Raw genomic sequence first — 267,153 nt, forward strand, 5'->3', positions numbered from 1 at the left:
AATTTCTTTGAGTGTATCAAAGACCACTCAGTGAATCAGTCAGAAATAATTGGCTTTTATCACAGGCCTCTGCTGTTGTGCCTAAGAGCCCATTGTGTTCTCTTTGGCTGCCTGACAGTTACGTGAAGGTACCCGAACTTCTTCTTTTACACATGTGTGAATGAATGATTGGAGCCTTAAAACAACTCAACCTGGCCTGGCCTTTGATTTAATCTGGGTCCATCTTCACCCAAGGGGAGCATGTGCTTTGGACCCAGTCCTAGTTTTGAAGCTTAGTGCTTCTTCTTTTCTCAGGTAACAATACTAGTTGCAAACCAAGTCAGACAAATGGCTGCCCAACTAACTTTCCCGACTTTGTTAAATGTCCTCCTAATTTAACCAAGGTGTCAGAGGAAAACAAAATCTGGCCTTTGAGTCTCAAATGGATTGCCTCACATTCCATCCCAGGGAGTTTTGCACCCTTTTGCCTTCTGGATTCTGGACTGAGGGAAAAAAAGTGTGTCTTGATATTGCTGGTCAAGTCCCAGTTCCTTCTGCTACAAATATTGAACCTGTGTTTAAATATATGCATCACTTTGTTGTCTGCCATCGGTTTTCTCAAACATTGGGTCAGGGTGTCAAAAATCAGCTCCTGACCTTGATATTCTCTCTCCCTCCCTCCCCCCCTCCTCTCTCACACACACACACACAGACACACAGTCCTTATATCCTTATATGTACTTTATGCCATTTACTGAAGACCTGAATAGTTTATATCACAACAATGCAAAGAGATTAAGAAGACTGAAAATTTATGTCATACAGTTTTTTCCCATCAAATGGGGACTATACCAAGTAGCTCTACATACTCCCCACCCTTCTGCCCAGATCCTCACTGGTAAAAAATAATCGTACCTTCGTTTTCTTACATAGAGCAATTCAACCCTGTGGACTAACTTTTCTTTCAAAACTGTCCTAGGACCTTCCCACTCAATTCTTCACATCATCCTGCCTCATAAGAGAAACTTTAAAGCCATCTGCTTCACCTATTGTCCCCTCCACTTTATTATAGTAAGATTGTTCACAACCCAAATGAGCAACACAACCTGGTGACTAACCAGCCTTGACGATTAGGAGGCAAGTCCTAACCTCCAGCCTTAATTCTCTCTCTTACAGCTGGAGGCAACTGCTTTTTGTCTTTCATCCAGAAACCAAGAATGTAGAATTCCTCAACCCTTAACAAACACTGCATCTCAGAGATTGTCTGCTTCTTGGTGAGGAAGCTGTCTTTAATCTTTCCCCAACTCTTGAGGCCATTTGTTGGCAGTGAAAAGATGGGACGTGAAGCAAGAGAAGTGGTCACTTGGAAAAGCTCTCAGCAACATAGGGGTAAGAAAGAAAGGGCACTGATGGGAAGGTGCATGGGTAGAGTTGAGGTGACACCTTTGAAGGTGACTCAGAGAAGGGATCGTGGTGCTTGACTTGGCTGGAAGCTCTTTGAGAATAACTTGGAAATTTACTAAAAATTGAAAACCAGGTACAGTTCTACTGGGTGATCACTCCTGTTTGTTTTACTCCGTTGCTGATGTGCAGCAAGTTGGCATTTTTCCTTCCTCGTCTCTATCTCTTTAAATTATGATCAGCATTTCCAGTGAATATTTGTTTAGTATCAAGGATAGGGTAAGAATTTGGAGAGTAGACTGGGAAGAAAAAGTCTGAACCCTGGAGATGGAAACTCTTTGGAGTCTTTCTCTGAGATGCTTCTGGGGCTGCTGAGCTGGGTGACTTTAATTCAAGTGTGAAACCCACTTAGCCCAAGATTCAGTGCCAACTGTCTTCCAAGGGGGAGTGAAGAACACAATAGGAATTAGAGAAATTTCCAACGATGGATCCTGGCACACCATACAAATATATTTGTAGAAGTTAAAAATGCCTTCGGAAGGTATCCCCTTACAAAGCAGAAAGCCGTTCAGCCCTAGCACTGCCAGGCCCTGGGGAACTTGCACTGTCTGGGCCTGGAGGGGGCGGCCCAGCCACTGTCAAGTCTTCTACCAACACTTCAGAGTGGACGCCAGCAGCCAGTTTCTCCTCATGGAAGCCATTTTGCCATCAAAGAAAAATTATATTCTTCCCTCATTTAATTATGTGGATTTTGCTAAATTGAATGCACTAAGAGGCTGGGAGCCAACATCTACAAAGGCAAAATCTCAGGCTCTTCTGTTTTTGCTGGTCTGGGCTTCCTTGAAAACAGACACTGGGCAGTGGAAAATGTGGTAAAAGTTTTAATGTTCATGTTAAAAGGAAAAACACCTTTCCTTTTCTTTCCATTGGCCAGCTACACCTGGCAAGGCTAAGACCAGCTGAGTGAAAAGTGGCTTGTTCAAAATCGAGCAGAACTGTCGGTTGGGCTTAGCAAGCAATGACTTAGAAACCAGAAAATCAGGGGAAAGAAGCCCAGCTCAAGACAGAGTTTTATTTCTTATGTTAGAACTGATATATGCAATTTTTTGAAGCAATTCATTCACCTTCAAAGAAGTGTTCTTAAGAAAATATCTCAACTCGTATACTTTTATTTTATAGCATATTAATGCTTGGCGTACAATAGAACATGAAAGTAGCAAAAATCATTCTCCATAAAGTGAGAAATAGTTGCCCTAAAATTTCCATTGTGAAGCCAGCCCATTGAAGCTGAGTGGAGACGGTGGCAGAAATAATAATTCCTATAAATCTTCTCTTTGGCTGGAAGGGAATTTACGTGTTGTTCTTTTCTGGAGCCTGTGGTCCCCAGGTGGAAAAAGATTCTACTCTTAGTTTTTTCATGTGACTTTATTCAAAATATGTTGAACCGTTTCTGGAAATGATTTCGCTGCCTGAAAAATAGAAATGCAGATGCCACTTAACAGCCCCTGATTATAATGCATCTCAAGGCTGCATTGAGAAAAAGTGAAGAAAACGGAGCTGTTTCTCTCTGCTCTTTTGTGAGTGGGTGGCACCCACAGTCACAGCCCCAGCACATTCACCTTTCTGTGCTAATACCCAGACCAGTGTGAGATGCTTCGGGGTCTGTAGTTAATCTTAAGGAAGGTTGCCAAGGGCTTCCCTCATGCTAAATTCAAATCTTAGGCCCCTTTAAACTGTGAACAAGACGACCCTTGTTCTGGAAAATCTATCGGCTCTTGCCAACACATACACATATACAAAAACACAACTGTTGGGCAAATAAATCTTTCCAGAGAAAATAGATTCCTTTCCAACTCAGTCAACTGTACTGAGCTGGAAAGCAAGAGATGTTATTTTTCCAGGATGAAGGGAAAACAAGATCTCTCCTTGTTTACCCTGTCTAGCCCATTTCAAAAGAAGGTCAGTTTAATGCCTTCATTAGGAAAAAAAAAAATCTCAAGTGTTGTTTATCGGAAGACACTTGGTTTCTTTCAGGCTGAGACACATACATGGGAGCTCTGTGCTTTTTCCCTTTGACCCAAGACACACATGGCAGGGGCTGACTTCCCTGCTCCTCTGGAGATGTCGAAAGTGTCAGGAGTGGGAAGGGCAGAGGGTGGAGAGGGAATCGGGTGATTTGGGATTCTCTGCTGTTGGACAGTACGCCTCTTGTCAGCTGGTGTCGTCTACCTGGATCACAGAGCTCAGGAGATGGAGCGTATGAATGGATCCTCACTTCATTCAAGATGCTACACACATTCTTCATGCGTCCTTTCTCTGCCTTATCCTTGGAGGTGACAAGGTAAAGTAATAAAGTGCCTGAGCCAGGAACATGGATAGAATCTAATTTAGACACAGTGTTTGTTCCCTGGCCTTTTCTTTGACATTTATTACAGTAAGTCTCAAGGAAGCCGCAACAATAGCCACGTTGACCAGAGAGACCAGAGTCCAGCTTCCTAGCTCCTCACCCTGAGAATTGGTTTCATGTGCATAGTGGTAAAAATTTGGTAACAAAAACACAAATGTTTTTAAAATGACCAATTTGGGAGATTAAACTTTAAAATAATCTTACTATGAAAATTTTCCCAATATAAATACCTCAAAAATTAGAGATTTATAAAATTGAAGTTAATCTGAGAGAAGTCATCTGGTCACCTTGCACCCAAAGCAGGAATCCACTCATGTGGGGCAGAATGGTCCATTAGATAGCACAGAGAAAAGTAATGGTTTCATAATTCTCGTTGAGCCTAAGCATTGCTAGTTCTTGTCTCATCCAAGTTGTGGTTGCCATAGCTGATGTAATTGTATTTCCTTCTCCCTGGCCTCTCTGATTTCAAACACAGCAGTCTGTTACACACTGAATCACAGTCAAATGCAAACACTTGACCCAATCTGTCCCGGTTGTTACATGGCTAGTGTGGGTTGGATCTTTTCAGGTGCTCAGAAGGGATGTGCTTAGTTTTAGAATTAACACTGTAAACCCCAGTGGGAGGAGGCAGAAAACCTGTAGGCCCCTCAAGGTGCAGTCACAATTGCTCTATACACTCAGGCCCATGCAGCCTGTCTATAGACTCTTCCAAGGTAGAGACTGGAATGTAGAGAAGAAAGCATTGGTAACGATGTCTTGCTAGAAATACTAAAGGCCTAAGGACTGTTCCAAAGAAACCTCCATTTATTTTTCTTCCCTGATCCTTCTGTATATTTGAAAGACAGAGCTAGAGACAGAGATCTTTTCGTTGGCTGGTCCACTCCCCAGGTGCTTACAACAGTCAGGGCCAGGCCCACGTCAGGAGCCTGAAACATGGTCTCCACGTGGTAGCAAGGACCCAAGGAATTGAGCCATCATCCGCTGCCCCTCAGGTGTGCATAAGCAGGAAGCTGGATTACCAGGCACTTTGATATGGGATACAGGCTCCTTGCATGGCAGCTTACCCCCTGTGTTACAAAGCCTGCCCTAGAAACCTCCATTTCTAATAACTGGAGGGAGAAAATGTCATGCTGTTGTTTTAACAAACCCTTATTGTCTGAGAATAACACAGAGGAGATTGTGTATTTTAAAGTCAGTATTTACACAATGCAGGACTTAAAAAATTGTATTTACACCTGCACTGTTCAATGCCAGTAACCATGTGTGTCTTTTAAGCATTTGAAATGTGACTCTTCCAAACCCAGATATGCTCTAAGAATAAAATACACAACCAGTTTTGAAAATTTAATGCAAAAAATGTAAAATATCTTATTGGAAATTTAATAATATCTGGTATATATTAGATTAAATTAAAAATCTGCCATATTTCCACAGGCAGTCAAAGCCAAAATCAACTATTGGGATTGCATCAAATTGAAAAGTTTCTGTACTGCAAAAGAAACAGTCAGGAGAGTGAAGAGACAACCGACAGAATGGGAAAAAATATTTGCAAACTATGCAACAGATAAAGGGTTAATAACCAGAATCTACAAAGAGATCAAGAAACTCCACAAAAACAAAACAAACAACCCACTTAAGAGATGGGCCAAGGACCTCAATAGACATTTTTCAAAAGAGGAAATCCAAATGGCCAACAGGCACATGAAAAAATGTTCAAGGTCATTAGCAATCAGGGAAATGCAAATCAAAACCACAATGAGGTTTCACCTCACCCCGGTTAGAATGGCTCACATGCAGAAATCTACCAACAACAGATGCTGGTGAGGATGTGGGGAAAAAGGGACACTAACCCACTGTTGGTGGGAATGCAAACTGGTCAAGCCACTATGGAAGTCAGTCTGGAGATTCCTCAGAAACCTGAAGATAACCCTACCGTTCGACCCAGCCATCACACTCCTTGGAATTTACCCAAAGGAATTTAAATTGGCAAACAAAAAAGCGGTCTGCACCCTAATGTTTATTGCAGCACAATTCACAATAGCCAAGACCTGGAACCAACCTAAATGCCCATCAACGGTAGACTGGATAAAGAAATTATGGGATATGTACTCTTTAGAATACTATACCGCAGTAAGAAACAATGAAATCCAGTCATTTGCAACAAAATGGAGGAATCTGGAACACATCATGCTGAGTGAAATAAGCCAGTCCCAAAGGGACAAATACCATATGTTCTCCCTGATCGGTGACAACTGACTGAACACCAAAAAGGAAACCTGTTGAAGTGAAATGGACACTATGAGAAATGGTGACTTGATCAGCATAGCCCTGACTGTTGATGAACAACTTAATACATTATCCCTCTTAGTAGTTTTTTTGTCTGTTCTACTTAATATGACTGGTTTAATTCTATAATTAATACACAGTTATTCTTAAGTGTTGAAATTTAACTGAAATGTGATCCCTGTTAAACATAAGAGTAGGAATAAGAGAGGGAAGAGATGTATAATTTGGGACATGCTCAAGCTGACTTGCCCCAAATGGTAGAGTTAGAAACATACCAGGGGACTCCAATTTAATCCCATCAAGGTGGCATGTACCAATGCCATCTCACCAGTCCAAGTGATCAATTTCAGTTCACAATTGATCATAATGAAAGGACTAAGAGTCAAAGGGAGCACATAAACAAGTCTAGTACCTGCTAATACTAACTGATAGAATAAATAAAGGGGAGAGTGATCCAACATGGGAAGCGAGATACTCAGCAGACTCATAGAATGGTGGATGTCTTAAACAGCACTCTGGCCTCAGAATCAGCCCTAAAGCCATTCCGATCTGGCTGAAAAGCCCATGAGAGTATTTCAGGCATGGAAAGCCAAGACACCCTGGCAAAAAAAAAAAAAAAAAAAAAAAAAAAACAAACCCTAAATGAAAGATCTCTGTGAGTGAGATCCCAGTGGAAAGAACAGGTCTTCAAAGAAGGAGGTACCTTTCTCTGAAGGGAGGAGAGAACCTCCACTTTGAATATGACCTTGTCTAAACAAGAGTCGGTGAACTCAAAAGGCTTCCATAGCCTTGGAAACTCATGACTGGAGCATAGGGAGATTACTGATGCCATAAACAGGAGTGTCAATTTGTAAAGTCAACAACAGGAGTCACTGTGCACTTACACCTCATGTAGGATCTCTGTCCTTAATGTGCTGTACATTGAGACTTAATGCTATAATAAGTACTCAAACAGTATATTTCACTTTGTGTTTCTATGGGGGTGCAAACTGTTGAAATCTTTACTTAATGTATACTAAACTGATCTTCTGTTAAAAAAAAAAAAAAAGAAGAAATTATCAATTCCCAACTTGACTCTCACTGGGATTAAACATGACAATAGGTCTTATCTGATTTCATCATCATTTAAAAAATCATCTATTATTTTTCACTTTATGTTTGTGTGGGAGCAAATTGTTGAAATCTTTACTTAATGTATGCTAAACTGATCTTCTGTATATAAAGAGAATCGAAAATGAATCCTCATGTGAATGGAAGGGGAGAGGGTGGGAAAGGGGAGGGTTGAGACGATATGGGAGAGACGATATGGGGGGGAAGCCATTGTAATCCATAAGCCGTACTTTGGAAATTTATATTCATTAAATAAAAGTTTAAAAAAAATTTCAAAGTAAAAAAAAAAATCTGCCGTATTTCTTTTTTGTTTAAATATGGAAAAAATAAATTTAAAATTACATATGTGCCTTACATTATATTCCTATTAGGGCTAATTCTGTGAAATTTAGAATTAATAAAATAATAATTAAAGGTAAGCACCTGTGATTATGATGATAACAACAACTTGTCTTTATGGCACATCTACTGTGTCTGGCACTTGATCTATGTGATTTAATTTAATCCCAATAACATTCCTGAATGGCAAACTATTATTAGTCCTATTTATTGAAAGACTGTATATCCTACCCCATATCGTATATAGCAAATGAATAGCAGAGCTGGTATTTTAATCCCAGGTTTCTGGCACTAAAATACATGAGGCTTTTAGTTTGAAATAATGTCCTTAGGCATTCTTTACCTAACTTAAAAAAAATATGCCCAAGAATATTGACATCAAGTAACCTAAAAAAAGGGGGCGATGCACTCCATCAGTTCGCTAACCATAGCTTATTGAGGAAGTTAATAGAGGCATTGGTCTTCAGACTATGAAAGCTCACAAAACAAATGTTGGAGAAAATAATAAATTAATATTAGGTCTTTCTAAACACTGAAGAAAAAGGGAGTTTATTTGATGGAGAGAGAAGTTAATATTCATTGAGTACCCACTGTTTCCATCAGTATGTCCCATAAATTTATAATTCTTAACAGAGCTAAAGCAGAAAACATTATTTTTATCCCCTGACCAGCTCCCCATCTTTCTCCATTCTTTATTTTGGGCATTGTTACCTGAATCTACTCAATCACCAGGGCCAGGAACCTCATTCTTTTCTCAACCCATTTCTTTACCCTCCTTGCAATCTTGCCAGCTTGTAGGACACAGGAATATTTACTTTGCCTGAGTAGTTCAGACTGTGCTTCCCTGTGGCTGGCCAGTCTTCAGTATCACCAGCAAGATATATTCTTGTATCCTGCTAACACATTGTATTATTTGGATTGCTAATTTTTCCAGTCATATAATTATAAAATTATATCATTGCTATGTTAATCCACCAAGTTACTTATGGCTTGTTAACTTCCAGGGTTTATTGCTCTGTAAATTGCCTGTTCATGTACTTTGCCTATTTTTCTGTTGAGGTTCTTTTTTTTTCTTGTTTGTTTGATTTCATTTATTATTTGACTTGATTTCTTCCTTTATATTTTAGATAGCAATCCCTTGTCTATCCTTGTCTGTTTGAAGCACTGTAATGTCTTCTCGCATTTTAAAATTAACTTCTAATTCATTCATGTGTCCATTATGTAACAGAAATTCTTAATTTTGGTGGATCTCAGTAGTCAATTTTATACCATTTGAGTTTTTTAAAGTTTTTTTTAAAGATTTGTTTATTTTATTTGAAAGACTGAGTGAGAGTGAGAGATACAGATCAACCTTCATCTGCTGATTCACTCTGTATATGACCTCAGTGTCCAAGGCTAGGCCAGGCAAAAGCCAGGGATCCTAAACTCTGAGTCTCCCATGTGGGTGGCAGGGACCCAAGTAGTAGGGCCATCTTCTGCTGCTTTCCTAGGTTCATGAGCAGAGAGCAAGATTGGAAGCAGAGCAACCAGGACTTGAACCTATGTTCTGACATGGGATACCAACAGAAAAAGCAGTAGCTTAACCCACCGCACCAAAATGCTGGCACCTTTTTGAAGAAGTCCTCAACTGTCCCAATGTCACATACATTTTTTCCCAAAGAAATCTTTTATTTAAGGAATACAAACTTGATGCATTTCATAAGTACAACTTTAGGAATACAGTGATTCTTCCCACCATACCCACCCTCCCACCCATACTCCCACCCCTCCCCCTCTTCCCTCTCCCATTCCCAGTCCCATTCTCCATTAAGATCCATTTTCAATTAACTTTATACACAGAAGACCAACTCTATACTAAGTAAAGTGTTCAACAATTTGCACGAAAAAAAAAAAAACTGTTCCTCAACAGTGAAGACAAAGACTATTCAAAGTCATTGCATCTTGAAGTTAATTTAACTTCTTTTTTTTTTTTTTAAAGAAACTTAATTAACTTTAAAGAAGCACCCAAGAATGATGCATCTTTTGTGAGTATTTAGACATAATTATAATATATCTCTTTGAGACAGAGGTCTTGCCTGGGAAGGTAGTGCACAGTGACTCCTTGTCACATACATTTTACAATAGGTTTATTATGTGTGTCACCCTAAAATTTTGAGAGGATTATATGATACTTACTAGATGAAGATGGAGAAGAGGCATCTTTGTAATATTCAATATTCCTATATGAGAACAAGGGATGTTTCTTATTCACTCAGGTTTTTTCCATGTCTTTTATTAGATTCTTTTACATTCTTTTTTGCAAGGAGACCCTATGTATTTTTGCTTAAATTATTTACCAGATATTTTTAGTTGTTGTTGCTATTATGAATGGTATCTTGATTGTTCAAAACAATTTATAGCTGTCAGAAATGCTTGTAGTTTGATACAGCTTACCTGTTGAATTATTTATTCTGAGTAGATGGATATACCATTTGTGAAAACTGATAATTTATTTTTCCTTTCCAATTCTATTTTTTATTTTTCTTTCCTTCATTGTGATTGTAATTTATCATAATGAGAATATCTGCAGTTTTCCATCTTAAAAAGAATGCATTTGGCCGGCGCCGAGGCTCACTAGGTTAATCCTCCACCTGCGGCACCAGCACACCGGGTTCTAGTCCCAGTTGAAGCGCCGGATTCTGTCCCGGTTGCCCCTCTTCCAGACCAGCTCTCTGCTGTGGCCCAGGAGTGCAGTGGAGGATGGCCCAAGTGCTTGGGCCCTGCACCCACATGGGAGACCAGGAGGAGGAACCTGGCTCCTGGCTTTGGATCAGCGCAGTGCGCCAGCCATAGCATCCATTTAGGGGGTGAACCAACGGAGGGGAGGGAAGACCTTTCTCTCTGCCTCTCTCTCTCACTATCTAACTCTGCCTGTCAAAAAAAAATGCATTTAAAGTTTTTCTATTAAGTATAATGTTTGCTGAGGGGTTTGGGATATAACTATCACCATTTTAAAGGAAATAAAACAATCCTTTTCTTAGTTTGCTGAATTTTTTTAAATAATAAATAAGCAAAGGATTTATCAAATACTTTTTCTGCATCAATTGAAACTATCTGAGATTTTTAAAAAATTAATTTCCTAATGTTCTGAACTATGTTGGCAGAATCCCAATGATGAATCACACATTAATCAAGCTATATTATTTTAAAACACACTATTGGATTCAATTAGCTAATATGCTAAAAGATTTTTTTTTTTTGCATCTACTGGCAAAAGAGAAAGAGGCTATAATTTTCTTTCTTTTTAAAATACTGTGTTCATCTGATTGCACCAATATCATAAAATGAGCTTGGCAGCTTTCATTTTTTGTCTCTTGGAATAACTTAGACTACAGATGGGAATTTATTATTCCTCAAGAGTTTGATGGAGCTCACCTGTAAAACCATTTGGACCTACAGTTTATGAGAGGGAAGACTATTCATGGCACTTTAATCTCCTTAAAACTTATTGGCCCAGTCAAGTTCTCTATTTCTTATGCCAATTTTAGCATTAATATTTTTCATTTTGTCTAGGTTTTCAAAATTTATACTAGAGTCAACTCTTACAATATCTTAATGGTTTTTGAAAAATAATATTTGCTACAAGAGGACAGTATAGAATATTTTAAAGAAGAAACTCAAGAAACTCATCTCAAGTCCTATGCCCCAGAAATAATCTCTATATAAGTGTATGACATCTCTACATAGGGAATTATAATAATAATAGCAAATACATATTATAATTATTGTATCTAGATACTGATAGAAGAATCACATACATATATAGATAGAAAAATAGATCCTTGAGTAGCTGAATGATGATAGATAAACAGAAGGACAACCCTGCATGTATTTTTATTGTAATAGTTATAATATCTCGTGTTTTTGCATTTAATGGTTACAAATAAACCCCCACACAATTCTGCACCCAATGAGAGTGAGTGTCCAGTTGTATGGGTCACTGCAGCCAACCTGGATTCTGGCCTCTATTCCAAGCTTATAAAATGTTTACTGAATGAACGAGTGAATCAGTGAATGAATGCACAGAGCTATGTACAAACACTGTTCTAGGAGCTTCATACATTATGCTTACATAATCTTTCCCAAGTTCCTTGCAAGGAAGAGGGTATCACCCCCGTCTTACAGTTGATGAAACTGAAATGGAAGTAAGTAGCTTGCCCACTAACTAAAGAGCAACATTCTCACATGGCTGCTGTCTTGACTGTGACGCTGCTGCCTTTCCACTGTAACACACTAATATTCAGACAGAATATTCCAGTATAAGGGAAAATGAAAAATAAGTCAAGGGATTCTCAAGAATCTGAATTTCCTTCCTTGGGCACTTTTTTTTTCTTTTCTTTTCTTTTTTTTTTTCTTTTTTCTTTTTTTTTTTTTTTTTTTGACAGGCAGAGTGGATAGTGAGAGAAAGAGAGACAGAGAGAAAGGTCTTCCTTTGCCGTTGGTTCACCCTCCAATGGCCGGCGCATCGCGCTGATCTGAAGCCAGGAGCCAGGTACTTCTCCTGGTCTCCCATGGGGTGCAGGGCCCAAGCACTTGGGCCATCCTCCACTGCCTTCCTGGGCCACAGCAGAGAGCTGGCCTGGAAGAGGGGCAACTGGGACAGAATCCGGCGCCCCGACAGGGACTAGAACCTGGTGTGCCGGCGCCGCTAGGCAGAGGATTAGCCTATTGAGCCGCGGTGCCAGCGCCTTGGGCACGTTTTTAATGAGTTCCTTCAAGACACCAAGAACTGGAATAGAAACTGTATTTCAATGACTTCCAAACAAGGCTCCTACAGTCTCAGGGCTCTGCTTTGCTCTGGAGCATGGGGGGGACGGGAAAGGAGAAGTCCAAGAAAAACAATGGCTCCCAGCAGCTTCCTATGTAAAGATAGTAACACAGAAAGCAGGTGGTCACAGTGGAGTGGGGAGGGACTTCCCTCCATCCCAAGAGACCCCACAGTGGAAGACATAAGTAAAGAGGAGGGCCTTGCAGGCGACAGAAGCTGGACTTCAGTCTTGATTAGTCCTGCTTACAAAATGGCACCAAATTTGGACCTACCGATTGGAATAAATGGTGCCCCCTGGGCTGACAAGTTAGAGGGAAGCTCCCCTTCCTCACACTGATGTGACCCCATGCTGCATGCTTTACAGGGGGGAGCTGAGCAAGAGCAGGTGTCAGGCCTCATTGCTGCGGGCTTGGTTGGGTGCCCTTGTCAGAGCAAGACCTACACCATCACCCTTCCTCCTGGCAAGAAGCTTCCCAGTAGGGGCAGTCCTCCTCAGAGCTAAGTTTATTTAAGGTCACTTTAACAAGTCATTAGAACAGATCCTGGTTGCTTTTATGACATCTGTCAGTTACAATAAGCAGACATGTCAGTCAGAAGGATTGTAATCCAAGGAGGGGAGGGAGGTAGGATAGCTGAGTATTACCCTTTAAGATTTCTTAATATTATTTTCTAATATCACCAGAACTCTGGTGGAGCGTGTGTTTAAAAAAACATGCACACACAATAATTTGTTACCCCGTTCATGCTTTTTTATTTAAGATTTTTGTTGAAGTGTCAGACATGCAGAAATGTGCATAAATTGTAAGCACACAACCCTGTAAGTTTTTACAATGAATCCTCCCAAGGAACCAGCACCCATGTCAAGAAACAGAATTATTATTATCATTCCAGAATCCTCTCATGTATTCTAGCCACTACCCCCTACCCACAGGTACCCACCGCTCCAACCAGAAGTTGGAAACCCTTCAGGCGTGCTTTGCCTGTTTATGAGCTCGACATAAATGGAATCATTCAGCGGGTACCCTATGCTGTCTGGCGTCTTTGCCTAAATCCTGTATTTGTGAGGTTGGTATATGTTCTTGCTGGTAGCAATAGCTCATTCATTCTCCTTGCTGTATAGTATACCCTTTTAGCGATACCACACATTATTTAATTCATTCTACTGTTGAGGGACATTTGGGTCATTTCCAGTTAGAGACTAAAGGGAATCGCAGCCAGCCTGTTTGATGGTTACTAACATACTCCTGCCAAAACCCACACCAAACATGAATGTGCAATTCAAGGACTGATAAATTGCTGTAGCTATTGACAGCAAAAATAACTGTGAAGGATTATTTTTTCTTGCTTGGAAAACTTAAAGATACCGTATAAGGCAATTATATGTAATTCATTCGCTAATGCTAGTACTCATGAGTCCGTGAGCAGCAAACAAGACTGATGAATGTGCAGGTGGAGAACACTGGGAACACTGGTCTGTGTGATTCCAGCAGCAGCTGGGTGATTTTATCCTCTGCCATTAGCATGACTCAGTCACTTTTCCTGATAGGACAAAGTGACACTCCTAGAATTGAACGTAGAAGTCCTACTGACTGAGTTCAAAGTCTGAGAGGAAGAGGGCAAGTGGCCTGGGAAAATCATTTCTGGTCAGCATCCTGGCTACAAAACAGGTGGGGCTCCTGGCTGTAGGCTTCTCTCCAAGTGTCCTCCCTACTACAGTCAGCCTCCTGGGCTGCCCAGCATGTGGCCAGGAAGGCAGTGGGAGGAACTGCAGCCTTGAGGTGGGAGGAATTCTATTAATACCTTCAATTTCCATAGTCCTCTGCCTCTAGCGTGCTTGGAACATCCTTTCCGGAGAGCTGGCCAATGCTGGTGACTCATGTGCCAGCACACAGGGAGATGCTTCAGTGAAGGGCCTTCCCATGGCTCCTGAGACTTCCAGAGGCAGACTTCTCATCCCTGGATTTATATTCAAGAAGCATGAATTAATCACAGCATAGTTGTTCTCTCTCTCCTAAGCATCACTCCCAGCATTCCAGCTATCATATTTTCTGGGCAGCACCGAAAAGGCTGCCTCCTTTCCAGGGTTCCCTGCCTTTTGTGCTGTGGATTCCCTCTTCCATTGGTGAAGCCTGCTGATTCTTTCTTAGAATACGTGGGATTTAAAATGCTTACAATAGTGGCTGGCATTGTAGCATAGTGGGCAATGCCAGCATCACAAATTCCATATGGATACCAGTTTGTGTTCCAGCTGCTGTTCCACTTCTAATCCAGCCCCCTTACTAATGCACCTGGGAAATGCAGCAGAATATAGCCCGAATGTTTGGCCCCTGCCACCTACGTGGGAGACCTGAATGAAGCTCCAGGCTCCTCACTTTGTTCCAGCCCAGCCTTGGCTGCTGCAGCCATCTGAGGAGTGAACCAGTGGATAGGAGATCTCTCTCTTTCTCTCTCTCTCTCTCTCTTTCCCCCTCCCGTGTGTGTGTGTGTGTGTGTGTGTGTGTATCTTCCTCTCTCTGTAACTCTGACTTTCAAATAAATAAATCAATCTTTTTTTTTTTTTTTTTTTTTTGACAGGCAGAGTGGACAGTGAGAGAGAGAGACAGAGAGAAAGGTCTTCCTTTGCCGTTGGATCACCCTCCAATGGCCGCCGCTGCAGCCGGCGCACCGCGCTGATCCGATGGCAGGAGCCAGGATCCCGGTGCTTATCCTGGTCTCCCATGGGGTGCAGGGCCCAAGCACCTGGGCCATCCTCCACTGCACTCCCTGGCCACAGCAGAGAGCTGGCCTGGAAGAGGGGCAACCGGGACAGAATCCGGCGCCCCAACCGGGACTAGAACCCGGTGTGCCGGCGCCGCAAGGTGGAGGATTAGCCTATTGAGCCACGGCGCCGGCTCTAAATCTTTTTTTTTAAAAAGGCATACAATAAAACACATGGATCACAAAAGAAAATCAAGTATATCCAAATATAGTTATCTGAATTGTGAAAATGAAAACAATGTGTGGTACAGCAATATATGTGCTTCTTCACTGACACAGGCAAAGAATGAACATAATCCCAAAGTCATGGTAAGTATTCACAATATTTGAAGATATTAGCAGCAATGTAATGTGATACTAGAATATTTTCATTTGTACTAATGACAGTCATAGACAGTTATAGATACTGCTAATACGTGGTTTGCTGCCTTTGTTCCTAGTTGAAAGAGATTCCAAATTTCCATTAGATGTTAGTAAAAACTTCAGGTGTATAATTTGTTCTGGTCTAAATGAATAGATCCCATGACTTCTATCATAAACCCCGGAAATCTAGTCCCACTTTAATGCCTCCAAAATAGCTTTTGTGTTGGACACCCTCCCCGCCAACACACACACACACACACACACACACACACACACTCCTACCTATGCTAAAGGGCATCAGCTGCCTGGAACATGGTGGCCTCTCTCCAGAAAGCTGGACTTAGGGCCAATCCTGCAGCCAGGCAAGAGAGAGCCAGCTATGAGCTTATGGTTGTCACTCTCAGACTTTGCTATGACTGCCAGGTAAGGACTGACCTGGGAGGTGATCAAGGTCACTTTCCAGTGTGGCTCCTTGTGATAGTGTTCAGGAGCAGGACTTCTTTTAAATGATGCTCTAAATAACTGGGAACGTGTAAGCGATATTTGGAATGAACAATAGAAAGTTGCTGCTAATTTGGCTGATAAATGCATATGATCATGAAAGAAAATGTTTTTAAAAGATGCGTACTAAGTGCATATCTGGGATTTGTGAGTAAAGTTTCTTGATGATTCTGGGAAAGAAGAGAGAAGAATGGAGCAAGAATGACAAACACATGAAAATTCTAAACTCTGGGTGATGGTTATACGGGGGTTATTTATGCTGTTCTCTCTAGTGTATGTTAACTTTTTATTACAAAAGCCTTAAAAATAATGTTTGGACTAAGAAATTAGGCAGGGAATGATTTTTTATAGTGCCAATTTGTTTTTTATAACAATTTTACTTAATGTACTTGAATATATAACACCATGACTGAATTGCATAGTATTTCTTGTAATAAATAATACAGGTTTGAAAAACTGGTTTCTCTCGTACCTTTTGCCAGTGGTCAGACGTGTCTCACCCTCCAGAAGTTTATAAGCCAGCTGTGAGGAAATAGTGTATACACATGAGACCAGAGTTGGAAAGCAACAGGAAACATGGTTGGTGTAAATGCCAGACTCACGATAAAGATGGAAAATGTGATACAAGTTCAGAAAAGGGGAAAATGAGTGAGGGCTGAAAGACAGAGCTAGTGGTTTTGAGATGGAAGTTATTCAGGGCTATCCAACCCAGACCTTTGGATTCGTTGCCTTTTTGCTGGTTTCAGCTTCTTTCTTTTCACTCATTCCCACAGCAGAATTCCCTCTGGACTCTTAAAGCTTATAAGTAAACAAGAACGTTCTTCCCCTCAGTATCTCCCTGTCCCCTTTCCCTAGGAGGCTGTGTGACACATGCCATGGATGTGCGCCCTCATCCTGCTCACGGCTGCTCCATCTCATCTTTCCGCCCTAGGAGGTGATCTGCACCCCAGATGTTTGCCAACATTCTTCCCTACTCAACCCATGTACTCCCTGGCCTGTGTGGTACCAATGCTTGCCAGGCAGGAAGCCAGGGATCAGTGTGCTTGAACCCAACAGTGACCTCAGAGGAGAGCTGTTTCCTACAAAGTGCAGGCCAAGGGGATGCTTGTCAGTAATAGAGTAAACAGGGTGTTATATAACCACAACGGTGTAGCCCAGTTGGCATGGAAGTCACAGCACTTGGAAGGTGACATAACCATCTTTCAGAAGAGGAGGGGAAAAAATCCACATTCAAGGCAGGTCAAGCCCTATGATCTAAATTATTTTTTTTCTTACATTTCCTAGGTTATTTACAGCTAACAAGTTTCTCCTTGCTCTGTTCCCCTCTTCATCTGTTCTCGTGCTGAATTATCTGAGGCACTGTACCCAGGGTACGTGGCCAGGCCAAGTTGGCAAACTGATGGAATGCGCATATACCTCTGTCATTCACACAAAACTGGGGACAGCTGTGACTGCAGTAGCCATTGGATGCTTCCATGACTTAGAGTCACGAATTTGGGGTCAGAGAAGACATTTCAAGTCCATGGTAATTAAGAGTGGGGGGACCCAAGGAGTCTGTCCAGGATGCACTCCCTGATTGGCAGAATCACAAAACTTCCACCAAGCAGTCACCTCATAGGCCTGCCTTCTCTGGACAATAGTCACTCCGCATACCTCCTTGGGTATGTGGGAGCTCCTTTGGAGATTGATGTCTACAAGGCTTAATTTTTTTTTTTAATTTATTTGACAGATAGAGTTAGACAGTGAGAGAGAGAGACAGAGAGAAAGGTCTTCCTTCCATTGGTTCACCCCCCAAATGGCCGCTACAGCCGGAGCTATGCTGATCCGAAGCCAGGAGCCAGGTGCCTCCTCCTGTTCTCCCATGTGGGTACAGGGGCCCAAGCACTTGGGCCATCCTCCACTGCCCTCCCGGGCCACAACAGAGAGCTGGACTGGAAGAGGAGCAACCGGGAGTAGAACCCAGTGCCCATATGGGATGCCTGCACTGCAGGCGGAGAATCAACCAAGTGAGCCACGGTGCCTGCCCAAGGCTTAATTTTATAAAAAGATTTTTATTTATTTATTTATTTATTTATTTGAGAGATAGAGGTCTTCCATCTGCTGGTTCACTCCCTAAATGACCACACTGGCCAGAGTTGGGCCCATCTGAAGCCAGGAGCCTGGACGTTCTTCCAGGTCTCCCTGCATGTTCAGGGGCCCAAGAACTGACTCATCTTCCACTGCTTTCCCAGGTCATAGCAGAGAGCTAGATCGGAAGAAAGGCAGCCAAGACATGAACCGGCACCCATACGGGATACCAGCGCCACAGGCAGAGGCTTTACCCACTACACCATAATACTGGCCCCAAGGCTTAATTTTATTCTCCCTCTCATGTATAAGGGGATGAAAGCAAAATGGCTTACCAACAATTACTGCAATAAAATGACTGTTGCTGTTCTGTGTCTAGCACACAAATTTCTGAAAGCAAAAGACATCTTAATATGGCCTTGATTTATGAAAGCACATTGTGAGTCCAGCCAGAGATGCTGGAGATAAAGAAGCACTGGATTTCTGCTTAATAAGGTCACTGGAATTTTTTATTTTACTCAAGGAAACAAAGAGATACTATGTGGACTCTGTCTCCAAGCACAGTTGGCTTTGGACAAAGTTAGGAAGGTCCCCTGAGGGCAGCAGGTATAGGCTTCGACGAACACCATGGAAAATGACTTTGGCAAGAATGGATACAGCATTCTGCAGAACAGTGGTTTGGGGCCAGCGCGGGGAAGTGAGTAATACTGCCGCTTGTGTTGCAGGCATCTTATTTGGGAGCTGTGTTATGTCCTGGCTGCCCCACTTGCAATCCAGCTCCCTGATAATGGCCTCAGAAAAGCAGCAGAAGATGGCTCACGTGTTTGAGTCACCGCCACCCATGTGGGAGACCCAGATGAAGCTCCTGGCTTTGGCCTGGCATAGCACTAGCCATTGTGGTCATCTCTCAAGTGAACCAATAGAACAATGATCTCTCTATCCTCTCCTCTCTCTCTCTCTTCCTTCCTCCCTCCCTCCCTCCCTCCCTCCCTCCCCCTGATTTTCAAAATAAATAGATAAATCTTTAAAAACAAAAAAAGAACAGTGGTATTTGATTTCTATTCTAATTTGTTTCTTTTCTGCGTCATCCTACATGACCCACAGTCCTTCCATAAGTCTGTACAGAGTTCTGTGTGAGGGAGATTTGTGGGAGAACGAGAACTAGAACCTTTCCAGTGTGAGAAGCAAGGGACAGGTCAGTAATTGAGGGAGCTGTGAGTGGTCATGAAGAAGGGACTGCATTGCCAGAGAAGGCTGGAGCTTCAGCCACTCCATTTCTGGAACAGTTGTGAGATTGCCCCCTTTCACTCACAATATGAGAGCACTTCAGGAAGTTGGTGGGAAAAAATAGAATTGAAATTTCTCTGCAGAGGGCCGGCGCTGTGGTGCAGCAGGTTAATGCCCTGGCTTGAAGCGCTGGCATCCCATATGGGCATTGGTTCAAGACCCGGCTGCTCCACTTCCGATCCAGCTCTCTGCTATGGCCTGGGAAAGCAATGGAAGATGGCCCAAGTTCTTGGGCCCCAAACCCAAGTGGGAGACCCAGAAGAAGCTCCTGGTTCCTGGCTTCGGATCAGCACAGCTTCGACCATTGCGGCCAATTGGGGAGTGAACCATTGGATGGAAGACCTCTCTCTCTCTCTCTCTCTCTTTCTCTCTCTCTCTCTCCTATCTCTGTGTAACTCTGTCTTTCAAATAAATAAATCTTTAAAAAAAGGTCTATGCATTTTAGTTTAAAAATTTTGATAGTTTTTCATAATAAGCATTTCCTATGAACTCTAGAAAGTGACTTTGACAGGAAAGTGGGAGAGGGAAGCTAGTTCTTACTGGGAAATAGAGCTGTACTGGCAGGAGACACTGGACCCTTAGTTACACATGAAAAAATATCGTATCTCCCTGGTTTAGGTGAGATATCTCTCTCTCTCTCTCTCTCTCTCTCCTCTCTCCCTCCCTCCCTCTATGTGTGTGCACATATTTCTTGGCTATTCCAAAGTTCTATTTATCTTCCATTACAGTGTTTACCATATATACTGTATGGCTTCTGATATAGGTTTTTGTAAACATACTTGTGAACTTTTTCATATATCAGTAAAACACCTGTCATGTGTGAAGAGTTGTTTGTTGAATGAATACTTCAATAAATAGCTACTATACATATTTGGCCATATGACGGAACTCTGACTCACTCGACAGAATCAGATCTTATTTACCATCAAGGAGTTGATGCCAGTTTTATTCCTATTTTCCTGCACCTCTCTGACCCATTTAAATGACCCCTGGGCTTCAGGAAGCAGGATTGCTGTGATGTGCCACCCTTGAATCCACAGTACTCCTCCGTGTGCCATAGCTGCTGGCCAAAGAGGAGGTGTGGACAGGCTGGCGTGGGCCTGGCAAAGCTGGCCCAGCTGCACTGCCTGGTTATAGGGGTCAGCTTATCCCCTAGAGCAACACTGGCCTTGAGGATAAGCTGAGTGGGCAGACATGGCCTGAGTCATTCAGCAAGTGCCCGGAAGCTTACTGTCCCCGCAGCCCCCCACATCGAGTTTCCCATGTCCTGTCATAATATCCAGAATGTCACCTTAATTAGCTAGTTGTGCTTTAGGATCACTCAGAGATCCCAATTAGTGAGTGACTCCTTAACGTGGTTTCTGAGTAGGTTCCTGGAATAAGGAATAGGTGAAGAGGATGGAGAGGAAAAGCAGTGCATGGGAGATACAGCCAGGTTGTGCCCCCTTCTGTGGTTCCTTACGTAGGACAATAGTTTCTAGAAAGAACACCTTTAGTCCCTAAAAGCTGCCCAGGCAGCATGTGAGAAGCCCAGATTTTCTATTTTTTAACAAAAAAACTTGCTCAAAATATACATTTTGTTATGGTGCATCTTTAAGGTCTATAAGTGTTGTGGCACATGGCTATGTAGTAAAAAGGTTACTGTAGTGAAGCAAATAAACATACCCATCCTCACATGTAGTCAACCACACACAGTGTGGCACATCACAGGAACTCAGCTTCCTGAAGCCAGGAGGTCATCTAAATGGGTCAGGGAGGTGCAGAAAAACAAAAACAAAAGTGATATCAATTCCTTGATGGTAAATAAGAGATCTGTAAGATATCACTCACTCTCTCTCTCTCTCCCTTTCAAATAAATACGTACACCTTAAAAGACAAACTAAACAAGACAGAAAGGAAACATGGGATTGCATTTTCCTGAACTTGGAATGTAAATTCAGACATACATATCTGTAAATTTCTTTATCTGTGAAGTATTTAAAAAAAAGGGAAAACAACTTGACAAAGAGTGTAATTTTTATGTAACAAATCTCCCACATTGCCTGATGGATTTAACCTTACTGATTCCTAGTCCAGAAGATGGCTGTCCATCAGGTCATCCACCTGCTGGCCTGTCCCCTTCCGATGATCACGCGCACGGGCTGGCATTTCATCTGTCATCCATGATCAGCGTCTCCAGCGATTCATGGTGCTTTCTTTCTCATTCCAAGTACCCATTCCCTTTCACATTGGTGATCTTGAGTTCCTGTTTATCAAGAAGTTTCCCACAACATTGGATCTGCCCCTGCCTGTGTTTATTCATTAGTGTTTGCTCTTCACGTGTGTAATTGTGAAGGAACTCTCAGTGGATAAGGTCACACCCAGAGCATTCTCTGCCTAATGCTTTTAGAAAAAGTAACGAATTTAGAAGAATGCAAACAGATAGCGGGGTTTCTGTTTCAGAGGATCTCAAGTGTTCTGTCTGCTCCCCAATCTTCATCTATATGCACAAAAATACATAACAACTAACACATACTCAGAGTGTGTGTGTGTGTGTGTGTGTTTTAACTTGGGTCCTATTTGATCCTCTCAGGAATCTATTTGAGGTAGGTGCTCCTTTTACAGTTAAAGAAACTGAGGCACAGAAAAATTCAGGAAATTCTCCAAGGTTACTCCTAAAATAAGGTGTGTCTCTACCTCTATGCTATGTCACCCATGTGGGATCTCTGTTTATGCTTGCAGTGAAGAATCGGTAGCACAGAAAACAGTTATTTACTTTGTTTTCCATTGACAAATACTCCCCATTCCTCTCAGCAATCTGGCTAAATAAAATCATGTTTGATTCCCTTCTGGTTTTCTCCCTTTCTCAACTAGGAACCAGAGATGTCTGGAAACCAGGGTAGTCTGACACGTTATAAGTGGTTGTAATGGGCTGAGCTGTGCCCAAAAGATGGCAAGTCCTAAGCCTTAGGATCTGTGAGTGTTATTTTCTACAGCAAAGTTTTCACATATGTGACTAAATTAAGGATCTTGAGATAAACCTACCACTTTGAGTTATCTGGGTGAACCCTGCATACCAACAAAAGTGTCCTTACAAGAGAATGGCAGGAGATTAGACACACACAGAGGAGGAGGCAGTGAGAAGACAGAGGCGGGCATGGGAGTGATGCAGCCACAAGCCGCTTATCACCAGGGAAAGTCAGCAGTCAGAAGTCAGAAGCTGAAAGGGGCGAGGAACTGATCCTCTAGTGCTTACTTACACAGGGAGCATTGCCCTGCTGATACTGTGAGTTCAGATTTCTGGTTACTAGAAATCTAAGAGAATAGATTTTTGCTGTTTGAAGGCACCAGGGTTGTGGTAGTTGGTTATAGCAGTCACAGGAAATGAACACAGGGGTCAATATGTGACATCAGTAGTTTTAGCACTATGCAAATCATGGCTGCCAAGCATGGCACCATTATAACGCACTGGACACGCACTGTGTGGCCCACAGTCCCACAGTCCTCCATTTCATTCTCATCAGGTGAATGAAGAACTGAGGTCACACAGCTACAAAGGGGCAGACGGAAGATTTAAATCTTGGTCTAACTCCAAAAATCATGAATGGAAATAGCACACAATACTGTCAGTCCCAACATTGTGTATCAACTTATTAACCTTAAATGATAGCCAAATCTCAACAGTTCTTCATGACTGCTCACTAGATTTATTCCTTAAACTTGCCCTTTTTGCCCATACAGCCTCTCACATTTGATCATCTGTTGGATCTTAGTGCCACTTTAAAAAATAAAGTGCAAATGACTACTAGCCATTTTCTAAAAGGAGAAACAGAAGTACAGAAAGACGAAGACTGCATCATGCAGAACCTGGCCCTGGAAACCACATCACTACTCTTTAAGCCCCTGCAGAATATTGGTCTGGGTCAGTAAGAAATAGCTGGCAACTTCCTGTTTTCTTAAATGGCTTTTAGTTTGTGGAGTAGGTGTACCATTCTCCACGCACAAAGGTTAATTAAACCACTACAAAATGCAAAGGCATCCAGGTCTTTGTCTCCAATGTAACAAAATCATAAATGATTCCTGTTCAAAATGAAGCTTGTAATATTCTGTTGCCACTGGGTTTTGTGCACTTTCCTATTTTAACAACATGTACTTCTCTCTTCATCAAAAACATTAGGTCACAAAAGCCAATCTCATCTACATCTCTACAATATTGTTTATCATCTTTTTGCATGCAGGAGATAGAGCTGGTAATGAAGCAGCCAAATTGGATTCCAGGGAGGATTTGTCCTGACTTACAATACGTTCAGAATCCATTCAGAATGCTTCAATTTATCATTAAGCCCTCTGAAGCCATTTATTTTGGGCCAGCTTTGCAGGGATAGGACACAAATTGTGTGCCAGTTATTGGGAATTACAACACAGCTGATGGAGTGTGACAACAAAAGACACTGTTGGATTTGCAGAGATTACAGGAGGGTGTTACAGAAGTCAGCAGCTAATACACTGAACATGCCACTGAGCAGAGAGACAGCATGAGCATAAGGAAACAGATCCTGTCCTGCTGCCTTCCATCTCTCCTATGACCTGTGGGTCAGATGACGTAGCCCCTTCTCCCACAACTCCTTTTACATACTCCAGTGGTTTCTTAGCATCTACCCTTGCCCACCATCGCCTGCAAGTAGGTATCACAGAAAACCAAGAGCAGGGCTGGAAGGTGGATTGATGGTTATGGTTGTGCAACAGTGGGTGGTTAATTCAGCAACGTTATGGGCACACCTATGTTAAGAAAAGGGCAAATGACATGCTATCCAATGAGGTTAGAACTGTTCCTTAAAATGCAGAATACATCACAAACCGTGAATCATACATAGTCTCATCATACTCAGAGTGGTATCCACTTGAAAGTGTTCTAGGTCATCCTGCCTCCTTCCCACGGTGCCCATAATACACTCAGGAGAAGCTGGTGAAAGGATAGTGGTTACCTAAGCTTCAATCTTTTGGATAATATCTTCTAAAATTACCAATGTGCACATCTTGTGATCTAGTCTCTATACTTTGGTGATTACCTCCTAGGAGGAGAGGGAAAAAGTGCTTTAGTATAGGGAGTATATGAAAAGATGTTTACTCTAGTATGCTGCTCCTCGGGTAAAAAATTAAATTATGGTAGTAAACAACCTGAATTTCCACCAAACAAAATTGTTTGAAAAAATGTGGTGTATGCATAATGTCGAATATTAGGCAGCTATAAAAAAGAATGAGTTAGATCCTGGAAGGATGCCTCGTAAATTAAGTAAAAAAAAAATCAGTTTCAGGGTAATGCACTCAGTACTACACAATTTATGATCAAACATTAAATGGTAAGGGCTAGTGTCCCCAGAAATAATTCCATCAGTAAAATATCACCTGTAAGTTTGAGGAAGCTCATCACTCTATCATGAATCACAAATGGAGTTGGTTTCCTTCTTGGAGACAGAGTGCTGATTTCATCATATGTCTATATGCTGCCCAAGCTTAGAACAACCTGATAATCCTCATGAATTAAAAACATCTTTAAGCCTGCAGAGAAATCTCTCAAATTTGAGACACAATGAATGAAAGAAAGCATTTCAGATTTGTATTTTCAAACTACACATGCCCATGTCTTACCCCAGATCAATAGGTCTTAATTTCCAGAAGGCTGGGAAGGGGAGATAAGGAGGAGGGCGAGAATACGTGGAAGCACCTTAGCTGATATGGTTCCTCTTCCCTCCTTTTATGACACAGTTGAAAATAACTGTCATAGAAGTGTATGGCCTGTTTCAATTATCAACAGGCAGCTGCAATGATGATAGTGACAATAGCATTTCTTTTTTTTTTTTTTTTTATAGGCAGAGTGGACAGTGAGAGAGAGAGAGACAGAGAGAAAGGTCTTCCTTTTTCTGTTGGTTCACCCTCCAATGGCCGCCCCGGCCAGTGTACAGCGCTGATCCGAAGCCAGGAGCCAGGTGCTTCTCCTGGTCTCCCATGCAGTGCAGGGCCCAAGGACTTGGGCCATCCTCTACTGCCTTCCCGGGCCACAGCAGAGAGCTGGACTGGAAGGGGAGCAACCAGGACAGAATCCGGGGCCCCGACCGGGACTAGAACCCAGGGTGCCGGCGCCGCAGGCAGAGAATTAGCCTAGTGAGCCGCGACGTCGGCTGACAATAGCATTTCTAATGTGAGGGACACTGATCTAAGGGCATTGGCATAAACTAATTCATTTAATTCTCACAGCAACCTAAAATCGAGGCGTCAATTATTATTATCCCCATTTTTTGAGATGACAATAAACAGAGTTAAGGTTAAGAGTCATTATGGAGTTAGTTAGAAGTAGAGCCAGGGTTTAAAACCTAGGAGATCTGGCTAAAGCCTTTATGAAGTGATCTAAGTCAGATAGCCAAAAAGATAAGGTTTGTCAGCTCAAGGGGACATTTTCATGCTCAGATTTCTTATTGCTCTCATCCCTGGGAGGAGACCTAAAGATCTGTTCTATTTTTCAGAACTCACCCACACTACCACACTCCTGGTCACTGAGTTGCCCTTGCCCTTTGAATTGTTTGGTGTGCCTGGAGAAATGATTCTGAGAAAACACACTCTTGTTTCTCTCACTTTCCTCCCTCAGTTCCTTCACTGCTGTGGAAACAGACTCCTTTCATAAGCAAGGAGTCTTGCTGAGTCTCGCCTTAAAAGGCTACAAAAGTGGGCTGAAATCTCACCATGTCTAGTTGAGAGGTTAGAGTGAGAAAGAGAGAAGCATCCCACATTGGCAAGGGCTATTGAAGGCAGAGAAATTAAGGCAATTCAGAGCATGTGTGAGCCGGCACCTAGAGCAGCTCATGACCCCACATTCTAATACTTCACGCAGTATTCTAGTTCCTCTGTGGAGACAGAGCCATCTTTACATCACTCAGGCTGGATCCCTTAGCTGACATCTTCTTCTCTCACCTTCTCTCTGGGCCCCAACAACTCCCTCTATTAAGCCCAACTGGTGGGCAGAAGTGGCCTGCTCAGATCCAGTCATAGACAAAACCCCTATGTGGTGCTTTGATGCTATGCCTCGTATGAGATAAACCTTAGGCATTACACACAGTGTCTAAAATGCAGATTCTATATGGCTTGGGAAAGCATTTTACAGGGAATTCGTGGTGTACGCCTTGTTACAGGGGACCTGTATTGTTAATACTTTGAATTTGTAAAGTGCTTCCCTGTGCACTGCTGGGTTTTTCTCTGAAGTATTTCAAAAAGGCAAAGATGTAAGAGAATAGGAAACGTTACTTCTCTGGCTCTATTTTATAAATGAAGGAGTAGATACTGGAAGCAGCCTGTGGCAGGTCCCACCTACAGTAAAACCAAAAGCTGAGCAAAGGCTGCGTTTTGGATTCTTGAATTCCAGGGCAGATTCGGCTTCCCCTTTGAGGGGACACACAGCACAGTAGGTTTTCATTGTCCTTTGGAGTATGGAGGGGTTCTTCTACTACAGTATTACCGATCATTCTAGGAGCAGCTCATTCACCTCCTTACTAACTTCACCAACTCTTAACTGGGGAAAGAAAGTGGAAAGTGGCCAGGGATGGAACTGAGCAGTAATCAGGGGAACAGAACCTCCACAGCCCTGAAAGGCAAGTTCAGTGTTAGGCCTTTATCTTGAAGGCGATGAGAAAATCCATAGTTTTGTGGGTTTTTTAAATTTTTTTTTTATTTTTTAAGAAATACAAACTTCATAAGTACAACTTTAGAAATAGTTATTTTTCCACCATATCAGTCCTCCCACCCCTTACCAGCCCCATTCTTTATTAAGATTCATTTTCAATTAACTTTGTACACAGATGACCAACTCTACGCTAAGTAAAAATTTCAACAATTTGCGCGCACACACACACACACACACACACACAGTACTGGTTTTACAGTTCACTCTCAATTCATGGAGTTTTAAGTAGGAGAGCGTGGTGACTAGACTTGCAGTCCAGTGGGCCTAAACAGGCAAATCTTGGGTCCTGAAAGCACGTGAGATGGCAGCTAGCAAAGTAAATGGATCCTTTCCAATTGTGTCCTCGCCCTAATCCCAGTTTCTGGGTTTCTCCTAGGAAGCCTGCGAACGCGTTTTAGGTAGGAAAGCCTGCCCCTGCTCCTCCTCCAGCAGGGCGCTGTGCCCCTGCCATTCAGCTTATGCGTGCTGAAGCAGGAGGCCCTTGGTCCCCAGGGGTCTTATCTCTGCGAGTTGGGGTCCTGGCGCCGGGATTCCTGAGCTTGATGGGCACGTTGCGACTTCGCCAGGAGCCTGCTGTTCTTGCTAACGAGATTTCACTAGGCTCCCTGGACAAATGCCAAGCGCCTCTGTACCCGCGGCGAGAGCGCGAGGATCTGACAAAGCCCCACAAGCAGCCGCGCTTGGCTATCCCAAGGCAGGCGGGAAGGGGGTCGGCCAGGCTGGTGGCCTCTCGCCCTCCCACCAGGCCAAGGGCGGCCAAGAACCGCCTCCGCCCGTCACCTCCCGCAGTCTATTGGCCAAAGTGCCTGCCACTCTGGCGCGCGCCCGCCCCCCCCCCTCGGCGTCCATCCCCCCGGAAGCAGGACTCGGAATATCATTGGTCCCACTGTTAGCCTGTCAGGCCGGCTTGGTTTTTCGAAGTGCTTCCATCTGCTTGGAATTGCGGGTCCAGAGTCAGCTGCCATTCCGGACTTGCATAAACACTTTCTCGTTAGGTTCTCACCCTGTGAGGTGAGCAGCACTGGAATAGTCCAGTTTCACAGGGGGGAGAAATGAGAGAGGTGGAGAGACTGGCCACAGAACCGTGTTTTGGGATTCTCAAACAGGATTTTAATAGTGGCTCCAGGCAAACCGTGTTTGCTGCCACTCCACAGCACTGACAGTCCTGACACCGTTCTGAACCTTTGGTCTGGGATACTTCCTGCTAAACTGCTGGTTCTCAAATATCCAGAGACCTCAGCAGGTCCAGGGACAAATGCAAGGGTTCTGTGAGAAACACCACAGGAAAACCTACTCCTCTATGGAAAATAAGTATTATTTCTTCTATGGCAACTACTTATAATATAACCCTTTTTAACCCCTTTGGTCAACTGTTTTTCCAGGCACTGTTTTGAGTACTTTGTATACAGAATTCATTTAATTATAATGAGTTACATCCTATTATAATTTTATAGATAAGGAAGCTGAAGTGTAGAGCATTAAATAATCCATCCATGTTTAAGGTTTGGGAGCTGAGATCCCTACCCAGGCAATCCTACTGATTAAGCCCTACATATGAATATGGTCTGTATACCTGAGTAAAATGAGTTTTGTGGGAGAACTCGTTGATAGTGATACATGTGTCACCATCTATGATACGTCTGAATTTTTAAAAAGCTGCCACAGGACAGGAGAAGAAAAAAAAATAGAAGAACCTAAGCCCTAAATTGTAGACGAACTATATATGGATTGATTTTTAGTTGTGGATGCCATGCAGGGAATCCCATTTTAGCTGAGTGCTTTGGGCTGTGACGTACCTCGATGGCTCTCTGGAGCTGTCCACTAAAAAAGAACGGTTGAATGAATGACAAGACTGGAATGGAATGCAGCAGTCATCTTATCTGACCACACAGACACCTCCCAGGGGGTGAGTGCCTCACCTCCTCAAGATAATTTTAAAGACTGAGAAAGTAATATTTTCCGATTACTTCACCATCCTATGGAGCAGTGTGGTGGCTGTAAACCCTGTGCGTCTCACTCAACAGGTGTTACAAAACCAGGAAAAAGAATTGGAAGGGAGGTGGGAGCTGATAGACCACCAGGGAAGACCAAGGACTTCAACAGAAGGTCAAACCATGTGAAATGAGCACAGGAACTCACTTGCCTGGAAGGTACAAAGGGAGGATAACCTGGGGAAAGGCTAGAAGCCAGGTCAGAATTCCTTCTAAGGCCTCTTAGATGTCAAGGCCTCTGCTGATGTCATGCCTTTAGATTACACCGCAGGACACCACACCCGGCAGATTGCTGGCCTTCCCTCCTCCATCCCACCCCCTCTCCCTCCACTTTTCTCATAGGCCTGGGAAATACAGAGTGTGAGGAGGGAGCTGAATTTTGACCAGTGTTATAATAAAGAGATTTGAACATGATTTGTGGCAAAAGAAAGATCCATTAGGGGCAGGTTTGTGTTCCTGTCCTTTTTTCTGTGCCTTTACATCAGACAACTCTTTGGAGGGAAAAATCAGTCCCTAACTCTAGGGCTGTTAATCAGCAGAGAGTATCAGACAAGTAAGAGTAGTGCTGGCAGTTGGGTCCCAAGTGCTCTGCCTACCTCCTGACATGATATTTTGAGTAAACAGAGAAAATTCAGTCTCCACGGAGGGAAATCTAGGGTGGTTCCTATAAAGTATGGAGTATGAGATTTAAGGGATGAAAGTGCAGACATAGATAGGAAATGGGGCAAGAGGCTGGACGGCAATGAGAAATGTAGCATAGTCTCTTGGTAAAGGCTGTGGATTAGACAGTGTATAAGAGCTTGGTTCTAGGGACTGGAGAGAGATGAGTGGCTACTTGGAAAATGAGCCGGGCATCAGTTAAAGGCCTATGGACAAGCAGCCAAAAAGTGTGACTCTACAGAAAGAGTGGGACTTAACCGAACTACCATCCCATGTCACTCTATCCAACTAACTGGCTATTTGCTCAGTGGTGTGAATAACAGTTATTGTGCTGCTTCATATTCAGACATTATTGTACGTTTGCTTTGTGCAGGGCCTTTGCTAAGTGGCCTCTGCTAACCTTTCCATGAATGACCCTAAAAGGGTGATTTCTGCCCAACACTTCACTTGAAGCATTTGTGGGCCCAACCAGTAAGAATAAGGGAAGAGATTGGCAGACCCTCTGACTAACACTGGAGACATAAACCAGGGAGACCAAGAATGATAAAGAAATCAGTCCTCTCATTTGGAACCTGAACATTTGAATGTGGACACTTTGATGTTCACCTTGGCACCATCATTAAGCGGATTTGTTGAGTATTAGAGTGAATCATATGATATGCTGGTGTTCAACCTTTTTGGATGCACATAATGGCAATTTCATATAGTTGAGTCAAATAGAATCCGAGATAATAAGATTTATTAGAAGATGTTTAACTACAGTTGATTTGGGGCAGAAACTGAGGAACCCTCACTGCAGGAGTGAGGGTTCCTAATTATAAACAATCCATTAAAAAGTATCTTGCAGGATATTCAGGTAAGTATATTAGTTTTATTTATTCATTCATTCATCTTGCCTGCAACAAAAATCATTGAGCATTACCTGTGTGTCAGTCAGTGTCCTCATAAGAGAGTAAAATGATAGTCCCTGCTCTGAAGGAGCACAAGGAATAGGGATGATGGGGTGAGGATACCGCAGTGAACAGGGTTTTAGGGACTGCTCTTGGGAACAGCAGAGGAGCACAGAGAAAGCGTGAGGACAGAATTGTAGGGAATGAAAGGGGAAGAGAGGCAGGGAAGGAAGGAGGGCTGTAGTCTTCGACAAAGAAGGTTTTGATGTGGGAAAGCTAAGTAATAATTAACAAAATGGTCAAAGCAGGAAGGAAAGTTCCAAAAAATTGGGCAGTGATGACCATGTGATTTAAAGAAACAAGTTGAGTTTGGAGTGAATGTAGCTTTATTAAGTCTACAGAGTGCCATGTCTCAAAGGGCTTTATGCATCTCAAAGTCAGGAGCCATGTCATATTCATGTTCCTGTTGCCAAGTGTGTGTCAAGGACAGTGTCTGGTACAGAGTAGGTACTTGGTAGATGTTGAATTAAACTGACCTTGAAATCTACAACAAATTTTGAATGGTGGTTTTCTCCCTTACTCTCAAAAGTCTGTACTGATGAGATGTCAACAAATTGTTCGAGATGTTATGCTTGAAAACATATACTTGGAACATATCTCCGGAAAGAGATGCAGTTATGTCTAAGTGTGTGTCTTAAGTAGAAGTCAGAATTATGTCCTGTCTTGGGGACTTTCTAGCTCCTTAATTTGAGAACTTATTGTGTACTCTGTATAGGCCAGACAATATAACAGGCCCAGAACCAAGTAGTAAATAAGAAAAATACAGTCCCTGCCTTTAAGGAGCTTAATATGTAGTAGACAAAGCAGTTATTATCTGTTAATTTCTTATATAGAACATATAATTAGAAAAATGTTTTCTAATTATGGGTGAGATAAAAAAAATGGAAAAACACAGCACAGATGCCATGGGAACACAGACCTGGAGGCTGAGCCTGTCTGGTGGGGTTCGGAAGGGTGTGCAATAAGCCTTCTGTAAGGAATACAAATTTGAGCTGAAATTTATGAAGAGAAGGTAAGGGTGTTCCTCCCAGGAGGGAGTAGAACATGGGATGATCGTGGAGAAAGGGAGGCTGGGCTTCTAACAGGTGTGGTTATGTGACTGTGACTATGAATTTACTAAATACTTCTCATGATCCTTGTAGAATGTTACTGATTTATCTGTCCGTTTAATCCAGAAGATCCTAGCACATTAGGAGGAAACCCACTTCACTCATTTTTCTCAACACATACTAAATAGTTGCCATGTACCTGACACTGTGCTGGATAGTGGAAATGAATAACAAAGAACTTAGGAACTTCTAGGAGTTCATAGTCTTGTAAGGAAACAGATGAAGCAATGTAAGATTATCCTACAGTGTGGTTGTTTCTAGGCTGGAGGTTGAACACCTGGTGCACAGGAAAGAGAGGGTCACATTTGCTGGGTGAGTCCAGGAAGGCTTTCAGAGGAAGCATACTCTGAAGGATGAGGGAGGAAGAGCAGTCCAGAAAGGGCATGGAGGTATGAGGAAACAGCATGATGTACTTGGAGAATACCAAATAATGAGTCGTACTCATGGCTATTGGGAATGAGAAGGAACAATAGAAGGAAAGGAAGTTAAAAAGGTAGGAAGGGGGTAGATCTTGAAGCATCTTGAAAAGAAGTTAGTCCATGAGAGTCACTCATGGAGAATTTTGAATAAGGAACCAATGTGATTGATAGAGTGAGAGTAGCCTGAAAATACAGGAGTGGAGACCAGTAAGGTGGTATCTGCAAATCACTAGTGTAAGGAAGAGCTAAGTGTCCCGAGCCATGATCAGAACCAGAAAGATGGCAACAGAAGACAGACGCTCAGCAGATTATAATTGATGGGCTTTGAGAACAACTGGAAGTGGGCCCCAGAAGACTGAATGAGATGGAGAGTCTCTGTTGGCCCTGAGGCCTGCTACTCAGGAAAGTGGGTAGGGGGTAGCATTTGGAGAGACATGAATTCTCCTTATCTTTTAGACCCAACACATTATCACCAACTGATCTTACTGATGAATAAGAACATGGGTGTCTTGAATCACCAAATCACTAGTATTTTTATGAGTTTATATTCTTACAGCCCAAGAGTGCCCTCTGCACAGGGGAAAAATGATCTCAAGAAAAATAAAGTATTTATCAGGCCCCAGCTTCCCCCATACACCTCCTCCTCTCCGACTCCTCCCAGCTGTATAGTCAAAAGAATAATAGCCACTGTGTATTAAGTCATTACCATGAATAGCCAAATAACTGCATAGCCACAAGAGGGCAATGAAAATGGCCATAAAGGCACAGAGTTGTAATTATTTTACCATTAGCACCTGCTACACTAATATCAACATGGAACAATTAACATTCCTAACTTCAGAGTTATGCCATAACCTCTGCATGTCTTGCAGGAATAGATTGATGATGAATGGCACCAGAGGAGTGAGCAACAAAAGGCAACCTTGCAGTGAGGCTGCTGCATTCTGGCCTTGTCTGTGGGTTAGCAGCCATGCTGTTGGGTGAAAAGGCAGTGGGAGACCTCAGCCATTCAGTTGGCCATTGCCTAGCCAAAAATCATCTAATTCAATTGCCTTTTCTTTGGATCTCCAGGAAGTGCGCATTTGAGTGGGAGAAAAGCTAAGGCAGTAATAGCTCAGCAGGCAGAGTCCTTTACATTTATATCTCTTTATTCCATCCATCACTAGGCAACCATCCTTTGTGCTTAAACCTACACATCTTTTGTGTGTTGTAACACCTTATCCTTTGAAGTAGCCATTCTGATTCACAGTGTGCTAGCAGACTTCTATTTATTTCTGGTTAAGTCAACCATGATGAAGAATAGGCCATTTTGACTCCCCTCCTGGTTTAGGGGACCCTCCTCTGTGTTCTTGTAGCATCATATTATAGTATGCATTGAAAACTCCATTGCAATCTCCTTTTTACTTGTCCATTTTCTCCTTCCAGACTGTGAATACCTGGAAGGAAGGAACAGAATCTTAGCAATGTTTGTAGCACATCCCCAACTCCTTACCTAACACAGTAGCTGGCTACATGGACAACATTCCATGACTGCTGGTGAATAATTGAATGAGCGAGTGAATGAGTGAATATATTCTCTGAAATTCAAGCTTTGGAGTTTGAAAATGTGATTATTTGGTTCTGAGAGCAAGCCAAGCTCACTGAATAGATGTGGCCAAGTGGAATTAGGCAGCATGTAAGATCTGAAAGACTCAGCACCCAGCCCCTCTCTGATTGACAGGGTTTGCTGTGGATGAGCCAGGTGGCAGATGCAGCTGCAGTTGAAGAGCCATTTCCCTCTGCCTAGGGAAACGTGGCAGAGACTTACCCAGTGGTCTGGATATCAAAATCACACCAATCTGAGTTTTTGGACTCATTACTGCATAAGTAGAAAGGAGGAACACTCTCTCCATGTAACTGCATCTAAGTTGGGTTCCCTAGAAGCAAAACCTGAGACAGGAGTTCTGTTCAAGTGATTTAGTGAGACATGCTTTCAGAAGAAAAGAGTGGGAGGAACTGAGTCAGTGGGTGAAAACCAGCAGGGAGCTGTGCTGGAGACCAGCAGCACCCTCATCGTCATGAGCTATGGAATTGGTCCCACCTTGAAGCGCAGCAGCCAGCACTTTGTCTCTCCAAGTGGCTCGGTCATTGTGGGCTAACCCCTGGGGACAGGAACTGTAATCTCTTGATGAACATAGTTCTTATTTCAGTAAAGGGCAATCTCTGGAGAAGGGGATTGGATAGTATGAAATAGTGTTTGCTATTGAAATCACTACCATTTATTGGATCTTCAGTCTAACACTCTCCCAACTGAGCCATTTTGGCTGGTATTTATTGATCATCTACTCTATACTAAGTAAGTGCTGTGCTAAATGTTTGCATATATACACTCGTGTCTGTATGCTCATATGGGGTCTTCCAAAAGTTCATAGAAAATATGTATTATGAAAAAATTGTTCATAGTTTTCATTTTTTTGCATCTAACTTTTTTTAAAAAAAAAAAGATTTACTTACTTATTTGAAAGTCAGAGTTACATATAGAGAGGAGAGGCAGAAAGAGAGAGGTCTTCCATCTGCTGGTTCACTCCCCAATTGGCTGCAATGGCCAGAGCTGCATGGATCCAAAGGCAGGAACCAGGAGCTTCTTCCCAGTCTCCCACGTGGGAGGCCCAAGGACTAGGCCATCTTGTACTGCTTTTGCAGGCTTTGGCAGAGAGTGGGATTGGAAGTAGAGCATCCAGGACTTGAACCAGTGCCCATATGGGATGCTGGCACTGCAGGCAGCAGCTTTACCCACTACACCACAGCACTGGCTCCAAACTTATTTTTAAATTCAATTTTCTATGACCTCTTTGAAGTACTACTTAGGATACATCTTTCAGAGAGGTAATATGCTATCATTTCCATTGTACAGATGAAAAAACTCAGAAAATACATTTTATGTTTAGAGTATTTTCTGTGTCTAAATTTCTGTGGTAGAATTAGAATATTTCAGATCCAACTGGCCTGAATTCCAGGGACTCATTCGATTCTTGAATTCCACCAAAGCTTTTGAGCAGCTATTGCATGCCCTGACTAGGCTAGGCCCAGGGGAAATATTGGTGAACTGATAGTCTCGGATCCTGTCCTTAAACAGTAGGATCAGACTTCAGTCTCATATCCACTAGCCTCGTGACTCAGTTTAAAAAATATTGGCTGGATGCCTACTGTATACATTCTGAGCCATCAGGCCTGGATCAAGAAAGAATCAGATACCATGTCTCCATAAAAATCCACTTGCATCACTCACATCAAACTATTAGGAGGGAAAACTTGTTTTGTGCCTTTTGTATACACAAACACTGCAGGCTGTTTCCCTGTGTGTGACAGAGATTGGATGTGGTGATCTCTGAATTCCCTTCCAGCTACCACATCCTAGGATTCCTACCTCTGATCCTCCATGGTTGTTCTTGGCCCTTTACTGCGGACCATGCTGGTCAGTTTCATGTGTCACTTGGACTAGGATATCAAACACTAATCTAGGTGTTGCTATGGAGATATTTGTAGATTTGATGAGTAACATCTGCAATAGCTTGATTTTAAGGAAAGGAGATTATCTTCAACATTCTAGGTGAGCCTCATTTATTCAGTGGTAAGTTTTAGGAGCAGATCGGAGATTTCTCTGATAAAGAGGAAATTCTACCTCTTGAACACAGCTTCAGCTCCTGCCCAAGAGTTTCCAGTCTCAGCCTGTGCTACATATTTCACACTTGGAGGTCACGCCCATGGTCACTTAAGTCAGATTCTTGAAATAAATCTCTTTCTCGATCTCTAATGAAATACTTGTGTGTCTATCTATCTATCTATCTATCTATCTATCTATCTCTATGAGTCCTCTATCACCTATTCATCTGTCTCTTACTGGTTCTGTTTCTCTGGGAAACCCTGAATGACACAGGCACCCACCATGTACTTTTCTGTGGTGTCATCTGTTGTGCATGGTCTTGAATCTTCTGGTGTATGTCGTTATTAGAATCCATTTGGATTAATAATAGGCAGATGAAGCCCATGCTTAAAGCACTAACAAAACAAGGGCATCCAAACAAGAAAAGTTCAGCTTCAATTCAATTAATCCAGAATTTTGTAATCATAAGATCTAAAATTACACACACATAAATTTTTGTGTTTTTTAAACATTTTAAACTGTATGAGTGGAAAGGACTATAATCTTTTCAGATCGGGGCCTCTAAAGCTCCTGATCCAATTCTCTACCTCACCAAGTAGAATATAAGCTCCATGAGGTCAGAGGCCAAGTGTTGGATTCTTTGTGACCCTGTAGTACCTAGAATCACTTTTCTAAGAGTTGCTGAATCAAGCTGTTCTTCCCCTCTTGTTTTATTCTCCAAAATGCATTACCTTTAGAAATAGGAAACAGGCTCAGAGAAATGTTGTTGTGTTAATTTTTAAACAAACTGATTTATCATCTCCAAAGGAGAGGCTGCTTCCTTGGTATGCCTGGAGATTTCTTATCTGGGAAGCATCCCAGAGTCTAGCTTTTTCTTGTTTGTGTCCATTGATAAGTTTCTGGAAGTCCAGATGACTGACAGGGGTCAGGCTTTGCTGGCATGTTAAGAAAGATTCATCTGTAGAGCAGAACAGAGAAAGTGTTATTCCAGGAGCAAATATTGTTAGCAGTTGAGAGGGACTAAATGGGACTTCAACTGAAACCTAGAGTCTACATTTTCTAGAATGCAACCTGTAATAGTGCTGCAATGTGTAAACAGCAGGTGTCCAATAAACCTGTGTTCATAGGGCGGCTGACCCTTACTCCTGGATTGTTAACACCTCTTGTGAGAAAGCAGGAAGCAGTCCAGATCCTCAGTCATGTGACTCCAGCTTCAAGTGAAAATCAATCAACTTGACAAGAGAAAACATGAATTAATGCTCTAGGTCATAAAGAAGAAACTTTGGGGTAGGCATTTGGCACAGTGGTTAAGACACTTCCTGGGATGCCCACATCCTATTTCATACTATCAGACTTTGAGTGCCAGCTCTGTTCCTGCTAATGTACACTCTGGGAAACAGCGGGTAATGGCTCAAGTAGTTGACACCAACGCTGGAGACCTGGATGGAGTTCCTGACTCCTGGCTTCAGCCTGGCCCCATCTTCACTGTTGCAAGCATTTGGGGAAATGAATCAGTGGATGGAAGATCTCTGTCTGTCTCTCTTTCTCTCTCTCTCTCTGCCTTTCAAATAAGATAAAAATAGAAAGAAAAATTTTAAAAAACATAACAGAAGGACTTCAAGTTGAGCCTAGGCTGTGATGTGGCAATTTCCTTAACCTAAGTGGGCACCCTGGGATCTCTCACCTCAACCAAGGACCAAAAAGATTGTATATCCTGGCCGGTGCCGTGGCTCACTAGGCTAATCCTCTGCCTGTGGCGCCGGCACCCTGGGTTCTAGTTCCGGCTGGGGCACCGGTTCTGTCCTGGTTGCTCCTCTTCCAATCCAGCTCTCCGCTGAGGCCCGAGAAGGCAGTGGAGGATGGCCCAAGTCCTTGGGCCTGCACCCACATGGGAGACCAGGAGGAGGCACCTGGCTCCTGGCTTCGGATTGGCATAGCGCGCTGGCCGTAGCGGCCATTTGGGGGGTGAACCACCGGAAGGAAGACCTTTCTCTCTGCCTCTCTCTCTCTCTCATTGTCTAGCTCTGCCTGTCAAAAAAAAAAAAAAATAAAGATTGTATATCCCGACTTTATAGAAATCGAGGATAGAGCTCAGAGCCCAAGAGAAATTCATGAAAAGCCTTCCATAATAAGAAGGTAAAGAAAATTGATTTACAAATCAACTGTGAGTAATAGCAGCTAAAAGGCACTGAAAAGAGAAGAGAAAGAAACATGAAAGTAGAATACACTGTACCTGCCTCTGGAAGCTTCTCTGGCCCTATGTGTCATTCGTCTCTAGCCTTGCCTCGTCCTGGCCTTTGCGCCTCCCATCCATTCTTCTCCACACTGGCCAAAGTGAGTCTCTCCACAGCCTCTCTCTATGTAAGCCTTTGACGTTAAAGTTGAAATCTTTCACGGGACACTCAGAACCTTCTAAAACCAGCCCCCTTCTCTCTCCAGCCACATACGTCCTCTCACTGTGTCTCTCTCCACATGTCCTTTGGTTACACAAAACCATTTCATGTTCTTTTAACTACTACACACCTTTCCAAGTTCCAGGCCTAAAATGCCCTCAGCAAATCTTTCTAAAGCTCTCCAGCCCTTCAAGGTCCAACTTGAATCTGAGTCCATCAGTCTCCTTGATGCTTTCCTGACACTCCCTGCTCTCTATGGGCCATTATACTCTAATTATTGTGTAGTGTAATCCTACTTTAATTCTCACCAGGGTGTGAGCTCCTGAAAGCCACAGCCATGGCTTATTCTTTCTTAATCCTCACAGTACCTTCTTTGGTACTTGTCAGTTAGTATGTCCTCAATAAATACAAATGTAGGTGGACAAATGAACCAAGTAATTAGTCAAGCCAATTGTATCTGCAAGCCTGACTTCCACCTCACATTCAGGTATCTTTCTCAAGCATTCTCCATGGACTCCACCCAAAAAGTCAATGCTCATAACATACCTAATGCCGCTGCCTCATATTTCCATATGTTCTCTGTGCCTTCCCACGTGTTGCAGGAAATAAGTTCCCTGAAGATTGTCTAGTGTGCAGCACCAAGCAATGAATTCAGGGTTTCTAATAAATGCTGTTTGATTATGTCAGTGATTTTTTTTTCATTCAATTTTTGTGTGATAAAAGAGACGTTGACACACAGTATCAAAGGGGTCTGAACTCCATGGAAACCCACCTCTCAGAGAGGTGGGGCCATGGATCCACTCACTGTCTTCCTGTAGTCATTCTCCACCCACTGCTGGCAGATGACACTCAGATGTACAGGGACCCCACTGTGGTGCTGTGTTTGGGAAGGAGCTGATTAGTGACCTCCTGAAATTCAAGTGCAGCCTTCAGGCCAAGGGACAACTAAAACCATACTGGTGAAACTCTCCCAGACCTCCAAAGACCCTGCTTCTGCTGAGGGTGAATGGGACAAGAAGATGCAGACTCGACTCTACAGGATAGAATCCTGCATACAACTGCAGCACATTCAGCTGGAATCGACACGCATAACAAACAATAACAGCAGTTTTTGATTATTGCTGTAACTCCGCAAGTAGGATGATCTAAGCAATTAGAGGATAATTATTGTCTAAGGTGAGACTGGAAGAAGTGTCAGAACATGGCCAGCAGAAGCAGCAACCTGGTGGATAATTTGTGAGATGTTGAATTGCTGTTTTCTCTCTCCAGGCCTTTGCAAGAGAAACATCCAAATGCCACAAGGACACCTTCAGGGAGCTGCAGGGTGGCAGGAACCCACGATGTATGAACATAATTGCCGACTATCTACTCTGCTTCAGGCTTTATCAAATCTTTTGTCTCCCAAGGCATTCTGTAGCAACAGTGTGTACAGTGCTCTAGCACTGTGGCCCCTTCCTCCCACACCACCAGGGCCCAAGAGCTGAGATCTACACAACCTCCAGACCTTCCTCCCAACCCCAGCCTCTGCATCTGCTGGCGACTCTTCTGAGGCACCCTGATCTTAGTGGCATTGTCACTAAGATTTTGGGGACTCCAGTATAGTCTCTGCATTCCAAGCTGATTTCTTCTATGTCCTGTTTCTGGGGCAGACGTACAAAGCTGGTGTTAAACAAAGAGGACTCATGTCCCCTTAGAATAAACAGTGAGACTTAAAGGCTTTTGTGGGATCCTGACAGCCATCCATCCATCCATCCATCCACTCACCCAGTAAGGTTCTCTGTGCCCAAAGAACGGGAATGTTTTTCCCTGAAGCAGTTCACAGCGGAAAGATACAGAGCTTAGAAATCAAGGGGCCGGCGCTGTGGTGCAGTGGGTTAACGCCCTGGCCTGAAGCACCAGCATTCTATTTGGGTGTCAGTTCTAGTCCCGGCTGCTCCACTTCCCATCCAGCTCTCTGCTATGGCCTGGGAAAGCAGTAGAAGATGGCCCAAGTCCTTGAGCCCCTGCACCTGTGTGGGAGACCTGGAAGAAGCTCCTGGCTCCTGGCTTCAGATTGGCGCAGCTCGGGCCATTGCAGCCATATGCGGAGTGAACCAGCAGATGGAAGACACCTCTCTCTCTCTCTCTCTCTCTCTCCTCTCCCTGTGTAACTATGACTTTCAGATAAATAAATAAATCTTAAAAAAAAAAGAAAAGAAATCAGGTAAGCACCATTGGCCAGGAGGCCCTAAGGAGACATGGGATGCTTCTTTGTTCCCCCATGACAAAGCAACAGCTTATTCATAGATTCCAGCTTCCCATGAAGATTAGGTGAAACTTGCTGCTGCTGCATTGGATCATATAGAAGGAACTCTAAAATCTATGGTGACCAGAAAAGCTGGTGGTTACCAAGGCTCTGCCTTCCCAGCCCCAGCTTCCTACACACCACACACATGCACACACGCAGACACACACACACACACACACACACCTTCCTTTTGCACCAGCCACATGCAGATAAGGCAGCTCTCAGACCCAGCAGGCTGTTTCCTACTTTTGTTGTCCTCATCTGCTCTCTTCTGGGGCCTGGTCTGCCTAGTGAGACCTCAGCAGCTTCAAAATCTGTTTCTCTAGAATATGTGACCCATCCCACCCCTGTACCCTTCCTGTCTTCCTTACAGTTAGCCCTCTAGTGTGTGTGTAGAATCACAGGTCGACCAGTAAAAATACACGTGGAAGGCTCCTTCATCCTTGCATCCTTGAAGCCCAGAACAAAGGCAAGGAAATTTTTCTTTCTTTTTTTTAAGATTTATTTGTTTATTTGAAAGTCAGAGTTACACAGAGAGAGAAGGAGAGAAGGAGAGGCAGAGAGAGAGAGGTCTTCCAACTGCTGGTTCACTCCCCAGTTGGCTACAACAGCTGGAGCTGCGCCAATCCAAAGCCAGGAGCCAGGAGCCTCCTCTGGGTCTCCACTCTGGTGCAGGGGCCCAAGGACTTGGGCCATCTTCTACTGCTTTCCAAGTCCATAGCAGAGAACTGGATTGGAAGTGGAGCAGCTGGGACTCCAACTGACACCCATATGGATTGCGGGTGGCAGCTTTACCCATTACACCACAGCACTGGCCCTTCAAGGAAATATTTTCAAAAGTTGTCAATGCTGAATACTCAGGTATATATATTCGACTTTATATCTCTCTGATATTCACTAATTCAGTCTCAAACATTTATTGAGTACTTAGTATGTGTCAGGCGTTATGCTCAACTCAGCTATCATGGCCTCTTAAGATTCTTCTAAAACCAACATCTTACCATTAACAGTGGGAGTAGTGTGAATATTATGTATTCAAATCTGGGGTGAGTAGGAGAAAAACACCATTTTCTAGTCACACAAGTTACTTTTTTTTTTTTTATAAAGCATCTTAAAGTCCTTTGGTTAAGATTTGTCATAGTTGAGGAAGTAGGATCATGCTTATTTCTAAGCTAGGGATCCATGAGAGGCTACGTTGTTCTAGAATCTGTTTTGTGTCTTTAGAGGAAGCACATGTATTCACCAACTTCTGATTCCACTTTGAAACAAGGATGGGTGACCCATGGCATTGGTGACACTCCTGAGTCCTGGTTAGCAGACAACCACTCCACTATCACTTTGCATATCAATTTTCTTCTTTTCCCTTTTTCTTAATTTGTTCTTTCCCCTTCCCTCTCTGAAGACCACCGTCCCAAACATCCATAGCCTTAAGGCATTGCTGAGCATCTGTGCTTGTCACTAGGAAGGCTTCTTAGCCTTGGCTCCCATACTGGAAGAAACCCAACCTCCAGGGTGTGGCATGGAGGAGGGGAGAAGTGTAATTGACCCAGCCTCTGTTCCTCAGGCTATTGACTGCCCCAGTCCAGACCTTGTGGGGTGAAGTGGTTGAACCAGCAGCTCAGGCCTGAGCCATAAAGATGGAAGGACCCTACAGGGGGTCACTGTTGCTTTGTTTGGTGCAAGCGGAAAAACTTGACTGATACACTCAGCTTTGGGCAGGCTAGGCGAGAGGCCTGGAAATGGGGTCTGGGCTTTTGCTGAGGGTCTCCTTCCCATTGTTGCAAAGCCAGACAAGGGAGCAGATGGGCAAGTGCTTGCATTTCACCCAGTGTGCGCAGGAAAGCCTCCTCACCCCTGTATCAGCTTCCCCATAGATTCCCCCAGTGAGTTCTCCAGGATCCCCCCGTGGTGGTGGATCTTGATGGGCCCTGATTTATTAGAGCAGAGGAGAAAAAGAAGTGGCGGGACCTGTCAATGAGTGTGGCCTGTCCAGAAAGGGAGCCGAGATGTTTTCTAGGATGGAGCACGTGACAGGGATTCTCATGCCTGGAGGGGCCAGGAGCCAGCTGCAGTGGGAGGTGTTGGGAATGAAAGTCGGCTGTATACTCACGACGTTAAAAATGTCAAGAACAAGGCAGGGAATAACGCGAGGGGAAGAGTGCCTTCTGTTTTGTGGGAGGCAGGTTATGAAATGTTAAAGACGCACGTTTGCTTTCATGTGTCTGCTTGGTTGCATGTCTAATCTGGACTCCTACTGCTGCACTAAGAGAAACTTAGAGAGCCAGTCAACCCAGGCGTGACCAGTGAGAGTCTTCGTGGGCTCAGCCCGTCTGGCTGAAAGCTAATGAGCAATAGCGAGCCTGCACATGCTTGGCAGTCCATGTGGTTCACACCAAGAAAACTCCAAGCTTGCTTCAACCTGGCACTGTTTTTAAAGACCCCAAGCCCCATTCTCTGTTTCATACCCATGTTAGGAAACTGGCGCAGTTTTAGCCAGGTGGCCGCATGGCCCAGCTACCTGAGCCAGGCTCCACCCCCATCCTAATGGGATTCGCTGCTCCTGCTTCCCTGCCCACCCTCGGGCAAAGTTTTAAAAGGGCCTGTTCCTGAACACGTGCTCTCTTGGCCCTTCTCTCCTGCCCTCTTGATCCTTCTCTCCTGTGCTCTCTTGGCCTCTCTTGGCTTCTCTCCTCCCCTCTTGTCTCTTCTCCCTCCTCTCTGTCTCTCTCTTATAGTCTTCTTCTCTCTTTTTCCTTCGCCGCCCCTTCACTCTGGTCTGTAGGGTGTTCCCCAATAAACCCTTTCCCTTACTCCGGTGTCTGGTGTGTTTTGCGATGGCTAACATTAATATATAACAACCCATGCTGTCCTGATGCAGAGGCCTTCCTGAATTTACAGGAGATGGAATTCTTCCAGCTGAATAACTCTATAATTATTTCTAGCGCAGTCACAGTCTTCCTGGCCAAGGGCTGAAAAGAGGGAATGCCCCACCTGGAAATGCACACCCACCACTCTTAGCAGGAATCTGGCTGTGTGAAAAGCTCACCGCATATGAAGCAGGCACACCTAGGAGGCAGGAACTGGGCCACTGTCTCAGTTTTAATTCCTCAAATGGGAATCTAAATGCTCATGTTTATTGGGGATGTGATCCCGGAAAATACAGTGAGGGACTGGAAAAGCAGGACAGAAGGGAGGCAAGGCAATAAAAGGGGTTGGGTGTTACTGAGCAGGACGCTACCAGGAGCTGTTGGGATTCTATGGCCAGAAAGAGCCCTCAGGCAGAGAGAGAAGTTTGGAGAGGCCATGGTGTGTCTATGAAGCTGCAGATGACCTCCAGTGGGATCTGTTCCGATAGTCATCGTGACAATAATGACGACTCCTCACTTATGTGTTCATCCCCATGTGTGTATGCTATGTACTCGAATACTGTTCTACCTTCTTCTCATTTGCACTCCCCTTAGCACAGTGTCACAAATAGTGAGACACCAAGTAATTTTAGCCCTGCTGAGCCATACAGCCTCACCTCAATGTATGAGATGAGCCAGAGAAGCAGCGCTTTAGCCCCCCGGCCCAGTTACTCTCATGGAAATCCTCATCAGCTTCCTAGCCCTGCCCAGCTGGAAGAGTTAGGACTTGTGTTGGCTGTTTTGCTTAAGCTCCGCTGAAGGACAACATGGGGTAATGGAAAAAACTGGAGCAGATAGCAGGAATTTGAGGAGTTTTGTCTCAAGTCCAACAGTAATTTACTTGGTTGACACCAAGGAAAGCAACTAAACTTTCTGGAACTTAGTTTCCCCATTAGTAAAACAGAAGCAAGAACACCTGCTCTTTTAACATTTAAGAGTTGTGTTAATATTCAAAGAAGCCAATTCTTGGAGGTGAAAGCACATTCCCATGTATGCATGCTTTTTGTTAAGTCCTATCTTGCTTAGCCTTGGCTTCATTACATTGGGTTTGAGCCCTGAGAGAGGGGCCTTGCTCCCTGTCCTCTCAAAATCTGTCTTCTCCCTACTCCCAAGTGCAGCATTCTGTCCTGGGAGCACAGAATGCTCTTTGTTTTAAGGCTTTGTTTGCAATAGGTCCAGGCAGGCCAAGTCCAGCACCAGGACACTCCTGGAGGCTTATGAGATGTATGTCCTCTTGGACTGGGTAGAAAATGGCTTTGTATGCTGCCTAGGTGGTGCCCAGGCCCTCTAGTCTCTTCACTTGCTCTGTGTCAAAAGTAGATTCCTGAATCACCGCAGGAAGAGAAAGATGGGGAAACACAACATTCCCAAAATATTAATAGAGACCAGTGATGGCACCAAGTGCTGTGCTTCTGTGCTTAGTTTGTGTTGTTCAAACCTATGTGATGTCAACAGAGAAGCAAGTGTTGGCTAGAACCTGACCCTGCTGGGGTCAGTCATCTGGAGAGGGCTGCCCTAAAAGATGAACACGGTTCCCAAGGGTTGGAAACAGAAACAATTTGCACAGTCCCTGGGGATGATGCTTAAGTCTGTAACAATGGTAATAATAACCATTGTGTGATTCAGGGTCCTTGGAGAGTGATAGCATGGTGGGGGTGGGGAGTTCTGAGCCCTTCTACACAGACTCAGACAGAAAAGCTCTTATCATCGTCACCCAATTAGAGACAATGGGAGCAAAGTGCCTCTGCAGGACAGAAACACACTGCCAGTGTGGGAGAGGCTTGAGGGAGACTCTGAACAGTTCCCAGAATAATTCCCACATAAATCCAAAGAATGCTAATGGAGGTAAGCCACCGTTCGTTCCCTCTTTTCAGCCAAATAATATCCTCCTCCTACCGGAACAGAGTTGTTCTTGGCACTTGGAAGCCGATGTGAGAAGGGAATCAAAACACGGTGCCTGAGAAAGGAATCTGTAAAAGATCTGAAGGCAGGGACATGATGGGAAGTACCAGAGCAAGACAGGTTGGTGGCAGGAACAAAGATTAAGTGTACCAAAGGATACAACGCGTTAGCTCTTAAAATAGGGATGATGGAAAGTCGGAAGTACAGCTGGGCCAGCTGAGTTGCAGAAACACACGTGACCTTCGCCTCCGCTCCTGATGGCTCCAAGGAAGGCCTCTGCACAGTTTTGTGGTGGCCCTGGAACAGGATTCTGGAAGCTGAGGCTTCAGCCCTCCTGCCTCCTTGCAGTAATCCTGGAAAGACACTCCATCCCCATGGGAGAGGCTACTTCTTGTGGGGCAGAAGCTCTCCCCTTGTGAGCAATCAACGCAGAAAGTACAGAAACCTGATAAAATATGTATTCTCCTCACTCCACCCCTGCTTACACTGAAACTGCCTCCAGGGGATTCTGGCAAGTTTGACAAATGGCAGATGAATTCGTCATTGGCACAGGGAAGCTGAGATTGGGCACAAATGTGCTGCCACAGTTCTTTGTACAGTGAAAGTAGATTATAGGCGGAATGTCAGGTTGCCTTCTGTATCAAGTCTCCAGGTGCCAGTGTGCACACTCCTCAAGTCTACAGTGCTGTGGTTTAGAACACTCAGCTCTCTGCCTCGGCCAGGACACACTCATCACACATACCACACTTTCTGCCCAAAGGCACTGCTGTGTCACTGTGTCCCTGTGAGTCACAGACAGAGGTGTTGGCTTGCCCAACCCTGAAATCCTTGACTCACAGAAGATTCATAGATACTAATACTTGCTATTTAACCAGGCACTTTTCTCCAAGTGGTTTAAAGGGCTTTACAAGCTGCTGGCTCATTTCTCATCAGATGGCTTGGAGGGAGAGCCAGAGGTGGGGAAGAGGAAGGACAGACATGTTCGTTTGTATTTTACATGGGGAAACCAAGGCACAAACAAACCTAAAGTGAAATGTAGACATTGATGAGTCAGACACTACCCACAGAGGAGCCAAAATGAGTTCTTCTGAATCCCAAGTGGACTTTTTTCTTGCCCAACAATTTTGTGTGCTGTTCGGACACAATTATTTATTTATTTATTTTTGACAGGCAGAGTCAGTGAGAGAGAGAGACAGAGAGAAAGATCTTCCTTTGCCATTGGTTCATGCCCCAGTGCTGTGGCTGGTGCACTGCGCTGATCCGAAGCCAGGAGCCAGGTGCTTCCCCTGGTCTCCCATGCGGGTGCAGGGCCCAAGCACCTGGGCCATCCTCCACTGCACTCCTGGGCCACAGCAGAGAGCTGGACTGGAAGAGGAGCAACATGGACAGAATCCGGTGCCCCAACTGGGACTAGAACCCGGTGTGCCGGTGCCGCAGGCAGAGGATTAGCCTAGTGAGCCGTGGCACCGGCCCGGACACAATTATTTTGAAAGAGAACAAGAGAGGGTTCTTCCCATCTGTTGGTTCACTCTCTAAATGCCTACAACAAATAGGGCTATGCCAGATTGAAACCAGGAGCTAGAAACTCCATCTGGGTCTCCCACGTGGGTTACAGGGACATAAGTACTTGGGTCATCATTTGCTGCCTCATAGGGTGTACATCAGCAGGAAGCTAGATCAAGAAAGAGGACTTGAACCTAGGCACTCAGATGTGGGATGTAGGCAAATTATCCTGCTGCACTACAAAGTTCATCCACATCTCTGAATTTAATGGACTCTTTTTTAAATTTCATTTTAGAGTCCACCCAGCCATTTTATGTTCCTCACCTGCTCCCAATTCCATTGATTACCTCACTCCTGACATTTATACCATTTTCAACCATTATCCGATTCCTGACATATTTTGAACCTCCATTTCTCGTATCTCTCCCTAATCCATATACACTAGATTCCCAGAGGCACAACTGACAATAGGATTAAGATCAAGTCTGGGGCAAATCTCACAAATGGAGTATAGAATGTCAGGGTTTTTTTCATCATTTTTTAAATAGCTGAACATACATCAGCTGAATTTTTAGGCCATGCCAAAATATCCTTGTGTTGGAATAGCTGCAGTAAAGTGGCTCTTTTAAAATAGCTGTCTCCAAAGAACTCAAAGTCGAGATGTCACCTGTTTCTGGCACCTGACTTGGGTCCTCTTTTATGTGGCCTTGCCTTCTGTTCTGTTGTATTCTAGTGTGTGGCTCATCAGAAGAGGCGCTAACACCAGGGCCGCTTTTTACCCTGCTATTCCAAGGAAGGACTATGTAGGTGTCACAGATGAAACGTCCCCAAGAACAGGACACTAATGGCATGGCCACGTGTTTTCACCTCCCCAGGAGGCAGCCTGGTTGGCACGAGTCCTCCTTCCAGCCTCCTTCCCGCCCCCGTCTACCAAGAGCTCTGGTTGGGTCAGAAATGCAACTCGGATGGTGCCAGACAGCCAGATGATGCTGGAAAGACCAAATAAAAAGCAAAAGCAGATTTCTAATTTAAGCATAAGGCTCGTTTATAAAAATAAATAGCCACAGCCTAGCAACGTGCTCACAGCTCAGCTTCCCTCTGTGATGACGCACCTGTGGCTGGAGCCCAGCGTGACACAGCCTCAGAGAGCCACACCCAACCCTTCCCCAGACCCTCTTGCATAGTACTCATCTGGAGAGTGCTGACAGTGGCACTTTATGGGCTCTGCTCTTCATGCAAAGCCAAGCAAGGGCCAGGCTCTGAGGAGCGGAGGGCAGCCAGAGCCTCCAATTTAATGGGGCTCATGAACACCCACAGACACTTGGCAGTAACTTACACACCTGAAGCAAGAGCAGATGAAGTCCCTTGGACTCTTGAAATGGAAGCCTCTCCTTGGGACCGTTTCTTCAGTGTTCTCCATTGAATGCCTAGCGGCCAGCCTGGAGCATGACGTACAAGACACTCATTAACTATATGAGGGAAGATTGGACAGAAGCATCGTTCAATGAGTGAATGAACATGTCCATCTCATCATTAATATTTCCCTGAGCACCCCAAATGGAATGGGTTCAAGAATCCAGAGAGAGACATTTGTTTCCTGATTATGATATGCACCAAAGAGTCAATGTCATCTGGGTAGGCTGTTTAAATTTGAATCTGCCTCTGGGTGAGCAGCTGGCAGTGATTACTGCCCCAGGACTGGCTGTCACAATTGGGAATGGGAAAGGACAGAGGATATATGCAATTGATGACAATTGTTAGTGTTCTTGAACCTTCTCTCATTTTTAGGCAGAAGTAGGATGAAGTGTAGCTAAATAGAAAAGCTTTGGGGAAAAATAGAACCTGAGCTTCTGGTCTTTTCTGTTGGGGTACAAGAGTAGAGTCCCCAATGTCCTGGGAGGCCCAACAGATCAAGAAGGGCATTGGTCCAGGAAATATAATCCTGACACAAACCATCCTAAGTCCTGGGTTGGTTAAGTAGGGCTGTAGTGATCCTAAGATGCCCACAGAACACTGAAAACGTGAACCTTCTGAATATCATTAGAATCCTAGTGAGGTTGGAGGGGATACTATGCCTCTACACTGACTCCTGGGAGCAACCACTTCTGTGAGGTTCTACATATACCCTAGTGACCAGAGAATGGTCAAAGACAGCATGTCAAAGCCATCAGTCTCTGTCTCAGAGCAGGGTCCTGTGGTTATAACATTAAATAGATCAAAGAAATTGGCCTGCGGCATCCTTCAGAAATCTGTCTTTAGGCATCCTTGTCTGGCCTGGCCAGAAAAGTAAAACCACATTCATGTCAGCGAGAAGAAGGCTCTTAATTAAATCCATGTGTGCAAGAATATATTACTTGTCTATTTTTGGAGTAATCATCAACAGGGGACAAAAACATAAACAGCAGCAAAATTGGTACAATAGCATCCAGCATCGCAGAACAGCACACAGTAGAAAAGAGTGAGTTCTGATAGACTCTTGGGTTTTTCTCATCCCATGACCTCACAGAGCGCCAAAGCCATAGTGCAAGAAAGAAGGACCGTGGCTGACATTCACACACAGGACACATCCTCTACAGAGGATCAGCCAACTCCAGATCGACAGCAACATCTCCTTGGGTGGCACCAAGGGAAGCCTCCTTCAGAGCAGGCCAACCATGACACCCACAGCCTCTGCTCCAGCTTGGTGGAGGCACAGTGTGCTCCGTAAGTTCCTCATGCTCCACCGTGGCTCCGATTTCTAAGACCCAACCTATCCCCACTCTGCATAGACGTTGCAGACACTCTTGAGTCCAGAGTCCAAGACTCAGCACTACGACCTTAACTACTTGGAAACTCAGTTTTGTCATTCATGAAATGGGGAGAATAGAAACTGTGAGGATCCAGTGAAAACTGTTATGTTCAGATGCTTCTCTGTGTGCAAGATGTGGTTCTGTGATAATGTGGTAAAAATTATAGAGGTGTAAGGTGAGAGGTTTGCTTTGGATGCAAGGAATGAGACTCCCTTTGTTGCACACTTTAAGAAACTCCCTCGCTTTCAGCTTTCAGTGTTACATGGTTTGATCCATCCTAATCCTTTTTTTTTTTTTTTTTTTGTGGATACAGCTTGTCAATTCTTTGGCTTCACATATTGATGATTTCTGACATTTATTGATGGCATTTCTGTGACTACAACTGCTTTTCTGCTCTTATAATCCCTGAAAAGGTGCTAGAATTGTAGAAAGCCTAAGAAACCATTTGGCTCACATGGTCTACCCCTTTGTTTTGCACACTAAGGCACAGAGGTATAAAAATGTCAGGCATTTGTCCCAGGTTGACTCCACTCACCCTGTCTTTAGCTCCTCTCACAACATGGTAGCTAGTGTCCATCCACCCTCGCTGCCCGCCCCCACCCACCGCTACCACCCCCATGGGTCTTTGAGGGCTACACTTCAAATTCCACTCCTCTGGGGCTAGGATGTTGATCTTCCATCAGACATCAGATCTATGGGTTCTTAGGCCTTCGGTCTCTAGGGATTACATCAGCAGCATCTCCCATTCCCACTCCTGTTTCTCAGTCCTTTGGCCTCAGGCTTTCCCAGGTCTGCAGCTTGCAGATGGCATTTTGTGGCACTGTTAGCCTCAATAATTGTCTGGGCCAATCTCTATTTCTCTCTCCATCCCCCATCTTTCTCCAATATATATCCATCTATCTCTATATAATTATCTACATCTATACATTGTCTATGTAATCTATTGATTGATCAATAGATGAATAATATTCTATTACTTCTCTTTCTCTGGAGAACCCCACTAATAGAGATTTTGGTGCTTCCCTCCTGCCATAATAAGCACATTTCCCCACTCTTGAGTGAGTAGTTATTACTTAAGCTAGGTGTATTATTTAGGATATGGAAGGTGGAGAGCAGGAGGATGGTAGATGGTTGTGAAGGCAAATGGTTATTAAAGAATGGCAGTTACACAAATAGGCACCATGAAGGGACAGGTTTCCTCATCTTAATAGATTGTACCTTGGAATTTACCTTTTATTTCTGAAAAATACATTATGATCGTTTGATTTTTGTATTCATATTAATTTGCATTCTCCCAGAAATGACAGATCACATCCATGCAAAACATAGATGTACCACACATAAGTTGTCAAGTTGTTTTAAGAGATGTTAAGATGCGGCCGGTGCCGTAGCTCACTAGGCTAATCCTCTGCCTGTGGCGCAGGCACCCTGGGTTCCAGTCCCCATTGGGGCACCGGATTCTGTCCCGATTGCTGCTCCTCTTCCAGTCCAGCTCTCTTCTGAGGCCCGAGAAGGCAGAGGAGGATGGCCCAAGTGATTGGGCCCTGCACCCGCATGGGAGACCAGGAGGAAGTGCCTGGCTCCTGGCTTCAGATCGGCACAGCGCACCGGCAGTGGCGGCCATTTGGGGGGTGAACCAACGGAAGGAAGACTTTTTTCTCTGTCTCTCTCTCTCTCACTGTCTAACTCTGCCTGTCAAAAAAAGGGGAGGGGGAGATATTAAGACGTGAAGTAGGAAAGTGTGCTTAGCCTAGTATTTCAGATGGAGGTGGATGCCGGCACAGCACAGCACATCGCATTCATTCAGTACCTGCCTCAACTCCTGACTCCAGCTTCCTGATAATTCACATCCCAAGAGGCAGCAGTGATGGCTTAAGCAGTTGGGTTTCTACCAGTCACATGGGAGACCTGGACTGGGTTTGTGGCTCCTGGTTTTGGCCCTCAACCCAAGTGTTATTGTCAGCCTTTGGGAAGTGATCCAGTACATAGGAGTCTCTCCTCTCCCTCTCTCTGTCTCTGTCTCTCTCTCTCTCTCTCTCTGTGTGTGTGTGTGTGTGTGTGTGTATGTCTCCAAAATCAACTAAGATAATTTTTTTTAATTTGCCCCATGACTTTTGATTTTGTTCATGGTCTGTTTCTCTTAAAAAATGATGGGGAGCTAGACTTCAGAGTGACAATTCTACCACTTGCTCACCTTTCTCCCAGCAGATGCAGTATGTCTATCTAGTAAAACAAATTGAGATTATTTTTTGTGATGCCTCCCACTGCCCCCACACCTATCTACTCATTGGAAGCTAAGGTTCTCTTCCCCCTCCCTGCTGTCCACATTACACACTCATATGAAGAAGGCTCTTTTGTTCTGCCTGTAACTATCTGCCTGTGTACTAGGCCTAGGGGATCTAACCAACCTGGTTTTCTCAGGAGATCCTTAGAATGCAAGACTTTGGGTGTTAAAACAAAGACAGTCCCAGCAAACTGAGACAATTGGGCACCTATTAAGCCTCATGTCCTCTCCCCAGAGACCTTTCCAAACAAACAACAGATGATTGGATTAATTGATGATAATTTGTACCAAACTGCTCTGAGATTTGTGGCCAGGAAAAGAACTGAAATGTTTGAATAAATAAAATATAGTTGTTTGTTTTTATTGAAAAGATCCATGGGTAAGGTGGGGGATATCCTGTGATTCAGGTGAGCAGAAGAGCATGAAAGTGACACCAAAGGAGACTTAGGAAAATGCAAATCCCACTCATCATAAAAGCCAGACTCTTGAAGGTAAACCAGGATAGTCCATCCTTTGCATCCATGTGGTAATTTGTAGTTTACAAATAATTTGATATATCATAGTCGCTCTGTTGGTCTTCAAGGCAGCTAGCAGGTGCACCACCCTCATTTTCACACAGAGCCTGGCCCAAAGTTGCATAGGATTAGAGTGAGAGCCGGAAGTAGGAGACTGTGTTGTTAGTTGTACCTTATCTTTTTTTAAGGTGATAGATACCTTGAAAATAAATTTTAAAGCAAAATCTAAACATTTAAAGAACAACACGCCACTTAAATGGGGAGAACTGTATTTATCTGGAAAAATGACACTGAGTTGAAACACTTTCTTTTGATCACACAAGGTTAACAATTCTGTATAAACCTGTAGGTTGGAAGGGCTGTTAAAGGGCACACAGTCTACTACCCTCACTGAAGAAATGAGGACCTGCAAACTCAGAGGTGGTATCCTTTTGCCTAGGGCTTCTTATACCAGCGGATCTGAACAAATGTTGGAAACAGGTATCTTACATAAGCTATTGTTTGTTCCTCAATTATGGATTCTTTGAAAAACAATAGAATATACTGATTTATATTAGTTTGACATGTTACAATTTTTTGGCTTTAAATTAAGCTTGTAATGAAATTTTTAGACTCTTTTGAATCAAAATGTTCACTTTTTTTCCTAAATGAGACATTTGTAATAACTTAAACCTGACATTTTTACTTATAAAATATTTCCCCCTCCAAGAAAGTTTTTCCTCTCTTAAGAGCTAAGAAATGATATTTGCAAAGGAAAAGTGAAATTATTTTCCTTTAGTTTTTTTTTTAAAGTATAACAGCTTTATATTTGGTTATTGTGGTAACGGACAGACGATTACATGCAAAGTATTCTGGTATACCTTTTACCAGTTGGTATCAAGCCATCTGAGAGGTTTTTCAAGATTCTTAGCTGTTTTGAGCACCAGGATTAATATGCAGTATGGATATAAAATGTTTCAAAGGACAGAAAAGTGGACACTCACTAATTTTTAGAACCCAAGTGAGTAATGTGCCAACATTTTTAAGAAAGTGATAGAAAAAAATATTCTGTGCTATACTTAAGTACTGGCTGGCTTTTGATGTCTTCATACTTAAAAGTGATCACTTTCTTGCACTGTGAAATTTTTACATGAAGATGTTAAAGGGGACGTCTACCTTCTTATTTTGTAAAATGTTTTCTATAAGGCAATAAACAAAGAGTGGACCAGCAAAAAAAAAAAAAAAAAAAAGAAACAGACCACAGTGGTACCTCCCAATTTTTTAACTTTATGATGCACATTTCAGAAAAAAATCATATCTACAACATGCATTAAAATGAAGTGAGAATCTACTTATGGCTAGAAAACTTCCTAGTCCTTGGAACTGAGAAGGTTGTTATCTCACATGTAACCATGACATGGCATAGTGAGAATCTTTCAGTTACAGCGTTCTGTTCTGCTCCATAGCAAATCTGAAACCCTGATCTGGCTTATCCCCAGGTTTCTAGTATAACTAGCAAAGCCATGGTGGTCAAACTCTGTCTCATGACTCAATACTGCAAAACTTCTTCAAAGGGCATTTCTCAGAATGGGACTAGTATGGGTTCCTGTTTACATTCCCCCATCTTTAGTCCCTGTATGCACAGAATTACGGGTTGAGCAATGACTTAATGACTTTGGGCAGGAAGGAAGTAATCCCAAGCCACACTCAGCCCATGCTCAATTATTGACATGAAATAGGTTTGTTTGTTTTTAAATAATGAAAAGCTATCATTGCAAACCATCAAACAAATTCTGAAATTTCCCATGAAAATTTTCAGATAAACTTACTCTCTTCAGAAACGGAAAACCTGGTAACCTGGGGCCATAATTCATCCAAGACTGAGAGAAGCCTCTAGGTGTGTTAATTGGCAGGGTTCAGATCCCAGCTCTGCTACTTACAAGAAACTGAAATAATAAATTTACCATCTAAGCGTATTGGTTTTTCATCTTTAAAGACAGTGTTAAACTTTTATTACTTTATTTAATGTGTTTAAAAATGCTTTAAAACAGTTACTGTCACTTAATAGTCATTCAATATATGGCAATGGCTGCCCCCCAAAGGTAGCTTTGTTATTTTTTTTTTTTTAGCTTCATGGTCCCATGAGCATAATTGCTAGCCTAGATAGTTTGGCAACTGCAATATGTTGCATCACTAGGTAATAAATCAAGTCTCCCTCTTTTTGATTGGCTGCCATCCCCAGCTTGACACATGTCCCTTCTCTGAGCTTCTCCATTGTCCTGCTGAGCCTATAAAGAAATCCAACATTAGGGCAGAGGACACAGCCAAGCCAAACCTCAGCTTTTCTAATTAGAGGCTTCATGATGGAAGAAACATAGCCCCCTATTAATAGTGTCTCATCTACTTCCTATCATCACCTATTTCCCTGCCACTTTGCTCTCCTGATCCTCCCACAGGTATAAGGAAAAAAATATTTTTGCGTAATTCAGCTAGGAAGTCAATGAACCAGAAGACAGGAATCCTTGAGAAAATAAGGAGTGCTTTCTTTAAATAAAGTAGTTTCTAATAAATCAACTTCTGCTGCTAAGCAACCTTGATGATGTCTCATCCACAATCACAGTACCATAGAACCCTTGACTGTCTACAGGGGATTAGTGGTGCTCTCATGAGTCAGACGAAGGCACCAGAGAAAGTTTTACTTAGACTTTTTGTTTTTCCCAAGGAAACCATTTATTTAAGGAATACAAATTTCATAAGTACTACTTTAGGAATATAGTGATTCCTCCCACCATACCAACCCTCTCACCCATACTCCCACTCCTCCCCCTCCTCCCTCTCCCATTCCCAGTCCCATTCTCCATTGAGACTCATTTTCAATTAACTTTATACACAGAAGACCAACTCTATACTAAGTAAAGATTTCAACAATTTTCATGCATGCACACACACACACACACACACACAGTTTGAGAACAAGTTTTACAGTTAACTCTCATAATACAACTCATTAAGGACAGAGGTCCTGCATGGGAAGTTAGTGCACAGTGAATCCTGTTGTTGATTTAGCAATTAAAACTCTGAGATATGACGTCAGTGACCACCTAAGGCTCTTGACATGAGCTACCTAGACTATAGAACCTTTTTGAATCCACAAACCCCATCAGTATTTAGACAATACCATAAGAAAGGTGGAAGCTCTCTCCTCCCTTCAGAGAAAAGTATCTCCTTCTTTGATAACTACTTCTTTCCGCTGGGGTCTCACTCACAGAGATCCTCCATGTAGAACATTTTTTGCCACAGTGTCTTGGCTTTACATGCCTGAAATGCTCCCATGAGCTTTTAAGTCAGACCAGGATGCCCTAAGGGCTGATTCTGAGGTCAGAGTACTACTTAAAGTGATTGTCATTCTTTGAAACTGCTGTAAGGACTGCTTCCCATCTTGGAATATTCTTTCCTTTATAATTCTATCTATTATGATTACGAGACACTTGATCCTATTTATATGGTCACTTTAACACTTAATTCTATCTATATGTTCACTTTGACACTTAATATGATCACTTTAACACTTAAGATGACATTTTTACCAGCCAGCTTAATGGGATTTGGGGTCCCATGGCAAGTTTTTAAACTGTACCCTTAGAAGTGAGTTCATAGGAATAAATGCAGAACTATACAGCTTTACAGTTACAAACTTCCTCCTCTCTTATTTTTTACTGAGCTCTATTTTTAATTGACTTCATACACACATGATTAACTCTATGTTAAGTAAAGAGTTTAACAAATAGTATGAAGAAAAAGAAACTGTTCCTCGACAGTCAAGGTAAGGGCAAGTCATTTCTTCTCAAACTATCAATTTCACTTCTACATATTTCCTTTTAGGTGCTCTATTAGTTCTCACAGATTAGGGAGAATGTATGGTATTTGTCCCTTTGGGATTGGCTTATTTCACTATGATACTTTCCAGCTTCATCCATTTTGTTGAAAATGACCAGATTTTATTGTTTTTTTTTTACCACTGTGTAGTACTCCATAGTGTACGTATCCCATAATTTCTTTATTCAGTCTTTGGTTGGTGGATATTCCATGTCTTAGCTATTGTGAACTGAGCTGCATTAAACATGGGCATACAGATAACTCTTTTATTTACTGATTTCATTTCCCTTGGGTAAATTTCCAGGAGTGGGATGGCTGGGTCATATGGTAGGTATATATTCAGATTTCTGAGGTATTTCCATACTGTCTTCCATAGTGGCTTTACCAGTTTACATTCCCACCAATAGTGGATTATAGTAACTTTTTTCTCCTATCCTCACCAGCATTTGTTGTTTGTTGATTTCTATATGAAAGCCATTCTAACTGGGGTGATGTGAAACCTCATTGTGGTTTTGATTTGCATTTCCCTGGTAGCTAGTGATCCTGAGCTTCTTTTTACATGTCTGTTGGCCATTTGGATTTCCTCTTAAGAAAAGTGCCTGTTTAAGCCCTTTGCCCATTTATTAACAGGGTTGTTTGTTTTGCTCTTGTGGTGTTTCTTGATCTCTACATATTCTGGTTATTAAGCCCTTATCAGTTGCATAGTTTGCAAATAATTTCTCCCATTCTGTTGGTTACCTCTGCACTTTCTGAGTGTTTCTTTTGCGGTACAGAAGCTTTTCAATTTGATGTTATCCCAATTGTTAATTTTGGCTTTCATTGCCTTCGCCTCTGGTGTCTTTTAAAGGAACTTTTTTCCTGTGCCAATGACTTGCAAGATTTCCCCAATTTCTCTAATAATTTGACAGTTTCGGGTCATGGATTTAGGTCTATAATCCATTTTGAGTGGATTTTTTTGTGTAAGGTGTAAGGTAGAGGTTTTGCTTCATCCTTCTGTATGTGTAAATCCAGTTTTCCCAGCACCATTTATTAAAGAGACTGTCCTCACTCCAGGGATTGGTTTTATCTCTTTTGTCAATTATAAGTTGTTTGTAGATGCTGGATTGATTTCTGGTGTTTCTGCTCTGTTTCATTGGTCTATCCATCTGTTTTTGTACCAGTACCAGGCTGTTTTGATTATAACTGCCTTGTAGTATGTCTTGAAATCTGGTATTGTGTTGCCTCCATCTTTGTTTTTGTTGTATAAGATTGCTTTAACTATTTGAGATCTCCTGTGTTCCCATATGTATTTCAGTATCATTTTTTCTATATCTGACAAGAAATTTTTTAAATTTTTTTATTTTTTGACAGGCAGAGTGGACAGTGAGAGAGAGAGAGAGACAGAGAGAAAGGTCTTCCTTTACCATTGGTTCACCCTCCAATGGCCGCCGTGGCTGGCACGCTGCGACCGGCGCACCACACTGATCTGAAGCCCGCAGCCAGGTGCTTTTCCTGGTCTCCCATGCGGGTGCAGGGCCCAAACACTTGGGCCATGCTCCATTGCCATCCCAGGCCACAGCAGAGAGCTGGACTGGAAGAGGGGCAACCGGGACAGAATCTGGCACCCCGACCAGGACTAGAACCCAGGGTGCCGGTGCGGCAGGCAGAGGATTAGCCTATTGAGTTGCAGCGCCAGCCTGACAAGAATGTTTTTGATATTTTGATTGGAATCACATTGAATCTGTAAATTGCTTTTGGAAGAATGGACATTTTGATGATATTGATTCTTCCAATCCATGAACAGGAAAGATTTTTCCATTTTTTTGTATCTTCTTCTATTTCCTTCTTTCATGTTTTGTAATTCTGATTGCAGAGATCATTGACATCCTTGGTTAAGTTTATTCCAAAGTATTTGATTTTTTTTTTTTGTAGCTATTGTGAATGGGATTGATCTCAGAAGTTCATTCTCATCCTTGGCATTGTCTTTGTATGCAAAAGCTGTATTAATTTTATATCCTGCTACTTTTCCAAACTCTTCTGTGAGCTGCAGTAGTATCTTTGTGGAGTCTTTTGGATCTCCTATATAGAGAATCATGTCATCTGAAAATACAGATAGTTGGACTTTCTCCCTCCAAATTTGTATTCCTTTGATTTCTTTCTCTGGCCTAATGGCTCTGGCTAAAACTTCCAGGACTATATTGAATAGCAATGATGAGAGTGGGCATCCTTTTCTGGTACCACATCTCAGTGGGAATGCTTCCAACTTTTCCCCATTCAATAAGACACTGACTTTGGGTTTGTCATAAATTGCTTTGATTGTGTTGAAGGATGTTCCTTCTATACCCAGTTTTCTTAGAGTTTTCATCATGAAAGAGTGTTGTATTTTATCAAATTCTTTCTATGCATCTGTTGAGATAATCTTATGCTTTTTATTCTTCAATTTGTTAATGTGATGTTTCACATTGATTGATTTGTGAATGTTAAACCATCCTTGCATATCAGGGATAAATTGCACTGATCCAGGTGGATAATCTTTCTGATGTGTTATTGGATTCAATTGGCTAGAATTTTGTTGAGGAATTTCACATCTATGTTCATCAGGGAAATTGGTCTATAGTTCTTCTCTGTTGCATCTTTTTCAGGCTTAGGAATTAAGGTGATACTGGCTTCATAGAAAGAATTTGGGAGGATTCCCTCCTCTTCAATTGTTTTGAATAGCTTGAGAAGAATTGGAGTTAGTTCTCACTTAAATGTCTGGTAGAATTCAGCAGTGAAGCCATCCATCCCTGGGCTTTTCTTTGTTGGAAGGGTCTTTATTACTGATTCAGTTTCCATCTTGGTTATGGGTTTGTTTAGGTTTTCTATATCATTAAGGTTGAATTGTGTAGGTTATATGTGTCTATGAATCTATCCATTTTTTTCCATGTTTCCCAGTTTGTTGTCATATAGCTCTTGGTAGTAATTTCTGATGATTCTTTTTATTTCTGTGTTGTCTGTTGTTACATTTCCTTTTTAATCTCTAATTTTATTGATTTGGGTCTTCTCCTCTTTCCTTTTTTTTTTTTTTTTTTTTTGGGTTAGTTGGGCCAATGGTGTGTCAGTTTTGTTTATTTTTTCAAAAAACCCAACTATTTTTTAAGAGGTAGAGACACAGAGAGAGGTCTTCCATTTGCTGGTTCACTTCCCAGATGGCCGCAATATCCAGAGCTGCACCAATCTGAAGCCAGGAGCCAGGAGCTTCTTCCATGTCTCCCACACAGGTGCAGGGGCCCAAGGACTTGGGCCATCTTCTACTGCTTTCCCAGTCCATAGCAGAGAGCTGGATCAGAAGAGGAGCAGCTGGAACTAGAACCAGCGCCCATATGGGATGCCAGCACGTCAGGCCAGGGCTTTAACCCCCTGCACCACAGCGCCAGCCCCCAAAAACCCAAATCTTTATTTTGCTGATCTTTGTGCCTTTTTATTGCTTTTTTATTTCAATTTTGTTTATTTCTTCTCTAATTTTTTTTTGACAGGCAGAGTGGACAGTGAGAGAGAGAGACAGGGAGAAAGGTCTTCCTTTGCTATTGATTCACCCTCTAATGGCCACCGCGGCTGGCGTGTTGCGGCCAGCGCACCATGCTGATCCAAAGCCAGGAGCCAGGTGCTACTCCTGGTTTCCCATGTGGGTGCAGGGCCCAAGAACTTGGGCCATGCTCCACTGCACTCCTGGGCCACAGCAGAGAGCTGGCCTGGAAGAGGGGCAACTGGGACTAGAACCCGGGGTGCCAGCGCCGCAGGCAGAGGATTAGCCTATTGAGCCACAGCCCCGGCTGATTTCTTCTCTAATTTTAATTATTTCTTTTCTCCTACTAGTTTTGGGTTTGGTTTGCTGTTCTTTTTCTAGATCTTTGAGATGCATTGATAGCTCATGTATTTGGTGCCTTTCCAGTTTCTTGATGTAGACACCAATTGCTATAAACTTTACTCTTAACTCTGCTTTGTCTGGATCCCATAAGTTTTGATATGTTATATTGTCGTCTTCATTTGTTTCCAGAAATTTTTTTTGATTCCTCTTTTGATTTCTTCTATGCCCCACTGTTCATTCAGGAGCATGTTGTTCAGTCTCCTTGGGTCTGCATACTCTCTAGGGATTCCTGAGTTGCTGATTTCCAGCTTCATTCCACTGTGGTCTGAGAAGATGTATGGTATTATTTTGATTTTTTGAAATTGCTGAGATTTGCCTTATGTCCTAGCATGTGGTTAATCCTAGAGAAGGTTCCATGCACTGGTGAGAAGAAAGTGTATTCTGCAACTGTAGGATGAAAAGTTCTGTAGATATCTGTTAAGTCCATTTGGTCTATAGTGTTGATTAACTCTGCTCTTTCCTTGCTGATTTTCTACCTGGTTGATCTGTGCATTGCTGAAAGTGGGGTTTTGAAATCCTCCATTGCTATTGTATTTAGTCTATGTCTCTTTTTAGAAATCTTAACATTTCTTTTAAATAGCCAGGTGCCCTGTAATTAGGTGCATATATGTTTGTAATAGTGACATCTTCCTGTTGAATTGATTCCTTAATCATTACATAGTGTCCTTTGTCTCTTTTAACAGTTTTTGTGTTTAGGTCTATTTTGTCTGATATTAAGATCGCTACACCAACTATTTTTTGGTTTCTGTTAACATGGAATATCTTTTTCCATCCTTTCACTTTCAGTCTGTGTGCATCTTTGTTGAGGAGATGTGTTTCTTGTAGGCAGCAAATAGATGGGTTTTGTTTTAAATCCATTCAGCCAGTCTGTGCCTTTTAACTGGAGAGTTGGGACCATTTACATTCAAGATGACTACTTATAAGTAATGACTTTTCCCTGCCATTTTTCCAAAAATATTCCTATTTTTTACTTTGGATTTCCTCTGTACTTTTACTGGAAGATTTTTTTCCTTTACCTTCTTTCATAGTGATGACCATGTTTCTGTGTCTCTGTGTGTAGCACATCCTTAAGCATCTTTTGCAGGGCTGGACATGTGGTGACAAATTCTTTCAATTTTTGTTTGTTTTGGAAGGTCTTTATTTCACCTTCATTCATAAATGAAAGCTTTGCAGGGTATAGTATTCTTGGTTGAGAGTTTTTTTTCTCTTAGGACTTGGACTATATCTTTCCATTCTCTCCTTGCCTATAGGGTTTCTGATGAGAAGTCTGCTGTGAGTCTAATTGGAGATCTTCTGAAAGTAATCTGGCATATCTGTCTTGTACATTTTGGAATCTTTTATTTATGTTTTACTGTGGTGAGTTTGATTACAATATGTCATGGTGAAGATCTTCTCTGGCCATGTCTATTAGGAGTTCTATGTGCTTCTTCTACTTGGACATCCTCCAAATTAGGGAAGTTTTCTGTTATTTTACTACAAAGGCCTTCTAATCCTTTCTCTCTTTTCATGTCTTCAGGATCTCCTAGATCCCATATGTTGGGTCATTTGATAGTATCCTGTAGATTACCAATAGTGTTTTTTTAGTTTCTAATTTCTTCTTGTTTTCTGTCTGACTATACAATTTTCTGTGCTTTGTCTTCTAAGTTGGCTATTTCTTCTGCTTTACTGATTCTGTTGTTAAGGCTTTCCACTACATTTTTTATTTGTTCCATTGATTTCTTCATTTCCAAGATTTCATTTTGATTTATCTTTTTTTAAAAGATTTTATTTATTTATTTATTTATTTGAGGGGTAGAGTTACAGACAGTGAGAAGGAGAGAGAGAGAAAGGTCTTCCTTCCGTTGGTTCACTCCCCAGATGCCTGCAACAGCCAGAGCCACGCTGATCCTAAGCCAGGAGCCAGGTGCTTCTTCCTGGTCTCCATGTGGGTGCAGGGGCTCAAGCACTTGGACCATCTTCTACTGCTTTCCCAAGCCACAGCAGAGAGCTGGATTGGAAGAGGAGCAGCTGGGACTAGAACCGGCACCCATATGGGATGCTGGTGCTACAGGCGGGGGATTAACCTACTGTGCCACAGCACTGGTCTCTTGATTTATCTTTAATATCTCAATTTCGTGGGAGAAATTTTCTTTCATGTCATGAATGGATTTCATTAGTTCATGCATTTGCTTCTGATTACTTCTAAGTAATCCTATGATCAATGTTTTGAATTCCATTTATGACATTTCTTCAACCTTATTATCTTCACAATCTAGTATTGAAGTGTTGTGTTCTTTTGAGGGTGTCATAATGTCTTCCTTATTCTTGTTCCTTGAATTGGTGCATTTGTTATTCGGCATTTGTGGAGATACTGTTGGTTTCTTCTTCTTCTTTTTTTTTTTTTTTGTTTTGTTTTCACTGTGTCAGCTTTTATCTTTGTACTATTCCTCTGTAGTTTAGTGGAGTTTCTGCTTTCTGATTTCAGTAAATACCTGGAGGTGTGTGATGGGTGTGGCCAGGGAGCTCTGTTCAGTTCTCCAGGGTGAAGGGCATGTCTAAGGTGACACACCCAGGTTTGGTGTGGTAAATCTCTCTCTCTCTCTCTCTCTCTCTCTCTCTCTTAATCAGAGGGGAGGTTTATTTTGCTCAGCTGAGCTCCTCTCCTCAAAGGAGCCCAGCGTCTGAGCACTGTCTTCAGTGGGTATAATATTCATCCGCTGTGCCCCAAGGGTCTGTGTAGTCCTCAATGTAAGCACAGATTCCTGAGGAATGTCCCTCATCAGATAACGAGGGAGCCCTGAGCATGTGGAGCCTTCCACAGTGACTGCCCAAAATCTCAGCCACACCATGAGCCCTCCCACATAGCCTGTTTTTTCACAGTCCTAGCACACAAGCCTCCTACAGTCATGAGCATGCAGCCCCCTGTCAATTCTGCCCACCAGATTTAGGAGTCTCCACTCAGCTAGCTGGTGAGTGTGGACACAATCTGGCACAGCTGTTACATATGTCTAAAATGGCACCCACTCTTTAGTGCTTGTTGCAGATTGCCATTAAAGAGTGATTGGGGAGAGAGAAACATGCTCCTCCTTTTTGTTTTTTCTCCACTGGTTTGGTAGGTACACTATCCCCCACAAGGCTCCAAGACAGATTCCTCCTAAGTTCTTCCTGCAGTTTTATCACCAGTGGCTTAGGCTGCTGCAGTCTGATCTCACCTCACCCTCCAACACTGGTATGGAGGCTCTTGGCTGCTGGGGTCTTGAGTTGTGAATGTCCACACCCTCCACATAGGTCCACTGTTTCCCTCTAATTTGCATAGAGTTTCCTCTGCCATTTTCTCCCTCTTTACTGAGACTGCACTTTTACTTTTATTTTACAGCTATCTTTTCCTAGACTAGAGCAGTAAGCTCCCTCCCTATTCTGCCCTCAACTTAGACTTTTGGTGAGTGTAAAATATTGCATAAGGAGCCAAAAAAAAGGGAAGTGTGCCTGGGTTGTGTTTATAATGTTTACATAGCTACTTTACTCTTGCTTTGGGGTTTGCTGCTTGTTTGGCAAGTTAGTTGTAAAAAGTTGGATTATTCATTCATAGTTGAGTGGATGGTAAGGGAGACTGTCTCCCTGGTTCTCTCAAGAATACTAATAATTAAAGTTGTGGTTACGTCTTACACCAAACTAAGGGAGGTACAGTGTAACTCCCTGGAAGCAAGAAAGAGCTTTTGAGGCAGATTAGATGTTGCAACTGTCAAATCCTACAGCGTAGTCATTATGTTAAGGAGATGAGGTGAACTGTGAGCCAGCCAATAAGAAGAGCTGGAGAGTCGTACCATTTTCAGTGGCTCTTGCCTCCTGACTGTTTGGAGAGGTAGGGCAGGGACAAAGCCAACTCTCCAGTTCCTTTGCAAAGTTTAACACACTACTGGGAGGACACACAACCCATTACTGAAAGCCTGGAAAGTTCTTTGATGTAATTTTCTAAGCTTCTAAGTATGTATTTCCTCTAATAACTAAATGTAGCTATTTCAACAAAGCCAATCAGTTAACTTAACAAACAACACTTGGAGGGAGGAATATTTGGGGTGGGGAAAGAGAGGTTTTCCCAGAAAATTGAATACCTTCTTTATAATTTTTTTCATTGCCATCCTTTTGATACTGAAAAGAATCTAATTTAAAATGTTAGCATATATGTAAATTAAGCTCATGAATGGCTGAAGATACTAAGTATGAAGATAAAACTGTTAGAAGTATTAATGACTGCTACTTTGACATGTTTTGGGTCATCTTCTACTCTTTGCTCTCTTTTCCTTTCTCTTTATCTCTAAAAAACATCAAAAGGACCTGAGCTTCACCTCCAAGTCTCCTTGTGTCTCTTCCTCCTATGGTGTTTTGCTCTCAGCCTCTGCTTTCTCACACCTGGATTGTGGGGTAGTGTGGGGAGCAACCCGGACTAGACTGAGTTACTGGAATTAAGACTTATTCTATGCATCTGCTCTCCCACAATATGGCGCTGGGAGAGAAGTAAACAGCTTCCGCACAGCTGCCTCCAGTTCAACCAATAAACTGTAGGACTTGCTCCTGATTGGAGGAGAGCAGCATACTCGGCGTGTGGGCAGCCGAGTTAGGATTGGCGGAGGAGGACTATAAAGGAGGAGAGAGACGGCATGCACAGGGAACATCTAAGGGGAACACCTGAGGGAACACCTGTGCAGCCCCCCCGAGAGAGCCGGCCGGCGGTGTGCCGCTCCCCTGCGGAAGTGGGGAATGTGGCCAGGGGGAACTGCCCTTCCACGGAGGTGGAAGGGATAGTAGCCAACCCGGGAAGAACCAGCAGCAAACCCGGGGAGGGCCGAGCAGACGAAAGAACAGCGCAGGGTCCTGTGTCGTTCCTCCACAAAGAGGGGAAGCGACATAATGGTGCCGTGACTCGGATGTGAAGCCTAGGCAGGGTTCAGTGTTGCTCCTCCACGAAGAGGGGGAGCGACATAATGGTGCCGTTACTCGGATAGGAAACTTAGGACGGATAGCAAACTTAGGAGGGAAGAAACGGGAAGAAATGGGAAAATACCGGAGAGAGAGACTAGCAAAGAGCCTAGGTGCCGGAAGAAGCTATTGAAAGCCTAGGCATAGACTCGGATATGGACTGTGGGAAAGAAGTTAGGATTGACAGCGAAAGTGAAAGCTTTCATAGACTCGGATGCGGACTATGGCGGGGAAGCTAGGAGACTGAAAGCGAAAGTGAAACCTGGAGGAGGCTTGGACTCGGATACGGACTGTGGGGAGAGGCCAGGAGGAATGAGAGGAATGTTGTTGGAGGAAGGCTTGGGGAAGCATGCCGGGTGGAGAAGAATGTTAGGGAGGATGAAGCCGCGAGTGCAGGCCGAGGCGAAGACTTAAGCCACCTTGGAATTCTTCAAGTCACCCCGGGGAGCAAGAGGCGAAGATCTGGAACCAGAAGCAGAGACGTGGGCCGCCAGGTTGAAATTCGCCAGGTTAGTCCGGGGAACTTGGACTGAATGCCGGTGGTGGCGGAAACATTCGCGGAAGCCGCTGCGTGCAGAGAGAGCACGGGGCGTGAATAGATGGGGAACGCGGGGCTGGTGCGAGGCCGTGGTGCGGGCGCGAAGTGCGTGGAGACTGCGGAGCGTGCGCGCAGAGCCGGGAACCCGCCGGCGGGGCGAGGCGCCGGGAAGCCGCACAGAGCCGTGAAGCTGCCGCGGGGCGAGGTGCCGAGAAGCAGCCTCGGGGCGAGCGCCGCCGGGAAGCCGCAGGGATAAGAGAAACAGAAGTTTAGAAGTAAAAGGAGAGAAATAGGAATGCTGGAAGATAGAAGTAAAATGGGAGAAATAGGAATGCCCGGAGATAGAGAAATAGAGAAATAGAGAGGCCTCCCTACAACATGGCAATGAGAGAGCTTGGATTCGGTCTGCCTGATTAAGGCGGTAAGCACCAGCAAGCAGCTCGACCAGAGTATGAGCTGCAGGTCACCGAAGATAGGCACGAATCAACACCAATAAGCCTCCCCACAATATGGCAATGAGAAGGCTTGGATTCGGTTTGCCTGATTGTTAGGGCTTGTAAGCCCCTGCAGGCAGAGCAGAGCATGCGCTGCGGGGCACCGAACACAGGCACGCATCAGCGCCTAAAAACCTCCTCACAACATGGCGAAGAGAGGACCCGGATTCGGTTTGCCTGATTGATAGGACTTGTAAGAGCCTGTGGCAACTCTAGCAAGTAGAGCAGAGTGTGTGCCGCGGGACACCGAAGACAGGCGCGTATCAACGCCAAAAATAAAAAGAAAGGGGGATCTGTGGGGAGCAACCCGGACTAGACTGAGTTACTGGAATTAAGACTTATTCTATGCATCTGCTCTCCCACAATATGGCGCTGGGAGAGAAGTAAACAGCTTCCGCACAGCTGCCTCCAGTTCAACCAATAAACTGTAGGACTTGCTCCTGATTGGAGGAGAGCAGCGTACTCGGCGTGTGGGCAGCCGAGTTAGGATTGGCGGAGGAGGACTATAAAGGAGGAGAGAGACGGCATGCACAGGGAACATCTAAGGGGAACACCTGAGGGAACACCTGTGCAGCCCCCCGAGAGAGCCGGCCGGCGGTGTGCCGCTCCCCTGCGGAAGTGGGGAATGTGGCCAGGGGGAACTGCCCTTCCACGGAGGTGGAAGGGATAGTAGCCAACCCGGGAAGAACCAGCAGCGAACCCGGGGAGGGCCGAGCAGACGAAAGAACAGCGCAGGGTCCTGTGTCGTTCCTCCACGAAGAGGGGGAGCGACATAATGGTGCCGTGACTCGGATGTGAAGCCTAGGCAGGGTTCAGTGTTGCTCCTCCACGAAGAGGGGGAGCGACAGGGTAGCCTTTCAAGTAGCAAGTGTGACAAACTGAGGGATTAAAAAGCATAAGATAACTGCTTTCCTAATGCCACCATATTCTTTCTCCTACTGAAACAAAAATTCAAAAACCTACGTCACAAACTGTGCTGTGTAATTTGGTGTTGGTGTCAAACTCATCGGCCAGTAAACTACTTAACTTGGAGGTCTCCATTCATAAAAACAAAAGATATGCCTTGCTACCTACTCATTACCCAGGACTGTGCTGAAAAGATTTATGAACCAAGGTGTTTGGAGCACTACTGGCAGCAGTGGGAGTAGCATGATCACTGTGTGTATTCAGTGTAAGGCGAGGTCAGTGAAGCCAATAGGACAACAACAGACTCCTGGGAAGGAAAGACAGAGGTAGTCCCTGCTTTGAGAAATGAAAGAAATCACCTCCAACATGGTAAAACTATGTGTGGGGAGGATCAGCATAAGAAAGGCACAATGTATGTTGATGAAAGTTGCCAGAAACAATAGATATGAGAAGAGGAATAAAGCTGACATTAGGATCCAGCAGCCAATGAGCCCTATCGGGAAGTAGAGTATACTGTCTAGGAAAGTTAGAAATCCACAAGACATTTCTTTCTAATCCCTACCTTGGAAATATTCTTTATCTTAGAGTATGAGGGTTATATGAGTATATATGATTTCTAATATCTTTCAGATTGCACAATTAATGTAGTTTATGTAAATTTTATGTTAATGTAAATGTCTTTCTGTCTAATCCTGCCTAATCCCTGCATACCCATGAGCAGCTATATTCAAGGTATCATTTTTATATCAGTTCTCATGTTTACCTTTAACAAGATTGATGTATGCAAATACAGATATTCATATACATCATAATCAGATATAACCAGATCAAAACTGGCTTTATCTGCCATTGTCTAGTAACTGCTATCTGCCCATTTGTAAAAAATGTATAATCACTCAAATGCCAAATCTCTTTAGAATAACCAAAACTAAATTGAATTGTGCATGTCAAACTTTTAGAGTTAAGTATATTTTGCTATCTTAAAATTCATTGCAAATTTGTTAAGCATGTATGAAAAAATGAGAAACTGACTCAAGTTTTTTTTTGTCCAAATGATCCTGTACTCTTACAAAGCCTAATATATATTAACTATCCCTTATCCAAAATATTCAGAACCGGAAGTATTTTGGATTTCAGTTTTCTTCAGATTTGGGAATATTTACATATAATATCTTGCGGATGGTCACAAAATTCATTTTTCTTCTTCCTCTTATTTACATTCCCTTAAGATAATTTTGTATAATATTTTTAATATATGTGAATTATTCACTGTGACCCATCACCTAAGGTCGGGTGTAGAATTTTCCACTTGTGAATATGTTGATACTCCAAAAGTTTCAGATTTGGGGGCTGGTGTTGTGGTGCCAGCATTGTGTTGCAGTAGGTTAAGCCGTTGTCTGCAAGGTAGGCATCTCCTATGACTGCCGGTTTGAGTCCCGGCTGCTCCACTTCTGATCCAGAACCCTGCTAATGCACCTGGGAAAGCAGCAGAGGATGGCCCAAGTACTTGGGACCCTGAACCCATGTGGGAGACCCAGAATAAGCTCCTGGCTCCTAGCATCGGCCTGGCCCAGCTCCGGTTGTTGTAGACATTTGGGGAGTGAACCAACAGATGGAAGATCTCTCTGTCACTCTCTCTGTCCCTCCTCTCTCAGTAACTCTGCTTTCAAATAAACAAATTCATCTTTTTAAAAAAAGTTTCAGATTTTGAAGCATTTTGGATTTTGGGTTTTCAGATTAGGAATCCTTTACCTGTAATAAACTTTATAATATTTGTAGCTCAGATGTTGGGAAGAAATAGGTAACAACAATTATTACTGAGTTCATGAATTTTTTTAACTTTTATTTAATAAATATAAATTTCCAAAGTACAGTTTATGGATTACAATGGCTTTTCCCCCCCATAACCTCCCTCCCACCTGCAACTCTCCCATCTCCCGCTCCCTTTCCCATTCCATACTTGAGAATAGGCAATAAATATAACTCAATTAATTTATTTGCCACCAGTTGAATATTCCCATCAATATTAGCTTAGGCTTGAACTTAGAAGACAGTTGTGATTGTGATACCTCTTTCTTCATCTTCATCATCATTACAGCTTGAATCATCAGAGATTCTGAGCTGTGCATGCAGGAAATATAATGGGGACTGCTGTAATGAACAGTCTCCTGGAAGAAGTAGAGCTGCCCGAAGTGCCAACAAAGATCTACGCCAAGAAACTTTACTGATGGTCCTTCATGGGAAGAGGGGCCACACTTTGTGTTCCCATAGCAACCCTCCGCTAAAGGTGAGCTGACCAGAAGAGGGAACCAGCGGCCCCCAGGAGAAGTCATGCCTCGGACCTGCAGAGGAATCTGGCATAGCACCACAACCTCTGCTACAATCTTTGTTCCGTTGACTCTACTGAATACCAGGCTGTATGCTATGTTCTTGACACACATTGTCTAATTCTCACTACAGTCATATGAAGAAGACCGAGTTTCATCCTTGTTTCATAGTTGGAGAAACTGAGGCTTAGAGAAGCTCACTAACTTACCCAGGATCACCCAGCTACTACTTACTAATGCAAGCTGCACTTGACCACTACACTGTTGCAGAGAAAAACCTGGACATAGAATCAGAAGACCAGGGTCCTGTCCCAAGTCACACAGCTCTGAATCTCTTTGTAACCTGGAAAGGGCAAACATGTCCCTGAGCCATAGGGGGACCCTCAATAGTACTGAAAGTGGAGTGGAAAGATGGCTGTCCTGGGGTTGGAGGAGGAACTGTCTCATGGGTCTGCCCTGTCGGTATCCAGCCATCTCTTGTCTACAGTTGCCAGTGAACATGAGTGCCTTTCAGGGCAGTGTGCATACCCAGGGTCCTTTGGGGCAGTGATAGTGTCTGAAGTCAACTGGGTTCTGAGATGCCCAAGCGGAGTCCCAGGCAGTGGACAGAGTGCAGGGCATTCGACAAGAGCAGGAAGATGTTGAGGATCCTATTGATTATCACTGATAGGGAAGATACTGGTTCACCTGGACTAGTAAACCTTTCGAAGGACATACAAGGCCAGGCTGATCCTGAAGTTTATGCAGAGGTCTTCTTCTACAGCACACACCGTGTGCTTTCTTAATTTCAAGCTTCTGACTTGTCTGCCTTTCTTTACCTGGTTAACTCCCGCTCACCCCTCAGGTGTTCACGAGGACCCTTCCAGGAAGCAAGCCCTCCTGGATCTTCTGAGACTGTGTTGGGCAATCCTCCTGTGTTCTCTTGGGGCAGCATTACTGATGGGATTATGTAATGACTGGCACAAAATAGTCACTCCAGAAACACTGGTTGTGATTGCTCTTACTCCTTCTTGCAGGCACCCATCTCTCTGAGTGCGACACTATGCATACTCTGCCTGGGCCAGGGCCTTTCCTGGCACCTTGCAGAGCCTACAGTAAGTGCCTGATAAATATTTGCTGAAATAATGAGAAACCGCAGTTACGTAACTAGGTAAGCATGGGCATGAAGCAGGTGGAAGGGACAGAAGTGGGGGAGGCGGGGTTGGGATTGTCTAGGGTTCCCCTGCAGTATTCTGCAGATTGGACCACAAAGCCCACGCTTGTTTGTGCCAGAATCTGGGACTCAGTTTCTTGTCTGTTGTGCTCAAGATTGTGTAAGCAACAAAAAGAAATCAGTCCTGATGCCTGGAGACCCTCAGAGCCTCCACTGGGGAAGAACCAGGATGGGCAGAGACCATGATGTGGGCAGGGCTGCACTCACCAGGTCATTCTACTACTTGTTTATTTAACGGTCAGTGCAGTTTATGGGGTGAAAATGGGATCTGGGATCAGACACACCTGCATTTAAATCCTCCGTTCTAACCTAAACCCAGGGTTATGGTTAAGGGCAAAATCTTTGAGTTAGCCTTCCTGGGTTTGAATGGTAGTGCCTCCACACTCTGGCTGTGTAGCATTAGAATGTCATCTCTCTGTGCCTCAGTTTTCTCATCTGTTAAATGGAGGTAATAATTCCTGCTTCACAGAGCTGTGTGAGGATAATGAGTTAACAATTTAAAATTCTTGGAACAGAGCTTGTAAATACCACCTACAGGTTTGTCTAACAACTCTGAGTCTCAGTTTTCTCATCAGAGAAGAGTAACATGCATAGAACACTTGGCACAGGGTCTCACACAGGACACAGCTCAGGAATTTCATTATTTTTTGTTGCTATTGTTTTTCTTATAAGTGAAAAATACTTTCTTAGGGTGAACTCGACTGAAAAATAGAAATATTCCTGTGGCTGTTTCTGGTCTCCACTGATGATTTGGAAAGAAAAGGATCCATTCTGGTGTGGTTCTGGGCCTTGCCCAGAAGGCTCTGAAAATCTTCATGGACTAAATGCTCCAATGCACAGTAATTTCTCTGTCAGAAAGCAAAGGAGGAGTACATGAATTTTCTGCATCTGCCACGAGCAAAACCCACAAACTCGAAACAGCAAACATGTCTTGTCTCATAGTTTTGGCGCAATCAGGGTGGCAGCAGCACTGTGCTCCCTCTGAAGGCTCTGGGAGAGAATTTCTCCTTGCCCTTCCCAACTTCTGCTCTCTGGGTGTTCCTTGGCTTTTAGTAGCAGAACCTCAGTCTCCAATTTTGTCTTCACAAGGTGTTGTTCCTTTGTGTGACTGTCTCCTCTGCCCTTCTCTTGTAAGGACACATTGTCATTGGTTTAGAGCCTGCCCTAAATTCTAGATAATCTTATTTTTGAGATCCTTAACTTCATTACATCTGCAAAGACACTTTTTTCAAATGAGCTCACATTCATGGGTGCCATGGGTTAGAATGTGTTCATATCTTTTGGGGGCAACTGTTCAAACCACTGTAAAGGATAACAGGACCCTAACTAGGCCTAAACAACATGCATCCCTTTACCCTCGTCTGGACCTACCTACAACTCCTTTTCCTTTCCTCTTTTCCCTGAGCGCTAGTTCCAGGCTTGTCCATTCCCTTTAGATGGAATGATCATAGCCAGAAGATCAGCAAGACATTGTGACCATCTGCCACATCCTGGGTTCTATTCTGGCCCACTGTGCACCTGCTTCCTGCCTCAGGATTTGCTGTGGGCAGCATGTTGGATACTTGACCCTGCATTCATCTGAATGCTTATTCTGCTTGGTCCTCCCAGTTGTCTCATACACAGTGAGGAGAGTCAGATGTCACTGTGCACATTAGCAATGTCAGCTTGTCCCACCTGGCTCTTCACCAGGGTTGCCTTGGACACACACATACTGTTTCATAGACAAGGTCAAAGCAGGGGACCTTGGTGAGCTAGAACAGGTACAGGCAGTGGATCTGGGTCAGAGCAAGATTTATGATTGCACTTGGGGCAGGCAAATAAACTCAGAGCAGGAATCTGGGTCAAAAGCTTGGCAGATACAAGGAACATGAGGCCCGATGTACAAACTAAAGTGGAACTTAGCTTTCTATCTCTACATAACAATTTTTGGTTCTCCTAAGTCTGATCGCAGTGGATCTGTGATATGTGGCATATTAAGGATTTTAAGGGCCAACCAAATTTAGCTCGTGGTTACTGAAAATTCACTATATGCCAGAATCTAAGGATACACAGAAAAATAATCTTTGTCCTGAAATAATTGAAAGTATAGTAGAGGACACACACATATAAAGAATTATTTGTATTGAGGGTTGTTAATCCAAGTTTGCTGTATTATAAGAACTCCAAAGACAGTAACTCATTCTGCCTTGTGCTAGGGAATGGGTCATGATGGGGGCTGGGAGTCATATTGTAGACAGGTCTTAAAAAATTCAATAGGCTGGCGCCCCAGCTCACTAGACTAATCCTCCACCTGCGGCGCCAGCACACCGGGTTCTAGTCCCAATCGGGACGCTGGGTTCTGTCCCAGTTGCTCCTTTTTCAGTCCAGCTCTCTGCTGTGGCCCGGGAGTGCAGTGGAGGATGGCCCAAAGTGCTTGGGCCCTGCACCCGCATGGGAGACCAGGAGAAGCACCTGGCTCCTGGCTTCAGATTGGCACAGCGCGCCAGCCGCAGCGGCCATTGGGAGGTGAACCAACGGAAAAGGAAGACCTTTCTCTCTGTCTCTCTCTCTCACTGTCCACTCTGCCTGTAAAAAAAAAAAATCAATAAAGAAAGGGTGGGAAGGGCAACCTAAGCAGGGCCTCTTCTCCCCTTCTTTTGTGTGCTTATCTTGTCTATGGCCTAAACCCTGGTGAAAAGAACAACATTTGTACAAGAACTTTGCTTTGATTAGCACTAGAGACAGATAGTAAACATATCCCACAAATGGGTGTGGGCCAGGGAAACAACCAACTGGAGAGGACTCCATTGGTAAGGAACTGACATGGTGGGGACCAGTTAAATATAGGGGCCCATAGCTACTACTACTCCCGTCCACAAGGTAGTAGGATTTAGGGCATCAGCCTGTCTCAATGATTCATCACTACTAAGCATATCACATGGCCTATTTGCATGTATCTCTTATTAAAATACTTTCCATGTATTTTACACTATAATATTGATGTGTCTCAAACACCAAGAAGGCATTCATGATCTCAATTTCTGGAAAATGTAAAAAGACTGTTGCTCATTATTCCCTGTGCTGTATTTTTTCAACACTTAATAAATAATTCTTGGGACTTTATTGGGAGTGTCTCCCAATTCAACACTTGTGTAAAAAAAATTCATGATTTTTTTACTTTGAAAATGTTGTATCTTCATAAAATAATGATTTTATCCAATTATTACTAGATTGAATTTAAGTAATTTAATTGGGTCAGGTTTAAGTATATCCCAATATTAAAACAAACATGGATATGTTATTCATTATTTGATATATATTCTTATGTCAACATTGAATATAAAGTTCAAGTATTTTTTAAATTAAAAACAATAGAACTCAGAAAATATAAAAGAAGCTGGAGACAAAGAGCTACATATTATCTGAACCCATTTCTTACCTGAAGAAAGCAAATCTATATGGATAAAAATGAAATAAGTGGCAGTCAGGGACTGAGCAGAAGGAAATGGCCTGCAAAGAAGCAAAAGGAATCTGAAGGTGACGGAAAGGTTCCTCATCATGATTGTGATGATGGCTACGTGACTGTAACTGTAAACATTTGACCAACTGTGTAATCAAACGGGGTGAGTTTTACTTTATGTAAATTGTGTTTCCATAGCACCTAGCTTTCAGAGAAGTCAGTTTACCTCAGGCTCCCTTTCAGACGGATTCACTGCCGCATCTGGCTTTTCTTACCTGCTTTTAGGAGTGCCTGGACAGAGGAGTATTGTCTGACTGCTGTCTACCTAAGCTCTCTTCTCTCTCAAAGATGGATTTTGGCATGTGATTTTGGAATAAGATGGACCCCCAAACGTTAAATAACTTCTACTTGAACAACTATTTCAGGAGTAGAGGTGTAGGGCACTTTGCAGAGAATACAAGCATATCTATACATAGTATTTTAGAGATGTAAAATCATTTATCCCAACGTTCCAAACTTCTTTACTTGGAAAATGTTTACTGGCTGCTACACACCAACAAGGCATGTCTGCCAGGGCTACCGTACAAAGTGTCAGATCAGGTAGAATAACCACAAGGTCTCATTTTCTCACAATTCTGGAGGCTGCAAGTCCAAGATCAAGAAATTGGCAAGGATGGTATCTTCTGAGGTCACTCTTTGTGGCTAATAGATGAGCCACCTCCTCCCTGTGTCTTCACATGGTCTTCTTTCTCTGTGTGTCTGTATCCTAATCTCTTCTTATAAGGATACCAGTCATATTGGATTAGGGCCAACCTTAAAGGCCCCACTCTAACTTAGCCACTTTTTAAAGGCCCTACCTCCAAATATAGTCACATTATGAGGTGTTGGGGGTTGGACTTTCAGCATATAAATTTTAGGGGGATGCAATTCTGTCCATATATCATGCTTCCCACTCCTTTGCTCCTCCCCCTGTACCTTGTTCTGATTCCATCTACTTTCCCAACATAATGCCTTTCCCAAAATGTAACTTTCTCCTTCTCTCTCTCTCTCTCTCTCTCTCTCTCTCTCTGGCTCTCTGTATTTCTCCTTTAAAAATTATTTATTTATTTGAAAGTCAGAGTTACAGAGAGACAGAGAGAGATACATAGAGAGTGTTCTTCTAGCCACTGATTGACTTCCCAGATGGCCACAATGGCTGGGGCTGGGCCAGGCTGAAGCCAGGAGCCATGAGCTTCTTCTAGGTCTCCCATGCAGGTTGGCAGGGGCTCAAGCACTTGGGCCATCTTCTGCTGCTTTTCTCAGACCATTAACAAAGAGCTGGATTGGAAGTGGAGCAGCTGTGATACACGAACCAGAGCCCATATGTGATGCTGGTGTTACGGGTGGTGGCTTTACCTGGGTCACAACACTGGTCTCTCTCTCTTTCAACTTTGGTTACCTTTATGTTCTAGTCAAACATTTGCAAGAGATGGAAGGAAATTTAAGCACAGAGATCCTCAGGATACCATGATGTTGTATGCAGGCCCATGTGGAAAAATGTGTCACTTAATGTTTTGTTTGTTTGGTATATTTCCACAGATTTTCTTCTTGGAACGTTATATAGAGGAGCTTTGGACACTCAGACTGTACCAGAAGTCTATCAGATACATTAGATGGAAACTTCAGCCCATGGCCTCATGCTCACTGCCAGCAGGCACAGAAATGGGTTTAATAGTCAACCTCAGCAAGGCAACCATAGTCCAGATTTTAACCCCAGCTCTGTAACTAGCTTGAATAATTATTGGTAAGTCAGATCCTCACAGTGACTTCCCTGTGAGCAGTGTAACCAGTCCAAGCTGAAAATATTTCTCTTCTTGCTGAAAGGCAAAGGGCCTCATCAAACTTCTGGTAGAAGGAGCATCAGCTAGCTCTGCTTCTTCTACCACAAGTCAATGGTCCAGGGCAGCTCTGGGAAACTTGGAGAACATCTCTCCTCCCTTGCCTGCATGGTCACAGAGAGTGATGGAGACAGAAATGGCGCAGACTCTATGCGTAAAAGTGGTTGATGCACTTCAGGCTCAACTTCAGGAAATAAAATTCACTCCTTGATCCTACCAAGGCTGGGTGAGAGGCATGGATGAGGATAGGGGAATAACACAAAATCATGAAGGCAGAAACACTTCAAGTCACAGCACCAAACGTCAAAAGGAAGGGAACAAACTAATAATTACAGGATCGGCTACCCTCTACTGAGTGTTTCTTATTGTACAAGACCTGCACTATGTGCTGTATATTCATGGGACCAATGTGCACACAGCACTGCCACTTGCCTCTTAAGGATCCTGGTGTGCAGATGAGGAAAGTGGAACCTGGTAAGAGTCAGTGAAAGACAGGCTTAGAACCCAAGCCCTTTCTCTTTCACCATCTATTGCAATAGTCTCACATTGTAGTTACAGCAGGGTTATTATAGTTCCTCATACTGAGTACCTAGAATGGACTCAGAGCGAACCAAACACAGTTTTTTCTAAATATGGTTTAGTTGTTCTCATGTTCATTTTTTAAAAAAATGGTCTTTAATAAATTTCAAAGATCCTGCTAAGTGGGAGGTGCTTCAAGCTAAGGAATGCAATTGATTTTTTGCATTCTAAGTTCTGATATCCTGTGGACTAGCTTTATGGAAGAGTATAGACCCTTTATTAAAAGGGGGCAGCATAGTGTCTATCTCTGCTCAATTTGCAGCCATTGAGAAGGTGTGGTATCTCCACAGAAAGGTTGCCTCCTAATGGGAAATAATTTGGACCAAGTTTCTTATTAAGTGTTCTGATGACAATATCCCTGGGGTGATGAAGGGAGTTGCTGTTAGTTTGCTTGACATAAACTGGCAGAGTCATTAGGGACAATTGGGAAAAATCCAGAAAGAAATAAAGCCTGATGAAGGGAAGTGAGCAGAAGAGAAGAAACACCAAGTGATGGCCACAGGGGCAATTCTTGGTACTATTTGGCTCAGACGTTTACCAGAGGACCTAAGCAAGGACAGTAGAGCTTGTGTGGCTTTTAATCCTTGGGCCAGAACCTAAAAATTCCAGCCAGGCCTGCCTTGCCCCAGCTTATGGCTGCTCACAGATGTGCCTCAGACCTGGTGTTTTCTTGGGTGGTGTGGAGGCAGGACAAATTGTTGAGTCAGAAAGGACAAGAAGGATGACAGGCAAGCATTATACTTGCAGCTTGAGGGAGGAGGTCCACCTGCTCTCACTCTACAACCCACAACTCTTGCTGTAATAGGGCTGCTAACTCATCCAGACTAGAAACCCAAGAACCGGGCCAGTGCTGTGGTGCACTAGGTTAATCCTTCACCTGCAGCACCAGCATCCCAAATGGGCGCCGGTTCAAGTCCCAGCTGCTCCACTTCCAGTCCTGCTCCCTGTTGTGGCCTGGGAAAGCAGTAGAAGATGGCCCAAGTCCTTGGGCCCCTGCACCCACATGGGAGACCTGGAAGAAGCACCTGGCTCCTGGCTTTGGATCGGCTCAGCTCCAGCCGTTGTGGCCACTTGGGGAGTGAACCAATGGAAGGAAGACCTTTCTCGCTGTCTCTCACTCTCACTCTGTAACTCTGCCTGTCAAGTAAATAAATAAAAATCTTCTTTTTTTAAAAAAAAAAGGAAAGAAACCCAAGAACCAACTTTAACACCTCACACTTCAGTACTATTCCCTAACACTGGGAGATTTATCACTGGACTGTTGTAGAACACATTTCCCTGCTCTACCCCATTGGGTCAGGCCCTCATCTCTCTCATTCTTACCAATTGGACATTCCCAAGTGGCCTTCTTGCCTCTAGTCCATTCTCTGAGCTACCCCCGAGTCATCTTTCTGAGAAATTAACCAATGTGACATCACTTGTGTACTTCCTTTTTTTTTTTTTGGACAGGCAGAGTGGACAGTGAGAGAGAGAGAGACAGAGAGAAAGGTCTTCCTTTACCATTGGTTCACCCTCCAATGGCCGCCGCGGCCTGCGCACTGCGGCCAGTGCACCGCATTGATCCAATAGCAGGAGCCAGGTGCTTCTCCTGGTCTCCCATGGGGTGCAGGGCCCAAGCACTTGGGCCATCCTCCACTGCACTCCCTGGCCACAGCAGAGAGCTGGCCTGGAAGAGGGGAAACCTGGACAGAATCCGGCGCCCCGACCGGGACTAGAACCTGGTGTGCCGGTGCCGCAAGGTAGAGGATTAGCCTAGTGAGCCGTGGCGCCGGCCTTGTGTACTTCCTAATGCCTCGGTAGTGGTTCTCAACTGGAAGTTCCCCTGGACTCCAAGAATGCAGGAGCCAAACTGCATATTTACAGGAGAGGTAGAGAGTGAGGAGCACACATTCCTGTGCATCTCTCCGCATCCCAGCATACTTGACAGTCAGGTTGGATCATGTGGTGAGTTTAGTCAACTCATCATGGTCACATGCTCAGTCTTGTGCTTCTCTGTAGTTCTGACTAGAAGTTACAGAAGCTGGATGACTTTTTTGAAAAAGGAAGCAAATTATTCGCTTCCTAATAATTGTAGTCTTGAGGAGGCTGAAAAGAAATCTATGAAGATGTCATCTGCAGAAAAGAAAGTATTTTTTAAATATTTATTTATTTGAAAAACAGAGTTACAGAGAGGGAGAGACAGAGACAAAGAGAGATCTCCCATCTACTGGTTTACTTCCAAAATGGTCACAACAGCCAGAGCTATGCCAGGCCAAAGCCAAGATTCTGGAGGTTCATCCAAGTCTCCCACATTGGTGCAGGGTCCCAAGTCCTTGGGCCATCTTCCACTGCTTTCCCAGGCACATTACAATAGAGCAGGATTGGAGCTGGAGCAGTAGGGACTCTAACTAGAACCCATATGGGATGCCAGTGGCCAACTCCAGAAAGAAAGCATTAAAAGGGAGTCCTTAAGAGCGAATATTGGGAACCATTGGCCTACAGGATAAAACCCAGACATGAAGCAAATGTCAAAGCAGAGGAGACAAAGAAGTCTTTCTGGTTTTGTTGATGATGGCTCCTTGGTGTCCTAGACTTTGCAGCCTGACTTTTGACTTAGTATTCCCCAGCAGTACTTTGCATTTCCATGTGACCGTGCCCTTTCAGACACTAGCCCCTCACTCCTAACTGTCCAAATTCCCCTCATCCTGTAAGACCTAGCCGAGATATCATGTTCCCTGTTGAGTTCCCATCTCCTTCAGCCATGATTTTAGCCATTGTACCTCTTTCATAACATCAGTCTTTTATCTATGCATCTCTGACTTTTATTAAAATATGAACCCCTCATATGTGGGTAGTATTTCCTTCCCATCTTGGCACCCCTACCCCTTAGGATAGTGACTGGTACATGGGAGGTGTTCACCATCTGCAGTCTCCTTGTGGGCACCCTTCTAGACTCCTTGGTGGATTGGCCACACGGAGCCACATGTGGCTGCCTTACTGATCCTGCAGTATGCCAGGCCTACTGTCTCCCCAGAGCTTTGATGTTCGCAACTATCTCTACTCTGGGAAACTCTCCCAGATCTCCTGCACTTCTCTCCTTCCCATAAGTCACAGAGAGGCTGTCTCTGCTCATTGTTCCCCTCTCTCTTCTTACTCTGCTTTGTCCCTTCAGATCACTCAACATCTGGCACATTTTACTTTGCATTTATTGTTTATGTTTTATGTGTGCATCCCTTCCCAATAGACTGTACGCTCTGTGAGATCGTTGTCTTGTTTGCTGTCCAAGATCAGTTCCTTAAACACTAGTAGGTCCCCAAATAATATTTTGAATGAAGAAATAACAAAATGATTGTTTTAAGAAATCGAACCTGATCCCCAGTCTGACGTTCTCAAGTCCTCTCTTCACAAAGTCATAAAACTTTGTAGTGAGAAAGGAACTTAGAAGATTTACTGTAACTCAGTGTTCTTATTCAACCAACGTGGAGCTGGAGGTGCCAGAGGATAAAATACCTCAAGCTGTGCAAGGCTGGACTCTGTACAATGAGTAAGAATCTTTGGCTGCTGGATCTCGACTTCTAACCTAGTGCCTTATGGATGGTGAACAGTCAATTAATGAGTATTAAAATGAACTAAAACTAGAAGAGATTGAACAGAGTTTGAGGTCTGTGTGCACAGCTTTATGCCCTGAAATAAGCATAACTCGAAGGTCTAGGTCTCTGGAGAGAGATCCTTGAGAAAGCAGAAGTATAGCAGCTGGGGACCCATATTCTTACCCTGTACCATTGGACCTTTGGGTGGGATCAGACCCATTAACCACACAATTACCACACCCTCCATACAGGGTACCTCCCACATCTGCAGACAGTAGGCACTATTTGGTGATTCCAAAAGATATTAAGAGGGCCTGGCAGGTAAAGCCACTGCCTGCAGTGCCGGCATCCCATATGGGCACCCGTTCAAGTCCCAGCTGCTCCACTTCCAATCCAGCTCTCTGCTGTGGCCTGAGAAAGCAGTAGAAGATGGTCCAAGTCTTTGGGCTGCTGCACCCACGTGGGAGACCTGGAAGAAGCTCCTGGCTCCTGGCTTTGGGTCAGCGCAGCTCCAGCCATTGCAGCCAATTGGGGAGTGAACCAGCAAATGGAAGACCTCTCTCTCTCTCTCTCTCTCTCTCGGCCTCTCCTCTCTGTGCAACTCTGACTTTCAAATAAATAAATAAATAAATTTTTAAAAAGATATTAAGGGTCAAAAGAGAAAAAGAGCCTGTCTTTTAGGTGTGCGCACTAACCAGGCAACTGCTAGGCAAACCAAGAAATTGACTATTAACTCAATGTGTGAGGTAGTGATTGAAGGACTCAGGACCAAAAGCTCGTTCTCTCCTCAACTTCCCATTCTAAGCCAGTTATTGAAATTGTCTTGACCTTCACTTTTTTTTATTTGACAGATAGAGTTAGTCAGAGAGAGAGAGAGAAAGAGAGAGAGGTGTCTTCCTTCCGTTGGTTCACCCCCAAATGGCTGCTACAGCCGGCATGCTGCGTCAATCCAAAGCCAGGAGCCAGGTGCTTCTCCTGGTCTCCCATGCGGGTGCAGGGCCCAAGCACTTGGGCCATCCTCCACCGCGCTCCCGGGCCACAGCAGAGAGCTGGACTGGAAGAGGAGCAGCCGGGACCAGAATGGGATGCTGGCACCGCAGGCGGAGGATTAACCAAGTGAGCCACGGCGCCAGCCCCTTGACCTTCACTTGTAAAAAAAAAATCCTATAGTTAGGCATAATCAGAGCCTCATCACCAAGTTCCTGGCACATAGTTTGGCACTATAATACATAAATTATTATGCAGTGGTGAAAATTCGCAATCAAATAGTCCCTTCCACAAGGGATGGACAAGCACAATGAAATCCTAGATTGGTAGATCACAACAAAATCGTTCATGTTACTTCCTCACCTCTCTTTTAGGGAAAAGCATTACTTTTCTATTTGTTCTAAGCACATTTTGGCTTAGAACTGTTACAAGTAAAGAAAGCTCTTCAGCTAAATACCACCCTGAAACAGATTAGGAGATTTCATATCCTGCTGAACATTGGCCCAACACAAACCTACACACCACCCCGCTTGTCTCCTCAGTCATATACACAACCATCAATGACCTCAGGGCCCCAACCCTGAGCCTTGGAGCCCACCTCACAACCCCTCACTGTCCAAGGAGCCTCTGACAGTCCCATGAAGCTGATTATCCATGCTACATTTTAGTTGTATAAAACCAGGACTAAAATGTGCAAACTGTTCCAAATCTTGTATCTATCACAGGGCCATATATTTCTGAGTAGAAGATGGTTGCCTGTCTTGCAGAATTTGCACTCTTTTTTGTTTTTCTCCATGCATTCCAGGCAAAATATAGAATTCAACCATTATTTTTCAATGATCTAAATACCAAACTATAAATGTTCAAGTCCTCCATGATCTAATTTCTCTCCCTCTCACTTTTTCAAAGCCAAACTAACCACAGCATCATTTCTTTAAACTGTGTCCTGAATGGGCACTGTGGTGCAAGATGCAATGTTTTGATGAGTCACTAGGTGGCATCTAGTTGAGGCACCCAGTGAACTATCTCAGAAAGAACACTTTTTAGAGCACACCACAGTTCTCCATGTTGGCTGCCATTGTCTGGTGGGCATGTTGGAGTTAATCCATTGCCATCTGTCTTTATTTTGCTAACTTACTCAGTCGGACGCCACACAATTGAGTTCTGCAAATGTAGGCTTTCCACCACGGCAATTACCGCGTCCCTTTCTAAACAATATCACCACACGGCATTCTTTCTGCCTTGCTTAGAGCTTGAAGCATTCAGGCTCATTTTGACTTAAATTGCTTAGAGGGATTGTCATCTTCAAAGATTAAGAAAAACTGGTCTGAACGCAAAGCCATAACAAAGCACAGCTTCTCTTTCCAAACTGAGAACGTGCCAATCGACATGTTCCTATTAACCAAAAACTCATGCCACACAGCAGATACATGAGCTGTGTTGGTGCAGCTCATGCAGGCACCACTGCCTCCTCCAGGATGCAGACAGTTGCTGCTGCTAAAGATGCTGTTATTTTAATATTTCAGAGGGTACTGAGAGAGGTGTGTAGTCAGGGACACGGCTGTAACAGGAAAAGCAAAAAGAAGGGAGGAAAGAGGGAGGAGTGGAGAGTCGGCTGATATTTGGGTGCCCTATCTCCCATTGCTTTTCGAGAAGAGAGGTGAATTAATAATCCCAATGGCCTGGAAAGGGTGTTTGTCCTTCCATTATTTTTCTCGTTCATGCATTCACTGTATCTTGAAGATGTGTTATCTGGGGCAGGCTCTGTACAAGATGCTGCAGGTACAGGATGAATCAGATCACAAGAAGTCGGTGTCCTCTTGGGGCTTACAGTTTTTGGCGAGACTGTATGAAGGCTGATTGAAGGGGACATGTGGCCTGTGGCACAAATGTGCGGCGCCTTCACCTAGTTTGGGAGCTGGGAAAGAGGCTCTAGAGTGCAAGGAGGATAGTTTTTAGGGTATCACTCTTGGTGGTACTCCCTTGTGCTCAGTATTCAATTTTGCAGTAAGCAGATACTAGATTAGTGTTTGGTGATCAACCAGCAAGGATTTATTGGACACGGAGTGAAAGAGATCCAGCAGAATGAGAACCACTCTGAGAACACAGCCCAGTCCCTGAACTTTTCTCATACAAGCTCTGAATTCAGCATTGCCCTGCTGTTTACCAACCTCTGGGCTGTAGCTTGTTCATCCATTTCCATACAAACTACTTCCTTCTAATCACTTGCTTTGCTTGTCTTTACCTATCAAAAGTAAATTAAGATCTTTATCCACCTTTTATCTTTAAGTCAGTTTTGTTCAAATGTTTTATTTATTTAAGATTTATTTATTCATTTGAGAGGCAGAGTTACAAAGAGAGAGAGACAGAGACAGAGACAGAGACAGAGACAGAGAAAGAGAAAGAGAAAGAGAAAGAGAAAGAGAAAGAGAAAGAGAGGAAGATCTGGTTTGTTCCCCAAATGGCTACAGCAGCTGGGACTGAGCCAGGCTGAAGCCAGAACCCTGGAACTCCATCCAGGTCTCCCACATGGGTGGCAAGGGCAGAAGCACTTAGGCCATCTTCTGCTGCTTTCCCAGGTGCATAAGGAGGGAGCTGGAACTCAAACCAGTGCTCATATGGGATGCCACTGTCCAAGAGGCGGCTGGACGTGCTCCGCCATCACACTGGCTGCTTTGTTGAAAGTTTTAAGGGACTTATTTACCAAAAGTCAATTAAACATTAACCTATTACTTTACATTACTGTTAGAGTAGTTCTTTGATTTGATTGATTTTCAAATTTCAGAAAATAAGAGGCAATTTAGGGAGCAGAAAAGAAGTCAAAAAGGAAGACAAATATTTATTTGCAGGCTCTGTTTATCACTGTGCTTTTGGGCATAACTTGTGCCTTCAGGGTTTCCACCATAAAGTAGAGACAGCACATATCCTGATGCATTGCTGTAAGATTCAAGCAAAGGCGGATCTACTCGCCTTTAGTTTTGAGGAAGCATTATCTCCCTGAATTTCATGATAGGTATGGGAGTAGATGGATATTGTAGGTGTTTAATGCAGTCCCACTACTTACCAGTGCATATGTGAATGACCCAGTCCTTTAGGACTTTATCTTGACACAATTTATATTTGTCTGAGTCCTTTAAGGTCCTCTCCTAGGAGAACTGTGTCACCAGGTTGCTTAAAGACCAATCCGAGCTATAAGAATCACTGCAATGACCTTTGTCTTCCTTTATTTCCATCTTAATCAAATACCTCCCCAGGCTGAGCTCTCCTTCCTGACAGTGGGATTCAAGGTTCAACAGGTGGGGCTGTCCAGGGACAGGGACTTGATCTGGGTGTGTGCGTGGAGGGGTGACTTAAGGGTAGAGCTCTGTCTTCTTCCTCCTGCCCCTCTGGGATCTGCCTGCATCATGGACCTGGCGGGCTGGAGCTGCAGAGGGCAAGTAAGGATGCCAGAGAAATAAACGCTGCCCCAGACACTGCTACCATTGCCATGGAAACCTGGGAGGAGGACACCAAAGGCCACTAGCAGCAGCCCTGGTAACGTCCTTCCATTTGTGACCTCTCTTTACCAGTGGCATAGGGGACCAAGCTAATCCTTCAGATCTATCCTTCCACCATCTATATGACGTGGACGCTCTTGCTTCTGCCCCTGCACCTTGAGCGGCCTTCTTCAGCCTCCTTGGCAGGCCTTTCGCTTACTCATTAGCCATGGTTGTAAGAAAAAAGTCCTTGTTAGAAACCCTGTGTTCGTTCTCCCCTCTTTTGGAGACATCCATCCTTTTTCCTGGCTTGAGCTACAAGTTGTCTGCAGAAGACATAGCTGGAAGGAAGTGAAGGCAAGGAGAAAACCAGTGTTTGTTGATTGGCTGATTGCTTCCTGTGCCCTTATTTTTTTATTTTTATTTTTTAACAGGCAGAGTGGACAGTGAAAGAGAGAGACAGAGAGAAAGGTCTTCCTTTACCATTGGTTCACCCTCCAATGGCCACCACAGCCGGCGCACTGTGGCCGGCGCACCCTGCTAATCCGAAGCCAGGAGCCAGGTGCTTATCCTGATCTCACATGGGGTGCAGGTCCCAAGCACTTGAGCCATCCTCCACTGCACTCCCTGGCCACAGCAGAGAGCTGGCCTGGAAGAGGGGAAACCTGGACAGAATCCGGCGCCCCAACCGGGACTAGAACCCGGTGTGCCGGTGCCGCTAGGTGGAGGATTAGCCTATTGAGCCGCGGCGCTGGCTTTCCTGTGCCCTTATGCAGTGTATGCAGTGCCTCAGTTCACCCCCATGACAGCCCTGAAGCAACAACCCTGGCTTTTTACACGTGCTCTTCCTTTTGTCTGAAACTTGCTTTTCTTCCTCTCTCCCCTCCCCTTCTAAATTTCTTCTGCTTTTCAAAACCCAAGTCAGTGACCATTTCTTTTGTGATGTGTCCTGAACTCCCCAGGCCCTATAAATCCTTTCTGTCTGAATTCCATGGCCCTAACATCATCCTTCTGTAGATCATTTACTGTGTTCTACTGCATAGCACAGTTTACAAATTTCCCTGCCCTTCTAAATTTTCTTTGAGATGCTAATGGACAGGGTGAGGGCATATCTGCCTTGCTATCCTAATACCTATTACAGTGCAGGTGCTTAAAAATATTCATTTATCACAGAATAGCTGCTCAGATGGTTCTCAAAATAATCCTGTGGGGTTGGTCAGTGTCTGATGAGGAAGAGGGTTTAGGGAAGTTAAAGAAATTGCAGAGAACACACGCATGCAGAGTTGGGACATCAGCCAGTGTAGACTGAATCTCGAATCCACATTTGACTGCGTGGTCATCCTCTGCCGCTGGTGTCCCCCACACTTGTCATTCAACAGCTAACAGAGAACAGTACTTAGTGTGGGTGTTTACACCACCCAATGCTGAATAAAGCATGGGTAAATTCATGCATAAAAGGACACAAGTGAACAAATTCAGTCTACAAGTCTTCATCTAGTCTGGCGAAAGTTCTGCTTATCCCCCCTCGCCCTCTGTCCATCAATGCTCCCCTCAGAACCTGCCTCCCCTGTGTCACACTGAGCATCTTCCAGACAAGTCCCTCGGTCCACAGCCTCCTTCTTCCCCTCCTCCTCACGGCCTTCTCACAACTTCTCAAAATTAACTCTCAAGCCCTGAGACTGATTTAGGCATCTGACTCACTGTTAAGTAAATTTAGACACCCATGGCTAACTGTCAGCGTATCACCCTCCCTTACAAGAGTTATTTCCCTCCACACATCCATCTTTTCAAACCCAACAGCTTTGTTTACTGTCCTGGCCCACAAAAGGCCTGGGTCCCCTCCAGATCTTTGCCTAAGCCATTCTTCTGTGCTTTGCACACCTGTCATGTGTCAGGAACTGAGCTGGATTCTGGGAATACAGAGATTAAAGCATCAGACTCGGAATCCCACAGATTAGTGAGAGACGGCTGAAAGAGCAATTACAGGCACTGTCATTGTAGCAGGCAATTCAGAGGAAAGGCCAGGTTGCTATGGAAGCACGTGGGATGTCCACCTCCCACGTCTCTGTTAATCTTACCCCTCAGTTCTCTCCCTGTCAGATGCAGCACACCTTTCCCAGGGGGCTTTCTATGCCTGGCCCTCCGTCAACTCCCCTTAGGCACCTGCTCCTCCCTGATGCAATCAAACTGTTCTGCATTTATTTGTGCTTGTCTATCCATCCATCTGCACACGCACATCACGCACACACACAGATCTTTCTTTGACCTTTGTGTCTTGGCCTAGTGAACAGAGGAGGATAGGATGAAACAAGACAGATGGGAAGGGAGGATGGAATGCATGCTCCTGGAAACAATAGCCCAGAGGAGAAAGATGATGTGAGTGAAAGGCATGCTTTGGTTGGACTCCACCCTAGCTATCTGCTGTGGTGGTGGGTGGCTGTGTCCTGAAGCACAGGGGTTACACGTAACTCGGGCCCAATCTGCTCAACTTCAGTAGGTCCAAACTCCCTTGCACGGGACCCTGAAAGAGCAGATCACAGAAATAGGGTGTTGTTTCCTTCCAGCTGAACTGATCACGGAGCATTAGGAAATGTGGCCTCAGAGCCCTCTGAGACAGGCAAGGGGGATCAGACTGTGTTAGAGGGACAGGGCTCCCACAAGGAAATGGAGCTGAGCAAGCAAAGTCAGCCCTCACAGTGCACAGTCTCGTCTAGATCAGAGGCTCACAAAACCTGGGGAACCCTGGCACATGATTCAGCAGCAGCTATGACGATTTGCCAGTTGACTCACAGGAAATGGGCACCACAAAAAATGATCCTAGAATAAGCTTTCTCGTTGATCCCAGAAGCTTCCTAACCATCCCAGCACACATACCCCGCCATCCTGGTCCCTGAACCTGAAACATCTTGTGGATGTGTTTCTTCACCTCTCACCCTCTCTCCCTGCTGGACCGAAAGTCTGAGTCTGTACTGTGTGATCACCGATGGATCTTCTAAGCTCAGCTTTCTGGCTCTGGGGCCCTCGGATTTCCTTTCCCTCCAGTTGTCCCAGCCACATTTCTCCACTTCCGTCCCCTGGTATTTGAAGTAGACAGTCCCTGAGCTGAGACAGTTCTCTGAGGATTGGATGCTGGGAGTAGGGCTGTGGATGTTTTTCCTAGTACCACTGCATTCTAAGGACTGGCCACTCCTGTGTAGAGTCTCCCACTGGCAGAGGCCCTCTTGCTACAGGAATTCCATTTATGTCAGGCTCAGGGGGTAATAGAGACAAGACAAAACCCCCAGAGAAGACAACATGCCACAAATCACTAAACTCAGCATAGCTTGTGGGCAGAGATGCGGAGACTTGGTGAAGGTCCAGAAATCTAAATGCTGATGTGCTTACTGAGTGTAAGCAAGCTTTGAGCTAAGTGAACAGATCCCCCGACTCCTTGACGACCAGAATACAAACATGTCTTACCTGCATTATCCACTCTCTTTGCCAAAGCCAGTGCATAATTTGCAGGGGAAAAATAATAGGTGCCAGGTGAAAGAGTCCACGTCCCTGAAACAACAACGTTTATCACTTTTTGCTTCCCGGCCAGGAGTTCACCTACTCAACCTTGTTAACATCTTACTTCTCTCACTTATCAACCGTGACTTTCGCTTACTGGTAGAAAGCTTTGCTTCTCCTTGTCAGTCAGCACTAGTTAGGGGACCGATAAGAAAATTTGGTAAGAACTTTTTTCTGGAAAGTTCTATTTATAGAGCCATACCAAGGTGGCCAAAATACTATAAATAGCTCCCAGTGTGTGTGTGTGTGTGTGCGTGTGTGTGGTAAGGGAGGGGAAGTGCCCATGTTGTCACCATCTTGGCCATGATGGGGAGACATTTTCTTCTCATGATGGGCCCTATATTTCTGCTTGTGCTCCTGGTCTGTGAGACAGGCCATATCAGTTACCCTGTATGAACCAAGTCCAGGGATTTGCCGGGTAATTTGGACAATCTCGAAGATATAGGAGACAGCAGCCTTCAAATGCTTATGCACCCCAGGGTTTTGTTCTCCCAAGACAAGTAGCAACTAAATAGTTCAGACTAGAGATAATCTTGGCCCTCCTGTCCAGAACATTCCCTTCCCTATGACTGTCCTCAGCACCTTAGCCCCAGGCCTGCGGGGTGGACCGTCAGTGTTGAAGGTCAAGGTACTGACTCCATCCAAGTAGGACACAAAGGGCCTGTTAGACTGCACTTAGTGCAAGTCATCACACCAAGCACACACTCACACACCCCTACTGTAGACCTAGAAGGTAGAGCCTTCCTGGGCACAGAGCAGGAAAGTATGGAACCGAGTGGAGTGGTTGAAAGAGAAAAATCATCAGCAGAGAGGCCTCGATTCTTCAAAACAATTTGTTTCACTTCTTACGTGAAACAAACATAAGACAAAGTGGAAGCTTCCCCTGCCCTGTGTTGGATCTTTGCAGGGTAAGTTTGGAAACTGTGTGAAGAACAGAAAGCGCTTCTGAGCACGTGGGCGTGCAGCTGGGGATGTGTGCTGACCCACACGCAGATGCTGGTGCCTCTGGGCATGCGTGTGGAAACCCATACAGTGCTGCAAACAACACAAGCACTACACGTGTTCACCCAACCATGGAACGGTTGCCAAACCCAGCTCTGATGGGAAAAGCCATTATTTTCCAAGAGTTGACAAGTAGCCTGTTCTCTTTCCAGTTCACCCTCTGGGAATCACTTAGCATAGTTGGAGTGAAGGAAGAGGGTAAACTAATGAGATAGACTAGAACAGCAATCACAGCCAACATCCCAAAGGGGACATTGTCAAGTGTGGAAAAAGTAGCACCCATCAGGAGCGATTTGGGACTGAATTCCCAGGTGCCTTCCGGGAAAACGTTCTGCTGGCTTGGGCTGAGAAACTGAATCTGAAGATAGAGAGGCTGGCTGTGGGATCTGCCTCTGACTCTGCCAAGGCTGGCCTAGCGTGTGAAGCAGGAGGATTCGCTGACAGGAATACATTTCTTGGGAATGGTAGCAGATTTATGGCAACGAATTGCGCAATAATAACTGGCCCGAACAGAACTCTTGTGCAATCACCAGAACCCTGTCCCACTACGATTAATTCACATAACAAACATTTACACCTACTTAATGGAATAGCTAATGTTTATTGAAGGCCAAGTACTGTTCTGAGAGCTCCACATCTATTAACTTAATCTGCACAAGAATGCTATGAAGTGGATGCTGGTGTTACCACTCCTACAGTACAGGAGAAGAAACTGAAACACAGTAGGCTGTAACTTTCCCAAGGCCTCTTGGGAAGAACCAGGATTTGAATACAGGGACCTTTACTTCAGATCCTACTATGGTTTTAGTCACTAAACATGTTTCCTGTAGTTACTTTTATTTAATTATTTATTTTTCATTTTATTTGAAGACAGATTGAGAGAAAAACACTCAAACACAAAGATTTTCCATCTGCTGGTTCACTGCCCAAATGCCTACAACAGCCAGGGCTGGGCCAGGCCGACAGCAGGATCCTAGAACTCAATCCAAGTCTCCCACATGGTTGGGAGGAACCCGAATACTTGCACCATCACACGCTGCTTCCCAAGATGTGCATTAGCAGGAAGCTGGATCAGAACAGATGAGCTGGGCCTCAAACCCAGACATATAATGATTTTTGTACAGAGCATTATAGTAAGCATTCAAAAGAGGCTAACAAAAATGTCATGATCCCTATCTTCAAAGGAGTTTGAAACAATATTGCCTTCTGACTTCAGCAAATTTCCCTGTTGAGAAAACACCAGCTTCTTTTGATAACTATTGGTAACTTCTTGGGGTTGGAGGCACATAGGGAGCTAAACATCTATCTCCTCTAGGACCTCAAACACTAGTGAGCCTACCACCACTAAACACATTGGTATGTGCTGGCGCACGCACACACACACTCACACACACACACTCAGGTATTCACCTTATTCATCATTCTGTGGAAGACCCTGCAGGCCAAGGCAGAAAAACAAACGTCAATGTGCATAAAAGACTCAAGCTGACGCAGACTTGGTGACATTCTTAGGAGAACATTGGGACGTTCTGAGTTGGATTAGGCATCAGGATCTCCTGTGAAGGGAGACCTTCAAGGGCTGGTGGTGGGTCTAAATCTGACAACTGCTTGTGTCTTGAGGAGTAGAGTATGTACAATATTTCTGACCAATCATCAGTCTTGACGCTGTTCATCTTACCAAGGAGATAATGTCACTAAAGACAGAGTGTGCTCCATAACCCCTCAGGCTAGCCACCCTGCAAGGCTGCTTCCTGATTCAGTGTTCCCTGATTCTTGAGCTTCACGCTTCCATCAGGTGACCTTTGTGTACAGAAAACCAGCATCTGTTGAGTCTTTTCGCCCCAGTGTCTTTCTCAAATGGTACAGTAGGTCCTCTCTGTCTGCGTGTTCTACATCTACAGATTGAACCAAACACAAATTCAAAAATACTCAGCAAGAAACTTGCATCTGTACTGAACATATACAGGATTTTTTTGGTCATTATTCTCTAAGCCATTCAGTCTAACAACTATTTACATAGCATTCACATTGTGCTGCCATAAATATAAGCAATCCAGATCTGACTTAAAGTATCTGGGAGGATGTGTGTGGGTTATGTGCAAATGCTGCACCATTCTGTATAAGGGACTTGAGACTCTTTGGATTGTGGTATCCCATCCCCCAAGTATACCAACTAAGGGTTGTATTTTGTTGTTCAGAAATAAAATAACCTAGAAGACATCCCATAATATCAGAAATGTTGTAAAGACCTGAATGTAAAGCAAAGTTCTACACATCAAAGCATATTATGGAAGAATATATGCTATATATTTATTTACTATCATGCAAGGTATACTATCATACAAGAGTTTGTGTCTCAGCCAGCGCCGTGGTGCCGGCACACCGGGTTCTGGTCCCGGTCGGGGCGCCGGATTCTGTCCCGGTTGCTCCTCTTCCAGGCCAGCTCTCTGCTGTGGCCAGGGAGGGCAGTGGAGGATGGCCCAGGTGCTTGGGCCCTGCACCCCACGGGAGACCAGGATAAGTACCTGGCTCCTGCCATCAGATCAGCGCGGTGCACCAGCCACAGCACGCTGGCCGCGGTGGCCATTGGAGGGTGAACCAACGGCAAAGGAAGACCTTTCTCTCTGTCTCTCTCTCTCTCTCACTGTCCACTCTGCCTATCAAAAAAAAAAAAAAAAAGAGTTTGTGTCTCAAACACAGCAGATACTCAATAAACTTGAGCATCTTTCTCAAACTCACTATTTCATTTATTTTTTTAAGATTTATTTAACTTACTTATTTGAAAGGAAGAGTGACACAAAAAGAGGGAGAGACAGATAAACAGATCTTCCACCATCTAGCTAACTCCTCAAATGCTCACAACAGCTGGGCCTGGACCAGGCAGAAGCCAGCAGCCCAGGACTCCATCTAAGTCCCCCACATGGATGGCAGGAACACAAATACTTGGACATCATCCACTACTTTCCCAGGTGAATTAGCAGGAAGAGGGATCGGAAACAAAGTAGCCTAGCTGGGACCCAAACCAGCAGGCTGATATAGGATGTGGGCATCCCAAGTGATGCCTTAACCTGCCGTGCTTAATTCTCAAAAAAATAAATAAATAAAGAAAGAAAGAAAGAAAGAAAAAAGAAAAGAAAAAGAAAAACAAGCAAACAAACAAAAACCCGCAGAGGAAGGGATGGTGTTTATTTTGCAGGTGAGGAAACAAAATTTAGAGTTTAAGTAATCTGTCAAGTGCCTGTGACTACAAGGTGGCCACTCTGGCTTTCTACTAAGACCTCCATGCTCTTCCTAGTATAGATACTGTAATCATCTCTAGTCACTGAGTTTTGCAGAATGTTGCATATACAAAGCCCCTTCATGCGCCATGCCATCACATCCTCAGAATTCTCCTGAGAAGGGAGGGTTACCATTTTCTTCATTTTTAGGCAGAAGCAGCAGCTCAGGGAATTCCAGCAATTCGCCCAGACTTTCCAAGGTGAGAAATAGGTGTGTGTGAATTTGAACCTGTTTTGTGATACACAAACCCTTGCTATTGGCTCCACACCACACCACATTTCAGCATGGGGCCCAAGGTTGACAAAAAGGCTAAATGCGACCTAAGGGCCAGAGTTCATGCCCCATTCATGGTTAGCAAGGATCCGAGGACTCAGGGACCCATCGGTTTTCCTGAGCTACCCTAAAATCCCATCTCAGCAACATGGAGAGACCACTTTGATAGCTGCTTTTGGTTGCAGAGTTATATCCAACAGTGTCATAGCATTTGATAGGTAATAAGCCACCTGTTTTGTGATCGAATTTTAGATGTGGCCACAGTAAAATTGAAACAGCAAGGTGACCATAAGTTTCAGGCTGGCTTAGCCTGATTCTAACAACACTCCTAGATGCTAGAATGCATTTCCACATCCTGCTGAGGCCACTTTCCTGAGCGACACTCTGCATTTTATTGCTTCACTTCACTTTCTTGAGGCTACTGTGATCTTCCAGATAGAATTTTCCTAGGATTCTTCTAAAATAGATATGTTGTATTATGAGTATCAAACTGTATAAGCCTTTTGGAAATAATTTATAAAATATAGTATAGTACAAAGTAGAAAATGAACATTAACAGATATTCTACTTACCAAGATATGGTAATATGAATATCTTGTATGTACTTCCCATATATATATAATGTATATATATACATACAAATATATAATATACATGTATTGATGGACATGTTTGTAGTTGGCCTTCTGTGCCTGTGTGGTCCACATCCATGGATTTAACCAACCACAAAGTAAAAATATTCGGAAAAAAGTGCACCTATACTAAACATGTCCAATCTCCTTTTCTTGTCATCATGCCTACCCTAGAAACAGAGTGACGACTCGTTTCATGGTGTTTACACTGTAATAGCTGTTAAAGTCATCTAGAAATGATTTCAAGTTTATGGAAGGATGTGCTTAGGTTATATACAAACCTTGTGCTATTTTATATAAGGGATTTGAGCATCCTTGGACTTTGGTAACTGTGGGGGCTCTTGGAGCCAAACCCCTGTGGACATTACGGGATGAGTGTATACACACACACACACACACACACACACGGGTCCCACCTCTCTGGCTCCTTTCCTCCCAGGACAGATTCCCAGGGACTGCTCTTTCAGCTTGGGTCTCATGATGAGAAGTTCTGTCTCCTGAGAAGCAGAGGCTCAGCAGGATCAGAACCTCTGTTCATTAGTTACCTATTGCTGGGTAACAAATGATGCCACAGTTTAAAGTTTTTATTGGCCACATAGACTAACTAGGATGTTGTGGATGGGACAACACAGGTTGTGAATGCCAAGAGGAAAGGATCCTTGGAGGTGAGCTTGCCCTAGTCATGAGTTCTAAGCAAAAAAACAAAAAAACAAAAAACAAAACAAAACAAAACAAAAAAACAACTCTATTCCATTATCAGAGTTCTTCAAAAAGTTCATGGAAAATGTATATTGTGAAAAACGTATAAAATGGGTTTTAAAAAATCTGCATCAAAATAAATTTAATGGGGCCAGCGCCTTGGCTCACTTGGTTAATCCTCCGCCTGTGTTGCTGGCATCCCATATGGGCACTGGGTTCTAGTCCTGGTTGCTCCTCTTCCAGTCCAGCTCTCTGCTGTGGCCCGGGAGTGCAGTGGAGGATGGCCCAAGTGCTTGGGCCCCTGCACCCACATGGGAGACCAGGAGGAAGCAGGATCAACTCAGTGCCAGCTGTGGCTGTTATTTGGGGAGTGAACCAACGGAAGGAAGACCTTTCTCTCTCTCTCTCTCTCTCTCTCTCTCTCTCTCTGTCTTTCACTGTCTATAACTCTACCTGTCAAATAAATAAAAATAAATAAATAAATCTACTTTTTAAATTTATTGTTTCCATGAACTTTTTGAAGACCCCTGATGTTTGAGTATTGCTTGTGGGCTCAAAATAACCTATCAAGGCCAACTTGGATGCTTGTATGTAATTTAACAATTTTTAGCAGTTTTTTAGAATCCTATTTAAAAAGATGAAGAGTGATTCTCCTTTCCTTTTTTTTTTTTTTTTTTTTTTTTTTGACAGGCAGAGTGGACAGTGAGAGAGAGAGACAGAGAGAGAAAGGTCTTCCTTTGCCGTTGGTTCACCCTCCAATGGCCGCCGCTGCAGCCGGCGCACCGCGCTGATCCTGGCAGGAGCCAGGAGCCAGGTGCTTTTCCTGGTCTCCCATGGGGTGCAGGGCCCAAGCACCTGGGCCATCCTCCACTGCACTCCCTGGCCATAGCAGAGAGCTGGCCTGGAAGAGGGGCAACCGGGACAGAATCCGGCGCCCCAACCGGGACTAGAACCCGGTGTGCCGGCGCCGCAAGGTGGAGGATTAGCCTATTGAGCCACGGCGCCGGCTCTGATTCTCCTTTCCATTCCCTTTACATTTCTTATACTGCTGTCCCTGTTTTAAGTTTGGTTAGTCTTATTATTTTATAATTTTTCTATTGGCTACATGTATAATGGGAAATTTTGTATTTGGGTCTTGTCCCATCATCTTTAGACAGTGTTAGTTTACTATATATGATTAAGAAATGTGTGTTTTTCCATTTCTCCTAACATCGCCTCCCCCCAAACTTCTGTTGGCATTAGTGTTATTTTTAGATTTTCAGGGCTCTCTTTACCCCCTCATTTCCTTCTCTTGATGCCATGTTCATATGTTAAGAACTCAGTAAGCTCCATCTTCACAGAGCACAGGATGCAGAATTCCTGTGTGTGCAGGCTATGAGTGTACACCAAGGAAACATAAAAGCAGTGGTACTAAGGGGAACAGTGGATTTGATGCTGGAGGGCTTGCCTTTGGGGAGGAGGTCTTCCAGGAATCTAGGAAAACTGCTGACCTCAGTTCAATGTAATTCAGTTAGGTCCTAACCCAAGGCAGGCAGCATTCTCTCTCCCTCTGGGACCCAGGTCCCACAGCTGCCACAGTTCAGGGACTTGGTGTTTGCATAAGGAGAGTCTCTGATTCAAAGAGAACTGAGCAGAATAGAGCTGACAGGGCTTCCAGACAACAGAATTCCTTTGTGTCACTCAGCATCACTCTCACTACTTTCCCCGAACTGCTCTAGCTACTCAGGACATACAGTTAATTTCTCTTCCCCAGAATGTCAAGTGGAGTATCCTATTGGTTCTGACCATGGCTCCTTAGACTTTGGGATGACAAAAGTAGGCTTGCTAAATATAATACACATCAGTTAAATTTTAATTTTAGATAAACAGTAGATTTTTTTAGTATAAGTACACCCCCCAAATATTGTAAGGCATGTATTTATACTAAACAATTGCTCATGGTTTATTTGAAATTAAAAGTTAACTGAGCATCCTATATTTTTACTTGCTAAATCTTGCCACCCTAGACAGGTAGAGATGAGCTCCTTCTTATCTGTAGGAACAGAACCAGAGCCAAGAGTCTCAGATGGAAGCCCTGACTAAACCCCAAGTATTATGAAGAGCCCAAAAAGCTGACCATGCTGAGATAAGCCCTTAGGGGGATGGATCATCCACAAGGAATTCTCCCAGTGCTGACCTGAAGAGTTTCCTCTGCTGCCTCTAAATCACCCCTATTCCAGTACTTCCACACCTGTCTCACAGCCTATATACAAATAGTTGGCATTCAGTGTATTTGCACTTGTTACACTTTTGTCCACAGTGTCTGTTTCTCTACCAGATTCATATTCAATATTTACTACAGAGAATCATATTGAATGCAGTCTTGTGTCCTGTCTCCTTTTCTTCATGGCCACCTCATGAGGGAAACCCTGTCCTATCACTGTTGTTCCCATTTTCCAGATGAAGAAACTGAGCTGCAGAAAGTCCCTGTAGACTGAAGGACTCACCAAGAAAGTATTGCCTTAAGGCATCATGACTAGTAATGATAAAGAACTAAATTCCTTCCCATAGGTGATCTACTCCCTGCATGCCTGGGAGGCCTCCCTGCTTTCCCATCTCTGGCCAGGGTGCACCACTCATTCCTCCCACCAAGGGCCAGGTACCTCTCATCATCTCCACTGGAATGCTAAAGAAAGCAGAATCCATATAAGGAAGAGGCGAGACATTACTTCCAGCAGAATTGTGACACAGAGTCTCTGGACTTTATTATGATGACTGTTTAGATCATCAATACAACTTGTCCATAGAGGAAAAGGCAGACAAACCCTACACATGCCTCAAGAAGCAAATGGGATGTGGTTTGCCAGCCCAAGAAACTCCTCAACCACTGTAATATAATTTGTGTAGGAAGATGCAGTCTGAATTCAGATCATCCACTTAGATATGCACACTGCACCTCAGAGATTGTGCCTGTCTTTTATCTGTGTGTATATGAGTACAATAGCGTACACTTTGTTTTTGTACTGTACTGGAAGTTCAAGGGGCAGAGATCATGTCTGTGGGTGGCCCATTGTTTCCTGGAAGCACCAGGGCACTGTTCTGGCCAGAATCGAGCTAAAGCCATGCTTTTTGCTGATAGAGAAAGCAAAAGAAGCCTCCTTTATTTTCAGCTGTAGCATTTCTTGCAATGCAGGAGATTTTCAATCACTTACAACCATTATTAACTACTAGCTAACTGCTGCTGTTATTTTTCTTAATGACATAAATGCCTATTAGCTTTTAATTTTCTTTGTTGAGAAAGCACTGGGACTTACTTTATATCCTCCCAATTTTCTGAAAGAATCCAAAAAAGCATGAAGGAAAGAAAACCATTCAGGTATGTATGAGCCCGGAGCCTAAACATGTCAGCTTGTTTGGGTCAAGCCTCAAGACTTAGTTTTAGCTGTGAGTTACAGAAATAACACAGGCACTGTGCCCCTTGGACAAAAGTGACATCCAGTTTCAGTGTGGTGGTTAGAGAAGAGGGGCATCTTAGTCTGAAATCCTACCCATGGAAAGCCCAAAGAGAAATTCCTCCAAAATAAAATCAAATACATATTGTTGAATTGAGTGTTATTACCAGATGACATTTCCATTCAACTTCCCTCAGCCAGTGGCCCTGGTTTCCCACTCTGGAGGATGAAATCAGCCCTTTCTCATCCCCCAGGTTCAGAAGAAAGCTCCCCTCTACAAGCTGAGATGCCATTTTTTTACTTTGGAAGAGAAACAAATCATGTCATTGTCAAGGCTGTTATTGAGAACATCATGCTCTCAGCTCTACTGGCTTGCCCTCCATGAAAAGAATCAAACAAAGCTGCTTGCCATGGATTTCATCATTCTGTTTTGCCCAGCTGGGACCTCCCCCGACTCCAACCCCAATTCTACTGCCAGTTCCAATGCCCTAGAATTTGTTCCAGGAACAAGCTAAGATTCCTGCAAAATATCGGGCTTATAACAATTCTTTTTAAGAAAAACAATTCTGATGGCTGAAAGATCTCAAGAAGATACACAGTCCAAAGCCCCAAGGAGAAGAAGGAGAGGGAAGGATCAATTTGCAACCAATGAAATGTGAGCAAACATCTAATTGCCTCTGAGGGGCAGAGGCCCCGGGGTCCCAAGTCTGCTCTGACACCTGTCACCATTCCAGAATGAACCCTAGGGAGATGGTGTGCTTGGGTAGAGGCATTAGGGTCCTACCTGTTAATGTCTTGCCTTAGACCTGTACCTAGGTCCCTTATTGATTATATTGTCAACTCCTTCACTGTTGAGGCAGAACAAAAATGCAGTAATTTCCTGTGGAGTTGGGAAAATACAAAGAATAATGTGTGTCCCTCAAACAATGTTATTTAACAGTCTGTTGAAGCAGGAGTGCGGCTTCTGTGAAGCCAGACGCTTTTATTATATTTGTTTTGAACACACACACATATAATGCGAGTGCGCATTTGTGTGTGTGTGTGTGTGCGTGTGAATGAGAAAAAGGGAGGCAGAAAGAATATGGGGGAAGAGGAGGAATCTCCTTTTTTCTTTTTTTCTTAAGTTGTATTAATAAAGCTTTCTTTGAAAAATTCAGTTTTTCTAGAACTTACTTTCTAGAAATGCCCAAAAGAAAATAATAGAGTCCATACAGAGTAACAGAAGTTGTTTAAAAAGCAATACATTGGAGGCAGGAATAATTAGATTTTTGGAGATTTTTTTTTATTTTTAAAATATTTTATACTCTAGAAATAATGAGATTTGAATTGCTCACTCTTGAAGACTGTGATTTGAAGAAAGTGACTTTATATCCTTGAATCCTCATTTCCAACCCAAATTTCTTGGAAATTAACAGGATACTTGTGAGTATAATATAAAGTAGATTCCATAATGTGCACAGAAAAGATACTTAAGAACAGTAACAGCCAACATGCGTTTAGCTTTTATATACCAGGCCCTGGCTTCAGTGCTTCTCCTTAAAGACATCATTCATTTTATCTTCATCACCACTTGAGAGGTAGATGCTAAAATTGTCCCCATTACACAAAAATGTGAGGCTTAGAAAGTTTTGCCTGAGGGGCCATCTTTATGAGGTAGTGGGTTAAGTCTCTGCCTGCAATGCTAGCATCCATCCCATAAGGGCACCAGTTCTGGACCCAGCTACTCCACTTCCAATCCAGCTCCCTGCTAATGCACCTGAGAAGGCAGCGGAGGATGGCCCATGTGCCTGGCCCCCTGCACCTACATAGGAGACCTGGAGGAGGCTCCTGGTTCCTGGCTTTAACCTGGTCCAGCCCAGCCCCAGCCGGTACAGCCATTTGGTGAATGGAAAATCTCTCTCCTGGTCTTGCCTCCTCTTTCTCTGTCTTTCAAATAACTAACTAACTAACTAACTAAATAAATAAATAAATAAATCGAAAGAAAGCTCTGCCTGAGGACAGCAGCTGTTAAAGTGGTGGGGACAGGATTTTAAACTAGTCCTGGCCTTACCTACTGTGTCCTGTGTTGAGGCTACAAGCCACATCCAATGAGCCAGATCTGGCCCATGGGTATGTTTGCTTTGGCTCACAGTATTTATAAAAATACACTTGTATTAGTTGCCAAGACTTCGAAATTAGGAAAGATTGCATAATTCTGGTTCTTTGGCTTCCCTACAAATCTTTGGCTCTGAGCTCCCTGTCCCAGCATTTTCACACAGCATGACAGGCTGAAACTGTGCTGTGGCCATCATCTTCAGACAGTCAGGAGTTGGTGATGGTCCCCACGATTCCTTAGCTTCATACATTCACCTACCCACCAAGCCCTTGGAGACATGTAAGGGTTGACCTCTCTCCTTTCCCATCCATCTCCCTTACTACAGTCATAAAGGCAACTGGGAAGTGAACCCATAGATGAAAGACCCCCTTTCTCTCTTTCTAGCCCTCCCTTTCAAATTATAAAGTAAATTTAAGCAAAGGGAGGGAGGGGGGGAGGGAGAGAGAGAGAGAGAGAGAGAGAAGTTTTATTTTGGTGCAAAAACTCATTAAAATGTATGCATAGTTCTTTTAGCATTCCATGAACTTTTTGAGGAGTCCTCATGTGTAGGTGGTCTTGTTCATATTTTAACTTAAAAAGCTTTAATGATTCCTAACCTTCGTAATATTTTCCATGGGTTTTGTTGTTGTTGTTTGATCTAAGAACATGATAATATTTGTATGCTACACTGGGCTGCTGTGATGTGCTAGACATGGCCAGCTGTGCTGGAGGAAACAGATGTCATGGCAAACTGTGACCCTTTAGCATCACACAGAGACACTGGGTACACTTGCATGGGAGGTCCCAGAGTGCAGGAGCCAGTCCCATGTCCTCACCTGCATGCTCAATAACTTTGTTTCTAGAACCTTATCCTGCAGTCAGGATGATCTCAATGCATGATGCATTGGTCACAGTCTCATCCCCAGGCTCTCAATTAAGCTCCAGTTTGATGGCAATAATCACTCCCCCTTCAATGTTACTCAAATCGTGCCCATATTATCAGACCAGCTCATGCCCATCTCCTCCACAATGCTTGCTTTGGTGGACATCAGCCAATAGTGCTTCACCCATACTCCAAGTGATTCTTGATGGCTTAATGTACACCAGGTACTGAATCAGTGTGGGGAACCATACTTTTAAGTGACATATGAGTGCTTCTGCCATTGTGAAACTTATTCAAATAGGAACACAAACAAGGAGCAAGGGAAGAGTCCACTTTAAATTGCAGTGTGCCCAGAGGCATCATAGAACCAATACAGGGATGTATTCGGTTTTGGGGGCTGCTGTACCAAATTACCACAAAGTTGGGGGGAGGTTATAGTAACAGAAATGTATTTTACAGTTCTGGAGAATAAATCAGGACTTGAAAATGTTTCTGGGAGTAGCACATGCAACAGTCCCTCAGCAAAGTTAAGCATGCTGGATTCCTGGACTAAAGGAAGCCTGATGTGTCTGAAGAGTGAGACACAAGGTAGAAGGGGTAAGAGAGGCAAGCAGGAAGAGTAATTAGGACCAAACCTAGTAACCATGCGCAGTCATTTGGACCAATGACATGGGATGCGTTAAGAGTTTGAAGCAGTGGAAGAACATAATTAAGATTTAGAGATGGCTTTGCCTGCAGTGTGGAGAATGGTTTGTGGCAGGCTGGGATTGGAACCAAGAATATTGGTTAGGAAACAATTGCACAATTCAGTGCATTCCAAATTACAATAAATAAATTAGATAAATAATGTGGAAGGGGATGGAGAAACGTCGATAAATTCAAGGAGTTACTGAGAAGATAGACTCAACAGGACATGTTCAGTGGGGAAGCCAAGAATGAGGCCCATGCATCTGTCTTCTGGTTGGAACAGTGTTGCTGCTGAGGTAAGAATGGGCCAGGAGGTGCTTGTAAGACCACCAGTTGGAGACTCAAAGGTGAGCATTTGAATTGAGAGGGCATGGAGGAGAGATCCAAGGCTGCAAACACAGACTGGAGAACTGCTGGCATATGGGCAGAGGACAAGACACTGAAGCAAGTGGCAGAAGACACAGAGGGCAGCAGCTACCAGCATTTAGCTATGTGTGATGTTTATCAGACAATTGGAAACTTGTTAGCACTTTTCCTAATCTCCATAACTTGTATTTTCTTTTGCTGAACAACTCAAGCACAGTATTGTTCTATTATGCTCTCCAACTATTTTATAGACTTGGGAATCAAAGCAAGAGTTCAGAACAGGGGCCCCACAGGGCTGGATATTAACTGTTCTGAGCCTGAGCTGGAAAACAGGAAGAGAAGATAATCCACATTTCTTTAATCCTTCTCCAAAACCCCGTCACCCAATGTCACCATCAACTACCATGCTAAAATTCTGTTTCTCTTAAATTATAATTAAATTCTCCCAATTAGGTAGTTTTTGTTTTGTCCAGTGTGTTTCCTTCAACTTCCCCCCTGCTCCTGTTAAATCTTATTTGGCAACACCATCCAATAAAACTTCCTGCAATAATGGAAATGTTCTGTATCTGTGTTGTACAAGAGATCTTCAAAAAGTTCATGGGAAATGCACATTGTGGGAAAACTGTGTATTTTAATTTTTTGCACCAATATGAGCTTATCTTTTAATTCCTTTTTTTCAGTTAGTTTTTCAAAGTTTCCTCTTGTAGTTTGGTAGTCACTTGCTGCAGGTGGCGATTGAGCTCTTGAATATGGCTAGTGCAGCTGAGGAACTGAATTTTTACCTTTAATTACATTGAAATACCCATATGTGGCTGGTGGCTACCACATTGAACAGCAGAGCCATATAACCTTCAGTGAACTCGGAATTCATTTCCTTGAGAAAACTTAATCCTCCCAAAATCAGACCTCCCAAAATAGAATGATCTCCACATTCTATGCTGTCTACAACCTTGTACTTCTAGAAAACTAATGGGGCTCATAATTCTGAATAATTATTTGTTTAATGTTTGTCTCCCCTAATAAGTCAAACTCTGGGAGGGAAGGGGCTGCATCAGATACTCCTGTGTTTCCAGTAACTGGCACAGTGTATGACACTTAATGTTTGTTCAATAAATATTATTGAAGAAATGAATGATCGAGTGATTCAGTAAAATATCATATGAGAGTATGTACCCTGTGCATATGAGGGGTCTTTGAAAACTTCATGGAAAATACATATTATGAAAAAACTGGGTGTGAGCACTGGCATTGTGGCTTAGTGGGTAAAGCCACCACCTGCAATGCCAGCATTCCACAGGGGTACCAGCATCCCACAGGGCTGCTCTACTTCCAATCCAGCTCCCTGCTAGCATGCCTGGGAAAGCAGTAGAAGATGACCCAAAAAAGTGTTTGGACCCCTGCCACCCTTGTGGGTGACCTAGATGAAGCTGCTGGCTCCTGGCTTCAACCTGGCCCAGCCCTGGCCATTGTGGCTATCTGGGGAAAGAACCAACAGTTGGAAAATTCTCTATCTTTCTCTCTCTTGCTCTCTTGCTCTCTCTCTCTTCCTCCCCCTCTCCTTCTCTCTCTCTCTCCCTCCCTCCCTCTTTCTATCCCTCTCTCTTTACTCTTTCTAATAAGTAAATAAATCTGTAAAAAAAAAAAAAAAAACAGGTTTGGATTTCAAAATAAATATTGCACAAAAATAAACTCACCTTTTCATTCCATTTTCCACAAACAGTTGGAAATACTCTCATGTTTTAAATAGTTGGCCACAATTTTAATCATCAAGTGGGTAGTTATAGGAAGTTCCTAGCTCAACTTAGTAGAAATTAAGACTTACAAGGGAGGTACACATCTGACATGCTGAGTTTGGGGTATGTGGAGTTTGAAGTGCTAACTTTATACCCTTGATCCTATGGTCAACTAAAGTCTTAAAGTCTCTTCTAGTTCATTATGGCACACAGCATCTCCTTTCTCTTGCACTATGAAGTTTGTTTCTACTTGTCATTAACACTTTTCATGTTCCCCTAGATGTTACATCAGTGCTCAGCTTCTCAAAGTTGCTCTGAATCCCAGTGTCCTGATTTCAGCTTCCAGCTTTGTATGCTTTGCAGTGTTTAACATATTTACAAAACTCTTAATCTGGTTAATTTTTAAACATTGATAATGTCAGGAACTGTGGCATGGCACCGAAGACCTCCCTCCAGACACCAAAATGTGCAAGTCGGCACCCTTTAGATATGTCTTTAAAAAATTATTTTTATCTCCTTGAACAATGGAAACACACACACACACACACAGAGAGAGAGAGAGAGAGAGAGAGAGAGAGAGAATCTTCCACCCACTGGTTCATTCCCCAAATGCCTGCAACAGCTGGGGTAGAGGCAGGCTGAAATCAGAAGTCTGGAACTCCCTCCAGGTCTCCTGTGTGGTGGGCAGCAGGGCACCAAGCACTTTAACCATCATCTGCTGCCTCTTGACATGCATTAGCAGGAAGCTGGATTGGAAGCAGACCAGCCAGAACTTGAACTAGCACTCTGATATGGGATGTAGGCATCCCAGTGGTGGTTTAACCTGCTGTACCACCACACCCACCAGGGAAGTGCCTTTTATATAGTTGAGTGATGCTTGCCTTGAATGGAACTCAAGCCAAGTCAGAAGCTCAGGCCTCACTGGAATATCTGGGGACTCTTTAGCAAGCTTTGAAACTGTGCTCATCTCCAGCTGCAATTCAGCACTGTCCTTCCACTTTCTCCTAACAAAGAAGAGGAATCTAGAGGGCTTTGTAGGCCCTGTGGAACTGAACTCCTACACCATGAGCAGGCATAGGGCCAGAGCCATTTTCCCAAGTTGCATTACAAAGCATGAAGGGCAATTTCAAAAAGCCGTGTGCTGAAGGCAGTCCATGACAGAGCCAAGGTAAACAGAGACCTGATGGTTAAGTCCAACTGGTTAGGCAAAGCACAGAGCCAGTGGGGAGCCAAAGGAAGGTGTGAAAACCAGAGAGAAGGGAGGTTCACTGGGGTAGTTAGGAGGGAGACCTTCTCAGTTCTTAATTCCTGCTGCCTGGAAAAGACTGTAAAGAATCTATGATGATGAGGATGAGAGTTGAGGAGGTGGTTACCTGTGGACGGATTTGATTCAGAATAGGCAAACAAGGCATTTATCTTTAACTTGAAAGCCATTTTATCAAACACTGCAAGTGTGCTGTGCACGAGTCAATGAGAAAGAGCTTTAAAGTGCATCCCATGGTCCCAGGCAGTGGATAGACATCTCCCTGTCCAGAGCAGGGTGGTCTCTGGCTGCTCTCTGGGGTGGCTGCTGCCAGTTCCCCAGTGCAGAGGGAAGAAGAGACATGAACAGCATCCACCCTTGCTGCTCCACCTCCTGAGTTCTTCCCCAACTTCCAGGAATGGCAAGCATTCCTCCTATTACCAACAGGTACCCCTACCCCTGCACTTAATGGAAAAGGCATTCCTGTGAGCAGTCTTCACTCCTCCCTGCATGCTACATCACTGATGTCTTCTTTCTGTTTTTTTCATATGCTGAAAAGCTTCTAACAGTTAGGAAATGAATGACTTCATGTTGGGTCATCCACATGTAGTCTAATTCACTGTGAGTTGCAAGCAGGAGAGTTTGGTCACTTCTCAAGGGCCTTGGAGGTGAATCCGGTGAGTCCCTGGAGAGATCAAAGCCAGGCAAAAGAGATGGCAGGTGTAGAATCAAGGAGCAGCCCGTAGGTCCAGATTTGGCTGAAACTGAGGCAAGGGAGCATATGAAGTTAGGAATAAAACCCTGCACAGGTCTGAGAATGCCTGTGGCCTGTACTGTCATTACATTGCTACATAATCCATGGGATCAGTCAGCTTGATAATCTAGGCCCAGGCTATGAGCAGCCTGTGTAGTCCCCTGGGGGCCACTGGCCAGATGTGCTCTACTCAAAGAAAAACACTGAACAGATCCCAAACCTCAGTCCCTGAGACCTTCACATGATCAGGTTCTGTGCCCTCTGGGAAGATTCTGAAAGGCCAAACTGTCCAATCATCCCAAATTCCTAGATTTTAGCAATAAGTCTTATTATCACTTACCTACAGCATGCCAGATGCTTGCACCTAAACTGATTCACTTATTTTCTCCCAAAAATCTCTCTTCTCATGCTCATTGGCAACTGCCCTTATTCAAGTCATAATTCTGCCTTTATCTCTGATGTAACTTCCCCTGCCTCATCCACACAGAGGCCTGAGTGCACTTTCAAATGTATAAATTTGAGCAAGTCACTTCTCTTCTTAAAATTTTGTGTCCCCAGTGTCTTTGGGGGCAAGATCTACTCTCTTGAGCTCAGTATTCAGGGCCCTCTGTGACTGCCCCTGCCTCTTATCACCTCTCTTGTACCCACCCCTGAGCAGGTACACTACCTTGCACCCCCTATGCCTTTCCTAGGGTACCCTCCTTCCCTGTGGCTGCCGGCTATTTCTGATTTGTTCTGTGTGATTGCTAGCCTGTACCTGTTTGTCCTGCTGCACTCACTATACTCCTCTGTGATTGTTTGCTTTGTTTCTACTGGGGTCAATAACTCCCTCAAGGGAGCTGGAAGTGGTTCTCAAGCAGGGGAAGCTGAGTAGGCTGAAAACATTTTTTCTCTTTTTATTATAAAATAAAACTACACATACAGTACATAAACAAATAATAATAGATCTGTGGTATTAAGCTTTCATGGATGGGGTGGAAAGATTATGGGAAAAAATACCTAAAAAGGCTCCTTAGAGGCCAATAATGAATAAAAGGTTGAGAAATACTGACTTGGTTTGTTCATACATCTTTCTCATCAGCTGAACTGTGAGCATCTGGAAACTCCCCTGGGCTGAAGGAGTATCTGACACAGCATTTTAGAGGAAATATTGAATGTTGAAAGCTGAATACATGAACGAATCCTTCTAGTCTGCCTATGGGATGGCATTACTGTCCCGCTGGGGGAACATAGGAGACCAGGTGTTAAATTCTCACAGCCTCCACTCCAACACCATGGCAATTCCAGTTAGTAAGTTATTGAGCAGAAACATTTTAAACTCAGGGCTTCTAGACTTCAAATCCAACAGTTTCTCACCTAACTTTGGTATAATTGATAGAATTTATACAAAAACAGCAGAATATCTTTTCCATCTTTCCTTCAACATCCAAAAATATTCTGGCTGGGCTATCTGAAGCCAATCTGAATATCCAAGAATAAGCTTGGGAAATCAAACCTGTGATCTTGCAGACTCCAGCAAAAAGGGCTCAGCCCCACGATGGGTTTTAGTGGAACAGGGGCTTTCTATACTACTCACAAAGGAAAGGAGCCAAGGCACAACCAGATGTAGCCGAAGCCACCCACTTAGCTTGTTACCCTAACAATTAAATTAAATTAAATTAATTGTTAATAAGTACTGTTAATCTAATTAAATTAAACTTTTTAAAAAATCCAGCCTTTAGCCTTTCCCTGTGTACCACGCTGAGCAGCTCAGTGCTACGTTGTCCTCAGGAAGTGGGACTGATGGAGTAAGAAAAAATGACACACAGTGATAACGCAAGATTCGACAAGATCGTCATCATGAGACTTAGGAAATTCTAAGTCAGGAGATGAGCTACAACTGGAAGGTGATGAGGACAGCGATGTTAATAAAGATGTTTTCCTTGTTGAAAACGAAGCAAAGGAATATCTATAAAATGGTTTTATGAGTCAATTTGCTGAAACAGGAGGAGTTGAGTAGCTCAAACCATTGCTTTAGCCTTTCTGGGGTCAAGATGAGGTTTGAAACCTGATTTATGAGTTAGTTCACTCAAACTTTCTTCATTTTTCCATTCCTCCACTTAGGAGCAGAAGCAAAGCAGTGGACAAAATCCCTGCTGGGTAGCATCGCATCCTCCTAGGATGTAACCTTTGGCTTTGAAGCACAAACACTTCACACACATGGAAAAAGTGCACAACAGTTAAGTAGATGTAGAGTTCAATGAATTTTCACAAAAAGAACAAACTATTGGGACCATCACCCCAATGAAGAAATAGAACAGTGTTGATTCCCAGAGCTCTCTTTCTCCTGGCATAGGCCCAGCCTCCATCTTCTCCCTCACAGGTTACCATAGACTAGTTTTGGTTCATTTTGTACTTAAAGGAAATTCAATGATACAACAGATATTCTGTATGTCTTACTTCTTTTGCTCAGTAATGTGTATGTGAGATTCATCCAGATTGTTATATATAGCAATACTTTGTTCATTCTTGTTGTTGAAGAATTTCTTTATGTGGATTTACTGCATTTATTTGCCCATTCTAGGGTTGTCTTCACATGGGGTTATAGTGTCACTACAAGTGTTTTTCCTACATGTCTTTTGACATATACATTAGTACATATAGAAGTGAAAGTGCTAGTTCATATTATATATATATATATATATTCAGCTTTTGTAGGTTTTGCTAGATTTGAAAAGTGCATAACAACATTGTAAACCAACCATGTATAAGAGTTCCAAATCTTCACTTACCCTTGATATTCAATATGCTTTTCATTTTGGCAATTCTGATGCTTGTGTTTATGAAGCTCATGATTTAAATGTGTAGTTTCCAGGTGAGTAATTATGTTAGCGGTACCCTTTCATATGTTCACTGACTATTCAGAGTTATCTTCTTATAAACCTACCTCTCCAAGTCTGTTTACAGTCTTATTCATTTCAAGGGGATCTTTATATATTTAGATACAAGTCCTTTTTAGATATACGATTTGCAACTGTCTTATTCTAACTCATGATTTCATTTTTCAATCTCTTAATGCTGTCTCTGCTAAATGGATATTCTTGTTTTTAATGTAGCCTAATTAATCAATTTTATAGTTAGTAGGTTTTATGTGCTAATTATGAAATCTTAACCTTTCCCACTTTCTTTTTTTTATCAATTAGGTCTTATTTATTTATCTTACATTTATCCTGCCATGAATTCATAAGGAATGGGTTCCAGCAACTCAGGCTCCTTTCCATTGGTTTTGACAAAGTGGGCTTCTCTGGGTGGAGCAGGCTGATGCTTTAGTTGAACCCAGGTACCCTTCTCTTTGGCTTCATTCTTTTTCTGATCATTTTCCTTCACACGTTTCAAGAAGCTATCTCGGATCTTAGAGTGCTTAATGTGTTCAATACACACATTTATTCTCTCGGCAAGAATCTTGCCCTTCACTTGTTTGTTTACAACAATGCCAACAGCATGCTGGGTAACATTGTAGACTCTTCCAGTTTTTCCATGGTAACATTTATGGGGCATTCCTTTTTGAACAGTATCCATTCCCTTGATGTCCACAATATCACCTTTCTTGTAAATGCGCATGTATGTGGCCAAAGGAACAACTCCATGTTTTCTGAAAGGCCTGGAGAACATGTACCAGGTACCTCGGCTCTTTCCCTTTGTGTTCGTCATCTTGGCGAATTACTGGAAGATGGCGGCTCCGGCCGAAAGGCCTTTTCCCACTTTCATGAAGATATTCTTCTACATAATAGCATTTGAATCTTCCAATCCCTGAGCATGATCTATGCTTTTATTTGTTTGGATCTTTCTTCAGATTTATTGACAAATAAAAGTTGTATATACTCAACTTGTACAGCATGGTGTTTTATATTTGTGTGTGAAATGATTGCCAAATCAGGTTAATTAACATGTCCAAAACCTCACAGTTACCTGTTTTGTGTGGATGTTGGGAGTATTTAAGATCTCACTAGAGGGGCAGGCACTGTGGCGCAGCGGATTAAAGCCCTGGCCTGAAGAGCCAACATCCCATATGGGTGCTGGTTCTAGTCCCAGATGCTCCTCTTCTGATCCAGCTCTCTGCTATGGCCTGGGAAAGCAATAGAAGATGGCCCAAGTCCTTAGGCCCCTTCACCCATGCGGGAGACCTGGAAGAAGCTCCTGGCTCCTGGCTTCGGATCTGCGCAGCTCCAGCCGTTGCAGCCATATGGGGAGTGAACCAGCAGATGGAAGACCTCTCTCTTTGTCTCTACCTCTCTCTGTAACTCTGTCTTAAAAAAAAAAAAATCTCATTAGAGCTTCTTCAGTTGATCTCAGTTAGTCTTCAGTTGTTAGCATAGAGATTTTGCAAATCTTCTGTGAGATTTACATTAAGCATTTTGCCAAATATCAAGTACCTATTGCCCAAACTGCAAGAGATATTAAAAAGAAGTCTGAAATATGTGCCCTGACTTCAAAATGTTTTAGTACAGTTGTGGGACACACAACTGCAGAAAAAAAGAAAGACTGAATATGAATGAAGGAGTGCTTGTGTGATGGCAGACAATGAGAAAAGAGAGGCAAGCAACCAAAGTGGGCTGAAGTCATTGACAGGGACGTCACACACAGGGCGTAAAATCTGAGATGGCATCTGGAGAGTAGAAGGAAGCAGTCCAAGAGGGAAAACTGAAAACAGACAGAGTTTTGAGGTTAGAACAAACACAGCATGCAAAGGGACTACGTGGACATGAGTTGGCAAAAATGTCTTCGCTCTGATTCATGAGTAGGGGCACAGGTTGAGGCCTTGTGCTTAGAGGTACATAAACAAAAGAAGGAAGAGCTTCAAGCGCACTTTGGTGATAAAGTTTGTTATCTTCACCCTGAAGGTAACTCAGTCACTGTTTACTTGTCCTCACTTGACAGTCACTGGTGAATATATGGCTATCTTGAACAACTTCCTGACAATAGTAAGATTGTGAGATAGGAACTCTCACAATCATTTGAATCAGAGTACCTACTCTATAAGATTCCAATACTGGAAAATGTTCTTCTAATCTGAAAACGAGCTGCCCAAATTCTTATGGAATGTGCGATCTATTAATTCCTTTCACAGTAGACATGAACTCAAGGACCAGCCAAAAGGCTTAGATCTGACACCTATATCCAACTACTTCTCAGAAAGCTGCAGTTGTAAAACCAAGGTGTGATAACCACTGAAAGCACAAATCCAGCAGCCAAAGCTGGAGTTCCTAGAAAAACGGGCCTGGAAGTGGGCCTTCAAGTCTTAGATCACTAACCGAGGTTTTGATGCCCTATTTCCATCCTTAATAGGGCGCAGCCTTGCCAATTGCAAAGCAAAAGTCACCAATTCCTGGGGAAGCTCCAGAACACGTAGAGTCAGGCTCTCAGGTCTCCTGGGAGCTACTGGAATGAGTAAGGCCTGGAGTAGCCAAAACTGAGTCCTAATGATAAGATTCCTAATGGGACGTGAGTATGCATTTTGCCAAGATTTATTCTAATTTTGGAATTCAATTGGAAACTTCTGAACGTCATGTTCCATTTGGCTCTGGCAAAACACAGCTCTGCATTGCTTTGTGTTTATTTTATCCCTCAAGATCACAGCATGATTTACTTGTAGCTAGATTTTTGTGTTTAGTGCAAATCTCTGTTTAGAAAAACATGCTGATATTTCTTTTTCTTATGGGTCCCTGGGGGGGCGGGGGGGATGTACACAATGGGGAAAAGTTCCACTTTAAAAAAAAGTGCATACCCAATATAGAAAATTTACGCAAACAGAAGCGCCCAGAGGAGAAATATTTTATAGAGCTGGATGGTATGATGAATCCTCAAACTTGGCATAAAATAGGCGATCGGATCCAGAAAATCCTCAGGACTCTCCTACACTTAGGCAAATTAGAATCTTCAGTAGCATCTTCTTCTTGTGAAAATTTCGTACCATATTTAAACAAATATTTAGAGAGGAAATGTAACTTCCTTTGGAACTGTGTCCTCCAACCATTATACTAAGGACACTTCTTCTGCATAGGACTTCCATCTTCATCTAATTTTTCATTTACACTCAAATGAATTTCTTGGACTTTATAGGCAGAAAGCCAAATTCCCCTGTAGCTAAATTGTACTGTGGGGCCTGCACTGCGACAGATTAAGAAGAACAGCTGATGGGCCAGCATTGTGGCTAAGCAAGTTAGGCTGCCGCCTGCAACACCAGCATCGTTATGGGCACTAGTTCGAGTCTCAACTGCTCCACTTCCAATCTAGCTCCCTGCTAATGCACCTGGGAAAGCAGCAGAAGATGGCCCAAGCCCTTGGGGCCCTGCATCCACCTGGGATATCCAGATGGAGCTCCTGGCTCCTGGCTTCAGTAGCAGCTGTTTGGGGAGTGAATCAATGGATGGAAGGCCCCCCCCCCCCCCACATAACTCTGCCTTTCAAATAAATAAAATAAATTTTTAAAAGGAAAAAGCAAAGAAAGAACTGGGGATAAAGTTGCATTAATCTGGACCCTTTTGGGCCAGTGCCGTGGCTCTCTTGGTTAATCCTCTGCCTGAGGCACCAGCATCCCATATGGGCACTGGGTTCTAGTCCCGGTTGCTCCTCTTCCAGTCCAGCTCTCTGCTGTGGCCCGAGAAGGCAGTAGAGGATGGCCCAAGTGCTTGGGCCACTGCACCGGCATGGGAGACCAGGAGGAAGCACCTGGCTCCTGGCTTTGGATCAGCGCAGTTTTGAATGACCATAGCGACCATTTGGGGAGTGAACCAATGGAAGGAAGACAAGGAAGACCTTTCTCTCTCTTTCTCTCTCTCTCTCTCTCTCTCTCTAACTCTGTCAACGGAATAAAAAATAAATAAATAATCTGGACCCTTTCAGAACTTTATCCAGAAATAACAACCCTGCCAAAAGGTGATTTGTATGCTCATATAACCAAAGACACTTCTCTAGCACTTCTGGTTGGAAAGGTGAAGGATTCTGATTGGCTCAGCTGAATCATGTGCTGAAGCCCAGACCATTCACTATAATAGGAAGTGAGTCACATGCCCACATGTCATGTGATACAGCAAAGTGGATTCATTTCTGGAAGAAAGCATAATTACAGATGGTTACTTCAGAAACATTGTAAACTGACAAATCTGAAAGAAGCAAAAAATATTTAAAAATAGCTGTAGTGCTACTCCATTAGGATTTTGGAGAAAGCATTATTTCCAAATGCCATTGGTTTTCCACTGTGGACATCAAGAAGGCAACACAGCATACTGACTAGAAGCATGAGCTTTGGACTTATCTTCAAATCCTGGCAGTGTCACTTATTAGCTTTGCTACTGGGGCAAGTCACTAACCCTCTTGAAAGAGCAATCTTCTCAATTGCAGAATAAGGATGATAATAGAATTTGCCTCTTGGGTTAAAGTGCTTGGTGCAGTGTCCAGAACTTAATTAAAGATCATTGAATATTTACTATAGCTTTATTACTTTCATTAGCATCATCATAGGTAATAAGTAGAATATCCAGGAATTTCAAGGATACAGAGTTCTCGGATGTTTTTAGAACAAGAAACATCTCATCATACATTCTCTCCATTGACATTCAGCCACATCCATTGCCTTAGATCTAATTCAAATTTCCCTCTTCACCCGCCATAATTTCTTTTCTTACCCACCAAGACATGAAACACTAATGTACAGGGTAGAAAAGGCAAGATAACGGTGCCCTTGGTAGTTATTTTAGCCTTTCCAAAAGAGATTTCACAGGCAATTGAGGTCTGGGAAATTGCAGTCTTAGGAGGTGACTACACCGTGAGTGCCAAAAGACAACTCCTCAGAGAGATGTCAAAACAGTTGACCAACTTCTGGAACCAACTGGCAAGGTAATGTGTCACCCCACTAGATTATGCTGCACAAAAAAACAGCTGCAGGGACCTGTAGGGAAAATCAGAATCTTCATAAAGATGGCACTGCTTCCTCCTCGTTCACTCTACTACAGCTTCCTTTTCATAAAATCCATTGAAGTCTTCACAACGAGGAGTGTCTCAACAGAAACTGGTTGCTTCCCACCACAACTGTCGGGGGTTCCTGTAGCCTGTAGATTGAGGACACACACAGCCTTTTTTTTTTTTCAATTAAGTAAAAGAATTTGGGATAGGAAAATGGATTCTACGTTCCTTTATAACTTTTTCTTCTATATTTGAATGAATGGTAGCAATTACTCAGGATTCAAAGTCTTGTTTTTTTTTTTAAGAAAATATTTCAGAATATTTTTTCTTTCTAACTCTGAAGGGTGACTAGAATAACATTTTATATTTATAGAGAACCGGTCCTTGGAAATTGCTACAAATAATGTCAATGTTTTTCCCCCCAGAATTCCTGATGGAAGCAACATATTTTCTTCACACCACTTTTATGGATTATATAGTCTGTCAGAAGCATTTTGGAGGCCAGAACCTGGGTTTTCTTTGGATTCCAAAATGTAGTATTAGATTTCTTTTCTATTAGAAAAACAACATTTCTATGGCAAAGTGGGTTTTTTTGCCTAGCACTCAAGGTAATTACCTTAAGAAAGAATTCAAGTGACTTCTGGCTTTTCAGCACAATCAAATCATTCTCTTACACACTCTTTACACCCATAACTGTGATGGGGGTGCAGTATCCTGGGGATCTCTTGAGTTATAGGTTGACAGTAACAGTAAGTACAGTTCTGTGAAACTGGTGTGTGTGTCCTGGCTAACAGTGCCCACCTTCCTGTGAATTGTAATACTAAATGTTTGTAAATCGACATCTAGTCCAACATTACCTTATTTTCAGATTGAAAAACCATCAATGCTCAGAGAAGTTGGATAATTCATCTGGAATTGTACGCTAATTAGCAGCATTGAAGATACAAAAAGATTGCAGTTTCTGGGTGTGCTTTGTTTTCTGGTTTTTTGTGTGTGTGTGTTATTGTGATGCTGACTGTTTAGAGTCATGTAGCTGCTGTAAGAAATAAGCCCCTAAAGTTGGTGGTTTCACACAATAAACATTTACTCATCACTCCTGTTGTCAGTACAATGTGTGTCTTCCTAGTCATCAGATGATGGCTCTCATTCATGCAGTGATTCAAGACCCAATTCATTTTGTGACTTTTTCACCCTAAGGTAGTGATTTGAACCCAGGAGTGACTTTACCCCCTGGAGAACATTTGGCAATGATTGTCATTAGTAGAGAGATTGCCTTGGCATGTAGTGGGTAGGGGCTGGAATGCTGCTGAACATCCTCCACTAAACAGGACAGCCCCCACAACAAAGAATTTTCTAGCTGCAAATGTCAGTAGAGCCTAAGAGACTCATTATCTTCTGCTTCTAGCCAGCTACACAGGGAAGAGCCTATCTGAAAATGTCTTGGCCTGGAAACATTAGTTATAGGTTCTATTTACATGCAAGAGGGACTAAGAAATGAATGTTGGTGAACAGCTGTTGCTGTCTTTGAGGAAGCAAAAATTTTGGGTGCACAGCTGGTTATTCAGTGGCACAATTTGAACTGTACATTTTTCTAGTTTCTCATACAATTATTGAAACATCAATGGGGCTAATAAAACTGATTATATATATAACTGATTATATATATAATATATATATACATATATGTATATATATACATACATATTATATATTATATATATATATATAAAAGCCTTGATTCCTCCCTGGGCTCCAGATTCTTCTGTCCAGCATCCTGCTCAACACATCTTTAGGTATCAGAAACACAATACAGCCAAGCAGAACTTTTACTATATCCACAAAAATTCTAGTTCTTCCTCATCTTCTATCTCAGCAAATGACACCATCATTCTCCTCCCCATTTTTTTACAACCTCAAACAATTACTGAGCACCTCTTCATTATCTCTGTCTTCAAGATAGTTCCCTTGCAGGCACATCCATGGACCACCATCTGTAGCCTAAATTATTACAGTGACCTTCTAGTTGGCCTCTCCGCTACTTCTGATATTCCACTCCAGGGCTACTCACCAACAGAAACCAGTGCATTGTTTATAACTGTATTAGAAGATTATTTCCTCATAGCTGATGTCAGCTCACTCACCCAGGTAGCTGGACCATGCCCCAGTAAGGAACACGTGAGACCCATTTGTTTTGTCCCATTGTTCCTCTGGGGTCTGCAACCATTTCCATCACTCCACATTTCCCTGGCTCTGCTACTGCCACTGGTCTGGTGGTATTTCCATTCACCATGGTTGGTATACATAGTCTTCTAGTACATGGGATACTATCATGAAAACAGAGTTAACTTAGCTATAAAAGGATAAGCTAATTTGTCCATATCTGGCATCCTCACCACGGTGTATATGACCCACTCTTCTCTCACCTCGTCTTCCACCTTTCTCCACCTCTTTCACTTTGCTGTAGCACACTGGCATGTTCTGTGTCCCTCTAATGTGCCAACTCCCTGTCTGTGTTGGGACTCCACACTGAGTGTCCCTTTGCCTTTGGAGCAGTTGGCTGGATGCTTGCACAGTTGCCTTCCAGCCTCTCCAGTCCCTGACGTCCTTCCTACACAAGGGGGCACACTCTGGAAACTGCTGCCCTGCTCATCCCCAACCCCATTGTTATTTCACTTTTTCCATGGCACTTTTCACCTTCAGTGGCAATAGCATCTGATGTGTTTGCTCGCACACTATTGGCCCTCACTGGAATGGAATGCCCCATGAGGACAGGGGCTCTGCTGGGCTCATCCCTCGGTGTGTCTCAGTGCTAGAGGAGTGCCTTGCATATAGTACCTATCACTAGACAGGGGGAATCAGTGAATGACAGGAGACCCTTGGAGCAACAGAACCCTGGGAAATGAGAATGAGTCTTGCCCCAGCTCTACAGTGGATCTCAGAAGGTTCTCACCCATTATTCTACTCCTCACCTGCACTCCCACACACACACACACACACACAAAAAAAAATGCTAACCACAGAGGTCTCCTAGGAAACAAAAAAGAGAAATCCTCTGATTCCTCAGTGAGTTCCCTCCAGCAGCACCGGACAGGAGTCACCAAGGGTGTCACTTCTGAAACCTTTGTGTTCACATAGTCACAAGTGACGGGCTCCTCTTCTAGGAGCTACACTAAGAATTCTGGGGGCAGAATTAGAAGCCTACTTAGCAAAGTCTTTTATGTTTTTTATCCTTCCCTCTCCACTCCTTATCTAACCTCTCATTCCTTTTTTCCCCGGTAGAGCCAGCTTGCCCTCTCACCTTCACTACCAACCAAGGCTACTCTGTGCTTTGGAAAAGTATCATGGGTTGGAAAGCAGGTCCACATTCTGAGTCATCCCTGGAAGGTTCCCATGGCCAGCCAGCTGGTTGCTTCCTGGAGACTTCACACCAGGTAGAGAACCATTTGGCACACATGCATAGCTTTGATGTTGCTCATTAATCTTCATTGTCACAGATTAATTTCTCCATTCCTTCAATGGACACTTATTGACTGATCACAGAACTAGCCTTTTTGCTTTTAATTTTATTTACTTATTTGCGAGGGAGAGAAACAGACAGAGCTCCCATCCACTGGCTCACTTCCCAAATATTCACAGTTGCTTGCTGGTGAGTCAAAGCCAGGAGCCAGAAATGCAGTGCAGGTCTCCCAGATGGGCAGCAGCTTGAGCCGCTGGAGCCATCAGCACTGTCCCTCAGGGTCTGCATTAGCAGGAAGTTCGAGTCAGGAGCCAGAAGCAGGAATCAAATCTCAATGCTCTGATGTGGGATGCAGCCATCTTGACCACTGGGCTAAATGCTTACTCTCTAGCCTTTCAAATAGACACCAGCTGTACCTTGAAGTTCAGGAAGTTTAAGATACAGAGCCCACGGTTACATGAGTTTTGTAAACTGCAAAATTAAAATATTTTAACTGTCTTGAGCTGAGAGTATCAGTTCCTCTCCGACTTGCCTTTCACCACACCTGCCGACACCTTGAGCTGTGTTGCTTTAGAGTCACTGCAGTATTCCTGGAGCTCTGCTGAGGGCACACTGAATTGGAGACATATCTGGTTTGGGTTTAATGGAATATATTTAGTTGGTTCGCAATGTGCTCCATACATAATTAAGCTATTGACCTTTATTGTGGGATGGGGAAATTGCTTCCAGAAATTCTTTCTGCAACCCAAATTGATGCTCATATAGCACTGTGCTGTGAAGGCTCACGGAAGGAGGTCCCATGCCATTCATGTGCGGTGCACACTCTAACCCTGAAAATATACCGGAAATGACTGGTCACTGAGGTCTGAGATTACAGAGGTAGCAACTTGTCCTTGAAAATTCCTCTAATGATCAAACATGTAAAATTGCAAGTGGAAATTTCACGGTTGTCTAGTGGGAAGGGAAATTCTGTCTCTTTGGGGCACAGACATACAGTACTCTAAATGGCAAATATGTCTTGCTACGAGTCACACACTTTGCATACTAGTTATTTAATTATTCAAGGCTACTTTATCTTTCTGTATTTTTTCTTTTTCTTTAAAACTATCATCATACAAACAGGCTATCAAAGAGGCTGCCAAAAGGATATGGCTCTGTCAGATACTTAACTTATGAAAATAGTTTGCTATTTTTCTGGATTATAGTGATGGATTTGAAGCTTGTCAGTATTTTAAAACTTGTCATTTGGGGCCAGCTTTGTGGCATGGTGGGTAAAGCCACCACCTGTGACACCAGCATCCTATATGTGCAATGGTTCATGTCCTAGTTGCTCCACTTCTGATTCAATTCCCTGCTAATGGCCTGGGTAAAGCAGTGGAAGATGTCCCAAATGCTTGGGTCCCTGCTACCCATATGGGAGACATAGAAGAAGCTCTTGACTTCTGGCCTTGACCTGGCCCAGCCCTGGCTATTGCAGCTATCTGGGGAGATGGAAGATCTCTCTCTCTCTCTCTCTCTCTCTCTCTCTCTCTTTCTGTAACTCTGATTTTCAAATAAATAAATATTGAAAAAAGTTATCACTTATTTTGATTTTTCCCCTTTATTTTGAATAATTGTTTAATTTTCTTAGATGAGGCCTCCACAATTGTTGAGCTTCAGAATACTGGGTTTGCTACTAGCTGTAGGTATGGATGGTGTGCTTCTAATTATTACAGAGCCAGGGAGAGTCATTAAATGAGTCTGCATAGAAGAAGCATAGGGCCGGCGCCGCAGCTCACTAGGCTAATCCTCTGCCTTGCCGCGCTGGCACACCGGGTTCTAGTCCCGGTCAGGGCGCCGGATTCTGTCCCGGTTGCCCCTCTTCCAGGCCAGCTCTCTGCTGTGGCCAGGGAATGCAGTGGAGGATGGCCCAAGTGCTTGGGCCCTGCACCCCATGGGAGACCAGGATAAGTACCTGGCTCCTGCCATCGGATCAGCGCGGTGTGCAGGCCGCAGCACACTGGCCGCGGCGGCCATTGGAGGGTGAACCAACGGCAAAGGAAGACCTTTCTCTCTGTCTCTCTCTCTCACTGTCCACTCTGCCTATCAAAAAATAAAAAAATAAAAAAAGAAGAAGCATAGGAAAAGGACCAAAATATGATCAGAATACATTTGACAACCCTCTCTCCCAACCCCTTGTCTCTTCTAAAAATCATCTCCAACAAATCGAACTCTTCGCAAACGATGGAAAACGATGGAGCTAAATTGTGATGGTGGGTTTTGAACTAAATCAGGGGGCTCTCCTCTTTTGTCTTTGCTATGATGCTAACAAGGAAAGTCAGTAAGCGTGGCTGGACCAGGGAGCAGTCAGTCACTCCGAGGGCTGATGACAGCAAGCTGATAGTCAGGAAATGCTCAGTGCGCTCCTGTGCGGCAGGGTTCCAGTGGATATTCTCTGTAGAACCCAGTGTGTGTGTTTCCCTTTTGCTTCCTTGCTCAGACCGATTATTCCAGTGAGTCCCTCACTCAGTGAGCCTTTGACTAGGCGAGATCACTTTCATGAGAACTTGAATTACAAATTGAGTACCATGCTGCCCACCCTCCCCATCAGTCCTCCATAGAGTCGTTTGCCTAAAAGCTATCCAATGCAACCAGCTCACCAACTGACCATTGATGGTGGTTGCCATCCCATTAAACAAGATGGGGCATAGCATGGCTTTCCTACAACTAATCAAAAGTGTAAAGGGAGTAGACCCAGAGCCGTAAGGGAAGCAGCCAGCAGATAATCATTGACTACACAGTGGATGACCTTTTCATTGAAGGTAACAGGTATGATTAAACTGCCTCTTACAGAGAGGGTGTTGAAACTGAAATTCTTGAGACCTGACTCATGGCTTTCAGCCCTGTCTCTGGCTCCTCTGGACTTGGTGGGAAGAGCAGGTCATCTGCCTTAACCAACTCTGGGAAATCCCCGCTCCAGGCCTGCCCTGGAACATTGCAACAGCAGCCAGTGTTTTCCTTTGTCATTCAAAATTTGTTTGTGTGCCTGACAAGGAGAAGATTGCAAGTAGGTACATGAACTGGGTGGAGGGAAAGCTGTAGGGATCAAATAGCACCCTGGACCTGTGGCCAGTGCCAAGGGGAGGGGCGCATGCCAGTGACTGCGGTTGTGGTCCAAAGCTGTCATTATTTTCTTCCTGCAGCCCCCGAAACACTGTTTATTTCCTGTTTCAAACTTCTGGAGGTGTACTACCCCAGGACATAATTTAAGGCAGCAACATCACAGTGTGGTGGTCTCTTTGGTTCTCATTTGGGCATTTCCAGAAGCGATACTATATTGTTTAGCAAATGCCATTTTGTCTCTGTAGAAATCTGATCCCTGCCTTGGCGTCCCCTCGCCCCTACCACTCCCTACTCCTCAGCTTCCAATGTGAAATGAGAGTTAAAGATCATCAAGTTCATAACCATGCTTAATTCAGTCTCGATGTTTCTCTTCTATGTAAAATCCTTTGAATCCAGTGGGAGAGGAGAAAGAAGTGAAACTGGATAGTCTAAATAATTTGTAGTTAAAGCTGAGATTTATGGGGGGACTGACGGCAGAGGGCTTGGTTTTGAGTGTGTCGTTAGCCTCTGAGAGCCAAAGTTTCCCCTTGACTGGATACATATGTCTCCCATCACTTTGTTGGCAGTTGGAGACAGAGTGGTGCCCACCCTTCGGGGGTGTGGGAACACCTACAAGGGTCCCCAGAGATGGAGCCTTGGTCCTTGGAAGCAAGAGGAGGATGGGGTGTTGCTGTACAAAGTATTTAGCATGTGGTTCTTCACTATGCAAAAGAACGATTTTGTGGTCGGTGGGGAGAAAGCAAGGCAGGAGGAAGGAGAGAAGAAACCACGCAAGCTCAGAAACACACCAGGGAAACGAGGCCTGGGGGCATCTAGTGTGAGCTTCAGACCCTGGCTTCTTGTCAGGCAGCTCTTTTTGCCAAAAATACAGGCTTTTGAGTAGAACTGTTTTTGGAGCCACAGGTAACAAACAGAATCTTGCTAAAATTCATTTTGAGAAGCTCAAAAGATCAGAGCAAGACAATACTGAAATTCTAGAACCCCTTGACATACACTTAACTCTTTGCTTTTTGAAGATATAAGATTAACTGAATTAATATAACACACTTTCAACGTACTTGACACATACTCATAGTAGTTGCTATAGAGGCACTGTTTGATTCCATGCTTTAACCCTTAACACGTACTGTTGTAGTCATTACTATGACTATGTCTTGACTTTGCTTTCCAAGAGCTGATGTGAATATAAAGAGTAGGTGAGGATATTGCTAGCCATACTCTAAGAAGACACAGCAGCAAGCAAAACGAGACGTGAGGCTGAGATTATACCCTTGGGGACAGCTGTATGCAGCAGTGCAATGGGAGGCCCCTGGAACCAGGATAAGCCTGGCGGAGTGCCTGTGCATGAGAGTTGCTCGTCGTCTGGAATCCTTGCTGCAGACAGTCTGGGCGAAAGAGCCAGAGAGATGTGGGGCCCAGATCTGAACTCCACAACTGTCAATTAACTGGGCTGTGGAAGCCCCCGAGGGCCTCTGGGCCCCCATTTCCGCCTTTACAAATGGGTAGCATTAAATCACTCCCCAGGGAGGAGGAGGAGAAGACCAAGTTAGTATGGGGTGACCAGCTGACTCCCGCCTGTCACAGTATCTGGAAGAGGTCTAAGGACTGGAATTTACAATGGAACACAAAGGATTAAGAAGGAGGAGCAATATCCCCACGGGGAATGGCATATAACTAATTTACTCGCAGTTAACTACAGCACGAGTGCACACACGTTGTAATTTACAGTTAGCATCCACATCTAATCAGAGAGTAGATGATTCTTCTTGTGTACTTTCCGATCTCTTCTGAGACCAGCTCTCAGGAAAGCTTTGTCCAGGTGAGCCTCACCTAAAGGAACACCTCTGCCCTGGCCTTTTCAGAACCCTCTTTCTTCTTCCTTCAACACGTGGCTCTTTGTGGCCCCTGGTCCTCCCCTCATCTGGACCACCAGTGTGCAGCCCACGATGGGCCACTTGGAACCGTCCCTTCCTTCTACCTGGGACAAGTCTCCTGTCGCAGGCAATTCTTTATGCATGATATTCAGAGAATCGTCACCTTTATTTCTATAACTGTAACTGGTCCAAATGACACCTTCTCTCAGTAAAATGAGACTACTCCCACGGGATTGTTTAAAAATACTATTTTAGGGACGGCACTGTGGCTTAGTAGGCTAAGCTTCTGCCTTTGCCACTGGCATCCCACATGGGCACTGATTCGTACCCCTGCTGCTCCTGTTCTGATCCAGCTCTCTGCTCTGGCCTGGGAAAGTGTTAGGAGATCTCCCAAGTGCTTGGGCCCCTATACCCAGGTAGGAGACCCAGAAGAAGCTCCTGACTCTGGCTTCAGACTGGCCCAGCTCCAACCATTGTGGCCATTGAGGAGTGAAATAGCAGATGGAAGACCTTTCTGTCTGTCTCTCCCTCTCTGTCTGTAACTCCACCTCTCAAATAAATAAAGATCTTTTAAAAAAACACTATTTTAATCCTATTATCACAACGCCTAACTCTGGTATACTAAAAAAATTGTTTAATGTTAGCTATCATCATTATCATTCTAACAGTCCTGTCATGGTATTCTTTAAACTGGCTTCCAAAAGATACCCTTCAAATTACTTTCAGCAGTTTCTATCCACATTAGGAGAAAATAGTTTTATGAATCACCCTGACTACTGGAAAGAAGACACACACACATTTCAAGTCAAGGGTTACAAATCAATCAAAACAAAGCAAAGCAAAAAACCATGATGATGCAAACGTCATTTACTTTATGCCTGCTTCCCCAGTCCTTCTTGAAACCAATCCAAGTGTAGTTTCATTGTTTAGTTAGGTAAACACTTATAGGGAGTTACTTTACCTCCAATGGGCATCTTTTTCCTAAATGTAGGAAAGAACCAATATCAGCTCATTTGGATGCGTTACTCTTCTACTTATCTTAATGACTCTTTAAATCCTAAGTTTAGACAGCACCCAGCAGCCTGGATTCACTTCACCGTGTTAAATCGATGGGCCTTCTGCAGGTGGGCATCTCAGGGCTGATTTGTAAAGAAGTACCTCTGGAATTGTGAGGATTGGGCTCACGTTCCAGAGGAGACTGCAACAATGTGAAGACAGGAGCAGTCTACTCCGCTGTAGTGTAACGGGCCTGCGTGGGGGAGAGGGGTGACTCCTGTAGATGAGAATCCAGCCCCAGGCCCTGGAGAGAGATCCTGCGTTCAGTCAGCAGCACTGCCCCCAGAAGGCATGCACTAAGCACGGGGATGCTTTCCCGGATTTTACCACAGTCTGGTTGACACAATCCCTCGAGATGTTGCAATTAGCTTTGTTTTGATGCTATGCTTCCTGAGCAACCTTCTGATTCTTGTTTCTGTAACCCCAGACACCTTAATACCCAAAAGTGGCACCTTGGATCGTGGAAATAAATATCTCAGTTACGGGAATGGTAGTGACTATATTATATAGAAATAAATTGATTTTAAAGGTTTGTTTATTTATTTGAAAGGCAGAGTTAGAGAGGGAGAGATGAAGAAAGAGAGGGGAAATCTTCCATCTGTTGGTTCATTCCCCAAATGGCTGCAATGGCCAAGGCCAAAGCCAGGAGTTTCATCCAGTCTCCCACGTGGGTACAGGGACCCAAATACTTGGGCCATTTTCTGCTGTTTTCCCAGGCTCATTACCAGGAAGCTGAGCAGCTGGGACTCAAATCAGTAATTTTATGGGATGCTGGAGAGTCACAGGTGGCTATGCCACAATGCCAACTCCATGAACTGGTTTTGTAGTATATGCAGGATCTTCAAAAAGGTCATGGAAAATGAGTATTATGACAAACACTGTTCAGGAAGTTCAAAATGTTTTGAGCCAAAATAAAATTTAAAAAAAAAAATTCTGTTCTTCTACAAACTGTTTGAAATCCCCTCATAAATCAAGTAGCTGTGATTTTTAGCATGATTCAATGCCTCAAGGTCTAGTAGGCTCCAAGTAGACTTGGTTCTTTAGCAGAAAGCTGAGGACCAAACTCTAAATCAATATTTTCTCAAAATCTATTGTGCTTCAGTTTCCTCTGGTATAAAGCAGAGGGAAATAACAGTATCTACTTTATATGGTATGAGGGTTTTTTTATTAAAAATGTATTTAATTATTTGAAAGATAGAGTTACAGAGAGAGAGGGAGAGACAGAAGGCTTCCATCCACTGGTTCACTCCCCAAATGGCCACAATGACTGGGGCTGGGCCAAGCCAACGCCAGGAGCCAGGATTCCCATTCTGGTGTTCCATATGGGTGGCAGGGGCTCAAGCACCCAGGCCATCTTCTGCTGTTTTCCCAGGCATACCCAGCAGGGAGCTGGATCAGAAGTAGAGCTGCTGGGACAGGAACCCATGTTCATATGGGATGCCGACCCAACCCACTGAGCCATAGCACCAGTGTTGGCATGAGGATTAACAACTTAATAGATGTTATTTATGTGTGTGTGTGTGTGTATTACATGATTTAACAAACAGAAAGCACTTAGAATAGTGCCTTTAGGCCCAGTGAACCACGAGGTGCTATCCACTTAAAACGAACACACTACCAGGATCAGCCAACTGACATCTCTCTTTCCGAGACTTTGTTAAATGACCCTCAAAGGACTCACCTCTCCTAGTTACTCAACCCTGAAAGCTAGACTTCAAATAAAAGCCACACTCAGAGCAGTTTCATGAGCACATGACCTGGGCAATTGCACAGTCTGTGTGTGATTTAATGCTTGACTCTTCTCATCTCAAATTCTGAATAATTTTTCAACAAGAGGCCCCACATTTTTATTTTGTTTGGGGTCCCAGAAATGATGCAATCCTAGCCACATGTGACCAAAGGACAAACCTGAATAAACTACTTTCTTTCCAAGTCATTGTATTCTAGTTCCTAACATGGAACAATAATAATGAGAAATAATGGCAATAATAATGAGAAAAGTGAGATTAGCACAGCCACAGACCCAGTCCTGCCAGTGAGCACAGTGGTGTCTCTTGGACATGCAGCTTTGGTCCTAGGCAATACATTTTCTTTCAGGGGTCTTGGTCAACTCAAGGAAAGCAAGAAGAAACTCAGGATGTCCTTCTCAACCCTAAAACACCATTTTATCCCCTCCCCCAACCCCAAAATAGTGTGCTCACCTGGTCATTCATTGTGAAATGATGTGAATTGCTCAGAGGCACAGACCAATCAGGTAGGCCTTCAGCACAGGGAGGAGCCCTGAACCACGGCCATTTTGGGGAAACTGAGAGCTCAGAATCATTCTGGATGGGACCTCACAGTCAAGACTCTTACAAGTATAGATGGATGGCTGATTCAGAAATGCAGCTGTCACCAAGAAGCCCGCCCAGGTGACAGTCACAGGAGCAACAGCTCTGGCTCCCAGATGCTTCGCCCTCAGCTGCAATGAACTGGATGGGAGTCCTGTCTAACTGTCCACAGGATCTGCCTGCTTAGGTAAGAGAATCCATGTTTGATTCCCACTAAATTAGGTCACGGGAGCTACAGGCAGGCAGTTTTAAGACTGCTATTGCACTCTGTTCTTCCTCTGAGTTTCTAAGATGAAGTAGCCCGAGGAAAAATGGATTCTACAAATATTTGGTTCCCTTGCTCTGGTATTATGAATGCACTTTGTTCATACGGTCAGTCTGACTTTGACACAGGCAGCCATGGCATCAGTTCTGTGTTCCAAGGTTCTTGTCTTCTTCTGGTTCTCCCGCCAGGGAGCCTGGTTCCATTTCCCCATGTGTCATTTCCCCATGGCATGGCTCCCTGCCACTTGGATGTGTGGCTCAGCCCCTCAAAATGCCTATGCAAAGCCCCTTGTATAGCAACCCATCTATTTGTCCCGGCTCTCTGTAATTCAGCTTCTGTGAACATTTTGGCTCACTTTGTTCTGATTTTAGAATCTAGAAATGCAGCACAAGACATTTCTAAGCTGGGAATTTGCCACCCTGTTGCAGAAGTGTGCAGCAGCAGCCCCAGAAAGATGTGTTTTCAAGGCTGCAAAGCGAACAAAGAGCTGGAAAAATGTTTGTTTATTGCCAGCTCTCCCCACGGCCACTTACATAAGAGCTTGGGCTGAGACAGGCTGTCCTGCCCAGCCCAAGGATCAAGAGTAACACTCCTTGGGACGATGACAGAAACAACGTGGGAACCACAGGGCTCTGGCCCATGACGTCCAGGAAGGAAAACCAAGGGGTGTGTGAGGATTAGCTCCTGCGTAAGGATGCGATGGTTTCCTGGGGTGTTTTTAAGTTTGTGGGTGGCAGCACAGTCTCCAAGAGGGGGAAAGGCTCTGACAGCGAGATATGGCTAAAGAATGGTTCTTCATTGTCCATTTTTAAGAGAAAACAATGTACACACCACAGTGTGTGAGCTGAAGGATAGAGTCAAAAGTTCAATATCTTCTGACCTTTCACATTGATTCTGACTTTTAAAAGCTAACATAAATAAATGCCATATCCAAATCTGGGAGTGTTTAAAAATGTCTGGGCAAAATCATGTACATTTTGTTCGACTGTTTATTACCAAAAAAAAAAAAAAAGAAGGAAAGAAAGAAAAGAAATATTTTAAACCCTTTCTTCAGAAAACAAATACAAAAACAAAACTGTGCCAGGAAAAAATGTGAAACCCATAGACAGATTATGTTAAAGGGTCCAAGGGGCCAGCTTGCCTCCCCCTTGGTGTTACTGCAAAGCAGATGTGATGGACAGAGCCACAGAGGCTTATAATGAAGCTTGGCAAAGCAGGCACAGGCAGTCTCAACTATTCGCAACAGCCTCCCTTGGAAGGAGACGCCAGGGCCTCTTTGTGCAGACTGTTCCAGGCATTAAGTGCATATCAAAAAAACATTTTCCATATGTTTTAACTTAACTTCCAGTTTCAGCGTGGACCCATTCATTCTCATTCCTTCCCTCACAAGCTTCGTGAGTAATTGTCCATTGACTGCTGCTTGCCAGCGTTCCTGGGTGTGCATTTTACTTACGCCAGACACACCTAACTCTTAGCGTCTGTCATCACAAACAAGGCTGCTGCTTGTTGCTTTCGAATGACAAGTTGTAACCAGCACAGCCTTATACCTAGGAGATGTGCAACCAGTATTTCATCGACGTCATAACTCTCCTGCTCCTTACTTTTCTGGCTCCTTTCCTCTTCACCTACTTCTCTTTCTCCTACCTCTGCTGCCAAAGCAGTGGACTGACTGATGTATCTACTTGTCACTCTCTAAGCCCCTGATTCATGCTACACCTAGCACCAGCTCCGTAAAATGGAGAGGCACTCACTTTGGGATGGACCCCAAGATCGACTTGAGTGTATGCAAGTTTGCGGCCATGATTTATTTTAACAGAAGTAGCAGGGCCCCATGATTTACCCAGTGGATCTGGTCTCACATATAAGAACCTTTGTGATTTCTCACTTGGCTTATTTCCCACCTTGTCCTTCTACTGATTCTTCCCCAAACCATCACAGTTGGATTCTGAAACTAATAGTTTCTGATTGTTAGTTTACCTCTCAGATTCTTAAAAACAGTACAACCAAGAATGAAAAGTCCTAAACTATTCAGACTCATGGGTGGCAAATGGAAGAAACATATCCTGAGCCAGCCCAAGTCTGAAAGGGAAATATTCTTGTTCGTGTAACCAAATCATAACAAGGATGGTGGATTGAGGGCCCTAAAGCATCCTCAGGGCTCTCTTACTCTCTATCCTTTTTGCTCCTGCCTGATGCCATTTTCCTAGACCTGTTCCTCCATGAGGTGAGGACATGGTCACCAGCAAAGCTCATTTGCCACAGCTCATGACCTGAGGAGATAGGAGCTCCCTGCCCCTCAACCGCAGTCCTGCAAGGAATGAGGCTGATTGGTCCGCTCAGTGTGCTTAAGCCTGTGAGCTGGGTGATTGGCCCTTCTGGGTCATGTCTCCCCACCTCCACCTGGTGGCCAGGGGAACAGAGTCTGTTACCAGAAATGGGGGAGGGGTGCTGGGCAGATTAAACAACCACCACTACAGCACCCAAGGAAGAAGGATCTCCTTGTAGGCCACAGAGCCAACCCTCAGTTCTTCCTCTCTGGCCTCGCAGTCTCATGAGTGATGTTTAAGTGCTTCCTGTGGTCTAGGACATCTCACACCTTCCATCTGAAGATATTACAACAGTCAATATCCTAGCATCCTGGCAGAGAAAAGATCAGAAAGAATAGTTTGCCTGATTTTTCTGCTAATACCAAGAATTAATCAGAGACAGAATTTGGGATGCACAGAAAATCATATGCTGAGAAAATTAGAGAAAATTTAGGATAACCTAGATTCTCTACACTCATCAGAGCTTCCCAAGGAAAGATGGTGATGGGTGATCAAAGGTCTTACAGGGGCATCTTGCATTAGATGTGAGGCCAGGCAAGGGACCTCTTAAGATCCTTGAGACTCTCAGAAGTCATGAGTCCACAAAACCATCCCAACCTGAAATGGGTCAATTCCTTCCTTAAACTGTCAGGACATTCCTCCTTCTCTCCACTCCTGTTAACTGCTTTTAATGGCTTTGAAAACAAGGATTTCATCTAGATGTCTCATATCAACTCAGCTCCTGCAAATTAAACTCATATCTTAAAAGTCTGGTAATTCTCAACCATTAAAAACTAGAGGGAGTATGAATTTAGCTCAACTGCTAATCCACTGCTTGGGTTTCCCACAGCCCATATTGAAGTGCTTGGATTCAAGTCTCAACTCTGCTTCCAATTCCAGCTTCTTGCTAATGTGTACCCCAGGAGGAGCAGATGATGTCTCAAGTACTTTTGTGTCCCTGCCACACATGTGGGAGACCTGAATTGAGTTCCTAGCTCTTGGATTTGGCCTGACCCAGCGCTGGATGTTGCAGGTAGTTAAGGAGTGAGACAGTAAATGGGAGACTTTTTCTTTCTCTTTCTTTTTTTTTTTAAGATTTATTTATTTATTTGAAAGTCAGAGTTACACAGAGAGAAGAGAGGCAGAGACAGAGACCAAGAAAGAGAGAGAGAGAGAGAGAGTGAAAGAGAGGTCTTCCATCCGCTGGTTCACTCCCTAAACAGCCTCAATGGCCGGAGCTGCACTGATCCGAAGCCAGGAGCCAGAAGCTTCTTCCAGGTCTCCCATGTGGGTGCAGGAGCCCAAGGACTTGGGCCAACTTCTACTGCTTTCCCAGGCCACAGCAGAGAGCTGGATTGGAAGTGGAGCAGCCGAGTCTTGAACCGGCGCCCAAATGGGATGTCGGCGCTTCAGGCCAGGGTGTTAACCCGCTGCGCCACAGCGCCGGCCCCTCTCTTTCTTTCTTTTCTTGTCTTTTTTCTTTTCCTCTCTCCTTCCTTCCTTCCTTCCTTCCTTCCTTCCTTCCTTCCTTCCTTCTTTCCTTCCATCCTTCCATCCTTCCATCCTTCCATCCTTCCATCCTTCCATCCTTCCTTTTTCTTTCTTCTTTTTATTTTTTCTCTCTCTCTTCCTTTCTCTCTTCCCCTTTCAAATAAGTAAAACAAATTTTACAAAAATATAGAAACAAGAGGAGCCCTGCCTTGGTCCTCATCCTATTTTAAGCAGACTTTGTAAACCTGCTCTTCGTATATTTTAGCACTTTATCTCTTTCCTTTGTGTTATGACCAAATTTACCAGATCGTGGCTCAGAAAATAAGGCTGAAGTTGAACACAGTGGTCTATAATATCTTTAATTTTTCTGATGACAGAGAATTACAAGGGAAGAGAGAGAGAGAGGGAGAGAGAGAGAGAGAGAGAGAGAGAACACAGACATCTATCCTAGTCACTGGAACATGTGTATATGTTACTCTACAAGACAAAAAGAAAATTAAAGTTGCTACTAATGTGACTTAAAATTCAGCCATTTGCAGAGTGAACCAGAAGATGGAAGATAACTCTTTCTCTTTCTCTATTTCTACCAAATAAATAAATAAATCTTTAAAATTTATATATAGTACATTATCATTATCTATAGTTATCCTTCTGTGCAATACAACATCAGAACTCCTTTCTCCTATCTAATTATAACCTAGTATTTATTAGTCAATGTTTCTCCACTTCTCCCTACCCCCCTACTCTCCTCAACCTCTTTTAACCATCATTCTACTCTCAATTTCTATGACATCAACATTTTTAAACTCCATATGTGAGATCATGAAATACTTATAATTTTGTGCCTAATTTATTTCACTTAACCTAATGACCTTCAGCCCCATGCATGTTTTCACTAATGACAGGATTTCATCTTCTTTATGGCTGATAAGTATTCACTTGTGTATATGGACCACATGTTCTTTATCCAGTCATCAGTTGATGGACACATAGGGTTGTTTCCATTGATTAGCTATATTGTAAATAATGTTGCAATAATCATGGGAATGTAAATGTATATTTTTAAGGTTGATTTATTTGTTTATTTGACAGGCACAGTTACACAGAGAAAGGAAGAGAGAGGAGAGAGAGAGAAAGAGAGAGAGAGAGAGAGAGAGAGACTGTCTATCCACCTATCTACTCCCAAATGTCCACAACATCAGAGGAAAAGCCAGGCTGAAACCAGGAGCCTAGAACTCCACCTGGTCTCTCAAGTGGATGCAGGGGCCCAAACACTTGGACCATCTTCTGTTGATTTCCCAGGCTCATTCACAGGAGCTAGATGAGAAGTGGAGCATCTAGGACACAAAATGGTGTCCGTGCAGGATGCTGGTGTTACAGGTGGTGGCTTAACCCACTAGGCCACAACATCAGCCCCAGAGATGTATCTTTGACATACTGATTTAAATTCTTTTGAATATATACTGAGGATTGGAATTGCTGGATCATATACTGCTCTGTTTTTCATGTTTTTAGGAACCTCTGTTTTGTTCTCCACACTGGCTATACTAATTTACTTTTCTACTACAGCATGTTGTACCTCCTTTTTCTCCACACCCTCTCCAGAACTTGTTATCTTTTTGTCTTTTTGATAGCAGCCATTTTAACTGGATTGAGGTGATGGATCATTGTGGTTTTGACTTGCATTTCCCTGATGTGTACTGATTTTGAGCATTTTAAAAATATACCTGTTTTCCTTTTGTATGTATTCTACTGAGAAATAGCTACTTAGATTTACAGCTCATTTTAAAATCACATTAATTTTTGCTGAGTTATTTGAGTTCCTTATATATTCTGGAAATTAACCCCTTATCAGATGTATAGTTTACAAATATTTTTTCCCATTCTGTACAGTGTCTGTTCACTCTGTCAAGTGTTTCCTTTGCTGTGCAGAAACTATAGTTTGATGTAATCCCAAATGACTATTTTTTCTTTACTATGCTTCTGTGATGTTATTCAAAGAATTCTTACCCATTACAGTGTTTTGAAGCATGTCTGTCCTCTATGTTTTCTCCTGGTAGTTTCATAGGCTCATGTCTTACACTTCAGTTTTCAATCCATTTTGAGTTAATTTTTGTACATGGTGAGAGATATGAATCTAACTTCATTCTTCTGCATGTGGATATATAATTTTTCAGTAACATTTGTTGAAAACCCTGCCATTCTATAGTGTGTGTTCTTAGTACCTTTATCAATGATAAGCTTGCTGTTGATACACATGTATATTTATGTTTAGGCTTTATATTCTGTTCCATTGACCTATGTGTCTGTTTTTATGCCAATCGAATGCTGGTTTGTTTGGTTTTTTTTTTAAGATTTATCTATTTATTTGAAAGTCAGAGTTACACACAGAGAGAAGGAGAGGTAGAGAGAGCGAGAGGTCTTCCATCCACTGGTTCACTCCCCAGTTGGCCACAACGGCCAGAGCTGTGCTGATCCAAAGCCAGGAGCCAGGAGCTTCTTCCAGGTCTCCCACGCGGGTGCAGGGCCCAAGGACTTGGGCCATCTTCTACTGCTGTCCAAGGCCACAGCAGAGAGTTGGATCAGAAGTGGAGCAGCTGGGACTTGAATTGGCACCCTCATGGCATGCTGGCACTGCAAGTGGTAGGTTCACCCACTCTGCCACAGAGCCGGCCCCTAGAATGCTGTTTTAGTTAATGTATCCCTGTAGTGTATTCTGAACTCAGGTAGCATAATGTCTTCTGCTTTATTCTTTTTACTCAACCTAGCATTGGATATTTGACTTTTTTGTTGTCCATTAAATTTTAAGGTGATTTTTTTTTTGGTTCCTTGAAAAATGTCATTGAATTTTGATTGGGGATTGCTTTGAATCTGATATCACTTTAGGTAGTATGCACACTTTAGCAATTTTGATTCTTCCAATCCATGAACATGGGATGCCTTTCTATTTCCTTGTGTCAACTTCAATTTATTTTGTTAATATTTATTGTTTTCATTGTGGAAATATTTCACTTCTTTGGGTAAATTTACTACCAAATTTTTAGTTGCTATTAGAGATAGGATTCATTTCTTGATTTATTTCTCAGAAAATTTGCTATTGACATATGGAAACACTGCTGATTTTGTACCCCTCAACTTTGCTGAATTAATTTATTCATTTATTAGGTTTATTTGGGGGAGTCTTTGGAGTTTCCTATATATAATATATTGCCATATGCAAGCAGTGACAATATGTCTTCTTTTCAATTCAGATGCCCTCCTATTTCTTTCTCCTGCCTGATTGCTCTAGCTAAGTAATATGTTGAATAAAAGTGGTGACAGTGAGAATCCTTATAGGTAACAAATTTGTGTCATTTAAGACAATAAAATTGTGGTTATTTGTTATAGCTACAATTGGAAGTTAATATACTTCCTATTTCTTCCATGTGTATCTTGAAATATTAGATTCTTTAGCATTCTAGTTGCTGAACCATGTAGTGACAAGATAGTGTAGTGGATAAAAAGGACAGATTTGACTCTGAGTAAATTGGCTCTGTTTGGCTCTGAGTAAATCAGTTTCTCTGGTCCTCAATTTCCACATCTGCAAAACAAGGCAGTTTTATTGAACAATAGTCAGAATCATTTTTCTATTAAGTTCAGGGATTCAACATCCCCTCTCTTTCATTAATGGTAATTAATGCTCTGAAAGCACCAGTTAACACCTGAAAAACCCAACTCACCACTGACAGCAGAGCTTTGGCAGGAAGAGAAGGTCCACAGGATGCAGCCCTCTCTGGGCTTATCTACAGCCAATGAGGGCATGGGTGGTCAGAGTGGGCACAATAGCTACTTGGTTTGCTCTAATTAGGCATAAAACATCTGGTTCCAAGTAATAAACACTGATGAAGACTGAGGTGCTGGGAAATCTAAAACCCAAGTGGCTGCTGAAATCCTAAAGGAGAAGAGACTTGTGCTGGCTTCAAAGGAGAAATGGGCCCTGGATAAGCATATTCTATGCATAAGTCGTGATAAGAGAAAAAGTCCAGAGTGCACTGGGAATGATGAACAGACTATACTAGTAGAAGAGAAGATTTTTTGGTGGGGCTACAGTCAAGACATATAGGAGATATTAAAACCAAATGATAGGAGCTTTGGAAGATTCCAAAATAAGAACAGAAAGACAGGGAACTCCTTGAGCTCTCCTGCATCACGTGCCACATTGTATGCATGAGGCTTAGCATAGTGGAAGGCACGTAATCATTGCTCAATATTTGTTGAGTGAATGAACATCAATATATTTTGAAAAGGGTGTTGCCAAACCCAAGCTGAATTTAAGATAGGAAAGTAGGACCTCAATATGAGAATGCACTGGAAGATGCAGAGCTAGAACGACTTGATTCCAAGGAGGGGGCTACCAAACTGATTCAGATGCAAGAGTCAGTGTGGGATGTTGGGAAGAGTAAGTGAAGAGGAGCCACCTAAGAGCCATTAAGACTTTCCCTAGGGGAAGTCGGCATGTGGTGCAGCGGGTAAAGTTGCCACCTGCGGCACTGACATCCCATGTGGGCACTGTTTCAAGTCTTGGCTGTTCTACTTCCAATACAGCTCCCTGCTAATGAGCCTGGGAAAGCAGTGGAAGATGGCCCAAGTGCTTGGGCCCCTGCACTCACGTGGGAGAGCTGGAAGAGATTGCCAGCTCCTGGCTTTTGATTGGCCCAGCTCTAGCCATTGCTGCCATTTGGGGAGTGAACCAGAGGATGGAAGATCTCTGTCTCTCTCTCTCTCTTTCTGTAACTCTGCCCTTCAAATAAATAAATTAATTTAAAAGAAGACTTTCTCTAGGGGCTAGCTGTTTGGCCTAGCAGTTAAAACATCAATTAAGATACCTCCATCTCACATCACAGTATCTGGGTTTGAACCCCAGGCCCAGTTCCCAGTTCCTGATTTCAGATTTCTGTTAATACAGACTCTATGAGACAACACTGATGGCTTAAGCACAGTTTCTTTTCTTTTCTTTTTTCTTTTTTTTTTTTTTTTTTGGTCAGGCAGAGTGGACAGTGAGAGAGAGAGAGACAGAGAGAAAGGTCTTCCTTTGCCGTTGGTTCACCCTCCAATGGCCGCTGCGGCTGGTGTATCACGCTGATCCGAAACCAAGAGCCAGGTGCTTCTCCTGGTCTCCCATGTGGGCGCAGGGCCCAAGGACTTGGGCCATCCTCCACTGCACTCCCGGGCCACAGCAGAGAGCTGGCCTGGAAGAGGGGCAACCGGGACAGAATCTGGCGCCCCAACCAGGACTAGAATCTGGTGTGCCAGCACTGCAGGCAGAGGATTAGCCTATTGAACCGCGGCGCTGGCCACTTAAGTACAGTTTCTGCAACCATGGTGGAGGCCTGGATTGACTTCTTGGCTGTTGGCTTTCACTACTGCAGCCATGCGGAGAGTGAACCAGTGGATAGGAGCTTGCTCTATCTGTTCTGGCTGCTGTCTGTATCTCTCTGTTTTGTACATGTATGTATGTATGTATATATGTGTGTGTGTATATATATATATATATATATATATTTAAATAAGTTTAAATAACAACAAAAAAGACTTTTCCCAAACTGTTCCAGCTGGGAGGATGTCATTTTCATTCATGCAAATCTCCAAGGAAGGAGGCCCACCTCAAGAATAACACTACAATAACCCAGACAGGTCGGCATACTTTGAGTAAAATCCTCAGGCAGCGGTTTAAGCATCACTAACCCCCATTATATTTTCAGTGGAAATGACCACAATTACTCTCCCTGTAATCAAACCTGGTTCTTAGTTTACCCCCTGCCTCCCTTAGACTCAACAACTCTAATTCCCCTAACTGCTTTCAGAGGTCCATTTCACCAACTCTGCTAGTTATTTCTATTTTTCTCCTCTGATTCCTTTCCAACTTCGCTGTCTCTTAAGTCACTTACCTGAGGCTGACGATGAGATTTGCTTCAGTCACACTCATCTGATGGGTCTGCTTTTCCTCTAAGTCATTGGCAAAGGGCACAGCTCAGCTCCAGGAGGGAGTCCTGGCCTTGTGGGCACATCTCAGTTATGCTGCCCATCTTGCTAATCAAAGACTCAGACTGTCCTTGCCTGGAGGACCCTTTGCCCCCACAGAAATCAATGAGAAGCCCATCTCCACATAGGGTCTGGTGTCACCTCCTGGGGGAACTCACCATCCTCTGCCTCTTTATCTGATTCTCTAAGCCTCCCTATGTTTGCCTCAGCCAAAGTCCCTGCTGGCAGCCACAGCGCGTAATTGATGGCCTTAAGGGATATCAAAGTGCTGTTGAGAAAAACCACAACTCAACAGCCACGCAGGTGCTTCCTGCAGCAGGGAGGTGGGGGGAAGTGTCTTTAGAAAGCCCTAAGTAGAGCTGAGTAGGGATGTCAACTTGACAAATGACTCCTGAGAAATGGCCCCGTTGTTCTCTGGTGTGTGATTCATCCAAGGCTGCGCTGGGGTGGGAGGCAGGGCACAGCCAGGAGTCCCACAGATGGTCACTTGGGGCCGCCCTTCAGCCTGGCTCTCAGCTCTCAGACGAGATAAGAAAGCAGTTGTGTTGATTCTTGCGAGCTAGGTCACTTTGACCTTGTTTTCTGGTGGTTTTGTTGAGTGAAATCTGTGCTAATTTGGTTTGTGCTGCATTCACTGAAGGATGGGAACTGGAAGGCGGAGGCAGGGAAATCTCTAAGTATCCAAAGGCCTCTTTCTCTTTAGCATTACCTTCTGGTGCTTCTTGCAAACTGTAGTGAAGACCATGGACTTCTAGGCCGACGCTGTGGCTCAATGGGCTAATCCTCTGCCTGCGGCGCCAGCACTCCGGGTTCTAGTCCCGGTCGGGGCGCCGGATTCTGTCCCAGTTGCCCCTCTTCCAGGCCAGCTCTCTGCTGTGGCCCGGGAGTGCAGTGGAGGATGGCCCAAGTCCTTGGGCCCTGCACCCACATGGGAGACCAGGATAAGTACCTGGCTCCTGGCTTCGGATCAGCACAGTGCACTGACCGTGTGCCGGTCGCAGCGCACCAGCTGCAGCGGCCATTGCGGGGTGAACCAACGGCAAAGGAAGACCTTTCTCTCTGTCTCTCTCTCACGGTCCACTCTGCCTGTCAAAAAAAAAAAGACCATGGACTCCTGAGAGCAGAGAGACCCCTCTCATCTCCCAATTCCCAACTCTTCAAAGAATTGGTTTTATTCATTTCTTTTAAATGTATTTATTTATGTATTTAAGAGTCAGAGACAGAGAGTTCCCATCCACTGGTTCACTCCTCAGACGCCTGCAAGAGGGAGTGGGCTAAAGCTGGGGGCCAGGAATGCAACCTAGGTCTCCCAAGTGAGTGGCAAGAAACAAATTACTTGAGCTATCACTACTGCCTCTCAGGCTCTGCATTAGCAGGAACCTGGCATCAGGAGCCAGAACCAGGAACTGAGTTGAAAGCCAAAGTGACTTGTGGGCGCCCTAAACAACGTTTTAACTGATAAGTCCATTGGCCTTCCCAGAACTGGCTTATTTGAATCCTTGCCAAATGTTGAATGAATACGTGAAATGATCCTAAGACCAAGACTCATGACAGCTAGTTTCTAGTCTTCGTCACTGTGACCTTGATCAGGTGCTCAAGGCCTTGATGCCTCTGTCTATTAAAATAGGAAAGCAAGCTTTCAGATCCTACACTCAGAGCACGAGATTCAGAGGGACTGCAAAGGCTTGTTGGGGTTTGCACCTAGATCAGCAGAGATAGAGGAGAGGGGATCAGAAATGAGGGATCAGAAATGGTTTTGTGCATCAGCAGCAGGGATAAGTAAGAGTTTGTTTAAAACCCAAGTAAACAGTGTATAATATGATCTCAATTAGTAAGTAGGCCTGCAGAAGCTTTCCAATGACACTAGCTGTGTTTGTCAATAGTGAATGGCTGGCTGTCATGCAGGCTTGGGTCTCCATGTGTCACAAACATAGTACAGTTAGCCTCCTTGAGTGCATTGAGTCTTCTTCATCCGGGTGTTCCAGCCACCAAACTATGACAAGTACATCAATTCTTTGGCTTATGGTGACTTTTGGCAGGCAACAGCATAACAAATGCATTGTCAGGAAATAATTGTCCAACCAGCAGAAGCTATTTTGAATGTGTGAATCCTGTGCAGGTGTCTCTGCGTGGGGTAGGGAGTGTGGGTTGTGATGAAGTCCTGGGAGTGTGCTAAGGAGACCAGTCAATGTGTCCATACACAGAGCCCATTTCTCAAAGCAGATATCATCTGACTAACTTTCCCATGCTGGTGGATGTGCTCTGTGTTGTAAACGCCCCTGGTCTCCATCAATGGCAGCTTTGTTAGTATGGACAGAAAGCAAGACAAATTTGTTATGGATGCCTGACTGTGCTCCCTCCACTGAGCTGAAATGGTTGCAAACCTGAGACTGAAGGGTTGTGTGAAATTGTTTATTTTATGAAAAGGCATTTTAGCCATGGGAATTAATGGTCAGAAAAGTTTTAACAATCCCAGTTTTCCCTCTAGCAATCATTTTAGGTTCTTACATACAGATCACTGATGCCGCTGACTCCCACGGCTCTTAGTGCTGGAAACGTCAGCCAGTTAGGATTCCCACTTGCCCTTCGTGTTCGTCTGCCTTTGTGTAAAGCATCTAGTGACCCTTGTACCTTGGCTTGGCTTATGCAGGGCTCATGCTAGAGGCTTTGTTTCTTTTTTTATTATCAGTATTACCATCTCTTCTCTATTATTTTCTATTTATTTTTAGAAAGCTTTCATTTAATAAATATAAATTTCATAGGTACAGCTTTTGCCCTTTTTTGCCCTCCTACCCCTACTCCCGTCCCACCTCCTACTCCCTCTCCCGTCCCATTCTTCATTAAGATTCATTTCTAATTATCTTTATATACAGAAAATCAACTCTATACTAAGTAAAGATGTCAACAGTTTGCACCCACACAGACACACAAAGTATAAAGTACTGTTTGAAGACAAGTTTTACCATTAATTCTCATAGTACAACTCACTAAGGACAGATGGGGAGCAAGTGCACAGTGATTTCTGTTATTGATTTAACAATTGACACTCTTATTTATGACGTCAGTGATCACCCGAGGCTCTTGTCATGAGCTGCCACGGCTATAGAAGCCTTTTGGGTGTGCAAACTCCGTCATTATTTAGACTGGGATATAACAAAGTGGAAGTTCTCTCCTCCCTTCAGAGAAAGGTAAGGGGCTTTGTCATCTGTGGATCCTTGCCAGAGGCCGACATCCTCCAGGGGATGATCAGACCCTCCCACTGCAGACTTGAGGCAAATCAAAGGGAAAAGAGATCCTTTTACCCTAAGAGAGCAACAGCTGCTTATACCTGCTTGTGCACACACCACACCCGCACACACCATTTGGGTTCAAGGTGAATAACTATTTGACATTTACCTTTTCTAAAACAAAGATTTAGAAACCACAAAGACCTGGTTTTGATTCCTGACTCAATTACTTATTAGCTTGTGGGTCTGAGTAAATTAACTAACCTTTCTGAGTCTTGGTTTTCTTGCTCATAAAAATGAGAAAAACGAAAGGGCCAAAGCATAGTATTGTTGAAGTATTCACAGAAATAACACATATAAAGCACTCAACTCAATGCCTGGAATATTCTCCGTGCCCAAGAAAGGAACAAGAATCATAATGACAGCAATAATAATTTTTCTCTTTCCTGAAAAGGAGTTTCTTCCCCTTAGCACTCTCTAGAATCAGAGGTGGTTCCGTGTAGGTTTTCCATAGGGTTCACTATGAGGCAGAGGTACAATGTAAGATATAAGCTATCAGGATATTTTGTTAGAAGAATTTCTGGAAGAGAGACCATCTGCAGTGGTTTGAGTGTGAGGGGACCTGACAGCTTGCCTTCTCATTTTCAAGACTAAGACATGGAACCCAAAGACCCTGAACACTTGACTATGGCTCCAAATACTTACTCTTAGGGTCAATACCTAAGACTCATTATGATGAATGTTGGTCTTGGGATCTGTTCACTTTATCTTTTGGACATTTGGCAAGCATTTAAATAAGCCTGCTCTTTAAGGATCTGGGAATAAGAAAAGAAGCCCATGTGTATTCTTTGTTGCTAGGATTGCAAGAAGCACTGGGAGTACAGCAAAGGGAGAGAGGCCAATGGCGCCTAGAGAGAGATTCTCCCCCCTGTTCCCATCCTCCACTGAATGCAGCACAAACCAAATCAACACACATCCAGGAGATGCAAAGCTGCCTGCGGTGTGCGCAGAAAGCCTAAGTCAAGGGGTCCACACTGAGAGCTGGACTCAGGCCTGCTTCCCTCTGAGTTCTGCCTATCCTTCTGATTAAAACTCAAGTGATTTTTGCTCTGGTAGGTAGAACAAGTTTTAATTAGCAAGGTACCTATTGTCTCATCCTCTTAAAACACCCTCTCATGCATATGCACATGAGGTGTAGCAAGGGGGCAAGCTTCAACATCCATTACTATGTGCTCATAGTGTAAAATCAATTTACTAAAACAAACACCACCTTTCCCACCATTTCAGTGGTGTGAATTTTCCAGCCAGGTGCTTCTGGAAATATTGATGTCGTGCTCAACATGTCATTTGCAGTTTGGGAGTCCCCTTCCTCCACCCAAGAGTAAGCTGCACGGGCACAGGGCCTGTGATAGGCTTGCTCACCACTGTACCCCTCAGTGCCTAGAACAATGTCGAAACATAGCCAATCAGTACTTATTGAAAGAATAAATGGACCAAGTATGAACAACAGAGACAAAAAACAATCTAGTATTACAGTCTGAGCAAGTCATTTACCTTCTCTGTACCCAGTTTCCTCATCTTGAAAATGATGCAAAATCATTGCATGAGTGTTAGCTTGACGATGGCAATATCTTTAAAATGGTGCTAGCCAATGTTAGCTATTTTGGAGTCTCATAACAATTGCACTCTTTCTACATCCTCAGAGAGGGATGGCAGATATTCAGAAATTGAACAGATACACCTAAAGTTATTTCACTCAGATGATCATATTAGAAAAGCCCAGACTTTTTGGCTGTAGTTGTTGTTTGCTTGTTGAATGGTTTGATTCCCTTCAGTAAGAGGTCAGATGTAGGTAAGGGGCTTGGTTTTATTCCCACTATTTTATATGAAGTGCAATTTTGATATTCAAACTCGCCTGTGATACCAACAGAGCTGTATTATACTTGGACAATTTTCCAGGTTGGTCCTCTTCCTACAGTGGGCTATGCAACCTCCTAGGAAGCCTGAGGAATCCCTGGTAGCAAGCCTCTTCACAGGAAAAGAATACATTTCTGGATGGTGAGCTGGCCAAGCCAACCTCCTCAGACTGGGAATCCTACCATCTCTAACATTCATGCCAGGTCACGGATAAGGCCCGCCCCCCACCCAAAGACTTCAGCTCAATTAAAAACAAAGTGTGACACTCTGATCCCAATTTAAAAAACACAGCAACAACTATCAAAATATGTGAATATCTTGTATCCAAAATGTGGAAATAATTCACCAAGTCATGAAATATGGGATAAGGGCATGTGGCATCATATTTACCAAAAAGAGAAATTAAGAATTAGTTAAAAACCAGAAATGGCTCCTGGATCAAGTTTGGATAAAAAAGCACACCCACCTGAATTTCTTGATTAAAAGGCAATACATTGAGAAAACAGTGATTTTCCACATCCTACTGTTGAATATTGATCTAGCCTAGGGCATTGCAGTAGTAGCAACAAATATTTGCACACAGAGCAGAAGAAATAGCATGGATTCTGTAGTATGAAAGACTTAAATTCAAATTCCAAAAGTGTGGTCCCTAACAACTAGTGTAGGCCATCTGAACAGCAAATTCTTCCTCTGGAAAATGGGGATAAGGATAGCAACCCAACCATGTGGTTATGAAAATTGTGGATAATATCTGTAGAGGCTGGCGCCATGGTGCAGCGGGTTAACGCCCTGGCCTGAAGCGCCGGTACCCCATAAGGGCGTCGGTTCTAGTCCCAGTTGCTCCTCGTCCAATCCTGCTCTCTGCTATGGCCTGGGAAAGCAGTGGAAGATGACCCAAGTCCTTGGGCCCCTGCACCTGCGTAGGAGACCTGGAGGAGGCTCCTGGCTCCTGGCTTCAGATTGGCGCAGCTCTGGCCATTGCAGTCACCTGGGGATTGAACCATTGGATGGAAGACCTCTCTCTCTCTCTCTCTCTCTCTCTCTCTGCCTCTCCTTCTCTCTGTGCAACTCTGACTTTCAAATAAAATAAATAAATCTTTAAAAAAATAAAAGAATAAAACGATAATATCTGTAAGCTTCCAGCAGTTTCCTAGTCCATAAATGGTGCTTCATAACAGATCATGACAAAGATGGTGCTGAGATGGTAATGGTCATGGTGATGGTCATCTTCCCTATTCAAAAAACACATTGTCTCAGTGAGTAGCTAGCACTGCAGGTAAGAGGCCCACGTCCCACACTGAAGTACCCGGGTTTAATTCCCAGTTCCTGACCCCAGCTTCCTGCTGATGCAGATCTGGGAAGGCAGCAGCAATGGCTCAGGTTCCTTCCACCCACTCTAGGCGACGTGGTTGAGTCTTCAGCTCCCTGCTCCAGCCCCATCTCAGTCCTAGCCTCAGCAGGCATTTGGGAAGTAGACTGGCTAATGAGAGCTCTCTTTCTCTGCGTATCCTTCTCTTAAATAAAAAAATAGAAATTTTAAGAACTACCTTCTCAGTGTGACTGAGCACTGAGTTATTACTTGTGGAAGCTTAAGGTATCAAGATTTCACATTCTATCAGATCAATTTTTTCAAGGGACCCATCTGTAGAAATTAAATTTGTTACATTCATTTAACCACAACTTTTAGTGATCCAAACTGAACATTCCCATATAAAATAGGGTTTTTCTTTCCCACACACACACACACACACAGGCTTACCCCAGCAATTCACTTCTCATTTTGCTTTGGGACAGAGCCAATTCGTAAAAGGTTTCAGCGTGTGTTTATTGCCTCTTTGTTCTCAAGAATTTTCTGGGGCCTCCTGGCAGCTCTTTGGTCTGCAGCGAGCAGCAAAACCCTCCAGGATTGCAAGGCCCAGACAAATCCCAGGCTCTGACCATTGCCCAGGGCTGACATGGAACAGCTGGAAGTCTCTTGCCTCCCACACCAAACTCCTGCCCAGAACTCTGAGCACACAAAGCACAGGAGCATTTGGCCCCCTGGGGCTTGTTTTTACTGCAGTTGTTTGGGAGTCAGCTGTGCTGCTTCTTACCAGGCCCCTCCACATGACTCTATCCCTTGACATTTGCCTGACCTAAGGATGGGCTGTGTGTGTGTGCGCGTGCACACGTGCAGCCCATCACACCTGGTCTGCAAGAGTGATACCACTGGTTGTAGACACTGCGGATCCCCTTGTTCTGGGAGGCCCCTGCTGCTTTTCCAAATAGGTTACCTGAACATACATTACTGGAGGCACCCGTCCGAACCATTTAGCCATCTTAAATATTTAGCCTAGGCTGGGCCACCCCTACCCAACCTTCTGTATACTCTGCTGTTACCATACCACCAAAACAATGCTATGTCAAACATATTAAAAGACAACACAATTCAGTGGTCAAGAGCACTACCTTTGGCCCTCAATGGACCAAGTTCCAACACTGGCTTTGTCTTTTGGGGCAGTTCTTTGACCTTGAACCAAGTATATAATCTCTCTTTGTCTCAGTTTCTCACATGTGAAGTGTGGATATTAATACCTATCAACACTTCATGGCACTGTTGTGCAGATCCAATGTGATGGAGAGAGGGAAGGGTGTGGGAAACGTTGAGTGTCAAGAAGTGGTAGAATCTGGACATCAAATTGTGGCTGGCTCAGCTCTCCCTGTGTACACTCAGCAGCTTAAGGGAGCTCCCTCAAGAGGTTTAAGCAGAAGGAGAGTGACTTAAGAAGGGTTTCTGTGGGCACTGTTATGTGGTGTGAGAATGGAGGGATTGAGTAATCAAATTATAAAACAAACATTTTAAGTGCCCGGCATGGTTGAGGCACAAGTCTATAGAAACGGAAAGGCCTGGGTCATGGTCCTTAAGCTGCACATCAGGATATGGTGGAGTGCAGATGATGAACCAGATATTGGCAATGCTGGGGGTGATGGGCTCTATGGGGCTCTGGCAGAGAGATCATAATGTGACTTAGGCACTGGTGAAGGTTTCCCAGACAGGGTGAAGGGTTTTGAAGAGTGAGTAGGGGCTGACCCAGAAGAGAAACTGAGGAAGGGAATTCCAGACAAAGTGACTAGGCAAAGGCAAGCAAACAGGAAAGAAAATGTCATGTTTGGAGAGTTGTAAACAATTCAATGTGGTTGGACCACAATGGGGAGAAATTTGTCTGGAAAGATAGGGGTGTAAGAACATCCATTCTATTGCTATAATGATTTGGCTAAAGCTGTCTCAAACCCCAGTGAGATGATCAGCCTGGCCACGTCACCCACCCTCATAGGCCTCCAACCCCAACCACTGAGGCGGGAGAATAGCACTGGGCACAAGGTCTAGTCTTAATGTCAAGTAGATGCTTCTCAGCTGTTATTTAGACAAATGTCTTTTTTAAACTTTTTATTAATATAAAAATGTATTTCATGTAGACAAATGACTTCTTAAAGCTCAGTTTCTTCATCTATAAGATGGAATTGGTGTGGTGGGAATGGTCTTCCTTTTAAAAGAAGAGTGTCATGCAAATCTGTTTTTCATCATTGACTGGTAGAAATTATTTGGATGCATTATTTGAATAAAGTGTTCCTTCAGCACACCCTTCAAGAAGATCACACAAAGCAAGTAACTCTTAAGAAATCAACTTGACTTTTCACACTTGGTAATGAACATATTGAAGGAATTGTTTTGCAATTTCCTCCTGACCCAACTTGATTTCTCTTTCTCACCATCTGCTACCTGCAGGATGAGGAGCTATCAAACCTAAACTATTGCTTCTGCCTTGGAGAGGGGATCTCACATTACAGCTCAGAACGAAGAAATATTAACACATATGAAAGTACTTAAGTTCCTCCCAGCTATTCTCCTCAGCCTTCTCCCCACTAAAAAGAAAAAAAAAAAATACAACTGAAAACTATTAGGCACTCAAGTGAAGAGCGACAGATCTATTGAGTAATCTGACCCATCGGCCAGAGCAGTCTGACACACGTGGCTTCTTGGCCATTGTTGTCCTAGAAAGACGTTTTCTGTAGTCTATCCACAGTGAAATGATCTTAGCACTCAGTGTGATCACCGCACCCTCCCAAATCATAGCCAGACCTCCTGAGGCCTTCGCCAGGCAGCGTTTCCTCCACTCTGCCTGAAAATTGCCCTTCAGAGAGTTTTCAAGGCTTTGAACAAGCTGCATATAGACACTGAAATTCTTCACAGAAGGAAACCGAGCCATCATCTGTATATGAGCATGTTTAAGACTCAGAGGATGTCCTTGGGGGGGGGGGGGCGGGAGGGGGAGGGGTGGGGACATGCACTGTCCTTATTTATGGCCTGAAATCCTGGAGCTTCTTTCTCCAAGGCAACCTCAGGAATGCAGCACACACAGTCTGCAAAGAATCCTGCTAAGTGTGTGTGGTGGTAGAGAGAGATAAGTTAGGCTGCAGGCAAATATTTACATCTACTAGTACCTGGATACATACAAGCAGTGTTCAAAAAGTTTGGAAACGTGTACTGTCTTCTAATTCTGTTTATCCACATGCTTTTTGTATGTAACTGTAGTATATAAGGGTACTTCAAAAAGTTCATGGAAAAAAAAGAATTAAAAGATAAGTTGATTTTGAAGCAGAGTCTTGAACAAATCTATGCATAATGTCCATTTTCTTTGAATCCTATGAAGACTCCACATGTGTGTGGATTTCAAAAAATGTTTGTGCCAAAATAAACTTATCTTTTAATTCTATTTTCCATGAACTCTTTAAAGTGACCTCATATTTATAGCAAAATCCAACTGACCCCACAGGAGGTGACTGGAGTCCCACCCTAAAACTCTTCCCTCCAGCAATATACAATAAGAAAAAATTTCACATGAGAAAGTGAAAGGCCTAGGAATAAAATGCCTTTTGAAACCCAAATTAATCCAAAGAGGTTGTTTTACTTCCTATTCCTCAAACTTTCTCACACAGTTGAGTGGTTGTTTCCTGACTCAAGACTGTCTGCCCTACTCTCATTTAACAAATTTACTAAAATCTACCCAGCCCTGGGAACCCAGCATCATAAAAACAATGGCACAATCTTTGTAAAGCAGACTCAGCCTGCCCAGAAGGGGAAAATGCAAGGGAAAGAAATAATTCCAACTAAACTACTATAAGAACAATAGTGTGTCCAGTGTGTTTTCTTCCACTGAATGTTCTCTGGCTTTGGTGTCAGTGGGGCTGGCCCTAGACTCACATCTTGTATAATGTGCACCCTTGGAGTGTGGGGATGTTGGTGGAAAGAAAAGCAAGACCCTGGGATCCATGTCTAGGTCAGTGGAGGAAAACCAGGGGCATCTCCCACGGGCTGTGATGTGGTTGTCCGGTGGAACGAATGTATCTAGAATGGAGCTGTGAGCAAGATCTGACGGTGAGAACACAAACTGTCATAGGAGAAGACCTCCTAGACACAGCCTTGGGAGTGCCCAGAAATGGAGACTTGAACCAGTTTCACCTGGTTCTTAACAAGTAGTTAACACCCTAGGTGACATTTAGGTGTTAGTGATTTTTAGGAAAGTTTTTGTATTTCATCCAAGTGCTTTCAGTAACTGTGACCTCACTTTGTGTTTCCCTAAGCCCTGAGTTGCTCTCAGACAAAACCCATTGCTGTTACTCTACCACGGTCCCAGGGAATGCAGGTAGAGCCGTCAGGTGGAAGAGCGTCCCAGCAGGCTGGTAAGAACTCAAGCCTCTCTCCTCTGGCTGCTGTCCTGCTTCTCTGCCCTACCTGCTGCAACATGTGGGCTGTGCCGGACCTGTGCCAGGGCCCGCCTCCCTTCCTCCCACTCCCTGAAATTCAGGGTGTGACCCGCAGCAGGCACTGTTGACAGACTCCCTAAGTCAGCTCTCCTTCCTTCTGCCTGTTGTTTCCCACCACAGAGGACAGAGCTGGGTGGCCCACTTCCCCTCGCAACTAAGCAAGGGCAGATCACCCCATTGGGGCCCATCGAGGGTAAGCAGAAGACACCTGCGTGCAGCTCCTAGCACACATTCTGGTCTCTTGAGAACGAGAGATGGTCTTGACTGGTGCAACCCTGCCATTCCCCATCTTCCTGCCTCGAATGTGCATGGTGCACTGCCACCTTACCACCAAGGAGGGATGCAAGATTGGGTCTTGTGCCCTTAACCACCATTGTACTGCCTCCTTTTAATCCCTGTTTTGACCCACGGATGACAACCAGCAGAAAGATATCAAATGGCTAGGCAGTGAAGAAGAGTGAAGAGCTCATTGGGTCCGGCACCTGAACATAGATGTGAGCTCCCGTGCCTGCTCTGTACTGGCTCCGTGGCCTTCCATCAGTGAGCCAGCCTCTCTGAGTCTCACCTTCTTCACTTGTGATCAACAGCCAGGGAAAGCTCCAACGTCTCTCTGAATATTCAGATTCCATTGTTAGGATTCTGGAATATGGCCATACTCTAGCACTCCTAGTAAAGTCACCAAATTCCATATTCAGCCCAGCTGTATCTAACAACAACCGAGATCCTGTGGGTACAGCAGCTGGTGACACAAAGTGGCTGCACAACACCTTCCTGATGCAATGTGAATGCAGGAGTCCCCCCATCTTCCATCTTCTGGAAGGTTAAGGGAAGTTCCCTCAATCGCTGGAACGATCCTCTAGTGTGGGGAGTGACATTCCAAAGACGGTCAGGTTCCTATTCCCACCACAAGTCACTGCTGAGCCCTGGTTTTTCTATAAAATTGGGATAACATTTATTTTTTTTTTTTAATTTTTTTGACAGGCAGAGTGGACAGTGAGAGAGAGAGAGAGAAAGGTCCTCCCTTTTGCTGTTGGTTCACCCTCCAGTGGCCGCCACGCTGCGGCCAGCGCACCGCGCTGATCCGATGACAGGAGCCAGGTGCTTCTCCTGGTCTCCCATGCGGGTGCAGGGCCCAAGCACTTGGGCCATCCTCCACTGCACTCCCTGGCCACAGCAGAGAGCTGGCCTGGAAGAGGGGCAACCGGGACAGAATCCGGCGCCCCGACCGGGACCAGAACCCAGTGTGCCGGCGCCACAGGTGGAGGATTAGCCTAGTGAGCCGCGGCGCAGGCCGGGATAACATTTTAAATCTCCTATCTCCTGATTCCATCGGAGGCTTTTGTGTAACATGGAATCAGGTATGAGAGAATCCCTTTTACAATGGTTAATTCATTTTTAATCAGGGTCAGCAAACAATTGCCTCTCTGCCTGCTCTTTAAAACCATCCACATGCTAGTCCTCATATGCGGTGAGGTGGTCCCAGGCCAGTCAGCCCTCAAACTAAATTTTCTGGCTCATTTTTGGGGGTTCTCATCCTTCACCTAATGGGAGAACAAGTCCTTTTTGTAATACTCAGTTTTGTATATTATGGGCGAGATCCACAGTCGGCAAAACAGTAACAGAAGGGCGAGGGAACGATGCAGAGCAGTTTGTCTTCTCGGAGCACGGTTGTCACACACCTGTACACCCCCATCCTGTGTCCCACTTCACAGGTTCTGGTGAACTCCCATTAAAATATAAAAATGCTGCCGGCACCACAGCTCACTAGGCTAATCCTCTGCCTTGCGGCGCCGGCACACCGGGTTCTAGTCCTGGTCGGGGCGCCAGATTCTGTCCCGGTTGCCCCTCTTCCAGGCCAGCTCTCTGCTGTGGCCAGGGAGTGCAGTGGAGGATGGCCCAAGTGCTTGGGCCCTGCACCCCATGGGAGACCAGGATAAGTACCTGGCTCCTGCCATCGGATCAGCACAGTGCACCGGCCACAGCGGCCATTGGAGGGTGAACCAACGGCAAAAGAAAGACCTTTCTCTCTGTCTCTCTCTCTCACTGTCTACTCTGCCTGTCAAAAAAGAAAAAATATATATATATAAATGCTGTTGTGTCCTTAGAAAAGGGCTTAGCAGCTGGCTTTCAATTCATCTGTTTCTTTCCGTGGAATGGGTATCAATGCAGGTGTTCAGATCTGGATTCGTGGTTCCTTAAGAAATATCACATCCAAAACTCAAACTGAAGTTGCTTTACCTCGGGAGAGCCAGCAGAGCGGGGAGTCAGTTTTCCAGCCTATTCCTTCCCTCTCTCCGGCTTCCGGGATCCCGCACCAAAGGATGCTTAGGCCCTGAGACCCATGGAGCCCTTCACGTTTTGGCCCCGCTGCCTGCATCCATCCAGCTGGAACCATTTGACACAGCTTGTGCTATTCGGAAGCCAAAGGAGAGGTGGGCATTTCCATCCAGGAAATACTGCTTGTCTCATGTATTTCCACTAGAAAAGCTGCACTCCAGGGAAACTATCAGAACCATTGTACACTGCTCTTCTCCTTCTCCTCCTTCTTCTCCTCCCCCAACTCTTCTCCTCCCCCCCCCCACTTCTCCCCCTCCTCCTCCTCCTTCTAATATGAGAGGCAGAGAGGTCTCTCATCTGCTGGTTCATTCCCCAAATTCCTGAGAGCTGGGAACTCAATCCAAGCCTCCCACTTGGGTGGCAGGAAACCAGCTCCTTGCATCATCACCTGCTGCCTCCCGGGGTGTGCATTAGCAGGAGGCCAGCACTGGGAGCCCATGGGGACTGGAACTCGAGCGCCGTGAAGTGGGATGCAGGGGACCCACGCGATCATGGCACCAGACACCCAGCCCTCGTGCTACTGCTCTCTAAGAGTGATCTTGCTGACGTCTCCCCACCCGGAAGATCGTTCCTGTGGTGTCCAGCTGCAAAGCCCATGCAGAGAAGGGCACAGATGACAGCAGCAAGTTCTGGGAGTGGGGAGCAGGGGCGGGGCTGTGGCTCAGTAGCTGGGGATCCCCCTTCCCAAATTAATGAGGAGACAGTGTGCGCATCATCCTTGGTCGGCCAACCCTACTGCCATTTCCGGTGCCCTTCTCCCGTTCACACAGAATTGCAATTTTAATGAGGAAAGTAACCACGGCTGTCTCACTCACTACTAGGGACACAATGTTTGTGCCCTCCCCAAAGTGTGTACACTGAAACTTTAAACTCTAAAGCTGGGAGTTTTGGGAAGTGATTAGATCCTGTGATCAAAGTCCTCCTCGGTAGGATTCGTGCCCGAGAGGTGCCTGGCATTTCCAGCTGCGAGGATACAGGGAGAAAGTGCCATCTGTGAAGGAGACAATGGACACCCTCTAATCACTCAGCCTTTAGAGCTTGCCCTTCTCAGCCTCCTGTCCCGGCAAGAACTTCCTGTTGATTGATTCCCCAGTGTGAGGTACTTTGTTATAGCATCCTGAACAGACTCAGAGAGAAATATGAGAGGGGCCGGCATTGTGGAGTAGCAGGTATAGCTGCCACCTGTGACGCTGGCATCCCATATGGGCACTGGTTCTTGTCCTGGCTGCTCCACTGCCAGTCCAGCTCCCTATTAATGAGCCTGGGAAAGCAGTGGAGGGTGGCCCAAGTGCTTGGGCCCCTGCACGCATGTGGGAGACCCAGAAGCTTCTTCTGGGTCCTGGCTTCAGCCTAGCCCAACATTGTCCGTTGCAGCCATTTGGGGAGTGAACCAGCAGATGGAAGACCTCTCTCTCTCTGTCTCTTCCCCAACCCATTCCATTAACTCAATCTTTCAAATAAATAAATCTTTAAAAAATAATAACAACAATTAAAAAAAGAAATAAGAAAAATTCCTTGAGAGCTTCAAGGAAGATTTATATTTCTGAAAAAAAAAAAATCTAGACTCTACTTAAATGATATTTTGCCTTTTCTCCTTCCCATAAGCTTAGGATGCTTGTGCAATGACTGGAACTGTGGCAGCCACCTTAAGACCATGAAGCATGAGAAGCAGTAGCCATCAACAAAGGGTATCAATGAAGGGTGGATAAAGCCTGGAAAGATAACCCAGTCATTGAATAAACTGGGACTACTAATCTCCAGACTTTCTCTTAAGCAAAAAACAAATACAATTACAAGTTCACTTAGTCATCATCCTTATTCTTAAGTGAAACAGAAGATAACCTTGAAGGGAAGAAGCCACAGTTCAGCCTGTCTAGATCTCCTTGTCAGAAAAAAAAAAAAGCTCTTGTATCTGCAGTCTCACGACACAGCCCGTACCTCACTTGGCCTGGCGTTCCCAAGGATGGTTGCCGACATAGCTCTCTTCTTCCCCTTTGCCATCACCATCGCCCCTCCCCCAGGCTGCTGGGGGCAAGCTATCTGAAGGAAGCAAGTTTGTCAGAATCGTTTTTATACTCACCCCCTCCCCGCCTGCTGTAGATGACTCATTACACTATTTCTGTCCTGAACTGTCATGCCCATTACAAAGCCACACATGTGCGCACACACACGCAGGTGCACACATCCATACATAGAACTGTAGGTGTTTATTGAACCCGAAACACCAGCCAGTGGGCCATGGTAATTGAATCCTCATTCAAGGTCTAAATAGGCCAGAAGGAAGAGAGGGAGAGGAAGGGAACACAGAAAGACTGAGTGCAAGCAGCTGAGAAGCAGAGAAGGGAGGAAGAGAGAGAGAGAGAGAGCAAAACCAACCAGCAGGGCGCTCGAGGGCTTGACACGCGTGAGATTTATGTGCTAATATAGCAAGCAGCCTGCCATAATTAGTTTCTGTACAAACCGCATCTTCTAGCTCAGATTCAATTAAATCATACGGTGTTTATCTGAGAGCTTTCTTGTTCCGTGATGGGAGGGCTGGCAGGGCCCCAACTCAGCCATCCCACCTGTCCTTTGCCTGGCACAGTTTATGTGTCAGTCACATTGTTTCGGGGTGCTGGGGCAGTTCAGGGATGAATGGGCGAGTGTTTGTGCTAACAGATACAGAGAGATGGCACATGAGGCAGCTAGGGCCTGAATGATGTCATTTTTTCCTGGTTTGAAAGGAAAGCACGTTCTAGAAACAGCTACCAGGGCAATAGTTAAGCCAGTGTTAGACACGAACACTGGTTGTTTTAAAATCTCCCTGCATCAAAGATGATTCTGTCGGATCATACGTGTGGTTCGTCTAAAATCTGCACTCATCAAGGAGGCCAAACTAGAGTGACCGTTTATTATTAAAGCAATTTGTGAGATGATGCTAAAGATTCGTTAGAGAAGAGCCTAACACACAGGGCATCTTATTTAGGAGATTCTGCAATCTGGGGTTTCCTGGTCACGGTCCAGGAGGGTTTTGGTCTGAACACACGTTGTTGGCCGCTCTGCGTCGCCTTTGGAATGAATGAACAGGCCTTCCGAAAGCCCGCAGTGTAAGAGCCGTGAGGGCGGGAGGAGGGGAGCCTGGTCAGAATAAAACACAGAGATTTCTGCACACGAGCGTGCTCAGCTGCAAAGCCAATTTCCTCCTCCTGACGCTGAAATCAATATTAAATTAAATCTGTGCGCTCCCTCTCCCTGGGTAACTTTCCAACCCTTCTTAGCCAGTGGCAAGCCCTCCTCCCTTGTCAAGTCCACTTGGATGGCTCATTTTGTCTGCTGGTTGGTGTTCACAGTGTTGCTCTGCCTCCAGAGTACATATGCCCCCAGGAGAGGGGACAGCTTACACATCAGGTGCTCCCTATTCTGAAGGAGGTAGCAAGAAAATCGTCTTTGAAAGCGAAGATCTGCAGGGAAAATGAGAATGATCCTTTTTAACTTAAACCATGCATCTCCCACTAACTAGCTGTGCCACCTGGGGCCGATCTGTTAAAGGAACATTGGCCATGGGCAGTGTTTGGTCTGAAAGAGGACTCTGAACATGAGAGGGGGCTTCTGTCTTGTTGCTCTTGTGCTAGTGGGTGATGGTTTGCCATTATTTTTCTCATTCACTGAATCCTCTGGCTTAAGTCTTCCGTTATTGAGGTTGCACTTGGGAAGATGGCATGAAACAAGAATTTTTAAAATCCTCCAAGACTAAGCCGGCGCCGTGGCTCAATAGGCTAATCCTCCACCTTGCGGCGCCGGCACACCGGGTTCTAGTCCCGGTTGGGGCGCCGGATTCTGTCCCGGTTGCCCCTCTTCCAGGCCAGCTCTCTGCTATGGCCAGGGAGTGCAGTGGAGGATGGCCCAGGTGCTTGGGCCCTGCACCCCATGGGAGACCAGGAAAAGCACCTGGCTCCTGGCTCCTGCCAGGATCAGCGCGGTGCGCCGGCTGCAGCGGCGGCCATTGGAGGGTGAACCAACGGCAAAAGGAAGACCTTTCTCTCTCTGTCTCTCTCTCACTGTCCACTCTGCCTGTCAAAAAAAAAAAAAAAAAAATCCTCCAAGACTTGATAAATGCAATTTTTTTCTAGTACATTCTCCCCCCCCCCCTTTATAAATCACTGTAGTTCTTTTCTGCTAACCAGTGGCTCTTGCTGTTCCATGATTCTCCTTAAAGCCCAGCTTCTCTTCAAAACATCTCAGGTTTAAGAAGATTTGCAGAAGCAAACAGGAAGCCCACTAAAAAAGATGACATCAGGGCCAGCACTGTGGCTCACTAGATTAATCCTCCACCTGCAGTGCCAGCATCCCACATGGGCACTGGGTTCTAGTTCCAGTTGCTCCTCTTCCAGTCCAGCTCTCTGCTGTGGCCCGGGAAGGCAGTGGAGGATGGCCCAAGTGCTGGGGCCCTGCACCCGCATGGGAGACCTGGAAGAAGCACCTGGCTCCTGGCTTTGGATCGGCGCAGCTCTGGCCATGGCAGCCATTTGGGGGGTAAACCAACAGCATGAAGACTTTTCTCTCTGTCTCTCCTCTTGCTAACTATAGCTGTCAAACATAAATAAATAAATAAATACATACATACATACATAAAAAGATGACATCAACTCACTCTAGCAGAGGTATTTCTTTAGGTTTAAAAGCACACAGCCTTCAGTATCTGAGGGAAAAAGCTAATCTTATTGAACTTTATTATGGTTGGCACCTTAAATTAATCAAGACAACAAATTGTAATGCAGTGGTGATACGTTGTAAGTGAGGAAGCTGGAGTTTGGACAGGTAGAGCAACTTGTCCAAAGAAACCCAGTGACAAGCCAAGACTGAACCCCTGTCAGTGCAACTTCCCACCTGCCATGCTGCTTATCTAGGCAATAAAACGTTCTCCCTACTTCCTTACATATCTCCACCCACGCACGCCACCACCCCTTCCTGTGGTGTGAGCACGGCGTGTGCACCATCCAACAAGAAGCAACAGCTATGAATAGGAGCCGTGGAGTGACCGGCAGGTCTAGGCTGTGGGGTAGCCAGTGTGCTGAACCTCTCAGCAACTGTTGGGTAGATGTTCACCAAGATGGGGAAGGAGAGACTGTCATGTACTAGAGAGAGGATGCACCAGCAGTTACTGTGGAATACTGAAAAGGCATCTTGCTCCATGTGTCCTACGCATTGGCTCCAAAGGGTCTTGGGTTACTTAACAGGCCTTACTTTGTCCCTAAAACCTGTGATACTAAATCAAGAGACCTTCGATCTTTATCCAACTAGAAAGCAAAAAAAAAAAAAAAAAAAAAAAAGGGACTGCTCTAAGAATGTGGCATCTAGCAGAAGAGTCAAGTCTCTGCCTGTTCTCAGCTTGGCTGACACCCAGGTGTCAGTTACACTTGCAGCTTGTCCCGTGTGCCGGCCTCAGCCCTGAACAGGGGCTGGCAGGTGTATATTCCAGCACACCCAGCCCACGGGAGAGGTTGTGTTTACTCATCTCCTGATTCTGCTGTCAGCCATTCCATCCCAGGGGGTGGTGCCGCTGCAGAACGCACAGCCTGTGTGACTGTGTGACCGTGCTCAGTGTCTCAGTGCTGTCTCTGTTTCACAGAGCAGGGAGAAGATCGTCCTACACAGGGCTATCGAGGGGGTGCTTGAGATACCAGATGTGGCCTTCTTAGAACGTCCTAAGTCAAAGCTCGCTGAATGATGACCATTTCTAACGTAATTAATATTGCTTCTGATGAACTTTGGAAAAGCAACCTCCTTTTCTTTTCTTTCTTTTTTTTTTTTTTTTTTAAGATTTAGTTAGTTATTTGAAAGGGGGAGAGAAAAAGAGAGACAGGGTGGGGCAGGGGAGAGTGAGAGAGAGAGAGAGATCTTCCATCTACTGATTCACTCCCCAAATGACCGCACTGGCCAGGGCTGGGCCAGACTGAAGACAAACGACCTCCTTTTCTAATTCTTCCTTAAACTCACCCAGCTCTCACAGGACAGAGAGACGGAGGGGTCAAGACCCTAGGGAGGGGCTGGCACTGTGGCATAGTGGGTTGGGCCTCTGCCTGCAATGCTGGCATGGAGGCCAGCCATGTGGCTGCCAGTTCGAGTCCTGGCTGCTCCATTTCCAACCCAGCTCCCTGCTCATATGCGTAGGACAGCAGAGAAGGATGGCCCAGGTCCTTGGGTCCCACATGCCCATGTGGGAAGCCCAGAAGAAGTTTCTGGCTCCTGGCTCCTAGCTTTGGCCTGGTACAGCCCCAGCTTTTGTGGGGCTAAACACACATATACAGATTGTCGCCAAATTATAATGGTTTGATTACAATTTTTAGACTTCACAATGGTGAAAATGTGATACTCATTCAAGAGAAACCACACCTTGAATTTTTAATTTGGCTCTTCCCCTGTGATAGTGATAAGAGCTATGATGGGCTTTCACAATGCCAGACGGCGGCAGCTCCCAGCAAGCCATGCAATCAGAAGGATGGACAGCCAACCCTGCAGGGTCCTGGGCTGCTACGCTGTGATGTTCAGTAGGTTAGATGTACTAGCATTTCTGATTTATGATATTTTCAACTTATGGTTGGTTTTGTTAGGACATAACCTCATTATAAATCAAGGAGCATCTGTATAATTAGCTTTCTTGATGACAGGTGAGTGTTGTTCTGAACACCAATTTTTGTGCCTCAAGGAAATAGCAAGGCCTTTAAACATGCAATACTTTTGTACCTCAAGGAAATAGCAAGGCCTTTAAACATGCAATACTTTTGCCTCTAATATCATTCAGGGGAGTGCTAAATGATCTCAAATACTGTCTTATTAGATGTTGTTATCTGTTGAATGGGACCAACTACCTCCAGATCTCTGCAGATTGCTTTATTTCACGTATTGAGAGGGATGAGACCCTGAGAAGGGCTTCACACTCGTTATAGGCACGCATCTTTTGGGGCTAACTAATTTACCCAGTGGTGCATGTGCCTTCCCTTGGCTCTAGGCTTGCACCTGTTCAACTCCTCCATGACTTGATGTGCTGGTCTTCTAACCGCTAGACTCAGAAATGTGGGCACTCCTGCAAGTGGAACTGCCTAAGGCAGTTAAACACCTTGCAATCAGTGCCATGGACAGTAAGAAGTTCACATTGTCTGCGTGCTAAACATGAAAGTCCACAGAAATGGAGACAGCCACTATGGTCCACTGTGGGAAGCATCCCAACCAGATGTGGGGAGCCCAGGCACTGCAGGAGGACCCTGATACCGAAGGGTCGGAGGTACTTCTGTGAAGGCACACAACACAGGCACGTATGAAGAAGTGGACACAATATTCTGAGAAGATGGACAGAGACAGGAATAAGCGGAGCTGGGCTGGAGAAGTCCTGTGACCACCCGCCATGGCCACTGCCCAAGCAGGGTCACAGTGTGTCTGCTTAGGGGGTGGTCACATCGTGCTGTGGATACTACTTTAGGTCCTGCTCTACCTACTTAACCAGGCCCTGTTTGGATGCATTGTCTAAATAGTTGTCCCCATGACAACGAACGGAGTTGCAGAACGCCAGAATCAGGAGGCAAACATCCACACTGAAAAACAGACCTGAAATTGGCTCCTGACGGGGCTGCAATGAGAACACGCCAGGCCAGAAAACAATGGCGCGAGTGAGGCGCAGGCCTGCAGAGCAGCTGTTTGCCTCCCAGCCCTTTGCAGGAAAAGTGTGTGACCTTGCTCCTCCACGCGCCACGCAGGGCTGATCACGTTTCCCAACTGGCCTTGGGAGATGGCTTACGTATCCCATTCCCACTGGATGTTTCTTCCTTGCTGTAAACACCAGAAAGACTGCATTGTTGTGTCTCAACAGAGTTGAACACTCCTAAAATTCCCAGTGTTTCGCCACCTTCTTCTCTAAAAGATTCTGCACGGGGAATCCACTACTCCGGTCCTTTTATTTTGGTTTCCAAACCTGCTCTTCTGTTCTGGGAAAGTTTGTTTTGCTTTGTTAATGACTTTGGAGTGGAACATTGCATTCGCTCTGTGAGATTCACTCTCAATTTCTTTCTTCCTCTCTGTAAAATTACTCAATTTGTTGCCCTGGAGACAAGATAAAATTCACAGTTCTCTCATGGCAACACTTTTTTTTTCCCTGTGTGGGTAAAATTGCATGGGATTTTTAAAACTTTAAACACTGAGAAAGCTACCATTTCCTAAATCCAATATTTGATATTTCATCTTCTATTTGCTTAGTCTACAGCCTCGAGGTCAGGTCAAAATTACAATCACACTAAATGGTTCTGGTTGTTTTCCCAGTCCCAGGAATATCTTTTCAGCCAGCCCTTCACCAGGATGTCATTTGCAAAATCCATTAAGATCCATCATGCATTTATCCACTTAGCACATTGTTTTTGAAAACCTACTGTGTGCAGATAGAGGCACTAGATGCTGCATGCCGAAATAAGTAAGGTACCACTTCTTTTCTTGTCCCTTTTCAGGAATTAATAAGATGGAAAAGGAGACTGGCCAAGAAAACAAGGACAACCTAGGGGAGAAATGCTGTGTTGAGAGCACACAGCAGGATCTACCTGGACAGAAGAGGAGAGGGGGAAAGAATGAAGAAAGGAGAGGAAGTCATCGATGTGATCCCACAAGAGATGGATTAAAATGCTGGAGAGGCCCAGAGAACAAGCCGGACTACACTCAACCCCAGCCAAAGGGCTGAGGAGGTTGACAAGCAGGAGGCAGGTGAGTTTTGGTACCCAGGGGGGAGTGCTCAGCTAGATTGGTGAGTGTTACTAGGTCAAGGACTCTGAGTAGGGACTGAGACTAGAAAGAAAGAAAATATGCAGAGACACAGAGGCAGCACAGAGCACGGAGTGTTTGAATCGTCACCTACAGCGATGAGACATTTAGCAAACGATGCCCATCTGGCAAGGCTCATCACACTCCCCCATAAGGCTGGGGGCATTGCCATGACGTCAGATAGAAGGAGCAGACCTTAGCAGCCACAAGCTAAGGTCAGAAGCTGAATGGCCTTTGAGGTAGCCTTGCTGTGTAGGCCCCGGAACAAGAATCCTCCAACTACCTAGGTTTCAAGAGAGTTTTGTATTAGATGCCCGTCTGCATCCCAGCCCGCAGCTTCCATGGTTTGCTGATCTGACAGATGGTGTCACTCTAGGCTGCTGCTTTTAGACATGAGGCGCAATTGCTCAGGGGCAGAGGGATAGAGACGATGCGGTGTGACAGAGGAGACCAGCACTGAGGTCCCCCATGGACCAGGGTTTAGGACCATGGGCAGGGATTCCCAGCTCAGGAGCTTTTAGTCTTCAAAGTAGTGCCCTCAATCAGAACCCAATACGAGGAGGAGGTCAGCTTTGTCACATGACACAAAAGAGAGCACCTTTCAGGACAAGGTCAGTTGAGGATGGGGGTCACTTATGGGTAGAGCTCACACGGGTTCACATGAGTCAGGGGATGCTTTGGACGGTCATCCATTGTGTTTGTCCAGCGACCATTTTTTGTCCCTTACTCCACAGCTCATTGGCCATTAACTGTGGACAGTGCTGCTAGGGCTGACAGCCAAGGGAGGGATATGCTGATTGGAGAAAAGACACCACTGCTCCACTGTGAATTTCAAACTGGAATAGCCTTTAAAGAAAATGGACTTTGGAGGAAAGACTGGTAAAACACAAGATTTGTTTAAATTATTTTTAAAGATGTATTTACTTATTTGAAAAGGCAGAATTACAGACAGAGGGAGAGAGAGACAGAGAAATGTCTTCTATCCTCTGGTTTTCTCCCCAAATGGCTGCAACAATCAGAGCTAGGCAGATCCAAAGGCAAGAGCCAGGAGCTTCGTAGGGTTCTCTCACATGGGTACAGGGGCCCAAGCACTTGGTCCATCTTCCACTGCTTTCTCAGGCCACAAGCAGGAAGCTGGATTGGAAGTGGAGCAGCTGGGACTCAAACCAGGGCCCCTAGTGATGCTGGTGCCACAGGTGGAGGCTTAACCTGCTACGCCACATCATGAGCCCCAAAACACAGGACTCCCAAAACTTTTTCTTCTCCCTTTCATTTCTTCCTTCCTTCCTTCCTTCCTCCCTCCATCACTTTGTCTCTTTCTCTCTCTCCCTCTCTCTTGCCCCCCCCCCCCAATTTACAAAGACTCAAAACATTTTCAGCAAGGTGTGAAAGAAAATAGGATGTGCATGAGGATGGTCTTGACCCCTAGGACGAAAAGGACCAAGATGAGACTTCAGCTTCCTTCCCACCTCCAACCCTGAAGGCTGAGAAACAACTGGGAAGGGCAAGTGCTGGACAGGAGCTGCCCATCAGCCAGTACATATGACAGTGAGCTTGAGCTGGCCCACAGAGGGGGCCCAAAAGGTGAACCTGAGAGTAGTCTCACAGCAGCCTCAAATGCCAAGCTGTGAGCAAAGGAGCCTTCAGGTCCAGGAAGGAGAGCAAAGTGGGAGAATCTGAGGCATTGAGGGAGCCTATCACAAGGAATGGGTAATACTTGAAAAGAAGAATGAATGGGCAAATGGTGGATGGATGGATGGTGGATGGATAGATGACTGGCTGGCTGGCTGGATGGGTGAATGGCTGTGCAGCATAATCAGAAACCTGGGTCCAAACGAAAAGCTCGATCAGATGTGAAAGTTAGGAACAAAGTACTAAACACAAAATGGTTGTGAGAAGCCCCCAGATAACTTGCATTCAATGGCTTGCTCATTACCTAATCAAATTTGATTGAGGCAAACAGCCCTGTGGCAGGCCCCCTGGGGAGGGAAAGGGGTACTGGGATGTTCTCAGGGCTTCTAACCAAGAAGCTTCTCATCACTAGGATGCTACTGTTTTTTAGGAAAAGCTTAAAACCCACTTAGAGCATACATGTGTCTATTTTTATATGATGCATCTACCATAAAGCTATGAGTTGAGAGTACCAAGAGCAAGGTCATCTTCAAGTTCAGAAAGTAGTGGTACCTGGAAAATAGTCTTATGAGAATACAAATAAAGTCCTTGTGGTTTTTTTTTTTTTAAGAAATATTATTGTTGCCACGTCCTCTAAGCCCTTACCTGTGATGATCTTTTGAGATTTACCTATAAACAAACATGAAGCTCTATTTACATCCACAGAGGAATTCCCCCAGGAGGGAAGAATGCTTCCCAAAATCCCCAGTCAAATTTCATTTAAATGGAATGGGCCAGATAAAACCATCCACTTTGTGTTAACCACATCCGCTCTGTCATAATCTAATATTTTTGCCAGGAAGCAAAGATGTTTTTGTGGTGTCATTTTGCCACTCCCCAGATTTCTTTGATTCCAAGGAAGGGCCCACAGAGCTGACCAGCGTTGGTTTGGTTGTATGGAGAGTAGCACAAGAGAAATTCATTCTAATCCACATCAAGATTGCTTCAGTTATTGAAAGTTACTTGTTGAAGTCAAATCCAAACTAATGAAAATGTGCTGGCAAGAGAATTGCTTTGTATTGGTGAAAGGAAAAAAAAAAAAACAAGAGTTACCCAGAAATCCCCTTTTACTTTACTACAAATTTATCCTAAAAACTAAAAGCACTTTACCTCTTAATACCCACAAAAGAATATGTCTGTCCCCCTCAATATCCCAGCCAGAAGTTGTGAGTCAAGATCAACTAGCAAAAGAATGCAGTTGCTTAGAGCAGGAACTCTGAAGTCAGGCTGCGTGGGTCACCTCTGGCTTTGTTCTTTACCAGCTCTGCGATCTTGGGTATCTCTACCTCCGTGTGGTTTCTCCATCTCTAAAATGAGAAGCTAAAATCGGTACCCACTCCCCAGGGTCGCTACGGGGATTAACTGAGCCAATTGTGTCATACGCTGAGCACAGTACCTGGTTAGCAGTTTGCCATTGTCAGAACCTTCAGGGATTTCAGGGATTCTCAGTGGGAGGAGAGAGGAGAGCTGTGTCCAGCCCACAGCTCAGGCGCATCCCGGTCTCCTCTGCTTTCCAGCACCCTGATTTCTGAAACCTGGCTATCAGCCTTCCTCTCGCGGCTCTTCCGCCTCTTCAAGCCCCTCTGCTCCTGAAGTTGAAAATGCCAGAAACCAGGCTGGAGAGCAGGTGACCTCATAGAACCCCCTGGAAACTGCATTTCTAAAACAAATACTGCCAACGAAGTGTGGATACGTTTGCAAACTCATATTCAGCTGTCTAATAAATGTCACATTTATTTATTTTCATTAAATCCGACTCTGAACAATGGTTCCAAAGTCGATCTCTGTGCCCACGGTGGCAGCCTGACAAACCAATGGCATACAGGGAGCTGGTGTGGTCACTTGGAGATCTGTTTAGACTTGAATGCATCTCCCCAAGGGGTAGAATTTCAGCAGAGGCCGCATCTGCTGTCCTCCCCCACCCTGTTCTCATAGCAGACGGCTAAGCACCAGGGGCCCCTGGCTTCCCTCCACGCAGGGACAGGGGCTGCAGCTGCCAGTGCTCAGAGCTGGAGAGGCTCTGGCCTCCTGCCTCAACATCATGACAGGCATGTTCACGTGGCTAGAATATGAGGGGAAATGGCGATGGAGGCAAGCAGCAGGGGACGCAGGTGGAGGGAGACCTTGAACAAGTTCATCCCCTGCTTATCTGCTGCTGTCATGTTCCAGCTCACAGGCCTGAATAATCCTCAACGCATACTTGTGCCTGTTAGCTCTTTTGATCCTCACAACAAGCCTAGAAAAGTGGACTGGATCTGCGGACAGGTAAGGAGTGTCCTTGTCCAAGGTCACTCAGAGGCCCTGGGGGCTCCACAGGAATGTGGCTGTCCCAAGTAGTGAGTATGGACGCTTCTCACGAGGATAATGCTTCTGCTGCACACATCCATCACAGTTGGAAAAGCACTTTCCTCTCCATGGCATCATTTGATCCCCTCCCAGAGATCTAGAAGGAAAGCAGTGCTAGTCCATGGGTAACAAAGGTCAGATTTACCCAAAGTGACAGAAACACCCAATAAAAATCAAAGAGGAATCCTGGCTCTCCAAATCCTTTGTTCCTTCCCTTCCCTTCTAGCTGCCCATGGGGCTGATGCTTTATTTCACTGTCACATGGTTGCCAAAGACGTCATCCCTCAGAATTCGCACAATCACTTCGCATCCACCATGTGCCTACCAGGTGCCAGTCACGGTGTTCACCCTGAGAATACAAAAGTCAGTGAGAGATGGTCCCCAATAGAGATCAAAGATAAGTGTGTGTGTTGAGGAAGGGGAAGCAGAAAAATGAACAAACAACATGTCGTAAGCAACCAATACTGTAATACCAAAGGCATGCGCTGGAAATTCAGATTGGGGGAGATTCAGTCCACCTGCCCAGGAAGAGGCTGGAGGTGACAGGACCCACTGGACGGCATTGAACTCTGCACAGCGTTACCTAAGCATGGCAATCAGCCTAGACATGGCAGAAGAGTTCACGGGACAAAAATAGTTTCACCTCCAGCAGTTATTAAGAGTAATGAAAATTATAGGTGCAGAAAAAGGAAAGAGAGAGTAATTAGTAATACAGTCGATTTTTTTTCTGGTTTGACACCTTAACTGAAATGTCCCTGAGTCATGCTTACAACCCTTGGATCCATAACAGGTACAAATCCTCAGTAGCCAAGTTGTTTATCTAAATTCATCCGGGAACTTGTGCCACGGTTGTCCTTCTGTCCTGTACAAGGAAGATGAAAACTCCAAATTTAGTAGCAGATGCCAAGCGTCAGGTCCCGGCGTTTCTGAGAAGCTTATGAAATCCTCTCCCTTGTTTACTCAAAATCTGGATCTCCCTTCCCAAAGGCGGTCCTCCGCGGCAGCCGAGGTGCGTGCTCACCCTGAAGCTGCGATTTCCTGCAGCTGTAGAAAAGGAAATCAGATGCGCCTGCCCTCGGCGCGCCCTAGGGGTGCTGGGCAGCTCAGGGCTGTCCGGACAGCCGGCATCATCACTTCCCCGAACCCAGCTCCTAAAACAACACAGTGATGAAAGAAGAAAACCCAAACGGTGTGGGCGTTCCCTGTTGACATAAAGCCTGGCCCCAGCTGTTTCTACGCAGGAGATTCTCTGCAGAAAGACCAGAGAAAGACGGGCACACAGTGGCATAACCACAGACGGGCCGCTGTCTAAGGTCAGGTGCGCGTTCCTAACAGGACCGCGCATGCCTCGTGACAGCGACCTGCGAATGACTGCGGCTTCCCCCACCCGGGAAGGAAGGCAGAAAGCCGTCCCTGGTTTGCTATTTCTCAGTGTGTTCTCCTCTCACTATGCTAAACAGCAGGGCCAGTAATCTTCCTGGGACTCGGCTATTAATAAAGTATTTTCCTCTCTATGGCACTCAAAACTGCTTTGTATTTTGAACTTTTTTTAAAGCCGCATCGCACGGATATTCGTTTGTGGCATTTGCTGCCCTCTCTTCAGAAGGGATCACGGCCTTGTTATCACCCTTTCCCTGGCCCCTTGAGAACTACACCCACACAGACCAGCAATCTAATTTCCATCTGGTCAACCTCCAAGAGCTATTTTGGGTTTGGCCTGCGTTTTGTCCACTTTTCCTGCCAATGCAGACTCAGCCCCTCTACTCTCCTGGGAATCTTTCCTCTAAGGAAACTTTGAAAAACACAGACTTCCTATGGGGCAAGGGTCAGTGCCCAACTCAGCTGGGAATACTGCCGGGGGTGCTCACTACTAACCTCATGCCACTGGGGAAGGGAGGAAAGGTAGGCACCAGCCTCCCCAGTCTCAGGTCTCACAGTTCTGCCATCCTGCCCCCTCTCTCTGTCCCCAGCCATGCACTCAGTCCTGCAATAGCCTGAATGTACCATGCTAAGTGTTCGGGCTTTCCTCCTGTTTGACTCTGCCTGGAATGCAGTGCGTTTGACTACTTCCTTCCTTCCTGTCTAGTCCTCATCCCTAGGATGGCCTAGGTGCTGCTCCTTAGAACCCTGTGTCATGCCCTCCAGGACATCTATCCTACTGTACAGACCTGGCCTCTTTGCCTGTCTGTTTTCCACTCCTTGGTGCCACAGTCTATATCGTTAAGGGTAACCTCTGTGTTTTGTTAGCCCTCACATCCTACGTACCAGACACACAGCTGATGTTTCATGTGCTCTTGAATTGAATTGAAATTGCACTAGAAAAGAAAAGTGCTCAGAGAGCAAGATGTAAGAAAGATATCAAGATAAAAGAAAGGGAGGAAGATTAGACAAAGAGAAAAGGAAAAAATGCATTCAGTAGAAAGCAAGAAGTTACCTCCAACACTACCACAATGATCCTGCTTGACTTTGTGTGCACACTAACACCAAACAGGCTATGAATCCATGGGAAACAATGGCACTGTCTCCAGTCTCAGCTGCTGCTTATAGAAAGGGTCTCCAAGTCCAGTGTCTCCAGGGGCCAAGTAGGTAACATAAATGTGAGGAAATCAGCCAGATATTAAACAGCAGGGAGTGATGGAACCATGGAAACACTGTGCAGAGAGTCTCATCAGAGCAAAACATTCAAATTCAAGTTCAAACACAGGCAAAGCCATCCTGAGGGTCTAATTCAGCCTCAGATGGCCAGATATAGACACAGGGTGCCCCGTCTCATAAAAAGGAGCCCTGGTTGGGAACAAGATCTGCCCTTCTCTTTATTCTCTATATATTTTTAAACTATTTATTTACTTATTTATTTATTTGAAAGGCATAGAGACAAAGATAGAGAGATCTTCCATCCATTGGAAGATCCCAAATGGCCAAAACATCAGGGGGTGGGCCAGGCCAAAGCCACAAGACTGCAGCTCCATCTGGGTCTCCCTCAAGGGTGGCTAGGGCGCAAATGATTGGGCCATCTTCAGCTGCTTTCCCAGGTGCATTGCCAGGGGGCTATGGAAGTAGAGCATCCAGGACTTGAACTAGCATTCCAATATGGGATGCTGGTGCCACAAGACAGCTTAACCCATTGTACCACAAAGCCAGCTTCCATTTTTCTATAGTTTACACATTTAAATGAAGTATACTAAAAGGTGTTATTTATGATACTGTCCTAAATACACTGAACTGCCATTTATTCTGTTGTTTCAATGGAAAATGTATTGCAAGTTCTAACTTTGTGAGAATTATCCCCAGCATCCTGTCTTTGGTGATAATGGTGCCTGTGGGATCAATATCTGAGGAAGAGAACGCCATTAGACAGTACTAGAAAACCCCTTGGCACAGGTGGCTTGTGATCTGTCCATATCTCCATATTTCTCTCCATATTACCCCTTGTATTTGACATCTGGTCCATCAGAATATCTACAGACGGAGCACTGTCCTGTCTCTTTGCCCATTTGTGTGCCATATTACATCTTGTGATCACAGCATCAGGTACCACCTTCTATGTAGTCCTTATCCACACTGGATTGTCCTCATTCATGGTTGGCATCTTGGTCAGACTAGCAGGAGCAGGCTAGAGTCTGATTTATCAGAGTTATATCCTTCTTATCCCCTGCCTGATGCCACACACTTAATGGTCAGTATTAAATGAAAGAGCAAATGGATCAATGGGAGAGTAAATGAGTGGGTGGATATAGCAGCTGAATCACTGACCAAGTATTCACAAATGGGTCACATAGCACACTATCCCCTTAAAGGACAGAGATCAATCTTGAATCAGAAACTCCTCATATCTGCACATCCCATCTTTGCAATAACTTTCATAAGACAGGTAGGATCATTTTTACCAAGAAACAAAATATATCAAAACTTATGGATCTTAAGTTGCCCAGTACTACATAGCAAGTAATTGGCTAAGCCCCAAACTCCATCTCAGTTGCCCTGATTGTAAAACCCATGCTCTCCAACCACAGCAGGCTGGTCAGAGGTTGGGAGGTCCTTGACATCTGATGATACAGATCCTCCTGCTACCATTGCTACCACTGCCATTGACCTTGGGCTTCCAGGCTCACTCTGCCCAACCAGCTTTTAGGAGAGGTCACCTCCAGAGCAGACCTGAGGTCACAGTTGGTTTTGTTGGGAAGGTGGCCCTTAACCCCAGAGAGAACCTCATTTCCGGTCTATTTGGGCATTGACCATCCCCTTCACCTGCTGTCTAGACCAGCCTCCATTCTGAGTAGCACATTTTGGAAACCATTACAGGACAACACCAAGCTGCATTCTAAAGGGGGATGTTTGTAATCATATTTTGGTAAATATAAATATAAATGAGCGAGAGTGACAAAAAGACAGGGAGACAGGAAGGAAGAGAGAGACAGAGAGGAGTTTTATACACAATAGGCTCTTAAAATACACAAGAGGTGTAATAATGACGCACTTCCCTAGAGACAAGAACAAGTCGGAAAAAGCTCTCTGGCGTCTATGTACCTTATAAAGTTATTGATTAAACCAAGCTTTAAAGTCATGTAATATTAAGTGACAAGGAGTTTAACTACAATAGTGTGAGTCAATGCCTACATATTCCATTCTATTTTAACAGTAAAGTATAAGGTGATTCAGCCTACCAATATCCTTTTCCAAACAGATCTAAAATCAAATCTTCATGTAGAAAAAGAGGGGAATCACTAGACTGCAACTCAAAATGGCAGCCAAAAGTCCCGAGACAGCTGCATGGAAAGGATCCAGGGCTGTGCACCCGGACTGATGCAGGCTTTGCAAGTGTGCCAGCAAGGCTCACAGGGAAAGAAACCAGACCTCTTCAGAACTCGGTTCCTGTGCACACTGACACAGTGAAAGCGACAAGGGCTGCCCTACTGCATTTGTAAATGTGAATTTAACCATGAGCATGAAAACAGTCCTGGGATGGCCATGTCACACACCAGCTCAGCAGGTCTGTCCTGGAGGAAAAGCAGTTTTACGACCACCCAACATCAGACGGCAGGCACATAAAGAAGCAGGCAACACAGACACCAACTCCACTGGTGTGTTACTGGAGGCAGTGTCAGTGCCACAGTGGGAAAGGCAGGGATTTTTTTCTACCAACCATGCACAAAGCACAAAGGCATCAGCTGTAGGCTCTCGGGTTCCAGATAAATTACCCATTTCTCAACACAGATGTGAGTCTTTTGATCAGAGAAATATTTACAGCTGGGTAGCAAGTCATGCTCACAGAGTGAAAAAGTTCTTAAAATAAAAGTGTACGTTCTTTCAGGCTTGCCTTTTGAGAGTCCTCTAATACTCCATTACTGTTTTTTATTCCTCTTTTCCTCTCACATGAGTCCACTATCCCTTTGCAAATTTAGGAGCAATAGAATTTCTGTTCATCCTTTAGCTGCTAAAGAAAATCCACCCTGTAAGTGGAAGAAGCCAATCCCCAGAGGACGCTTCTTGGATGACACCTGTATGTGAAATCTGTATGTTACACCTTTATAGTTGTCCCAATAGATATTTTGTTCTATTGTGGGTAGCTTTTTTTTTCCCAGTCTTTTTTCTCTGCTCTTTTTTTGTGGAAGTTCCTGCTGAAGTAGGCTTAAGTTCAACAATTCCTTCCTCAGTCAGATCCTAGGAGACCTTCTAAAGCATTCTTAATTTCTGTTACAGTGGTTTTCACTTCTAGCTTTCTATTTGATTCTTTCTTAGACTCTTCATCTCTCAGCTTAAATTGGTCCTCCTGTTTTTTTTTAAAGATGTATTTATCTGAAAAAGTTAGAGAGAAAGAGGGAGAGAGAGAGAGAGAGAGAAATCTTCCATCCACTGGTTCACTCCTCAATTGGCACAGTGGCCAGGGCTGGGTCAGGCTAAAGCCAGGAGACAGAAGCTTCTTCCAGGTCTCCCACGTGGGTGCAGGGGCCCAAGCACTTGGGCCATCTTCCACTGCTTTCCCAGGAGCATAATCAGGGAACTGGATCAGAAGTGGATCAGCCAAGAATTAAACTGGCACCCATATGGGATAGTGGCAGCTTAACCCACTATACCACGTCACCAGCTCCCTACCTGTTTTTTCGTGCAGTCTACTTTATCCATTAGATCCCTCAGTATCTTAATCACAGTTGTTTGAAATTCCTGCTCTGGTAATTCCAACACCCCTGCCATTTGTGATGCTTACCAGATGATGTTCTTTGACTTTTAGTATTCCCCATAACGCTTTTAAACTCAGTTTTCTTGGTAGCTGGGAATGATGTATTGGGCAAAATCAGTCACTATAAATATGTCTTCAGTAAGTAGTGGGAGGTGTAGTGGGAAGGGAAGCATTCCAAGGTCCTAAGATTACGTCTTAACTCTTTTAAAAAAACGTATTTATTTATTTGTTGTCATTTTACTTTCAAGGCAGAGAGACACTCTGAGTGAGCCCTTCTTCCTTACTGGAAACTTCCACACAAGCTTTTCAGCCCCCATGCCTCCTTGGGTGGGACAAGGTGGCAAGATGGGCTGAAGCTGGGTATCTTCCCTCCCTCGGGTCAGGAAACTGATAAAACCGCAATAGCTTACACTGCTCATGCTCTAGTGAAATAGTTTCTGCAGAGGGCACACTTCATTAAGCAGAACAGAATGTTCTGGCTATTATAAAATGATTCCATTTTCCCTCCTCTTCCTGCAAGTAGGAGATTTTTCTCAGGTGTTCACTGAGAACCTATTTGAGCCCCTGGAGTTAAAAAGTGCAAAAGCAAAAGGCTGCTCCTATCCCTGGGTCCCCTTGGAGATTTTCACTCTCCAGACTTTTCCACACCGAGACTCCTGTAATTCATTGGTTGTAGTTAGGATTCCCCTACCTCAGCACTGTTTGCCGTGGAGATTTCTTCTAGGTCTCTGCCCCTACAAACTGTGGTTCTTCACACCCACCCATCTGACTCTCCAGTTGTGAGGACAGTAGTTTTCCCTGTTGTCTCACTTTTCTGATCAGGCTAAAGTGAGCTGGTGGTTTTTCAGTTTGCTCAGGTTTTCCTTGTTGTTGGAATGGAGCGATGACTTCCAAATTCTTACATGTGCCTGATCAGAAAGCCAAAGTCCTGCTTCCTCCTCTATGAATTGTCTAGAAAAGGAAAGTAAATAGAGACAAAAAGTAGATCAGTGTTTGCTTAGCCGGACAGATAGGGTAAAGGGGTGATAGCTAAAGAGTATGGGGTTTTTTAAGGGGATGAAAATATATTCAAGTCGATTGTGGTGACAGTTCCACAGCTGTGTGACTGTACTAAAAATCACTGAATTGTACACTTTGCATAGGTAAACTATGGTATACAAATTATAGAGGATAGAAGGAAGCAAACAAGGGAGAGAAGGAAAAAGAAAAAAGATGACACAGTGCAGTGCAAACGTGGAAGCAACAATTGTGAAGTGCAAGCCTTTTGGGATCTGCATGCCACTGCCACTGCCCCTCCCCCCCTACAGTACACACACACACACACACACACACACACGATGCACGACCTGTGCTACAGCTGTCTCACACACAGTTTGCATTTCCACCCGAACCCCTTGCAGTTCCCTTCTTCTGAACTTTGGCACAAACTCTTCTAACTTGAGTGCCTACCTTCCTCCACTTCCCACCAAGAGAGCTCCCATTCTACTGGGAGCTCAATCTGAGACCCAGTAGTTATCACCCCTGCAAGATGTCTCTCCTGGCTCCTCCCACTCCACCTGCATAGGGCTTTCTTGAGAAGGTGGCATTTGTCTGATGAGGCAAAGCATGTGTCACAAGGCACAGCAGCCTATTTAAAGGGGCATGTCATCTCCAGTGCGACCTCAAGCTCAAGGACAAATGCTACATTTCATTCATGTTGAATTGATGAAACCCAGAGCAGTGGTTGCCCTATATAAATTATCTAGTAAATATTTGCCAAGTGAACAGACAGCAGGGAGGTACGGTGCCTCCATGACACAGGTCATGGAGAGTTAACCAACAACAGCCCCAACTCCCCGCTGTCTGCAGAAACATCAGTGGTTTCACAAAGAAGGTCCCTGGGTGCCCAAGTGTCCATCCCAAGTGGGAATCTGTTTTCAACTTGGCTCCTGCTCAGGAAGTGATTTCCCGCCCAGAGAACTCCAAAGACTGCATCTACCGCTTGAGCAGGATCCACATTATGGCAGAGAGTGCAACACGAAAGGCGGAACATATGGGTGAGAGGGAGACAGAGAGTGATGAACCAAGCTGATGTGCAAAGCAAGTTCTAAAGTCACAAGCAAAATCAAAAAGTGATGGTTTGCAGAATGTTTTCTAGGAACTCCAAACTCCACGGAAACTGCTTGATCAGAATCTCATTTGAAGTGGAATCTGAACATTTGCTGATGTCCAATCTAGACATTTCTGAACATAAAACGAGAATCCTGTACATAAAGCAAGCAGTTTGCCACCCCAACACTGACCAAAGGGGCTAAGAAGGGTGTGAAACCTGGAGGAGAATCAGCCAAGCCTGGGAGGAGAGTCAAAGAACACAACCAGTTCTTATGATCAGTTACATTTGTAGATGTTTATGAATTTGGGTTGAAGATAATGGATAGAATTCCTGAATGTGGGTTCAGTCATTCTTCATAGGTCATTTTATTGGCCTCATGAAGGCCTGAGTTGATCCCCTCTACATCTGATCAAATACCCATAGAGCCTATTGATTCCTGTGACTCAGGGCTTCTTAAACGGAGAGCCAAGGGAGCTCCTACAGAGAAAAAGACACCCTGGGCCAGCAGCACTAACATGAATTACCATTACCCTACCGCTGCTTAAAAACATACAAATATAAATGCAGGTACACACACTTCCTGCTTACATCTCTGGAAAAGCAACACATATTCACAAATTAAATAGAAACACAACCTCAAAGGCCAATAAAATCCAAAATTACCACAGCTCCGGCTGGCCACTCAGGGCTGTGTCCCTGGGAAACCCAAGCTACCAGTTAACAGAGCTCTGTCAATCAGTGAATTGTTTTTCAATGGGCTTGCCTCACCCTTTGTTCTTCATTTTTCAATTGTGATACAATACGTACAACATAAGATAGAGCATCTTGACCGGCACCGTGGCTCACCGAGCTAATCCTCCGCCTGCGGCACCGGCACTCCGGGTTCTAGTCCCGGTTGGGGCGCCGGCTTCTGTCCCAGTTGCCCTTCTTCCAGTCCAGCTTTCTGCTGTGGCCCGGGAAGGCAGTGGAGGATGGCCCAAGTGCTTGGGCCCTGCACCCTCATGGGAGACCAGGAGGAAGCACCTGGCTCCTGGCTTCGGATTGGTGCAACGTGCCGGCCGTAGCAGCCACTTGGGGGGGGGGGGTGAACCAACGGATAAAAGGAAGACCTTTCTCTCTGTCTCTCTCTAACTCTGCCTGTCAAAAAAAAAAAAAAAAAAAAAAAAAAGATAGAGCATCTTGATCAGTTTTTAAGTGTGCAGTGGAGGAGTGTTAAGTATATTCACATAATTGCGTGACCAAACTCCAGGACTTCTTCACCTTGTAAAACCTAAACTCTATTCACATGAGACACAAACTCTGCATTTCCCTTCTCTCAGTGCCTGGCAACCACCTCTATTTAAGTATTTGCATACGTTATGTACTTCATGTAAGTGGAAACAGACAGTATTTATCCTTTTGTGACTGGCTTCTGTCACTTAGCAAAATGTCTCCATAACTCATATTATAGCATGCGTCAGGATTTTCTTCCCTTTGAAAGCTGAATCTCCAGTTGTATGAATATGGCATATTTTGTTTATCCACTCACCCGTTGATGAACATTTGTACTGTTTCCACCTTTCGGCTATTGTGACTAAAGCTACTGTGAACACAAGTGTACTTTATCTGTAACTGAATTGGGTGGTTCTTTGGGCTCTACCATTTTAACCTTGGAATTTTCTAATTCAATCTCCACTTAGGCCTAGCAAGAGCATCCCTTCAGGATGGGGTGGTTTTTTCTCCACTGTATAATCCCATATACTTTCTGCCTCCCAGACCTGGGTGCGAAGCGCATGTCTGACAGACTGCCATGGGCTGGACGCCAGGACCTCCTGCAGCAGCCTGTGTATACGATGGGCAAACAGCGATGTCTGATCCAGCTGCCAGGGGTGGAGAACCAAGGGAGTCCCAGAGGGCCATTGTAAGTCACCAGCCCCGGGCTCCCCGTCAAGGTGGGCGGTCTGGCAGGACCTCGGAAGAACCAATGCTCAGAGCTACCCGACACGCACATGCACGCACGCACGCACGCACGCACAAGCTCACAGAAAACTGGCAGGTAGTGTCTACAGCCTACTGACCCTGGGAAATTCATCCCCCCAGACTCTAGGACAAGCTGAAACACCTCCCACCGAAAAGAAACCTCCCCAGGGCGTATTTGTTCCTCCTGAATGAGAGTGACCATCTTCACAGCACACAGTAAGTCGTGTTTTCACCAGAGGGAGAGACTAAGGAGGCGTCTTCTGTCCATGTCCACAGCTGCCTTAAGAAGCCCCAGGCTTTGCCAAGCGCACACGGGTGTCCACTCCATCAGACCAGGACCAGGCGGGAGAACTCGGAGGAAGCCGCAGCCAGGGCAGTGGCCGGTCAGCCTTCTTCGGGAGCACCTTAGATAGGAGTTCTCTGCTGGCAGGACGAAGCAAGGGGCAGAGGAATGGGCACAGGACTGACAGCCCTCACTGAAGTCCAGGAGTCTGGGGGAGCTACTCCTGCCTTTTTCCTACCTTCTGCCCTTATGCAAAGGCCAAACATGAGTCCCAGGGGTGTTTTTGTAAACGATGAAATGCTTTACTAGGGAAAACCATTGTGGCTTGATTTGAAGAAAAAAAATTAATTAATAATAATTTCCTGCTTCAAAACATTTTGTTCACAATTTTCATGCCCGCCAGGTAGGATTTGGTCTCTGGGGAGTGAGCAAATGATTAAACCAAACCGCGAGCTACATTCTGCCTGGCCTGAATCATGTCCAGGATCAAAGAGCTGCTTTAAGATCAAAAGGCGCTGCAGTCCAGAAACCAAGCCTGCATGTGGCTGGCCCGGCACTCCCAGAGGGGGCTGCTTCCACAGACAGTAAACAGTCCCTCCTCTTTGTTCCCCCGGCAAGTTCTGCTTTTATTTCTTTCCATACCTGGGAAGTGGTGGGTGCTCCAAGCGCTGGGAGCATTCAGGAGAGAGGAGGACAGGGACGAGCTGAGCTGGTGCCTTACTTGAGGACACAGACGGATGGGAGAGCCACTGGGCCTCTGCACAACTTCTCAGAATGATCAGTGGACATTTCAGCAAAAGGAACTCTGTCCTGCAGAAGGAAATACAAGTGCTTGCCTTTCCTGTTTTATCAGGAAGCTCTCACGGTAAACATTGTACCGAAATCAAGTCTGTCTAAGATCCCTGACTGCGGGCTTTCTTACTCTCTCCCTCCCAGCTAGAGCGAATTCCAGCTTTCTCCTTTGCATCCTCCCCACACCATGGCCTCTACTTCAATCAGGAAAATTAAATCATAGTCCAGGGGGGCTTTCATAAAGTTCACAGAAAATGCATCTTAAGAAAAAACTGCATGAATTTCAAAAACTTCTTCAGTACCATAATAAAGTTAGCTTTAAAAAAAAAAATTTGTGTTGGGGCCGGCGCTGTGGCGTAGCAGGTAAAGCCACCGCCTGCAGTGCTGGCATCCCATATGGACGCCGGTTCGAGTCCTGGCTACTCCACTTCCGATCCAGCTCTCTGCTATGGCCTGGGAAAGCAGTAGAAGATGGCTCAAGTCCTTGGGCCCCTGCACCCATGTGGGAGACCCAGAAGAAGCTCCTGGCTCCTAGCTTGGGATTGGCACAGCTCCAGCCATTGCGGCCATCTAGGGAGTGAACCAGCAGATGGAAGACCTCTCTCTCTTTCTCTCTCTCTCTCTCTCTCTCTCTCTCTGCCTCTCTTTCTCTCTCTGTGTAACTGTGACTTTCAAGTAAAATAAATCAATTTTTTTTAAAAAAAGATTGTGTTTTATTCATTTGAATGATAGAGTTACAGACATACAGGGGAGAGACAGAGAGAAATGTCTTCCATCCATTGGTTCACTCCCAAATTGGCCACAAAGGCCGCAGCTGGGCTGATCCAAAGCCAGGAGTTTCTTCTGGGTCTCCCACGTAGGTGCAGGAGTCCAAACACTTGGGCCATCTTCCACTGCTTTCCCAGGCCATAGCAGAGAGCCAGATGGAAAATGGAGCAACCGGGACACAAACCTGTGCCCATATGGGATGCTGCCGTTGCCGGCGGAGGCTTAGCCTACTATTCCATAGCGCTGGTCCCAATCAACTTAGCTTTTTAATTCCACTTTTCTGTGCATTTTTGAAGTGTTCACATATTTCCTTCCAATTATTTATTCATTTTCCATCTGCTAAGTAGTACCTTTTCCTCCTCTCCAGATTATAATCCCAACCTTCACCTATTGGTTAGGATTATCTTCCGCTGGAAGGGTACACTCAGGGAAGATCAGCACCACAGGATCCTCCTCCCTAGAGGCCACCAGCCTCCCAATAACCACACACACATGCACATACACACACACACACACACACACACACACACATGTGGAGACAGGGGAGAGCTCCTTGGCTCTACTGGAAGAACTGAAGGAATCTCCCAACTGCACCTGACAAAGTCCTTCCCATGTGTTTCTGGAGGCCCTGGGAAGTTGCACGCATCTTAGAGGAATGTCCACTTCAACAGCGCTGCTGCTTGCTGGCCAGGCCCCTGTCATCCTTCCTGCTTCCTTGCAGGGCTCTTGTAAATCCCTGACAGTCGCTGCAGACCACGGCCCCGGCTCTGCCTCTCACCCTGCTCACCTCCCAGCTGCAAAGCTCCGGAGCTTGCTGACCCTACCAACCCTACTTGTTCCTTAGCATGCTGGAGCCAGGCGGCCGCCCTGAGCCTTCACCTAGAGGGCCCGGAAAGCAGCCTTACTCAACTATTAGCCTAAATCTAGCTGCGAGGAAGCAATTAAGAAAATCTAAATTATGGATTTATAAAACAGTCAACCTGGACCCCTCAAAAATCTTTTTTTTTTTTTGACAGGCAGAGTGGACAGTGAGAGAGAGAGACAGAGAAAGGTCTTCCTTTACCATTGGTTCACCCTCCAATGGCCGCAGCGCCCAGCATGCTGCGGCCAGTGCATCGCATTGATCCAAAGCCAGGAGCCAGGTGCTTCTCCTGGTCTCCCATGGGGTGCAGGGCCCAAGTACTTGGGCCATCCTTCACTGCACTCCCTGGCCACAGCAGAGAGCTGGCCTGGAAGAGGGGCAACCGGGACAGAATCCGGCACCCCAACTGGGACTAGAACCCGGGGTGCCGGCGCTGCAGGCGGAGGATTAGCCTGTGAGCCATGGCACCGGCCTCAAAAATCGTAACGTCATGGGGAATGATAAGATCTGGGGACCTGTTGTCCAGACTCCAGGGCACTAAAGAGATGTCAGGCAAGGATAGTGAATGGGCCTGCTTAGACCCCGACCTTTTTTTTTAAGGACCATGGAAGGTATTAATGAGAACACTGAATAAATTTGAATGTGAGCTGCCTATTATATCATGTTTGTGAATGTTAAATTTTTAATGTAAAAGTTACATTGTAGTTCTACAGACTACCCCTTTTCTTAACACATAAATGATGAAGTATTTTGAGATGAAGCCTTATGGTATCTAAACTCTCAAGTGGTTCAGCAAAAAATGAACTCTACGTGCATTTGTATACACATGTGAGAAGGGGGAAGAGAACAAGGAAGCAACTATTTTAAAGTGTTAATATAGGTGAATCCAAATGAGATATATGAATGCACTATTCTTGCAACTCTTTGAGGATATTAAATTTTTCAAAATAAAAAATTGAGGTTCATAACATCAAGCAGAGGAGACAGACACTATTGCAATTCCTATCATCCATATTTCTGTCATCTCTCTCCAAGATGCCCATGCACTAAATTTCCCCCACCATCCTTCAGGGAAAAAAAAAAAAAAAACTCAAACAGAGAAATTCATGAAACCAATAGCCCTTTCACTCTTCAGACAAATACACTCTGAATTCCAATTTGTATGTGACAGAGACCCCATTACCCTTGCAAATATAGAATTCATTCATTGCACCATACACAGTGTGCGGTACATTACATAGCGTGCGATTCATTCCCTATACAGCACTCATTTAGGTGTGTGTCCATTGGTTGACACAGGGTGGAGAGAGATGACCCCAATACAAGTATCTGGAATCCAGATGCACAAAAGAAAATGTGGACTCAAAAGCATACGTTTTCTGAAGACAGCCAGTCGGAGCTTACTGCATGACATACAATTTTTTTTTTTCATTAGAGCCAGCCCTACCCTTGGTGGCTCTAGGATGACCCAATATTCAGCCAAGACAGTATTAACTATCAGATAGAACTGAAACTTTCCAAGTCCACTTTCAAGGATCAACGCAAAGTTTTCCTACATACATTTCTTCTTATTCTGTGTTTTAAAAGCATTTATTTGTGCTCCTATCATTAGAGTTCAGGAAACAGGATTTCTAAAACAGCTCTTTAAGAAATTTGTCAATGGTCAAACCTTCCTAAGAATATACAAGCTAGGGCTGGCGTTGTGGCCTAACGGGTTATGCCACCGCCTGCGTTGCCAGCACCTTATCTGGGAGCTGGTTTGTGTCTCAGCTCTATTGCTTCTCCCTGCTAATCTGCCTAGGAAGACAGCAGAGGATGGCCCAAATCCTTGAGCCTCTGCACCCACCTGAGAGGTGGGGATGAAGCTCTGGCTCCTGGCTTTGGTCAAGCCCTGCCCTGGCCATTGCGGTAGTTTAGGGAGTGAATCAGTGGATGGAAGATGTCTCTTTCCCTCTCTCTTTGTAACTCTGTTTCAAAAACAAATAAATAAATAAACCTATCTTTAAAAAATAGATGATCCAATATTTGATCTGAAAAATCACAGTTTTTGTAGTCACAGGAATTATTGCCACGGCTTCTTGCATTACAGCCATTTGTATACATACTTTTCCACCTAGTAGGCTACACTCATAAGTTCCTTCAAGGAAAAGGATGTGTTGTTTCTCTTCTATCTCCTGTTTTGTTCTTTATGGGCAAATGAGTCCAGCATCTGCCACGGTTTTTATTTTACGTCACCCATATGCTGATGATGCTCACTGGTCACCCCTGCTCTCCTAGGAGCTGTAGGTTATACGTCCAACTCCCTATTGGACAAACCTTTTCTCGTACTTTCTAGATACTTCAAAAACCACCCTAAGCTGAAGAAGTCCTCATGGTCCTCTACTTCCTCCAAATGCTCTCTCTGTCATATTCCCTTTCTTTAATCAGATCTCCATATACCCATTCACGCAAGCCACAGCCTGTTAACATCTGTGCCTTCTCCTTTATCTTGTCTCCGGTCTTCAGTCTGTCACTAAATCTTCTTTTATCTTTAGCTCTACCCCCTTCTCCCTGCTACTTTCTTTTCCTAGCTCAGAAGCTCATTGACTTTTGCTGGGACTATTGAACAAAATTCCCAACGAACTCCCTGTTCCCAGTTCTGACACACTTAGATCCATCTTCTATCTTGCAGTTAAATGACATCTAAGCACACCACTCTCAACACAAAACCATTCTATGGCTTCCTAAACTTAGAATAGAATTGACACTCCCTGCTGCGTATGCTAAGTCCTGTGTGAACTGAAGTTTACAGACATAATTTTCTCCACTGTCCCCCATTGTCTTATAGAAGACAAAAAGCTCATGGAAAATGGATTTAAAAGATGTTTATCATAGTGCAAAAAAAAAAAGGTTGAAATTCATGAATAGGAATGCTCTTCCAAAAGTTCACGGAAAATGAGAATTATTTTTAAAATGACATGGATTTCAGTTGTTGGCATCAAAACAAGCATGTTAGTGTTTTTCATCACATTGCGCACATGCTTTTTGGGGTGTTCTGCACTCTGTGCTCTCGGTGTGCCAGAGCCCTCGCGCCTCCTCACCTGCAGCAGGTGATTTTGAGTTTCTGTGCGTTGCTCAGCCGAGCATTTCTGCCCATCTCTTTTTGACAGGGGGACCTCTTACCTTTCAACGCTCAGCTTAGCCTCCATCATCTTTGGAAGTCTTCCCCAAACCTCCCGATTGCGCTGTATCCTCTACGTTCGTCTCCCTCGGTCATGATTGTATTATATGGAAATCTGGTGTAAATATGGCCTCCCAGTGAAAATTACAGGCTCTTAATCACAGGTTCTCTGAATTTTCATTTGCCTTCAAAGCAGTTAGCATGGTGCATGGAAAATAATAGATATTTCATAAATATTTGTCCAAAATCACTCGTTATCTCCCCTTGTGACCAGCACAGAGCAAGGTTGAAAAAATTCCCGGGGCCAGCGCTGTGGTGCAGCAGGTTAACGCCCTGGCCTGAAGTGCTGACATCCCATTTGGGCACCGGTTCAAGACCCAGCTGCTCCACTTCCGATCCAGCTCTCTGCTATGGCCTAGGAAAGCAGTAGAAGATGGCCCAAGTCCTTGGGCCTCTGCACCTGCGTGGGAGACCTGGAAGAAGCTCCTGGCTCCTGGCTTCAGATCAGCGCAGCTCCAGCCGTTGCAGCCAATTGGGGAGTGAACCATCAGATGGAAGACCTCTCTCTCTCTCTCTCTCTCTCTCTCTCTCTGCCTCTTCTCTCTCTAACTCTGACTTTCAAATAAATAAATAATCTTAAAAAAATTTCCCAAAGGACACCTTTGGAATAATATAGATATTGTTCTCCTAGAGCTCTTGTCATGAGCCCAGCTGATGAGAGAGGTCTGGGACCTGGCTGCTTTCCCTGCACACTTTCTTTAATTGTAGCATGAGACACAGTGAAAGCAGGAACCCCCTTTCCTGTGCTTTCTCTCAGACCAGTCCTTCACTGCTGCCTGGTCCTCTCCTTCTCCTGGTCTCCTGAGGTTAGAACCCATCAAGTTTGTGCATTTTGACACCTCGGCATTCTGTTTGTTTGCTCTGTTCTGCCTGCAGTTTTTCTCCCCTCGTTCTCTGAATTTGTACTCTCTGATCTATCTTAAAATGTCTATGCAATCCTTGTTCATCAGGTCTTTGTAAGACTGCTGCTTGATTCTCTGTTCGGGTTACATCATCCTAGAATCCAAAGCACACTGTTCATGTAATACACACAAGTCACCTGTCAGTTTCTCCTATTGAGACTGAAAACTCCCTGATGCCAGGATCTATGGCTCCTTTACTTTTGGGTCAGTAGACCCTGCCTAGTGTCTAGTGCTATACAAGATTTATGCAAGTGGCTGGTGCCATGGCTCAATAGGCTAATCCTCCGCCTTGCGGCGCCGGCACACTGGGTTCTAGTCCCGGTTGGGGCGCCGGATTCTGTCCCGGTTGCCCCTCTTCCAGGCCAGCTCTCTGCTGTGGCCAGGGAAGTGCAGTGGAGGATGGCCCAAGTGCTTGGGCCCTGCACCCCATGGGAGACCAGGATAAGCACCTGGCTTCTGCCTTCGGATCAGCGCGGTGTGCTGGCCACAGTGCGCTGGCTGCGGTGGCCATTGGAGGGTGAACCAATGGCAAAAGGAAGACCTTTCTTTTTTTTTTTTTTGACAGGCAGAGTGGACAGTGAGAGAGAGAAACAGAGAGAAAGGTCTTCCTTTACCATTGGTTCACCCTCCAATGGCCGCAGCGCCCAGCGTGCTGCGGCCTGCGCACCGTGCTGATCCGATGGCAGGAGCCAGGTACTTCTCCTGGTCTCCCATGAGGTGCAGGGCCCAAGCACTTGGGCCATCCTCCACTGCACTCCCTGGCCACAGCAGAGAGCTGGCCTGGAAGAGGGGCAACCAGGACAGAATCCGGCGCCCTGACCAGGACTAGAACCCGGTGTGCCGGCGCCGCGAGGCAGAGGATTAGCCTAGTGAGCCATGGCGCCAGCAGGAAGACCTTTCTCTCTGTCTCTCTCTCTCTCACTGTCTACTCTGCCTGTCAAAAAAAAATTTTAAAAAAAATTTTAAAAAAAGATTTATACAAGTGACTGATGGAATACTCTCACATAAAGCAAGCCAGGTACACAGACAGTAGGATGTTCACACTTTGATGGTGGACAGGAGCAAGCCCCTGGAAGTCATGTGGATGATCAGGCCTCCCGTGAGTATATATGCTGATGCTCCACAGCAAGGCCAGGGCACCAGGGTCAGAGGAGGAGAAGTGGGATGAGAGAACGGGAAATGTAAGTCTCAGTAGGGTACAACAAAGTTTTCAATTGTTCCCATGCCCCAGGCTCTGCATCAGGAATCTTTCTGGGAGTTCCAGAAAATTCCAGTACTTAGAGATATCACTTGTGCAGGTATTATAGTTGTTTGGGTCTGTAAGTTTGGTCTCCCATTATACTGGAAATTTCACAAGTACTAAGACCACACTGCTTGTTTGCCTCTGATTCTGGCAGCCCCTACCAAATGCCTCCTTGCCTACAGCAAGTACCTAGAGAATGTCTGGTTGCTAACAGATCATGTCCTTTGACATTGAAAATGTCTTTAAACATGGGAGTGGCTGTTAATGAGTTTTGACTATGTCTTGGGTAAACAGTCCCAGTCCAGGTATATTTGTTTAATTTCTAATTCACATTCCACCACCCCCAGGGATGTTATAGCCTCTTATTGAGAGAGCTTCTAAAAGTCAGGCGTGTACCCATGTGAGAAGTGGTGCTGAGCGAGCAGCGGTGAGCCCCAGGCTGCCAAGTGTCCAGGGTTACTCCGCAGTTGGGGGTTTGTTTTCCACCCTGATTCATTGTGTAATTGAAAACCAACTCTCTCTGTGCTCATGACCATTACTTCCTCATTCTTAAGTCAGCTGAGGTCACGCTAATGAATGCAACAGAACTGCAGTCTTCTTATCTTAAACACATACCCTAGATGAACCAAGGAAGCTGAAATGAGAGTCCAAGCCTGCTAAGAATTCATCATCAGCTCAAGAGTAAAAAGCAAATGAACCCACGAGAGAGAGAGAGAGAGATGCAGTGATATGGTTAAGATGCACGTAAATTGACAGCCGACATCTCTCAAACATTTGTTAGGTGCCAGGCACTTTTTAGACATCTTCTCACTTAACTACACGTAATTCTACAAGATAAACATATTAATCCCGTTTCACAAGAGGATTTGGAGTCTTAATGAAGCTAAGTATTTTGGCCAGGATTTCTTAGCCGGGAAATAAAGGATTCAGGATACAAATGTAAGTCTTTCTGGTTTCAATTCAGTGGTTGTTTCGTTGTCCTAACCACTTCCCACACACAGAGGAAAACCTGCCATCCCATCCAGGGTGCCATACCTGCCAGGATACAGACAAGAAACAGAAACATCACCTGTGATTTTTAACAGAGGGAATTGGTTAAGCAGGTGTGGGGGCAGTGAAGGCCAGTGAGAAACCCTGAGTAACAGAAGGCAGTAACTACAGGAGGTTATACCCTCTATGGCTGGAGGAACTCAGGAAGAGGCTGGGGACGTCACATCCTAGATTGAAGAATGTGGACCTTAGAGCAGAGACACAGCCTTCTTGGGAGGGGCACTTCCTGGCTGATAGTGTGTGCACGATGGGGTTGATTCCTGGAGTACTAAAGAAAAAAAACCTAGAAATTGCGCTGTTTGTACCAAAGCTGCTTCCAGGGTGAAAGGTCACTGCTGTGCCAATGCTGAGAGAAAAAACAACAACAGACAGAAAAGGCAAGAAGTTTCTTTTCTTCACCTTGTGCCATCCAATTTTCACCCCCTTCAGGGTCCCAAACTGACAAAGGATATCTGTAATTAACAGTCTCAGCCGCAGCCCAACAGGGCAGATTGTAGGAAGGTGGGTTTGGCTGAGAGAGAACAGCTCCCTCCCAGTACAACAGGGGGATGTGTCAGCGGCGGTGCGCAGGGGTTGGGGTGAGGGAGACAGTCGTCACTGTAGTAGTTTCAGGCGCCATCACTGGGCACTGATTATGCAACATTGCCTGGGCTCCTCACACACCGTGAGTAGGTTCTGTAGTCCTGCCAGTTTTACAAACGCAAAAGCCAGCATTCAGAGACGCTGAACCACTGGGAGAAGGTTAGGAAAAAGGACGAGACAGGAGTCAAAGCCAGGTCTGGCTGAGTGCTAAGACCCAGCTACCACCACCTGTAATGGTTTTCCGGGCTGACGGAAAATTGCCACAAGCTGGGGTGGGCGTTTAGTGTAGTGGTTAAGATATGGCTTGGGATGCCTGCAGCTCAGAGCAGAGTGTCTGGGTTTGAATCCTGCTCCACTTTGAATTCTAGCTTCCTGTAAGTACACACCCTGGGAGGCAGCAGGTGCCTGCCACCCAGGTGGAAGACCCAGATCGACTTCTGGGCTCCTGGCTTTGTCCTGGCCCAGCCTGGCTGTTCCAGGCATTTGGAATAGTGGATGGGAAGATGGGAGTTTTCTGTATTTCTCTCAATCTCTCTCTCTCTCTCTGTCTCTCTCTCTGTCTTTCTACTCTCTACCTTTCAAATGAAATGAAAACAAAGAAAAATTGAAAAAAGAAAATCATATCACAAACAGAATAGCTTACAACAACGAAACTTCATTGACTCACAGTTCTGGAGGCCAGAGTCCAAAACCAAGGTGTGGGGGGGCCATGCTCCCTCAGTTCTCTGGAAGGGGCTTTTACCTTGCCTTTTCAGCACTGGGGGGCTCCAGGTGTGCGCTGGCTTTTGGCTGCATCACTTTAATCTCTGCCTCCTTAATCACACAGTCTTCTCTGGGGGTCTGCACGTTCTCTTTCATCTCTTTGAGGACACTCGTTATTGGATTTAGGGCCCACGAGTTATTCAGGATATTCTCATCTAAAAGCCTTAGCATAGTTACATGTCCAAGGATACTTTTCCCAAGTAAGGCTGCGTTTGCAGGTTGAGGCAGTAGAGCACAGGTGTATTATATTAAAAGGGACAATTCATTCACCACACCATCAGACCCTGTAAAATGACTCCTGGGTTTCTGAAAGTCATAGTCAGCAAAACCATTTGAAATGAAATTCTTGTAACATTTCCAGCTTTGAAAACAATGTTTTGTGCTGTATGTAGTACTTTTTAAAAAATTATGTGTTATTTGAAAGGCAGAGAGACAGGGAGAGAGAGTTAGAGACAGAGATACAGGAAGACAGACACACAGTGAAACAGAGAGCTCCCATCTTTTGGTTCACTTCCCCAAGTGTCTATAACCATTGGGCTGGGTGTAGCTGAAGCCAGGATCCAGGAGCACAAGGTGGGTCTTTCACAGGGGTGGCAGAGACCCAGTTCCTTTAGCCATCACCTGCCACCTCCCGGCGTGTGTATGAACAGGAAGCTGGAACTGGGAGTGCAGCTGGGACTCAAAGCCAGGCACTCGCAGATGTAATGCCGGTGACCCAAGCATGGCCATATCCACTATGCTAAACACCCACCCTGTATGTAGTGCTTTTCATATTGGGTCATCCTATTCCTTTAAGCTTCTCTCTCTTATTAAAGACAAACATGCAGTGATGTTTTCTGCAGCTCCTGTTGTCTGGAACAGACATCCTGTACGTCTTCGCCTCATCAACGCATTTCTGGTCCAGAAATCTCTTCCTCCTCTCTCAACCCCCCTTGACAGCTTCCTCTGACTTGACTTGCGTTAGCACTGTATACGCCATCCTAGAATTCAGAGGGCACGCCTGGTCTAAGGAGTATCATTTTGAGTGAATGTTGCCTCAGTCACGGAGTGGAAGACTCCTGGGGCTTCCATCACTTGTCCCAACAAAAGCCCACCTCCCTTCTGCAGGCCTCCACTCCACACCCCAGCCCTGGGTAGCGAAGCTTCAGATAGCAAATCTCTTCTTGGTTGGGAGAACTGAATGATCCAATTTGCAATTCACCTGGTCAGAGACATACTTTAAAAATGTATGTACCGGCCGGCGCCGCGGCTCACTAGGCTAATCCTCCGCCTTGCGGCGCCGGCACACCAGGTTCTAGTCCCGGTCGGGGCACCGGATTCTGTCCCGGTTGCTCCTCTTCCAGGCCAGCTCTCTTCTGTGGCCAGGGAGTGCAGTGGAGGATGGTCCAAGTGCTTGGGCCCTGCACCCCATGGGAGACCAGGAGAAGCACCTGGCTCCTGCCATTGGATCAGCGCGATGCGCCGGCGGCAGCCCGCCGGCCGTGGCAGCCATTGGAGGGTGAACCAACGGTAAAGGAAGACCTTTCTGTCTCTCTCTCTCACTGTCCACTCTGCCTGTCAAAAAAAAAAAAAATGTATGTACCTTGCCTATATGCTTCTTATGTGTGTGTGAAGAGCAAAAAGATTTTTCAAAGCCAGCAGACATTAGGAGAGAAAGGTACATTTTTTTCCCTCTGGCAAAATAAATGAGAGCTGAGGGACCCCTAATGCATCAAGGTTATGAAGTTATATGTCTGAGACAGAATTAAAAAAAAAGACACCTTTACTCTCCCATGTAAGTATGTGAGACCCATCTTTATTAGGGTCTGACATGTTTGCTTGTGAATATTTCCAGTATACACGTATTTCAGCCTTGAGACTTAATTCTGAAGTTTTTGTATTTTTCTTTCTGGAAGGAAAAGAGAAGAATATTAGAAAGCAAAAGTTTCAGGCCCATCCAAGGTTTTCCTTGTCTAAACATCTCAATATCAAAATGGTCAAACTCTATTTGAAATTTGATTTTCAGAAAGCATTTCCTGCATCTGCACACACAGATATTGATGTTACCACATTATTCCTCCCTCTTTTCCCACAAAATTCTTGGAAACATTTCTTCTCTGGGCAGAGCATGTGTTTGGCATTCATTGAGATAATTCCTCCGTGTTTCATTTATTTTCCTTAAGCTTTTTCTCCTTGGTGGGTTTGCATTTTACTTTTTTCACTGGCTGTAAAAGAAAAGATCCAAGTGGATTATTTCACACATAACACTCTTCTCCCCTTCGGATGCCCAGGAAAGCACTAAACTCTGCCTGTCCCCTTCTTCTTCTTGGTACAGTCTTGCACTGCTTGATGACAGGAGGACTTTCTGAGAAATGCATCACTAGGTGATTTCCCATTGTGCAAACACCATAGAGCATACTCACAACGACCAAGATGGCCACAGTGTCACTAGGCGAGACAACCTGATGGCACCACAACTGTACCCGTGGTCTGTCACTGCTGGAAATGTTGTTATGTGGCATGTGACCATATGCTGATGGAAAAGTCTGCCATCAATACCTCATCTCAAGTTATTTGGAAAAATAAGAGTAAGACCTGCCAGGAATGACTCCTCCCAGAGCTGGTACTCTATCATGGAGTGGACTGGGGATGTGCAGAGGGACGGGTGGAGCATGAAGGAGGGCTTCCTCAGGGTGGGCAAGCCCAGCTCAGCAGGGAAGCAGAGCTGCAGAGTCCTCTCCTTCAGTACTCAAAGCTGGGTACCCCCCGTGTCCCACCTGTGGAAGCACTCAGCATGTTCGTTCGTAACATGAGCCATGGACCCCATAGCTTGTTGAGTGTAGGGCAGGGCCTTTTTCCAGTTCAGGTTTTCCAATGATCTCTTCAGTTGTCATCCCACTCTCTGAGGAAGTGGGGTCTAAAAGCGGAACCCAAGCTCTAGATGGTCTAGTGTCTTGAACTTGTTCCTCTGACTTCTTTCAGGGCCAACAGCTATCCAAGATTCCACAGTCCATCTATAGTTCATCCAAGAGGCTACTGCCCAGAGGGGAGGGAGACATCTTAATCCTCCTCTTGGTAACTTCACAGATTTTCCACTCACTGTCTAGTTACCTCTTCCATGGAAAATCTCTTTTCTACGGCTCCCACTAAACCAATCTGCCACTGCTGTAGCTAAGGACAAGGTGTGTGAATGGGAAGTTTGTGAATTCTGCGGCTTGTTGCAAAACTGGGGGAGGAGGAAGGGGAAGATTGTCTGGCCCTCAACTGGACTAAATTCTGCTTCTTTTTAAAAAAGATTATTTGTGGCGCGGCACTGCGGCTCACTTGGCTAATCCTCCGCCTGCGGTGCTGGCACCCTGGGGTTCTAGTCCCGGCTGGGGCACCGGTTCTGTCCTGGTTGCTCCTCTTCCAGTCCAGCTCTCTGCTGTGGCCCAAGTGCTTGGGCCCCTGCACCTGCATGGGAGACCAAGAGGAAGCACCTGGCTCCTGGCTTCGGATGGGTGCAGCGCGCCAGCTGTAGCATCCATTTGAGGGGTGAACCAACGGAAGGAAGAAACTTCATCCAGGCTTTGTCAAGTAGGAGAGAGAATCTGAGTTTTCATGCAGACGCCTCAAAGCAGACACACAGAGCAAAGAAGGCCACGTGAAGATGGAGGCAGAGGTCGGGAGGCTGTCACTACAAGGAATGCCAAGGATGGCTGGGAGCCCCCAGAAGCCAGGAGAGAGGTGCGCGGGCACGTTCTCCCTCACAGCACCCTGGAGGAGCCAGCCGTGGTGCGCTCTGATCGTGGGTTTCCAGGCTGCACGACTGTGAGAGAATGCGTGCCTGAGAGGGAGCAGACAGCATGAGCTCCTGAAGGAGCCCCTAGGAATGCGAGGCTTTCCAGGGGAGCGATCCAGGGCCCTTTGCTTCCTGGGTACCTTTTTGGTCAAAATGAATACACATTGACATGCATTAAATAATGCTTGAAGCTTCCTGGTGCCTTGATGATTTATGAACAGAGTTTGAGATTCCCTGATTAAAGTAACAGACTGGAAAGAGCGCTCATTCTTGCTTTCAGCCAGTCTACTCCATCGCCTCCTACATCTTCATCTTCCCTCTGTGCAAAGTGCTTGCCTGGAACACTAAGATATAGGAATGGGGGGCGGGGGTAGGATTCCAGGCTAAATTACATTTGAGGTAAAGTGTCTTAATCAAAGGGTGGTGGGTTTCTTTTCTGTCAGGAGTCCTGTAACCTTGGATACACTTATTTGCACTGTACAGCTCCGCATGGGCGATGTGATATACAATGTCCAGCAAATCTTTGGACCTGGAATCCTTTTTATCATGGAAATAGCATGTTTGTGAAACACATTTTGAGGAACCCTGCATCAGAGCAACCAAGGAGTTGGACATGTGATAGAATTAAAATGTCCTCCCATTCTCTTGCCTCCAGGGTGCCTTCCCAACAATACCAGAACAGAGATGGACATCCCATCCCCAACAGATCTTGTCCCAGGACAACTGGACTCCAGGGTTGGTCTTCACTGGAGCAAGAAGGGCCATGGTCCCATCTGCAAATGAAAGATATCATCTAAGTGATAAACAGCAAAGGAATTGTCAGGAAGAATGGTGGCAGAGGGAGTCCCCCTTCACTTTGTAATCTTTGTTCACACGACCTTGGGCACGCAGAGACATTTGCAAGTAGAGGGTTCGCAAAGCCCTTCATAGAAACATGAGTAATGGAAAGGATCTGACGTGACTCAACACTCATTTCACGTAAGACAAACTGATCTCCAGACAGGATGGCCTGAGACAGATGCCTGGGTTCTATGTTAGCTAAAGTCTCTCGGCATTGTTTTGTTTCTGTCTGGAATATATAATTATAAGCTTTGAAGTTGAAGAAGCAAAAAAAAAGTTTAAATGATTCCATAACTGTAGCAATTGATGCATGCCGCTGGGGCTTGAATGGGTCGCCCAAAGTTCTTTTGTGGGAACCTTACACCCCAGAGTGACAGAAGGAGCACCTCTAGGAGGTGATCAGGTCATGTGGCATGGATCAATGTCATTATCACAGGAGGAGGTTTGTTATGAAGTAACTTTGGGCTGGCACCGCAGCTCAATAGGCTAGTCCTCCACCTGTGGTGCCGGCACCCCGGGTTCTAGTCCCGGTCAGGGCGCCGGATTCTGTCCCGGTTGCCCCTCTTCCAGGCCAGCTCTCTGCTCTGGCCTGGGAGTGCAGTGGAGGATGGCCCAAGTGCCGCAGTACGCCGGCCGTGGCGGCCATTGGAGGGTGAACCAACGGCAAAGGAAGACCTTTCTATCTCTCTCTCTCTCACTGTCCACTCTGCCTGTCAAAAAAAAAAAAAAAAAAAAAAAAAAAAAAAGAAGAAGAAGAAGAAGAAAGAAAAGAAAAGAAAGTAACTTTGGCCCCCTCATACATGTTCTGTCTCTTTGGATATCTCCCTTTCAGTCTCCACCCCACCCCCACCCCGTGCGTATACCTGCACATAGCCCCTTGCCCTTCTGCCTCCCATGGTGGGATAACACAGCGATCAGGCCCTTCCTAGACCCTCAGCCTTGCACTTCCCCTCCAAAACCATGAGCTCAATAACCTTCTGTTCGTTATAAATTTCCCGGTCTGTGGTATTCGGTAACAGCGGTATAAACCCAACTAAGACACAGACTATTATATGTCGCGGATTCATTTCAGTTTCCCAAACAGCCTCTTAAACATCCTCATCTCCATGCGCACCCCACCAATGACTCACTTTTACACTCTGACAAGTCACACAACTCCCTTGCTCTGCAGTGTCTCCATTTTCAAATGGGAGAAAAACAACTTCTGTGCTGTTGTATGTTGAAGGCACCTGATCATAAAGTGCTGTGAAATCCTTGGATAAATGATACCGCGCAGGCACGGGCAAGCCTAACCACAAAGCTAAGCCAAGAGGGGCACCCGCCAAGTCAGATGAGAGAGCATTGTTAACTTCTTGCATTGAGAACCTGGGTAACACTGGCCTCCTCCGAGAAAGGGCTCTGTCCATTTCTGGGTGGTTTGGTATAGCAGGAGAAAGAGGAATTTTAGGTTTAAATATTGGATCCGAAAATGATGGTTGCACAAAGCTCTGTGATTTAGGTTAAATCACTCTTCCAAAAAACCCATGTAAGATGGGGGTGAAGACACTGACCTCGCAGAGTGTATGTAAGGAGTAGCGAAAAATGGGCAGAATCCTTATAACAGAGTGGATGCTCTCAAAACAGAAGCCATGTACCTGCCATGTACTTACTGGATCCTGTTTGCAGGCTAATTCCACCCTCCATCTTCCACCAATGCAAGACTTTCTATTGATGGCGCTGGCGCTGTGGTGTAGCAGGTAAAGCCACCGCCTGCAGAGCTAGCATCCCATTGAGCACCGGTTCGAGTCCTGGCTGCTCCACGTCTGACCCAGCTCTCTGCTGTGGCCTGGGAAAGCAGTAGAAGATGGCCCAAGTCCTTGGGCCTGCGCACCCATAACGTGGGAGACCTGGAGGAATCTCCTGGCTCCTGGCTTCGAATCAGCACAGCTCCAGCTGTTGTGGCCAATTGGGGAGTGAACCAGTGGATGGAAGACCTCTCTCTCTCCCTCTCTCTCTCTCTCTCTCTCCCTCTTTCTCTGCCTCTACTTCTCTCTGTGTGTAACTCTGACTTTCAAATAAATAAATCTTTAAAAAAAAAAAAGACTTTCTGCTGGTGGAGAAGTCAGCAGAGCAACCAGGGAGACTAGAAACTGCCCATGGCCTTTACCCTCGGTGTGCTCCATTCATCTGTTCATCTGGCAGGCATTTCTTGCACTCCTACCACACACCAGACCTCAAATCTGGGCATCTGTTGCCTCCCAGAGTTGCCAGCATCCACTTCTGACAAGACTTGCCTGACCTCTCAGGTTCTCTCTTCTTCCCTGTTCCCAGGGAAGAAACCCTGAGCCTCTCAGAGTCTGCCTTGGACAGCTGTGCAGACTGTGCACTGCCTCGCTCCTGGAGCACCATTCACATCACAGTTTTTCCTTCTTGCTTTGTCTTCCCTGCCTGTATGTACCTGGGGAAGGTTTCTGAGGTTGTGCTAATAAACAGTTAAAAACAGCACACCTAAGAACCAGACTGGGGCCCCAGTGAAAGATGCCAAGTTTCCTTTGGACCATGAGGTCCAGCTCCTGCAGGACTGGCAGTCACGGGCTTCCCTAACTGTTGATCACTATAAAGTCGATGGCGACCTTTAATTCTCAAGGGAATCGTGTGTTAAATGTTATCTCTGTTTTGCCAATGAAGAAACAAGACACCAAGGAACTAAGTCATTTCCTGAGGTCACAGAGCCATTCCTAGACTAGGACCCATGCTCAGTACACGTGGCTCCCAGGCCCGTCTGCCCATGACACTGGTGGTGCAGCCGCGCTGTGCAGGAGAACTCCCCATGATGGTGGAAGTGGTGCAGGTCTGCACAGTCCAACACCGTAGCCACCCACACAACGTGATAACCGAGCACTCGACATGCGGCTAGTGCAACTGAGGACCGAGAAGAATTCATTTTACCGAATTCAAATGTAAATAGCCACGTGGGACAGGTGGCTGTTGTATTGGACAGTACAGATAGGGCCTGGCTACCAAACCTGAACTGTACAGAGAGGGCTTTGGGTCCCTGTCTTTTGGTAGATACCACCTCCTGGAACTATGTCTTCTCCACGCCAAGCTCCTGGCCCATGTGGAGCCATTCCTTAATCACTGTCTCCTGAACATTTAGAGGGGGCTGACCCTAGACATGGTCTAAGCCCACAGGTGGCCCATATGGCTTGATGAGGACAGGGACCAAAAAGGTGAACCCACCCAACAAGCAATTGTACCTCCCACGGAGCCTCAATTTTCCCATCAGCCCGGTACCTCTCAGTACTGTTGGCTTTGAAGGCAAAGGCAATCTTGTCTATTAAGCCATTATCATCCTGGAGGCTCAATTAGCTAACCAGGCACCTCCCTGGGTCCCTAGGAAATAGATCCAAGAAATGAGATAGAAAAAGGAAGGTGGTGTTGGCTATGACGGAAGCCCAGATAACATCCCCTCACTGGGTTCCAATCCAAAATTGTACTTTATTTGGTCAATACAAACTGTAAAAGAAAGGTTAAATCCTCTGGTTCTCCAATATTTCAACATAGTGGGATCCCAAATCAACATGGGCTTCCCCACTGCTCCTGGACCTTTGGGCCATCCTTTCAAGGCCCAGTTTCTCAAACGTCTACAGCATCAGCCCCACGGAGCAGCAGCCACAGCCCTGCTGAAGCTGCAGGTCCAGGTCCCCACAGCCCCCAGCGTCGGTTGCCTACGCCATCTCCTTAGCTCCCGTGGCTGACCTGAGTGGCCCATGCAGGTGTTTGTTGTGATGCCAAAGCGGGAGTGCAGGCCTGGGCAAGGTGCCTCTGGCAGACGCTGAGATTAACAACACAGCACCTGCGTGGCATCTGGAAGCCCAGTTGGTAGGATGGGGGAGAGAGTGCAGAAAAGGGGTGCCGAGAGGGAGTGAGGGATGCTGGGAGAGAGCTGGAACACACCAGAGTGCACTCCACCCCCTACCTCCTCCCTCACGTGCTTCCATAAATGCCAGACGTTTCTTGGAATGTTTTGATCGCCAGCCCCCAAAATCTTTTTCTTCTGCCTTCTTCCGACACCTAGAACAATGCCAGTGACACAGAAAGAACTCAAGAAGTGCGAGGCGTTCACAATTCAATGCACTCAATTTTGCAGGCTGCCACCAGACTCCCCCAGGGACTGCTGCAACCTGCCATTCTCCCCGCTGAGCACTCCTCCTGCTTCTTAAGCTCCCGCTGAGCCTCTGTCGTCAGTCGCCACTGAGATGGGTTGCTAATTCCAGGCCTTCCACCCACAGAGCTGACCCAGCCAAATGCCAGCGCAACGTGGGATGTAAATCCCTCGCAGGCTTTCGGCTTGGTCCTGGAAATAGCCTCCAACATAGAATTCAGCATAAGGCGTTAGCATTCTGTCTTCCCTTTGTCAGTGGGACCAACAGGAAGGAATCAGGGAAGGTGGTTCGCCTATAACCTCTTTGCAGAGCCAGTAGGCATTTTCATGTGTGTATACTTAGACACCAGCAGAGTGTTTGGCACAGAGAAAGGACTCTCAAGATAATGTTCCCAGTAAACACAAATGTGGATGGAAGGAGAAGTAATTTGGTCAACAAAGGAGGGAAGAGAGGAGGAAGCACTGGACTTGTCAAAGCATTGCTGTATGTTTCCTGCCTATGTTAGTTAACACCCTAGTCAGGGCTTCGCTCTCTCCTGTGAAATGTAGTTAATACACACCCTGTTGTTGATTGGTACAACCCTTAGGCGGTCGTAATGGCACTTGGCAGCAAAAACCAGAAAGATAGTTAAGAAAATTGACTTGGTGATTCTGATCTTTGGAGATCATTTTAAGAAGCTAATTCAGCAGAAATAAAATGGTTACATGCATGAAGTTCATCTGTAGTTAACTAAAGAAAAAATTGTTTTGAAACACAGAAAGATAGAGGGACAGATAGACACAGAGAGAGCTCCCTTCCGCGGTTCATCCTCCAAATGCCCACAAGAGCCCTGAGTCAGAGTCAAAGCCAGGAGCTCGGAACTCAGTCCAGGTTCCATGTGGTTGGCAAAAACCCAACTGGTTGACCATCACCACTACCAACTAGGATCCGCATGAGCAGGAAGCAGGAGACGGGGCCAGAGCTAGGTATCTAACCCAAGTACTCCAAGGTGCGATGTAGGTATCTTCATTGGTGCCTTAACTCCTAGGCTGAATGCTGACCCTGGAATTCCATTCAACAACAAAATACCTCACATTACTTAACTATCCACAATAGGGAAGTAATTACTCATGCGTAATACATATATACAATGGATCATTTTTCAACAATAAAAATTAATATTTAAGAAGACCAAACATACAGAATCTGCCTTCCTCAATGCTGCCAGAGTGTTCTTTTAAAAATCAAGTCTTGGGGCCAGTGCTGTGGCACGGCAGGTTAACATCCTGGCCTGAAGCACCAGCATCCCATATGGTTGCTGGTTGGAGTCCCAGCTGCTCCACTTCTGATCCAGCTCTCTGCTATGACCTGGGAAAGCAGTGAAAGATGGCCCAAGTCCTTGGGCCCCTGCACCCATGTGGGAGACCTGGAAGAAGCTTCTGGCTCCTGGCTCCGGCCATTTGCAGCCAACTGGGGAGTGAACCAGTGGCTGGAAGACCTCTCTCTTTCTCTGCCTCTCCTCTCTCTGTGTAACTCTGATTTTCAAATAAATAAATAAATAAATCTTTTAAAAAATCAAGTCTCTTCTGATTGCCACTCTGCTGACAATTATTCAATGGTTAAAAATTGAGGAGTAAGGGGCCGGCACCGCGGCTCACTAGGCTAATCCTCTGCCTAGTGGCGCCGGCACACTGGGTTCTAGTCCCGGTCAGGGCGCCGGATTCTGTCCCAGTGGCCCCTCTTCCAGGCCAGTTCTCTGCTGTGGCCAGGGAGTGCAGTAGAGGATGGTCCAAGTGCTTGGGCCCTGCACCCCATGGGAGACCAGGAGAAGCACTTGGCTCCTGCCATCGGATCAGCGCGGTGCGCCGGCCGCAGTACACCAGCTGCGACAGCCATTGGAGGGTGAACCAACGGCAAAGGAAAACCGTTCTCTCTCTCTCTCTCACTGTCCACTCTGCCTGTCAAAATAAATAAATAAATAAATAATCTTTTAAAAAAATTGAGGAGTAAGATAGTTGGGTCACATGGTAAGAATATGTGTGCATAAGACACTACCAGCGTGCTTTCCAAAGTGGGGGGAAGGTACCACCTCACCTTCCCACCAGCCGTGTAGGAGGCGCCCTCCCTGCTCACACCAGCGCTGTAATGCTCAGTCTTTGGAGTTTAGTTGTGTGAATAGGAAGGTACTGGTATTTGTACTGTAGTGTGAATTCACGTTTCCTGATGTCAAATGGTGTTGTGCTTATCAGACTTTTGTATGGTTATTTACCAAAAGGAAATAAAAAACTATGTCAAAAAAATTTTACATTAATTTACAAAGTTATTTGTAAAATTGTCCTAGCAACTTTATTTAAAATAGTCAAAGCTGGAAACCAAAATATCCATCAACAGATGAATGGGTACACTCAAATGCTACTCAGCAATAAAAAGGAATGGCCTTCGGATATGCCCAGCTACCTGAGTCAGCTTCAGTGACTTTACACTGGGTAAAAGAAAGCAGACGTAAAAGAAGATCCTGCAGGATTCTGTTGTATGAAGTCCTAGTGCAGCAGAACTAATCTGTTGTGACGGGGAACAGATCCTGTTTGGGGTTGGGAGTTAGGGAGGGCGTTGACTGGAAAGGGGCACAGGGAACTTTTGGAGGAGATGAAATGATCCACATCTTATTTGAGGTATGTTTACGCAGATAAATATGTCTGTCAATGCTCATCAAATTGCACACTCAAAATGGACGCACTTGTTGTATGTCAAACACAGCTCAATATTCTAAACAAACGAACTGCTCCTATTACTGCAGAATAAAGTAAAAAAAAAAAAAAAAAAGTTGTGCATTAGCCGAGGTCTTTGAAGCTAAAATCCTCTCTGTTGTTCTCGCCAGAATCCCACCTATTTTGTACTAGTCACCCCAGATACGTACTGCTTCCCAGTTACCACATTTTGTCATGTTCCTATATCTTTACAAATACTATTCCCACATCTGGAACCCGAACCCACCCCCAGCCTCCTTGTAGCTTGACTCAGCCCCACCTGTCCTTTGAGATCAACTTGAGCCTGCCTGGCCTCTCCTTCAAGTTTGGATCCAGTACCTCTGATGTGTTCTAGCACCCGCTGGACACTGCCAGTCTCATGTTTCCATGCTGTGATCTCAGAGTCAGTATTCTTTTGTCTCCTTACTGGGCTCTGAGAATCTTGAAGCCAGGGCCTATCTTGCAATGTTTCTAGTATCCAGCACCAAACTTGGCCCATGTTGCTTAGTAAATGTTGAATGGGTGAATGAATGGGTGAATGAATGAGCATCTAGTCTACCCTAGGAAGGCTGCAGTAAGGATCAGGTGAGACAAGCAGTGTGACTCTGCACTCTATAATTTGGGTGTTTGATTTGGCACAATAATGTGGTTATGTGGCCAAGACTATGCCCTGCGTGAACCTCTAACTCCATATCAGGGTGCGACCAGCAAAGAGAATCTTAGCACTTCCTATCTAGGAATCAGGATGACAAACCTCCCATGAGATCCTGAGTGCCTCAAGAGGCGAGCAAAGGAAGCTTGGCCCAGCTGAGCCGCTTAGTTGGTAGGTAGTGGCTGCACCCTCTCTGTGTGTAGCATACTTCAAACCACAACTCCTTGGGCCGGTACCGTGGCTCACTTGGTTAATCCTCCACCTGCGGTGCCCACATCCCATTTGGGCGCCGGGTTCTAGTCCCGGTTGCTCCTCTTCCAGTCCAGCTCTCTGCTGTGGCCTGGGAGTGCAGTGGAGGATGGCCCAAGTATTGGGCCCTGCACCCGCATGGGAAACCAGGAGGAAGCACCTGGCTCCTGGCTTCAGATTGGCACAGCGCCAGCCGTGGTGGCCATTTTGGGGGTGAACCAACAGAAGGAAGACCTTTCTCTCTCTCTCTCTCTCTCACTATCTGTAACTCTACCTGTCAAATAAAACACACACACACACACACGCACACACACACAACTCCTCATACCTACAAGTTTTCACCATTCCACAGAATATTTATTGGTTTATGCAAACCACTTGCCTTTCCGTTTCCAAACACAACTGTTTTCATGAACGTGCACTCTTGTTCCTGAAGCTTCTGACAAGGAAACATTACCAATAGCTGCCAGGCAGATGCGAGGCCAGCATTGCCTTTATGTGTGGAGTCTCCCTTGGCCATTTACTTGATGACATGGAGTTGGAATAGCAACTTCCCATGACTGGGATCTGTTTGCTTCGCCCTTGCTGGAGTTCTACAAGAATCTGGCAAAACTCCGCCAGATTCGCCTCCCTGTCAGCACCTGCCACGGTCTCCCCCCAACTTCCACCCTGTCAACGCCACCTACAGCATGAAGGCCCCCTGGCTGCCGAGTGACTCCCTGCCTGGATGCCACGTCCTTGAATGTGGGGAATGAAGGCGTCTTCTACTCTGTCATCCCTCCTGGACTTTCACCTGCTCTCATGCTCTTTCTCCTGTGTCGGACTGAATCCATCAGAGAGCCATCCAGTCTTCTTCAATCTTGCACACAGTCATTGGGACTTTTTTCATAGTCCAACACAGAAGGTTAATTTGGTAAAGTAGACTACAGTAGAGAGCCCTCAACAGGTCAGTGCCCAAAGGCGGGTGGCTGACCCTCTGGAGGGAAGGAGTGGGGAGGCTGATGAGAGGCAAGAATAGTGTTAACCCTAGAGCTGGGTTTCAAGTTCTTTTTCTAAGTTACGAGGAGAGATTCCTTTGCTCACTCATTTATTCATTATTACAATCTGGTTAGACCAATGGCCTCTTGGGAAACAGCCTCATCTGGCCTCATCTCCAAGGGGAGCCCAGGACTGTACTCCTATCAGGGGCTCCCAAGTCCCCCAACACTAGCGTGGGTTTGCCCTGAAAAGTGATGCTTTATGGACACTCAAACACAACGAGAGTTTAAACAAGAGTCTTTGGGGAGAGGGCCAGGAGAAGACAGAATGGCCATGACCAGCAGTCCGTTCTCTTTCGGTCTGAGTCGTGTGGACAAACAACTTCCCATGTGAGTGGGGAAAGGAGGGATTGGAATGCTTGTTTGTATTTTCCGAAACTATCCAATGAACCGTGAACCTAACTCTACACCTGAGGCAAACGGGGAATTGCTATTTTAACACAGCACGGCTCAGAAAACAATCTGCACATGTTCTGGGACTTGGCCCAGCCCCAGAGAGATTCCTGGCAGCATTTTACGGGTGACTAATATTTGAGTTAAAATCAACAAGGGTTTTCCAGACACAGACTTTCTGAGGGTGAAGGCTGGACTTGTCACCTGCCTGCCACGGCTTGCTCTGGTTCGTTTTGTCACGTGGGATCTCAGAGGAGCTTTCTCCTGAGCGCACAACAGGCCTCTAAAATGCTCATGAATGTTTTTGTCCCATCTGGGTACGTTCTGCTTAGTCTGCTGGCCCATATCTCACACATGAGGACAAGCAAGAGATGGACAGCATGAGACAGGAAACACACCTGTTTACTCCAGAAACATCTGTGAACGCCTTCCTCTCTCTGGGGCCAGTGGGGAATACCAAGATGACTACTCCAGTTGAATGAGGGCAGAAATGAAAACAAATAATTAAAAGAAGGCTGTCAAGTGCTGAAGCGGGTTTGCACGAAGGGCCGTGGGAACACAAAGAAGATCATTAATGTTGTCAGAGGCATCCCAGGAGGAAGTCCCTGTCTGTAGAGAATGACCTCGGAGCTGCACCTCAGCAGATGTGCTGGAAGGCTCAGAAGCGAAAGGAGAGGGGAGGCGGTCAGGCAGGGGGAGAGCAGATGCAAAGATCCACAGGCAGCGAGCCCTCGATGTCGGCTGCGTCTAGGGTGCAGGGTAAGCAGGAGGAAATGGGGTAGCTATGAACTGATACGGTGGGTTGGGGTCAGTTAAGAAGGGATGTGAGTCACGTTAAAGGGTCTGGACTTAATTCTTTGGGGGATGGGAAAACAAGAGAGAATTTAGGCATGGCTATGACTTACCGCATTTTAGAGAGACTTATCTGGCAGCAAGCAAACCTTGAAATGGCGAGGGAAGGTCAAAAGCTTGTACCATGGATAAAATAGTGAAATGAAATAGTGAAAACCTGGAATTAGTTGTTAATTGTGGTGGAAATGGAAGCTTCTGGTCTTCAGAAAATGGAGTCAACAGGAGGCTGCTTAGATTCAGAAGGTGAGGCAAGAAGGGAGTCAAGAGTGATTGGATGATCTCCAATGAGGGCAACTGACAATGACACGAGGAATAATTGGGCTAAGAAATGGAATGCAAGAGGCCTAAACACAGGAGTCTGAGAAATTAGGCCCTATTCAACCCAAAATATTTCTTGTATGGAAACAGGATATCACATAGCCTAGGTAAAGGTGGTTGCTTTCATTTTAAAGCAATTTTAAAATCAATTGCTATAAAGTTTAACAACTTCCTGTTATGGTTGATGGTATCAGTTACAGGTTCCTTTGGAATACAAGTGGGACCAATGCTAGTACTAGGCCTTGCCCTGTCCTTTGCTGTTCTCCCAGGAATAACTGGCAGGAAAGACCACAGACTGACCATCAAGGACCTTTGTCTGTCTCAGCATTTCCAGATTGTTGAGAGCCTGGGGCACACAGGGTAAGAGTGAGAACTGGTGCACTGGGTGGTCAGGGCCAGGATCTTCAGTCTGATTGCCCAGGAGGAACTGAGGTCCAACTGGGCACACTCCCCACTGGGGCAGATTAGAGTAGCAGAAGGGGGAAGGAGGTGCCATAAGAAAGCCCTGTCCAGCCTAAAAGAGTGGCCGTGGGACCTCAGAGTTTGTTGGTCAAATCCTTCTCCCTCTAATCTGTGCAGTTTGAGAAAATGACAGTTTCAAGTTGTAAGACTGACTGTCATTCTGCGTAATTAGCCACCCTCATTGGCCGCATCCCAGGAAGAGCCGGCTGTGCGTACAGAGAAGTCCTTGTCTGTCACCCGGAGGGCTACAGACTTCTACATTCAATGAGGGAAGCACAAGGGGCTCGAACCCCAGGGGCTCGAACCCCAGGGGCAGAGAGCAAGGATGCAGGCAACCTGGACAAAGAAGACATCCCTCAGGGTGGTGGTGGAGGAGAGACTCCCTGGCAGCTGAGAAAGGAGTGAGTATGGACAGGGAGGGGTTTTGCTCAGAGAGGAACCAAGAGGGCTCAGGATCTCAGGGCATGTCTCAGGGTCACAGAGGGAGGAAAGACAAGGGAGTGAAAGCCCAAGATGGATTCACAGGTGCGACACCGAGGCTCTAGGTTGGTGGACAGGAGCCTTCTTGTTGGTAGATGGTGAAGCTGGGAAAGTCCATTGGGTAAAATCCTTGAGAACCATAAGGAAAAGCCAAGTGGGACAGGTTTTGATGTAGCTAAAGGGGAGATTTGACTTTGGAAAATGATCATTTTAGCAGTGGTGTCTGAGATAGAGAGAGACTGGGGAGCAATGAGAGACAAGATCGATTCATAGGCTGCTGAGAGATGAAGTAGGAATCTGACTTTTAGGCAGTCAAGCATCCAGCTAAGTTATTTTTACATAACTTTATGTGGAAGGTTCCCAAAAAGAAGCTCCCAAAGAGAATCTCAGAGGGTTCTAGTGGTGCCAAAGCCAGGGTTCACACCCAGGTCTTGGACTCCTAGGTGGTGCTTCATTCTACAGGACTCTCCAGAATGGAAAGGTGATGACTGTCAGCCCCAGTGCACAGCGGATCCAACCAGGGAGCTTCTGAAGCACTGAGGCCCAGGCAGTACCCCCCGACCACCTGAAACAGGAAACCCAGGGGTGAAACCAGACCTACGCAGCTGAGTTCGAGAACCACGCCTGTGAGATGTTGCAGAGGAAGACGAGTGTCTCTGGCCAGCAAGTGGGAGGACCGAGAGAGAAGGAGGGATGAAGGTGACTTGAAAACTTCCAACTGGGGCCGGCGTCGCGGCTCACTAGGCTAATCCTCTGCCTTGCGGCGCCGGCACACCGGGTTCTGGTCCCGGTTGGGGCACCGGATTCTGTCCCGGTTGCCCCTCCTCCAGGCCAGCTCTCTGCTGTGGCCAGGGAGTGCAGTAGAGGATTGCCCAAGTGCTTGGGCCCTGCACCCCATGGGAGACCAGGAGAAGCACCTGGCTCCTGCCATCAGATCAGCGCGGTGTGCCGGCCGCAGTGCGCCAGCCGCGGCGGCCATTGGAGGGTGAACCAACAGCAAAGGAAGACCTTTCTCTCTGTCTCTCTCTCTCACTGTCCACTCTGCCTGTCAAAAAAATAATAATAAATTTAAAAAAAAGACTTCCAACTGGGATAAAGTCAGAAAAGAATGTTAGAGGGGACAAGAGGAATTTATTTTCTTTGTCATTTATTTCGCTGTCACAGTGTGACATCCAGGTGAAAATGCCCAACAGATGCTTGGCAAAGTAGGCCAGAGGCTTCAGAGCCTACAGGCAGTACCAAGGTCAACGGCTCAGCCAGGGCAGGCTGGGCCAACTTGTACCAGCCCCAGAGCCAACTGCTCAGTCTCATGAAATTTTGCAAGCCCACAGTTAATGCAACCATTGTTAGAAAACCAAAGTATAGGAACTTTCCATTAAATATATTTTTTAAAGTTCTCAAAACCCATCACTTCCTAATTACTTTTCTGCACTTTTTTTTTTCATCTGTGCTCCTGAGCTTGCTCAGGTCCATCTTAGCTGCTGGTAAGAAAACCGCACAACGGTGGCCCAGCATGCACCTCTTCCCAACTCTACACCAGTCACATTGGACACAACGGCTTGATACCAGCCATGGTAAGTATTTGCATCATGAAAGTGGGCGCAAACTACAAGTTAACCCTGCCGCCGCCCCAACAGCCAGTTGTTAAACATTTACCTACACGCTATGATGGGCTATTCTGAGTAGACAGTGGACCTCATTAAAGTAGAATAAGGTAGAAAACCAGATTCCACAGTTGAGGAAAAAAAACATTGCCACTAGAAACAGTTTTCCCTTCGACTAATATTTCCCCAAACACAAGTGTTTTGCCCTACTCGGGTCTCCCGGGATTGCTACTATTCCAAGCAGACCTGTTTTATTTAGCTCTGTGAATAAGGCATCGCTCATCAGAGAAGACCTAGTTTATATGCACACATAAAAATACTCTGTTTATATAGCACTTTCCTTTTAAGGAACTCACAGCAATTACCCGTGTTCTCTTTATTCTTGTGAAAGCCCTGGGAGGTAGCTAGGTGGTAGAGGAAATAGGAAAGTAGTGAAAAATAAGCATTAATTTAGGAATCATGGCATTACCTAACCTCAGCAACCTTTTTTTCTCCCAGCGCGGAAAGTCCTGACTTCAAGACTATAAAGTGTCTTGCTTAAGAAGGTTCTAGAATTGGACTCTCATCACTGGCAGGTCTCCACCACCATGGCCTCAAGGGAGAGGAAATGTTCCACTCCCTTCTCTCTTCGTCCTTGCCTGCTATTTTGACCCCAGCACCTAACTTGAGCTTGGCTGGAGTTGTCCACGCCCACCTGGCTCCAGGACCCTCAGGGAGTTCACCAAGGGACCCTCGACAGGAAAAGGGGTGGGCCTAGGTGGGAGCAGCAGCACCTGTAATAGCAGCTGTTTCCACACGATTCTGCTTTGTCAAATGATTGTTCCTGGGCTCCTGGCCAATGACACCACTGTCCCCTCGGCACCTACCGCATTGTCCCCCTGGGAATCCAAATGGCCTCTTTGCACTTCCTCTACACTTTCCTTTGAGGCTCTGGACAATCTCAAGTCAATCATTTCAATATAGATCAGTTTCTCTCTTCGGCCGTGTCTTCCCCTTTTACCCAGGAGTTACCTGCGCTGCAGGGCAGGAGCTACGAGCCTGCTGGTGATGGGAAAGAATGCAGTGAGATGGATCTAAGTTGGGGGATTGGGGAGCAGCCTGGACATGTGCGTGTGCATGTGTGTGCCAGAAACAGAAATAAACTGAGAAAAAAAAAAAAAGAAAAAAAAAAAAAAACGGGGACAAGGAGAAGGGAGAAAGAGATCAGTGGGGACTCCTGAACTGAAAATCAATTTTGTTTCTGACTAGGATTTCCCTGTTTATTTTAACCCCTGGGTCAGTAGATTTTAAGGTACAACTTCCAGATGGTTAACCCGGGGCTCCATCTCATCCTCTTAATAGCGTCCTCTGGAGGCAGCCCCACAAGGTAGGGGGTGGGGCACGGCCAAGAGCATCTGGTGCTGGCCTGCGGTCACTGGGTGTTCAGATGGCCTCCACCCAGCTGTGTCTGGAGGGCCCTCCCCGCCCGGCTTCCCAGTCACCCAGGATGGCCGCAGGGGTGCTACTGGTGTTCACCTGGGCTCCCCCATCACCTCATGGGGCGTTCTGAGGCATGTCTCCAGGGCAGCCCACCCGGCTGGAGTGTCTTTGAGGCAGGCAGGGGGGACAGGAGGGTGACAGACCAGGAGGTGGGGAGTCCCAGTCACAGGCTGAGCCCTGATTGGTGGCCTGGCTGCCCTGGGCACGGGGGATTCTGTGGCTATGAAAACAAAGCACGATACAGCCGACAGGGCTCCTGCCTCAATTTCAGGTGCTTTCTTTTTTCTAAGATTTATTTATTTTTTCTAAGATTTATTTATTTTTATTTGAAAGACAGAGTTAGAGAGAGAGAGAGAGAGAGATCTTCAATCTGCTGGTTCACTCCCCAAATGAAGCAATGGCTGGAGTTAGCCCAACCAGAAGCCAGGAGCTTCTTCCAGATCTCCTATGCGGGTGCAGGGCCCTAAGCACTTGGGCCATCTTCTACTGCTTTCTCAGGCCACAGCAGAGAGCTGGATGGGAAGTGGAGCAGCCTGGACTTGAACTGGCGCCCATATGGGATGCTGGCACTGCAGGTGGTGGCTTTACCCGCTATGCCACAGCGCCAGCCCCTGTAGCGGATGCTTTCTGAGGTCCCTTCCCATGTAATATTCTCTAAACGACTCCTAAGTGGTAGAGGGCTTCCCTGCAAGTCCTCGGTGGTGAATGAATCCAGCCTCTTGTGTGAAAAGGACCTGTTTGCTTCCCTTACATTCGACTTCCCAAACTTCACTGCTTCACACTTCTGCACTGTGTGGGTGTCTGCAATGTTAATTGGCCTCCCCACAGTCCCTGGAGAGAGGCAAGTGTTGCAACACCTGCCACACTCAAAAACACCCATTTAGGTGTCTGATTGCTTTGGGCATCTTGGATACGAAGTCAAAGAGCCAAAGTCCAGCTGTCTAGAAGCTTCTAGAAGCCCCTAGAACTCGCCCACATCAAGGACAAACAGCTGAGCCAACTCTGAGCAGGAGCACTCTGGCTTTGAATGGTGGGGAGAGGTGAGAGAGATGCAGACCCTGGCTCCCCTCCCCCTCCTAGACCCCCATCCTCATCCTCACCCCGACCTCCCCACTGCAAAGGCACGAACCCAGACTCAACCTGTTCCCGGACCTCGCTGGCGTCTGACATAAGAGCCTGCTATTGTGTTCCTATCAGGGGGAAACAGCAACAGAGGGCGAGGGTGTGAGTAAGGAAAATAAAAATAAGAAGTCTCCAAGGCTTGCCCCTAGCCTGGGTTATCTTGGCTCCTTCCATGATTCAGTTCACAGGCTCTGACATAAAAGGCAGGAAGTTACAGGCGCTAAACAAAGCTCCTTAGATGTCAGGAAATTAACCTGGGAAATCGGAGCCAGGAGCGATTAAAAGCGCTGCGGGCGGAGTTCAGAAACCACCATGGCCTTAGATCAAAAGCTGTTTGCTGGGCATCCCAGGCTCGCCTCTGCCCAACTGCACATTCGAAAAAACAAGACACGACCTGGCCACAGAGCCAGCGCGCCTGGGCGGTCGGCATTCTTCCTGCTGCCTGAGTTAGTCCTCTGTCCGAGCTGTAGCCTTTGACGGTTGCCATAGGCGTTCCAGTGCCTGCCCTTGGCAAGTCTGCCCTCCTAGGGCAGCTGACTGCTCTGGCTTCCTTATAAGGGAAGAAGATCCTGTATCTGACCTCAGCTGGGGTCCAACAAGTGGCCCCAGGGGAAGCAAAGAAGGTCCTTAAAAGGAGTGGGAGGTGAGGGAGCCTGGAGATCCTGACTCTTTCAGCTAAGAAAACAAGCCGCCTTGGGGAGGGTGGGAAGGTCAGAGCAGAACACACCATAGGACTGTGAAACTCATCGTGGATGTCCATGGCAGTAATGATATCTCTGACCCCAGCTTCATTATCTGTGCAATGAAGGGTTGCAACTCTATTTTCCGTAACACCTTCTAGTTAGAATGTCCTGGATGATCTTAATACTTACATCCAAGGAAATCCTTAAGGAGGTTTGCCCAACACCATCTCATGGTGTCTCCTGCAGTGCATGTTAACCCCATTTTATGGAGGAGAAGACTGAGGCTGCATAAGACGAAGAGGCTTGCCACCAATCTGATAAATAGCAGAGCTGGTAATAAGCCTGAATTCTCAAGGACCCTGCCCAGAGCTCCAGGGGTGCAGTGTTGGGACAAAGTACACTTGCAAGAACACACTGAAAGTGACGTCATGCCATGTGGTGTGCCAGAACACTCAGAGATGGAAACCCCATGGTGGTCTCACAACAGTATCAAAACCTCTTTTTGAGTCTACAGAGCAGAAGTTAGGTGTGTTCCTTCCAGAGGAAACCCGTGCCAATGCTACTTTTGTTCCTCGCCCTCAGCACCTCAGAGCTGGCTCTGGCCTTACTCTGAGCGGGGCGGGCCCAAGAGCCACACGATCCCTGGGCAGAGCTGATTGGACCAGTGTCACTGGGCTGAGAACACACGCAGGTGCTCTCTGCCATAGGACTGCTCCTGGGGCCTAGAAAGTGCAGGTGAAGTCCCATGAAGCTGAAGCTGTACCACCAGAGAAACAGAGCAATAGGGTGGCTGGTGGACAGATGGAGTGATACATAGATCACATATATGATGGATAGGTGATAGCTAATAGATGATAATGACAACATTAGAGAGAATTGGTTCATGCGTTTACAGAGGCTGACAAATCCCAAGATCCAAAGTCAGCAAGCTGAAGATCTGGAGAAGTCAATGGTTTAGTTTGAGGTCAAAAGCAGGGAAAAAGTTGATGTCTGCATCCAAAGTCTCATTTGGGAGAGGCTCGGTCTTTTGGTTCTACGTAAGGTTTCAACTGGTCGGGTGAGAACAGTTCCCAGCGTCACTCAGTCTACCGTTTCAAATGTCCATTGCCTTCAGAAACACCTTCACAGGAACACCCAGAATAATGTGGCAGCTTTCTGGGCCTCCCCTGGCCCAGTCAAGCTGACACACACCAGGAACCAGCACGGTCACACAGATAGGGTCCCATCAGTACAGCGGCACGCAGTTAGGCAAGACGGAGAGAGGAAGCTGCAGACTAGCTGGGAGAGCTTCAAGAAAAGAAGGCGGAACCTTCCGGGTGAGGCATAGAGATGAGATGGGGCAGGGATCCCTGCAGCCGTCCCAGCTCCAGAGATCCCCCTGCAGCCTTCCTGAAGGGCTCCGAGCCGGTTTGTCTTCCTCATAATTGCACCGCCCCCAGTGAGAGGAACACCGTGCAGCTCTTTGAATTGCATTAACGTCAAAGCAGCCATTTATCAAGTGGTAAACTGTCAAAGGCCAGATGGCCTTTGTTCTAGGAGCATTGACGATGATGGGTTTGACTCCTTGCGAGCAACCACGTGCAGTTGTAATAAAACATCGTCATGAGTGTTTGGACGATATGGTTCAGTCTATAAGGCTGCCCAGCATCTGTATCGTGATGGATTTGTGGTTTTCTACTCCCTGTTGTTTCAGCATTTTCTGGGGGGGATGTCAAAGGTTAAGAGGTCTTTCCCCAAATGTAGCAATGTGTGACAGCCCAGGCAGAATCCCTTGCAAGTGTCATAGGTCTATTACACATTGTTATTAACATAATCTTTGGAAATCTTCGTCTCCTCTCTAATTAGCTCTTTGGAAGACAGGCTCCATACGTAACCAAGAACGTGTAGGGTTTAGGAAGACAGGTGCAGTGACTGGGGCAGAGAATCTGACTCAGTTTCCACATCAGAGCTTGTTGTCCCGAGGATGTTCCTGGAGAGCTTGTCCTGCAACACGACACTCAGAGGGGCCGGACCAGCAGCAAGCCCGGGGGAGATGCAACAACCCCATCCACGTCAGTGTTTTGGGTTTTTTTAAAAGATTTATTTATTTTGGAGGCCGACACTGTGGCACAGCAAATTAAAGCCCTGGCCTGAAGCACTGGCATCCCATATGGGCGCCGGCTTTAGTCCTGGCTGCTCCACTTCCGATCCAACTCTCTGCTATGGTCTGGGAAAGAAGTAGAAGGTGGCCCAAGGCCTTGGGTCCCTGCACCCACATGGGAAACCTGGAAGAAGCTCCTGGCTCCTGGCTTCGAGTCAGCACAGCTCCCGCCATTGCGGCCGTCTGGGGAGTGAACGAGCGGATGGAAGACCTCTCTCTCTGTCTCTGTAATTACTCTCTCTGTAATTCTGTCTTTCAAATAAAAATAAAATAAATCTTTTTTTAAAAAAGATTTATTTATTTCAAAGGCATAGGAGGGGGAGGGGCAGGAAGAGGTGGTAGGGGAGGAAGGATAGAAAGAGGCAGAGGGAGAGAAGGAGGGATAGAGAAAGGGAGAAAGAGGGAGAGAGAGAGAAAGAGAGAGAAGGGAGGAATCTCCTATCTGCCGATTCACTCCCCCAAGTGGCTGCAACAGCCAGATCTGGGCCGTGCTCAAGCCAGGAGCCAGGAACCCCATCCAGATTTCCCACGTGGGTGCAGGGGTGCAAGCACTGGGGCCCTCCTCCACTGCTTTCCCAGGTGCATTAGCTGGGAGCTGGATTGGAAGTGGAATAGCCTGGACTATTCCATAGGTACTCCCATATGGGATGTGGGTGTTGCAAGCGGTGGCTTAACCCGCTGCTCTCTGTGAGTCAGAATTATAAATACACAAGGCCGGCGCCGCGGCTCACTAGGCTAGTCCTCCGCCTAGCGGCGCCGGCACACCGGGTTCTAGTCCCGGTCGGGGCGCCGGATTCTGTCCCGGTTGTCCCTCTTCCAAGCCAGCCCTCTGCTGTGGCCAGGGAGTGCAGTGGAGGATGGCCCAGGTGCTTGGGCCCTGCACCCCATGGGAGACCAGGAAAAGCACCTGGCTCCTGGCTCCTGCCATCGGATCAGCGCGGTGCGCCGGCCGCAGCGCGCCGCCCGCGGCGGCCATTGGAGGGTGAACCAACGGCAAAGGAAGACCTTTCTCTCTGTCTCTCTCTCTCACTGTCCACTCTGCCTGTCAAAAAAAAAAAAAAAAAAAAAAAAGAATTATAAATACACAGTGTAGGAGACATATGTTGCATGGGCAGGAAGGGTCCTCGAGTTCCCCCTTTTCTCCATCCTGGACCCCCCCCACCGACACTTGCTATCAAAACTCTGGCAAACTTTTTTTTAGATTTATTTGAAAGTCAGAGTTACATATAAAAGGAGAGAGAGAGATCGTCCATCCGATGGTTCATTCCCCAGTTGGCTGCAAAGGCTGGAGCTTTGGTTCAAACCTAGAGCCAGCATCAAAGAAGGAGGTACCTTTCTCTGAAGGGAGGAGAGAACTTCCACTTTGACTATGACCCTGTCGGAATAAGATCGAAGTTGGCGAACCCAAAAGGCTTCCATAGCCTTGGCAACTCATGACTAGAGCCTAGGGAGATTACTAATGCCATAAACAAGAGTGTCAAATCGTTAAGTCAACAACAGGAGTCACTGTGTACTTACTTCTCATGTGGGATCTGTCCTTAGTGTGTTGTCCAATGTGAAGTAATGCTATAACTAGTACTGAAACAGTATTTTACACTTTGTGTTTCTGTGTGGGTGCAAACTGATGAAATCTTTACTTAATGTATACTGAATCGATCTTCTGTATATAAAGATAATTGAAAATGAATCTTGATGTGAATGGAATGGGAGAGGGAGCGGGAGATGGGAGGGGTGTGAGTGGGAGGGAAATTATGGTGGGGGGGAAGCCATTGTAATCCATTAACTGTACTTTGAAAATTTATATTTACTAAATAAAAAATTAAAAAAAAAAAAAAAACTAGAGCCAGGTTCAAGCCCTGGCTGCTCCACTTCTGATCTGGTCCTCTGCTATAGCCTGGGAAAGCAGCAGAAGATGGCCCAAGTCCTTGGGCCCCTGCACCCTTGTGGGAGACCCAGAAGAAGTTCCTGGCTCCTGGTTTCTGACCGGCCCAGCTCCAGCCGTTGCGGCCATTTGGGGAGTGAACCAGCAGATGAAAGATCTTTCTCTCTGTCTCTCCCTCTCTCTGTCTATAACTCTGCCTCTCAAATAAATAAATAAGTCTTAAAACAACAACAACTCATTCCCTGGCACATCATAGGTATACAATGCACTTGTCATATTCTTTTAAATAATTTTCACAAAAAATCCCATCAGGCAGATCACCCTATCCCAACTGAATTCAGCAGATGAGGCCAAGTGATGCTGCAGTAACACACAACCTGCACGCCTCGGTGTTGACATCAACAAAAGGCTGTTTCTCATTCCTGTCCCACACGCACAATCAGTCGGCTACAACTTTCTCTGTGTTTTGTTCGTCCCATGTCTCCCAGTAACAGAGAGAAAAGACAACAGAAACAACAGTGCCTCTGAAAGCGTGCACACAATAGTGGCACAATTCCTTATACTCCCTTTCGCCAGCCAAAGCAATTCTCCCAGCCAAGCCAATAGGGCAGGAATGGAGAGCTTTCGACAACAGGGAAGGTGCCAAAATTCACATGGCCACACCTGGCACTGTACAGCAGGGATGCATAATCCTCCCCCGGGAGAGACAGCAAAATCATGAGTGCTGGTACCACAAGGCACACGGTTTTACAGTGAACCTGAGGGGAGGTAATATGGCTAACCCAGTACCTTGTTCACGGCAGGCTTGGTGGTGGGACAAAGTCTTGGGACCCCAGGTTTGAAGGTCCCTTCCACTCCACATCTGTTCCCAGGTCTTTCTCTGTGACAGCAGCACCTGCCCCATGTATGCTCTATGCCACTCACCCTCCAGTAATATGCACATCAAGTTGTCACACTCAAACATTTGGCCCTTGAATGTTTTATTCATAAGGATCATATGTCCAAGGGAATCCGAGTGAGCCAAGTCAGACAAAATTAACAAATGTAAATCAAGAAACGTAGATAGAGCCAACGCTGAAATGCTCAGTACATGGAGTCATTTGAAACATGTTCTTAGTTTAACCAGCCTGGGGCTGGAACGGAGGCCGATGGCATCTGGTAAAGACAGAAAGAGAGACCAACGCAAAAGAGAGCGATGCATTGTTGCTGGCTTCCGGCGTGTCAGGGCGGTACCCATTGAGCTTCTCGGGCCGTGGGTTGATTGCATCTGTTAGTCGATTGCTGGAATGAGGGGTCTTGGAAGAGCCAGGTGCCAATAACTTAAATGGGCCTTAACCATGACCTGCTCAGCGTTTCTAGAGTTAATTATTCCTGTCGTCACAAACAGCACCTGGTCCCAAATGGGCACCCTGGCCACCTACGGTTAAATGACTTCTTTGTTTGTCTCTCTCAGGCGAGTTCAAGGAAAACACCTGACTGTATGCAGGTCTTTAAGTCTAGAAAGCCAATCAGAATTCCTTGTGGGTTTTTTTTTTCTGAATCATTAAATTTTCTCTAAATTGCGTATGTGACATATTTCATTTTCCAACGGTGTGGATTATGAAAAGTTCAGCGCTATCACAATTAGCAACTGCGGCTTCGTTGAGTACCTGTTCCCCATCTCTGCCAATGACATTTTTATACAGATTGGTTTGATTAAAATATGCCCGCTAAGTCACGAATCCAACCTGCCCAGGATATATCAAATTCCACGGTGTGATGAAATGCATATCATCCTGGAAGCTCTCCCAAAAGAACATGTACAGAAAACTCTGTCCTCTGCCAAAAGAAACACTCCTTCCCAGCCCCCACTGCTTCCCACCCTTCCACCACACACTCAGCAAGCTGAAGCTTGCGCAGGGACTGGCTCGGGTGCCGCCTTTAGCAGCCCTGCGTGACCTTGTCCGTGTCCTCCTCCTATATGTGCAGTGCGGAGGCAATGCCAGGGCACTTTGAGGGACAAAAGAGGGCTCCCTGGCACAACTCCCTTGGCATTCTGCTACTCTGCACTGTTGGTGAGCAATTGGCAGGCTTTTCTCCAGGGATTTCTCAAAAGTGCCCAGAAGGCAAGCTCAGAATTACAGCCTGGCTGCAGGCCACAGTGTGGCAGATGCATGGACTCGTGGGCATGTCAAATTCATCACTTCAATGCTAAACGCATAGACCCAACATTGACCTGAGATTGGACACTGGGTAACTCCCAGGCAAGTCTTTCTGAAAGCTTCCTCCACAACACCCAAAATCGCAATTCCAGGGTTATCGCAATTTCACTCCTATGTAAGTGGTTCTCATAGCACACAGGCAAATGGATATAAAAAGATTATGTTACTGCTCACAGGGGAAAGAGAGCTCAACAAACACTCTGCAGTGTTATGATCTGATAATAAAGCAAGCACACTGAGCAGCTAAGCCAGAAAAAAAAAATGGATTTATAGCTAAAGTCTTTGCCACTCTGGGTTTGCGATGTCATCGGTTGACAATTGTTCTCTGCACAATTACAATGAACACCCATGCACCCGCCACCATACGGGAGTACATTCGCTACAAAGCTGAATGTGATGTGATTCCTGACACTGGGCAGAGGACTGTCTAGACACGGATGGTATGGATGGAGCATTTTCAGGTGTCTGAGACCACAGACGGCTTTCGGAGGAGGAGCATCTGTGGGGAGCAAGGATTCAGGCACACGGAGTTGGGGAAGGGGATAACTCATCTGCTGTAGCCACAAACATAGTAGACATGTTGGGAGCAGACCCTGTTTGTCATGTGGGGTTCTCATCTCCCCGCTGCTAGCACGTGGGTGGTTCCCAGCTCCCAGATTCTCCCCTGGTCTGGAAGCTTGCCCTGGGCTGAGCAGACTGTCTCACCAGGGAGGTTAACCACATCCTGCCCCTAGGGAAAGCCACTTGCCAATGACTGGCACAAAGGGCCAGCCCCTGTGCCTCCAGATGAGAATGGTGCTGTTGTGTGGTTAGGGAGAGACCACCCCATGTCTGCAGTGGGTCAGGCCAGGCCAGTCTCCACCTGAGACTGATCCTTCAAGATGCCTTGCCTTCCCCTCTCCCACTTCTGCTCTTTGTTTGTTTTTTGGGAAAACCCCTTCAGTAAATCACAGGCATCCAAAGCCCTCTCTCGGGCTATGCAGAATTCTAGGCTCAGCCCCTGGCTTTCTGTCGTGCAGTAGCCCAGCTGGAGTAACAATAGCCATTCTCGGGATACCCTTCCAGCCTTCCATAAGCCACCTGCTCCACCCCCTGCTCCCTAAATTCCTCTGGTCACCCAAACCGCCCCTCCCTGGGTCCCTAGCTCAGGGCTCACTTTCATTCCTCCCCTGCTCGAAATGCTTGCTCTCCACCTATTTCTTTGAAGGTCTAAGTCAAGTGGTTTACTTATTCCAAGGTCTCCAGACCACGCTCTAGCCATAGTCCTTACATATGTGGTTTTTCGTCACTCCAGAGATGTGCCAAAACAGACGCCTCTTTATTTTCTCAGACAACTACATCACAGCTTCATCATCTAAATAGACGTTGTCACTTTCAAAATACTCATCCTGAAGGATTAATCACTTCCTCCAATACAGCCACTGCCCTTGGTAATTTGGGGATTCCTCTTTAGGGTTTGCCTTCAGAGTGTATATCATGCACTACTGAACAGGATGCCCTACAGCAATGCCCTGTCCTGAGAAGCTCTCAAATCCACTGTGCACCATGACTGCTGGGTGCGGCTTAGCCAAAGTGCTGATACATTCTGAAACTGAGCAACTCACGCACCTTCCTGATGGTCCTTGTGGGAATGGACATTTCTCTACAATTCTGCCCCACCCAGTGATGACAACTCTGTGCCCTGTGGATGTGATGGTTTTTTTTTTTTCTTTTTGAGACCTTTGGACCATGAGTAATGTAGGCATTGATTCACTCATTCAACAATATTTATTGAACACTTTCCACAGGCTAAGCACTGTGCTTCAAATGTGACAATGAAATGAAAATAAAACACTATTTTTCCCCACATGGAGTTTGGAGCTATGGGAGGAAAATTATAAGTTGACAGTGTTAGGATGGTGTGATAAATGCTACACTAGAGATCCATGTAGAGATCTATGGGAGTAAGGGAGAAGTGTTAGACTGGAGGGGCAGGGAGACTTCTGGAAGCAATGTTTGGAAGCATGACTAGGATTTTGCTAGATGAGGAAGGCTGGTGGTGGCACTGCGGGGAGAATTGCTGGTAGGAAGGCATAGATAGAACGTGGAAACAGCACAACACATTTAAGACTCTCCCTGCGAAGGTCAGATTAGTGGAATGAGCAAAGAAAGACCCAGGAGGTGGTCACTGCTGAGGGCTTATCTTGAGAGCCATGGAAAGCCCCTCAAGGGTCAGGTGGGCTACAAACCCAACAGCAAACCAGAACCATAGAGTTGTGAAGAAAGTCGAATGGAATCATTTCTCAGAGTGCGCTCAGCACTTCTGCACATGTGCTGCACTGATCAATCCTCCTGACAACTCCGTGAGGATGCATGGCTGCCTTCACTTTACAAAGACCAGGCAGCTTGAGTAACGTGCTCAAGATCACACAGCAAATAAGTAGCAGAGTTGGGGTTCAAACACTCAACTCCAGGTCCCAAGATGACTCTGCCAAAGAAATCTATTCAAGAGTAAGAACAGATACATTATTTCAAAGGGAGCTTTGAAATCTAAATAAAATTTACCGTGTTCATCTGTGGCACAGATCAAACTATTTGGAAAATAAAGCAAAAATTATGAACCGTGTTGTGTCCATTAAACTAGAAGAAAACATCAATTATCGTGTTATCATATTATCAAAACATAGTGGGAGGGAAATTATGGGGGGGAGCCATTGTAATCCATTAACTGTACTTTGGAAATTTATATTTACTAAATAATAAATAAAGAAAGAAAGAAACACCAAAAACAAAAAAAAATCATGTACCATGGCATCTACTTTGCCCTACTTACTCAAATGGCATTAATGTACTGATGGTCCCATTGTAAATTTGCATACATCTTTTGGAAAACAATATAACAATATATGATATAAAGAGATAAAAATACACATTACATTGTCTTTTACCTGCCACTAGGAGTGCAGCCCAAGAAAATATTTCAAAAGAAGACACAAAGTTTATCACTGTGACATTATCCTTCATAGTGAAAAACTGAAAGCAGCCTAGATGTAGGGTACTAGGGCAATGATTTGGCAAATGACCATGCAACAACTCAATGGAATATTGTCTGGTTATTGAACATGATCTTTACGAGGATTATGTAACACCTTGGGGAAATAGTTCTGAAAGGTAAATTGTCACGTGAAATGGTAGAATACAGCACACTATTGACACACTGTAGGAATATGGCCCAATACCTTTGCAAATTCCCAGATAAGCAGAAACCACGGTAGCATACAATCTCCCCTTTAGAGGCAGCAACTGAAAATGTTAAATAACCCCTCAAGGCTCTTAACCGATCTATGAACTTAGGATTTGCTTATAAAATCAATTTAACAAAACTCTGCCAATAAAATACGTTCTGAATTGCATTATATTACATCATCCGGGAACTTACCTAAATGCACCCAAATCTGCAAAGAAACAGCATCTTTATCACCTCATGAAAGCTCCTGGCGAGCTCCCTAGGAAAGCACAAAAGCTCTATTGAAATGCTAGTCCCAGCAATCGTGGCCTGGGTTTGTTCATTCACTGTGCATTTCTTACTTCCCTGCACACCAGCTCTGAAATCTGGCCATTTCAAAATCAAACCTCTGGAAAATTACAGATTATTACCATCTCTAAAGTCCCATGGCAAATAATTGCAATCGAGAATGTCAAATTCATGAATGCCAACAGTGTACTACATATGCATTATGATACAACTCTTTGAAAATGTCGACATATGACCAAAGCCTCTTAGAAACAGAAAATAAAGATAATGCATGTAAGTGGAAGAATTTTAAGTAATAATTTCATTTTAAAACAGCTTATTATATTGTTTCACACAAATGATTTATCACTCTAGCAACATTCCTGTAGGTTGAATTCATTTAACCCATAGATATTTTATAGCTTTGGGTTTTGGGTTTGTAATAACTGGGTAACAGCCAGAGGATTAAACAAGAACTGCCTACAGAACTTAGTCACATTGTACTTTCTATGTTTTTAACCAAAGATGCCAAAAAACAGTAGTGTGTATATATCCAAACACAATAGTAAAATATACCAGCACTTTGTCTTCAATGTGGGACTGTTGCTCATTCACTTAAATAAAAATCATGTCTGTGAATAAAAGTTAATAGATCTAAAGGGAGACATAATCTCCAATAGGGTAATATCAGAGTATTTCAACACACCGCTTCCATAGGCTGACCAATAAACCAGAGAAAAAATTGAACAAAGAATCATCAGAGTCAATCCACACTACAGAGCAAATGGACCTACTAGGCATTTGCCGGACATCCCATCTCATGGTTGTAGAATACACAGTCTTTTCATAAACACATGGAGTATTCTCTAGATAGACTATGTAATAGACCATGAAATACCTCTCAACAAATTCAGACAAAATTAAATTATATCTCTGGAAATTAGCAACAAAAGAAACTCAAGAAATTATGCAACTACATGGAGATTGAATAGCATGCTCTTGACTGAACGTTGGGTCACTAAAGAAACAAGGGAAATTTGAAAATTTCTTTAAAACTAATGAAAAAAGGGGTGCCAGCACTGTGGTGTAGTGGGTTAAAACCCCAGCCTGTAGCACCAGCATCCCATACGGGCACTGGTTTGAGTCCCAGCTGTTCCTTTTCTGATCCAGCTCTCTGCTGTGGCCTGGGAAAGCAGCAGAAGATGGCCCAAGTCCTTGGGCCCCTGCACCCGCATGGGAGACTGAGGTGAACCTCCTGGCTCCTGGATCCTGGCTTCAGTTTGGCTCAGAACTGGCCTTGTGGCCATTTGGGAAGTGAACCAGCAGACTCACCAGGACTAAAAGAGAGGAGATTCAAATCCATAAACTCAAAGGTAAAAAGGAGCTATTACAACTGATACCCAAGAAATATAAAGTATCATTAGGAACTAATAGGAACAACTATATGACAACAATTTAGAAACCTGGAAGAAAATGAATACGTTTCTGGAAACATAACTTAGCAAAACTGAATCATTAAGATTAACCAAGAATGAAATTGAGTAAATAATAAATAATTTCCCAAAAAAAGAAAAGCCCAGGACCAGTTGTCTTCACTGCTGAATTCTACAAAACTCTGAAGTAGAATACTCAAATATTTCAGAGCATTCAAAGGGAGATTACCTTTCCAAATTCACTTTATGAAACCAACAATACCTTAATTCCAAAACCAGACAAGGATACAACAAAAAAGAAAACCAAAGGCCAATAACCCTGATTAACATAGATGCAAAAACCCCCAACAAAATACTAGCAAATTGAATCAAACAGCACTTCAAAAAATCATACACTCTAACCAAGTGGGATTTATCCCCAGGATGCAGGGTGGTTCAACATATACAAAACAATAAACACGATACATCACATCAAGATAATGAAAGATAAAATTCATATTATTACCTCTATTAATTCAGAGAAAGCACTTGATAAAATACAACATCCTTACATGATAAAAAAAAAATTAAATTAGTTATAGGAGGAACATCTCAACATAGTAAAGTCTGTTTGACGAGCCCTCAGCCAACATCATAATGAATGGGGTAAAGCTGGAAGCATTTCCACTAAGACCTGGAACCAGACAAGGATGTCCGCTCTCACCATTCTTACTCCGTATAGTTCTGGGAATTTCTGCTACAGCCATAAGTCAAGAGAATGAAATAAAAGATACACAAATCAGAAAGAAGGAAGTCAGTTTATTCCTGCTTGAGATGACACGATTCTGTACATAGGGAAGCCAAAAGACTATCAGAACTGATAAAAGAATTCAACAAAGTTGCGAGATACAAAATCAACACAGCAAAATAAGTAATACTTTTATACACCAATCCAGGTCTCCTATGTGGGTGGCAGGAACTTCACACAGGGTCTCCGCTAGCAGGAATCAGGAGCTGGAGGCATTGATCCTAGGCACTCTGATACGGGCTACAGGTGTCTGACTCACTAGGCCAGACACCTGCTTCAGCTCCTCATTCTTCATCCAGCTGTTACTCCGTTGCTGTGGGGGTCTGGCGTGCTTTCAAAAGAGAAAAGACGACGCCACCACCTCCCCCACTAACTGACAAACTCACAAATCCTGATCCACGAGGCACGTGCAATCCTTATCCGTCTGACTTCCCAGATACTCCAGATGAAGAAACAGAAATGCGAATGAATCAGGGAACCATGAGAAGCGAGTAACGAACATCTTGGTTGACTCCTGCTAGCCGTGTACCTCGGGCTAGTGTAAAGCAATCGGGCAGCCAGGCTCCCCAGCCAAAACCTAGTTCAGGGATGTTCCTGGGACGCTTCTGTGGGAAGGCTCTTGGGGAGATGTTGTCTCTGCTGAGACGGCATCCCAGGCACAGCGCTCTCTTCCTCCTCCAGCAGCAGTACGACCCCTCCCGCTCCCAACAGAGATGGCAGAAGGGCAAGACGGCAGGGTGACAAGGGCCCTCGATGGCTTTGCTGAGCTGCTACCCTATCAGCGCCACAGGCAGTGGGACCTCTGGCCTTCGTGTTTCCTGAATAACCACCTTCGCTTTGCCTGTGCTCCTACGAGTCAGATTCTATTTCCTTGTCATCAAACGCAGCCCCATTGATACAAAAAGCTGGGATCAAGGGTTCTCTAGTCAGAGAAGCGATCTCTGGGAGAAATAAGGTCCCGAAGAGTTTTCAAGTCAACAGCTACATGGCCCTGGAGACAGCCAGACTTGGACTAAATCCCAGCTCTGCTGCTAATTAGCTGCGTTATTGCGGGCACATTATCTCTCCTTGCACCTGTTACCTCATCTGGAAAATGGGATAATAATAGCACCTGCCACAAAAGGCTGCTCTAAGAGCAGAGGACAGTGGCACCAAGTAGGTGTTCAGCAGCTATTAGCTCTTGAGAATAAGAGACCCACACATGGTGCGTGGATTCTTTTCATCAAAATCCATAGGCTGTTTTGAATAGAGTGATTTCCATTTTCTCCTCATGTATCCAATCTCTACCAAAGTGAAAATGCGATGCCTAATGTGAGCCTTGAGAGTAGTGCCTGCCCCATTCTTCATCGAAAAACATCATCTAAGAAAATATTTTAAATATCACCCGAAGCACCATACTACCTAATTAAACTGTTTTTTTTTAATTTTAAAAATTTATTTGAGAAGCAGAGAGAGACAGAAAGAGAGAGAGAGAGAGAGAGAGAGAGAGAGAGAGAAAGAAACACTTTCATCTGCTGATTCGCTCTCCAAAAGTGTGCAATGGCCAGAACTGGGGCTGGCTAACACTGGAAGCCAGGAACTCAATCCACGTGTCCCAGGTGAGTGTCAGGGACCTAAGTACTGGAGCCATTACCTGCTTCTCCCCCTCCCCAGCGTGCATATCATCAGGGAGCTAGCATTAACAGCACAGTCAGGACTTGAACCCAGGCACTACCAAACAGGATGTCCTCCCCTCATTTTTTGTTATTCCCTCTAACACGTAATAATCATATACGTACAATTAGAATAATCTCTTTTGTTTATGGCTTTTACTTGCTTTACAGTACATATCTCCATATTTCTCCGTGAGTTTATTACTATTATTTCATAAGATCAGTATAGCATAACTTTCTAAATATTCCCCTAGGATTGATATTTTTGACATAAGTTGTTTTTTTAATTTTCATTTTAAAGATGAGGCAGCATCAAAGTGAGCATTTTTGTTTATCTTTGGCCTGTGCACTATTTCCTTAAGAAAGAACTCCTGTGAACAGAATCCCTGGATCTGGGAGTAGGAACTGTTTTCTGCCGCCTGCCACGTAATTCTCTCCCAAAGGAGTGACCCAGTTTGCAATTGTAAACTTTATTTTTACTACTCAAGACCGAAATTGAGTTCCTCTCAGTAGCGACTTGGTCTGAAATATCACTCCAGCCTTTGTACTTTGGGGAAATCAGTATTTTGATTGCCTTGCTGTGGGTTTCAAGCTTTATAAGTTCTGCTTTCTTGCTGTAAAAGTTCCCCTTAAAACTAATCCGTCGTATTTTCCATAGGCCATGAACTTTTAAAAGCCCATCTGGTTTTATCTTCCTCTCTCTCCTCATGAAAGTGATAGGATTGATCTAGACCCCCCAAGGATGTGCAAATGGCTCCGGAACACCATTTAAAATGAAGGATCAAGCCCAGCTCTGAACTTCTCAGTGAGAGGCCCCTCCTTAGGATGGGAGCGCTCTGAGCAACAGCGCTCTACCTCTACCCGGGTTGGGGAACCCTGGTGTCTTCTGGTGGAAACCCACCGACAACTTCATGAATTCCGTGGACACTGCTTGGTGAAGTAACTAAGGGAAACACACACCCTAAGCACTGTTTAATGTGCACCCCATCCTTGCTCTCCCACTACCCCCCTTTCCGCCTGGAGCAGGGAAAGTGGGTTCGGTTATTCCAGATGAGTTTCCCAGGAGTAGGGAAAACCTGGATATTTTTCTGGGGCTAATCAACCTGACTCAGGGACAGATGCCCCCAAGTTATAGATAAGGCAGTGAACACAGACCCAGAGAGACTGTGCCTGGCCCGTTGTGAGCTCTTTTTGCCCTCTCATGTTTCTGATGTAACCACAAGCCCAAGTCTACATGCAGGTTCTACAACTCGGGGCACAGTGACTCGGTTCTGGGGCAGTTGCTCAGAGGGTATGGGCATGCTTCTGTTCATGTTTTTCTCCAGATTATCATAGCTGTAAAACAACACTTGAAGGTTTTAATAGAATTCCCCAAAGTTTATATCTCAAGTCCCTAACGGAGTTACAAACTCCACTTCAAATACATCAAATTTTAGGGTCCAGAACCTTTTTGTGCAAAAATCCAATTAATAAATACGCTAGTCTCTATGGGCTATGTGGTCTTTGTCTCAACCATTTGACTCTACAAACATGAAAGCCACTGTACAATATCTGTAAACAGATTGGTAGAACCGTGTTCCAATAAAACTTTATTGGAGGATGGCCCAAGTACTTGGGCCCTGCACCCCATGGGAGACCAGGAGAAGTACCTGGCTCCTGCCATCGGATCAGCACGGTGCACCAGCCGCAGCGGCCATTGGAGGGTGAACCAACGGCAAAGGAAGACCTTTCTCTCTGTCTCTCTCTCTCACTGTCCACTCTGCCTATTAAAAAAAAAAAAAAAAAAAAAAAAAAAAAAAAAAAAAACTTTATTAGCAAAACCAAGCACCAGCTTTGGCCCAAGGGCCATAGTTAGCCACCCTCTGCTCTACTAAGGTAGGCAGAGAGATAGCAAGGAGGAGCTGAGGACTGCATTGTCCAAACCCTACCCTGTTCTGTGGGCATCCATCATGGCAGCAGGCTCAATACACCCACTCCCCATCATGCACCTGAACCTCACTTCCCATCCTGCTCCAGATTCCATGATGCTTCCCAGATCCCAATGTATGCTCTGCAGCCATGTGTCACAGGATGCCACGAAATTCCTAGAGATCACCACATGCACCCTACCTGACTACTCAACTATGCACAAAGCAGGACACCACCCCCAGCTTATAAAAAGGTGACCCCAAAACTTGTAAATGCTACTCATTTTCTTCTGTGGTTGCCCACTCCTGTCTACATGAACACTTCCCCTTTGTCTTCAAATACATCCTACATTCCTGCCCCTCTGATGTCTCTTTCTTGAATTCTTCCATGTGTGGAGGCAAGAATTTAGTACTAAGTCTAGCAGGGGACTCTCTCCACACTCCCTACACCACCACCACCACTGTGCAAGTCATAAAATGGGAAGGCCTCCTAACTATCCTCTCTGTGTTCCTCCGATCTGCAGTTGGTGCTTGCAAGTTTGTGTACCAACCATTGATGCCTGTCTCTATCTGCCATGGGATTCAGGATATGGATGTTCAATCAGTCATCCAAACACTGAAGTCACTCAATAAGTCTCTGAGACATTTTGATGTCTACTGTTCTGTTCTTAATTAGCCCCGTCTCGGTGAACGAATTTTTTTTTTTTTTTTGGTGTTGTAGATGAAATAGGTTAAGACTATTAAAAATTTTACAGAAGCAGGCACTACAAATCAATTTTCAGGAATGTCTAATGAGCCACTGCATCTGCCTCTTTCTGGAGAGCTGAGCCCCCTGGGCTTTGAGTGGCTTCTCCAGGGATCAGTGAAGAGCAGAAGGTAGGGAGCTGTCTGACAGAGCAGTGAACGTGCTAGACCCAGAGCTCATTATGGGAGTCGCAGTGCTTAGCTGAGGGGCCTTTCTTTAAGCAAGTTGCTTAATTTCTCTGGGACTCAGTTTCCCTTTCTGTAAAGTAAGGGACTTGAACGAGAATCCTAAATCTTCTAAAGTTTGAAGCTTCAAAATGTTGTCAAGCAATCTGTGCTGAAAGCCTTCTATCATGTCAGAAAGCAAGTGATTTAGAGAGTCCAGTCTCTGATGGGGCTCAAATGTCTGTCATAGGAAGGTCTCTCACTCTGGTTTTCTCTAAAACTATGGTATTTCATTCATCTTAGGAACCACAGTGATTGGGGTCAGTGTAGTGGCACAACACATTAAGCTGTCACTTGCAATGCCAGCCTCTTGTATCAGAGGTCCAGTTTGAGTGCAAGCTACTCCCCTTCTGATACAGCTCCCTGAGAATTGCCTGGTAAGGCAGTGGAAGGTGGCCCAAGTAATTAAGCCCCTGCCACCCATGGGGGAGACCAGGATGGAGTTCCTGGCTCCTGGCTTCTGCTTGGCACAGAACTGGCTGTTGGGCCATTTGAGGAGTGAATCGGTGGATGGATGGAAGATCTCTCTCTCTCTCTCTCTCTCTCTCCTCTCTCCTCTCTCTCTCTCCCTCCCACCCTAGCTCCCTCTCCACAACCCCGTAACTCCTCCCTTCAAATAAATAATTATTTAAAAATGAATAAGAGGAATAATCATAGTTAATTATGAAAAAATTCCTCGCTTCAAAGCTTTCCATCCAGTATGAGAATTCAGTGTGCAACTGCTAACTGCAATCCACCCAAGGAAGAAGAACAGAAGGAAAAGCAATGTGCTGTGGGTGTGTGGGGAGAGGAGGGAGGAAGCCTGGCTAGAAGAGGAAGCATTTGAATTGGGCCCCAGGGACGGATTTTCATACACATAGGAGGGTGGGGTTGTTAGAAGACTTTGCTAACAGAGGGTAGTCCCTACAGAAAAATATAAAGGGGGTATTAGAGTTCCTAAAAAAATACAGAATCAATGCAATATGTATAAATACAGGAGGAGATTAATTATGGGAGTCAGCTTACACAGTTGTGGAGGTCAAGTCTCATCATCTCCATGCCCAGCTGAAGAACCAGGAAAGCCGGTGATGTAATTCAGTAAGAAGGCCTGAGAAATGGGGTGAGGGCATAAGGGCGGGGGGTGACAGTGTAAGTTCCTGAGTCTGAAGGATGGATGTCTCCGCGCAAGCTAAGAGAGCAAATTGGCCCTTCTTTTGCCCTTTTGTAGTATTCTGGCCCTCAGTGGATGGGAAGAGGCCTCTCTACCATGGGGAGGGCCAGCTGCTTTAATCCATTCACCAATTCAATTGCTAATCTCTTCCAGAAACTCATGTACACACCCAGAAAAATGTTTTACCAGCTATCGGCCATTCCTCAGCCCAGTTAAGTTGACACCTAAAATTAATTATCACCCCATAGTCACAGTTGAGGGTAATACTACCTTGTAAGTGGGTGTTTTGATGGGACCCTGTTTTTGTTTGTACCAGTCTCCAGTGATTCATCCCTAGTAAGTATGAAGGCAAATGTACAAGGGCTTTTTTCATTGAATACCTTTTTTTTAACTTTTTAACTTTCAGCATGACATTTGGCTTATACCTTTCAACTGACTGGGCCCATCATGAATTCACGACTTAAAGTGAGGTCAGGTTAAAATGGGAGAATACTGACTATAATAAGCACCATGTTACAAACTAATCAAAGAAATCACATTGACATGTAAAATATTAAATTAGATACATCAGCCTACCACTGAGCCTAATGTTGGCAATTTAGTTTCATCAAAACATCACCTATGAGATGAATGCTGCCAAATCGAATGTTCTTGATATTGTTCTGATTTGTGTTTAATCAGTAAACTTTTTCATGGTTGTATAATGAATATAAGCAATTGGAGTATATGGCTACTTTCACATTTATGAATTTTATATAAGACCATAATAAAAAAAAATTAAAGCAATACGTTGCATCTGTAAAAAATTTTAAGGTATTCATTACTCAAGTTTTCCAAACATCTCATTAAATGCACTTGAAGTTTATTTCCTCATTTATCAAGTGGAGATGATAATTGTTTATTTCACAGGGCTATTAAGAGGATGAAATGAGATAACAGCTGAAACCGGTCTGGAAAACATAAAATATTACATAAAGTCACGGAGGTAAAACACTATTTATCATAAACCAGTCACAAGTAAAACAAAACAGCTTCCCAATGTCTACCTCTCAGCCTACATGCTCAGGGCTCTGGGCAGAACTGTACTTGGCAGGTAAAGAGTGACTCACAACCTACCTGTGTTCCTTGGGGATTCCTAGCCACACAGCAGAATTCAACCTGCCTCATTGCATCACTGACTCTACTGAATACATAAACACTCAAAGTTTACTTAGGACTCCTCTGGGCTATTTGGAACAAGCCCAGCCCATGGTAAATGCAGCTACCAACGCATAAAGTTGAAGCTTCCCAGAACTGTTTGCAAGCAGCCGAAGACAGAACACACCTTGAAACCTAGGCTGCAGGGGTTTTAGACAAAGGCGAGGTGGGCAAGATTTTCTAGAGCAGTTCTTTAACATCAAGGAGTCCAAATGGTGTGCATTTCATAAAGCACCAGAGCCCAGAACTCAGAGAGGCTGCTGCAGACGCAAAGGGTGGGGGACACTGCTGGGGACTCAGAATTTCTGCATGAAGCTGCTCCTTAATACCCAGCCACTGGTCTTCACTAAAGAGAAAGCGGGTCACCGCCACAAATTAAAATAAAATTAGGATAAGCTAAGCATTGCCTAGAAATTGCAGACATTTTAGATTTGATTTCTACACCCGTTTTACAATTCATTATTCAAAATAATTTAATATTCAATATTCATGTTTCTTGGACATTCAGAATATGGTGAGAGCTGAAGCCCTTGACTTTCAGTTGCCTGTGTCAATGACAGTGAAATTTTCCTGGCTGATAAAAGTTCTTAAAGCCATCAAGAATTTTTCCGAATTTCACAAGGCTGAGTTATGATGTTTAATTTGAAACAGATACCCTCTGAACCATCATGCTAAGGACTTCGCTGAAAACTCACTGAGCAAAGTCAGTCCTTCTCATTGCTATTTATTTCCTTGTTCTTCACAATTGTGTGCTAAATGGTCCTAGTTAGTTCACCCTCTCCAGTCACCACATCCTCCTAGTTCACCTCTGGTGAGGGTTTAGGCAACTAGACAACCAAAGAAGGCATCTCTACCTCTTACTCCTTACCCACGGGGTGGCCGGCGATCCTGTGTCCTGGCCCAGCTTGCTGCTGTCTTCCAGGTTAGTGGTGGTTCTGGATTCTCCAGAAGCTGCTTTTGAAGTGGACTTTTTCATACAGCGTTTGTGTCAGGGACCAATACCGTGGGGGAGGGGAGAACGGGACTGGCCTGAGGGAGAAGTCAAACAAAACTGCAGCTCCCCACAGAGACCTCAGCAGGGTGCATGCCTGAGGCCTGTCTACCCAGACAGCTATCAACAAAGAGGCAAATCCTGGAGTAGCTGATAGCCTAAAGATACGAGGGCACTTCAAAACATTGGTGGAACATAAAATTAAAATAGATAACTTTACTTTAGTACAAAAAAAAGTTGAAATCATCTATACAACAGGTCTTGAAAATGCCCATATAAAAAAAAAAACTGATAGATTCAAATTTAAATTTTTAATTCAATTTTTCCATGGATTTTAAAAATACTCCTCTATATGCTGACAACTGTAGCAACAAGTTGTTTCTTGAGGGGATGCCTTGGTCTGTTTTGCACAGCTGTAACATAATACCACGGACTGGGTAAGTCATAAGTATAGGAGTTCAGGTTCAGGAGGCTAGGATGTCCAAGATCCAGAAGCTGCATTTGGTAACAGGTTTCCTGCTGCACTGTAGAATGGCAGAAGGCATCCTATGGTGAGAGAGCCCGAGAAAGAGAGAGAGAGAGAGCGCCAAATTCACTTTTATAAGTCACCACCTCCATTCTCAGAGGTAGAAGCCTCATGCCTTAATCACCTTTTAAAGCCCATCCTCAACACTGTTGCCTTGGGAATTAAGTTTCCAGCACATGAACTGTGGGGGGTCACATTCCAATCATAGCATGGGGTATCTGGGAGGTCCATCTTTAAATCTACTCTTGCATTGCTCATAGCCGCTTCTTCATGTCCACTTGGGGAACAATCCCTGTAGGATTCTACAGGACAGCTCTTCCTAGGAGGCTTAATGAGAAGAATTATGGCCCCTAACACTGCATCAAGGACACAGCCTATACACTGCATCTCCCTCGTGTGCCATCCCTTCTCAATTCCTCAAATCTTCAGTCACCATGTCTTCAGGGGTCCAGTGGCTCACCTGCTACCATAATCCAGACTCTCTTTCCTGGGCAGTTTCAGTCCCTGGCCACCGTGATTGTCACAAGCCAGGATTGTACCTTTTATTTTTTTTTTTCATTTTACTGTCAAACTGAGCAGAGGAATACCAAGAGGCACCCAAAACATAACACCCAAGGATCACGCATATCCCTCTTTGCTTACAATGTGTAGTAAAATCATTACCATTTTTGATTGGTCAAGATCAATTACCCCTGCCAAGAAGATGACTTATCTTCTGCTAATCCTTAGATACAAGGTGACCAAAATGTCCAGTTGACAGCCATAGCTGTCTGTAACCCCCACCCATTTCTCTTTCCACATGTTGTGGGTGACTAGGTGCATCTTCTGAAGGTCTACCCATTTCTTTAGTTACCAAATGTCATTTCCAAGTGAGACTGAAGTCCCAGTGCCATCCATTTCCAGTTGGCATCCACATCCCAAATTGATGCACCTGTAAACCAAGGTTGCGATTTTTCCTCCCTGAGAACTGATGGTATGATGGTTTGGGTATTAGTTTGGATGCTAAATGTCACCCAAAGGTCCATGTGTTAAAGGCTTAGTTCCCAGGATGGTGCTATTAAGACATGCTTGAGCTTTTAAGCAGTTGGGCCTAGTCTGAGGTCCTTAGGTCACTGGTGATGTGTCCAAGGAAGGTAGTTCTCATAGGAGGAGTATCATAAAAGCCTAGGTTTGGACCCAATCTCTCTCTCTCTGCTTCCCAACTCACCATATGATCTCTTGTACATACTCTGCCATCGTCATTTGCTACTCTTACCATACCACAAATGGGGGGGGGGTACCAAAACTGTAATTTAAATAAACCCTTTATCTTTGTAAAGTTAGCTGCCTGAGGTATTTTGTTGTAATGACAAACATCTGACAAATAGAGAAGATAAGAGATCCTCCACAAGTTTACATTTAGTGGCTAAATGCATAGGAATTACACAGGCTGTTCTCCATCCATGGCCTTTATTTGGGATCTGCATGTAAAAGGTGTTGTCAGAGTCCTCTCTGCTCCATACTTTGCAAGAAGGCATGATAATTAATGTCACATCTGTAAAGCATTTGCAACCTTGAAACAAAGGAATTTACCTACCCCATCCTCCTCCTTAAAGTTGGATTTATAGAGTCCTGCCAAGATGATCTTTTTAGAATTTAAACAAAGGGTGCATAAGTTACTTTTTTTTAAGATTTATTTATCGGGGCAGGCATTGTGGCATAGTGGGTAAAGCTACCACCTGCAACAACAGCATCCATATGGGCACTGGTTTCAGTCCCTGCTGCTCCACTTCCCATGCAGCTCCCTGCTATGGCCTGGGAAAGCAGTGGAAGATGGTTCAAGTGCTTGGGCCCCTGCCATCCATGTGGGAGATCTGGAAGAAGCTCCTGGCTCCTGGCTTTGGCCTGACCCAGTTCTGGCCATTGTGGCCATCTGGGGAATGAAACAGCATGGAAGATCTCTCTCTCTCTCTGGCTTTCCAATAAATAAATAAATCTTTTTAAAAAGTCTGTAATTCTGCCTCTCCGATATTTACTTAACACAGGGCAACAATACAGCTTGGGCTGGGCCAGGCTGAAGCCAGGAACCTAGAACTCCAACCAGATCTCCCACCTATGTAGCAGGGACCCAGATACTTATGCCATCATCCATCGCTTTTCCAGGCACATTAGCAGGAAGGTACTCCAATTTGGGATGTCACTGCACCACAACACCAGCCCTGGATGCGTTTCTTTAAGAGAGAGGGAGGGAGATGAGTTAGAATGTGAAATGTGCTCAGACAGTGCCCTTGGCACCTTGTAATGCCAAAGTGGTTATTAAGTCCCCGGGTGATGATCCACAGCACCTTTGTGGATGTCTGCTGGCCGGTTCTGCGTGCCATATAGGCAGTAGGGTTCCTGCAGAGATGTAGCTACAGGTACTATGAGCCTATATTTGGGGGGCAGGAGGGAAGGAATGCCAAAAAGGAATCCATTTTCTCAAATATTTCTCTTTCACATGCTTGGATCTCTGCGCCACTCCAGTTCGCAAGTGTCTACTGCCCACTGATAAAGCGGGATGGACTCTGCTCTATCCCTAAGACATTGTGTTAAGTGCTCTGGAGAAACATTAAGCCCTTGAGGACGCTCCAAAGAAGCCAGGGCAGAAAAGTGAAACTTGGCCTAAGGTAATACTTTGAACATTAACGTGCTTAGGAAGCACCTGGATCTCGTTAGGATGTGGACTCTGCTGTAGTAGGTCTGGCCGGTGCCTGAGACACTGTTTCCCCCAGAGGCTGAAGGAGGAACCAGGAAGTTGCTGAGCAGAATTAGAAACAGAGGCAAGGTGCTGAACCTTCAAAGAGGACACAGGGACAGAGCTGGGATAGAGAATCTGAGTGCCCTGAGCAAAGGCTCAGGGGAGGGAGATGGCCTGGGGACCTGGGGGAGACGGCTCAGTCTTCCTGATAAGGAGAAGCTGTGGAGAGCTCCTATTGTTAGCTTTGTTGCTATTCCAGATTAGATAAGCAGAGGAATGTGGTGGTGCTGAGCAGGACCCCAGCCAACAGGAGACATGAAAGCCCTGCTAAGCAGCAAGGAAGGAAATGACCAGATGACCGGCCCTTGTGGGCCCTTTGATAGACAGATGGAAGTCATGAGTTATTTGGGGGTGAGCGAGTCTATGATAAAAGGGGCTGGAATCTTTGCTACACAGTACCTCTCCTCCCCCATTGAGAACGTATATTTTTTTAAAGGCAGAACTTGAATATTTCACAATGGTGACGAGTGAAAGAAAACAGGCCCCGCCCCCCTCTGTAAGAGTTGGGCTCCTACAGAGCAAGGGACTGCTAAGGCTGGAAGACACTTGGGGATAATGCAACTCCACTCTGTCAGTTTGTGGGGTGCGTTGGGTGGTTTTAAGGCGCTGGTCCTCCAGTGATTGTGAATGTTCTTGGGGAGGGCTTCCTCCCGTGCTGACTTCCCGTACGCCAGCCTCTGCTCCCAGGGCCTCCCACAGGGCAGCCCTGCTCCTGCCGTGGCCCGCAGCCTGTTTGCTCTACTCGCCGGAGAATGATGGGCGATCTGGGCAGCCTCGTGCTGAGAGTCCTGGAGCAGCCGGCCCAATTGCCTCCAGGCAGCCCAAAGAGAGAGCAGCTCCAGCCGACCTCCCCCGCCCCTGCAGGCTATGAACTACTGTGGGGGAGGGGGGTTGTCCCCAACTGGTTCACTGGGTCAAGGCTTGCTACTACTGTCAGAAACAAGCCATTCTATGGTCTCTGACTATCACTGCCACATAGTTAGCAACTGCACACATAGGGCAACCGACTTGTCCTAGTTTTATAATTACATATCCCACATCGCTGGAGCTCTTCTGTCTCGGGCAAACTGGGACAGCAGGTCACCCTTCTTACACACGTCGTCCACAGTTCCAGGCCCTTTATGCTCATCATCACAGATTCTCACCACCTGCTAGGTAGTGACCATTATCGTCACTATTTAACAGATGAGAAAAGTGATGGTGGTGGAGGTTATGTAACTAATCCAAGTCCACACAACTTGGGAGTGTCAGTTATGATTGAAATCCAGAATCCAGCCTCTTAATCACTGCTCTGTGACGTGCACATACTGGGCTTGCAGCCACCGAAACAGCCTTCCCTGTTAAGGATCCAGTGTCGGGATCTTCCGGTCCATTGGATCTGAGTCACCCTTCATCCCCTAGACCCCCCCGAGGGAGCGCCAGGAGTGTAGATCTTTTGGAAGACTGAAGGCAGTGCCTGACCCCTAGAACAGGAAACTCAAATCTCAGGCCCCTATAGAGACTCTCCTTGGCTTCTGCTCCAGGCCTGTAGATCCAGCTGTGCCATCATCATCTTTTTCATTGAAACTGCAGGTTGTAGGGGTAAGGGGTGGGTACAGTGGTTAAGATGCCACTTGGGACACCTGAATCCCATATCAAAGTGCCTGGGTTCAAGTCCTGGTTTCACTTTCCCACCCAGCTTCCTGCTAATGCATGCCCTGGGGGTGGGGGTGGGGCAACAGATGATGGCTCACGTACTTGGGCCCCTGCCAGCCACCTGGGAGACCAGACTGAGTTCTGATCTCTTGGCTCAGCGTGGTCCAGTCCTGGTTGTTGAGGGCGTTTGGGGAGTGCACCAGCAGATGGGAGATCTCTCTTTCTCTCTCTGCTTTACAAATAAATTTTTAAAAACTGCTTTTAAAAAAATCCAGGTTTGAAAAAAAAAATGAGCTCTGAAAGTAGCGTCCTTCCTCTCAGCCCTCTCCACCCTCGGCGAAGCCCCCTGGGTTCCTTGGGTGTATCTCTTGTGCACTCTCCTCTAATTGTTTATTCCCGGGGCAGCCCAGCCCCTTTCTTCCCACCAGGTGGCCAACGAGATCAAAGGGAGACCACCAAGTAGGATAACATGAGACGTTCTATTTTCACTCTGGAGAACTGAAGAAACAAAAAAAGCCCAAACAAAACCAAAGCAACAAAGCAAACACAGACGCAAAGACGTGGTGGAACCAGCTCCCTTATCATGAAGATTGTCTCCTGTTAAAATATGACAAGAGAATAGTGTACGTGAATAATCCTTTATTATCCTCGAAATGCCTTTCTGGTGCTCTTATTTCCTGGAGCCCTCGGAGCAGCTCTTTGGGGTAGATGTCATACTTTTTTTTGTTTTGCAGAAGAGGAGATTGGAGTTCAGCTGAGTCACTTTTCCAGGGCCAGCCTGTAGAGGCCATTGGAACCTAGCGATCTGGAAATTCTCTGGGGATAGGTTACGACCCCAAGAGAACTCTCCCTCTGTGCTCTCAGCTGGCTCCCCGCACAGGCTGGGGTTGCATCCGTGACCCTGCTAAAGAAACAGATGGGTACCCAATGAAAGCCAAATGGAGTGCTTGCTATGCAAAGCCAGCTTCACCTAGAGTTGACCTGGGCGTTCCTTCTGTGTATTTCAGGAACTCTCTTGCAGTTTGCAAACAGGATTTGCAATTGGGACCATATGTGGCAGTCCCTGATAGACAGAAAGACTGCTGCAGGTCAGGCTTGCTGGAGGTAAGAGAGGGGCTCTCTCAATTCCCACCCCTCGGGAACACCCCACTGACAGGGGGGACTGAGAACCTTCGTAGCAGGCAAAGCTCTTCTTTCTACTTCCTCTGTCAGAAGCTAAGTAAGCCCTTAGAGCAAATGTCTTGGCTGAAATTTGTTCTGCAGAGGTGTGGATGGGGGTGCAATGGGGGGCCTGCGTCTTCCTATCCCAGGGCTCTGGGAGGAAGACCCCTCCTCAGTCTTCCTGGCGCCATTGTTACCTCAAGTGCGGTTCGTGCTCCCTGCCTTTAGGATTTCTTCATTGTCCTGTTCACCAGGAAGCTCACCTGGGAGCAGCGCCTGTTTAACGCCCTTATGAGCCCTTTCACTTTAAGGTGCTTTGCTTATTTTTTACAGGCAGAGTGGACAGAGTGAGAGAGAGAGAGAGACAGAGAGAAAGGTCTTCCTTTGCCGTTGGTTCACCCTCCAATGGCCGCCGCAGCCGGTGCGCTGCACCACGCTGATCCGAAGGCAGGAGCCAGGTGCTTCTCCTGGTCTCCCAGAGGGTGCAGGGCCCAAGCACTTGGGCCATCCTCCACTGCACTCCCTGGCCACAGCAGAGAGCTGGCCTGGAAGAGGGGCAACGAGGACAGAATCTGGCGCCCCGACCGGGACTAGAACCTGGTGTGCCGGCGCCAGTAGGTGGAGGATTAGCCTAGTGAGCTGCAGGTGGTTTTGATGGGAGGGTGAGCAGTCTGCAGCTCACAAGCTCTCTATAGAAAGGGAACTGGACGGTGGGGGCGGGGGCGGGAGCATGGAGAGGAAAGAGGAGCCAGCGGCTCCCATTGGCTGGGTTGCGTCCTTTGTTGCCTTGGCCGTGGGTCTGCAGGTAGCTCCAGGAGACTGAGCCAGTCAGGATGCTTGCTTTGCAAGCAACAGAAAGCCCCCTCAGCCCAGCGAAGCAGAGAAGGGGTTGACTGGGGGGCTACTGGGAAGAAGACTGGAGAAGTGTCCATCTAGCAAGCTAAGTTGACAGCCAAGATCCTGCTACTGGACTATCAACTTAGGAGCCTAACTTGGTGGTCATAGGCAGCTCTCAAGCCTCCAAATACACCTTCCCTCCTGCTGCCTCCAACCATACATGGTTGGTATAGGGGAGAATGCCCCCAAAGGTGGCAGCATCTTGTGTGCCGGGCACCCCCTTGGTGACAAATGTCCTCTACAAATGGCAAGGCCTGTGCCTGAGCAGTGATTGACAGGAGAGGTTTCATGGAAAGAATGCTTTGCTCCTACCAGGTCAGATGGATTTAAACCTCCCCATTCCCCTGGAAGGCTGGGGAGGTGGCCTAGACTTTGAACCAGACAGACCTGAGTTCAAGTCCTGGATCAGCTGCTTGACCTTCGGCAAATAACCAGCCAGGGCCTCAGTTTCTTCATCCATTAAATGGGGGGAAATATTGGATCTCCCAAAGTGGTCTTAAGGAAATAACAACGTCCAAGGCTGATCCAGGGCAGGAATTTGATGAGTTCGTGTCTCTTTCGGCCATTCTAGATCTCTGAGTGACCACTGGCCCCTCACCTCCGGCTTGGGGCATGGTGAACTTGGGGTGTCCAGGATGGCAGGAGTAGCTTTGTGGAAAGGAAGAAGGCAAACTGAGCCTATACCAGCATTTCGGCAGCAAGAGAGAGCTGGAATGTTAGATTTGAACCCAAATGGTACTCAGGTAGACGACATGGCAGTCTGGCACGCACATTGTCCAGGTCTGCATATGCCCTGCTACCCCTGCCCACCCCAGCAGCCCTGACAGAGGGCACTCTAATCCAAGTTCATTTGACATCGACCTTATGGAGACAAATTTTTAAAATAAAGAAGGAGGGATGGGTGATTTTTTTCACCTCGTGTTGATAACCATTTAGAACAAACACAACATGCCTACATTTATTCATTTAGAAAATTTATTCTCCTCCCAAAGGAAAGAAATAGGAGCTGCTAAAGAGGTGATTCCTTTTACCGTGTTCTTTACAGGATGAAAGTTGGAGGGAGCACAAGCAAATACAAGTTCAAATAAGTCCCTCCCAGGTGGAACACGTCTGGAGAACAAACTGCCCAGTATCATCTCTACTCGCTTCATATTTGGAACTGTGGTAGTCAAACCCCAGCACTAAAGTTAAGTGATATATTTATACTTCTGCGGTTTTTCCCAACAAGCCTAGTTTCAGATATTCTGTGCAGGTGCACCACACAAACAAGTACCAGTATTTGCTCCGGTTATAAATTTGAATTTAGAACACGCAGCTTTGTAAACATAGGTCCATTAGGGTTGGAGTCCCCATCAGTCTTGGATCGAATCCTTGGGCTTGAAAAAGACCTTTGTGGGGACTCACAATGCATCTGCCTTGCAGGCGCTCACGGGAAGCCAGCTTTAACTGCTCACTTTGGAGAGTATGTCTTTCTTGGCAGAGCTCTGGGCCTACGACTTTTCAAAGAACGCACACTCTGTTTATGGGGATGTCAGTAGTTACTTGACTTTGTAAAAAAAAAAAAATGTTTCCAACAGAGGAGTAAGTCTTTTGCAGTCTTTCGTGGCCGTTTTTCTCTTGGTTTTGAGGTTTTTTTTTTTTTTTTTAAGTACTCACATGCAGCCTGCTGGGCCATGTCACTGGAATAAGGAAGAGGCAGCGAGGGTGTTTCAGGAACCAAGTAACAGCATGGAAGCCTCTCTCTGCTCTGCAAAACTGAGGTTCAAATGTTCAAATCCCAGCAGGGCTGACTGTACGTCCGCCCCCACAGCTTGGGTAAGAAGAACTGGAAAGATTTGCTGCTTGGGCATTCTTTTGACTACAGACATTGACTTTGCAAAATTCAGTTATCTTGCCTTCAGGAGCCAAAGCGGTACCCACTTCTTTGAGAAAATAGCCAGTTAGGAAAATATTATGCACAGGTGCAAACTGATTTGCTCAATGATTCTTCATCAAGAACTATTGACTCAAGTCCATTTTCACCTTCTGCATAAATCATTTAACTTTCATTTGAAATACAACGTAGGATTTCCTTAAGTATTTGAAGATGCTGTCTTAAGACATATTTACCAAGAATAATAGAAGGAAAATAAAGCAAAAAAAATCAAACTTTTAAGTGGAGCCTAAAATCTTCAGTCTCCAGGGCAAATGAGTTTAAACTTGCTGCACGTTTATCATGCCAGTCAGCACATGGTCATCTTAGTTCCCACATTCCCATCAATTCAAGTTTTCTTCTGGTTGTCTTCTCAGAAGCTAATATCTTTGGTACCTTCTATCACTTCCCTTCCAGGAGTAACTGGAAATGATTTTGGAAAAGATTCCCTTCAAGAAGTGTAGCTTCATTTTTAAGTACAACTTTGGGCCAGTAAGGTGACAAGATGTATAGCTATTAGTGTTGGGCTTAGAGCAATGATTCTCTGGGATACAACAGAATTTCACAAAAGAAGAAAGGCCAGACTCCTGATTCAAAGAACCTGAGAGGCTGTGTTTGTATTTTACAATGCACCAGTGTTGGAGGACCACTTCTAGAGCTTCAGTCGGTTGCTACAGAGTAAATGTACTCCAAGAGTTCTCAGGAGTTCACTTGCTGATGCCAATAAAATTCAGACCAATGCCTCTTTTTGCGAGTAGTGTGACAGGGATATTCCAAAGGTGCCCTACCCCCATGGATCCAGCTACAAACAGGCTCCCCAAGAGCCCACAAGCAGCTCATTTATCTGTGTGGTGTGTTCACAGAGGTCTCTGGAGATAATGTTTGGGTTGTAGCTCCCTGGAGACACATCCTACAAGAAGATGAAGAGTGGAGAACAATCCAAGCCACTCCAAAGGGAAAACAAGATGTGCAAACTCACTTTCCCCCACGCTGGGATTTCATTTAGCCACAAAAACTAACTCTGCAATGCCAGGGCTGTGAGAGGCTGAAGTTCACGTCATAAAAGTTGTTATGGCGTTTCCTTCTCTGGAGATTTTAGGATTTCAGGAAGCCCTGCTTCTGAGAGAAGGGATCTGGCTGCACATATTGACTCAAAATTCTTTATCTGTCAGAGAGAATTTGACCTTTTCCTGGAAAGGTTTAGAATGTTCTTCCATCCTGCCAGCACCATGGCTCACTAGGCTAATCCTCCGCCTTGCGGTGCCAGCACACCGGGTTCTAGTCCCGGTCGGGGCACTGGATTCTGTCCCGGTTGCCCCTCTTCCAGGCCAGCTCTCTGCTGTGGCCAGGGAGTGCAGTGGAGGATGGCCCAAGTGCTTGGGCCCTGCACCCCATGGGAGACCAGGAGAAGTACCTGGCTCCTGCCTTTGGATCAGCACGGTGCGCTGGCTGCAGCGCGCCAGCCGCGGCAGCCATTGGAGGGTGAACCAATGGCAAAGGAAGACCTTTCTCTCTGTCTCTCTCTCTCACTGTCCACTCTGTCAAAAAAAAAAAAAAAAAAAAAAAAAAAAAAAAAAGAATGTTCTTCCATCCTATAGACCTGGGTCAACTAAGACCAATAAAGTAAGGTGCAACTTCTTTAGATACACACATAAAGAAGTAGAAAATGTAGAGAAAAGCTGTGGAGGCTGAGGATACCCTGGATCTTGACACAATTTCTGCTCCTATCTTACTCTCTCCACTGACAAGAAACAGAAGAGGTTTTGCTATACAAGGTTGGAGGGAGGTACCAAACTATTGTTTTAAATAAAGTGCTAAGAAAAGCTTGCTCATTCTTCCTTCAGTTAAAGATGCATGGAGCAGACATTTGCTCCAAAGCTCACTGCCTCAGGCAGAAGCATCTCTTGGCTTCATTGATATCTTCACAAGTCACAGGAAACAGAATTCTGTAGGAAATGCCATGGTTTCGAGCAATTCTGTCCAGGGAAAATCCTGTCCACACATCCAGAGGCTTGTTGACCACCAAACCATCCTGAAGTCGAAGCCAGAACCCAAACTCTTGTAGTAGAACTTCTGCACACAAGAAAAGAAAGCTTCACAGTGAAGTCTAAAAGTGATGACTGCACACGAGTAACACGTTCTTAAACATTATCTCTTGTGATTTCACACCAGGAAAGGAAGAAAGGTGGGCAGATGAGAGGCCAGTGATCAAAAGGGAGAAGCAATGGACTGTGGGCTCACATAGAACTAAGCTTAAAAACTGGATCTGCCATTGTCCAGCCAGGAGGGGTTACACCACCTGTCCAGAACTTAGTTTCCTCATCTGTAAAATGAGGAGAGTAAAAGTATCTTCCTCATCAGGTTCCTGGCAGGATTAATTTCAGTGAGCTGATGCTTGTGGCACAGAAGCCAAAGAACGTGCTCGGTGAGCATCAGCCATCAGCTTGGCTCCACTCCACACCTCGAGTCATTGGGAAGTTGGCAATGATAAAACAGAAATTGGGAGGTGGTAGAGTTATCATGTCTCCACCTCTCTCTCTTACCAAGAATGCCTTGGGAGCAGAATGAATTATTCACTGACCATCTGAACCACACGCTCGGACTGTCCTTGGCACTACTGGGGGTATCAGTACGATCCCTCCCCTAAAGAGGCTCAATCTAACAGTTATCAACAAACCACACGAGTGTCAAACTGTATACACAAAGAGACATTAAGGACAAAACCAAATAAGAGCTCCAGTGGAGAAAGAACGAGTGAAATGAGGTGAATGTGACTTTGAGAAGAGTTTGTTGAAGGTTGAAGTTGTGGAAGGGCTTTGCGTGGTAAGATGCCTCACTTCTCTGCTTACATTGGTTGCCCTGAGAAACCCAAGCCTCCCAGGCCATACCTCCCTCCCCTTTGAAGCTCTAACCCTGACACCGACCCAATCTCACCATTTTTCTAATCTCCCAATCCCTTCCTTTTGTCCTCTGATCTCATATCTGAAACCGAAGTCTTGTAAACCTCATATCTGCAAGTCCTTGTCACCTACTTGCCTTAAGGATACTTAGCTCTCCCCAAGGAGCCTGTTTGTCTTCAATCCACCTAAGCAGTGGTCCTTTTACCCACAGAGCCTCTCCTTCCACACCTTCAGCAACTCTAGTGCATGTAGTCACGCACACACATAAAGCCATCCCTTTTCCTTGAAGGTTTTGACACTGGGATGATTGTTACACTCTTCAATATTATACCTGTGGGGGCTGGTGCCATGGCATAGCAGGTAAAGGTGCTGCTTGGGGTGCCACCATCCTGAATGAGTACCCCTTTGAGTCCTGGCTGCTCCATTTCCAATCCAGCTCCCTGCTATGGCCTGGGAAAGCAGTGGAAGATGGCCCAGATGCTTGGGTCCCTGCACCCATGTGGAAGACCTAGAAGAAACTCCTGGCTCCTGGCTTCAGATCAGCCCAACTCTGGCCATCGTGGCCATTTGAAGAGTGAACCAGCCATGGAAGATTCCCTCTCTAAATAAATAAATCTTTTAAAAAGAAATTGTACCTGTGATAGAAATATCATCCCCAAAGATGTCCACATCCAAATGTCTGGGAACTGTGAATATGTTATATGGTGTTATGGGGTAATTTGTATAGCCTCAAATTCCTATGTTGAAGCCTCTAAACCCTAGTATCTCAGACTGTGACTATGTCTGGAGATGGGGCCTTTAAACGATTGATTAAATTTAAAAAATTAGGCATTAATCCCCTCTGACTCGAGCCCATACACAAAAAGAATTTAGGTTGCAGACAGAATTAAAGTTGCAAGTAAGTGAACTGGCTTTAAAATAGGGAGAATGTCCTGGATTATCCCAGGGGACCCCTTGTAATCACAGAGGTCCTCAGAAGAGGGAAAGAGAGGTGGGGAGGATGGTAGGATGATTTACAGGTGATAGGGTGAGAGAAGGACTCAACAGCTCTCACAGGCTCTGAACGTGGAGGGAGGGATTCAGCCACAAAAGGTAGGCGGCCTTGACAAGCTGGACAGGGTCAGCAAGCAGGGTCTGAGCCTCTGGCCAGAAGCACAGCCTGGTGGATACCTTGATTTCAGCCCAGTGACACCGGTGCGGCTCTTCTGTCCTAAAGAAAGGTCAGACCGTGCATTCGTGTCATTCAAATCACTACATCCATGGTCATTTGTCCCAATAGCCATAAGCATAACTCTTTTTTTTTTTTTTTTTTTTTTTTTGACAGGCAGAGTGGACAGTGAGAGAGAGAGACAGAGAGAAAGGTCTTCCTTTTGCCGTTGGTTCACCCTCCAATGGCCGCCGTGGCCGGCGCACTGCAGCCAGCGCACCGCGCTGATCCGATGGCAGGAGCCAGGTACTTATCCTGGTCTCCCATGGGGTGCAGGGCCCAAGTACTTGGGCCATCCTCCACTGCATTCCTGGGCCACAGCAGAGAGCTGGCCTGGAAGAGGGGCAACCGGGACAGAATCCGGCGCCCTGACCTGGACTAGAACCTGGTGTGCCGGCGCCGCAAGGCGGAGGATTAGCCTACTGAGCCGCGGCACCAGCCACCTATATGTCTTTTACTGATGTTAAAAAGTCAAACTCTGGAGAACGCACACACACACACACACACACACACACCCCTCTCTGTATCTGTACGCAGGCATCCAGCTGTGGCTAAAGGCTCTTCCAGGCTCATCTGCCTCAGTTTAAATTCATGACTAATCATCTCAAGAGAATCCTTGGGGCCAGCACTGTGGCATAGTGGGTAAAGCTGCAGCCTGCAGTGCCAGTATTTCACATGGGCACTGATTCTAGTCCCGGCTGCTCCACTTCCAACCCAGCTTTCAGCTATGGCCTGGGAAAGCAGTAGAAGATGGCCCAAGTCCTTGGGCCCCTGCACCCATGTAGGCGATCCAGAAGAAGCTCCTGGCTCCTGGCTTAGGATCAGCCCAGCTCTGGCTGTTGCAGCCAATTGGGAGTGAACCAGCAGATGGAAGATCTCTCTCTCTTTCTCTCTCTTTACCTCTCTGTAACTTTGCCTTTCAACTTATTAAATAAGTCTTTAAGAGACAGGAGAGAGAGAGAGAGCATCTTCAGTGAGTCCAGTCAGTCCTACCACAATACCCTCCATTCACTCTCCCATTCTCCTGGATAAACGTTTCACATCTGAAACACTGAACTTCAGACATCACCTCTTACAGGAAGACTTCCTTGATCTCTACCCTAATCACCTGAATACTAGTGAAGCACCTTTCTTTAAGATTTTAAAAATAGTCTGTACAGATTTATACTCACCACTTAGGACTGCAATCAACAATACTCACAGGAGCGTAAGATCTCAGAGGGTAGAAACTGGATGTTTTTCCATGTCCTACGGTCAGCCCATTGTCCAACACCGAGAAGGCATTTAGCAAAATCTTGATAAATGGATGAAAAAATACATGAATGAACAAATCAAGAAATAAAGTGGAAGGAAAAAGCTATCTAATAATCCAGGTGACTTGCCATTTCATAGGTGTAAGCCTCTGAACAGCCTTTTCAGAGAGAGAGAGAGAGAGAGAGGCCAACTGACCAGCCGAGAGAGAGAGAGAGAGAACAGCCAACTGACCAGCCAAGGCTATTTAGTGTGCTGGGTAAACATCCATAGGCAGACATTGAAAAGAAAAGTAGATAGATTTGTTTAATCTAGGGTGAATTTCCTTGGGATATACTCTTTTTTTAAAGTTTTTTTGTTTATTTTTTTATTTGAAAGTCAGAGTTACACAGACAGAGGGAGAGAGAGGTCTTCCATTTGTTGGTTCACTCCCCAGATGGCCACAACAGCCGGAGCTGTGCTGATCCGAAGCCAGGAGCTTCTCCTAGGTCTCCTACACAGGGACAGGGGCCCTTTGGGCCATCTTCTATTGCTTTCCAAGGCCATAGCAGAGAGCTGGATTGGAAGTGGAGCAGCCGGGATTCGAACCGGTACCCACAGCCCCAGCCACAGGAGATATTCTCAAGCCTAGAATCATGAAAACTCAGGACAGGATAGGGCCTGCAGAGTTTGTAAATTCTGTGCTCTGAGCTTATCCAGGCCAACATGAGTACCGACCTTGGCTTCAGAGCAACACTGTCTGTTCTCTTGGTGTATTTGCTCTTGTAATAACTATTCTGAATCCAAATCATTTAGATCATCCAAAAGACATTGGAAAAGAAAAATATTCACCATACAAGAAACCAATTAAAATATTCACTTTCACGCAACTTATTTTTTGCATTTGAAAACTTAGTACAGAACCAGAGGGTCCAAGGCAGTCAAAGCTGGCTCCACTCCTGCGTGCACCTGTGTGGACCTCTCACCTTTGCTGAGTTTCCACCCCAGACAACAGCGGTCATTGTGCTTCCCTTCCCTGCTCCCAGCCCTGCCGGCATTAGGTAATGCCAGCAACTGTCGAGAGCTCCCTGGAGAGTGGGTATGAGCAGAAAATATGCTGTTATAAACATTCCAACAACAGTAAAGAACTAACGGTCTTCCTTTGTGATGTTTTGAAAATCATAAACTACCTCATTTGACTTAGCCAAGTGGAGAGAAATGTCCCTCGTGATTCTACCCAGCCAAGTGGTGAGAAATGCAGTGAATCATTCATGCTAATACTTAAGGGATAACAATTGGAAACTTCAGAACTTGGGCTGTTTTGTACTAGAATGAAAGTAAAAATGTAAAAATACAGAACACACAGCTTCTCGGAGCCATGACTCTGTGCTTCGAATGTAAAACTCGTGTTGAAATGTAATTACTGCTGTACCAGTATTAAGAGGTCCTTAGGTCAGCAGGGCATGAATCGCAGTGAATGGATTAAAGCTGTTTCTGCAGGAGCGGGTTAGTTCTAGCAGTGAGGCTCTGACTGGCTCACCCTTCCACCACGTTATGGTGCAGCAGGCAGTGTCTTGCAAATGTTGCCACCATGTCTTGGCCCTCCCAACCTCCAGAGCCATGAGCTGCACGAATTTCTATTCTTGGCAGTTTCTGCAGTCTGGAGTATCCTGATACAGAAGCACAAAACAGACCAAGACACCAAAAAAAAAAAAATGCATTCGGCACCTACGAAGCACCCGACTCAGTGCTGGTTAGCCCTGATGGACCAAGACAAAGAACTTACTCTAGAAACACATTGTAATGAGGGTGGAGGAGAGAGACCTATACGCAAATGACCACATCAAATACAACAGGCTCTCCTCAAGCGGTAACGTGAATGCCATCTACCAACCTGTCCGGTTCCCCTCCCTGACAGAGCGAGTTGCTTTGGTCCATAAAATTCTATCCACAGGAACGTTTAATTACTAGCATATGCCTCTACTGAGTTTTCATCTGAGATCTTGGGGATTGTGGATGTATGAGTAACAACAAAGGTGGGACATGGAGCCAACACCTGAGGATCGGTTACCCAGGAGGGTGCCCCCAGCGCACAGCCAACTCGGCATCAACAAGAAATACATCTTTGTTCCAGAGTCAGTTTAGGGAGTGCTTATTACCCACATATTCTGACTAATCCAGGTACATACTAAGTACTTTGAGAGTAAAGGGGAGGGAATTCGATGAAATTAAACCTTCAGGAGTCATTGTTGTGACATAGGGGGCTAAGCCTCCATCTGAGGCACCGGCGTTCCATATGGGCACTGGTTCAGGTACCTGCCTGCTCCTCTTCTGATCCAGCTCTCTACTATGGCCTGGGAAAGCAGTGGAGGATGACCCCAAGTGCTTGGGCTCCTGTACCTGTGTAGAGAGACCTGGAAGAAGCTCCTGGCTCCTGGCTTTGGATTGGCTCAGCTCCAGCATTGCAGCCATCTGGGGGAGTGAACCAGCAGATGGAAGACCTTTCTCTCTGTCTTTCCCTCTGTCTGTACTCTACCTCTCAAATAATATACCTTAAAAAAAAAGAAACATTCACAGTGGAGATGACACTGGAGTGAAGGCAAGGCTGTGGAGAATGATGAACAGTTTGCAGTGACTGGAACATTTGTGTGTACAATGGGAGGAGCTTGGATATTTGAAAACATTGAGGCTGAAAGGCAATGAAGACCATACTCAGAAGCTCAGACTAATTGCTATGAACTAGGGCGTCTCAGCGTGCCAGAGAACCAATGTGCATATGCCAGACACCTTTGAGTAGCTTTCCAACAGAGCTCAATAATGTTTAGTCATCCAGAAACAGACATTATCCTCTAAAAGTGTTTCCTTTAAAACTTCTATTTTCACCAAGAAGGAAGTCTCAACGTGATGTCCTGTAACAGTTAAGTTTGTATGGCAACGTGACCATGCTGAGCAGCGCCCACGTGGCTGGGTGTGTCTGAGAGGGTGCTTCCGTAAGAGATTACTGCTGGAACTGGTGGACTGGGTAAAGCAAAGCACCCTTACCACTGTGAGTGAGCATCACCCAACCTGCTGAAATCCAATAGAACCAAAAGGAGGAAGCAGGACAAATTCACGCTCTTGTCTTGAGCTGAGACATCATCTTCTCCTGCCCTTGGATATTGACATTCCGGTGCTTGAGTCTTCAGGTTCCAGGAGTTGCAGGAGCAGCCTGCCTACTCTCCTTTCTCGGACCTTCCCACTTGACTGAGACCCCAAGGGCTCCCCTGGTTCCCAGGTCTTCAGACTCAGGTTGAACACCCTCTTCACTGAAAAGTGGCACTGGTTTTCCCTTACATTAGTCATACAGTTGTCTTAAAGCAAACCTGACTTTGCGTTTTTAGGAGAACATCAATGTAAAGACAAATATTGAGAAAGTACCGGCCAGTCCTCTTGCAGCTGTACTATGGATACAAACCACCTGGGAATCTTGTTTAAATGCAGATCTCAATCGAAGAGATCTGCGGTAGAACCTGAGGTTCTGCATGTCCAGGTTATAGGTGGGATGACAGTCCACAGGGCATCTTTTAAGTAGCAAGGGTATAATTGGCACTGGGATAAAATGAAAGAAAGAAAGAAAGAAAGAAAGAAAGAAAGAAAGAAAGAAAGAAAGAAAGAAAGAAAGAAAGAAAGAAAGGAAGGAAGGAAGGAAGGAAGGAAGGAAGGAAGGAAGGAAGGAAGGAAGGAAGAAGTCATCTTTTGGCTAAAGGTTTGGGAAGCTACAATAGACTATTTTTTTTAATTTTTTTATTTTTTTGACAGACAGAGTGGACAGTGAGAGAGAGAGACAGAGAGAAAGGTCTTCTTTTGCCATTGGTTCACCCTCCAACGGCTGCTGCGGCCGGCGCACCACGCTGATCCGAAGCCAGGAGCCAGGTGCTTCTCCTGGTCTCCCATGGGGTGCAGGGCTCAAGCACCTGGGCCATCCTCCACTGCACTCCCTGGCCACAGCAGAGAGCTGGCCTGGAAGAGGGGCAACCGGGACAGAATCCGGCGCCCCGACCGGGACTAGAACCCGGTGTGCTGGCTTACAATAGGCTATTAAAATAGGGTTGCCTTGGCCGGCGCAGCGACTCACTAGGCTAATCCTCCGCCTAGTGGTGCCAGCACACCAGGTTCTAGTCCCGGTCGGGGCACCGGATTCTGTCCCGGTTGCCGCTCTTCCAGGCCAGCTCTCTGCTGTGGCCAGGGAGTGCAGTGGAGGATGGCCCAAGTGCTTGGGCCCTGTGCCCCATGGGAGACCAGGAAAAGCACCTGGCTCCTGGCTCCTGGCTCCTGCCATCGGATCAGCGCGGTGCGCCGGCTGCATCGCGCTGGCCACGGCGGCCATTGGAGCGTGAACCAACGGCAAAAAGGAAGACCTTTCTCTCTGTCTCTCTCTCTCACTGTCCACTCTGCCTGTCAGTTGTGAAATCAACAACAGGAGGCACTGTGCACTACTCCCCATGTAGGACCTCTGTCCTTAATGAGTTGTACTATGAGAATTAACAGTAAAACTTGTTTTCAAACAGTACTTTATACTTTGTGTGTGTGGGTGGGTGCAAATTGTCAAAATCTTTACTTAGTATAGAGTTGGTCTTCTGTATATACAGTTAATTAAAAACGAATCTTAATGAAGAATGGGATGGGAGAGGGAGTAGGAGGTGGGACGGGAGTGGGAATGGGAAGGCGGGTATGGGGGGAAGAACCGCTATATTCCTAAAGCTGCACCTATGAAATCTGTATTCATGAAATTAAAAAGAGACAAGGAGAGGAGAGGAGAGGAGAGGAGAGGAGAGGAGAGGAGAGGAGAGGAGAGGGGAGGGGAGGGGAGGGGAGGGGAGGGGAGGGGAGAGGAGGGGAGGGGAGGAAGGAGAGGAGAGGAGAGGAGAGGAGAAGAGAGGAGAGGGGAGGAAGGAGAGGAGAGGAGAAGAGAGGAGAGGGGAGGAAGGAGAGGAGAGGAGAGGAGAGGAGAGGAGAGGAGAGGAGAAGAGACGAGACTGCCTCTGGTAGGACTCTGGAGCAACCACTGGAGAGCTCACAATAAGCAGACCAACCGGCTTGCAGATACGTTTCTACTGACTATTCACCCCAAATCATGGAAGCGCCTCAACCTCTTAGGTATTTAGTGGGAGGGAACCCCTTAGCAGGCAGAAGAAGAAGACTGGCTAAATACAACATCCATTTCACGAAAGCTCTGTTGAGGTAGAATTTAGATCCCATAAAATCTGCCCATTTGAGGGCTGGACTCTTGCCCAGCAGTTGATACGACACCTGGGACAACTGCATCCCAGATTGTAGTGCCTGATTTCCAGCTCCAGCGCACCTTCAGAATCCAGTTCCTGCTGGCGCACACCTTGGAGACAGCAGTTGGGTCCCTGCCAACCACAGTGGAGACCCGGATTGAATCCCAGGCTCCTTAGCTTGGGCTTGACCCTGTTGTGGACATCTGGAGAGTGAACCAGCAGACGAAAGATCCCGATGTCCTTGTTTCTCTGTCTCTCCACCTTGCAAATAAAGTGAAAGTAAATAAAATGTTGGAAGTCTTCCCATTTTAAATGTACACTTGCACGCTGTGTAACCATCACTTCAGTCCAGGTTGAACACACTTTTAATACCCCAGAAAATTTTCCAACATATGCTTGTAGTTAACCCCCATTCTCAGTCTCAACCTCAGCTTGCAGTTTTGCCTTTTCTAGAAAGTTCATACAAATTGAATGGTACCACAGGCAGTCTTTTGTGTCTGGCTTCTTTTACTTTGTGTGGTTTTGGGGTTGTTCCCCGATGTTGCTGCACGTTTTAGTAATTCATAACTTTTATTGCTTAGTAGTGTCCCCTGATATGAATCTTTTTTTAAGAACAGAATAAAAAAAAGAACAGAAGAAATTCAAGGTTCGTTTTGCTCAGCTTTATATTTTTTTTAAGATTTATTTATTTATTTAGTTGGAAGTCAGAGTTACACAGAAAGAGAAGCAGAGGCAGAGAGAGAGAGAGAGATAGAGAGAGAGAGAGAGAGAGGTCTTTCATCTGCTGGTTCACTCCCCAATTGTCTGCAACAGCCAGAACTGTGCTGCTCCAAAGCCAGGAGCCAGGAACTTTTTCCAGATTTCCCACATGGGTCGCAGGAGCCCAAAGACTTGGGCCATCTTCTACTGCTTTCCCAGGCCATAGCAGAGAGCTGGATTGGAAATGGAGCAGCCGGGACTTGAACTGGCGCTCATATGGGATGCTGGCACTACAGGCAGCGGCTTTATCTGTTGCGCCACAGAGCTGGCCCCCCGGTATGAATCTATCACATCTTGTTTGCCTGCTCATCAGTTGATGGGCATTTGGATTGTTCACACTTTGGAAGCATTATGAAGACTGCTGTTGTGAGCACTCACGTGTGAATAAGTATCTGTGTGCAGAAGAACTGCTGGGCTGTACAGTCAATTTATGTTCAAGCTTTAAAAAGCGCCAGCCTGCTTCCCCAAGAGACCACCATTCTCACTTATTCCCCAGCAGTGTGGAGGATTTCAGGGTCTTCCCATTATTTCCAACCCTCAGAATCATCAATCTTTTTTTTATTATTATTATAGTCGTTCTACTGGTTATGTATTGGTATCTCATTCAAATACAGGTACTTGAATTTCCCTAATGATTAACGATGATCAGCATGTTTCATTTGTTTTTGTTTTGCCTTTCATGTTGCTTTCTTTTGTTATTACGTTAAAAAAGTTTGCATACATTTCTGTTTGTTTATTGGGTTGTCTTATTAATGAGTTACAGGAATCTTTACATGCTGATGTATTTTATATATCAAAGATATAAGATTTGCAAGTTTTTCCTCCCAGAGTGGGGCTTCTCTTTTTGTCCACCTCCCAGTGTCGTTCATAGAGTAGAAGTTCTTTATTCTGATGAAGGCTTACATCAGTTGGTTTTTGTTTTCATGTCATGCTTTTAATGTTATATCCAAGAAACTTTCCCTAAGTTCACAAAGCTTTTTTTCTAGAAGTTTCACAGTTTCAGCTCTTGCGTTTAGATCCACGATCTCGTTTGAGTTGATTTTTGTGTCTCGTGTGAGTTAAGGGCCCAGCATTTCATTGTGGTCACCACCGTTGTTCGAGCAGAGGAAAATCCAATTGTGCCTGCTTCTTTCCCTCACTATGGAGAAGACAATGTTTACATCTGTGTACCGTTTTCAAAATACAACGCACTACACATGGAGGGGCTTGTTCCCTAACTCTAGTCTCTATCATGGATCCACAAACTGTCAGCCTGCAAATACTGCACATATTTCACTGCTGTAGTTTATAATAAGTTTTAAGATAAGATCAAACAGTGTAACTTCGAGCTTCTTTTCCAAAATTATTTTGGTAATGTTAGGTCCTCTGCTTTTCCACATAAGTTTTAAGATACATCAACCTTTTGGAGGAGGAGGACTCTAATTTTTTCTTTCATGGAAATTTTGTATCTCTTCCATGTCTTTTTTCCTGAGATGTCAGATTCAATCTGACTTGAACAAGAAAGGTTTACAGTATATGAGGTTATGCCTACTGTATAATAGGCCCTAAAAAATAAAAGTCAGCTCTTTTCTTTCTTCCGCACCCCAGCTTGCATTTCCACTAGAAGTTGGAAGTCAGAACCCCATGGATTTATTCCGCATCTGTCACTCACCAAGTGGGTGATCTTAGGTAAATTATTTAACCTCACCAAGCTCCACCTGTAAAATAGAGATAATAATATCTACCACATAGGGTTGTCGTGACTATTAAATGTAATGTGCTAAGTACATACGAAAGCTTCATAAATATTTCATGGATGAATGAATAAATAAATGAAGTTGGTGGCTATTCCAATGCCACGCCATGGTTTTACGATTAAAGAAACCCTGCAGAGAGGATAGCTCATTTCCTGGTTTCTCACAGATGTTCCAGGTAAGAAAAGCACCTCCCAGGCTTCCTCTGATAGGCAGGAAAGATGTTTACCATTCCTCTCACAGGACCCTGGTTACGGCTTTCAGAATTTAGGGATCTACTTTTCTCTTTCTTTGGTCTTTGTAATGCCCTTGCAACTTAGTGCTTCCTCTTTTTTTAAAAAAGATTTTTTTTATTTATTTGAGAGGTAGAGTTACAGACAGTGAGAGGGAGAGACAGAGAGAAAGGTCTTCCTTCTGTTGGTTTACTCCTCAAATGGCCGCAACGGCTGGAGCTGCGCTGATCTGAAGCCAGGAGCCAGGTGCTTCCTCCCAGTCTCCCATGCAGGTGCAGGGGCCTAAGCTCCTGGGCCAGCCTCCACTGCTTTCCCAGGCTACAGTAGAGAGCTGGACTGGGAGAGGAGCAGCCAGGACCAGAACTGCCGCCCATAAGGGATGTGGGCGCCACAGGTGGAGGATTAACCCACTGCGCCACAGTACCAGCCCCAGCTTAGTGCTTCCTTTAGTTCTGGGCAAAAAGAGAAGAGATCATGTTCTTTGCTCCTGAATATGCCAGATTTATCAAATAAAAACCTAAAATGACCAATTAATTTTGAATTTCAGATAAACAATGAATAACTCTTTGGCATAACTATGTCCCGTGCAATATTTTAGATGTTCTAGAAATTCAAATTTAACTGCCTATCCTGTATTTTATTTGTTTCATGAGAAATAGGGCCCTACAGTCCATAGACACACTCAAAACCATCAAATGATAAATGTGAGAAAGGCACGGACACTTGGCATTTGTTACGCACATCCAGTGTTGGTTGGTGGTACAGCATAACCTAGAACTCTCCACACTCTCTTTCACTAAAACATCCCGATAGCTAACACCATTCAGGCCTCAAGGCATCACTTGTACATCCTTCCTTCCTCTTTTGTCCTTGAAATAAAAGAAAACTACAGAAGCTGTGAAGTTTGGGTTAGGTCATTGCAAGGGTCCAAAGTAGATATTGCTTCAAATTGCCAGGAATTTTTGAGTGACAGAAACATGAAGGTAAAAGACACATTCATTAACTTGCCAAGCCCTTCCTTTCAGAAACCATGGGTGACACAGGCTCTTACAAAATTAAATTATTGGTTCACAGCAGTGCTGGATGACCTGTTTGTGCTCAAGCACAAGAGTCTGGAGGTACTAACAAATTCACGGGCATTCACACAGGAAAACACTTTACAATATTAAACAACTCAGGTTATTTTAAAATGTGTATATTTACACATGCACCCATGACATACATAAAATATAGCAATTCTTTATGTTGACAGCTAGACATTTAATGCTAGAGAGACAATTGTTTTTAAATGAAATATTTAATAGGATTTGAATATTTAAAAAATTAAACTAAAAGCTCAACTCTAAAAAATCATTTTGATTTAAAAGTTTGGTATTTGTCAATGATAATCCGTAGCTTCTCTATTAATCTATTAATCTTACAGGGTAATTTTGACAATTTTAAGAAAAAAGTAATAATTTGCAAACATGTAAAAATAATTATAAATGTTAACATTTAATTCATTTTTAAACAAAAATATATTTCCACTTTGTTACCTTTAAATAATTATACTTTTAACCTTTTACGTCATTATTATAAATTATATACGATAAATATGAATGATATGAAATGTCAATTATAACAACATAATTAGCGATTAAGCTGAGATAAGGCAAGGAAAATAAATATATCATAATTATACAATAATCACTACTTAGGCCTCTATCATTTGTCCAAACACAGCCAGCTCATCAAAAGGCCACTTAGACATGTACAGTGATAATAAATTCAGTCATCTGTAAAATTTTGCCAATTACTGGTTAAGTAGAAACTATAGTTCAACATGTATTTTTAAATTTTGCTGCAGTTTTACGTTGTACTCTATGTATCAATTTCTTAGTTGTATTGATACATTTCCGGAGCTTGGCCATATAGATAGTGGCTCTCCACTGGGTCTCTTGCTTGGGTGGGCCCTACCTGAGCAAGACAAACAGCCCAGGTGAGAAGGGTAGTAGGCATGCGAACTTAGCTTCCCTGAAGGGAGAAAAAGAGAGGACTCTCCTTGGGCTCCTGTACTTTGGGGAAGTCTGGCTCTTAGCTCCTACCGAGACCAAAGACCTCTCAAAACCCAGCCGTGAGGCCAAGTCATGATGGCGAGTCTGAGATGAGGTGCAGGGATGGATCCAGCTGAGTCCTGGGGTGCCCAGAGGGGCAGCTCTTCCTTAGCTAGGGCCTGGAGTCTCCCTGGGGATCTGGGGAACACAGAGGTACACAGGAGCAGGACCTGTTGCACACGAGAATGGTGAGTTCTCCATCCGGAAAAGTCTCAGTTGAGATGAGTCCAAGGCTGGGGGTGGGGGCAAGGGGTTGTGATTGGAAAGACAGGTGAAAGGCAGCAAGAAATCACATAAATTAGGTCAAGGTTGCTCAAAAGAGAAGACTTGGGGAGATAAGCATCCAGAGGAGGTTTGCTTTGTATAACTGACTAAGTAGGGTGGGTTAGTCCATTTTTCTGTTACTGCAATGAAACACCTGAGGCTGGATGCTTTAGAAGTTAATTTAGCTCCATTTATGTAGCTTCAAAGGTGTAACCTCGACATCAATTCAATCAATTTAGCTCCAGTGAGAGCCCCCTTAGCTGGGTTGTGGGAGTGTGTGATAGAGAAGTAGAGGCAGAGAGAGAGAGAGAAAGAGAGAGAGAGAGAGAGAGATATCTTCCATCCTCTGGTTTATACCCCAGATGGCTGCAATGGCTGGAGCTGTGCCAATCTGAAGCCAGGAGCCAGGAGCTTTTTCCAGGTCTCCTACATAGGTAGAGGGGCCCAAGGACTTGAGCCATCTTCTACTGCTTTCCCAGGCCATAGCAGAGAGCTGGATCACCAGTGGAGCAGCCAGGACTCAAACCGGTGCCCATAGGATTGCCAGCACTTTAGGCGACAGCTTTACCCACTACGCCAAAGCACCGGCCCCAGGCTTACGCTTTTGTAACAACTTCCTGTGAGAGCTACCACGATCCAGCAATTCCCTTTGGGGGCAGCACTGTGATCCCATTACCCTACACAGAGGCGCCACCTCTTAATGGTTCCACTGCCTCACTGCACTGCCACACAGGGGACCAAGCTTCCAACACATGAGCCCTGAGGGCACAAACCACAAAAAGCTGTAGCATAGCTGTAGACAGGCTCCATATTACACGGTGATGGCGGAACTGTCTATGAGACCTTCAATGGCTGGCTGGCACTGCTAGCATTTGGTAGTATAACATCCCTTCCTCCAGTGGCAGTCCTTCCCCTCTGGCAGGGAGGCCAAGTGTCCACGCTTACTACACAACTGCCTCCCCTCAGCTGTCTACCTCTGTCTGCTCCCGCCCCTTCCGGCACCCTCTAATTTCCACAGTTACACTGGCAGACTTGCAGATGCTCCCACGCTGCTTCACGTGCACATGCTATTTCCCCCATCTGCACACCCCCATTCTTCATCACCCCTTCCATTCCTCGTGAGCCCCCGACACCTTCTAGACACAATACGGAACCATCTCTCACCCTCTGCCAGGTCAGGGCAGGACAATGGCTTTCCCTGGGTTCTTCTTGCAGAGAGCAGGCTTCTGCCCCGGCAATCATCTGTCACTTCAGAACAGACCACATTCTAATGGGCCTGTCACCGAGACACTGTCTGAGGTTCAAGGGCCTCCTCATTTTTTATTTCCAGTATCTGTCATTGCCCTTGGCACATAATTGACACTCAACAAATGTCTGTTGCCTGAACTGAGCATGATCTCACTTGATACTCACACCGCCAACTAGAAACTGGTGTATTGTTTATGTTGGTAAAAATGAAGGCTCAAGAGAAGTTAAATTTCCACAGCAAAGACTTCAGTGTCAAGTCTTCTGGCTTCTAAGGCCCTACACAGCACTCTCCTAAATTATGAGTGTTAAATTAAGCGGTGCTTTCCATTTTAAATTTAAGGTGGTTTGGAAAGGCCTGACTTCTGTTTGAAGAACAAAGGGAACAGGTGCTTCTCACCTTTGAAGCCACGGAGTGACAGCCACACACCTTGGACTATTGCCTTGGCCAATGAGAATTGGTTTCGAATCTTCCGTTTGTGTCAAGTTGAGTTGGTATCATTAGTTGAACAGTAATTACGCAGTAGAGAGCACTCAGCCCACAAGAGTCTTTTGTTTAACTCAACTCTTTACAGGAAGTTGGCTGTCATCCAGGTCACTGCAGCAAAATATTTATCCAGGTAAGAGAAATATTCCTCATCCCATCTGAGGCATCTCTGCTGTGTGACTTCACCTACCTCATTACGATGGACCATGCCGGCCTTGTAATTGCCCTCGGGATGGAACACGTCCTGTTTCTGTTTTCTCAGATTGTCTCACTGACACTGTCTCTGACTTTCCAAGATGTCTTCGTCAGACAGACAACAAGCAGACCAGGCTCTGTTAGCTCAGAACCCTGCCTTCCTAGGATGCTCGGGTGCTGCCACACTTCAAGCTATCGCCGAACAGTCCCGTTGGCCCTTACCTGGGGAAGACCCTAAGTTCTTCTGGGAAAAAACACAGGGATGGGAAGGAGAAGGCCATCCAGGGAGGGAGGAGGTGGCTGCACGTAGGGAGTGGCAAATAGTGCCCTGAGGTCTGCACAGGTGCGCCCTCTCTCCCCAGGAGCAGGCCTGCAAACCAGCAATGAATGTCAAAACAGAAGGTGGAGCCTTCGCAGTGACGTCAACAGAATCTCTGATAAGCTGATTTCCTACCCACTGGCACAACACAAGCAGAAAATGGAACAGGCGTTCCAGAGGGGCCACCGCAAACACCGACTCGCTGCCTTGCAGCAGTATAACCTGGGGCAGGTTACTCAACCCACCACGCTCGTGTCGCCATTTGTCATGTGGGAGAATAGTATTCCCCCCCCAGCTGTCGTACAGATTGAATAACATCGGGTAAGGAGAATGCGGAGCACAGTTGTCTCGCAAAGGTGGCTCTCACCAAACTGGGAGTTTCCATCCCTGTGTCCATGGGAGCCGTGGAGAAGGACTGGAAGGATCGGCTCAGGAGGCGATCGTTTAATCATCCTGGAGGAACCTGGGCACTGGAGTCCCAAGTACAGGAGCTGACAGTTCGGATCGCTAGGAGGGCCAGGCTGGGGAAAGACACCAATAAGAACGCTCAGTGTGCGTGCGTGGGACTATAACAATAGGAAAGAACGAGGCTCATGGGAGGGGCCCCTTGGGATTCTCTTACAGAGGCATGTGGCTCAGTGGTACCAGAGCTTCCGTGTTTTCAAAGGAGCAAGAAATCTAGGTATTCATTCGAGTATCTCCAATTTTTAAAACTTCAAACAAATTAACATTAAAAATACTTTTCCAGTCAAATGAAATGTTTCTGTGGTCCATCAGTTTACAACCCCTGATCAAGGTCAAAATGTAAAGGGGCTGGTGCTTTGGTGCAGCGGTTAACGCCCTGGCCTGCGGTGCCGGCATCCCATATGGGTGCTGGTTCAAGACCCAGCTGCTCCACTTCCAATCCAGCTCTCTGCTATGGCCTGGGAAGGCACTGTAAGATGGCCCAAGTCCTTGGGCCCCTGCACCCACCCACGAGGGAGACTGGGAAGATGATTCTGGCTCTTAGCTTCCAATAGGCACAGCTCCAGCCATTGCGGCCAACTGGGGCATGAACCAGTGGATAGAAGACCTCTCTTTCTATCTCTATCTCTCCTTCTCTCTTTGTGTAAATCTGACTTTCAAATAAAAGGAGTAAATATTTTCTAAAAAAAAAGTTCATGGTATAGGACATTACTTAAGTGGGCTGAATTTAGAAACCGATGTACATCTCATGGCACTTGTGTCATTCACTGTGATATGTAAGCCCACATGTAAATCTGAGAGTTATTGCCACAGACAGCTGACAGGTAATGCGTTCTTACTGCGTCTGCATTACCTCACTTAATCCTAACTATCCTACAGGGTAAGTCATTACGATAGTCACTTTATAGACAAGGAAAATGGGGCATAGATATAGCTTTGACCGTGTCACCTGTTTGTCAAGAAGTGAAGCTGCGATCAGCCATCCATGTGCGCTAGTCCCCAGGATCCTCAACATCACACCATGCCTCGTGTTTAAGTGATTGGGAGGAGTTAAGGGAGAAGGGTCCAAGGAGGACTGCGGTAACAAGTTACTGCCATCACGTGTACTTGACCCAAAGAGTGAGATCTTGCATTTGTCTGGAAGCAGCATGTGTTCTGCCGAGGGCCTTCGGCTAAAGGGGTTTTCTATTCTCTGTGTTCATCCAAAAGAACATCTTACATGCAACCAATACCAGACAGAAGCCTACACTTAAGAAAATTTGGGTCAATATTTGCTATGGCCTTGCTATCCTACAGACTAACAGGAAGTGGGTGCAGAGGCTATGACACATCTCCCACACACATTGTTGGCCACACCCTGGCCTGGCCCCCCACGCCATTGGCTTTGCCTTCTAAAGGGAGGATGGAAGGTGGGTGGCGGATGCACCTCCTGAGAGGCAGAGCCCTGCGGTACTGTGGGCACCCTTGGCACTCACATGACGAGCTTTAACGCTTGTCAAAAATAGCACCAGGAAGTTAAAACAGAGCTACTGCTTCCCACCTTCCCCATTGGCAAAATCTGAAAGGTTTGACAATACCAAATGTGATCAAATACATAAGAGATATGACATTTCTCATACATGGCTGGTAGGAGAAAAATTAATTCAAGCACTGGAAAACATTTGCTAAGATCGAAAACACATGTGACCTGGGGCCCTGCCACACTTTTTTTTATGCACAAGGAGATGTGCACAAGAAGGTTCACGACGACATTCTATGTCATAACCAAAAATGGGAGAATCAATAGATTTGGGTGCCTTGTCACACGAGGGGACATTATGCAAAAGTTACAGGCCAGCGCCGCGGCTCACTAGGCTAATCCTCCGCCTAGTGGTGCCAGCACACCAGGTTCTAGTCCCGGTCAGGGCGCCGGATTCTGTCCCAGTTGCCCCTCTTCCAGGCCAGCTCTCTGCTGTGGCCAGGGAGTGCAGTGGAGGATGGCCCAGGTGCTTGGGCCCTGCACCCCATGGGAGACCAGGAGAAGTACCTGGCTCCTGCCATCGGATCAGCGCGGTGCGCCGGCCGCAGCAGCCATTGGAGGGTGAACCAACGGCAAAGGAAGACCTTTCTCTCTGTCTCTCTCTCTCTCACTGTCTACTCTGCCTGTCAAAAAATAAAAAATAAATAAATAAAAGTTACAAATGGATGAACTAGATTGTTAAAAGCAACGTGGTAACATCCTGTACTGTTAATGGAAAATCAAAGTCAGAGGAGGATAAATGTAGCATGGGAATGTTTTTAAGATACACATGTTATATAGGAAAATCAGAAAGGCACGGATTGGAAGATAGACCCTAAATCTCGATGGTGGTGACCTTGGAGCCCAGAAGGAACGGAAGGGGGCTGAGAGGGAGAACAGAGGGGATCTCGAATTTTTCATCAACACCATGACACAGGCACTTCTGTCCTTCTGGCTGACAGGCCCAGGGTGCTGGCTACGTTTTCTGTTTTCTCCGTGCCTACAGTCTTTCCATCAAAGACAGCATCGTGGAAAGGCCGGGCCTGGGGAGCATCTGTCCTCCACCTTCCTTAGCAACCACCACTCCCTAGCACAGGTGCTTCTTGTCTTCAGGTGGGGACAAGAGCAAGTGGTCTCTTAGGACCAGTCCAATTCTGGGGTTACTTATCCTGTGAAAGTTAGATGTAAGTTGGGGCTAGCATTGTGGCACAGTGGGTAAAACCGCTGCCTGCAGTGCCGGCATCACATAAGGGCGCCGATTCAAGTCCCAGCTGCTCCACTTCCGTTCCAGCTCTCTGCTGTGGCCTGAGAAATCAGTGGAAGGTGGCCCAGGTCCTTGGGCCCCTGCACCCATGCGGGAAACCCGGAAGAAGCTCCTGGCTCCTGACTTTGGACTGGCACAGCTCCAGCCGTTGTGCCCATCTGTGGAGTGAACCAGCGGATAGAAGACCTCTCTCTCTCCCTCTCTCTCTGCCTCTGCTTCTGCCTTTCTGTAACTTTGACTTTCAAATAAATAAAATAAATCTTTTTTTTAAAAGTTAGATGTAAGTCATGATTTTAAAATAAGGAAAGTCTTGCTGGGATGTAGAATGTTGCCAGGCAAATGCTTTCTAACTTTAAACAACATACAGTCAGGGAAAGAGTTCAGCTTCCTGATAGGTCAATATATGATGAAACCCAGCATGGCAAAGCAGGCTGTGGAATCAGAAAGGCCTGGATTTCAATTCTAGGGTCTTTATTTGCTTGCTTTGAATAATTTCACAGAGTAATTTATCTTCATTCCAGGCTCCTTGTCCATAAAATGTGGAAAGGAATTTCTTCTTCATGGGTCTGTGTGGGAAAAAACGGATGGAAGAGGTATGTCTTTATTCATTCCCAAGGCACAATAGACACTAATAAACACAACTGTACTTAATCCACTTTTTAAAAAAAATTATTTTATTTATTTGAATGACAGTTATAGAGAGGCAGAGCCAGAGAGAGAGAGAGAGGTCTTCCATCTGCTGGTTCATTTCCCAAATGACTGCAACACCAGAGCTAAGCTGATCCAAAGGCAGGAGCCAGGAGCTTCCTCTGGGTCTCCCACGTGGGTGCAGGGATCCAATGACTTGGGCCATCTTCCACTGCTTTCCCAGGCCATAGCAGAGAGCTGGATTGGAAGTGGAGTAGCTGGGACTATAACCGGCGCCCATATGGGATGCTGGCGCTGCAAGCTAGGGCTTTAACCTGCTGCCCCACAGTGCAGGCCCCTTCCACAACTTTCAAGTCACACAGTTTCCAAGGGATGAGCATTTGACACAGCCATTAAGATGTTGCTTGGTAGCCGGCACCACGGCTCACTAGGCTAATCCTCCGCCTTGTGGCACTGGCACACCGGGTTCTAGTCCCGGTCGGGGCGCCAGATTCTGTCCCGGTTGCCCCTCTTCCAGGCCAGCTCTCTGTGTGGCCAGGGAGGGCAGTGGAGGATGGTCCAAGTGCTTGGGCCCTGCACCCCATGGGAGACCAGGAGAAGTACCTGGCTCCTGCCATTGGATCAGCGCGGTGCGCCGGCCATAGTGCACCAGCTGTGGCGGCCATTGGAGGGTGAACCAACTGCAAAGGAAGACCTTTCTCTCTGTCTGTCTCTCACACTGTCCACTCTGCCTGTCAAAAAAAAAAAAAAAAGATGCTGCTTGGGGTGCCCAGACCCGTATCAGAGAGCCTACCTTCAGGTCCACCTCTATTCCCGATTCCAGCTTCCCTAGAAGACAGCGTGGGACACCTCAAGTACTAGAGCCCCTGCCACCCATATGGAAGATCTGAATTAAGTTCCAGGCTCCTGGCTTCAACCTGGCCCAATCCTGACAGTTGTGGTCATTTAGGGAGTGAACCAATGGATGGAAGGCCTCTCCATCTCTGTCCCAGCTTTTCAAAAAAAAAAAAAATGAATAAGTATATTTTTAAAAGAATTTCTCTCAAATCAGGACCTACTTACAATGATTAATATCTTAAAATTATAACTGGTGGGTTTTTTGTTATTTGTTAAACAACACAAAAATATATCTTCTCATTAATGAGGTTTAGATTGTAATAACTATTGTAGCTCCTGACCTTTCTGTTTCAAATAGCAGCTATGACTAAGTCAAGATAAATCAGTAGTGTTATTAGTCTATTTCCTAATCTATATTGCCACCCTTAAGGGAAGTGCTCATAAAAAATATATCTCATTCTAATCAGTCATACCAGTCTTCCTAGGAAAAATAAACGAAGTCCCCTCTGTAGTGTAAGACATTTTTTTTTTTAGAGAAATTTCTTTCGTTCTTTATCTTACTTCTTTGAAAGGCAGAGAGACAGAGAGAGACTGAGAGAGAGAGAGATCTCCCACCTGCTGGTTCACTTTCCAAATGCCCCCGCAGCCAGTGCTGGGCCACGCAAGAACTGGGAGTGCAATCTGGATCTCCCATGTTGGTGGCAGGGACCCAAGTATTTGAGTCATCACCCACTGCCTCAAAGGGAGGCAGGAAACCAGAATCAGCAGTGGAGCTTGCGACTTGAACTCAGGCACTCAGATATGGGCTGACGGTGTCCCAGGGGCATCTTAACCACTGCTATGCCCAACAGCTCCACCCCCACAGTATAAACTTTGGCGCCAGACTGGTTGTATCACTAAAACCGATCAGCACGAGTCATGGTTCCCCTGAAGGAGTCCTGGGAGGAGAGAGCTGGGCGTTAGCTGAAGACCATAGGAAGTGCACAGTAACAGCTTAGAGCAGCCCCGAGCTCACCATCAGCTCTCCTTTCTTAATATACAACAGAAGTATCTATTAAGCGTTTTGGGAGAACTGAGGGAAAATTTGGCTAATTTCTGAAACAAAAAAATATATTAAGGAAATAAAGTGTAAGACCCAGGAAATGTACATATTGAGAATATACATTATGCTTTATAGATTGCAAAGTCTTTTCATGTATTTTATTTGCTGCGATCATAAAAATTTCATGAATTAAGATAATAAATATTGTTCTCATTTTACACAAACGAAGCCCACAAATAGGTTGTTTGTTTAAGATCACAAAGCTAGTATTATTAGGTGTAATATCCTATGTAGCCAAATTCTCAGTCTAACTTCCTTTTCAGTCTACTCTAAGAGCAACCAAGAAGAAACCACTTCTAAAGATTTTATGTTGTGGCCCGTTATGATGAGCTTGTCCGTCAAGTATTTTATTAGGTTTCTTGCTTTTCTGATCGCCTTCTCAACCTCTCATAAGTGACAGCCCTGAATTACCCATCTCTTTCTTTCCTTCCAATTTATGAACCATAAAATCATTTCTTTAAAGAATTTGACAGTCTGTCACGACAGCAAGAGCCAATGTATTCACTTTCGTCATATCCCTGCCTGGCAATGTGCCTGCGTCTTCTGATGAGATTACTGCTCGAGTTACAGAGCCCCTCCTCACAGCCCTGAGTGAAGCCCCCTGCCCCATGGAGCTGTATTTTCATCTATCCAAGATGTCAGCTTGATATCTTATTTTCCATTCTGCCTAACTCGCTAGTAACACAATCTGTGAAGCAACACATCAAGATGGAAATAGCTCCTAGAAAATGTGGTCATAAACGCATGTCAAGTCGATCGGCCGGCACTGTTTTGCTTTCAGTGTGGCTCAGAGAGGATTAGGATACATGTAATCAAAAATACCTCTGTGTTTTTATTTTCAAACCAAGAGAGTGAGATTGCCAGAGTCTCAAAAGTTGCCATTTTGATCTTCAATAAGCCTATTGTTCTGGCCCATTGCAGGTCATTCTTTATTTTCGTGTGCAAGAAAGACTTAAGATTAATTTGTACCTTGTAGAATTTCCAGCCACAACAGTTGGTTAATAATTATTCCTATCTTTCACAGAATGCCTACTGTGAACTAGTATTATATACTATACAGGAGACTAAGTTTTATTAAACTGATTTGCCAAGTGATAAATTGAGGTCTAGAGAAATTAAATATCCTGCCTTAAGTCACCCAGCTAATAAATAGGGAGTTAGAATTTGCACTCAAAGCCTATAACCTTAACTACTCTGATCTGAACTTTTATCTTTAAAAAGGAAATAAAGATTTAGAAATCTAGAATACTTACTGAAATCAAATAACTCCTGAAATAGCCCTATTAATACTAGAACATTTGGTTCTCATATATTCAGTCAACTATTGCCATTTTCTTTATTCTACTTGGTCCTTGATGAGCACAGCAGATCAAGTGTTTGCCCTTCTGAAGTTGACAGCCAAAAGGGGACAATGGCATTCCTCAAATAATCACACAAAAGAAATGCAAAACTACACTTGAACAATCCTTCGCACATTGAATCCTAAGAGGGAGACATGTCCGGGGGTCCTGAAGGTCGTGACAAAGTTCTCTGGGTGGGAAATGTTGAGATTCATAATCCATGCTGCGTACTCTTTTTTTTTATATTTTAAAGATCTGCCTTTTTCCATTGGTTCACCCCTCAAGTGGCTGCTACTGCCGGCGCTGCACCGATCCGAAGCCAGGAGCCAGGTGCCTCCTCCTGGTCTCCCATGGGGTGCAGGGCCCAAGCACTTGGGCCATTCTCCACTGCACTCCCTGGCCACAGCAGAGAGCTGGCCCAGAAGAGGGGCAACCCGGACAGAATCCGGCGCCCCGACCGGGACTAGAACCCGGTGTACCGGCGCCGCAGGTGGAGGATTAGCCTAGTGAGCCGCGGCATCGGCCGTGCTGGGTACGCTTGATCACTGCTTGGAACGCTGAGAAAATCCACAGCAACAGGATCCTTAGGATTCCCCAGCTGAGTGCGTGTGAATGGCCCCTCCAACAATTCTCTTCACACAGGCCTTTCAGCTGAAGAGTGCTGGAAACAGCACATCCCCCTGATGACTTGGCCACGGAGGCTGGGGGGTGAGCGGAGGCAAGGATGGCTGTGAGAATGTAGATAGACAAGGGTACGGAAGAACAGAGACTGCCATCCAGCAATAGTGGCTGAGCTAAGAGCAGGCAAGCTTAGGGGACACGTGTATCACTATAATATATTCCAATTGAAATATAGAGATTTAGGTGATCGGAAAGTAGCTAAATAGAAACACCTTGCCAACTAGAAAAAAAATCACTGAAGAGCGAGGGTAGGCTTTCGGTGTAGTGGTTAAGTGGCTTCTTGGAATACCTGCATCCTATGTGTCTGTGTGCTAGCTTCAAGTTCTGGCTCCTCTGGCTCCCTACTCAGCTTCCTGCTAAGGTGCACCCTGGGAGGCAGCAGATGATGGCCCAAGTAAATGCTTTCCTGCCACTTTACATGGGAGGCCCAGGTTGAGATCCAAGCTCTTGGCAGCAGCCTGCTCCAGCCCTACCTTTTGTGGCATTTGAGGAATGAACCAGTCTTTCTCTGTCTCTCATCTTTCAAATAAAATGAAAATAAATTTTTAATAATTTTTATATGAGAGCAAAATATAAAACGAAGGCTAAGATTGAGGTTCACCCTTTTTGCTTACATAATCATCATTGCACATGGTGCCTGCAACGTGTCTATATACATGTTAACTGTTGAAGTCTTAGAACCAGCCTGAGTGGGGCCAGTGTTGTGGCAGAGAGGGTAAAGCCACCGTCTGCAGTGCTGGCATCCCCCTTGGGCACTGGCTCAAGACTGACTGCTCCACTTCTGATCCAGCTCCCTGCTAATGCACCTAGGAAAGCAGTGGAGGATGGTCCACGTCCTTGGGGAGAAATCTCAGAAGAAGCTCCTTGCTCCCGGCTTCCGAAGGACTCAGCTCTGGCCTTTGTGGCTATTTAGAGAGTTAACCAGTGGATGGAAGATCTCTCTCTGCCCCCACTCTGTAAACTCTGCCTTTCAAATAAATAAATAAATAAATCTTTTTAAAAAAAAAAAAAAGGAAAGTAAAAGAACACACCTGAGAGGTGGATATTGGAACACACCAGGAATTTGAGACCCAGAATGTTGAAGTGGCATTGCCAAGGTCATGATGCTGAGCCAGAATTCAAACCCATCCTTGGTGTCACTACAGATCAGAACTTACGTGGCCATTCACTCCCTCACAGCAACACTACAGGAGTGCTGTGCTCCCTTCTATAAATGAGAGCACAAAGACCTTCCAGAGAGCAAACCCACAACCTGTGCTTCCAAACCCAGTGCTCCTTCCACACCATCTCAGCTCCCGCTAAAACCTCAAGAGCTCCTGTCTAGGTAGCATGAAAACAAAAGAGGGAATTCCTACAGGTGTTGAGGAGAAAAGAAAAGGAGGGGAAAATGAAGAAAAACAATAGGAAAATGGAGGAAAGCCCAGGGAGCCACAAACCGATATTTTCCCTACTAGCAACAAACACATCAAATCCTGGCTGGCTTCCTGGCTTTGGGCATAGCTAAGGTTGGTGTTTGATAAATGTTTGCCAAAGCACAGGGCTATTCATCCACTTTTCATTACTCTACTGAAATACCTGAGGCTGAGGACTTATAAAGAAATGGCTCATCATTCTGGTTCAAGGTCAGGGAACCACATCTGGGGATGGCTGCCTTGCTGGCAGGTTCCCATAACAATGCAGTGCATCACATGGCAGGAGCCTGGGAGTGTGTGCCTGTGTGTGTCCTCTGGTTTCTCGTTTCTTATAAAGCCACCAGTGCTCCAGGATGACCTTGTCTAATCCTAATTACTGCCCAGAGGCCATGCCTACATATCATGGCCAGGTTAAGCTTTCCTTTTTTTAAAATTTTTATTAAAGATTTATTTATTTATTTAAAAGACAGAGTTACAGGGAAGGACAGAGAGAGAAAGAGAGAGAGAATCTTCTGTTCCCTGATTCACTCCCCAGATGGCCACAACAGCAGGGCTGGACCAGGCTAAAACCAGGATCCAGGAGCTTCACTGGGTCTCCCACATGGGTGCAGGGGCCCAGGGACTTGGGGCGTCTTCCACTGTCTCCCAGGTGCATTAGCAGGGAACTGGATCAGAAGTGGAGTGGCCAGGACTGGAACTGGTGCCCGTATGGGATACCAGTGTTGCAGCTGGTGGTTTTACCTGCTACACCACAATGCCAGCCCCAGATTAAGTTTCCATCCTCTTCATTCCTCACAATGTGGATTCAATTTCAACGCCCAAACCCTTGGAGGAAGCACTCAAACCCTATCCAAACCACAGCAACAGGTGAGAGGTAAGTGGCAGTAGTAGCCCTGATTCTTGTCCTTGATGAGTTTATAATCTTACCGGGGAGCCAGCCAGACCTCACACAGAGAGAGGAGCTTTCCAAGGCAATGTACAATGTTTATTGGAGGAATGACTCAGAAAAAGAGACAAAGAATTTTAGAGGAGAGCAGTTAGAGCTTGAGTCAACAGAAAAGGCTCCGCCAGAGAAGATGGAGCTTCATGTTCTACTAAGAGAATCTTTTGTGCTCTTCTGGGTTTTAAGTTGGTCCCTACAAGTATTGCCATCCTGTCTGGGCCAAGATGGAAGAAAACAAATTCAAATTCTTTCCCCTGTCCTACTTCTCACTCTCCAATCACTAGAGTGATGAATTCTCTGACCACAACATTGAGAAGATCACTTAAGTGTCTGTTTCCGAGTTTGAAAGTACTTTCAATGAGCACAAGCGCCCATGCCCCAGTGGTTAAACTAAGTCAAAGGGCCCCTCAAACAACTCATCTGCCTTGTAGAAATCACCATGTCTTGGCTGTAGACAAAGAAACATTAGTCGACGTTTGATTCCTGTTTCCTAAGAAGAAACTGGCCCTATATGTACAACATTTGTTAAAGTAACTTTCTTATCACCATAAATAAATCACCAAAAAAAGTTAATCTATAACCAGGAATCCAATGTTTTAAATCTCTATCTGCAAGTCCAACCACGTCGAAATGGATGCCTGCAATGAAGGCCAAAACTTTCAAAAGTGTCTTCCCTCTTGACGTGGACTCCCATTTCTGCTGTTGGGTGGGATTAGTTTACACTGGTTCCACTAAAGGAAATTATTTGAGGGATGGAGAGTAGGCGACTTCTCAGAGACAGAGAATTACAGCTTAGCAGGGATGGGGAGAGAGGTGAATCCCGGGAGTTAGGCTTCAATGGGCTCAGTTCTTAGGATGGAAAAGTTTAGGAGATACACGTTGGTGATGATTTCACAGCAATGTCCGTGTACTGACTGCCAAACAACTCCACGGTTAAAATTGGTTAAAGTGGAAAATTTTATTACGTGTATGTTTCACCACATTTTTTAAAGCAAAGAGTAAGGGGAACTTGTTTCAAAACTAGTGAACTAGAATCACTTTTTTAGGGCTGTACCTGAGACAGTTGACACCTTTTAATGATAGATCAGTTTTTAATAAACTTTTGGGGAAACATCCTAAAAGAAAGGTTGGGAGAAAAGAAGCCTTGTGAAATACTCACCAGGAAGTGAAATGGAACCGTTCCCTAGGAACCGCAGCTGAGTAAGGCAGGTGAGTCACAGCTGTTTCCTGGGTTATTGAAGAAATAACTCAGTTCCTCAAATGGTTATTCAGCAATCTAACAGAGGTGCATTGAGGCTGCCAGCCAATTATCAGCTCAAGAAAGCCAAGTCCTCAAAACCCTATTCCGGGGGTGATATACACTGTGACACAGTGAGCTAAGCTGCTGCTTGGGACACCTGCATGAGCTTAGAATCTTATAGGAGTCAGGGTCTCTGCAACTGATCCAATTCCTACTAATGTCACCAGGAAGGCAGCAGACAATGGCCCAGGTACTTGGGTTACGGCTACCCACATGGAAGACCCAGATGGAGTTCCTGGCTCCTGAATTTGGGCTGATCCAGACCCAAATGTTGCAGGTATTTGGGGAGAGGACCAGGGAATGAAAGATCTTTCTCAGTCTTCTCTATCTCTGTGTCACTGATTTATTTGAAAGGCAGAGTTTCAGAGAGGCAGAGGCAGAGAGAGAGAGAGAGAAAGAGAGAGAGGTCTTCCATCTGCTGGTTCACTCCCCAATTGGCTGCAGCAGCCAGATCTGCGCCAATCCAAAGCCAGGAGCCAGGAGCTTCCTCCGGGTCTCCCATGTGGTGCAGAGGCTCAAGAACTTGAGCCGTCTTCCACTGCTTTTCCAGACCATAGCAGAGAGCTGGATCGGAAGTAATACACCTGGGACTTGAACTGTTGCCCATATGGGATGTCAGCACTTCAGGCAGCGGCTTTTAACCACTATGCCACAGCACCGGCTCGAAATCAATCATTTTTAAATGCCTTATTTTATTTATTTGAAAGACTTACAGAGAGAGGTACACACACACACACACACACACACACACAGGTCTTCCATCCATTGGTTCACTCCCCAATGGCCACAATGGTTGGAGCTGTGCCAACCCAAAGGCAGGAGCCAGGAGCTGCTTCCAGGTCTCCCATGGGGGTGCAGGGGCCCAAGGATATGGACCATCTTCCGCTTCTTTCCCAGGTGCATTAGCAGAGAGCTAGATCGGAAGTGGAGCAGTTGGCATGGGAACCGGGGCCTATAACGATGTTGGGTTTGCAGGCCAGGGCCTTCACCACTGCACCACAACGCTGGCCCCCAATAAATCATTTTTAAGAACTATATTTCAGTAACTAGAATGGGCAACTTTAGGGGATGGAGAATATTTAGCATATACAGAGTTTCTGTTTGGAATGATGGGAAATTTCTGGAGACCGTAGTGATGCTATATTGTGAGTTGAACTGAATGTCTCTAAACTGTGGCTCTTTAATATGGTTAAATTTTGTGTTATATATATTTTACCCTGATTTAAAAAAAAATAAAAAAGACCAACTCAGCCACTTGCGGTAAGAATAAAGTAAAAATCCTTTCTGGGAAAAATAATCCTTGAGGGGAAAGACAAAGAGTCTGTCAACATTGTGGGAGTGGGATTCTATTTCACAACTGGCTGTAAGGATGTGATGCGGCATTAATCATTCACTCTGCAAACATCGGTACTGGCTCCTTGACCTGGAAGGCCCTATTCAGCCAGAGCTTGTCCAAGTGGCCCAGTCCCTCCCTCCTGGGCCTCCTGTCCCCCTCCCTAAACTATTCTGAGCCCTAACTGGTCATTTTCTTCTTTTTGCATTGGTAACCACCCATGTTGAAGAAACAAAATACACAGGATGGATGCGGGTGTTGTGGAAGAGGCAGATTTCAGAGTTAAGAAAACAAATAGCCAGTAAGCACTAGAGACCACAATTAGATTTAAAACAAATTCAGCTATGAAAATAAGTGCCGCATGAATCAATTGTTCCCAGATCTCAACAGAGTAAAGATGAAGAGAACAAACCTTGCCACCTATCAGAATGAGTTGACACGGGGTGAGGTGGAAGTTCAGGAAATGGACAGGGAGAACAAGACGGGGAGTTAAGGTTCCTTTCATCAAATTGTCACTGAGAAAGCCCAGTGTATAATCAAGGTCTTGTGGGTACTGATTGGACTCTGTGGGCTTGAGCAGAGAGGAAAGAGGATAATCCAGAGAGCAGCAGAGGCGCTGCTAGGATGACCTAATCCCAGCTTCTCCCTGCCTCCTGATACAATGGAAAAGTAAGTGTTGGACTAAACCCAACACAGAGGCCACAGGGCCGCACAGCCAGGCCCGAGAGGTTCCCGTGGGCTTCCAGGTCTGAACATCTCAGAAGGAGGGAAGAAACAGGAGGACAGGCGGATCACGGGGAAGGTAAACAGGTTCTGTCTACCTTTGGCACTCTTGGCCATCAGGAGATAAAGACCCAATCAGAACCTGCCATGAGCTCCCCACGGAGCATGAGCACTAAGGCAACCTGAAGCTTAGAAAAGTCTGCGGGAGGTGGCTGTAGATGGAACCAGCTGAGACCTTGTGTTCTGTCAGCTGAATAGAGCTGCAAGGCGAACTAGATGCATTGCCTTGTAAGCCGGGGAACCCCTCTGGGGAGCCATGGGGATAAACTTTCAGCTCTTTGCTATTGCACAGAATCAAATTGTTGGATGTGCATTCAGACAATGTCACTCTTGATATAGGATGACTTTGCCCATCAGAAATTCACCTGCCTGAATGCCCATGCCTTTGACAAGTCTATTGAATGTGATGAGAAGCACTGTAGGGGCCTCAAGCAGAGACAGAACAAAAAAAAAAACCGATCATGCAAATATGTACCAAGTGAATACCTCGTGGAATACCAATTACGACAAAGGAATGAAGCCCGAAGGAAAGCCCAGTGCTAGAGGACCAGGGAAAACCAAGTTCAGATAGCATCAACCATAGGGGCTCCCTGGGGAACCAGGCTTGCTGGTAAAACAGTGAACGCCTGTGCTTAAAGCAATAATGCTAACATCAACCACAATTAACTGGAGAGAAACCTATTTTTGCTACTTCAGAGTGAGGGAAAAAAAACCACTTCAGTCAAAAAGTCAGATTTTCTTCCTTCTAGGCTGTTCCTTTAACTGCCAAACTCTGCTTATGTCTTTTACTAGAGGACTATAATTAACTGTGTTAAACTGAAGAAATTTATTTAACTATGAGCCCTATGTATTATCAAAATAATAGGCAAAGCAGCAGAAATTGAGTCCCTCTCTGTCTACACATACGCATACGCGTGCATGTTCTCAAGTTTATTGAGTACAGTTTTTGCATATGAAAATCATCACTTTCAGTTACCAAGCAACCACTGTGATTTGCTTCTCCACGTTTTGTTGGTTCCACTGCATCTCCTTAAATGGGGACTTGGACTGGATAAACTCCAGGGTCATGTTCAATGTTGAGGTCCCTGGGGTCCATGAAGGAAGTGGAGTCCTAGGAGGTCAGATAGGGAGTTCTGGCACAGAACAGAGGGACCAGGCAACCTGAACCCTCACCCAGTGTTGCCACAGGTACCTGAGAACCACCTTCCCCTCCCCAGGCAAAGTTGTGTCCGAAGTTACACCCCTCAGGCATGTTGCGGAGAAGGCAAGGGTGCAGCGAGGGGCAGAGCATACTGGAGACTTTTTGATTTTGTGAAAACATGCTATGCAAGCATGACGTCAAGACACATTCCTGCCACTGTTCACCCGCCCCACTGCTAACCAGACAGTTGTCCCTAAGGTCCTCCCACAGACGTGCAGAAGTGTTCAGGATCCGCACACTGGTTTCCCAGCTGCAGATCTGGAATAATAACACCACCGGCCAGTAGTGGTGGTGCAGGGACAGACTAATTAACTCCCACGGACAATAGAATGTCCTGCCTATCTGTCGGAAAGAATTCCTCCTATTCCCTGAGGCCTGACCCGAGGGTGAAGGGTGCTGTGAGTGTCACCCTTTGCCAGTATTTTGTCACACTTGGACAAAGGGCTCGGAGTCAAAGGGCGGCTGAAGCACCCTGCACACCCTACATGATGCTTGGAGATTCCTGGGAATTCTGTGCTGAGGCCTGCTAACTGCTCTAAATCCATTCTTTTCTTCCCACAGGTGGCTTGAATTTCCAGCTGACATGGGGCTCCTAAGGCTTCTTTCTACTGAGAATCAGGTGGGATCTCCCTTCAACTCTCCTTTTCTGTTCCCTCACCTACTTCCTAATCTTGTCTCAGTTTCATTTGGATATGGCATAATCTTAGGACAGCCCCTGCCTAGCAAGCAGTGCCGCTCAGATAAAACTGGGAAACAGGAGTAGCCCAGCACTCCCCGGGATGATAAAAACTGTGGGTCTCAGTGAGAACAGCTCCCTGCAAACACTGGGCCTTTTTGCAAACAGAGTCCTGATCCATACGTATCCTTGCCAGTGAGCTCGTCACAAAGTCCTTTTTAAAGTATCTTGGACGGAGGAGTTTTTAGAATTTTTGGATCCTTGGTTTAATATACTGGCACTCCAAAGCATCTGCACAGCTCCTTTGGGTCAATTTTTGACGAAGTCGTTGAAAAGGTCTGGACTTCTCTTTAAATTCGATGTGACAGAGACACAAAGAACAACTGTAATGAGGATGACACTCACTGGACCTGTAAAACATGCATGTTAATGGTTTTAGCATAGTAATGTGAGTTTCATTTAGAACAAAGGAAAATAAATGGGAGCGCGAATGGTTATCTATTTTAGACGCCTGAGTAACAGCTTGGCGTGTCAACCTGGTTTTTGTATTCAACATAAGTTGATAGGTTCTCTGAGTAAATGAAATACAAATTATATAAACCACGTAGTAGGTAACGTAATTCATGCCTGGATCCCCCGAATCTTCTCCGTTTTTTCACCCCTATGTGCTCTCTCCTTTAAACGGTCTAACAGTGTACTGCCTCTCTATCATCTCCTCTGGTTCCTGTTGTGACTCACAGATGGTGGAAAGAACTGACTTTGAATTAGGTTATTGCAAAGCTAATTGACGACTTAGTGGACACATTCATGAACTTGGCCTCATAAGCCTAGCTCTAATAAGTATACTTTATAAAAAAAAATACAGATGTAATGCTACTTAACTAGCATCATGTGTTCAATGTCACAAAACGACACACACACCAAAACAGTAACTTGAGCACACTCCTATACATTATGGAGAACGTATAAATTAATACTGTGGCAATATCTGCTACACTTTCATGAACATAGCTTTTTTACTAGATTTATTTATTTGAAACACAGAATGACACAGAGAGAGGAAGAAATGAAAGAGAGAGAGAGAGAGAAAGAAACTGAAAGAGAGAGAACTTCTTATCTGCTGGTTCACCCTCCCAAATATCCGCAAGAGCCAGGATTGGGTCAGACTGAAGCCAGGAGCCAGGATTTCCGTCCAGTCCTCCCATGTGGGTGACAGAACCAGAGCCATCAGCTGCCGCTTCCAAGCACATTAGCATGGAGCTGGATCCAAAGAAGAGTTAACTGGGACTCGAACAGGCACTCCCATTTGGGATGTAGGCATCATCCACTGCTGTGCCACAGTGCCCACCCCTAAACATAACTTGTGACTCAGTGAATTACACTCCTAGGAAATTATCCAGTAGACATATGCATACATGTAGACTAAAACACATTCACAAGGCTATTCGCTGATATACATTAGCAACTATCGAAACAGCTTAAATATTAATCAGTAGGAACTGAGTGAATCAAATATGGGATCTTTATTTAAGATGCAGCTGCTTTATTGGGTGGCTTTTTAAATTAAATTACATCTCTTTGTTTTCATACAAATTTAGGGACACAATGATTCTCCCCATCTCTCCTCCCTCCCACCCACACTCTCACCCTTCTTCCTTCTCCCTCTCCTATTCTCATTCCTATTTTTTTACAAAGATCTATTTTCAATTAATTTTATGCATATAAGATTAACCCTACACTAAATAAGGAGAACAACAAATAGTGTGAAATAAAAAACCTCCATACTTTATTGCAACATTTTATGTAAAGTGTAGCCATTTTAATAAAAAATGAAATCATTCTAGATGTGAATATACAAAGTTGACCTCCATAAAATATTGATAAGAAAACAAAAATAGGGGGTCAGCGCTGTGGCATAGTGGGTAAAACTGCTGCCTCCAGTGCCGGCATCCCATAGGGGTGCCGGTTCAAGTCCTGGCTGCCCCACTTCGGATCCAGCTCTCTGCTGTGGCCTGGGAAAGCAGTGGAGGATGGCCCAGGTTCTTGGGCCCCCTGCACCCATGTGGGAGACCTGGAAGAAGCACCTGGCTCCTGGCTTCGGATTGGTGCAGCTTTGGCTATTGCAGCCAGTTGGGGAGTAAACCAGCAGATGGGTAACTCTTTCAAATAAATAAATAAAATATTAAACAATAGGATACAGATTATATTGAATGACATAATACTAGCTGAGATTTTTTTAAAGGAGAGTTAAAAGTATTTCATCAAGAAGATTTAAGTGTATTAAAGATGGAGGCAGGCATTTGAGCTGGTGGTTCACATGAATGTGTCTCTGTAAGAGCACCTGGGGCTGATACCCAGCTCTGGCTCCTGACTCCAGCTTCCTGCCAATGCAGACCCCTGTAGGCAGCAATGATGTCTCAAGTATTTGGGTTCCTGCACCCATGTGGGAGACCTGGGCTGAGTCCCCAGTTCCTGGATGTGGCCCTAGCCTGGTCCCTGCCATAGCAAGCATTTGGGAAGTGAACTAGGAAATGGAAGCT

At 45.2% G+C, this 267,153-nt stretch overlaps 1 protein-coding gene and 3 long non-coding RNA genes across 5 annotated transcripts; 2 read left to right on the forward strand and 2 right to left on the reverse strand.

The window, feature by feature from the left end:
* The first annotated feature begins 3,516 nt into the window (after positions 1 to 3,516).
* LOC138843794 (uncharacterized) lies at positions 3,517 to 162,526 on the forward strand. Its single transcript, XR_011378788.1, has 3 exons — positions 3,517 to 3,721; positions 156,677 to 156,926; positions 157,718 to 162,526. It is a non-coding gene; the product is annotated as an uncharacterized lncRNA (long non-coding RNA).
* On the forward strand, positions 27,916 to 36,689 carry LOC138843795 (uncharacterized). Its single transcript, XR_011378789.1, has 2 exons — positions 27,916 to 28,921; positions 29,040 to 36,689. It is a non-coding gene; the product is annotated as an uncharacterized lncRNA (long non-coding RNA).
* LOC100340237 (large ribosomal subunit protein eL21) lies at positions 108,239 to 109,054 on the reverse strand. Its single transcript, XM_017343625.3, has one exon. It carries the CDS (start codon positions 108,764 to 108,766, stop codon positions 108,281 to 108,283), a length of 486 nt encoding a protein of 161 aa, XP_017199114.1. The 5' UTR covers positions 108,767 to 109,054; the 3' UTR covers positions 108,239 to 108,280.
* Positions 162,527 to 183,468: 20,942 nt separating the features above from the next.
* On the reverse strand, positions 183,469 to 222,257 carry LOC138843695 (uncharacterized). 2 transcript variants are annotated; one of them, XR_011378653.1, is made up of 3 exons: positions 222,175 to 222,257; positions 219,965 to 220,046; positions 183,469 to 186,226 (listed from the first exon to the last, which is right to left on the reverse strand). It is a non-coding gene; the product is annotated as an uncharacterized lncRNA (long non-coding RNA). The 2 variants fall into 2 exon arrangements; XR_011378652.1 differs by having other exon boundaries at positions 219,965 to 222,239.
* Between the last annotated feature and the right edge of the window lie 44,896 nt (positions 222,258 to 267,153).

This window comes from Oryctolagus cuniculus, chromosome 9 (assembly GCF_964237555.1).
Source record: "Oryctolagus cuniculus chromosome 9, mOryCun1.1, whole genome shotgun sequence".
NCBI lineage: Eukaryota > Metazoa > Chordata > Mammalia > Lagomorpha > Leporidae > Oryctolagus > Oryctolagus cuniculus.

Coding starts and splice junctions, on each gene's coding strand:
- LOC100340237 (XM_017343625.3), bottom strand. CDS start 108,766: ATGACGAACACAAAGGGAAAGAGCCGAGGTACCTGGTACATGTTCTCC.